The following is a 252,123-nucleotide window of genomic DNA, read 5'->3' on the forward strand; positions in this document are numbered from 1 at the left end:
CGAAAGCATGACACCATGGCTTGGGGAAATTCCATTGTCTTTCCTATGGCGTTGACAAGACCAGTAATAAGATATTTTGCCTGTTCTCTAAAAATTATGTTGAATTAAAATTCAAATTATTTTGTTTAAATTCAAAAAATGACTCTGTGAATGAATGGAGTTCTGGAAAACATCTGGAAAATAGTAGAAGTTGCTCAGTTTACCTGGTCCTATCAAAGAAAAGTTAGAGGTGATTTGATCATCAGCTGTAAGTATCAATATGGGGAAAGAGAGAAAGATTTCTCTTTTTGGTTAGAAAATTGCATGACTTGTTGAGAAATAGTCATCTTCACTAGTATTTTTAAAGAACAAACCCTAACTTGCTATGAAGCGAGATATCAAGCCTGTATCCTACCTAGTGAAATTCTCCCTGTGCTTTCAACTGGATGTTTAACAATTTATTTCTGGTCCAAAAGTGCTCCATAATTCCTTCAGTGTAGCACGTCACAAATAACCGGACTTCAAAGATACATGAAGCTATTCCTACACCCTTCCGGACATTTGCAGGTTGAGGAAAATTACACCAAAATAGAACAGTAGCAAAAGGTGCACAAATAACACACAGCCCAGCTCTGCTTCACTTTAAACGCTGTAGCTGCTTTATTCGACATAGTTTCTGCTTGTGTGTTGCCAGCTAACACAGGGTAAGTCTAATGCCAAAGAGGGTAAAGGAAATCACTTTCTGCAAATCTGTGCCTAAGCCTTAAAGAAGGCAACTAGTAATGTAGCAAAAGTGATCAAAGGCAAAAGAGCCTGCCCGGCTTTATTTGCTTTCTACTCCCTGTCTGCTGGGGACTGACATTTTTTGTATTTTTATTTCTTTTTTAAAAACAATAGTTTAGACGAATGTGTCTAGACTGATGGTAGAGCAAATGTGACATTAATTATGGATTCCTACACAGTGGCCCCATGTATGTGGGCAGTTGCCAGTTCCCAGGGAAACAAAAATTGCCGGGCTGCCAAACTGGAAAGAGCTGCTCATCTCATCCAGAATGACTCACTGACAGTGACTGGTATTAGATGCTTCAGAAGAGGTTGCCAGCATGTTGAAGTGGACACTGTGGGGTGACTGCACCAGAGGCTGCTCCTGTGTTTTCACCAAAAGGGGGTTCAGCGGAGCAGAGCCTACACAGAGATTTGCTTTCGCTGCTCTGTCTCCAAAGCCCTACAGGAGCTGTTTCACATCTAGGCACATCCCAGCTGAAAAGAGAATAGCTAATTTGTCTTGAAGAAAAGTTCATGCAAACGTGCCAAGGTTGTTTCTGTGCCCCAAGCTAGCCCATTTAGTGGCGCCCATTAGTCTGGTCTCACATGACTGATTCTCTGGTCCTCTGATCAGCTTTGTCATCGCCATAGACGACTCCATCTTTCTTGAAAATGGGTGTCCAGAAAGTAGGCAGTATTAAAGATCTTGTACCACAGTGTCAAAATATCTTCCTTGCTTAATACATCCCGGGAAGACCTTTGTCTTGTTCTGGTTTCATTACATTAGTGGCTCAGAATCACTGCATTATCAGCTAATAAACCGATGCCTTCTCCGTCTCAGTTACTTCAAGCTCAAGGCCTTGTTTTATAGCAAAAATTCCTGTTATTTATTTATTCCAAATTGAAATCCTTGGATTTTATGCATTGAATATCACCCTATTTCTGCTTTTCTCTTCCACAAGATATCAGTTCTCCCTGCACGATAGACCAGTCCTACTCCTCAGCACATCCCATCAACCTTTTGTGCTAAAAAGACCAATGACCACGTTAAATAAGCCCTTTATTAAGAGATGGTTAATGACAAGAATAATTCTTGAAAAACTGATCTAGTAATCTCCTTTGAGCCAAACACATCATTTTTTTCATCACATACATTTCTGTTTTCTACTGAACGAATTCCTTACACATCTTCCAGTCAATTCCCGTTTGATCACTGATGGGCTACCATATACATTCTGATATCTTGTGGGGCTTTTGGAGAGCAGAGCAATATATAAGCACACTGTAACAGGAGGGCAATGTCTGTGTAGAACATATTGGTGACCAAATCCTTGTCAGTTTACATATGCAAGTCCATGTTGTATCATTGCCACAGACGGAGTTTTCTGCTTCTGCACCAGTTTAAAGTAGATGTCTTTAGCAAGAAAAGTACTTTTTAAACTTTGGGTCCATGGCTGATCTTTAAAAGAAAAAAAAAAAAAGAGAAAAGAAAGTAACAGAAATTATGTTTTTGTCTTTTAACAGCAAGACACAGCAGTGTAATTTTTAGAACTTGCCAGCGACACAGCCCATTATTGGTTTTTCCCTATTAAAAACTTCCTGGTTTTATTTTTAATTAAAAATAGCTCTGACTGGCAGAAGTGCTGAAGGCTTTAACCTTCTGGTTATCCACAAAACAGGAATAACAAGGGTAACAGGGCAACCTCTCCTTACCCTGCCTCTTTGCACTGTCTCCATTTTCCCAGAGGGTCTAGCTCTTCCCACTCAGTCTAGGGCTGTTTTGCTGAGTCTGACACCAGAGCTGTGGGGCTGTTTCCTGTAGGGATGCCAGGGACAAAACCAGAGTCAATGTGCAGCCACAAAAAATCCTTTAAAACTTAAGACTCAGAAAAATGACTCAGACCAACGGAGGAAGCCAATTCATACAGATAACTACTCACTGTAGCATTCAGGCTAGGGTGAAAGAGGTGGGTGAAACTCCTGCCCTGTCATTAAAAAAGCAATTTCCCCGAATTCTCCCTGAACTGAATTCTCCATTGCCTTGAGTGATCTGTTGGCGAAAGTGTGGCAGTCAGCTCCGCTCATGCCAGAACCACAGCGGCTTTGCGTTGCTAGAGCATCACGCTTTCTCCCCAGGGGCAGGACAGCTTTCTAACTTTTGAGCTCCCTACACTTGTGAAGGGGAGGAAATATGGAGCCACTGAGATGAGCTTGTGTGGGGGTGGATCTTCTCTGCCTTCCCTGACCCACTGAGGAGCTGAGATGAATTGTTACAACATGCAGGAGAAAAGCTTTAACACAACAATTGCATTGCCCATTTTTTAGCTAAGAGGTAGTTAGCATACTTGCATATAACATGGTTACATCTTCCTGAGCTGAATGAATGATTTGACCACATTTTGACCTTTGTCACTAGTGCAAGTGGGCAAGTCAGGTAGAAAGAGCTGCAAAATTAAGACTCCGAGGGACATGAGGGGATGGCCAGTGGCATTGCCACTGCCTGTGGTCTGCATCACCTCCACCTCACCCTCCACCTCATAGCGAGCATGCAATAACTTTCTGCCTCTTCGCCCCTATTGCGTCCACACATTTGAGCTGACGCTGCTGGTGAAGGTGAGTTTGCACGAAGACACCACACCATGAATAGAGGTGTCTGTGTCCGCATGAGGATGGTGGTGGCCCCAAAAGAGAGACAGGCTGGGCAGCTGGGACCAATTGTGTCTGGACCCATCACTACCAGCGCCTTTTGTCAAAGTCCCGCCTTCTTATGCTGCCCCCTTTTCCTGTGGTTTAGCTTTCAAGGCAGAACTACGTCTTTATTCTAATCTGACAGTGAAGGATTTCCTTTATGTAAGAAAGCCATTGAGAAAGTCATTGAGAGAACTGCTCTCAGCAAAGACATACCCTAAAGAGAAATGTTTACAGATACAACACAAAGAGGAAACACTAGAAAGCCCTTGAAATTGTATATCAAGAAGGGATTTCTAAAAGACGATTCAAAATGCGGGCTTATTTTACCTGAAACACTCCAAGGAACGTTACCTACCTGCTCGGGTGGCGGCGCCCAGCAGCAGAAGTAGAGAGGGGGAGATAGAGTAGCACATGGAGCTGGGACATCTGTTCCCAGCATGAGCACTGTTTCATGGAGCAAGCAGGAAGGTTCTTGTTTCTCTCACAAATCCACAGAGAAAATCAAGACATATAGTCTTCCTTTGGAGGGTTGATGGTGTAAAGGCACTAAGTTCCTGAAAACAGTTTATTTCATAAAAATCAGGCAAACAGGCATGGTATGGTAGCAAATAGCAGCCTGGGTAGAAAGAGATCTACCAAGTGGAAGACTCTGAATGACATGTGTTTCCTAAGCAAACAAGTCCTCATAAGCTGTTTCTGCATGTATGAACTGGCTGAAATCTTTGACATCGTCCAAATTTCAAATTGTTTTAATTCTAGAAGAATTTTGATTTTCCATTAAATCTAGGACACAGAAAAAAATCTTCTTCATAACCAAATCCATAAGTGGCGATAATGCATGTATTATGGAAGCAAACACACTGCTCTGCTGTTCCCCCAATGCACAGTTGTACTAGCTTCTTAAACCGATTCAGCTTCTGCCAGTAACCTAGTCCTTAATACAGACGCGCAACAGGAGACTAAAGATTTTCTGTCTAGCTCCATTTATACCATAGATCTTTTAACATAGTCTAAGTAGGTGGCATTATCTCATGAATAACCCATAACCCAAGCTGCAGATATATGCTAGTACTCGCCTTACCAATGTCTTTCTGTGCCCCTTAAAAGAGGGATACTGTAACCTTACACACCAGGGATGCAAGGTACTACACTAAAACTAGTCTAACTTATCATTCAAAAGAGTATAAGACAAAAACTCTATAAAATATTAGTAAATATGGATGTCTATTTAATTTTAGTTTTCAAGAATGCCCCAAAAGAGTAAAGTTCTGCATAATAGTTGACTGGAGTTTGCTCAAAGAGCAATTAAAGAAAACTAGTTCCTCCTTTTCCCTTTAATTTTTAATCATCTCTTTCCAAACTTTCCTAATCTTCTAGTCATTTTCCTGGTTTTGTCCATTCCTAATTTTTTGTGTTGAATCTTGCCCACCTGTTGGGGGTTTTCTCCCTTTCTAACTAGTACCTTTTGGTTGAATTGGTAACTTCTCTTGGGAAGAGCTTTCCTACCCTCATTGTGATAAGAAATGGCAATTAAACCATTGCAAATATGAATTATCTCTGTTTCTTTTCATACTAGGACTTTTGAACAGAAAATCCCTTAAAATAAGTAGGACACACCCTCGGAATAGGTACTCTGTAACCTGTTGAAACTTGGTTTCTTAAGCTGGGCTGGTCTGATGCTGTTGCAATGAATTATATATTCCCATCTTTCAAAGATTTTGATCCTTAATTGCCAAATATCAGGAGTTATGATTAATAATAAACTTTGGATTACTCTCTTCCCCATACATGACTGTGTTTCTGATATAGAATGGGCTCATCCTTGGTGTGAGTGACATGTGTGCAAGACTGCACATTTATAAAGTATGCATGTGCTCCCTATAAAAACACGGGCCAACAGAGAAGAGACAGAAGAGATGGGAATATTGCATAAGCTATGAGAGGAAAGAGAAAAAGCAATTCACAGCAAAACAGACCTGCCAGATGGGAAGGCCTAGCTGAGGAAGGTATTTAAGGCCATGCCTATCTAGTTGTTTATGATGGATGTAGAGTTAAGTATTTTACTGAATTTTGGCCAAAAGCACACAGACTGTGTCTGTACTAGTAAATTAAACAAGGGAGCAAACCTTATCTGGCTGTTCATGTCCACACTGCTAGATTTTCTCAGCGCCCCAAAGTGAGCAGCTGCATCCAAACTGCAGCTGGGAACGACCCCCGGGCTCTGCTAGCTCCCAGCTTGCAAATGGGCACAGCTAGGTTCAGGTGAGAAGTGTATCAGGGATACTTCAGACGATTTACTGGCAGTGACAATCAAGGGACTGCTCCTGAAAATGTTCCTTGGCACTGTTTAAACCACTGACACCAGTGAAGTCAGTCTGATAAAAAAAAAAAAAAACAGCAGTAGCAGCAGGAACAGCAGTAGCAGTAGCAGCAACAAGAGAAAAAGAGAAACACAAGGTTCAACGGAAGTAGTCAAAACCACTATTGCTCTCCCAAGACACTGCTTTTCTCATTCACATTTCACCTTCACAGTCTCTCCTAAGGGACAAGATGCCTACAGGGAGTGAGTGAGTCAACAAGGCATTTACACATTTATTTATTCTAAATTTATCCTGAGGTTGAGTAACCACTCTTTTTTACTGCTTTCCTTCCTTTCTCAAGTGTTTTGTCCCTGTCCCCATCCCATCTTTCCCCCACCCCGTCTCAGATGATGACCCTGTCATATAAACAACATTTCCCAAACACTCTCAGCATGTGGACCTCATGTTGTGTCTTCTTCAGAGTTGGGCTCAGGACTCATTTTTTATGCACTTTGAGGAGCAGAGGAAGGAGAGAGGAAGGTAAAATTACAGACTGAATTTTGTGCTTCTTTACACTAGAATAAATCCAGATTAATTCCAGTTGTGCTGATGAAAGAGGGGTATTTCTTTGTGCTGCCCAGCAGGGATCTCGTAGGCTACAGAATACCTTCCCTTGGTTGTAAAACAATACAGCCTTATGGTGCACAGGGCTCTTTCTTCACAGTCCTCATCCAGCTTGCCCCTAATTTGCAGTGATGTGTGTGAGAGCTCTCCCTCTGGCTCCAGTGGGGGAGGTTCAGGGCTCTTGCCTAGTGCGCTTCTTACTCATCATATATTGCTAAGAGTTACGTCTGCCATTCAAGGAACAAATGTGTTCCCAGTTACATCCCTCTAACTGCTGACCTCTTGCAATGCAATGGGTTTGGAGCAGAATTCCCATTCTGCTGTAGTACCGTTCATCTCCGCATGGGTTTAGTCTCACCTGACTTCAGCCATCCTAAAGGTACATGTCTCACTAGAGCTGTTCTTCTGGAAGAGAAGGTGGTTCCTCCCACTCCCACAGACACATCTAAGACAGAAAGGCAAATGGCTTTTTGCAGGTGCTCATCTCACTTTGCTGATGGCAGAGACACCTCAGTCAGAGGTGGCCAATGTTAGGTGAGAATAGTCCTACCCAAAAGGTTCTCAGTGAGCCCCAAGGCTTTGTTGAGTCACGTCAAGGTGCACCAGGCTCTGCAGAGGCAACACTTAGCCCTTAGTGATGCTACAGTTCTTAAAGGTATGTAAAAAGCTCAGCTCCCTTCCCCCTGCATTACCATCACCTAATTAACCAGTAATTACCATCACTGGTTAAATTATGATAAATAAAGCAAGCAGACCTCCCTCCATCATGGTGTGATTCTCATCAGGCAGGTTTCTAGAAGGTTTCAGCGTCTTTATGAGCAAGGTCTTTTGCAAAGTTCAGTACCAGTGTCCCAGAAAGAGTGACCCAATGCTGCTGGCTGAATCCCTTGGAAAATCTGGCCCAGCCTGTAGATATCGAACAGGAAGAAATCCAGCTCCCATCTCTTTAGAAAATCTAATCCTTCCACTGTTTTCAAATGCTTGCTTGTTTATCTTCTCCACAGCTGTCACCTCTTGTAGATCTACAGGGAGACAGAAGCAATTTGGTGCTAGAAAATAAAGTAAATAAAGGGAAAGAAATACAGAGAATTTCAAAGATAGCGTCAGCAGACCTGATTTCCAGAACTTGTCTTCACAGGAAAGCCTGGGTACTGTGGGTCTGGTGTGAATTTGCAGCTCTCTGGGAACTAACATCAGCTTTTCACAAATGTGGGGTAAACCAACTCATCCCCACCGGCACGGCACACTGGCTGGAGCGCTCAGCTCGCATGCCCAGGTGGGTTTTAGTGCAAACTGCAGTCAGCTGTGGTTTGCATGACTCCTCTAGGCTGTCCTCAGTGGCCACATGCTAGAAGATCTTGCCACACTCTTGCTGTGGTGGTGGCAATCCCTTGGAAGGGGCTGGCAGCCTGGAGACCACAATGAGCCATGTCTTGGCTCAAGCCATTACTATAGAAAGCAGCCTTCAGCTCAAGTGCAGTTGGACACTCAAAGTTAGATGCCCAGTTTGAACTAGTATCTTGAACTCTCCACCTAGAGGGGGATTCTCCTAGGTGAAGCCAGGGTGAAACGAACTGAACTGTACCCCATACAAGGCATGCACCACATTTGAGTGACTGAGCAGATGCTTAAAATAAGAAGAAAATGCTTTGAAAAAAAACATCTCATCTATTGCCTTCAGTGCCCACAACTATGTTTGCACAAATATATCAGGGGTATCAAGAATTTTATAATGATACTCCCTCACCCATGGTTCCAGTTAAAACCGCTGTAATAAACAAAACATACAGAGCACATCACTGGCACCAGAGGCTATAATTTTCTCTGAGCAGAAATATTACCAAAAAAAAAAGAAAGAAAGGAAGAAAAAAAGCAGGATTTCATCCAATTTAGGAAGAAGTCTATGCAGATCTCTCCTGTCATTAAACTTCTCAACTATTATTAAAGGAAAGTCAGTAGCCAAAAATTCTTTGATGATGACATTGAATCATTTGATGATAGAGTGCTTTGGGAAAGGCTATGGATGCAGATCACTGGTAAAAACCTTGAGTCCCAGGAAGAATTAGCTTTCAAATGTCACAATACTTTCCCTTTTGTGGGGGAACATTTTTAACTCCCTCTTTGTCAAGCTAGCTCTACATTTTCTCTTAAATACTAAGTAAATAGTTTTGCAGCTATGAGGAAAATAATATATGATGCTTTCTCTTCTGAAGCTGCTGAAGTTGAAGGCAAAGTGAAATCAAGTACCAAAGCAAGAAACCCGGGTACTGCGGTGTATGAAATATGCAGTACTCAAGCATATTAGAAACAAAGGTGTTTATTTTCTTACTTTCCTGCTTAGGACAATTCATGCAACCCAAAGGAAAATGTGGATTACTTGATGAACAATTCATCACCGCACAACTGCTGATTATTCCAAATTCTTTTGCCTATATATATATCTGTTTATTTTTCAGATGTCTTTAACGATTTAGTTTTCATTAGTTTTTGGTGCCCAGCTGTGGACACTTTAAAGAAGATCTGATATTTCAAAGGTGCTGATTAGTGCTGTTCAGAGACTAGAGCTATCCAAAGGTGCTTGCTGTGTCACCACAGAAGATCTATGAGCTGTGAATTCAGAGAGCAGTTACAAAAATTAATTACAGAAATAGGTTGTTCTCCTATGATCCCAAAGCACCAGCACATCAAGCGGTTCCCAAACAGGTCCCTCACTGGCATCTCCCTGCAGGCAATGAGCAGGGCTTTCTAGGTGCTCCTTGAAGACAGTAAGTTTTCACTTGCCTCACTGAGGAGCGGGTAAAGCCAGAAGAGGAGCAAATCTGTGATGTTTGTGTCTCTGGCTACCACAGCAGAGCTGGCTCTGAGGAGAAAAGGGATCACTGGTTAGTATCTATCAATTGCATTTTTAGCCCTAATGGTCTCCTCTGAGGCTGGTGGACCTCCATGAGATGGAGGTCTTGACCTAACCCGGAGCACTGGATAGATGTGGCTCACAAAGGGGTGAAATAGCAGTGAGATTGTCATTGTTATTCAGCCTCTGGTATCCTGCTTATTCCCAGAAGTGAGCAAAGGCAGGGACATTTGAGGACTCAGAGAGGAACCTTTCCGAGGAGGGTCTTGCTGTACTTCCCCACCCAGCAGGCAGCAAGAAGATCCAGAGAAAAGATCTTATTGCAAGTGAGTGAGCAGCATTGCTTCTTGGCTCTGGCTTTCTTTCTCCTGCGCAGTGTCTCTAAGTTTCTCTTGTAACTCTTGTAATTCCTCTTCCCTTCCTGGGACTAAGCTGTTTACTCAGTAAATTGTGGTCCATGGCATTAGTTTCAGCATCTAGGTGCTGTGGAAACAAAATCAGTGTAATTTGCTGGGCAGGGAGGAGACAATGTGCTAAGGAGGATCTCAGCTCCCCTGCACTGCCCAGGGTGGTTGGTGCATGCTCTGCCGCTATGGCTTGTGGCTACAGAGTGGTGCAGTCCTTCCCCTGCCAATGTAAGTCAGGTTATGTCTTGCCCTGAAAAGTGAATAGTAAAAGCACATTAAAAATGTGAATTGTTGATAGGCAACCAACAAAACTCCCCAGACAGCTGCTTTTCCCAAGTGCACCCGTTCCTACAGGCAGCTGGACCTGATAAGGCCACAATTATCCCTTCCACTTCAGAGAGCATTGCAGGGAGAAGGTGTACAGACATCAGGCTCTGTCCTACCTGGTGGGACACGGACAAAGAATTTTCCGTGTTTCTTCCAGAAGCACATTTCACGTCATCCCAAAGCCTTGGCTCCCTACAGTGCTCTGGGACTTCCCAGTCCTCATCCTTTCGGTCAAGTCTACAGGACACCTGGTGCATGGGAGAAAGGAAAGCCCTGTGTCACGTCCTCACACGTGGTGCAGATGCGAGGCAGCTCAGTGGCCGGGCTGCCAGCGGAGCCCCAGAACCAGGCTCGTCTCTGCAGGAAACGATGGCATTGTCGCCACTGGAATAAACATCCCAGTGGCCTATTTGTGTTTATCTGGTATTCCCATTCACTGCTGATTAACCCAGCCAAGCGAGGGCTTCATGTGGTAATTATGGCACAGCTCATTTGTGTGTGTTTTACAATGGTGTTGATATAATCCCACTAGAGCACCCCAAGCATGTGCAAGGAGTTCCCACCAGAAATCTAAATAACGCCCCAGCGCTGCTGACAGCTTAATAACATGACAAAGTTCAGTCTCGCTGAATGTCAGGGGCAGGAATGTGGCTCAGGCTGCTCTGACCTGGAGCTTTCAAAATACCGTGCAGTTGAGGCTGAGCGTTTGACAAATAACCTTTTCTTTGCCTGCTCAAATCCATCAGACGTTACCAGGTGCCACGGAGAGGCCACATGCCACTGTTAAAATGTTAAATTGAGTGGCACAGCCATCGAAAGCTCTGGGGAGGGACATTTATCTTTATTATTATTGTTATTAATAATGCAGATATTGCTGTGCGTTGCATTCCAAGGTATTTTTACAGCACTAAATCATCCAAACGCCCATCGATGGCCCTGATAAATCACACAATAAACTAAAATTCAATACAGCTGTCAGCCCAGACCCCAAGCAAAATCTCAGCGAGCTTAATTATAAAGTTCAGGCAGGGACTGAGCCTGCTTGCAGCGGGAAGCGTAGCTGCCTGGCACTGCCATTTCAGGCACTCGATAAAGGCTGCATCAGCCCTCTCCTCCACTCCTCAGCATTTCAGAGCTGCCACAAGCAGCAGGATAACGGAAGCTGCTCATGACAAAATTTCTCATTGTTCACCTCTTTCAGCATTTCCTTCACTGTTTCTTTACTTGTTTCTCAGGCTACTTCTCTTTCTTTCTGTCTTTTTTTTCTTTTATCATTTCTCCTTTTCCTTCCTCTCCTCTCTTTTCCTCCCGTTCTCTCCATGTGCCCCATCACTTGCCTTCTGTCTCACCATCCCTTTTTCGCTCCTTCCCTCTTTCTCCCCTCCCTATCCCCCCCCCGTCAAAGAAAGGAAACCGTAACCCAAAGGAAGAACAAGAATTGAACCTGTGCCAATGCAATGGGCCAAGAGGCTACATATGGAACCAGCAAATCACAGAGCCGTGAAGGATGTTAGTGATTTAAAGTTATGTATATTGAAGTCTGGATCTTAAAATGAATCCATAATGGTAGAGGTAACTAATGGAGAGACTTAACTGACAGCAAGCAGAGTTTTTTTCTTTAACATTGTTATGTTCCCACAAGCTCCTCTTTTCCGGTCCCCACCCTTCCCCTGCTCCCCCTTCTGATTAGTTCAACATCCACGTTGACGATGAAAAGCTAAAGCTGCTGCTTTATGAATAAAGATTTAAGCCCATACACCATAAATACGATTGCTACTCCAGCTTGATGTGGAGCAAGGCATACAAGTGGCTGCGATAGCTGAAGGGCTCTCCCTTGGGATCATGCCCCGTGGTAAGGCGTATTGAATTCTCCTGGCCGGATGGGCATGACAGCACGGCTCTCGCTGCGGTGCAATAAATAACTACCCTGGGATCAGCGCTTCAGCTGCGGCGCAGTGCAAAAGCCAGCCGATCCCCTGTGGCATCTCAAATGCCCGCTGCACCGATTTTATGTGATCGTTGCAGATACTCCAATCAAAATGCTGCTCTGAGGGAAGGATGCAACTCCATGTGTATACACACACACATCTATACGTATAAATAGATGGACGTATGTGTGTCTGCAATGTGGATGTGTACACATGCACATACACACGTAACATCACACAAAATAACATTACTATAAAAAATTACTATACTCGCAAAGTCAAATGCTCAAAACTTAGGAAAAGCCAAATAGGAAATGCTTTTCTAACCCAAATTTGCCCCTCCCTACGTATAGGCATTATGATAGTGCCTTTCATAATGTGACCATATGCCATTTTTTTTCCTCAATTTGTCTTTGTGTTATTTGGTGCTGCTGGGGCAGCCCCGCTCTGGCTGCGAGGTGATGCCGGGGCTGCAGACCGTGGCCCACGTTCACTGGTGAAACGGACGGTGGGTGCTGAATAAGGCAGGGGAGCGCAGGAGGAGAAAGGACGCTGTTCCAATTACCGAGCACTGGCTGGGGAATTAGACTGGCTCTGACCCCAGCATGGTTTGGAAGTTGGTTTGTCTAGAGATTTTGTCTAGAGAGTTTCTAATAAGCAGTTTTCAGGCAGCTATCCAGTTTGGGAGGGTAAAACCAGTATGGACGTGAGCCATTCTGTGCCACTGGTCCCAGAGACGGAGAGAGTACCCGGCATACTGGATTTACTGGTATGGCAGTACCATAAAGTTGCTGGGCTGTGCCAGTACTAGGAAAAATTGTGTCTTAGGCAGGCAAAACTGAGCATCCAAAGTGAAATGAAAACCCTTATCTGAATTTCTCAGTCTCAGTTCCCACACTGTGAAATATCATCCTTTCCCCCTCAGGGATATATGAAATGTTCTAATGAAGCACCTACAAACAGCACTGCCTTAAAAAGCATGTGATATCACGGCTATTTTAAAGCTCTTCCTAAAAGGTTGAGTAACATGGAATAAAGAAGGCCCAGCGGCACACACTGCAGAGAAAACAAATGGCATCTCCCATTCAGGGCACTGAACGAGGCCGGACGTGGGCGGGATGGGGCATACGAGCTGATGAAAGCTACTACCACGACCTGTACGCACAGAGGGGTAAACGAGGACTGTGCGGGCCGGCAGGTTTTTAGCTTTCAAGTGCTTCCCTTGGCACCATTAGTGTTCTTTAATGTTGTTTTTAACAAAGAGCTGGGCGAAAGGAGGTTGCCGACAATAAATATTTTCTCACACTTCCCAATGTACATACTTCCACCCAGCTTTTCGCCAAGGCCTGTGGCTTTTCTGTGCAAGGGAATTAGAAGAAATCCCCCCTAGTATCTCTGTCCCATACTCCAGGAGCATGAGGGTTACTTAAGCACTACAGAACCCAACCCCCCGCTTCTTTTTGGCAATATGGGCTTTCCAGACTGCACCTTCTTCCCCATGGCATGAAATTCCCCTTTGCATTCCGCAATGCTTAGTTAAAGCAAAGCTTAAGCACATTAAAGCCCCTGGAGTGTACACACAACACCCCGGAGAGAAGGGCTATGTTTCCCTCTAGTTGCTGAATAACAAAGTGGAGCAGGGACGAGCCACCAGTGTGTGGAATTGCCACTTTGAGCCCTGGGATTGCGGTGCTGGAGGGCCCAGTTCCAGTCCTGTTATGGGGTCACCAGGCTGCAGATTTTTGCTTTTCCTCCAAGCGTCACAAAAGAAAGGCTAGATACTGTTAGTGGTGGCTGAATATTGGCTAGATTATGGGACATGTGGGTAGAGCCTATATTTATTTTTTTTAAGTATATATTTGTTTGATGTTTTTCAAGCATCTGCTTAAGATTTCTGTGCTTATCTAACGGGAGGAAAAAGCCCATTCTTCCCAAAGCCAATTCAGTGCTAGAAAATGTCATAACACAGCTGGGCCCCTCTGTTTCATCCTTCGCCAGAGGGACTCCATAGTTCCTTCGCTACTTCTTGGAAAGCCAAGAGCGGTGGCTGGCAATTAAAGGCATCTGCTGGGCTCATGAAAGGAAAGTCATGCACAAGATATGAAGGATGGATGGCACCTGAAATGTCTAAACGCTTGCTGGGCTGAGACTGGACTGATTACAGCCACGTCTAGCAGGATGTGTAGAATGTTACAGCAGGTAGCAAGATAAAAAAGAAAAACCAAGTGAAATCCTTCCTGACACCCCACACCCCATCCCTAAAGGAGGACGTGTCAGGAACTCCAGGGAGCCCGCTGAGGACTCTATTTTTCATGTGGCAAGCATGGAGAGACAGCAGTACCAATCCCCATCAGACAGAGTGGTAGAAGTGATCCTTCAGAGACCAGAGACCAAAAAACAGCCAGTGGCACTGCAAGACTCCAGTGGAAGGAGGAAAGCTTTGGCTTGGGCAGAGCAGATGCCTAAGGGATGACAAAATAAAGACAGCAGAAACAACGGATGATCCAGTTTGCTACTCACCCTGTTTTTCCAGGGGTCTGCAAGGACCTGAATGATCACACACTGAACCCCCTTTTATACACAACACCCAGTGGATCTTTTGCACTCATCACCATAAAATATCACCTAAACCAGCAGCGTCCTGAGCGTCTGAGACCAGATTAGGTTTGTTTGCATGATGAGAGGAGCCAGAGCTACAGCTACCTATTTATAGTGAAATAAACACTAAAAAACCACCACCAGCGTGGGAAGCGTTTTGTGTCTGCTAAGTATTACACAAACCCCAGCTACTGGGGCTGCTGGCACCATAATTTGAAGCGTTCAGTACTGGCCTCTGTCAGAGAGGCTCGTCTGGACGGCGCAGTCTGATACGGGTGGTTCTGGCAATGCAGTGCCATGGGGGAGCAGCGCGAGGATGCAAGGTTTGGAAAGGCATCGCACCGCAGCGCTGCCAATAACGCATAACAGCCCGGGCCACAAACACGGCCAGGGACTGGCCTGAAGGGACAATCCTCAACAGTTGAGTGACTCGGTAACAAAACTACGCTTCCATTCAGGACTGGTTCCAAATTAGGTAAAAGGGGGATTGCACTACCTGCTCTATTCATTCTTGATATACCTGATGGTGAGATTTGCAGGGTGCCATTTGTCATCCATGCTGCCAGGATCAGAAAGGTAAGAAAAGATCATTTCTGCTACGAAAGTGCACCTAGGTGCTTGCAGATTGAAGGCGCAGCCCTGAAAAGCAATGAGCTGAGGTCTCGGGTATCTACAGTTCCAGAAAATCCAACCGCTGTTGCGGGCACTTGTTAAGGCAGAATTGTTGGGCTAACACGTACCAGCTTAGGTTTGAACCGTTTGGAACAAGTTCTCATTTTTATATCATGACACAACACATCGAGAGAGATGTGGTACTAGAGATGTGTCACAAGACAGGCATGCACAGGGATAACCCTGGGGACCGAAGCAGGGTGACTGAAGTGAAACTGTGTTTAAGGGTTAAAGACATGAAATGTTGACTTGCAGTAGGTTATGTGGGCGCTACAGCATTTTACTGGTGCATATTTTGGGGTACAGACTTTGGTGACCAAAAGAAAAAAGAAAAGTTGAAACTGAAATCAGGCAGAATCCTGTTTGTACGTCTGTAGTTGCAGTTGTGGGATGATAAACTCTTGTCATTTCAATGGAGTGCGATTCCCTGTTATTCGCTGTAAGAGAAACTGAGCCTCTGTCTCTAACAGCTCTCCCTGGACCCTTTGCCTCAGTATTTAGAGACTTCTTGACCTGGGAACTGCATCCCAACTTTTGTGTTTAACAACTCTGAGGGATCTGTTCTTCACGAAATTATCATCCATATTTGAACGTCAGATTCATGTTGCCCTCCACAGCATCCTGTGGAAAGGGCCCCAAGGTCTAATTATACACTTGTGAAAAGGCACTTTTACGTTTGCTTTTAACTTGTTGCTTGATTATTTCCTTAGGAGCACCTAACTGCTGTGATTTGAGAAATACTGAACAATCCTTCCCCATTTAACCCAATCCTTCATTTTATAGACCTCAGTTTGTAACTCCCTCAGTTCTCATATCCCATGAACTGTACCTGGACATTGCCTTGGAGAGTGCTCTCTGGCCCAGGCCAACACGTTACCACCAGGTGCTAAGTAAACGCTACTGATATCTGGGGGACAGTGTGTGAGCTCATATCCTGGCCTTGTTTCTTCTTCTAGTAGCTTATTTTTCCTTGCTGTCATCCCCTTTATTTCTACTAAATCCATGTTCAGTCTATTCACCTGTATTCAATCTGTGGGCACACCTTTTCTCTTGCAACCACTCCTAGAACCATGTAAGTGTTGCCTGTTAAAAAAAAAAAACAATTAGCAAATTTTAAAAAGTTCAGGAATAACCCAATGAGAAAATAAACCACTTTTTTATTCAGTTCTTGGGTGCTAATCATTTCTGGACTATAAGGTTATAAACAGTTCCGATTCAGGAAGATGGATTTCTTCATTTAACTCATACTCATTTGAAGGATACAATAGAAATTTTCACTTGTTATCTAAAGGCTTAATAAGAAATAATGAGTAGATACTTTTTTTTTTGCTTTTAAAAGTGAAATTCAACTGTTTTTTTTTTCAATAATAAAATATACTACCTATTATACAAAAAGGACATTGATTTTATTCACAGTTGATAAAGTACAGCCACACAATCATAATACTAAAGGTAAGCTGCAATGACATTTTAATTACATTATTCCTATTATTATTTACTATGCATGTTGGAACAGCACACAAAGGCTCTCATCAGGGTCCTACTGTGTTAGGAGCTGTACATATAGATAAGAAATATATAGTCCCTACTCCAAAGGGTTACAGTCTGATCTAAAATTACCCATTAACAGAGCATGTGCCTCACCTAAAAATCATGAGTATGCGAAGGGATTTGCCCTGTCTTTCTTTCTCCAGTGGAGACCCTTAGATGCACAGTTACTTTTCATTGCCAATCACTATAAAACAGTCATTTATAAACAAACAAGCTTACCAGGCCCAAGTTTAAAGTTAATTCCTGCACTCTCTTTAAGAGTTCCAAATTTTGCTTTTCTCCCAGTACATCAGGTGGCTACATCCCCAACAGGCACTAGCCTGTTGGCTAATGCTAGTCAGCATTAACTGAGGTTAATGACCTTTTAGCGGAGGAAATCCGACCCTTGAACTTGGGTCCAGGCAGGTACCTAAAAAATTTGAGTGTCTTTTCAGATGAATTATTTTGTGCCTGTACAATGCCTCAAAGAGGTACTGTGCCTGATCATCATGTCATCTTGCACTTTCCACATTTTGGTTCTAATGTTGTTCCAATTTTTAAGCAACTGTGGGTCAACTGAGAGCTGTTCGGGTCTCTGTAGAGGATGATTCCACGCAGAAGATGGAAAATTTGCCCACATACCTCTGAGGACTTTCAGACTGGTTCCTGTCACCCTCTCTCGGTGGAAGGTCAGCAGCATCCCACAATGGGCTCCCCCTCTCTCTCCTTCTACCTCAGGCCCCTTCTGTATAAACAGGATTGTGCCCTGAATGAGTCAGGATTTGAGACTGAATGGATTCTGAGGAAAAAGCATTTCTGTTCACCCTCAAATCTCACTATGCAGTTTGGTTTTTGATCTGCAGGCTTGAGAACTGAAGGCAGTCCAACTAGAAAAATAAATCTGTTGATTGCTAGACCATAAATTTCTAGAGAATATAGAAGCCAGGAGCCTTCATTGGTCTAAAAAAAAAAGAAAAAGAGAGGGCATGCCATCGTAGCTGTGAGGGTTTGCCGGGATGAAGGTCTGTTCCCCAGCCTAGAAAACAAGCAGCTACGGTGAATTGATTCACAGTCTCTGAAAATACCGTCTCACGTACACATGCAGTCAGTTTTGCACTAGGAAAGAGGGTTGGGTTTGGGGCTTGGGTTTCCCCCCCCCCAACTTCTTATGGCTAATAATGCTGAGTGCCAATACTAAACAATACATTCCCGGTTTATCTGAAACCAAAGACGTAGACACAAAATGACATTGGAAATAGCAAGTGAGGCAGGGTGGCAATTCAGTGCACTTAAGGGAACATTTTTAAACCATTGAGCAGGAGTTTGTTGCTTCAGTGCAGGAGCCTTTGAGCATTCGAGCACGACAGGGTGTGCTTTGTTGTGCCAGAATTGCCCGCCTTGGGTGTGTGTGGTGTGAGGCAGGAGGCCAAAGGCTGTGTTTAAACGCACCCGCACGAGAAATGTGATTTAGGCAGAACAAAGCACGCTCCTGTTGTGCCTCTCTGTGATTATAAAATAGATCTGTGTCGTTATAAATAGAAAACGATTGGTGACAAAGATGCTGCTTTGACTCACTTCAGAGTCCATGCTCTTACACTGCGGTTCCTCACGTCAGACCAATTTAGCGGCTGCACTGCAGGCAAATGCGTCCGATTCAGTGTTAGCCAGTCCGCATCTCATGATTTCTTAATCGCATTTGGTAACAGCAGGCGGTTCACTGTTGTCCCTCAAGAGAAACGCTAGGCATTCACCCAAGAACAGCCTCGCACACCTTCCGAGACGCACGGGGTCCGTTTCAGATTGCCGAACAGTAAAGTAAATCACCCTTCTCTCCAAAGAGACTTCTACTCCATCTAGATCCATGTAGTTTAGACCCTGCTTCTGCACGGCCAAGTGGTGCAGCTCTTGTTCATTCTTGTGGGAAGAAAATCAAAGCCTCAGCTAATAACGGTGCCATTTCAAGAGCAGGATTCTTCTCTTTATGCCATCTTCTATCCCAACACACTTTGCAACGTTATTGAATGAAACAAAGCAGTTAATAAGTGGCTATAGACGTGGTTTCTGTCCAGCAGAAGGGTGAAACAGAGACAGAGATCCAGCTGCTCTTCTCTTTTGTAATAATAATCACTATTTTTTTCTAGCTGAAAGAGAAAGGGATGATTCCCGGAATAACGTACCGACAGCTGCCAATTGATGGAGGCCAAGTGCTGTACAGTCAGTTATCAAAAAAGTTGAGATTAGGTGAATCAAGACCTTAGTGCAATATCTGGATTATTTTATCCATTCAGTCCTAAACACGCTCTTTAAAACAAACTGTAATCTTACCGCTTAAGTGATTTAGTCAGAATCTCACCTTCCGACATCATATTTTACACCATAGTTTATTCCCAAAACTGGGCATAACATCACATTTCCTGACGGCTTTTAAAAACTTCCTTAATAAAAAAATAGAGACACCTGCTATTTGTAAATGCTATTTATTTATCACTTATTTCCAAACTAGAGTAGTTAACTTAATGAAGAAAGAAAAAAGTGAAAAATAAAAAGATTAACTTGCTGCCCTTAGCCGTTTCCCAAATTCTTCAGAGTGTATAGACATAAAGAGGCAGAGAAAGGGCAACTTCTCAGCAGTGCAGCAGAACAGGCTGAAATGACCACGTGAAACTAAAGTGATGCTGGGAATCAAAGGGTGTTCGCTCCTGCCATGGTTCTACACTATGAATGGCTTTTAGGGCTCCCAGTAGTACCCATTAGCAATAGCCAAGCTTTTCTATTTTAATTTAATTTAATTTCTACCAACAAATTCCACCCTGTGGTGAGAATTGACAGTATCACGTTGAGAACCATTAAAGCATATTTGGACTGTTTTTACTCCAGACATATATTAAAAAAAAAACAAAACCCACCCCCACCCGTCTTGGTTTTCTCCAGACAAGCCACTTCATAACAAGAGCAAGGCAGGCACAATGGAGGCATGGCTATACTGTGGGATACCACCGTAGGGAGTGTGGTTGCAGATACTGCAGAACATGCCTTGGCATTGCACTGTGTCAGCGTGGCCTGGTCCCAGCTTCACCCAAAACGTCTCCAGTGTAAACCAGAATGAATTCTGGCAGCACTGCTGGTGCTCGGCCATTCACAGCGAACGCAGAGTTTGGTCCCCTGTGCTGCCTGCTGCCACAGTAAGGCCCATGTATCAGTGTTATTTCCTTTTCCCTTTGAACGTTCTCTGGTCTCTAAGGACATCTTCACTCTTAAAACATCTTTGTGCCTATGTAGCCTTGGGCTCTACTGCGAATGCCTACTGGGAATTCCGCCACTGGGAATTCTGCCATTGGATTTCAAAGGAAACAGAATAATAATGCTCTTTCTTTATTAATACAGGCTTTTCTGTCATGACTTTTAGGCCCCAATCCAGCCAAGCAGGCAAGCACATGTTTAACATTAAACACATGAGTAGTCTCTATTCACATGCTGCAAGTGAAAAACGCTCATTAGTGCTGGATCATGGCCTCAGCCGAGCTGCTCACGCACCTCAGCTACAGAGCCGGGCTCCAGGAAAGGTGGCGCTGAAACCTCTCACTGCGGTTGCACCATTGCTGGCCCAACAGCCTTGGCGTCAGCATTTCCTACCAGAGCACTGCTATCCCAACAGGCGAGCCGATCGCTCAGCAGGAAGAGTTGTCCACTTGGCTGCAAAGGCACAACTTGCTGAGCCGTGACAACGTCATAATTCAGAGCCGGTTAGTCGATGAATACAGCTCAAAACACACCACATTCAAGTGCATCCTCTGGAGTATTTTCAACTTTAGCATCGCTTCAATAAATGGTGAAAGGGTTGAATGATTTGGGGCTGGGCACATCACAACAGGGGAATAACAGGCTGCACGGTTGCTGCAATCTCTGGAGCGCTGCCGGCGTCCCGCAAGGCTGCATGCTGAGTGTCTGAGTTGCACAGGACTGTTCAGACCTTTGTGTTTTTTAAACATGGACTAATCCAGCTTTGAAAACCAGTGTTGGACACACTTGCCTTGCTCTTCTAGGGCTAGAGCGTTGCTGCAGACATGGAAGTAAAAGTGACTGATGCTTTCTGCTTTCCCTGCCCATAAGCTAGAAGGGGAGGTAAGGGAAAAAGCAGGGCGCTGCCTCCCTCTTTTCACTGCCCTAGAAGACAGTCAAGGGCAGTGTCACAGTTTATTGCCACTATGATCCCTCTAGAGCAAGAAAACAGGGGAACTTCTGTGACTCAGAGGGACATCTCTCTGCATCCTGGGGAAATCCCTAGGCAAGGCCACCTTAAACACAGTGATTTGCTCAGGTCTGTGCTGAAAATCACAGTCCAGACTAAGCAGTCTATCATTCTTGGTTAAAATAACACAGATGAAAAGATACATGTGTATAGATTTTTTTTAAAATGCTTTTAATACTCTTTTCTCCAAAAAATCGTTACTTCCTTCAACTTCTCAACAAGTATAAGCCTCATATCTTTCCTGCCTCCTCTGGAATCATTAGTCATTGCAGACATCAAAATTAAGGAAGACACGAAAGATTCAGCAGAAGAGTAAAATCTTACTGGAAAACTATTCCTTAATATCAAAAGCAATTCAGGAATAATAAGCATATCTAGAAGAATAATAAACAAATGCAAACTTCCCCTTGCCTGAAAGAAGGCAGGCACAAGATTGTTGGGTTATCTCCTTTTCTAAAGTATCAATTAATTTTTAAAAAGTGAATGTTTCCTTGGGCTCCGGGACTTACATGACAGTCTTACATAACTGCAGAATTGGCTATGCTGCATTTTTGCTGCCTAAATTTTAACCATATCGTAAAATCAGCCAAATTTTCAGCAGAAAGGTGGCTCTCACTAATTGCCTCTCACTTTCCCTGCTGGGACAGCAGTGGGAGCAGTGCTGCAAGCAGTGGCCTTTGGGCTTACCCCACAAAATGGATCAGTTACTCTAAAATACGGTTCTCTGGCTTTAGCAGAAAATGGCAGAATGGTTACAGCTAACCTGCAGCCTTGTTTTGTTTTTTTATCTCTAACACGTAAGTCCCTACTTCTCTCTTGTGTTGCTGCTGTCCGTGAAAACAAAAAACCGAAAAAAAACCCTAAGTTGTCTTTGAGCAAGGACATGGGAAGAGGAAAGGTGGCTAGGGCTTAAAATAAATACACATTCAAAATAAAATGCCATGTGTAATTCAGCTGATCTCTCTTGTTAGGAGACAAAGATGCCTAGTGTCTTTGTGATATCTATTCTCATTTCTCCCCGGCACTGGCTTTGCAGCGTATGCAAACATGGGAAACGAGCTGGTAGCCTTTAGCTGTATATGCCATACCACGTCCTGACAAAGCAGCATTGTTATAAGATTCTTTCTATTGGAAAAAATGTTTGCCAGAAGCCTTATTTTAAACAGTCTTGAAACAGATACGTTTTTAGTTTTACCTGAACAGCAAGATGACCTACTGGCAATTCAAATAGCATAACAGAAAATAAGAGTAACTAGTATATGAGATCCTTTACCTCCCCATATTACCGTGAAGGGAAGAGAAATCAATAGTACTTCCAATATGAATGGAGTGTCGGACTGAGTGAACAGGGAGCTTTGAAATAAATATCTAAGAAATGTTTGGATGAAATGGACATCTTTACAGACATTTGGTCTGCATTTCTGAAATGCAGATGATTAAATCCATATTGTTGGCTTCTTCCCCCTGTGCACTATGTCTTTCTTTACATCTTGCAAAAAATTTATGAACAAAGTTATTGTAAATCTGCAATGTCTGTCTTGTCACTTAGATTCTTTTCAAAAATGCTGCCTTGCCAATGGAGATATACAATCCTGTATGATTAATATTTATTACTTATAATTCTAAATACAATGGAAGGTCACCAAAAATACTCTGCATAAAGAAGTCTGGAGCCCTTTAAAATCTCACTGGTGATGGATCCTGATTCTTGAAAACCGAGCTCAAAATCGCAGCAAAACACTTTTCTATGTAGGATTTCCAGTATTTCCTGCTTCTGACTAAGGCTAAAGCCAAAAAGCACAAAGGTGAGCAGAAGTTACAGATCTGAAAACATGAGCTTGGATATCAAACCCAAACAAAGGTCAGAGAATGCCTGAACCTGTCCATAATTTTGGATCAGCCTATTATAGGGTTAGGAATAAAATGCAAAGTTAGGATCCAGAGTGAGACTTGAATTCACATAGAATTCAAGTACTGTAGCTGATCAGAAAACTGCTCCATTTTCCTCTTTTTTTTTTCGTATCCATCAATACATTTTAGCTGAATTTGTGGGGGTGTTGTTAGAAAATCAAAATATTTACTTTTTGTATTGCTAACTTTTTAAAAAGCAAGGTAGCTTGGGGATTATCAGCTTTTATAATGAAATGCTACAAATATTTATCAAAAATGCCAATTATCTTATAAAACGTTCAATGCACTGAAAACTCATTTTCTTTTTGGTATAAACACAACCATTTGTAAACATCACTTTTTAAAAACAGATGCAATTTGAGGTTGTTGAAATCAACAGATTTTGATTTGGCGCTCTTTTATCAAAATGAAATTAGGAGACGTTAGAGCATTTCAGAACCACAGTATTCAGTAAATCGGTGAAGATTCACAAAGATGGAAGAAATCAGGAGAGACTCTGAACTGGGTCACTTACCCTGCCTGAGATCTGCTGCCTGTTTGTACAATCTTCTTTAAGCAGCTAAATGTAATAAGCACAGAACAAGAAGCTGCCACTGCCTCTACTTCTTCATTCAAAGATCACTACAACTGTGATTAAGCAAAATTGCTAATTAAAGTATGAACCTGCAACATGACAACTGAGAAAAATGCATATTCTCTTGATCAGCGTGCTCTTAGCCAAACCATACTGAAAGAAAAAAATCCAGGTGACTGTTAACGAGAGAGTAGACTTTTCATTAGAAATGAATTTGCAGAGCATTGGTAAAATTACTTTGCTAAACAGATAGAGACATCTAGACCAGTGTGCTGGGCGAAAACAAAAACAGGCAGACAGAAAGGACTGAGTCAATTAAAATAAATAAATAAATAAGCAAGTTAATTAAAAAAAAAAAACCCATAAATAATTCCAATCCCATGAAGAGGGTTTTTTTAAACAAGCCACATGTGCTTTATGCAGCCATTCCTAATCTCATTAGATTGTTTTGGGTGTTATTAGTGTTCTCCAAGCCAGCTGATTTCTCAGCAATATTTTAAAGAGTGTGAGCCTTTGCCCTCCAGTCTAGCCACTGTTAAAATGTCCCATCGTAAGGGAAGACTTGGGAGTTCACGGATTTTCTTCCAAGGTTTTGGAAAGCTCAGAACAAACTGATCTCTGCAGGTGCAAGTCAATTACAAAGTATCTTCGGAGTCAACAAGCAACATCCTGCTCCCAGTTGGGTTAGTGTGAAAATCCCACCAAGTCAAAAGAATTGCTTCACATCATCGTGAGCATTACACGGCAGAAGCTAGCTTTCTTTATACGGTGCCTCCAGTCCTCCAGGTTTCTGAGAGCAAACAGGCCTGATGCGAGGTTCCCCTAGGTCACAGCTTACTAGTATGGATCTCCCCTGAAATCAGCGCAGCTCTTCATAGCTCTGATCAGCAGGGGACCCACACCACGCTAGAGCTCAGCTTTATTTTATTATTTTATCTTTCAAAACAACTATAAACCCCCTCAAACTGAAGGCTGAGAGTCATGTACACTCTTGTACATATTAGGGCAAGTGAGTTTCATACCAAAGAGCTGTCACTCTTAATTTGCCAAAGTAATGTGCAGCTGGTCACCAGTTTAAAGTAGATTGCATCACGCAGATACTACAGATAGAACAAAATAATCAGTTTTAGAAAGCAGTTCTAATTCAGAATCCACAGTCATTCAACCCGGACTGATAAATCCTGGAGGAGTGGGACAAAGGCATCGTGCATGGATTTCTGCTAGTGCATTTGCTAACTTTTTGGCTGGGAATGTGCCTCTCTCTGTTTAGCCTGCCCTCCTTCAGACTCACAGAGCAAAGTGCTCCCTGAAAAGGAAGATGAGTGCTTGAAAGTGACCCGTCTGGAGCTCAAAGCAGAAGAGAGTGCTTCTCCTGGCTGGAATTTGTATGCAGCAAGAGATTTCTCCTGCCCATCCAAGATTCCTAAGATCACAATATGAAAGAGCTGGCAACCTTACAGTCAAGATGACAACATACGTGGTTTGGTTACCTGTGCCAATTCAGCCTATTTACTGGAGTCAATAGGCTGCCCCCGTTACTGTTGTGTCCCAATGTCTCTAGCAACTTGAAGATCTACTGGGGATATTAGCACCACTCTTCCAAGGGCTACCTGCTCAACTGCTCATTCACTCTCTTTTCCTCTAAACGTTTGGATCCAAAAGCAACATGCACGTTTTATGCAAAGTGGCATCTGCAAATTCGACATATTCGTTCAGGCTTTCCCCACTTGCACCAAGTCAAAAATAAATACCTTATAAACTCCTGGGCCTGCTAAGACAGAAGACACATTCAGAGAGGTTTTCAAATATGACTGCTAAGAGCATGTCTCCTTTGGGGTCAAACTCCTCCTTGCTCTCACTCATATTTTGCTCCTGCCTCAAGGTTCCCAATAGCAGGGGATAGATTGCACTAGAAAATGGTGTCCTTGAAATAACCTAGAGAAGAACCAGTTCAATATACTCCTAACTGACTTACTTGAAATTTCAGCTAATATCTTATTTTTAAAACTCCAAATAAAACACGTAGTGAGATACTCCAGCATGAAACAAGAAACTAATAAGGTGGACTAATTTCCAATACTGACTGTGAATAATACTAGTTGTGCTAGATCTTAGGTTCAGATTTCTACCCCCACGCTAGAGTTGCCTTATGTTTTCTCCAGGGAGAAGCAGATTTGTCCTAGACCAATACACTTTTAACAGGTGGAATCATAGGGATGCCAACCAAATAGCATAATGATAAGTATATCTTAAGGCAACAAGGAGAAGAGTCTGTAAAATAGGGAACCCTCAGGGATATAGAGCCTCTGCTGAGGTCAGTTAGGATTTGCTGAGCCGCTTGGCCACATCTGCATAGGCTTGCTCAATTTCCTTGTCTGCAGCACAGGTGTTGGTGAACTCATCCCTGGCATAAGCGTTCTTCAGGTACCGCCACAGCCCCGTCATCTCTGTCGGGAACTCAAAGTTGCGATATTTCTTTGCAACAATCTAAAACAAAGACAAAACAGAAAAAAAAAAAAAAGCAACCTGCTGGTGATACATCTCTAGATTCTTTTTTCAGACAGCTTGTTACTCTTTCTTAGTCATATAATAGCACAGGAGAGAAACGCTTGGAGGCACAGAGGCTTAAAACAGAAGACTTTGAAAAGTGACCATTGGTCAAGCCCTACCTTGCAAAAATGTTACTCGACCTAAGTACACTCCAATGAAATTGCCAGGCAACTATCACCAAATTATGACTATACCAAATTTTTATGTTACCTAAAGAGTTAATTAATTTTACCACTGTATTTTTGGTGTTTTTCCACCATTCTTATGTAAGTCACTCCTTAAAGCTGGGGTGCAAACAAGAGCTCATTAGCTGAAATCATAAAAGGAAAATGGATTTAAGGTAAAGAGTAACAGTTAGGAGGAACACGTGTTTGCTTGGCCAATGATGTCAGAGGACTTAACCATCTACAGTTGTTGGAAGGATCTATCCATGATCAGGCAAAGGAAAAATCTAGGGTGATATGGGTACCACGAAGGAGAAACCAAGGTGATTTAGGAAACACCAGAAATCATAGGAGTATTAGGATAAACTGAGGGAGAAAATGGTTATTTAAAGACTTGTTAGACTTGGAAATTGTCTATCAAGGGAAATTCTCAATTACTGAAAACACTCCGGCCCTTATGCAGCAAAGTATTGAAGTGCATACTTAATTTTAAGCACCTGTATAGTCCCACTGAAGTCAACGGGATTAATCTGTGTTTAAAGCTAGTTGGTTGGTTAAGTAGCTTGCTGGATCGGGAGGTTTCAGTTTTCCTCTAAGAATATACCATATCGAATAATCCTGTGGTGACAGAATGAACTAGCTGATAGGAAGGGATGGATTAGCTGATTTCATGAGTGCTTCCAATCTTTAATTTTTCTGACAGTATAAAATTGTTCCTGGGCATAAATTACACACATATGTGCCACAGAGTTCCTCTCTATTTTTAAAGTACATGGTAGAGCTGTTTTCCATCTCAGATTTCCTAGGACAGTCATGCTCTCAGAAATGATTATGATTTGTTTTTATTACTATGCTCCATTTGGCATAAGCAAGGCCAAACTCTGTCCTAAACTGCATTTAATTAAGCATTCTTGCCTTCAATGATGTTACACACACGCATAGGGAAGATAAAACCTGCCGGGCAAATTAAGTCAATATTTTCACAATTTCCAGCATGCATCTTTCATCAAATGAAAAAGGCTTTAGAATTTACCCTTTTCTTCTGTCTGTAAAATGCTTTTCAGACAATACCCTATGGTTACTATGGTTCTCCTGTCTGAGAAAGTTTTTAATTCTCTTTTGACATCTTTCTTTTTATCTCAAGGAGACAGGAACTAGTAAGGAGCCACACAATAATTTTGCATTGTCTCACTCCAACGTCACCAGTGAAGATGAGCCAAAGAAAGAACTAAGCCTATTAGGATATGATCACATTTCTTTACTGGTGACTTATGCACTTTCTTTCTTTCTTTCTTTCTTTTTTTTTTTTTTTTTTTTTGCATGTGTGCAGTCAGCTTGCATGGCTCATGTTATGCATTGGCTCATGGAGCCAAATTAGATACATGACTTGGCTTTACTTCCTAGCTTTCTTGCTTGCCAAGGTCTTCCAGGTACTTGCTTTATTCTGAAGAAACATGTAATCTGATAAATTAAATAAATACAACATTTAGAAGTCAGGATGATGTACATCATTTGCACTATTCCAGTGGCCATTGTACATCATGAATCCTGGACCTCAATGGCGATTCCAATTTGTTAACCTCTCTGCAGGAAATACCAGCAGGAACAAAATCCCCCCCAACAGAAAAACTGCTGTTCTCAAGTTGCAAATGTGTGAGAATGGACTGAAGTTTGACATCACTTTTAAGAATAATGGGAATTAATTAACATGAAACACTATGATGCTACTTGCAGCCGGGTGAAAATAAGAGACCAAGATACCTTTATGCTAATATTGTCTTTGCTGTTAACCCATGATGTGACCTAATGTGTCATTCTCTTTCCCCATGTACTAAGAAGGAAGTTGCCTAAGTTAGCCTAAGGTAAACACTGAAGAGAAAAAAATGTGTTTCTAACCCTGCTCTTCTAGGACTTAAGACATCTGTGCTAATATACATGTTGGCTTTATGCTTATCTGCCAGAGCAATGGAAAGTATCTTCACTGGACTCATTTCGTCTAACCTATGTCCTTGCTCATCCATGCTAGTAAGCATAGGGAGGAAAGACCTGCGTGTTACATAGCCCTGTGGTCTTCTGCCCATCTCAGAGTGCACTTGACATCAGCATGTGGCCAGGTCTCTTTACAGATAGCTTCCTTTACGACAGTTAAGGTGAACTGACTGAGGAATTACCGGAGAGCCTGGTCAGATCCTTAAATCTTACATATACCCAAAAGAAAATGGATTTTTCAGAAACTGAGGAAAGTTTACAATCAATCAAGTGACCTTTATACATTGCAGAATTCATCTTTATACTTTTGGCCAATGCCTAAAAAAATTTGTAATACCGCATAGATCAGACTCCTTCACATAGAAAATAAGTGATGGGCAGATAAAGCAACAGCACCACTGTTCAACATCAAAAGCACATGTATGAATGAGAGCACTTCACTGTCAGGGAAGACTTCTTTGTCACATGCCACCTTTTACCTTAACAACATGGAGTTTGGGCAGAAGGTTGCAGTCAGCAAGAGTCAGGTCATCTCCATCCAGAAATTTGCGTTTAGACAGCTTCTCCTCTTCAGTGCTGTTTGCATCAATCTCCTCAGGCAGAGGGGTTCTCAGATAGTCATCCAGCTTCTTCAAAGCCTTCACCAAACCTTTTTCAAGAACTTGGCCAAAAATTAATAAATAAATGATTAGGAGAGAGTAGGAATTATTTGGAAACACACAGCATCAATGGCTCTGACAATACCTGGAGAAAAGGCAAGAGCCATTTCTTTGCTGTTAGCTACCTGAAATGGAAAAAGCTGTTATGCAGTGTCTTTTCCTGACTAGCAGAAAAAGAGATCACGGAAGAAAAGACCTGGTTGTCAGGATGAGATTTCCATAACACACATTCTCCCGATGGTGGTTTTTTGGTTTCTTGAGGCCTTCACACAGTAAGTTGAAGCCCTGTATAGTGTTACATTATTTTTCCTAAGCAGCCAGGTGGGACGTAAGGAATGGGAATTGTCTAGCACTACTTTAGCCCTAAAAAATTGTAATTTTATTGCTTGTAAATGGCTTCCAGATTAATTAAAGGCAATAGCAATGATTGCAAAGATGCTAGCCAGAGCTCGATGGTGCTAGATTCCCTCAGTAAGTTGGAAGATACGCTACAGCTGAAATGAAAGTAATATGATGACAACTAAATAAAAAGCTACAGAAAACAGATGAGGTATTCAATCAGTTTTAAGATTGTCCTTACACTAGGGTCAGTTTGGGTGCAAATTCTCTTTTTGATATATCACAACAGAGAAGAGACTTTGGACCTCTCATTTCAAGAACTACTGAAAACCATGTCACAAACTGCTGTTGGCGCCAACAAACTCCATACATAAAATGTCACCTAGATATAGTAGTATACAGTACAGTGCAATTTTTTTACTTGAAAATATCAACCTGGGCACACAATTTGTGTACTTATGCTTTACCGTCAGGATAATACAAAAACATGACTTGTAACAACACACTCATAGAAAGCTGAATGAGAGTGCAAAGTTATTTAAACTGAAAACACTCTGGGGCAAGAAGGATTTTTTTCTTCTGCCTTTGAAGGGTTGCTAGCATGATGGGGTCCTGGCCCCTGACAAGTGCCCCAAAGTGCTAAAGCAATATAAATAAGAAATAGCAAGAATTTACAATGTGAAAAAATAACAACATGACTTATGGGCTTAGGGCCAGAATTTCAGCTGGTGAAAATTACCTGCAGTGATTTATACCTGCTGCAGACCTGGCCCAGAGTCAGCATTTTAGGCCTAATCCTGCAAAATCTTATACCTCTGAGTAACTTGCTGCCATTTAACTTAGGGGGGACTACTCAACATGTCAAGTTACTCACGTGGTGTAAGACTACAAAGCCTATAGAGATAAATATATTTGCAGAGCACAACTTAAGCTTCAAAAGGCTGCAGAAAGTGCCCCATATACAACAGCCTGCTGGCACAGGTAGCTCTGCTGGCTCTGCTGCGAGCCGCTCCTGTGTTCTTGGCACAGAGAGAAAGGCAGCGTGTATGGGGCCATTCACAGAGCAGGAGCTGAACACCACAGAACATGAATTCTCTGCTGCCCTAACATCCATTAAACCTTATGCCAGTGGTGGAAGTCAGATTAAGCTGCCTGATGTCTTGCTTCCACTGAAGCCTCTTGGCCAAGCACCAAGCAACCATACCAGCTCTTTTGTGGCTGACTCTTAAAGACACAGTGGCAAATCACAGCTTAATTGATTGACTGGAGAAATGACTGCGATCCAACTGAAAACACCCCAACAAACATAGCAGGGAAGGAAAGAATTTTATGTCTGAAAGCACAGCATCTAAAGCGACTGAAGTGTTGCCATCTATAAAACAAAAGTGTTGCCATCCCTTATTTAATCAATTCAAATTGAATTTTGACACTGACATTCTGCTGTCAGATCCTGGCAGTGGTGTCTTTAATCATCTGCAGCTGTGCTCTGCTGCACAATTTCTACTGAAGAGTAATAACAACATGGCATGAAATTTACCCTCATGTGGCAACACCCAAAATATTTAGCAATCTTTTTGCTTTGACCCGTAACACCTGTTGAATAGATTGTTCTCTTTCTCTTGGTCAGCCTCAGACTATGTCCTCTTACAATGAATTCATTTAGAGACACTGGAATCAAATTACTGCAGTTTAATTCAGTTTTGCTCCCTCGGATTTTAGAAAGTAGGCTTAACACTGAGCAGCATTACCAGCATTTCCCTTCACCCAGTAAGATTTTTACTTCTTTTACTTCTTCGAGTCATCTGTTCAATATTTCCAGTATAAGCAGTACGCTAGATGCTTTGTGCTAGGTGTGTTAGGTGTGTTTATAAGGACAGGAGCAGCAGGTGAGATGTATTTATGTAACTCTTTTCTGGAACTTATTAGGATTTTTCTTTTTCTTTTTTTCCTCCTCTTATTGATATATCAAAGTGCGTCATGGCTGTCTCAAAAACAATGCCTGGAGTGAAGCCTAATTGTGACAGTGAGAAAAATATCTATCTGAATTCATACTTGGCGCTTGCACATGACTGGTTTAGGCCAGAAATAAGCATGTGTTCCGGGTTCAGCACATTTGTGACCTACTCCATAGGCTCTGCTGGAACCAACCTGATCCTAAGATCTCCCAGTGAAATCACCACAAGGATCGGGCTCATCTCATATTCTGATAATGAAGACCCGGGCCACTATTTGTGACACCGGAGTATTGTATGACCCTATTTAATTAATCAAAATCCTCCTGATCATAGTAAATCTCAAACAACCACGAACATCGAACAGCAGAGAACAAGGGAGAACTGCCTTTCTTCCAAGCTGAGTGTAACGACAGAACTTTGAAAAGCTACGAGAATTAAGAGACTAAAATTCCATTACTGAATGGAGTTTAAGTGGCCAGGGTCAGATTTTAAAACCTTTAAATATTTTTCAAGGCTTTTTTTTTGAAATCCATATGCAAATATCCATGCTGCAAAACCTAATTTTTAGATATCTTGTCACAGCCGTGAGGTGAGCATGCAGATTTATCTATATAATGGACAGGAACTCTTAGGTTCCTAAAGAAGGTGCTAAGAGATATTCATACTCTGACCAGGAGACTGTGGAAAACAGTCCATAAAATATTGAAGTAAGAAAGAGGCTTCCAAGCCCCACATCCCAGAGAGAGGGTTAAGCGTCTAATTCTGGCATGGTGGGGGAGCCCATGTTATGTCAGAATTCACCAGTGACCCCTCCCAAGAGACAGGTACCTAAAGCAGGTCAGTTTTTAATTTCTCACAGAAAAATACAGGGAAGTGCTGTACTTTTCCCTGCAAAGGGAAAGCATTTTCCTGGAATGTGGAAGACTGAGTTTTAAATGCCTCTTCAACAGGACCTCAATCCAGATCTCCCAGGTGAAACCTCTAGCCAGTAGAGTATCAGCTAGAGTATGGCTCTCCTGTTGAACTGTTTTACTTTCCATAAAGGATTGAACATGTAATGGATCATAACTGAAGCCTGACAACAGAGGAGAAAGCCTGAAAAAGCAGCTCTCCTGTTTCCTCTCTTATCTATTCAATATTTAAGCGTTCTATGAAATGTGGGGGGAAAAAAAAGGTAAAGAGATACAAGAAATACCCTCCTTTGAATATCCTACAACTCCGAAGGTTTTGGGACCCTTGCTGAGTGAAGAGATGTCCAGACTCATATTATTGAACAAAGCAAGCAGAAAAGAGATTTCATTCTGAATCTCCCACACTATTGCTATTTGGGGAAAATCTGGATGACTCTGTACACAGTTCCCACTGGGAACAGAGAGGACAGCAGGCACTCAGCCAGGCAGGAGTCCAGTGAGTACAAGTCCATCACTAGTTAACTGAAGGCATTTAAAGGGATGTGACTGATTAAAAAGTGACTGATTCCCCATCTGTGAATATACTGCCCCCAAAGAATTCCGGAAGAGGCTAGGCAGCTAACGCTCATTGCACCTTATCCCCTTGGTAACATCGTTAAATAGCTAAACAAGTTTGCTGGTAACAGCTGAGTCTTCACTGAAAATTGCATTTAATCTCCACTAAAGTAATTTAAGTTAAACGTATAGGTTGGAATTAACCTTCCTCAGGGTGGAGTCAGTGGAGTCTTCTCCTCTACACTGCAGTTGGTTTGGGTGGCTCCTAAGTCAGCTGTATAGGGAACTTTCTCCTAAGTGTCTAACTATGACCTTGCATTGTCTTGGTAATGGCAGGGGGGAGGATTCAATATTGCAACACAAAGTGGAGCTATGCCAGAGAATGTAGCTCTACACTGATTTTAAGAATTTTACTTCCAATTACTTCCCCACCCTGTAGACTTTTAGTATAAACTCAGACATCCAGAACGTAACCAGCTCTACGAGAGGAGCCCTGTCATCAGGTTACCGCTGCAACAACTGCAGATGTCGGAGCTGATAGAAACCATCTTCCTAGGCAGTGAAATCACCAAGCACAAAGACACTATTACCGTATTGCCTCCACAGTGATGCATTTGATATAACTTCAAATTCCAAGAGGTTCTACCCGTGTAGATACAAAATACACGACGAAACCACCTCTCACACCCATCACCACTCTGTTCTGGACTGTGTGTGTTGCCATAAGACAACTCAGAGCAATCATGGTCCTGCTATGTCATTCCACCAAAAGTAAATAAATATATTAGTAGAAAAAAAACTCATGAGGCCTTTGTGATTTTCCTTCCCCCTTCAGAACTGTGCTTTTATACAACTTTACTTAAGAATTCTGAGTTAGAAGCCAGAAAAATAGCACTTTCCAACCTCAAAGTAACCACAGAACACTTAATGAATGTATTACCATCTGTCAAATGCAGAGGGTGAGGTTCAATTTAGCTGATGATACCTAATTCACAATGACGCTCTGTTTTCAGCAAAAGGTTACTTGATGTTGAACAATGAGATTAACAAATCCCGACACGCACAGAATTACAAATAATGTAGCAAAAGTTAATAATTGGCAAAACTGTGCTCTCAGTTACACTGACATAAAAGAAGAGTAGCTCCACATTGTCAACAAGCTATTCCATATTTACTCCAGTTCAACCAAGAACAGACTTTGGCTCTGTTACTCAACTCTTCAAGCAAAAACTTCCTTAAACTATTAGCCTGTGCAACTATTTCCAGGGGACAAAGATAAATCCTCGTGTCTTGAAACATTTATACCACAACTGAACAAAACATTGGAAAATATAACGCACGGAGCAGTCCCGCAAGTCAAGGGGAGGGCCAGCTGACAAAGATTCATTACTAGGTACTCAGGGTGAAATTCTGGCCATGCTGAAGCCAGTGGAAGTTCTGCTGTTGACTTCAGTGGGGTTAAGATTTCTCCAACAGCTTTTGAAGCCAAAAGGAACTCTTATAATCAGTTATTCTGACCTCCGAAATAACACTGGCCATAAAACTTCAAACGTCATAGGTCTTTTCCATCTCTGTTTTCTATGGGTCAAATAAGGCTGAAGCAAAATGGAAAGTAACTAGAAAGTAGTAAAAGAAAAGCAATTCGGAAAAAGTAAAACTGATTCAGACTGTCCACACCCACAGCATTTACAGAGGTCAGACAAGGACTCTTCTTCCCCTTCCTTGAACTCCAAATATTTCCTTCCTTGTTTAACGCTGGGATGAGGAGAAATAACAAAGCAGACAAAGAACATAAGCACCAATACATGTGGCCTGAACAAGCCACTGCACTGAAAGGCAAATCAGTCCATCCTAAAATAGAAACCTAGGAAAAGCTGAATTACCCACCAGAGGAGCTTCTCTCTCTCTCTCTCTTTTGAGACTAGGCAGACTGGCTACCTAAATTTAAAATAGCTAAAATTAGGTAAGATGACTTTATTTTATTTGTCTGAAAATATGCCCGAGTGGACCCATTTGCAGGTTAAGGATTTTAGTTGTTAATTATTACAGGCGGAGATGCAGAGCATAGAGGGCACAGCAAGAATAAGGGATTCTCTGGCCAAGCTGAATATAAAAACTCTTTGATTTAAGTCATATCAAAGTAAAAATGCTTAAATTTTAAAATTAAATTAAAAATAGCACAAACTTTCCAAGCGAACAGAACAATAAAAAGAAAATATGTTTTGGGATGGTAAGTTAAATAACTCGTTCCTAGCCTTTCAGTAATTTTCATAACACTTTTAAATTGTTAATAGTCTTTACAATTAAAATGTAATTTCCAAAAGAAAAAAGAAAACTCTGTTTCAAGAAGATTAACAGAAAATATTTTTGTTTTTCAAAACAAGTCATGATTCATCAAATTCCATCCCCATTTGCCCATAATTCAGGTTAACCACTCCCCCTATGGTATTTTTGTCAGATAAACTTTTTGTCACAAAATATTTTGTTCACTCCTAAGCAAAACACGCGTTACCATCTTCATAAGTGACTACCACCAAAAGCCCAGTGACAACAAGGCTTCAAAATGATCACAGCCCAACAATACAAATGCTTTTGTAGCTGTCATCTGCAACTACCTGAGACTGATCTCGGCAGAGCTGCAAGTTTCTTAATTGTCAAGGCCAGGAAAGTTCAACAAACAACAATCCATGGACAAAATGAACAACGATTCCTGCTGCTACCCTGGATAACTGATTGATGCTTTTTCTTTTTACTGCTTTCTTCCATTGCCTTCCCGTAAGATTTATCCCCTAACACACACAAATGAACTTGGTGAAATATGCAATGAAGGAAAAGAGGGAACAGTACATAAATATTCACAGTCTCACACAAACAATCTGAGATTTATTTTTCCTTTAAAAAAACAAACCTTTCCTGATCACTTCCAGATTCACAGTTTGATATTATATGAGACCCAATACTATTTTCTGGTAGGAGAGGAAAACCAGCTAAGAAACAGCAATTTAAGGTAAGAAAATAATATCATCCTATTGGTCTGAGAGTCTGATTAAAGACCAGGGATTCATACTTCCACTCTCTTTTTTCTCCATCCTGCTCATTTTTTCAAGCAGGATCAACAGAATTGCTACTTTAATAAATGCGTGTGTGTGTGCGTGTGTGTTTAACAGTATAAAATTAATCCTTCTCACATGGAAGAGCTCTGACAGCAATATGCATGTCACTATATTATATACCGAACAGTTTGTGGCCCTCCCTATGATTTCAGTATAACCCTTGAGATTTGAGTGCTGCCTCTGCTTAGCAATTTAAGTCAGGTGTCTTCTCTAAGCTAGTTGTGTAGCTTCCCTCTCTGCTCAAAGGTACTGAGCTCCTCCAAAGGGCAAGTCCTTCCAACTGCCTGAGACACCTGATCTAAACTGGTGTGACCCTGCACACGCTCTTCTCTATACACCAATTCTAGAGGAAGCCTAAAGGACTAGCTCAGACTAGACACCTAACTTCCAGGGAGGTGAATTTAAGTGAGATGAATCCTACCCTTTGAATATAATTTCACTGTCCACCCAAGCGACGTAGGAGAATACTTCCCATTTTTTTAAAAAGTTACTGGAATACTTAGCACTAACTCCCCAAAGGGCAAGTACATTGCAGATTTGAGCACTGCAGCATCCAATTTCCAGGCATATTTCTGCCTTGTGGGACCCTCAGCTTTGAGCAGGAATCCAGAGACGTATCGAGCAGACAGTGAGTGGGTAGCCACCAAACTAGTCATAGGAAATGCAGAGAGGGATGGAGGTTTGGCTCCCAGGCATCCAAGGCATTTAGATGCCTAACTCTGGACAAAAGGGAGTTTCTGGGCTGAGTCAGCTCTCCTATTAAAGATGTTCTGTGCTAGATAAATAATTCAATATTGACTGGAACAGAGACTTGAGCATGTTCTCACAATAAAGCTAAATGCCCAAACAACCACACTGAAAAGTTGCAGTCTGTCTGTCTGTTTCTACCCACTTAATGAATCAATGAATATCTAATTGTGTACACCAAAGAGAGAGAGAGAGTTGCGTCTCTCCTTCCTCAGGTACTCAGCTTTGCTGGTTAGGGTGTTCTGGCGATTAGGGACAGGAGTTCATATTCTTCCTCTACATCAATCAGACTTGCAATTTGAAGAGGAATTTTTAATCCTGGTAAGCATTCAGGTGAGGATATAACTGGAATGGGACAAGTCATATGATGCAGGCATGCACACACATGCAAACAACCAAGCAACTTTGGCTGTCGTAGGATGCTCCTCAGGCACGGCCTAAACCAGGAAAAAATAGGCAAATATTTTGCATATATGTTGGCACATATGTTCTGTGCAGGTCCAGTGAGAGAAACATAGGTGATAAGCTCTAGTAGCAGTTCAGCCAGGGTTCTGGGGAACACGGTGCTGAAACACAGCGATTAGATGCCCAGAGCAATCCTAGGAATGCAGAGACATCAAAAATTTACTGACCTAAGTGCTTAATTTACTTAAGGAAGGGTAAGACTCATCTTACCTAACTTGAGCCATCTAAATGTTAGGTATCTAGTCCAACCTAGATCGTCAGGCTTCGTTCATAGATTGTGATGAAAGATAGGTATCTCCAGAGGAAGTGCTTTCAATTTTAGATGAATCAAACTGCATTTCAGAGACAGATTTATGTCTCTCTCCACTGATCAAAAAAAGAGCCAAGATGAGTGACGGATTGATGTCCATGTTTTAGACCAACCAACTTAGGAGAGATGATCCCTCACTTGTTACGCTCTCTTTCCTTCCCTACCCAGCCCATGTACAGACTCTTCACAAAGTGGATTGTTCAATGAGAACTTCTTCCCAAATGTCCGGGATACTTTGGCAGACCTGTCTGAAAAAATCCACGGAAGGTATTTCATTATACACAGCGGGGAGACTGAGTAGAAATCTTTAATTCCCACCTACCCTTTCCTCAGCCAGAGCACGACGATCCATGGGCTAAAAAGCTTACATGGATTTAGGAGACCTGAGTTCAAGTTTGTTCTTCCCAAGCTTTTCTACACAATCTTACATAAAAGATTTAAAATCTCTGTGTTTCAACCTCCTATAGACAAAATAAGGATAATAGCCCTCTTCAGCCACATCAGACATTGCAGGAATAAATATATCAAATATTTTGAAATACTCTGGAGAAAGGGACTATGTCAGTTTTGGAGAGTTGACTGTTTTCCAGCTACATTGAATCATACAATGGGTCAATCTTTGCCTCTCCCTCTCTAGTTGTCTCCCACAACTAGACTTTCATCTTGGTAGCTCATCTACCAAACCTGACGTTGCTAAAAGCACTAATGCACCAGCCATGGACATTTGTTTCACGTTAGAGGGGGACAGAAAGGTGGATACTCTCCTGAAATGCAGTGTGAGGTATGTGAATACGAAAACCTAAGAACTACAGTTCTGTATTCTTTCTCCATGTCAGTCAGACTGTAAATATCACAAACAGAACAGGTATTGTTCTTTTTTTTTGACACCATCTGTTGTACTCCCAAATACCACCTAGTGAAACAGGTGCATTGAAAGTGTCATTAAAAAGAAAATTAAATACACTTTTTCAAGCATCTAGAAAACTGGTTTTTGACTTGGTTCTAGTTCTACATTGAAAACTCCAGATTTCTTCCTCCACTTTGCTTGGTCAGTTTTACAGTGAAGGCAAACAACAAATGTAATATTTGTAAAGTTGTGAGGAATGCATTTGGAGCACTTTCTAATGCTGTTTTAAAGAAAAAAACCACAGGTGTTAGAATGACACCCCAAAAAAGTGTTCATTTCCAAGTCTCCTGCTAGCTGAAATGACCCTGAGGGCAGGAAGCAACTGAATGTACAATTACTGGCCTACACATGCCCCAGGAAGAACAGTACCTAACTTGCATTTCACAAATCATCTTAACTCTGTAGCAGCACGTAAGTGACAAGCATCATTTCTAGAGCGCATCCCCAAGGGCCTAATGCTGACCTCTGTTGACACCAGTTTTGTACAGGTGTCCCTATGCCAAGTGCAGGCAAGCAGCAGCTGATTTGCATCAGAACCCTGAAAAAAAATCAATCTCTATGTGTTATAAAGTCACATACTTATAGTACCAGATTATCACTTCAGTGTCTTTTTTTCTAAAGATTTTTAAGATGCTGTGTGTTTATTCCGAGTGTAAAGTTTTGTTTATCTAGCAAAGAACAAACAGCATGATTCTAGAACTAACAAAGAAAAACAAACTACACAATGTTTTCGCGTCAAAATAAGACTAAAGTTAGCTTTTGATACGGTACAACTGAACTTTAGTGACAGTGCTATGGGGACCCCTTGTGTTCTAACATTTAAGCAAACAAAATTGTTCCTAAACAGGCTGTTGATGCTTGCACACTTAATAACAATTTCTTTCAATTCTGTACGCACAGTGGAAAAATTCTGCTTTTATTTACAACGGTATAATCCCAATTGCACTCCACAGATTTAAACTAAGTTGTTTCACTTATACAGTGGTAGAGTGAAGATACTGGAAACTCAGCAATGATGTAATCATATATACATTCAGTACGTCATTATACTTAGAGACTGGGAAAAGTCTGATTTTCCTCTAGTGCCACTTGTCATTCTTAGTATAACTTACTGGATCTAAACAAAGTGGCTCCAGATCTGCAGTGAGACAGAGGGAGATGATTCTTGTCTGCAGTATTGTACTGTTCTTTAAACTGTCTAATCCTTAAGAGAATGTCTGTCCACTATATGGCACTATGTAATTATTAGAAATACATATAAATTTAGATATCGTAGCTAGAAGAACTTGAGGATGACATTTTAGAGCTTACTGAGTTCACTTAGCAAACCTCACTCCTAATTTTTTCTACTCTAATATTTCTAGTATTTTCTGCCTTTTGTATTCAAAAATGGCCATTGAGATACAAAAAGAACGTGGTGATGAGATTCACAAATGAATCAAGTCTCATTCCTTTTCCGTTGCCTCCCTGCTTTTGAGATTTTCTTTTCAAGCCCCACAAAAGGACATAATTATGATCATCACGATTATGCCCCAATTTAGGCTCTCTGAGAGAAGAAGTACAAGAAGAATTATAATCATGTTTGGACGTATAAAAAAATTTCTAGTAGTAGTAGGGAGGTCATTTTCCCTCTGTTGCAACAGCCCTGTTGCAAAAAATATTAAGAACATTGTTCCCAGTTCTGGTGTCCTCAGTTAAAGGTGGCTTTGGAAATTCCAGAGAGAGGTCAAAGGAGAACAACAATAGTGCTCAAGGACTGGAAAACAAACCTCAAAATGTCAGGTTTGAAGAGTCTATTTATGCAACTTCTCAGAGAAGGTTGAGAGGCTAACATGTCAGCTACTCACCCACGGATAAAATAGCTGATAAGAGCGAAGGAGCCCTTCAGCCTTGCACACAAGGCATGAAAAGGTCTAATAGTTGAAAGTTGGACACATTCAAGTTTGAAATCAGCCAGCTTCCTCATTGGTAAAGCCATGAGCAGTTTAAGCAACAAACAAGGAAGGCAGGGAGGCAGACTCACTTCTTGGGGTGTTTATGAAGAGATTAAGACAAAGCTTTAATCCATTCTGGGGGAAATGCTACCACTGGGGTGGAGGGGGGTAGAGTCACACAGGCAGGTCATGGCCAAAGCACTTATAAATCTCTAATATCATCTTTTATGGCTTGGAACAAGGACAGAGGTGGATTGCCTGTACTGCTGTCAATGGCTATTTGCTACTAGCCTTTAAGACAATGACCATAATTAAATCTCCTGCTTCAAGACCTGAGACATTTGCAAAGATAACAAAACCTTTCCTCCCAATATACAATTAATCAGATGTGTTATCCATATGGTCCAGATGACCATATGGTCATTCTCTGCAAGAGATGGGAACAGCTGGACTCTGTTGGTTGGATCATTGCCTTGGAGTGGTGCAGAAAAGTCTTGACGAGTAGATGCCTCCTCACATGTTCAGAGTCATCCTGATTCCAGATTAAGGCCCAGGAAAGAATTTTCTTTCAGATCTCTGACTGCCTGAATCACCTGGGATTCACCTTTCTCTTCAGTACAGAATATGGGCCAGCTATTACAATCATCTGGGCATCTCTCATACAAAAAAATTCCTCCCCTTACCGGGGCACTGTGCATCAGAGACTCTTCATTTCTCCTGGTCTCTGCCTATGACACACAGCTGAGGCTTTAGCTGAGGCTAAAGGTATTTGTTATTTTATTTATAGGCATATTATTTCAGCTAAAAGTCTGAAACACTAAAACATATGAGCTCAATGTGCAAAATTTATTGGGCTGTCATATGCAGGAGAAACCAGGGGACCCTCTAGCCTCAGACACTGAAATTCTGAAACTTTTGCTGCAATCAGAAGAATCCGGATATTTAGAAAAGAATTGCATCTCCGCGTCTCATTTAGTCATCGTATTACCAGCACTGCTTTTAAGATAAAGGTCAAGTATTTAAGACCTGGTCTAATAAGGAAAATTAACAACACTGACTTTCAGTTACGTTTCATTCTTCTTTTCCCAGTTATTTTATGAAGAACATTTGCATGCATAAAACAAAAAGTATGTTTTGGGAAAAAAGGGATCCTGAGCCTGTCCTTCTCCCTTTGAAGTCACTAACAGTTTTGCAAACTGACTTCAGTGAAATCAGAAGCCAGTCACTGGGTTCTCTATCATGTGATATCTTGTTCTACAATTGCTAAATATGAGCCTGTGAACAATCCTCTTGGGAAAAAAAGACTAGTTAGGTGTTCTGCTCATACAAGATTTGGACACTTTACTGAGGAAGGACATGACTTCATCTAAATCCTTGCTGAGGGGAATGCATTTAAGACGCATCCAGAATACTGAAGTAAGTGCAGTTATACATCAGTGGGAACAATGAAGTTAAAACTGAATTCTAAATAATAATGTAATTTAGGCCTCCCATTCCAGCAGCAAGGCGCTTAATTCCTCTCAGGGCTGCTGCTGCCAGATTGCTGTAATCCATTTCCAGCTGTGCTACTGCTCCTGTGCGCGAGCAAGGCTGCTCGGCTGGGAAACAGAACAAAGCATCCCAGTTAAGCCAGCAGGAGAAAACACACAGGAGAAATAATTCCTTCTTAAAAAAAGCGTCTGCCAACTACTGTTCCTATGGCACGCATTTCAGTCTAGGCTTAGATTGTGCATATAGGCCCTGATTCTGCGCAGGTCTTAAGAACGTGCCTTAATTTAAGCATATCGTGAACCTCACTGACTTCAAGATAAATATTGAGCTGTTTTTCAGGGCTTTGCATACTCTCTCTCTCATACATATACATACATACACATACACAAACATGCATATATTCTTTCGTTCTCTCTCTCTCTCTTTTTTCATGGTATGCTATGGTCTCAAAGCTACAAAAAAATGAATACACAGATTTTTAAGAAGATTATGTTTGCTAATACATTAGTAGTAAATATTTATTGTTTCCAGAGTGGCTGCATCGAAGAGTGCTAATCGGGACCTCGACACCATTCCTCTAAATGGTGATATACAGAGATCACTGCTTGGAGAGCTTTACAGTCTTAGCACATTTAGATTTACAAGGAGTTTCAGTTTTGTTCTTTTTTTGTTTTTTAAATAGTATTTTTCACCTATTTCCATCAGGAAAGCTACATATCTTCCTTAGTAATTTCAAGTTAAAAGGTCCTGGAGGGAGGAAAAAACCCTAAATGATAAAATTTTTGGAAACTTTCCCAAGTAATGAACTTATTTCCAAGGCTAAGATTCTGGTCTGTTATCATGTTAGAAAACTGAAAACTTCCTCCTTCCAATGGCATAAAATTTCAGTTCTTTAGTTTTGGCAGGTCGGAAGATATTGGTCCTTAAAACTGTCACTGGTACCAGATGGAATATTGACTGTGCTAGGCCTCCTGCCACCCTAATTCTGGGGAAATTCTTCAAAGAATTATTTCGCAAGCAAAATTATTTTGTAAACTGAAGTTTCTGAGCATTTCAGAATCAGACTTTGATTAGGGGGCAGAAAGCAGATAAAGTGATCTAGGACGGATGATAAATGCAACTTATCGCATTACTTAACAAGTTAGCACATAGCTATCACCGCTATTTTAGGGGTCTTTATATGTGTATTTTTATAAAGAGACAGAGTGGAGAACCGTTTTATTAACATATCATGAGTGAGTTATACGGGTCATCCCAAATGAATGGCAATAAAACTTTATATCACACTCACCAACATGTATTTGGTATTTTATGGGCCACAAATGTTGCAGAAAAGCGATTTTACTTATGTTTGAAGAGTGGGTATTTTTTATATTACGACTGGTTTTGTAATGCTGCCAGGCACTTTAGTTACCACGAGCCCCACAGCACTCAGCTCACATGGAGCCATAAAAACTTGTTTAAAATGCTCTGAAATGGTTTTTTTTGTGCTTCAAAATGCCACAGTTAAAGATCTGTCATCTTGAAACCATCCATAGCTAGAAAGCCCATCATAAAGTAAGTCCTTTTCTCTAAAATGATTTTAAAATTTATTTCTAGTCTTTCTTGGTTGCATGACAGAGAAAACTTAAAATTATCACGGCGTAGGACAAATTATGGCTCATGCTGAGCCTTGGACAGGCGTGGGTTTTTGTGGTAGAAAAGGGAAATTCTGCAAATAAAGAAGGAAAAATTTTAACAGCAATTTGACACGCATGCGCGCGCGCGCACACACATATTTTTATAAATATATGGCACCTTTAAAATCTATTGAAAGAGCTTAACATGTTAGCGCTCATCCTGACTTGGAGCCTGATCTGAGTTTGCTATCTAAGGACACTCCTCATTGATTCAAGGGCATTCAGACAGCTTTTAAAACTCGCTCTATTAAAAACAACAGGAACTTTGCCAGGAACTTCAATGAGCACAAGGTGAAGTTTCTAGGAACAAAATAGACCAGAAGAGTCAACGGCTCAGGACAAACTGCGCCGCAGGGCCACGTTTACAGCTACAGTCTCGCTTCTTTGCATGTGAAAAGGCAAGCTGGAAGGAAGATGGGTGATCTGCTGCCTTCCCCTACCAAAGCATGGAGGTGCCTTAGGGAAAAATGTTTTGCTCCAGTATGCCTGTCTGCTTCTGTAAAGTAGACTAGACCATGCTTGTCAGGACAGCATAGGCTGACCCAGAGCAAGAAGAAGCCTCCTGCCCTGGCTACATGCATAAGCTCAGACCCAGGAAGGGGCTGCACCACAGAGCCATTATTATTGTAAGTATTCTACATAGGTTTTTGAAGTGTAGTGATGTGTTTTTCTGCTTGTTTAAGGAGGTATGGGACATCTTCTAGAAAGGATCAGAACACACTGTCCAGACTGTGCACGTGCCTACACTGTGGCTCTGACTCTCTCAGCCAGAATAGCTCTGCAAAACTCAATGGAGTTAAAGTAGCATAAAACTGATGTAGGTCAGCTTAAGATTCAAGGCCTGTATCTGTGTATGCATATCTATTATATACCTACATACAGAGCACATAAAGAGAGGCATTTCCCACCTCACATGCTTAACCACAAAGCGTGATGCAGCTACTGAAGGAGGTGAATAGCATTTAATCACATGTAAATTAATGATTTAAATGTTCTTTTATTTTTGGCTCCTTGATGTAAATCCAAACCAGACAAGTGGAATCCTCTGGTCAGACGGCTGGAAATTCCAATGAATGAAATCATGTTGGTGGTCTCCCAGCTCAGAGCCTTCTGAAGAGCAGTACAGTAAAATACCCTTCCGTACCACTAATGAATGCGCCCACCCACACTGGAGCTAGTGCCCCCTAAGAACTCAATTCAAGAACAACTTTTTAAACTCATAAATGAAATCAAAGGGCTCATTCTATGAGCCAAAGAACTTGCAATTTTAGGAGGAACTGTTAATAGGTGGTTGCTACAGGTTGTCCCCTTCATTTGCAGTATACAGGCACACAAGAAAAAATAATAATCATAATATAGAATATGTACACAGTATTCCAATTAATTCAATTGCTTCCTTCTCAAATGAATAGATAAATTGTTACTACCCTGGCTACTGTGCACAGCCTGAGTGATTTGCTCAACATCAACGAGAGGAACCAAAGTAAACTCTCACAAGGTCCTGATTTCCTTTTCTGTGTTCAGACAAGGTCGTCTTCTAGATATAAAACAATTATTAAGCAACCAAAAGCTTTCAAATTAATTGTGAAAACTTAAGCAATTTAAACCTAACCAAGAGCATCCACAAAATCATTTTCAAGACTACTGTCACTGACTTCTTCCAAGGACGCCTGTTATTGTACCAGACATGAGCTGAATTAACACTTGTAATTTAGAGTAGAGCAGTGGAGTCTAGTGGTAACGGTTGGCGGACTGAATAATCTAGCTGTGCTATCTAAGCAAGACAAGAAACTATTCCTGTGATGAGAAGACCACTCCGTCACAGAAGCCTGTTATAAAATTATCGAGTGACATGGGGGGTGGAAGGAATCAAGCCCGTTGTAATTGAAGTGACTTGAAATAATAAACGCACACACTTTCTTTAAACACAGCTTGCCACATCCTGAGAATCTGGAATCAATTCCTTCCCTTTCAAGAAGATTAAAAGTAGAGGAACTTTGATATGGCATGAGTATGTTTGCTTCTGGGCTTACAGCCCTAGCCAGCCTGTTCCAAACCTTTCAACGTTTTTATATTATAAGACAGAAAAGTTAGCAAAACAAAGATGGAAAAAAAAAGAATCAGAAATTCAGGGAACTATTAAAGAAGGGCAGGCTAGCTGCCAAATACCTTTGGTAAGCAAATGAATCATGATCAATAACATATTGCCATACAGACTTGCACAAGAAGGTTATCACCTGCTTCTGTGCCAGGTATAAAACAAAATGGCATGTGGCGAATGAAGTACTGCATGAATCCAGAAAAAAGCACTGTTTTCCTCTGTAAAGTTAAAGCATTTTGCTTCTAAGTATTTTTAACCATCCAGAAAAAATACAGATTTTTCCATAAAAACTTTGTCAAAATCAATAGGCCACCATGAAACACTTTTCTTTTGACAGTGCTGCATTTGTAACAGAAAACTGTTTTGACAAAAGGAAACCTGTTTTGTTAAGGGGATGTTTCAGCTTTCATTGTAAAGCGTATTGCTTTATATATTCACATATTTGCCAGCAGAGGGTATCACAATCTTAAGAAACAAACAGACATATGCAGACATACATTCTATAGACATAGAAATAGGTATCATTGTGTCCATTTTTGCATGTAAGAAGTTGGAGAGAGGCTAGTCCAACAAATTACAAATCTTGTTTTCTTCAGTAACATTTTTTCCGCTTTTCGGAAAAAAATCACCGAGGTTCTTTCAAGCTACAGGCTCTGTTGTCAGAGGCTTCTTACCACTTCTCTGAGGATAGGAACCATTACCATGAAATAGCTTCCATAAAAATGGCATCACTTGAAGTCTCAAATTGTTGTGTGACTCCAACCATCAACCGCACTAGGTGAAACACCAGCCTTGACTTATCTTCGGCATACATTAGGTTCTCATTAATTCCCATGTCCGATATCCTCATACTTCGTAAATCTCATTAATAATCCCAACCACTTCACCAAATTTTTCAGCAAAAATTGAACAGCCACAGGCTGTAGGGAGAGCTCATGTTACCTAGACCTCATGATCTCTGCTAAATCAGTATGCTACGAAGAACGATCACATATAATCCATCCAACCCACACATCTCACAGGTGGAGATAGGCTGATGCCACAAATTCATAGCCTGATTTCTCGCACACTAATGAATTCAGCTCCCTGATTTTCAAGTAAAGGGACTATAATATAAACAATCTGATGGCTGCTGATTTAGGCTACGTGGTATTAACCACCAGCCTATTCTAAGCCAAAAGAAATTATCGCAATATTGTTTTTGATATAATGCTCTGGGTTGGCTGTTCTGTTTCGGTGTTATCAATAAGTATTTTTCTATTTGTCTATTCTGATCATGTACAACTGATGTCCCAGTCACTATTGTGCCTTTCCTCCTTTAACCTAAGAATTGGGTCACCTGTAGATAGGAGACAATATATGATGATCTCTATATGTAAATTCATGAGGATTACCCGTTTTAACTATTCTTCATTTCTAAATTTGGTAAGGGCATTGAGATTTATGAGAGCTGAGAGCTGCTGTGTACAGGAAATGCGTAACATAGCCACGAGCAGCAATCTGGGTTCTTTTTGAATCTTACCCAGCAACCTGGGTTCTTTGGGTTCTTATCTTGGATCTCCAAGATAGAGAAAGAGACTCCTAAGATTCTCCTAAGTAGTAATTATATTTATTTATAAAGTGCTTTCTATTACTACAGAACTATATACAATTACTTCTGCTCTTCTACAGGACGGATGAGCCATCAGAACCCGTTCCACAATGGCATGATCACGGCTAGACCCCAGATCCCTTTTTTATTGCTGCTACAATTTTTAAAAATACCAACCAAAAAGAAATAGATCTGTTTGGAAATGTGAATACAGTCAATGCTGTCCTTTCCTTTCCTTTTCGCACATCGTCTTTTCACTGCTACAGGAATCGGACACAAATACCTTTAAATTAACTTGTTATCTGCCAGTAAATCGCTGTTACAAAGTCACCCAAAGCACCATTCAGAATAACTTCTGTGGGTTCAGGTGAATTGGAAAGGATACTGTAGTGGGTAAAATGTCAGCCTGGGATAAGAGAAACAATTCTTGTTTAGCTCTTGAAAACCGAAGGCCAATTACTCTACAGAAATTGAGGTCTACTTCCTGTGTGATGTAAGTCTACACTCATATTGATGAGGTACTCAAAAGTCCTCAGGTAATTTACTCTGCTGATATAAATAACATGTAGGTACTACATATACTCCAGTAGTCTCTGCTTTATTCTCCTTGCACTTCAGTACTCCAGCTGTAAAAAATTAAGCTAAAATCATTTCCCTTCTTCAAAGGGGAAAGCTGAGTATCAGTATGTTCAGAGATTGCAAAGCGTCTGGATATCACAATAGCATCTATCTAAGGAAAAGAGTGAAAAGGTTTGGATGGAACAAAGCTTGTTGCTCTCCTGCAGCTTACTATCTCTCTCTTTTTTTTTTTTTTTTTCTATAACCCTGGTATGCGCAATTGCCATTGAGGCCTTTCCTTTTATTTGCAAGAGTACCTAAAACAGAAGTTTGTCTGACGGAGCTAGAGATAGCTCCCATTAATCATACTGAAGCTAATAAAAAGGTAGAGACCCAACCGTGAGCACTTTGCTGGGTTAGACTCTTTGTGTTATAGTAGTGGACAACTGACCTTGAATTCCAGCTCTGGCTACAGCCAGATGCAGATACACCTAGGCTGACCATTTCCTACTGGCAGGACCTGCCAAGCCTTATGAGTCCAGGGATTTGCATGTTGCACAGTCACTGAGAAACAACACATTGGGATTATGCATGGCAGACACACACTCAGGACAGCTTTAGAACGTAAGGGACAGAGCACTGTTGAATCTAAGATTTACAGTTTTGCAGCAGGCTATAAAAATTCCTTGTAAATAGCCAAGATATTTTATTTTCACTGCAATAGTTATTTAATTTAACACTCTTGATTTAGTTTCCTTTTACAAGCTTTCCTACAGTGGTTAGCTGAGCATCCTATCAGTATTAGGCAAAAATTAACTTTTTAGGATCCCTAAGAAGTGAAGCACTGTAATTTCCTTCTGTTTATAACCCAAAAATATTAAGGAGCAGATTGTTATCTGACATAAACCATCATTTTCCCATTTTCATCTTATGGGTCAGCCCCAGGCACTGAAATACAATTGTATAAATGAAGTTTGTGGCAGATCTGGAAGCCGAAAACCTTTCTCTGGAAATAACTGATGCAAATGCACACTTTTTAACGTACCTTACGTCTCTTCCTATGAAAACTAGTAATACAAGGTAAGATGTACATCAGTGCGCAACTGCAAATATTCTACTAGATCAGCTCAAAGAATGTGGTAGTGTAAATCCATTAGCCTTCATGAAGCAACAGTGGCTTACACTAGCTGAAGTTTTGCCTCTCTGAGGTAGATGTGAAGAGGAACGAGACGAAGAAAAGCAATTTCACTAAGAAGGTAGGGTATGCCTGTAAACATGCGTATCATGCAGGTTCTGGAGGGGTTATTTGTTTGGATGCATAACCCTGTAAGAACATCTTGAGCTTACAGAGTGCAATTACATTTCTTAAAGCCAGAATAAATCGCCTTTTTCTTTTAATTGCTTTCTGTTCAATGTTTTGCTATAACTTGCTTTACATGAGCAAACTAGCTACACTAGCTTAAAATAATCATGAGATAATAGCTAGGGTAAGATTCTGATATCAATGGCTACATCTAACAAATTATACAAGATCAGGGCACAGGTTCCTCTGGCACAGCCATTCACTGCTAAATTGTTACCATTGTCCCTAGCACAGTTTTGGGTCTGCTCAGCTAGCATTCCTCTAAACAGTGCCTGCCTGGGCTGAGTACAGGAGGTAGCATGGGCAATTAGCTATTGCCAGTAAGTAGTACAGGACCCTGTTTTGGTGAGAAGTTTAGCTGTATGGACAGGAGTCATGTCGTGGCAGCTGGTAAAAGGACTACTGAACAGCCTGTGGCCTGTTTTATTTCCTAGCGTAGGTGTAATTAATTAGACTACGGACATGTCCAACGGACATGGAATTAAGCCCACTGAACACACCATCCCAAACTGATCTGTGGCAGTGACTGATGTCATCTGCATACGCTTTACAATAAAATGATTACAGAATGGCAAAAATTATTCAATTTCTAAGCACATAAACACCCTGGCACATTTTATAATGATCCTACTTACCAGCATTATCCTGCTGCTTGGTATTTTTTATATATGCAGAAAATTTGGAGAAGATATCTATTCCAGCAGTGTTTGATTCCCAGTGCTTGGCAGCCAGCTTGGGATACCTGAAAAGAGAGGAACAGTTTGGAAAGTAACATATTGTTTTTACCAGCAATATAGTGATGATTACTAATACAATTTACAAGGAGAAAGAAAAAAGCCCTGTACAACCTACTGGAATTAACACTGTCATTTATCTCAAAACAACAGCTTGGCAAGACCCTCTTAATAATATCTTTGTCTGGCAAGACAGGCATTTGGACAGTTACACAGTGACGGCTTTATGACAAAGGTAATTGCACTGGTACTTTATGTGACCACGATCCAAGATACAGTGGCCTTAAATCAGAAGGAAGCCTGTATTTCCAATAAAGGTGCAGGGTAGTTTGGCAGCCAGCTCTCTCTATTATGAACGGCAGTCATGTCTAATTCCCTATTCTGAAAATGTATTCCAGAATGGAATAGAAGGGAGTGTTAGTATTACCCAGGAAGAGGAACATAAACTTTTCAGTCTCTGAATTGTTGTTTTTTAAAGACATCTGGCGCAAAGAAATATATTGATTTGAAAGACCAACACAAACTAATGACTCCTACTGATTTCAGTGAGTCTTGGATCCGAGTACAGAAAACGTAAATATCTGATCTCCTGCCTCAGGACTGGCCAATAGCTGCTGATTCAGTTGGAGGTAAAACACTCCACAAGGCACCTAGCCAATTTTCATTGATTCATAGATTTTAAGGTCCAAAACACAAGCCAAAGAATTTTTTCCCATTATCCTTGTATTAAGTCCAAAATGTTTGACTAACTGAGGCATACCTAGTGAATCTGACACTTTACTTGGTAGCTTGTTCCAATGGTTAATCATCCATATTGAAAAATCTGAGCCTCATATCTAATCTGAATTAGTTTGGTTACAACTTCCAGCCACAGGCTCTTGTCATTTCTTGACTAGAATAATGATCACTTTTCTGCCTCCAAAGCTCTTTGTACTCTGTAATTACTTCCCCTCACAACCTTTTGGACAAACCATGCAGCTCAGAAACCTTAAGTTTCGCACTGCAAAACCCTGTTCCTGGCATAGATACTTTTGTGTGGCAATTCTCTGCATTCAGTTCCAAGTTAATTTTAGCACTTTTTGTAAAACGTGGACACCAGACCCCTACAAAAATTTTCTAGTATTGATCTCCTTAGTTCTGCATACGAGGGCATCCCGAAATGTGTACAGAGAAAACACTCTGCAGTTATTAGTCATACAAGTAACTTTCACACATGGAAGTCATCTCACTGAAGGCAGTAAGTTTCATAACTAAATATTACTCCTGTAAGCAAAGATTGTAGGAGGGAGTGCTTTTTGAGAACTCCTTCTAGGGCATCATTCATTCCTAGGAAATGGAATATTTACTGAAAAAAATCGCAAGTTCTTACTTTGGAGGTGCAAGAGTCTCTTCCAAGAATTCCTCAATCTTGTTAACATCTGTCTTGACTTCTCCATTAAAAGTCAAGAAAGGTGGGTGAGTCCCAGGAGCCAGGTTGTGTAGATCAGCTGGCTTTCTGCAGAGAGAAAAGAACTTGTGAAATTACTAATCTTTATGATCAAGTAGTCACATAGATATTTATAGTTCCTACAAAATCAGTTGTTTGTCCTTCTCTTTCTTCAGCAGTTGCGGTTAGAACACTTTGAAAGAACCCTGAGAATCCTATTTAATGTCAAAACATTCCACAAGTGGAAAAAAAAACCCTAAACCTGAATCCCAACTATTCCGTTGTGCACCACAGACTCTCTGAGCCAGATACAAATCTGACTGAACTCAGTAGGGGCTTTCTACAGGACAAACGCCAGATTATAGAACTACTTTCAATTAAACTGAACAACTTTTACCTTTTCAGGTCAACAGTGGTGACATTGAACACAACTCCTTTGAGCCAGAGGATCATGAAGAGACGCTGGGAGAATGGACAGTTCCCAATGCTTTCTCCATCTATACCAGCCTGAGGGACAGAAAGAGAGCAAAAATATAGTGTGGATGGGTTAGTTACCTATCTAACTCAAGAAGAAAAACTGGATGTTAAAATAAAAATTCCTAGTTCAAAAAGTAACGTATGGAGCCTGTTATTTAATATAGTTTATCTCCACACAAGAATGGAATTACTCCAGGACTTTGCCCTTGTTAGGACCTTAAGAAAAAACACAGCGCCTTCCACGAGGGCAGTTCTGGCTAAAGAAAATGTGTCTCTAGCTTATGTCTAACTACATTCAGGAGCAGCATATATATTTTTTCAATTTCTCTCACCCTAACAATACTGCTTGCTTAACGGATACGCCAGAAAATTCAGGACAGGCTTTCTGCTCCATTTAAGTCTATGAACTGCAGCTTCTATCAGTTCTGCTGATATCTGCTTCCCTGTTCTACTAAGACACTTTCAAAACGGGGACATTCAAATCTAAACCCAAGCACTCCTAATACTCAAGGGTATTTGCACTAGGACTGCTTGTTCACATCCAGTGAAACAACATCCTCAGACACAGACAGCTGGATCCAGATAGAAATCTGAATGTAACCTCTTCCAAAGTTCAAGGCAAATTTCAGGTACAGCATTCAGTCTGTTCCTATCTCTAGTACCTAATGAGTTGCCTACAAACCACTGCAAAACAATAAAAAACTGCTAGTGTTAGCACTGAGGAAACAGCCTGTTTTTTTCCTCTAAAAATTTATGGTCCTTAGCCATGCAAATTCTGACTTTGAGCCATAGAGGGATACAAATAACCCCGGCTAAACTGAGCCAAAGCTAGGTCCAAGGACAACATCCTTGTACAATAATTATGCTTGTGGCCAAAGCTTTCAGGACGATACTGCTTTTGATAGATTTCCATTTTAATTTGTGGTACCATTGTGTTTAAAAGATTCTTACAATCCTGGTGAAGCAACCAACCTTCCTTTGTTGACCCATATGGGTTGCATAACTGTATTTTATGCACACAGTGCATAGCTGAAAACGGCTGATGAAAGAACTGAGCAAATACATGTTCTTTTCTTTTGGAGAAAATATCTTATTACTCTGCTGTCATAAATTTTGTCTTCTCAATATTCAAGCTGTGAGGTAGCATTTCTGTGTCCTAAAGAAGGAGTCGCATTATTGCAGTTCCGTGAAACATCCACAGCACAACTAGAAACATTTTGAGATGTGTCCATTGTTACAAATTCCGACCTTCCATGTGAAATGTTTAGCTGAAAGATTTTCTGGTAGGCGTCACGAATCTTTTATCAAGTCTTGAATCCAGCTTTAAATGACTGTGGATTAAAAAACAAATCCCAGGTTTCCCAGCCACCAAAATATGGAGAAAGTGGGGGTTCAAGGCTTGGAGACGTCCCATTGTAAAGTTTAGGGCTACGTACAGAGCTTTTCTCTGTGTTCAGATTGAGACTCAAGCGCTTACAACTCTAGAGATATTTGGATCCAGGGCTACAGTCTGGCTGCGCTTCTACTTGAAATTATGCATCTGCTATACACCTGGCTTGGGCAGGAATCAGCAAATGGTATGGCTGAAAGAGTGGTAAGCTACAAGGATGAGCAGGAAGCGATGCCTCTTCTCAGATGCCTGGGGTGTGAGTAGCCTAGCTTTCCACAACTTCATTAATTAAGTAGTTAGCTCTGTTCTGCAAGTTTCCTGGCAAAACAATTGACAATGTTACCATGGGGAACCAAGCACCAAAGTGCTGGATACAGGAATTACTGTGAAATTACATTTGATGATTTGCCTTTCGCTTATTAAACCAGTGCCAAGAACTCTTAACTTCTTAGCCTTCCTTATAAAAAGAGGCAACTACTGTAGGAGAATACAGTGACATACTCCAAATTTCCCTTTGCTTTATTACCATCATAATCACAGTCGTAACCCTCATACTGGCGTTGGCTGACTCTACAAACAATAGATAACAAACCTAAAGTTTGCAGAAAAATAGATTGACCACTGAATTAGAGGGCAAAAGAGTCAGGCAGAAGGCTTGATTCTAATCTTACCTGCTCTAGTTTTACTTTGGCTTACAACTCCGTTGAGTCCGATTCGCTCTTCACCTGACTTGCTTCAAAGTGAGCATAAAACACTAGTTTGCCAAGTCTTGCGCGTACCTTGCGAGAAAGGGGTCTTGCCTAGGGTTTGTCTCACAATAACACACACAGTTCCAGCCCTCGTACAGGTCTCAGGCCTGCATGGAAGCAAAATGTTTCCCTGCCTGTCCTAATCCATTTCTTGTGCTGTAAGCAACAAAATTCACCTTTCAAGGAAACAGGCTGAGGGAGTAACGCATTTCCCTGCCCTCTCCAACTATTTATTCTCATAGGAGGCGTACAGAAAAAACAGATCTGCATCTTTTTACACCGCCTCTATCCTGAAAGGAAACAGCAAAAAACCCTCTCAAGAACAGAGTGGATTAAAAGGCGGAAGCAAATGGAGGGGGGCTGGAGACTGAATGGCAATGAGGGGATGGAAGTGACAGGCTGCGTGAGGCTAAGAAACGTAGAATTCACTGCGGACAGGAGAAAGATGGAGAGCCTAAAAGAAATAGGATTCATTTGGAGATCAAAAATAAAATTAATTGTTAGGTCAGAGGAGACCTCCAACAGCACCAAAAGGTCAAAATTGCCTTTCTTTGCCTTTCAAAAGGCTAGGACAACATTAATTGCTAGCTACACATTGGGAATGCACAAAGAAAATTCCAGAAACGAAAGATGAACGAAAGGAAAAATATGATATGATCTCTTTTCAAAGCTCTTGGATCTGGAAGCCAAGCTCATGATGTGGGTGGAGTCTGACTCACGGGTTTTAATCTCACGTGACTGGCATAATCGAAAACGCTACCACAAATCACACAGCAAACTAGTGACAGAGGAAGGAAGAGAATCAAAATCTCCCCAGCAACACACTTTATCCATTAAATTCAGCTCTTTCAGCAGAAATTATAGGCCAGGCTCTGTCGGTTTTGTGAATCCTTTCCCATTTGCTGATAACAGCAGTCGGTAATTCAACGTTCAGCACTCAGAAAGAGCAAAACCTTAGCAGGTAATAACTTAGTAGGAAATGACTTGCTGCAAAGGCTTATCAAAGTATCTTGAGATCCCTTGTGAAGTCTATCAACCACCAGGAGGAGATGAGGAAGAACAGAGAACTTCCTAGGCTTAGTCACTTTTAAATTCAAAGAAAAACAGCTTGCTTAAAGCACCCTGGTACTGATTAAATAAAAGCCTATTATGTATCTGTCCAAAGTAAAGAGCTCAGAAACGGAGGAATTAAATAATACTTTCATCAAGATCAAGAACTCAAACAGTGGACAGAAAGAAAAGAACAAATAATTGACAAACTGGAGGAACACCATTTATGCCTGCTGTTATTCACAAATGAATGTACTTTCTCACGTAGGTTCCCTGAAGCACAGCAAAAGGGATCCACCACTTACAGAAAAAGAGCAAGCTGATGACATATGCATCCTTCTCAGCAGTAGTGCTGGATATTTCTCTTTTAATGATTGCAGCTGGGGATAGGTGTGAGCGTTTGTGGGCAATAAGTTCAAGGAAACAGAACTTTTAAAATGTGCACTATTAACTCACAAAGGGTTACAGAACCTCCTTCTCCCCCGGTGAGCACTTAACTATTGCTCCCTATGGAGAAAGACCTCACCTGAGAAGACCAACTCACACAGTGACTGTGGAAGAGCAAAACAGATTTGAGGATTTGCTGGGGGCAACTATTTAGCCAGCGTTCATCCCATGTAACTTTAGGAATTTAATTAAGAGGCCTCAGGCAAGGGCCTGGTCACTCGAGGTCCTCTTGAAAGTCAAGGAAGGGAAGCACTTCCAAAAGACGATTCTGACTGCTTTTCACTCAGACTGAATCTTATTAGTGTTGGATTTTAGGGGGGATGAATCTGGACCCCCAAAACAGAAAAGCTTCTGGAGTTTGTGGAGACAGAATTTCTGGAAAATTAGTATGCTCCATCTCGGAACCATCACGTTCTGCTCCCGTTGCTTCACATGAGCTTACGTTTAATTAAATTAGCTACTAAAAAAGATACCTGATGCTTTTATAATTAGCCCCCAGAGACACCAAGCGACACAAGGTCCTGCCCTGGAACTTGGTATAAAAATATTAGGAAGACTCCTCCATCATACCAGCTGCTTGCCTCTATCTGAGTAATGGCAAGAATGAACAAGATGTTCTCCCTTATTATTACAAGACACTCCTCCTTAAACACTTCAGCTATTTCTAATGAATTAATTAAACCTTAAGGATATTTGTGTGCACAAGAGGGGAATGTACTAACACATTACCAAGGAACAAAATTAAGGAGGTTTCAGGAAAAGAAAGGGTCTCAGTGATTTTATGAGCTTGAGCCAAATATTTTTAGCAAAGCAGCTGTAACATCAAGATCCCCTGTTCAGCACAACTAAACGATGTGAACAGGGAGCTCTTCTCAAGTTCAAGCTACTGCTTTTCTGTAAGCGAAATAACTGGAATAAACTTCCTCACTTGTTCCGAAAATACTCAAACTGGTAAATGCACAGTGACTGCAATGCACAAAGACAACTGTATATTATTTTAACTAACCTTAAGGGGTGAGAGGAATCAAGCTTCATTTCCAGTTAGTCTCAAAATACAGCAGTTTTAAAAAAATCTTGTCATTAATAGTGATCACAAAAATGACTCAGCATCTAAGTGCTGGAAAGAGCTGCATATTGGAAAGTGGTGTTTTTTTTCTAAAGGATCAGGATGTATTTGTTTTTATCTGTTATCCTTCTCTTTTCCTTTTTCATTGCATTGAGCACATTCTACACAACAATCCAATGTTTTCTTGGATACTGTGGTAAAGTATGCAGATATGTTTGAGGATACTGAAACACTTTTATTTTTCAAAGGGATTTTAACAAGCTAGCAAAAGCAGGCAGGCTAATTCATCTAAAAATTCAACCTAATCCCAGCAAGGGATTAAGGAGAAATTTGATTTCACCATTCCTATAATCAAAATCTAGATTCGCATTACACATGGCTATGGTTAGTTTTATAATTGGGAAACAGCTTGCCTTTTGACACTTACTCTCCTTACGCTCAGAACCCAAAGGGGAAGTGAAAATCCTATTCGAAATGTAGAGCAGGCCAGGAAATATCCTATTTATTGTGCCATTAAAAAAAAAAAAAATCTGTCTTAGTAATTATACCACACACACAATAGCACAAATCTCCATTGTAGGGAAAAATCATTGCCTGCAACATGAGATCAGACATGCCAAGGTATTGCTTTCGTAAGGACAATTTTTTTCCAATTTCTAGTCTCTTCTCTTTCACGACTTCTTGTCCAAATGTAAAAGCCAGTAAGCTATTTGGAGTGCCACCAACAGAGAGGCAAGCTAAGAAGCATATATTCATAAAGCAGCACTGGTAGGTCTCAAGTAAGAAGTAAATCTTGTAGCACAAGTCCTGTGTATCACAGAACATTCCTGTTGACTGTGGCTTCAGTTCAGGAAAGCATTTAAGCATGTGCTGAAATACATCCCAATTCAGAGGAAGTTTATGCTTGACTTTAAGCATGTTCTTAAGTCCTGATGATTTCAATGGAACTTAAGCACACACTTAAGTACCTTCCTGAATGGGGGCCTATAATAACAATAATAAATTTACTGTATAGCATTTGAACTTCATTGGACTTTTTCCAAGATTTTATTTTGTTAGGAGAAATTATTAGCAGCAGTCTTCCAAGGGAGGACAAGATAAAGTCAAAATATATTCATAAGCACCCACACATGGAAATGTACCCTGTGCATATATGTCAAATAAAAATAGAGTATTTGCTAGAAAGACTCTCAGGGTAGTAACAACAACAACAAAAAAAAAAGGAAGTGGTGAAATTCTTTAGCCAGCTCCCCAAAAGCCAGCCAAAATGTTGTCCAAGTTTGGCATACATACAGCCATATATTATAGATGCACATAAGCTCAACTTGGTCTGCATTGCTGGCCAATTTGAGGGAAGCTGGCTTGTTACACTCAATGCAAACTGGCTGTGCAGCACGTCAATAGAGTTGAGGATCCCCAAGGAGCTGCAGCTGGATTTCTTGGATCTCTAGGGTTTTGAGAGACATTAATTTGTAAGCTTGAATCATTTAGGATTTTCAGGAGATGGAACTGCAGGTTGGAAATGCCATGGGCATCGGTAGTGAAGACATGACAAATATTTTCTTGAGGTTTAATAAATCCTTATTTTCCAGTTTTTCATATTCAGATGAATGGCAGCATGAGCAGGAAGGGATCTAGATTAGCTTCTTCCCTTGTTTGTCCTCAGGGCCAGCTAGCTGGAAAGCAGGACTCCTAAAAAGGTATTCCTAGCTCTGAAAAACTGGGAATCTCTGCATCCCACTCCAATGCACTCTCTGTACGCAATGTCACAGTAAGCATGCGTAAGGGATTTGAAAAGCCCAGTGAGTAATTTATGAAGAATTTCAGGACTTTGCTCTAAATTGCAATAAAACACATTTTAAAACATTCACAGCTTTATTCAGCAGAAGCTGTGGGTTTTTTTGGGAGCAGCAAAGCTGAAATAGTCTCAATAATTCTGAAATGCAATTTCACCTGGTTGGGCTACAGGGAAGCCAGTAGCCCTGCTGAGGCCAGCAGCCCAGTAGTTCTGGCTCAGCTGCGCATCTGCACCTTGGGCCCAGTGCTCTTAGGCTTTCCACGGTCCCAGCACCCTGCCAGTCCGCTAACTGGACTGCAGGGGGGAAGTAAGCCATCAAACAGGAGACTAAGCATGCTTCCCGAGTGGTATGGCCAAAGCTATTTTACATCTCCATCCATCACCCGATTTGTCAAATTTCAAGTGTACTCTTCAAAAAAATGTTGTTGCAATGGAGATTTTTGATGAGATCCTCACATTCATCCTCTGCCTAATTGCTTGAGAAGTTCCCAGTGAGGGACAGTCCCCAAGCAGACCTAGAAAATTCTTATCAGGCCTTTTAAAAACAACTGTTCCTTCTGGGTCAGTCACAGCTTGATTCTCAAAGTGTGGAGAGTTGGTACCTGCAAGAAATCAATCACTTTCAAATTATCTCGAAGCATCTAAAACTGCTAGCCACTTTGAAGACCTTGGCCTGCACACACCACCTATTCTTTAGCCAGCATTTTCACATATTAAAAGGTTTCTTATAAGTGAAAGATGTGCTCTCTGCAGTTTGTCTCTGCAATACTGTCTTTACAATACTGCTGACGTTATTCAATGACTCTTAGTCTTCCGGGGCGGATCCCTCATACACACCATTGGACAGTCAGGTTTGGTACGCAGAAATTCATCTCAACGGTGCATGCTAGGAACATTTGTCCCATGTCGCACACCAGTGAACTGCAGCTGGAGACTACGCGTTTCGCAGGGCTCTGTTGGGCACTAGACCTGGTACTGTCTAATGATCAGCCAGCCGCACATCACTGGCCACAGCTCGCTGGCCACTGTCTGGGAAGTGTGGCTTCCCTATGAATGTTAAACTATGTTGCAGTACGTAACGTAGTGCACTGTAACAAAAACTTAGATGCCCTCTCATTTAGCTAACGTAGGGGGTTGTATTACACATTAAGGCTTAGTGATATATATATAAAACAGAGGCTTAGCAACTTATGTAGGGACTACCCAAGGAGCTAACTATAAACAGAATTACTGACATTATTTGGTATTTAGTCTCCTTGAAAAAAATATTTTTTCTCTCCTCCCTAATTCATAAATTTATATATTTTATATATATATAAATATATATAAAAATATATGTAGGCATAGGAAGCCTCATTCTAGATTATTTACTATTAATTTATCATTAAGTTGAACGCACACAACAATAGGTGAGGGATCTACAAACACAAATCACACACTCTTGATACAAATGATATGACTGATACATGAAATGATATACTTAGTCTTGGTCCAGGGTGTAACAATGATCAGTATCTGATTTTATTTTCCATTAATATTCATCAAATATTCTTCCAGCATTGGCCTTTAGTTTTTTAAATAAAATATCATATAACAGGTGATAGATGAGCATAAATCATTTTCACAATATATGGCTATCTTCCTGTGACTAGTCTGCACTTTTCTAAATCCAAACTGCACAAATGATTGATGGGAGTTCTCAGACATTGGAAAGTTATTTCAAAACAAAACATATTACATGCAGAACAGCTGCCAGTGGCTCCAACAAAGCAATGGTGCTCCCAACACTGACTAGTGTCATGGCAAAGAAACCACACTAGCCACTGTGTGTAGCTACTACAGTGAATAGCTTTTAAAAGCTTTGCTTTTTTGAGACCCATCTTTAACAAATTCCATGGGAAAAAAAAAGAATTCAAGAAATAGAGATACATCAACTCAACATTAACATACTGGAAGAAAGGATTAGACAATAAGTTCACAATCACTTGTAAAGTAAAATGATAAGAAAAGGTAGTATGGAGTTGTCAAGAACAAATCACTTTAAACTCGATTAAATTTTGTTCCTTGACAGGGTATCCAACACAGTGGGTAAGAAGAAAGTAGTAGCTGTCCAAAGTTGACTTCTGTAAAGTTTTTGACATATGCGCCATATCAGAATTTCATAAGCAAAGCAGGGAAACAGGATCTATATGAAATCTCTGTGAAGTGCTTGTATGAATGGCTGAAAAAATAATTAAGAAATAGTAATAACCAACTTTTCTGTTAGTCTAGAAGTACACAACAAGTAGCATTTCCATAAAGGTCTATGACAAGATGGATTATATTTAATGTTGCCATTAACAAAATAAAAGATAGAATAGAAAGATCCCTACAAAATTTTCTGAGAGCAACAAGCAAGGAGATGTTATTGGTATTCCACAGGAGAGAAGTAGACTCCAGACTGACACTGAAAAATTGGAAAAAAATGTCTGAAATCACGTAAATGGTACTCAGTAAAGAAAACTGCCTGGTATAAAATGCAGGAAGAACAAAATCTTGTGTACAAACGCACAATGGGGAATAGCTGGTGACACTACAAGGGTGAAGAGAAGGAAGATTGTACGTGCATCACAAACAACATGAATCATCAGTGTATGCTTCTACAAACAACAACAACAAGATAATGCATTACATGAGATGTACTACTAGGGAGCATCAGACAATATAATAGCCCTCAAGCATTTAGAAGACTGTTACAAAGAAGATGATGATCCATTGTTCTTCACGCCCACAGACGATAGTATTAAGTATTTTACTTAATTTGCAACCATAAAACTTTAGGGGAAAAAAATCCAGTGTAATTATATGAATAATGAAACACAAAGCAGGCTTTCTAAGGAGGTTGCACAATCTGCATTACTGGAGGCTTTGAAGAAATCAAAACAGAAAAAGATGGCAAAACTGGTCTTGACTTACTTAATCCTGCTGCAGAGCAGAGAGACTGCACAGGATGCTTTTTAAATCCTCTCTAACAGTATATATTAGTGACTCCTTGGCAAGAAAGCTGTTTGCCTCGCTCTCAGTGCTAGACCCTTGGTGGCACACACTTATGCTTTCCTCTGACCTTCATAGGATGAAATCTGGCCCTGACGAAGTCAATGGAAATTTTGCCAGTGACTATGACGGGACCAGAATTTCACTCATAACTTTAATGGCCAGAAGGGACAATTATAATAATCTTTCCTGACCTTTTGCATAATATAAACCATAGGTTTCACTCAGCCTGTAGCCAACATCTTGTGGTTGAACTGGAACATATGTTTTAAAAGGTTTTTCAGGTTGAACATATGCTAGACATAGAGTGGTAGCAAAATCCCCTCTAGCGGTATATATTTGCATTGCAGCATAAAATTTGGACTCCCTTTCAAGTCGACTACAGATGTCCTATCTGAAGGATTTTGCTAAAAGTAGGTAATTTACCCATCTTACAAAAACACTTGTAAGTGTTTTTTTTTTTTTCTGTTCTATTAGTTGTATTGCTTTATGTGGGCTTACATGGTGGAAGGAACCTTAATCACAGGGAGTCAGGCCACAGTGGCACTCAGAAAATAATCATAATCTTAATAAAGGTCAATAGGGATGCTCAAGCATCAGCTATTGCTTGGTTACCTTGGCTACCCCAGTGTTTCACATAGCAAGATGTAAGCACTTTGAACAAAAAAAAAAAAAAACCCACAATTTTTTTGTAACAGAGAGAAACTTGTCCTGTAACATATTCATACTAGGTGGCTGCTCATGCTCTGCACATATGGAGTGCAGCTCTTAATTTCTGAAGACTGTGCCTATAGGGCCATATTCCCCTTTTGGCCTTTCTGCACCACAGCTATTAATAGACTGTCCTATGATAGACCTGATCTAATTCTCCTAGTGATAAAAGTCAATATTCAAACACAATATTCCCACTAAGGACAAGTATTCCACTGACTTCAATGAGAGCAGAACCATGTTTTGGATTCATTAATTTCTTTCTAATACATAACCACAGGTGACTGTAAGGTCTCTAGGGAAAGAATTAGGGGAGGAATCTGATTTAGGTATTCACAGAGCACAAATTATAATCATTTCAAATACAGACGATTCTATATCCTGAGAGCTGATTAGATATGTGAAAAATTCATTCCCATAGGAAAGCTCTGGGAAATAAAATGAGAAACAACTCATTGTCAAAAGGTGGCACGGGCAATGCAAATTATAGTAAAATTATTACCCTTTCTAGAGGAGATCAGCTGCAAGTACAGGAGTCGTTTTTCAACGAAAGCTCTATGCAGCGATCTGTTGATCCCCTTGCAGCACTGGAATCCTGCATGTAAGTTTTCTTGTAAAAATTAAGTCTGTGCACATTTGAAATTTGAATATCTGTTAAAAATCTCTGAGTCTGTGACAGTAATCTGGTCATAGACTATATTCTGCAAATGTTGATGAATTGCAGCCAAATTTCCATGCCTCTAAGCAGTGTATCAGACTAACAAATAATAACAGCAGCCAGGTGCTGAAAGTTAACGCTGAACCTGAAATCAGATCTGGGGCTGAATTATTTATTGAAATTCCATGACTTTATTTGTAGCACTATTAGAAGAGTGAGTCACTTGCAGCTATTTGTGAATAAATGGATGAATGGAGCTTTGTCTCTGATAAGGGCATTTACCACCACATCATCTGAGCTGAGCCCAGGCCACAATCTGCCTTTAATTATGGTCTCATTTTGTATCTTATTTAACAACATATAAATAATGTTCATCTGTGACTTCTATTGATTTAAATGGGATTAAAGAGCAATCAAGAACACTCAAGAGACACTCTCCACTTTGCAGGACTAGGTCTTTATATCTCTTTTTGCATCTCCAAAGCTATCGGTGCTGCAAACGGTATGAGAGGCTTCATCCTGAGATGTGATGAATGTGTAAGACTCTCACTGAAAGTAGATCAAGTTGCATTGCAAAAGAGCACACTGCGGAATCGAGCTAAAATTTGGGTTTGATGTTAGCATCTCAGTATGACTTTCCAATACACAGAACCCACAATATATTCAGTAAAAAAAATAGTTACTGATCTAATGTTATTGTATAAAAGCATTTGCTAAGAGAATACAAACAAAAAATAAACACATTTTCTGGTTCCCAGCTACTCACAGAGAAACCATTACACAGCTTCATATTTAGGGGATATTTTTGCACCATTAATGCTGTATTTTTTCATGTGATTATTTACACAGACATATAGTGAGATTTAGCCACATATCAGCTAAATATCCCCACAGAAAATTAAAGGGGGTGTTACACAACTAGGTAGACTTTTCTGATAACCATCAGAAGGGGTCCTGCACCTGGGGAGGAATAACACCACGCAGCAGGACAGGCCGGGGGTTGACCTGCTGGAAAGCAGCTCTGCAGAGAAGGACCTGGGAGTGCTGGTGGACAACAAGTGGAGCATGAGCCAGCAGTGTGCCCTTGTGGCCAAGAAGGCCAATGGGCTCCTGGGGTGCATTAGGCAGAGTGTTGCCAGCAGGTGGAGGGAGGTGATCCTGCCCCTCTCCTCAGCCCTGGTGAGGCCTCCCCTGGAGTACTGTGTCCAGTTCTGGGCTCCCCAGTGCAAGAGAGGCATGGCACTCCTGGAGAGGGTCCAGCGGAGGGCTACCAAGATGATGAGGGGACTGGAGCATCTCTCCTCTGAAGAAAGACTGCGAGAGCTGGGCCTGTTCTCCTCTCCTCTGGAGCAGAGAAGACTGAGAGGCGATCTCATCAACGTGTACAAGTATCTGAAGGGAGACTGTCAAGAGGATGAGGCCAGCCTCTTCTCAGCAGTGCTCAGCGACAGGACAAGAGGCAACGGGCACAAACTGAACCACAGGCAGTTCCATCTGAACCTGAGGAAAAACTTCTTTCCTGGGAGGGTGACAGAGCATTGGAACAGGTTTCCCAGAGAGGTGGTGGAGTCTCTAAAACCCGCCTGAACGTGATCCTGTGTAATGTATCCTAGAGGACCCTGCTTGAGCTGGGAGGTTGGACGAGATGATCTCCAGAGGTCCCTTCCAACCTCAACCATTCTGTGATTCTGTGATTTGCAAAGGAGGGGAATTTGACTATCTCTGAATGTTTTCTTAAACAAGAAACAGAAAGCAAGTTCTGAGTTTGTAAATGTAAATACCTTCAATGAAAACAAGATTTTAAGATGTGCACGTATCCAAACAGCAAATAAGCATTCCTTGTGACTCTTATCTGCAAGCAAAATTTGCATTTTCAATATCAAATGCTCAAGAAAAACATCACTGAATCTGTCCAGAAGTTGCTGAGAAATTTTAAGTAAGTATACAAACTATTAGAAGTTTTATTTCCAAGTATTTTATGGATTTGTGAAACTAAGGTATGATGAATGTTAGAAACAGAAAACACATGTTTGATTAATCAGTGAGCAGAGTTTGGATCACATTTCTTATCTACTCTCCATCTCAGTGGAGGATGAATTCTTAAAATCTCTGTATATACTGTTTGGGTTATTTTGCAATGCTCCCGTGATGCAACTTCCAAAACTTGCCCTTGGTTACTGCTTTAGGATCTTCTCAAAATAAATACGTTGTTAGCAATTTTGATGCTCAGACTGAATTTCCTCTATTTTCAGTTTATCCTATTATCCACCACAAAAACTCAAATGATTCTTATTTTTCTTCCCTTTATATGAAATCTTACCTCTTTAAGCCAAAGTAATTTATCTAACACCTCCTCACCTTTTATCTTTCTCTTGCTGCTGAGATCCTCGAGCATACTGCCTTTTCCCAGCACCTGCACTTCTTTATCCTCATCACTCTTGACTCCCTTTTTCAGTCAAGTCCCTCATGATCCAAGTAAGCCACTCTCCAAGGAGACCACTAGTGACCTCAACATGGTCATACAGTAATGTCCTTCTCCAGACCACCCTTTCCTATCACGCCTGTCATCGTAGAAGCAATTAGTAACTTCCTCCTCCTCAAACCTCTTGCACTCACTCTCTTCCCCCACCCCCCTACTTCTGCTTTCCTGATTTCTTTATCATCTTATCATATTTTCAAGAGTCTCTCTCAGCTGCTTCTCCTCTCAGTTTCTCTGATCCCTTTTTTATTTCCAGTGTCTGCCCCTAGGCTTTATTTGTATCCCCCTCTCACTGCAGCTGCATAGTCTGTTCACTGGCTTCACCAACCTAGTCTGTGACAGCAACACTGAAGTCTACCTCCCAGCTCTTGCCCCTTCCCCTGACTGTCCACTCTGTTTTGTTGGCTTTGTCACCTAGCTGCTTCATTCAGATAGAACAAATCAAATTTGAGATGGTGGAAATGGAATGTGACATATGGTTCATGCCCTATAAATCCCCTAATGGATTTATCATTAAGTTCATAACTTGGTGCCATGGACACCTTCTCCTCCTTTTAAGGCAGTGTCCAATCATATTCTGTACGCCAAATCTTTCCTCTGTCCTGGCATTCAGTTGCCACAATGAATGTAGGAGTTCAGACATAACAGAAAATTATACTGCAAAAATACCTCTCTATACACTGGTTTTCTCTCAAATCAAAACAGTAAAACCAGCATCCTTGTTGCTTTCGTCTCACCCTGATACTGCTGTCAAAATCATTTTCTTTCTGCTGCTTTCAACCTCCTCTCAGGCTTTGTGCATCAATAGCCATATCAAATCCAACCTTCTTTTCCTCATATGAGCAACACTGGAGTTCGTCTTTTTCCAGCCCTCATTTTCCCACCTCTCCTAATCTGCTCAGCTGAGTCATTTTACCATGCTGTTTGCCTCATTTTCACAATCCTTTCACAATCTGCAGCACTGCAGAGCTAATCACTCTTTGGGCATTCTTAAAAACAAAAGTACTTTCTCATACTTTTTTTCTCTATCAATCAGGCTTAACAAAATAGACATAAAAACTCATTTGCACCTTCTTGGTACTAGCGTCAGTTCTACAGGAAAATATTCATTAAAACTTGTTGCTGACAGCTTAACCTGAACGCTCAAGTTATCCTAAGTGTTATCTATCCAATAGAGCTGGAAATTTAAAAGTAATAGAAGAATTACTAGAATAGAAGAATAGTATCCTGCTGTACTTCCTATGCTGTGCTTATGCTGGGGACACAAACCTCATTCTATGCTATCACCCTACAATCTTTCCAGTCTTTTATACCATTTTAATATACCATATTATAGCATTTTTACTATTTACAGTTTGTTATGCGGACTGTTAACAGACACTGTTTTCCCAGCATGATTAATCAATTATAATTAACCCTAGAGCACCTTCTCGTGCTATACTCTTAATCAGGTAAATGGGCAGCCCATTTCCTAACCAGCCTGCTTAGTTTAAGAAGTTTCTCTGGCAGCTTTTTGTTTTATTCTGTGCTCCTGTTTGATTTAAGCAAGAGAACACAGCAGTTTCTATTTTGCTGGTTGTCAGAGAGCGCTGCTAGTATTAACAACTGCAATTTATGGATTGCCATTTGAAGTACATGCTCCAAACATCAGCCATAAAAAGCTTATTGGAAAGTCCAAGTTAACAAGATAATTGAGAAACTGGTATTCAGCAAGAGAATTTCTGAACATTTTGTATATGTTTCTGTAGAGCTAGGCCCAATTCACTTAAGTACCCAGGTCAGCTTTGATAAATTGTTTTCTCATGTTTACTTACAACTCTCTCCAAAACAGAGGTACTTTTTTATTATTGTGAAACGCCAATCAATCTGGTGGTTCTTGAAAAGTAACAAATATAGCGAAATTCTATAAATTCAACACTTCTGTTGAATAGCCAAACATCAGACAGTACAAAAACCCTGTCAGCAGGGCATAACTTGATTAGAACTTGTTGCACCCACTCTCAAAGTTTCTGTATATGGCTCGAATGTTCCCCAAAATCCTTGGTGCACTGTGTGGAAGAGAAGTCCAGGGGCTAATTAGGAAAAGCTCTCTTGCCAACACTGCAGCACGATGCTGATAAACGTGCAGATAAGGTTGGGAACGCTGGCCAAGTTCAGGAGGAGAGAGGCACTTCCTTCCACTTGGAAAGAAAATCCTTTCAAGGTCTGTCTCTTTGTCAGGGGAACGGGATCGTGCTTCCCTTAAATTCCCTTCCTAATCACATCCTTTCCAGGATCAGTAGCTGCATACAGTCAGCACATTTTTTTTTTTTAATTTTTGCAGGATCATCTCTTTTGTGATAAGTATTGCAACGCTTGCCTTCAGGTAGAGATCCTGCTCAGCTTGGTAAGAATACGAGCTCTCCCTCCCGATGCAAAGGAGTGAGTACACCTGTGCCATAATGCTGCTGGTTTCAGAGTACACATGACGGACAGGTAGATACCTTCCAGTCTGGAATAAGTCTTCCCATAGCTATGTGTTTGTTTTTTTTTTTTTTTAAACAGAGTGAATAGTGAATAATTAGGACTTACGAAACATTTAGAGAAATACATAGGTAGAGATGAACTAATCTCTGAAAGATCACATTCATGCACTCAGAGCAAATCACCTTGGCTTTACCTTGGAATTGGGTGACTTGAGTGTTAATGCAGAGGAAATAAAAGATTAGTTTTGAACCCAAATGCAAGATCTAGACCTAGAAGTGAATTTAGAGCTAAACTAGAGAACTCTGATTTAAAGGTATTTAAAAAAAAAAAAAACCTCAAATCATAAAACCCCAAGTTACCGCATCTCAATTCAAGAAAGAAAAACTCAGTAAAACAAGGCAAAAATACCATTCCTTATGAAACTGTAGGTGTCAGTCAACAGTCAGAGAGGAACAAAAAATGAAAATGATCCAAATTCTAGTGGAAGAGTCTGAAACAAGGCTTAGAAATGAAAGGGTTTGGAGCACTGCAACTTTTTGGAATGCCCTAAAAAACTGGAAGAACTGGGCACCGAAAAGCAGCTAAAACCACCGTTGTGTGGGATCCTATAACCTGCAAGAATATTCCATGATTCAACCCCTCTTCATCCTGGAACAGCTTTAAAATGAGACTAAATAAAATAAACAAACCAAACAAATCTCCATGTCGCATAATGAATCAGCAACAACGGCTCATCACAAAACACAGGGCAGTGAAAGAAAATAATTTCCTCCCGTGATACGCACTCGAATCTGTTTGAAGTAAGCTGCTCATTCAGCAGCTAAAAGCAAAAGGAAAGCAGTAACACAACATGCCTGTTGACCCAGACAAAGAGAATTACAATCTAGAAAAACACTGGCAACAATAGCAATGATCCATCAGAGGCTTTTTTCTGAATTCTACTTGTTTCAGACAATACGCAGGTACAGACCCGCACCAGCACCCAAAGCAACGACAGCTGCATGTGGCGGGCAGCAATGTTCAGAACGTTTATTTGGGTGCCGAACGGTACGGGGAGAACCAAGCTTGGCAATTAATATAAAGAAGCAACTGCCTGATGTCTGAGAATTAGTTTAGTTATTTTGTGGGGAGCTGAATCATAAAGCACAAGTAGCTTTTACAGTAGTTAATCTATGTAAAGAGAAAAGATGTATTTTAGCTGTAGAAGCTACTGGGCTGCATAGAGGTAAAAATCAATGTTGATGTAAACGTTTCACAGAAAGGAAAGCAAGGCACAGAGATGTGGCATGACTTACGCAATGTCCTCATGACAGTCAGAAAACAAATTTGGATTTTGTAACTCGGTTTCATCTCAACCACAAGGTCTGATCTATACTGAAATAGGCATTTACAAAACCTGCTGATCCGCTGTCTGCCTGCCACTTTGGTTTTCTAAGGCCCTTCTAGAGTCCTGCCCACTGTCATGTCCGGGGCACCAAGATGTATTTCAAGAAATGCAAGTAGCCTCTGAACACCATTTCTATCAGAATGGTTTTGACCAAATGTAAGTTATCTTTCAGTGATATAGAAATCAAAAATTTCTTTTATCACCATCTGTGCTTGAACCAAGCCTTCCTAGGCTGTTCTAGTTTGCCAAGACATCCTCCCTAATAAAGCCTAGTAGGTTTGTAGATTTGATGCTTATTCCTGTACTGACTCTGTATGAACTTCATTAAAGCCTATCTTAGCCTTGATCTGAACCAGACAAAGAAAGTTCACAATTTCATTTGATGGTTCACTCCAATGGTTAATTATCTTCAAAGTTGTTATTAAGCTTATTTCTAATTTGACTATATCTGACCTTAACTACCTGTTTATATTTCTTGCTACACTTTTTACGAGTAGATTAAAAAACCCTCCACAGGTATGTTCAGTATTGCGGCCAAATGACCTTTGGTCTTCTCCATAAACAATAAAGACTGCCTTAAGGATGGCAATGTGAGTGTTTTTTAACCCTTAAGACCATTCTTCTCTACACCGTTTCCAGCATGGTGAAACATGCTAGCTATGTGTGCATTTAAATCAGCTAGGCTACAGACAGTCTGAAGCTTGAATCCCTCTACTAATAGCAAAGGGAAAAAATAATGTGACTAGTATAAATTGTGTATTTATTACTGGAGTATATACTGTGAATAACTATGCAGACATGACATACCAAAACAGAATTAGTCACGCTAAGTGATGTACAAAAACACAGCGCAACTCTCCTGAAATGCCAATTAGTATTTTATCCAAGTTTTACGCGTGGTTGCTAGAAACACGTATAAAGGAGCAATGTCAGCTTCTTTTGGCAATCAGGTACATTGAAAAAAAAAAAGGAGAATCACCCAAGCTCCCGATATGCAATGTTCCTTAAGTAGAAATTGAATCAGGGTACCCCGGAGACCAGCATAGCTCTCACAGGGATTAGGGCACTGACAGGTATAAATTTCTGAGTCTGAATGTCTGTGAGAACAAGCAGAAAAAACAGAGAAGTTTAAAAAGAAAGTTCTACAGAAGATGCAAGACTCTAAGGAAAAAAAAAAAGGAGGGCAGGAAACTGTGGACAAGGTGCCAGTAGAAAGACAGCTGGAGCTTTGGCAGAAGAAACTTTGGGCGTAACTCTACAGTCAGGGCAGACACCGTGTGTGGCTCTGCACGCAAGCAGTGGGATCAGCATGTGCAAGCTGGGCTGCACGAGAGGCAGCCCAGGCTAAGATCCACCTCGCTCCTATTTGGCTGGACACGGCTCCACAAGGTCAGGGCTGGAACTAGCTTTATGCCAGCCGCTTAGCAAAGCACCCAGCTGCCTGTACCTCAGAGCAGACAATTGTCCAATTTCCTCTGGTTTGATTTCTTTTGTGTGCAGTAGACTGGGAATTTGAATATTCTTATTTAGGAAACAGTTCTACATCAGAGACCTGATTTCATTATGTATGAAACCCCTCTAAGTGGGGTTCAGGATGCCATCCTGGGGATAAGGATGAAGCATATTCCCTGCTCTCTCAATGCATCCACATTTGGTTGAGAAAGATTATTATCAGTATTTTATAGAGGTGGAAATGAGACCCGGAGCGCCTGAGTAACATGCCCAAGGTTATCAAAGAAGGCAGAAGAGACTCCCAAGACTGAGGGTGGTAACCTTGCAATGTCATTTGGGACCACTTTAACTTGGCAAAACATTTGCTATGGCACTTTACAGAACTGTGTCTCAGGTACTTTATGTCCCAATCTCTTTTTTTGAGCGCATCACCCCTTATGACACTGCAGCCATGCAATTTCTGTGGTGCACCAGGGAAGCTGAATTGAAGAGGAGTCCCTGTTACATCACAAAAGATCTACTTCAGTCGGCAACACTGTTGTTAAAAAAGGATGCACTTAAGTGCATATATGCAACCACCTTCCCCACAAATAGTCCGCTCAGGCACGCAGTCATGTGAAAGTGGCCTCGTACAGAACATCTGCGTTGTCCCCATTTGATTAGGTTTTCCCATTCTATGACAAGGACATGTTCTAAGGAAAACAAAGCTATTGAACCATATATATTTCTCCTTGGATTATATTATGGGACGCTCAAGGACAGTTAAATTCCAGCAAACTTCATGAAAACTGTCAGCAAGGTAGAAGAAAAAGACCTAAATGAATGCCCTTTGTGAAGAAAAGGCAGCCATGCAATAGCCACGCAATATGCTGTGTCTTGCCCAGAGAGGTGGTCCAGTAGAGACGCTGCTGTTATGGCTACGGAGGGCTGCACAAAATTCATGGGAAATCAAAGAATCACAGAATAACTGAGGTTGGAAGGGACCTCTGGAAATCATCTAGCCCAACCTGCTGCTCAAAGGAGGGTCAGCTAATCTGACTTCATTAGTTCTGCTGCTCACTGAGAAACTTGCTTTTTTGCCTTTTTTTTTGTTTTGTCTTTTTCTAACTTATCAAAAGCTCAGAAATAGTAGAGTAAAATCACAAATACTCTAAGAGGGATGGAAAAATATTCATTTACAAGTAATCATTTGATTTAATACAGTTGGAGAAAACACTCATCCTATGGACCCGTTCTACGTTTATGTGTAAACTTTCCTATCAAATTTAGTAGAAAATGGCAACGACATGCTGAAAATCTAATCAGTTACAGAAAATTCTACCCTTACTGCTATGAGATAAAAATCACTGGCTTTGGATCTTTAAAAAAACAACTGTGTATAGTTTCAATTACCTTCCTTCCACTGTAATAATTTTCAGCTCTTAAGTCTAAGATAAAAAAATCATGCCAGGAATACACTGTGATGCTGATTAAATTCATCAGACCTAAAAAAGAATCAAAGATATTTTTCACTCACAGCTCCAAATATACATCTGTCACTGTTATCATACCTAGGTGAGTTTTACTGCATGTCAGCAATACATGAAGTGCAAACAAACGAGTAGAACAAGGGGCAAGGTAGGGAAGGGAATTAGGATCTCTTTTGGACTTTGTCAGTGTTAAGCTTCAGTGTGTCCAACAGATCACTTGAAGCTATTTTCACAGAACCTACTATAGCACTTTGGGGGTCTGCTCTGGTGTCCAAGTTCAAGCAGGATTTATAGATTTGAATACCTTGTGATTCCAGCACCAAAACAAAATCTTTTATTTATATAAAAAACTGACTCACAGACTCACAGCACCTTAAAATCTGTCTGATTCTATCTAAAAATAGTCCACCACAGCTTTTAGTTGCAAAATGGAAATACTAATGCTTACGTTACCTCTTTGCAGCATTGCTGGGATTTGTTTGCTGATATCTGTCAGATTTTGAAGAATTTAGTGTCATACAAGTACTAAATATTATTGTTGCTGTAATAATCAATACACTATTCTAAATAACCTTCCAGCAAAATATATTTCACATATACACCAGGTGAACCTGATAGTAACATTTAACTTCTGAGCATAAGCAGACATACTTCCTAGTGGCTCTCTTGGAAAGGATCCCTGTATATTTTTGGGATGCTATGTCAAATGATCTCAGTGACATTTACTGTTTGGGAATAGCCTCAGCAGAGCCATATATTGCTGATAAAAGTTTCCCAAGGACACTTACTGGAGCTTCGCTGTCATCACTGAACCATGACACAACAACCTGTGAGCTTGACAAGCTATACGCTGCTTGTCCAGAGATGGAAAAAGTGCTATCTGCAGCTAAAGATAGAGCACCCAAACCATACCGATAGCCATTTCTAAGCACGAGTAATAATAATGATGTATATCACCAGTTCTTCAGTGTTGGTATGTTAAAATTAAAATGCTGTATTTACCTGATTTGTCTATGGAACTCAGAAAAACTAGACTAAAAGGAAGGAGTTAGTAGACAGGAGTTTAAATATGAGATCTTAAATATCCTTAAAGTGAGATTTCTCAAAAACACACAAGTTGGCCCAATTCTGCTGCCATTGAACTCAGCAGTAGAAATCTCATTAGTTTTTATACCAACATGATATAATCCATTCCAAATGTTTCTGAAGTCTTACCCACACTAATTAAGAATCCAGTTTAGAAAAACATTTAAGGAAATAATGTCTATGTATATTCAACAAGGCATTGAAACATGTTTAATTTTAATCTGACGTTTTGGTCACACTTGACATCTTTTGATGCCATCAAGTTCAATAAAAAGCAAGTAGTCGCAGCCATTTATACTAAAAAGAAATCAAAATTTGTGGCAAGTAATGGTGTAATTCACCTTTAACCTACACTAATGACTAGATCAGGTACTTAGACAGAATGAGACTTATATGAAAAACATTCTTTAACTGGAGATGTTTAAATCTAGTTTTCTGATCAATTCTAAAAGCATTCCAGACTAGGTGCAAGATGGCAGGGATAGTATTATACCCCTGCCAAGTCCTTTTATAAATTTGGCCTGCTATAACTATTTACTTTCTGTCTCTAATCTTCCCTCCCGTGAGACACTTGTCTTGACATAAGACAAAATCTGCAAATTCTCAAAGAGAGAAAACAGACATGCAGATGTACAGACTCTGGACTGTGTAACACACGCTAAAGCTACTTTAAAGTCTTGGTTTTCTTCATCTGAGAGAAGAATAAACAAGTTATACTTTTAAAAGATTTGCTAGCTAGACTGCTATTTTTTAATTTATTGAATTACGTTTTGTTACCAACATGAGATTAAAGCAAAATTAACCAGTACAGATGGTTTTTCCTTCATTCTATATGTGCAGGTGCCTGGATTACCAGTAAAGCTTCTACATTTGGTACCCTTAATATAGATGCACTAGGCTAGTATACTACAAGCTCAGAATTAATCCCTCAGGCAGCTGAGGTGGTGTGGCACTACCACCCCAAAGAAGTTTGGAAGAGATGTGTGCCATGCTGCCCCTCAAATGCTTGATAATTGAAAAAGGGTTAAAAACACAAGATCCTTCATAACATCTATGCTCACGCCAGCTTCCAGGTTGACACCTGAAAATTGGCAGAGGCTACACGCGCTGCATGTATCTGCTTTATATGGTGTTTATGTTTGAAACATGAAAGACTTGGCAAATCACACGACCAAGGATCCGGAAAAATGTTGCTGCCTATCTTGCAGCACCAGATAGGTTGAACCAGATGTTTCAGTCTAATTTTTCTTCCTTGTTTTTCTCTTCTTATTATTTCCTCTTTACCAAGAAAGTTTCACTGAACATAAAAACAATTTTGTATGGAAGCCAAAAACTGACTTCATAATAGCCAAGGAAATATGGAACTTCTTAAGAACTAGAAAAGAACTTTGTGCCTTCCAGATCTGATCGTGATTTCCACTCTATCCTCGGAATATTTCTTGGGGGCAGTCTATGAATCAAATAAACTACAGAACATGTATTGTTATAACGAGTTAAAAGACACCTATCAAGTGTGTGATTTTAAAGATCCTGGTTTGTAAAACCATTATATTCTATAGCCTTTTCATAACCCCTGAAAGTCTGGAACTAAGATCTGTTCTGTCATCAGAGTGATTTTTCTGCCTAAAAAAATAAAAGCCTTAATGGTGGCGAAGGGTTGTTTGTACTAAGAGCATCTTTCTTCACTTGTATCTTCCTTTAAGGCTACATTACAGCAGTTAGTCAAAATGCTAAGCAGGGTTAGTATGAAATCACCCTATGGCAGAGAGAATCAAAAATCCAGAAGTGCACAAAAAGCAATCCCAAAGTGCACAAAATGCTTGCACCTTTCAGCTCCCTCTGCGATAATTTCTGCCCAGAGAAGAGGCAGAAGAGCTCCTATGCCCCTCTGAGAGCAAAGTCTGAAGTGATTCATGGGCTTTTGACAGAGCATGCCAAATCAGCAGGAATGACTTTTTTGTCCTGGACAGCAAGGCTCTCTAGCTAAGCAATGCATTCAGAGATAGTGAGTTTGGTGATGAGTCTTGCCACTGCTTTTAAACATACTCCTAGCAGACCCCTCAAACTTCCCAGCATGACTCAGAGGAGTCTGTCAGTTTGGCTGTTTGTTCGTGTCCCTTTTTCATTCCAAGAACATGAAACTGCAACATGACAAAGGGATCACAGGTTCCTCGCATTTCTGTTCCCTGCTCTGGGAAACTATGAGCATACTAGCACCAACCGCTTTATGACAATCCTCCAACAATAAATGACTATAAGGGGCGTCACGAATATTTTGGCAGTGTTAGGCCTTGAGCCTTACCTTGGCTGATACGCTATCCATGCGACGTTTCAAACATGCTTTGCTGTGTCTGCTTATGCATAACACAGGTGCTCTCAACTCCTCATGGGTGGAAGAGGTTGAGAGCGTTTGGCATGTTGCAGCTTTATGCCTCGAACTGGCAGATGATTATGTATTTAATGGATGAGTTAGCGACTGTGGGACTTAGAGGCCTTTGCGAAGTGTAAATTTGCTTTAGATTAGCAAGTACTTTTACATTTTCTGCAGAGGGGTGTTCAATATGACTACATTTGAACACTTTGTAAAGTAAAAGCTAACACTTTTCAAGCAAAAGCTCCTGAAAAGCTGATCTGATGAATATATCTAGAATATTAATCATTGCGAACTATGACAATGGTTGCAAAAATAACGGTCTGCCTACCTCGCTACTCGTTCTATTACACTAAAATGATGATACCCCTGTCTTTATCAAAAATAGGCATTATTATATATTTTCTTATACAATATTTCTAAAGCAGGAAGATATTGTTAATGCAATGTACTTTGGACCATTTGTGGGGCTTCTTTACTTTCCAGACTCTGCTCATCCAGAGTATTGTAAATAGACAGTTGCATTTTTGAGTCTTCTTGTTTTTATAGTGTTTTGTTTTCCATGTTTACAACATACCCCCCTTCAAATTAACATTCTAGATGTTAAGTGCTACTCTAATTATGAAATGCATCCAAACAACTGTTCCACTGCAAACAAAAAAGAAACAGTGAAAGTTCTGTGATCCATATGTATTTTAACAGCCTTTATTACAGCATCTCTCCAAAAAGAGCACCATTTCAGTTTAGTCATTATGTTCAAGTGTACAGGTGCAAGATTGCCAGAAAAAAGCTAAATATACCTTCCATCAGGGTGTCACGTATACAGAAGTACTCTGCTTCTCCAGTACCCAAAGATTTAAGATTAACCTGAGCTACAACAAGCTGGGTTAAGTACAGTGCAAGCGCTACCTCCTGATGATTCATTTCTTGAGGCTCGGACTGCCAGCTTCTCTCACTGCCGCATAGCAAGCCTCTCCTCTGGCAGCCTCTTCCGATTCCTTGTCAAACAAGTTTATAGAGGGGATTGCTGCCGGAGAGCGTGTCAATGTTCACAAAAGACATGGCTTACACAGACTGCAGACCTGCTTAAAGCAGCCCCATCTCCCTGCCAGGCTTTACCACCCTTCAGTTTTACCAGTTTCCCTGTTAGTCTCCATGTGTCCTGACCCAGATTTGGGGGCTGGGAGGAAAGCAACCATTTTACAAAAACAAACACTCGTGTAAAAAAGATCATTTCACAGATCCAGGTTAGGGCAGAGTTAGAAAAACATTAAAATCAATGGGGATGCTAACAAATAGGCGTGATAACCACTTAACCTGTCTCTGCCATAATAGTTTAAATATCTGTGTTCTAAAGTACTGTTGGTGCTGCCCAGCCTATCTGCATAGCCCCAGAGATATCTAACCTGCATTAGGTTACAGCACTGCTCTTTTGTTTACAACCATCTCTCTACTTGTCTTTCGAAGGCTTCTACGCTCCTGGTTCTTAAATAGAAAAAGGAAATAGAGCAATTGCGTAACTATATATATAAATATATATATTTTTTTTTTTAAACTGAGACACAAGCTGCTTTTATTAATGACTCTATGGTAGGTGAAATACAGTTCTTTTCTGGACTACTCCTGCTTACAGAACATTCAGTTTTCAGCAGGCCACATCCACTCTCCTGCACTTTTGTCATTGATCCCTCTATTCAGTGGCTTTCATTCAAGGATACAGGTCAGAATTCTTTTCCTTGAGTGAAATAGTAGCGTCACAAAGTCAAATGATGAAATGCTCATTGACCCCAATATTACCTCTTATTAGAACTGTCCTCAAGTGCAGCCAGTATTTTTAGGTTTTCAAATTGTCCCAGCATGTTATACTCATCTAGAAATTGCCACCTTTCTGGTCTTCTTTCCAGTCTTAAATCAGGCAGCAGAAGTGCCACCTTCTTTGCTGATTCTCACCTGCATGAGCTTTCTTGTTTATCTCCCTTTGCTAGTATGCTGTCCTTTTAAATATCATTCCCCACCAAAGTTTTCATATATTCATGTATCTCTTATATCCTCCTATTTTTCACCTTTTAGTTCCTCTTTTATTTGTATGTTCGTCTCTTATTAATTTTTCAACTTTTGAGCTGTACAATTTTATATTGTGCTTACATGCTTTAGTATTCAGTTGTTCAGACTTTTAATTATACTGAGTGGCACCTTTCTAAAACGTCAAGAGTTGAAGTGTTTCAACCCAAACGGAAAGTCTCCAGGAAGATACTAATTTGCTGATAGACACTTAATTCTTTTGCTCCAGCTCAACAAATCACGAGTTTCATGCATGATTCTCCATGAAATTCGAAAACATGCATTATGCAGGAAATCAGATTACTAAGAATGTTCTTTCAGGAGTTATAAATCTTCAGCTGCTGGCATAGCTCAGTTGAATTCAATTAATATTTTGCCACTGACTTTTATGGTTCTGGAATTTCACACAGTGAATCTAGAAAATGGTCTTCGCTTTAACAGCTGATGCTAGTCAGTGAACACATCACATGTGCATCACAATCTATCCCTATCTGCCTCAACAAAATATTGTAGGTACTTACACAAATCACTAATTAAAGACTTGCATTCCAGAATACATTTGAGATGACGGAGTGCCAAGAAACCCCACTAACCTATTTATTAGCACACAAACATCTCCATTTAACTCACTTCTGTAGAAACAGCTTGCAGCAGAAAAGTATCAGGACGCATGGACCAGTGCAGGTCTCTCTTAAAATATTAAGCTTTGCACGGGGATCTACCGGGCAGATATGAACCAAGAATTCTTGTGCATTATCATTTTGTTAAGGAAAAGGATCTCTGTGCTGGCTCAGTCAGCAAGGCTGTATTTGAATTGCTTGGTTTTGGAAAGTGCATGAAGAGGCCATGTACATGCATTGCGGATATGGCTGACATTTCAGCCCAAAATATCCATCATGGAGTGCAAAGCAATTGCGTACCCTCAACCTGGCAGAAGGGAGGAGTTGGAATTTGCTTTCCCAGTCGTTCGGTACTCTATTTGCAAATGGTCTGATATAACTCCTGCATATTAATAAAAATCCTATCAATTTAAAGGGATGGTTCAAGCTTGGAGAGACCAAACACCAAAGTTTCATACGGGCATAGTGGATTTCAGCCTAGATGTACAAAAGGCCTTGAAACATGCTCTGAACATCAAACAAAATCTGAGCTCTTCACTGGGATAGAGTTTGCATGAAGTTTGCTATTAATAAGGTCACACACATTATAGGTTTGCACCATGCCATTGATTTTAACAGAAAGACTTCTACAGCCTGAGACCAACAGATGTACCCAATGTGAAACATTCTGAAATCCTACCATACAGTAAGTGTACTTATTTTTCTACGTTTTCATTAAATCAGTTTCTGTTCTCAGTTACCTTTGTATAGAATCAGAATGCTCTCTTGACTGAAGTAACACAGAGCAAAAACTGATTTATTTTTCATTTTTTAGAAAGAGGAAGCATTGCAGGGAATAATCAGAAGACTACCAGGTTAACTCAATCCTTTTTGTTTTAGGAGCTGTTAGTGCTTCGGAGCTGGCAGCACCTGACAAGGTACAGAATCACGCTCAGCTCTTCACCTTCTCTTCCCAAAAATGAAAAAGGAAGTCAGGATTCTCAGTGAAAAACCTGGCACTATAAATGTCAGGACACAGTACAGTGCAGGCAGCAGGCGAACAATAATAGAACAAACTCATGAGGAGAACACTAACAATAACATAAAGGAAGCCTGACTTTCACTTAACATTACCTAATGCTAATGTTACGAAGAACAAAGCAGCGCGAACATGTTTTCAAGAGATAACCGACTGTCAAAGAGCCGTTCCCACTGAGCGCCACAAAATTAAAGTTTGATTATTAAATAGAAGCCCAGCTGATCTGAGCTGACAAGTGTCCAGTTCACAGTGCAACTTACCTTCACAAAGAGCTCAATTTCAGGGTCCTTTCCTTCCCCATTAGCAGGAACACAGTCTGTCATCTTTCACCCCCCAAGGTTAGTAGCTGCTCTCCTTATATTAAGAGGCAAAAGGAGGCTTCAGACAGCAGCTAGGTTTCCCTCTTGAGCAGCTCCCACAAAGCTTTTAAAACATTGTTCGGAATGGTAAAACTCCACACCAGTGAAGCAAATAAGTTTCCAAGTTAATAATAATAATAATTTAAAAAAAAAACAAAAACCACCAGCCAGGAGAGAAACCGTCCCTGCTGTGTTTATGCAGTTCTTCAGAGCAACAAGTGCTGCTGTGCTCTGGTACCGTATCCTCATCTGTCAGGGCTGCAGTTCTCACTGCCTGCCCAAAATAGCCCAGAGCATAAAAAAAGAGGGTGGGATTAAACTCACAGGGGAGGAGACAAGCTCCTGGTACCTAGAGCACAGGATCAGTCTCTCAGCAAATAGTTCTGCTCTTCCCGTTTTCTGTTACAGTCGTTCCCTCCCTTATTCTACTGCACTAGTGAAAGGAGAACAGGAAAGGCTGGCAGCAGGTTGATTTCATTGTTTCAAACAACAGTAGTGTTTTTCCTTCTTATCTGAAAGGTGTCCTTCCTGCTCCTTAGCTGCTCAAAATCCTAATGTCGTTATTGCTTAGAATGTGAGGGGGAAAAAAAGCCTAATTTTTCCTCCTGTGCATTGGCTGTTGCATTTGTGCAATGAGTGCGTAGAAAAGCAGTGCCCTGCACAGGTGAAAACCACTGTGTGGGAGATACTAAGCAGTGCAGAAGTAAGAACTGAAGAGTACTGCTAGGCGAGAAAAACGCTCGTGGTGCTACAGGTATTGTTAGAGTTAAGGAGCAGGGGAACGGGGATGGGGTTAAGCAGAATGAGAAGTAACAGCTATGGGGCCCAGGGGAAATAAAATATTTAGGTCCCATAACTCTTCCTTGACCTGTCCCTTTGGGTATTAGTTGTAGAGTGGGGACAGAACAGGACAGTGAGGACATGCTAGGGGTAGAGTATGGAAGAAAACTCTTTAAAAAGGCCTCAGCGTCTTATTGACACACTGTCGTCATCTACACTCCCTTCCTTCTCCCTGCATTCCTTACGTGACTCAGAGGTCACACCACAGAAGTCTTACGTGAGAGGTGGCACAGGACGTAAAGGACTGACACAGCCAGAAAGGCAGGGAGGAAGGGAGTGCTGGCATAGGAAGGGACACCGGACAAAGGCAAGAGGGTCTGGTGGGGAGGGCACACAGGGCACACACAGGGTTTAGGACATGAGTAAGTAGCTGAGCACATCTGGCTGTCTTCTGCCCAGTATGCCCAAGTGACCCCTCCTTATTGCCAAGCCCTGGAGGAACTAGCTTAGCTACATTTTTGCCCTCCTGCCCTGAAACGCCTCTTTCTTCCCCTCTGCCCCATCCTCTGCCCCTGTTTCAGAACTGGAACGACTCCCTCTCGCGTGCTGGGAGACTCAGGCAACTCACCGTCAAGAACTGTCATTACTGGACAAAACTAAACTTGCACGATCATGGCACGGAGCAATCATACCTTCCATTTCTAATGTACAGAGGCCTTTTAGGTATTGTTTTGACATGATCAAACGCTCACCTTTCCTAAAAGTGTTCTTAGTTGTGTGCTTCCGTGATAGTCCTTAATTCCCTCCTATGACCTCTGGGCATTTGACACACATCCAGAAAAGTGGCAGCCAGCAGCTCTGTAGCTCTTTGGGTAAGCACCACAGGAATTTCCAGCAACAGCTGTTTTGTGGAGCCAGTGTATGCTACATAAGCCACCGAAATGGTTAAAAAGTAAATCTTATTATACTGCTGCAACTGCAATTACAACATAATCAACATTATAATTAGCGTAAAAGTGTGCTTATGGTTTTTGAGATCTAATTAGCACTCATTCAAATAACTGGAAGGTTAACTACAAGAGAATTAAGTGTTATTACTCCTTTGATTTCAAAATTTTACATATATTTTTGGAGTAGGTACATTAATTACCAAACATTTACAGTATAATTATTCTTAGGCACACAGGCAAACTTCCAAGGACGTGGTCTAAGTGTATTTACAAGTAGCAAAAAAAACCATTGTGTTTTAGTTATCTAACAATTATAGAAGTCTGCCAAAAAGATAATTATAGTCACTGAATTTCTAAATGCATCCATAACTAATATATTATCACCTACATGATTATAAGCTTTTACTTTTGCTGAAAAATTTGTTTTCCTTAAGCACCTCACATCAAAGTGTAATTTCTCTTTTAATGAAGGCTCCTGGAAACAATGGGAAGTGGGTCATCTTGACTGAGGTTACCTGTAGCTTGAGCCTCATTGACAACACTATTTTCATATAGGGAATTTCTTTGAACAATTTATATCACAGACACATATAGAGCAGCTCTGGAAGAAAATACTGTCAGCTCTGAAGAACAGTAAGGAGGAAATATCACTAATCCTAAACCGAAACCTTTAAATAAAATCAACATTCAAGATATCAGCACTTCTAAAACATGATTCATCTGACCTATTTAGATGTCTATTTTAGAATGAAATAACTTGTGCTCTAGAAGTGTCTATTTTCTTCCATTGGTGATATAGGGAGCCCGAGGTAACAGGCTCAGATATAGACATAACGGTCAGACAAATCCCACTGCAGTTATTAAGTAATAGAAATCTGTGGCTTCAGTGCCTGATTTCTCCGCACCTGTCATCTCCCACTTCAGAAGCTGTGTGTGTCTTAACACTTCAGAAAGTTAAACTATAGATGTAGCAATTTCTGTAGAGACTGAACATATCAAAACATTTAAAAATACTTCCTTCCTATTTATTATCTGGGTTTAGTGGCAAATTACACTTAATTTGCAAGACAAAGACTCTGTGCTGAAGCTCAGCAAAGCAGAATGAAGACTACGCAATTTAGAGAAAGGGAACTAAGATGCCCTGAAGGTGATTTTGCTCTGACCCAGTTATAAGCTACTGCAGGAAGGGGTCAGACCCAAGCGCTTCAGGATGCTTCTGGGCAGCAGTGTCATCCGCTTTCACCCACGAGATACCATCTTGCATTCGCCCCCTACCCCAGGCCTTGTACTAGGGTGCTCAGAAGCGACAAAAGATGCCGTGTAAGAAGGCTACACCACAAATCTGGTGTTCTCTCTGTGCTTTTAGGTATCCAAGGAGAGAACAATCTAACCTACCTCAAAAAATCTCTGATTTTCTGCAACCTCAAAGTAAAATCTCTAGAAGACACTCCATACTTTACTTCAAATTTATGATTGCTAACGCTAAGCATCATCTCAAATATTCACGACAAAATGAAAACTTAGAAGCAAGCATGTTTGATTATAGGACATCTAATTAAATGGAAGTGAATGGAAAAATATATGCGAAGGAACGGTGTTCTGTAGCAAAGGACCTGCTATAGACCATTTCCTTCATTCCTTACTGCTTGATTCTGTGAAATGCTTAATACTTTCTCAATCACTTTTTCTCCCTTTAAGAAGAGAAAATGGTACATATTTTCTTAAAGAAGGTGCTCATCTCTAAGCAAAACAGTCCTGGTTCATATAAATGTTGTATTTTTTAAAATGGATTCTGAAAGCTTGATTTAAGATAAACATTGTAGGAGGCAGTGAGTAGGAGGATATATACTATATATATATAAAAATACTCCAGGAGTTTATTCATGCATTTACTGCTTTGCTGTCATATAAAACTGACTTATCGCTTACATCTGAGTGGAACCTTTTCAACTCTCACGGTTGTTATTCTCTAGATGGCTCTGTTTCGTGTTATGAAATCAGTTCTTTCTTCTGTCAAATTAACGACAAGATACTGATAAATAATTAGTACACTCTCATTTTACTGCAAAGAATAAGCTGCTTAGTTTGGCCTATCATTTTCTCACAAGTCAGAAGCAGCAGAGGCTTTGAGTTACGTACAAGAACATTAGATACTGAATTATGAAGTCTTCATAAGCCGAGTCATTATAGTTGGACGTTTATGAGGTATATAAATGAATATGACCATGTCACCTTATTAATAAAAGAAGAGAACAGCTTCAGAAAAAGAACTGTCACATCTCCCCATAAGCCCTCTCATTATAGGTGAACTCTTAAGGTACTATCAGCTTTCACAGGCCTGATCCAAGCTTCACTTCCAGCAAAGATTTGCTCTGAGGAGGTGACTCAGAGGCCAAGCATACAGAATGTAATTCTATCACTGAGTTAGTTCCCTAGCAGGCTGCTAAGTCGCCAGGAAGCATCAGGGCACGGAGTGCGTTCTCCCGTGCTTGCTTGTTGCTGCTACCCATTTCATTCTGTCAGAGTAGGGCATTACAAGTTTTTAAAAAATAAAAGTAAACCTTTGCTGGAAGCCAGAAACATTGTGGATAATTATCCACATTGTGAATAATTTCCATTACGGACTAAAAAAAGAAGTAAAATCTTGGTTCTGCTGCAGGAAATGGGATTTGGGGCTATGGTATTTGCCTAATACCTATTTAACTGCCTAATTCCCCAAAAGGAGTGCACCTAAGCAGCAACTGCATAACTAGCTACTCAGCCATCCTGTTTGATCAGGTTATGAAAAAATATCTTCTGGGGACATTTCTGAATTATTTGCAAATTTGCAACTGCTTTTAACATCATTGCATACTAGTAGCTTTGACGAGCTATTTATTTAAAAGTAAGACACTATAAAGCCCAGAATGAAATTTCCATTTCCCTTTGCACTGCAACATGACACTCTCTCAGTCTTCAGAAAAATCAAAAGAGATTTGCCTCAGATATTTGAGGCACTGTTGTAGCCACTAGCTACAAAAGTTCTCTTTTACTGTTTACTAAAAATGCCTGATTTTAGCTCTAACGTTCTTTGGATAAAATCAGCTGTTTACCAAAATGGCAGATTGCTAGAATCAGCTCAGACAGGAGTTTTGCAGAATAAGTTATGTTCCAAAAGCAAGAAATTATTTTAATATATAATTATGTTTTTGTATGGATGCAGTATCAAACTTTGCTGTAATATTAATAAGCATTAACAACTTTAAGGAAAAAAAAAACACTGCTGCTCAACGTGAAGAGGGATTTCATTATGGATAATTATCTCAGTGATCATGTTGAGATAGTCAGAGCTAAACATTCACAGGGAGGTGGCACTTAAAAGTCACAAAATCATCTCCTAACATTGTATTCATTAGAGACTTCTAGAGGGCAAAGATTTCTTTCTTTTACTATCGTTCCAAAACTGGCATTTCAATTAACAGCAAAGATTTTCCAAAGAGGACAGAGACCGCTCTGGAAAGTGGTATTGTAGGGGATAGAGTGGAGAGCACTACAGATCTTCTAGACCTAACATACGGATAGCATAAAAAAATAACACCAAGTAAGCGTGATGACTACTCGCTGTTGTTAAGTCACTGCTGTCCTAGAACTACAACTACATTATTTTACTTAAAAGTCTGTGACAGAGTGAATAATGTATATCCCTGTCTTAGTTTATGGGCATTCTTAGCGCAATTCCCTATGTAGATTATTTCTGTTCATTTATTGGTGTGCTTCTTGCTATAAATTAAGTCTTAACTTCATATGATTTGCACTATGAACATGCAATGGGGATGAACTCCCCCAAGCAAGAGACCAGCACACAACATACTACTCAAATCCCATTTAATGAATTATTACATACAGAAAGGGTTCAAAACGGCATGCATATCTCATGCAGGCCTCAAACTAAGCTTTGATCTCTCCCAGTAAATAAGGCCCACAGAATGCACATTTGCTGCTGATTTTGTTCAATATGTTTGTGCTTCACTCTGTTGTTCAGTGAACAATTTGGCTGAAAGCAGGAATTACTTCCTGTATGCAGACCCACAACATTTCTGAGAGATGAAGTCCCAACAACTCAGTTTGAAATTACTTGCGACTCAAACCAGTTCCCATAGGTTTCAAAGTTTGGCACTAGTCATATTTAGCAGGGCCAGATGAAGCCACAAGCTACCTGCACAGCAGATTACAATTATGGATCTGTGCTCAGCAGCTTGCTGTTTCCTCAAGAGCATATGTACTACCAGGCTAAGAAAGGAGTCTTTGGCTTTTGGCTCCCTTATAAATCCACACCTGTTCATTGTGAAATAGCAGATCTTAACCCGTTTTTATCTCTCTTTCTAGCAGCAACGTTTGGCCTCTGCATACTTTATGGTCTATCTCATCAATGGGCAACACTGTACACCTTGGCTAAAGAAACATGCAGCTTGCTGACCTTCAGCCTTGCAGTAAACTGTATAACTCCTCCGTTCTTCTTAGGAAATTGCCCTCATTTATTTTTCATTCCACCTCTTGATACTTCTGTGATAAAGTTTCCATAACGTTTGCCAGAGAACAAGCTCATTTTTCTTAGTGCATCACATCATGGTTTATTAAAGGAATGGTGATATTTTTTCCCCTTTTTTCTTCATTGGAAGGTTCAACTGAAGTTGATTTGGTTATACCTCATTTTAGTTTTTCTTTGCTTAGGGATCCTCTTCACTGCAGAATTAACACAGACACGAGCATGAATCCAAGTGACATGGTTAGTTACACACAGATGTGAACACCTCTCCTGTGATTGCACTTTCAAGTTATTAGAATTTCACTGGTGCCAGTTACCACCATGCACAAGTTATTAGGACTTCCAAAGATAAATCCCATCGTTGTTTGTGCTGAACTGTCCTCTCATTCTTCCCCAGTGAAGCATGGTTATCTGTACTTCCAGCAACTGAGCAAGAATTAGGATGACTATCAGCATTTAGGTGGTTTAGTCTATGCCCTTACTGCAAATTGGATAGTGCCAAACCTAATAAAAGCACCCTAAGCTTCAAAACATAGTATGAGCCAGGAAGGTCATACTGAAAGCATCACTGAACTCAGGTGAGTGGTGTTCCTTATGTGAATGAGAAAAAAAGTGGTGGCAATTCTTAAAGAAGAGCTTAGCTGTAGGTAAACCTTAGTGTGAAATTGACCCCTGAGCAGAGTCTGAATAGCTATGGGGTCTCATTTAAGTCTGTCAGAATTGGGAATACTGGGTATTCTAACTGGAATGTAAGCTTTTTTCTCTCAAATGGAAGATTTTCCAATTTTTTTCTCATTTTTTTTTCCTAAATCATAAGATTTCTACAGTGCATATATCAGGTATTGCTTTAATAACGAAGGTGTGGGCCCTCGGTCACTGGTTGCGATACTTGAAAGGAACTTCATAGATCACTGAAATGTCAACGCTCACTGCCATTTTTCAGTCTCACTGTTCTAACCTTAATTGATTATCGACAATTATTGATATAACTCTGGGCAGAAGAGGTGAGAGACCTACATCAGTTCATCAAATGCTAATGAGATATTGGGGCCTTTACTCAACATTAGCAATTTCCATCCATTCCTGGCCAAGCGCTAAGTAGTAGTTGATGTCAGAGTAACTGATAAATATAAACTGATAAATTGATATATATAAGGGTATTTCATGACGTTAATAGAAAGCCTAAATCCCACTGCAGAGGATGGCATCAATAAGAGACTCTCAGATCATATCTTGGCTACAAGTTACACAGAAAATTGTAACGAACTTTCAGAGAGGAAAGGCTAAGAGCTTTGTGTTCGGTAAAGATTGACGACTCTCAGTTCTATATCTAGTGTAGGTGGAAGCCATTGTGTGGGGGCTCCTACCACAGCTGCTAATGCTGGCTCTCTTGACTACAAAAGGAAGACTTTATTCTACAAAATAGCTGAAACAACATCCTTCACAATTACTCCATTTGCTATGAAAGATCTCTCAATTAAGACATAAATAAAAAAGTAATTGAATATTCTTATGAAACGGAAAATGACTTGGTAGTTATAACTGACCTTCCCAAATAATTAAGTGTATCAGATCAAAACTGAATGTAGGTTAGCAAGGTCATCTGTCAGTCTTGCCGAACATTATAAACCTATTATAAACCATACAAAAATTAACACAGTGGAACTAAATTGGAAGGGAATTCACCCCTGCAAATTCCATCGTGCGGAGCTTTATAAAATCAAAGAGGAGGACTTGAAATATTAATACATAAGGAAATAGTTCATTATTGATAGGGCTGACACTGCTACCAATTTTTAAGACTTGCTAGCGCTTTCCCTGATTGCACCCTGCTTTCAATTCCTTCTAACTTTTTCGAGACTTTTAAAGGGGAGTTCTTCAACACGTGTCTGCCTTCTTCATTTATCCAAAGTGTTTCAGATGTCCAAAGATTTACCTTGCAATGCACTGAAGTCACTGTTCCCCAAAAGGGTTTACAGTTTAAACAGAGAAGAGAGGCAGAGCTTAAAAGGGAACAGAAACGCAAGGAAGGGATCTGGTTTGTCCACAATCAACAGCAAAGCTACGAACGGAGTCCTGAACTCCTCAATGCCAGTTTAGCACACAATGCAAAACAGTACAGCCCATGTCAAATAAAAAGACGCTTGTTTTTACAAATGCTTATAATTCCACAGTCACAAAGTACACTCCTCATACAGATGATTATGTGACTATACATACAAGTACAACATTCTTGTATATGAAAAACACGGATGTTCTGCAGGCACAGTTCCAAAGACATACCAGTGGCCCACCTGTCAGTCTGTGCTTGGAAAATCTAGTCTTCGATGTGTTTTTTTTAATTATAACTTGGTTACTTCCCCCATGAGTCATACAGTCCAGTGTGTTTTTTTATTTGATGAGTTAATTGTTAAGTGGAATTAAGAAGCAGAATGTTCCTGGTAACATATTTGCAGAGGCTTGAAGAACATCATATCCTCCCTTGCTAACGTTCGAGAAGGGAATGCACGGGCAGCTGTGCCGCTCTGTATCCTTTTATACGGTTACTATTTTTAGCTGCTATCAGCTGTGGTGCCCAGGGCCAATCAGCTCCCAATGCCTGAAGGAAACTCTGCTCTGGTCCAAACTTCATTCTCTGCAATCTCACAGGGAGGAGCTAAATGACCATGAATTTGCTGCTTCCAACTTTTGTTGTTAGTTACACGGTCTCTTTAACACAAGGCAAAGCACTAGCATGCTAAAGTAAATGATCAGTTAGGACCATGACAAAGATACTGAGTCAAAAGATAAGCAAGCTACCTGCATTTGGTGAAAATAATAAACATCAGGGTGCCTCATAAAGTCCAATAAAGTATGCTATCCCGCAGTAGCATATATATGAAAAAAAAAATCTGTGCACTTTTTACAAAGGTATTCTTTGTTATTGACTATGTAACAATACACTGGGTAACCAGTAACTATGTACTGTTGATTATTTACAAATTCATGTGGTCACCAAAGAAAGAGAAGAAAGGCTGGTGCCTTTTAAAAATAGGCCACATGGTGTATTACAAATTTTTGATACTAGACCTTTGTCCAGTATATTTGTCTATCTTTTCACAGAAATATGACCTTGCAGAAATCTTAGACTTGAAATTGATGCTGGAGTTAAACTGCTTAAACACAGACATTTAGGGCCATTTTAGATGCCCTAGGGTATCAGTGCAATACTCTTACTAATTTCAGTGTGGCTTACCTTTTCATCCTGCGTATGAAGGATGAAATTTCCATGAATGGAAATTCCATTCCATGAATTTCCATGATTTCTCTACATGATAACATTTTAAATTAGTAACCCTCTCTATCTGCATAAAGTGAAGGATGGCATTTTATTTTCCTTGGAACTTCCTCTTACTTAAACACCGAGTCCTCTCAAAAAGGTTCATCAGCTTTAAAAAAAGTTGTCCTGATTTCTATTCTACGTGTTCCCAAAACAGCAAAGCATTTAAGTAGAGCATAATTTCACTAATTTAAAATCATTGTGAGGAATGTGAATGGAAGCTGTTACATGCTGAAAAGTTAAGCGTCTACTTAACTTTTTGTGCTCAAAGACTACAACGTTCAGCATACTGCAGCACTGAGATCTTACATAACTCTTTATTTTTAAACAACTGAAATATGAGTACAATCTTCATTCTTAAGGGTCCTTCTTGACGGCCTATGAGAAAACCTATGATAAGTACAAGAAAGGTTAGCTTCCTTGCCTGAATCACAGCGTGATACAAACAAAAGCTAAAAAAGGCCTCTTAGGTCAACAAGGCTACACAATGAAATTCAAAATTCCTGAACTATTTTCTCCAATATTTTATCTAGACAGGTTCTTTCTAATTCTAATTCTTTCTAGGAAGAGTTTTTAATGATACCAAGAAAAAAAGAAACTTTGAAAGATTATTTTATTTCTTTTGGTATTTTTACTTAAGAAGAACTTGCCAGTATTATTTAGACCCTTCACTGCCTCCTGATAGGCCATTTCTGTCTAATACAGACTCTCTCACAATGCAAGGCCACCTAAGTATCAGTGTTACAGATGAGAATGCACATATAATAGAGCAAATAAAACCGATCCATTCTGTAGAGCGAGTATACAAAATTCCTCTGCTGGCCAGAGTTTTGAATCAAATACATTTTAAGATAATCCAAAAAAAGGTACAAATACATTCGGGCAGAGGTCAGAAGAGATACATATATATGTATTCAGATGCAAAACTTCTACACCTATTTGCTTCTCCACCATTTCTCAAGCTGTGAGGATACAGTGTTGAGTTTCTATGTACGGATGCTAAGAATACCCAAACAAAGAGCAGTAGTTAATTCAGGGGAACAACTCACATCTAAATTTAAATTAAGGATACAGAGAGAAGCCCTTCAAACCTGATGAACGTAACCTCATGGACCGGTACCTGCAAGAACTGTGAATATTTTTAACACCAATGGGACAATGGGAATTATAACCCGTTGGTGTTCTGCAGGCAGAGGAGAGTAACTTACCATAGTGTTAGAAAAAAATAATTGCTGTTGAAAGGAAAACAAGTGCCAGGGTAAGTGAAAAACTATGAAATGTACCAAGAAATTAATGAAACCTTTTCTGACTGACTGCAACACGTGTTTACATCAGGACATTTCACCCCAATTACAATGATGTGTTAATTTAAATAATTACAAGTACCTTAAAAGGAAAGGTATAAGAATCTTTTTTGCTTCATATTTAGTCTAATTATAAAAATAGAAGCAACCAGAAATAGGATGCAGCTGCAGAAAAAAAGCATCTTTGTAGAAGGAAGATACCTACAGAGGGGGATTACTATGACGACTGGCAGGATTTGTTGGTTTAGGTCAAAAACATCTGAGGATGCCTAAGTTTAAACTGACAATAAAAGTGCTAAAAGAAATAAGGAAAGCTAATGGACTATGTCGGCAGAAGAACAAGGGTGTATTAATTGCACATGAATAAATGTAATTTGGAAATTAGAGTAAGGAGTCAAAGCATGAGAGCAATGACATTCTGAAACACCCTTCCAAAGTGAGTAATAATGGCCAATTAGTTTCTAGACAGACCTTGATCAGCTTCCTAATTATGTATTATATGATGAGGCTGCCTGTGATAGCAAAGGACTTGATTTCATGTCCCAGGAGGTCACTTCCAGTCCTAGGAAATTTTCTTCAGATTATCAGGAACCAAAAAAATGAACATTGTGTTATTGGTGAGCATGCAAAGATTTTTCATTTTCTATGCCTCATGTTTTATACCCTTATAAGCAGGGAAATAACCTGTTTTTCATTCAGAAGATGCATTCTTGAATTTTACTTGATTAACACTTGGAGAGTGCTTTGAGGTGACTGCATGGAAGCTGCAACAGACGTTCAGTTAACCTGCAAATCAGAATCCTGCTTTCAAACACTCATTGCCTGAATTGAAATCAGACCTGCACATACCAATTTACTTCTCATCTATCCCTAATTGTATCATTACACCTTACCATCTTGACAAAGGTCACAGATGTCCAGCAACATTATCAGAGATGCACCAACACTAAAAAGTCAAACATAACTGTATTGCTGAAGTGATATGAAAAGGATCACTCAGAGGTCTAAATATAAAAAGCATACCTGCAGATAACAAATCAACAACTCATTTGGGAACCTCCTCCGGCCTCCCCCCTCCGCAGGTGCAGTTTCATACAGGTTCAAAATGCTTGCCACTAAGCAGCTGCAAGTATTTTTAAAAATTGAAAGTAACATAGAAAAATGTATAGGTATTCCTTTTCAACCATTAAAAAGTGTATAAAAGGACATGGAAAATATTTCTAAATACACCAGTAAACACAGTTATAGAACAGTGGAAACTCTCCTTCCAATAGAAGGTCTTATGACCCAAAGAAACGAAATAAATTTTATTTTCACAATTAAGATCTTAAGCTCTTTTTGAATTGGGACCTAGGTATTCAATTCCACTAAATTCATCTGGCTTTAATCTTCTTCTGTGGTGTCTAAAATAAAAAGTAATTATAAAACAAATATAGTTAAAAGAAACATCAAAGGGGGCTGTTGTTTAAAAAAAAAAAAAAAAAGATAAAGGTTGCCTGAAGTTAAAAAAAAAAAAAAAGTGCTGGCTTCCATTCTTGGAAAAGGCTAAGATGTACAAGATAATTAAGTCAGACTGTCCAATGAACAGCGTAACTACCCAACAGTACAATGTTTGTTCACTGTTGTACTTCAGCTGTTGCTGAATGTACACACTGAAAGCTGAATAACCTGCAGAAAAAGTCAGTCTGGAGTTACAAGAATTCACTTCTAGTCTAATTTAGTAATCTAGGCTTTGTTTCTAAAACATGGAAGGAGACTGATATTTCTACAGACCATCCTTGGAATAGGTGTTTAAAATAGGTGGGTTGAATCATATCCTGGAGGTATTAGTATCCCTTTCTCTCCCTCCCCTGCTTTCTGTTCCCGTTCCCCTTCCCTCCCCTCTCCTCCCCTTCCCTCCCTTTCCCTCTCTCCCCCCTCCCTTTCTCTCTCTCCCTCCATCTCTCCATCTCCCTCTCCCCATCTCTCCCTCCCCCCATTTCCCTCTCTCTCTCTGCCTCCCTCCCTCTCTCCCCCTCCCTTTCCCTCCCTCCCTCCCTCCCTCCATTTCCATTTCCATTTCCATTTCCCCTCCCTGACAGGTGAGATGCAGCTCACTTTACTGGTAGGATTCAGCTTATTTACTTTAAATTGTCTTCAGGTGAGCCTCCAGTGAAAGTTGAGGGTTCAATTCAGTTGCCTAAACCTAGAGATCTAGCATGATTTGAGAGGCCTGAGATAACTGAAAAATCCATAATCTGTAAACAGAGGTGAGAAAGGATCTATGGGAAGCCCAGGGCCTCTTGCAGAAGCAGCTGGAGGCCAGGAGGGAAACCTTAAGACATCTACAATGGCACTGGATAGGGACTGAATTAGGTCCCTATTCACTGCAACTAATGGAGTCTACAGAACAACTAAGCTCATCCTATAGCTGATGCCTACACTTGGTCACTCGACTCAACATCCAATTGCACTGACTATTTTAATTATTTTTTTGGTGCAATAGGAGCCTGAATACCCAGGAGAGATGCAGCTCATAGCTTATAGATATCTTAAGTCAGGTGGGCCAAATCACAAAAGAGCAGAGAGGAAAAGCAGGCTTCTCCAACATCTTTACTCCTGCAGAATTCCAAAATAATTTATGTATATTGTTACCAGTTGTTCTGCAGGGACGATCTACTACTTTGCGTTTGTAAAAATATCAGTTTCAGTAGAGCTGCCCTTTACGTCCTTCTGAAATAAACAATCAAAACTAATATAAATCTCTCTATATTGGACAGAAACCATTAACAGCTGTCAGTATTGCTACACAGATAAGTTGTCAGTGACAGGATAAGCAAGGAAGTAATCAATCCACAAATCCAATTATTTTTCTCCTCTAAAACCCAATGAAAGGAACTGACATATTTCAAGAGAAAAGAACAAAAACAGCTGGGATAAAAACGCTATTTTCAAAACATCAAAGAGAGTGTCAAAAAAGGAAAAAATAAGAAAAAGAAATAAATAAATCCCATTTTAGTTTTCTTTTGGTATGACCTACATATTTGCATTGTATTGGCTATCACTGCAATCACTGTGGAGTAACAATTTCCTAGACAATACAGCTCTGTATTTTTAAGCTGTTGCTATGTTACTGTGCTATACCAAGCCATAGTCACTGCTGGAGCCAAAAGCTGACGGTGCCATAGGAGTGTCAGCTGCACATTGATTCATGCACTTTTCCAAAGGCAGAAAAAGTGCATGAACAAGGCACTTATTCAGCAGAGGTCAGAAGCAACACCTTTTACCCTTTGTATCCAACAGATGAAGCAAACTGCTAAGCCCTGCTGCTGAAGCCCACGTTCTGGTCATGACTGATAGTCTGGGAACTGTGAACTGGATGTTATCTATGGAACTGCCATTTGCTAATCTTTTCACGCACACACACAAAAACTCAGATAAGCGTAAATCAAGCTATGAAGAGCTCTACAACCCAGTTTTCCTCCTCAGACATAAGGGTTACATAGCTACTAAGTTTACATGTTAAGACCTAAAAGTTTACCAGTCTCTTATTCGTGATAGGGTCTCTGAGGGAGCAAAAAAAGTCATATTACGGTTGCATAGTACAGTGCAGGTATATTACAGATGGAAGTCTATTTTCGGGGTTAGTGTCTTGGTGACAGTACCCTTTACACTACTGGATTGCCACCAGTGAAACTCTCTGTATTCAAAAGTACGCCATTTGCAATGAGAGGTGGTCAGCATCAGACCATATCACTAAGAGAAACCCAATGCTCTTGAAGTCAACAGCAGATGCAAACTGTGTAACAACAGTAGTACATTACAGCTGCTTGCAATACTAGGCAAATACTAATTTCAGAGAATGGTCTAGATCATTACACACACGTTGGACACATTCACTGAGAAAATACCAGGACTAAAAGATGAACATTGTAATCCTAAAAAAGCATTCAAGGATGAACAAATATGCCAAAATATAACAGATAAAATGTTACAACTAAAGAGTTGGGCAGATGATGAATAAAAGAGGCATTTGCTGTAATAATTTTTACTGGCACTGATAAATATGCCGCCTGTATTTGAGTATTAGAGTTTAAGAAACATATAGATAAACTGGAGAGAGCTGGAAGAGGTAAATCTCCCCTCCCCAAACCACTCAAAATCTAGAAGTCATGACTTTAAGTTGAAAAAACGCTGAAGGAACTGAATTTGTTCAGTCTAGGAAAGCAAAGACTGAGGGAGATCTGGGAAGAGGGAAATCTGATATCTATCTTCTAATACACACAGAATCTATCTATTAAAAAGAAAAACAGCATAAATAGTACATGTGCACCCCAGGGTCAATACTAGGCTCAATATTAATATCTTCATTAATGATATGGATGATGGGATAGACTGCACCCTCAGTAAGTTTGTAGAAGACAAAACTGGGAGGAGTGATTGATAGATCAGAGGGCTGTGCTGCCATTCAAACGGACCTCGACAGTCTGGAGAGATGGGCAGAGGGGAAGCTCATGAAGTTCAACAAAGGCAAATGCAGAGTCCTGTACCTGTGGACAGCACCCCGTGCACCAGGACAGGCTGGGGGGCTGGCCTGCTGGAGAGCAGCTCTGCCGAGAAGGACCTGGGGGTCCTGGTGGACACTAAGTTGACCCTGAGCCAGCAGTGTGCCCTTATGGCAAAGAAGGCGAACAGCATCCTGGGCTGCATTTGAAGCAGCATTGCCAGCAGCTCAAGGGAGGTGATCCTTCCCCTCTGTTCAGCCCTGGTGAGACCCATGGGGAGTGCTGGGTTCAGCTCTGGGGTCCCCTGTACAGGAGAGATGTGGAAATATCAAAGTGAGTCCAGCAAAGGGCCTTGATGATGATCAAGGAACTGGAGCATCTCTCATAGAAGGAGAGGCTGAGAAAGCTGGGATTCTTTAGCCTGGAGTAAAGAAGGCTCGGGGGATCATATGAGTGTGTATAAACACTGGATGGGGGAAGTTGAGAAGACAGAGGTCGACTCTTCTCAGTGGTATTCAGTGAAAGGGCAAGAGGCAATAGGCACAAACTGAGATACAGGAAATTCCATTTAAGCATAAGAAAAAGCTTTTATATGATGAGAGTGGTCAGGAACTGCAACAGCCTGCCCAGAGAGGCTGTGGAGTCTCCATCTTTGGAGATATTCAGAACCCCACTGGATATGGCCACGAGAAACCCGTTGTAGTTGACTCTGCTCTGAGCAGGGAGGTTGTATAGGATGATCTCTAGAGGTCCCTCCCAACTTCAATAATTCTGTGATTCTAAGACCACAGTGCAGTGATACAGCATGCACATTCATGATGCTAAACTACTCTATTAAATTTGCACTGTTTGCATAAACCAAAATGTTTATTGCTAGAGGTAATTAACATCTTTCTTTTGGGGAGCTGTGTTCCTGTGGTAGAAACATATATGAAGAAGATATAATCTGTAGCTTATCTCAGCTTTATCAGTAAAACAGAAAGGCAACCATTTCCTTAAAAGAAAAATGGAAGGGAAATTATTTAATTAACAGGAAAATAATAAAATTTTCAAAGAAATTCAGCTTACAGAACAAACAGATTACTAAACAAGAAAATGCAACATACAAGTGAAAAAGCTGGACATCTGAGCAAGAGCTGCAACTAGGTCAAGCTGCCCTATGCACTAAGTAACATAGACTGTATATGGGTCATATTTTTGTTCATGTTTCAAAGGCTTTTGTTTGAAGAAATTACAATGTAAATGGGCATTAAGGTGGCTGTGACAAGTCTGGACTGGTTGGATTCACACAAGTCTTTCCATGTTGGTGCTTGCTGTATTCTGCTATTAAAGGTACAGTGAATTCTTTGTTAAATAGAGAGTCAAAATTCTTTACTTTAGGTACCTCCAGAAATAGTCAGTGATGATGACATAGCTACAGAGTACTGAGATTCAGTGAAAGATGAGTTGGTGATTTAAACATTTTCCTGCTGCCTAATAACAAAGAATGGACTGCATAAAAGATCATCCAGTTTGAGTGAAACTGTGGTCCCAAGGCAATAGCACTTACAAATATTATGGCATTAGAGTTAAATTTCCGTTCCAGGCCATGCATTGCAACTAGGCAACTACACTGCAAGTTAGCTGCCATTCTAACTTTCTCCTTCTCTCTGGCTTTCAATTAGCTGCCATCTCTATCAAACATTGACATTTCCAGCCACTCACAGAGACTTATTAGTACTAAAAACAAAGGAAGGAGTAAGCAGTGGCAGAGTTGTCAACACTACTGTTGTCCACAGCAAAAGGTCCTGCTGTCATTGTTGATGTCTGCAAAAGAGAGCAAATCCAGGAGAGGATGGCCACAATTGCAAAACACTCCCACAAGAAACCTGACACAGATGAAGCAATACTTCACTACCCCAGAGGAACGAGTATGGGCTCCACAGCCAGAAGAAAAGGTAGGCATGGGAATGAAGAACAGGCAAGGAGAGCCAAAGTGAAGACAAAACCCAAAGAGGGGAAAGGAATGCAGTCACTGTAAAGGAAGCAGAGGATAGCCAGAGGGAACAGACTATTCTGGGAAAATAAGTTTCAGGACCACGCAGATTTGGCTAGCTAGAAAGGAGGTAGGCAGAGTCAGCCAAAAGGGCAAAAAGTCCAAATTGTGGAAGGCTCTAGAGAGGCAGCAGAGTCCAGCTATGAGAGATGAGCCACATGGAGAATAAAGCCCTGAACAGAAGACAAGAAACAAGTCAGGGCTCGGAACAGAATGCATATAAGTTTGATTTGTATCTTCAACATTTTTGACACGGGACTTGCTCTATAATCTATCCATACAGAGCAACACTGGCCTCAGGTGGACAGGAGATCATAAGAGAATGAGACTGTCTATTAATTGTGGCCATTGTCACCACTGAAAGGCTAGGTTCCTACATGCAAAGAAGTGACAGCCATAACCTTCTACTTCATAATTCCTGTTACATATTATTCTAATAGCTGCTGTTTTATAGGCTGACTTTTGCTCTCTAGATAATTAAAGATAGCAAATCTGGTTCTGCACTCCATGGCATTAATGCTTTATTACTTTGATACTAGAAAGCATGAAAGAAAAACAAGCATCTAAAAATGAAAGCCCAGAAACTTGCCAAATAATAAAACAGCCAAAAAGAGTTCAATTCAGTCATCCACACAGATGACTAGCGGCATGTTAGGAAGTTCTAGCCTAGCTTCCTGGCCTCCAGCCCCTGCTGGAGAAGATCAGGGTATGGATCTCCTGAAAGCCTCATGTCTCATCCCCCAGCCAGGTAGGGACATCTTGGATCTCAAAGGATGTATTGGCTCTCAACTGCAAATAGGACTAAGCAGTTATTTTTAAGTAATTGAACAGAGTCCAAAGTCTGTGTTCCTCTCTATACTAGCTGATAAGCTCCTCTTTCAGACAGTCAGCTGCTTCTGCACAACAAAAGCAAGGAAAAGAATTCCCTCAACCCTTCTAGAGGCAAACTCTTTTCAAGCTGCCCTTCTTCCCACTTTCCAGAAATGTAAATTAACCACATCTCTGGCTGAATGGAAGCATCTGCATGCATTTTTCTTTTTCTCATGCATGGAAAGAGAGGACACAATTCTCTTGAAACAAAAGGAAGGTGAAAGAAAGAGGAATAAATATGATTTATTAGAATCAGGAATGATTTTAAAGCCAAAATACAACATTCAAGTAACTAACACCAGAAGTTGCTAACAAACAAAATATATACAATTACAGCAGCTTCTAAAACACGTAGACAGGACTAAAAGCAGAGGTATGAATTAGTACCAACATCATAGATCTTACTTTTCCCATATAATTAACATATTTTTGTCAATTACCTGGACTTCCAAGGCATACAGGATTTATAACAGAAACTAAATGAAGTTAGAAGAGTCCACCAAGCCATCTGACCTAGCTCATACAAGATAATCAGCATCTCACACCAATGCAAAGTTGTTAGCGTGCTGTTGCTCAAATAAACTTAATCAAATACAGACTTTGAGGAAAACGCTTCTCACTATATGTGATAAGAAAATCTCTTATTCTGCTTTCAAAACATCTATGGAATTGAGGAACAGATTCTGATAATCTTATTTGTGTTGAGAAGTGCCAGGTTGCACAACACTTCTACTGAAATTAGAGTACTCAGGGTGTAAGGTCCTATTCAAGGGAGCCAAGAACGTGACAATTTTTATTTTATGTAGTTAAAAAGGAGGAGCTGTTAAGTCTGTCTTACACCTTAATAAATATTAAGAATGGCTGAATAAAAGAGCTTTTATGAAGGGAAGTATAATGTTTATTCAACAACACAGGTGTTTTATAGTTTAAGAACTTAACTGATACTTCATGAAGTTAGAAAAAGTGTGAAACAGTCCTTCAGGAATTTATACCTAACTTGAAATTAATTTGGTTATAATCTATCACAGAAATACATTAATCTAAATATTGAAAGAAATAAAAGAAAGAACTCTTTCAAGGATGAACATATAAGGAGATTTCATTGCCATTATTTAAACTATATGTTTTGTTTTCTTCGCAATATTAGTAACTATTACATTTGATCTACTAGCTGCCAGATAGAAAGTGAAACAGAGATACCTGAACTACCTTTAATTAAACCAGTTCAGGTAGCAGAAGTAGTCTAGCTGTAGCAGCAAGGCGATTTTACAAAATAAATGAGTTGCAGTGCCAATTAGAATACTTTCAGTATACTTCTAGTTGAGTTAAAGAAATCCCAGGCATCTCCACACTACACGGTCTTCTCTCTCTGTGCCTTAAGGCATGCAAGAGATAAGTGACTGGCTTAGTCTACCGCAGCACGCAGGCAGCAGGGTTGGGAACAAAGCTCCACAGCAGGTAGCTGTATTTCACCAATCTGGACAACTCATGGATTGAGGTGAGGCTTATATCTACTGTATTCATAGAAGCACACAAGCTCTTACCTTTACAAACATGTGTATATCATAGACCTCCTGAAAGTTGTCCGTTTCTCCTAAGTTATTGTTAAGGGGGAACTCGATGGAAGTTGGAGAGCTGGAAGAAGTGCTCCGGCTCTGACACAGCTGGAAACCGGTAGGAGAAAGCACGCTATTCTCAAACATCACGCCCTCTACATATTTATCTTCCTGACTTGGGCTCACCAGATCCATGTCCTCCTGGCATTGGTGGTCTTCTTCAGCACCATGGTGAGATGAAGAAGAATCATCCTCCTTATCGACCCCGTACTGAGAGGTCACATGGACACCTGTAGGAGAAAGCATGCCATTCTCAAACATCATGCCCTCTACATGTTTATCTTCCTGACTTGGGCTCATCAGATCCATCTCCTCCTGGTACTGGCAGTCTTCTTCAGCACCACGGTGAGATAACGAAGAACCATCCTCCCCATCGAGCCCATGCTGAGAGGTCACAGAATTACTGCAGCTGTCTTCTGGGCTCTCTTGAACAAAGTCCATGCTCTCTGGTATGGTAGTCGTGGAAGAAGGAGATGCCAGATCTTCATGGACATGTTCATAAAGATGATTCCCTTTACCCTCCTCAAACTCCGGAATCTCATAAATATTGGTGTTGTTAACATTTTGATAAACATTTGTAAAGTCTTTATTTTCCATGATTGCTGGCTGGTAAGTTTTGCCTGCCTTCTGATACCTTAAAAGACTACAATTAAAGTGAGTTGTTGACAGGTAAACACTCTTGAGAAGGGAGCAGAGTTTGTGGTATGCTTTTTCAATGCACTGCTACACATGACAGATCTCCAACAATCATTTACAGAGAGCTTCAAATCAACAACTATACTTCCGCTGAAGTAAGAGATAAGGTTGCCTCACTTTTAACCCCTTTCTTGATCAGACTTCTGGAAACTGTATCTTAGGATCTGTAATCACTTTTTGTTCTTCCAGATATATCCTGGCCAAGCACAGTGAAAAATGGCTGAAGCACCTATCAATACTAGAAAGGTACAATAAAAAATATTCTTTCACAGGAAGTTAAAAGCAGTTGTGCCGGAAATTTTGAGTACATTTTGTATAAAGAGGTGAAAATGTAGAATTCATCATATTCATCATTACAACACACAAAAGCCTAACTTCAAGGAAAAGGAAGGCAAAACTGCATCAACAAGACAAACAGCCTGCAATGTTTCAGTGGTTCCTTACAAAATAATGAATGGTCATTTATAAAAAATACAAATAAAAAAATTTATAAGTGGTATATCCACGAGAAGAAGGTATCAAACTTGCAGTCTTTCCTGTATTGCAACTGGTTCATTTCATGACCTTGAATCACTCACTTCACCCTTAATGCCTTCATCCTTCCATCTGTAAAGTATGCCAAAACTGTAAAAAGTCTTGTGAGATGCCTTGGAATCTAGGAAAAAATAGCACTGAATAAGTGTTTACATATACTTGCAATGTAATGTATCCACTACTTATACTCAAGTATAGGTTATCTATCTGTATATTATAAGAGGTATACCCAAGTTTCCAAAGGTGGGCTGATTCCACTTTAGAAATCTAAGGGTTAGCCATCTTGTTTATATAATACCTTTTCACTAAGGAATAGAGAGAGAGATAGGAATCTGCAAAGAATCTGAAGTAGACAAATACCACAAGATTTGGGATAAGATAAACTGCCGTCTAAAAAGACAAATACACACTCCAGAACCACTGAAATCAAAGGAGCCGAAACTCATAAAAGATCTAGATCTGAATTTAGCAAAATATGAGAACTTCAAATCTTACTGACTAAAGACTTTTTATCTATAGGCTTTCTACCCCTGGTTTATGCAATTATACTGAAATTCTTAGATTTTAACTAGGCCTAAGCTCTCATTTTTGAGCCAAAAGGACTTTTTTTTTTCCTCCTGACCCATCATGTTGAGATGAGGACTCATTTAATATGCTTATAATTTCCAGGACTAACTCCGTAAAAAAGGACTTCAAGGATATATAGCTGAGGCCTAATTTCAAGTATTATTACCCACATAATCTTGCCTAACACAGATGATATATCAGCAAACAGATGAAAGAACATTTACTCTTCACAGTTTCCTTATGTAATCCAGGCACAATTCTTAAAATGGAAATGCTAAGTAAGATTTTGAAGGTATAGCATGTGACCTGAATTACCAACTTTCATCAAAATCTACTATTAGGCTAATGATAAAACTGACTTAAAATCATGAGCCTAAATACCACTGACATGATGTTTGCTGCATTATCCAAACTTACAGACTTAATTTTTAAAATACAAGCTTCCTGAACAATTATTTATCTCCACAAGCCACTGCTTCACATAAAACACAAAGATAACCACAAAAGTAAAATTCTGATCGAAAGATTTTTGTGATTAAGTGAAAACAGATTTAGTAGTAAGAGGGACAAAATTCTGTTAAAAAACTCTGACTGTTGTCTAAACTGGGTTTTTATGGGATTCCCTTTCTGCACAGTTCCCAAGAGAAAGCTGGAGGCCCGAGAACACTTTCCTGGACAAATCCAGTTCCCTTCTCTGAGAATATGAAAGTCCCAGATAACGGATAAAGTGAAACTCAAGATAATGGATGTAGTGAAACTATGCAGCATAAGGCAGAGAAATCCAAAGCAAACAATTGCACAGAGCAGCACTTTGGGAGCTCCTGCATAATAGTATGGCAAGCAATAAGCATTAAAAGAGCTTTTGCCACTTAGAGCCTCACATACAGTAGGCACACCTCTCCATGGCCTGAGAGAGCGAGACTTTATGGCAAAAAGGAGATCCTCTCTCATATGAATCGTCTACTTAACAGGGGACTCTCCAACCACTGACTTAAAGCTTACAGATCCAAGAGCAGGTAGGATTATACCTCCAGCCTCTTCTACTTTTCTAACTGAATTTTAGATCAGATCGTTTTAATCTACCATTCGCCTCCCTAATTCAAGTTGCAACTCAGAGAAAGACAAACAACAAAGGAAAAAGACAGCTCCTCAAAGCTGCCAGCAAGGCAGCTTAATAATAACTTTCAGGATTTTGGAGGTGGAAGCACTCTTTCCCCATGTACATTTGAGAGCTTGGAAAGTGCTGCCCCAGAAAAGCTGTCTCAGCCCATAGATCTACAAGCTTTATTGTGCTTTTGTTTTTCAGTACACAGAGTCTACCACTTGCTACTGTGTTAAAGAGACACAAAGTTCAAGGAAAACAGAGGAACCTATTAGAAACTTTTATAACTTTATATTTTTAGTAAATATTTCTGTTTTAAGAAAATACTTGCATTTCTTCACATTTTGCAGAAATACAAATGCATTTCTATCTGTATCTGCTCAAATTCGTCTGAGCATGGCCTTGATAAGCAACTGCCATTGATCTTGAAACCTTGTATGCACTGGCAGGATTAATATTCTGACACGGTAAAAATTCTTTCCTTAGTCACTCTGCTGGCAAATCACTTAAAGAAGAAAATAATACACACCCACTCATGACTCCTTCAGAGCAAAAACAAGAGCAAAGTGCAATTGCATAGTATTAAATCAAATGACTGGATTTTTCTTCCTCCTCACAAAACATTAGCAGGATGCAGCAGCACCTGCTGGAGGGTATAAAATATCACAGGTAAAACAAGGTGTAAAACTGAAAGTGTTACACAAATTACAGAATCACAGAATCACAGAATCGTTTAAGTTGGAAGGGACCTCTGGAGATCATCTCGTCCAACCTCCCAGCTCAAGCAGGGTCACCTAGAGCATATTGCCCAGGATCACATCCAGACGGGTTTTGAATATCTCCAGGGAAGGAGACTCCACCACCTCCCTGGGCAACCTGTTCCAATGCTCTGTCACCCTCCCAGGAAAGAAGTTTTTCCTCAGGTTTAGATGGAACTTCCTGTGGTTCAGTTTCTGCCCGTTGCCTCTTGTCCTGTTGCTGGGCACCACGGAGAAGAGTCTGGCCTCATCCTCTTGACACTCCCCCTTCAGATACTTGTACACGTTGATCAGATCACCTCTCAGTCTTCTCTGCTCCAGACTGAACAGGCCCAGCTCTTGCAGCCTTTCTTCATAGGAGAGATGCTCCAGTCCCCTCATCATCTTGGTAGCCCTCCGCTGGACTCTCTCCAGTAGGGCCATGTCTCTCTTGTCCTGGGGAGCCCAGAACTGGACACAGTACTCCAGGGGAGGCCTCACCAGGGCAGAGCAGAGGGGCAGGATCACCTCCCTCCACCTGCTGGCAACACTCTGCCTAATGCACCCCAGGAGACCATTGGCCTTCTTGGCCACAAGGGCACACTGCTGGCTCATGCTCCACTTGTTGTCCACCAGGACTCCCAGGTCCTTCTCTGCAGAGCTGCTTTCCAGCAGGTCAACCCCCGGCCTGTCCTGGTGCATGGGGTTATTCCTCCCTAGGTGCAGGACCTTGCACTTGCCTTTGTAGAACTTCAGGAGGTTCCTCTCCGCCCACCTCTCCAGCCTGTCCAGGTCCCTCTGAACGGCAGCACAGTCTTCTGGTGTCAGCCAGTCTCATCAGCAAACTTGCTGAGGGTGCACTCTGTCCCTTCCTCCAGGTCACTGATGAATACTTTGAACAAGACTGGAGCCAGCACTGACCCCTGGGGGACACCACTAGCCACAGGCCTCCAACTTGACTCTGCAGCATTCACCACAACCCTCTGAGCTCAGCCATCCAGCCAGTTCTCAATCCACCTCACTGTCCACTCATCCAACCCACACTTCCTGAGTTTACCTACAAGGATGTGATGGGAGACAGTGTCCAAAGCCTTGCTGAAGTCCAGGGAGACAACACCCACTGCTCTCCCCTCATCTAGCCAGCCAGTCATCCCATCCTAGAAGGCTATCAGATTGGTCAAGCATCATTTCCCTTTGGTGAATCCATGCTGACTACTCCTGATCACCTTCTTGTCCTCCAGATGCTTAGTGATGACCTTCAGGAGGAGCTGTTCCATCACCTTTCTGGGGATGGAGGTGAGGCTGACAGGCCTGTAGTTTCCTGGCTCCTCCTTCTTGCCCTTTTTGGAAGACTGGGGTGACATTGGCTTTCTTCCAGTCCTCAGGCACCTCTCCTGATCTCCATGAGCTTTCCAAGATGATGGAGAGTGGCCTAGCGATAACATCCGCCAGCTCCCTCAGCACTCGTGGGTGCATCCCATCCGGGCCCATGGATTTGTGGATGTCAGGTTTGGACAAATGATCTCTAACCTGATCCTCCTCCACCAAGGGAGAGTCTTCCTTTCTCCAGACTTCCTCTCTTGTCCCCATGGTCTGGAATTCCTGAGGACTGGCCTTAGCAGTGAAGACTAAAGCAAAGGCAGCATTCAATAACTCTGCCTTCTCTATATCCTTTGTCACCAGGACACCCGCCCCATTCAGCAGCGGGCCAACATTTTCCCTAGTCTTCCTTTTGCTACTGATGTATTTGAAGAACCCCTTCTTGTTGTCCTTGACATCCCTTGCCAGATTTAATTCCAACTGGGCCTTAGCCTTCCTTGTCGCATCCCTGCACACTCTGACAACGTCCCTGTATTCCTCCCAAGTGGCCTGTCCCCTTTTCCACATTCTGTACACTTCCTTCTTCTGCTGGAGCTTTGCCAGGAGTTCCTTGCTCATCCATGCAGGTCTCCTGCCCGCTTTGCTCAACTTCTTCCTCAGAGGGATGTACTGATCTTGAGTGTGGAGGAGGTGTTCACAGGGTTGAATATTAACCAGCTTTCTTGGACCCTCTTCCTTCTAGGGCCCTACCCCATGAGATTCCCCTAAGTAGGTCCCTGAAGAAGCCAAAGTTAGCTCTCCTGAAGTCCAGGGTTGCAATCCTACTCGTTGCCCTGCTCCCTCCTCGTAGGATCCTGAACTCCACCACCTCATGGTCACTGCAGCCAAGGCTGCCCCCAACCTTACATCTCCAACTAGGCCTTCTTTGTTTGTTAGTACAAGGTCTAGCAGCACACCTGTCCTTGTTGGCTTCTCCACCACCTGGGTCAAGAAATTATCATCAATCCTCTGTATTAGTATTATAATAGTATTATATAGTAATTAGTATTAGTATTATATTAGTATTAGTATTATAAAATAATTAAATATAGTTTATCTAGATCTTGTCAGTCAGAAAAATGAGTTATATAAGTTCTCCTTTCCTCTGCCTCGCTTCCAAGAGCAAAGAAAGCGTCATTCAGCTCAAAGATCCAGACTTCACTTCTATGTCTAGTGATGAAGCCTCAGGGCAAGCTCGATCACATTTCAAAGCTCATGCAGGTGAAAAGCAGAGGGATTTCAAATTACATTCTATAAACTCCACTGCTGGTTTATAACCCGAACATTTTATCTTCAGAGAAGACAGAAATAGTTTTAGAGACACAACTCAAAAGATACGTGATGTCAAATGAGACAAACACTGAGATGCCCACATTGTGACTTGTGTGACACTAGTCTTGTGGCCTACTCTGTGCCTGAGCTGCTCCATCCCTGTTCCCTAGGGAAAAACCCTCCTCCATGTCTCCAGCAAATAACTGAAAGAGAAAGGAGGTTGTATGAGGTAAGAGATTCTGCACTCTGTAGAGTAGAAAAGCAGAAAAGATCTCAGCACCACTTTGCACTCCATTCTCCTTTGAAAATTGAAGCCCTCCAAGCAACAGTCCCAGCCCTACAGCCACAAGAATGGACGACTGTGAGAAAGAGAGATCGCTAATTTCACCAACTCCCCAAATTCCTCTGGTCCCAAATCTAGAAGGTGTGAAATTACTGTGATGCTTAATAATAGCAAAACTTTTCTGTATTAGTTCTCGTCATTGTATGCACCAGCTGTACTCATGTGAGCCATATGATTTGAGAACACTGGTTACTTGCTTTGATAAATGATCATATAAACCATAAGCAGCAACATGTATATAATGACAGAGGATATGAACAACAAATGTCATGATTTTCAAGGTTAGTTTTTACTTTATGACAAAATTTCCTTTTTTATCCTAACTTTAATTATTTTAAAGCAAGAAATGCCAAAATTAACACGATTTTGATCATAACTTTCAGTTGGTATACATAAGACCAAGATGCTGTCTACCAGTAAAATCTCAACAAGTCTTATTCTTAGAAAATTTGGTTATACTAAGTTTGCTTTTCTAAAACTTCAGCATCTAGATTAAGCTAATAATTGATTCCTTCTACGTCCTAGTCAATGGAGAGTGACAAATATCTCAAATATGTGATAAAATAGGTGGGAGGAATTATGTTAGAAAGAGACGAAGCACATTCTGCAGGTATTGGTCTCTGTAGCTCAGTCATCTGGGCTCCGTAAAAGAGATGTCTTTTAGACAGCAAGGTTGGAATTCACCTAAACTTAGGAGCCTACACACAGACATCAAAACTCTCACTTAGAACCTACAGAATTACTGTGCACTCTACAGAGATACACAGGGCTCACTTCTCGATTTTGTCCAAGGGACAGCAAATACAGGAAAGGCCCTGACAGACTTGAAATAGTATGTTAAAATTAGACCACTGAAGCTATGTCTGTTCACCGTGTAACCCTAACATAAATTGCCATTCCCAGCTTTGATTTATTTTAATAAGCCAAGCCTTCACAAGACTGGCTTGTGAAGAAATTCTTGGATTACTATAGTCTGTTATCCCTTGCCTCCAGAGCAGAAGAGAAGGGTGAACAAAAGGAAAAGTGAGAAAGATGTCAGACCCCTAAATAGCATACCTCACATCTTCTCACAGATTAATAATTAAAGGCATAAAGCAAGAGTACCTTATCTAACAAGACTCCCAATACAGCAAGAATTATACTTGAGTGTCCCTTTATTAGATTCCATAATGTGTGTATCTTCTAAACATTCAGTACTGGAGACTTCAAGAAATGCCAAATCCTTCAGTTCCACACGTAGCTTCAACAGCTAATAGCTCTAGCTGTTTAAAAACAGCAATCTGTTTCTACTGGAATTTCTCAGGATGTAATCTCCAGTTGCCTAGTGTTATGATTTTACTGCTTTAATTAAGAGTGTCCTTCAGTTTTATTTGCTTTCCATGAAGATATTCATATGTTCTAAGCAAGGAACCTATAAATCTTTGTTGATAACCTAAACAAATTGAGTTCCTTCAGTTGCTTGCTCTACAGTATCTTTTTCCAGCGATAAGACAAGCAAGAAAATGGAATGGTTAAAACAAAGCACTCAGTGTTCCTGGAAATAGCTGAACCTAAAAGTGAAAAATGGTAAGCAATGTTTTCAGATGCCAGTAGAAAGCAAGGGTTCTCAGTATCTCATAGGGTAGGGCCCTTAGTTTGCATTTGACAGCTATTACTGAAAGAATCGTGAATATTCACGGCTATTCCAGATGCCTGTTTTACAAAAATCCCATTTCATGAAAGCTCACACTTCTCCAAAGCTTTGAAACACGTGCTGAATCGGTCCAAGTACATTATCAGATCTATGCTGTGGGCTCTGGGAGAAAGACTGTTTACTGTTTACAGACATATTACAGAAGAGTTATAATACAATCATACCACTGTATTTTCACTCCGCACTGCACTAAACACTTGGATGAAATCAACACCACCTAAAATGTTTTTGTAACGTCTCCAATTTCAGCTTTTATATAAAAGGTTAGCAGTGGCTCATCTCAGCTGTTCATGAACAGCAACATTTCACTCACTACTGATCTTGCATTAAATAGCATGAGCAAAGACCAGGATTTTTATCCAGCATTCAGGTCTTTTTGAAGGCTCTGTGTAGGACACTTTGCTACTCTGGCACTGCTCTCTGCATCTACAGGAATGAGAGCCCCAAGTTCTTGCACCCAGTTATTGCTAGTGGCGTTAACACTCGCTGAACTGCATAATATGGACAGACTGTGAACAACAGTACTCTGACTTTCAGAGGACCAAGAATCTGCAACTTCCCACAGTTTTGAAAACGAGGAACAAGTTGTTTTAGAAGGAGGAACAGGACTGCTCAGTATTGTCCTGTTCTGCTCCAGGCTTTGGATGGTCACCCAAGAAGACAGGCTGAACCATGCTACTATAAACTGCTACCTTATGAAGGACAAAAGGCTGCGCAGGTACACCGAGCACTTTTATCAGTATGTCTGCATACGGAATCAGTTCACCTTCTGAAATACACGCTTAAGTTCAGTTTCATATGAACTGTTGACATATGCAGCTATAGCAGTTTCTGTATTCTACTTCAGATGTAGTAAGGAAATACAACAGACAGAAAAATCATTCAGTAATATATTGGTTTGATAGAAGACTTTGATCATCATGCCTTTTTACAAAGAGTTAGAACATCCCTGAAACTGGTTTCCAGAAACCCATCTGTTGCTTTACTGACCTGAGCTCTGTGCTCTTAAGGGGCTGGCTCATGAATTCAGGACCCCACTGTAATAACGATGACTCACCTTCAGCCAGATTTTCCTTTGCTACTGCCACTGCATAAAAGACACAAATTTAAAGTCAATTCACCAGCGAATTTGACTCTACATGAGACAGACATTTCTCCACCAGGAACTGGACGAACAATGCAAAATTGTTTTGCACAAGCCACTCAACTGTTACATCAACAGCTTTTAGTTGTTAAAAATATCAGGCACAGTACACTTGTCAATATAGACATTTGAAAGCCTGCATTACCTACTGCAGGACCTACACAATTATTACCGATTTGAATGCTTCAAAGCCCTTTATTTGTGGTCTTCCAAGGTCTTTTTATAAAACTTTGTTTGGTTTGCTATCCAGCTTAGTGGTTAGAAATTCCATTAGAATACCTGATCGCCTCAGAAATATTGACTTTTTATTCTACCAAAGCAACTGCTCCAAGGAAAATATTTTTGTTTGCCTTTAAAATCTGGCATCATTTCAACATCCTTGTTTACCTCTGAAACTAAGCACCCTCAGAAAGTCCAGCTGGAGAAACCAGGCTTCAAGCTTTTATAGAGTGGAGGCTCTAGTAATTGAAACAGAGAACACTGACACCGTAATACTCTGTATCGCCCTGTCATGCAGCCCTCGGGATATCATTCCACAGATAGTTTGAGAAACAGTGTGGTTGAAGTTCCTTTCTGTTTACAATCTCCATATACAACCTGTTCTTCAGATTAAATGGTCACTAAAAACTGAAAGTCTAAGAAATTTAAACAGCTATTAGTCAACACCTAGTTTTTTGTAGTTTCATGAACCGTATTTTCATTTTTTCTTCTTCTCAACTACATAAAGAAGCATCAAATGATAGTAAATGATTGATTAAAAAACTACTTAGCAAACCTGATCACAGAGATCTTTGCTACATGCATAAAATGGAGAAAAATTGGTGGAAAAAATATGGAAAAAAATGTTTTTCTTTCAATATTCAATTTCAGCAGTCTTGGCTATAAGCACTGAAAATGCCCTCTTTTTTCTTAAGAAAGTGCTTAACACAAGTACTTGAACTATTCATCTGCAACATCTTTTTTTCATCTGAATAACTTTCTGTATTTTTTCCACCAGTTTTTCCTTCCCCTACACTACCAACAGAAAGATAAGAGTTTCCAGCTTGGAAACTTAGTCTTTTATTAAACTTAGCCAAACACTGAGAATATTTTGTAGCTGACTATCCTTTACTTCCTGTCATTCAGTAAATTCCAGTAGCACAAACATTTATATAATGGTTTTCAAGCTGCAACTGCTCAACTGTACTGCAGCAGTAAATCTGTACAGCATTTGGGAAAATTTAGTATAGTCTAGTGCTTACAAGTACTGCAGTCTAAATAGAAAATGTGAGGGTGAAATACAATACAGGAAGAGATTAAGGTGATGAAAGGCAAACATCGTGGTAATTCCCAGTTTTTCTTCTGCTAATGTGAGTATACACATAACTAACCCATTTCTTATAGGCATATGCTGTAAGTGGAGCCAAGACTTGTATTAAATGGGTTATACGTGTTGGCTAGCACATTTCAGAAGTCCAGAGTTGGTCAAGTATGCTGCCTTCATGATGTGTCAAACTGGCCAGATTGTATTAGGCTGAGCTCATATTGCCATGAATAGGTTTCAAAGCACACGCATAGGGGTAAACAAGAGATTACTCACACCTTTGAGGACTGAACATGGACATGAGTGAGTGTGTTGCCAAACTGGGTTAGCAAAAAGATCTTTGATGCTTAAAATTTATCTCTGTCTCGTTGGTAACAAGACCCGAATCAAATAGAACCGGTTAAAGGTGATATTAAATCAAGCAGGCTAAGAGATTACATCTATTATATATTCCCTATACCTTAAATTCTCCCTGTGTAGTAAACATTTTGAGGACAATACAATAAGGTAACTTATAAAGGACATTTCCTTTTCCATGTGATAAATGGTCATGTGCATATTTACAGAGCTGTAAACTAAGTGTGTAACTAAGAAGAAAAAAAAAGGAACTTGACTCAGACTTGGCATATAACATTTGAATAGCTGCATGAAGTCTAGCTCACCTGAATTTTTTTTTTTTTTTACAAGCCTGTGCTTTGCCACACCTGCTATATTCCATAAGCCAAGGTGAACCAGAGGTCTGTCACTTTATTCACTAGTTTTCTCATAGGAGCTGTAAATCAACAGTCTACTGTCCCACATCTTTGAAAACTCTCCACAACTGATATGCACAGGTGGCTTAACTCACCAACCTCAGACACTCACAAAAGCCATTGAAAAGAAATAGGCTCAAATTTATGCAGCATTCAGAATAAACCTGCTAGCAGGATAGAATGAAATCCAGATCCTCTACTTAAGTCAATAATGAAGCTACATACATGTCTTTTTATCAGTTTTCAAGATGAAATTTAAAATAGGAGTTATGATTTCTGCTTTATACTGTTAAAGGACACTTATTTTCTCTTTTTAGACAGAGTTGACTTCATTCTTTCTCAGTACCAGCAAGTTAACACATTTTGCAGACTCAAAAATCCCTTCTAATTATTCATATGATGACTGAGGAAACCTGAACTGTTTGCCTTGAGTCACAGAACAAACTCATATCAGGACCCAAAACAGACCTCAACACCTCACCCCATTTTGATCTCACACACCGACACCCATCCACACACACAGAGCCTTCCTAAAGCCAGCACTGGCACTGGAAGCACTTACATTCAGTAACACTTTCACAATACCCTGCATGTATTCTATGTTTCAGGTTAAACCAGCATCGTCACAGCCGAGCAGAAAGAGGTTGGTCATACATAGGAAAGAGTATGAACAGGCAGCTTTCTGAGCTGTGCGAGGAAAAGGGAGCAGGAGTCAAAGAGGACAGGAGGTCTCTAGCCACGCCGACAGCAACCACTGCTTTGCAAAGGCCAGGCCTGGCACCGTTGCGATACCTGCAAAGGAGGCAGTTACAGGAAACAAGAACTCCTGGCACGGCATCGGACCACGAGCTCGCCTCACCCTGCCCTGCCTTGCCCATGGTGTCCTTCTGAAGCTGTGGGGCACCACTGCCCACACCAACAGCAGGCAGCTCTGACCCCAAACCAGCTCTGACCCCTTATCGGCAGGCCTCTACGAGAAGGGGTCTCCCTGTCCCTCCTCGCGAGCCAACCCACCCGCATCCCAGCCTGGGTGCTAACAAGCTTCCCATGAAGGCTGGGCTCCCCTGAGTCCTGTCACGGCCCTCCTGCTACCACTAGCCAGTCCCCTCAGCCCTCCTCCCCATGGCCTCCCACAGCTCCCCTTAAACCCACACCCCACAGCTCCCCTCAGACCCACTCCCCACAGCTTCCCTCAGTCCCACACCCCACAGCTCCCCTCGTCCCACACCCCACAGCTCCCCTCAGACCCACACCCCACAGCTTCCCCCCGGACCCACATCCCACAGCTCCCCTCAGACCAACAGCTCCCCTCAGACCAACAGCTCCCCTCAGACCCACACCCCACAGCTTCCCCCCGGACCCACATCCCACAGCTCCCCTCAGACCAACAGCTCCCCTCAGACCCACACCCCACAGCTCCCCTCACCCCACACCCCACAGCTCCCCTCAGACCCAGTCACAGCTCCCCTCAGACCCACAGCTCCCCTCAGACCCACTCCTCACAGCTCCCCTCACCCCACACCTCCCCTCACACCCACTCCTCACAGCTTCCCCCAGCCCCACACCCCACAGACCCACTCCCGGCAGCCCCTCACAGCTCCCCTCAACCCCACTCCCCCCATACTTCCCCTCAACCCTGCTCCTCACAGCCCCCCATAGCCCCACTTCCCGCAGCTCCCCTCAGCCTCATTCCTCACAGCCCCCCACAGCTCCCTGCAGCCCCACAGCCCCGCTCCCCACAGCCCCTCTAGGTCCCCGCAGCCCTGATCCTCGCAGCCCCGATCCCCCCCGCTCCAAGCTCCCCTCAGCCCCCCCGGCCCTCCTCCAGCCCTTTTCCACTTCGCCCCCTACAACCTCCCTCACCCCCCGCGCCACAGTCCAGCTCCCCACAACTGCCCTCCCCCATCACTCACGACGCCACACCCTCCCTCCCGCTTAGAGCCAATCACAGCCGCCGCCTGCAGGCGCTCCGACCAATCACAGCCCGCCCGGCGGCCGGGCCCGCTGACGAGCCTCCTTCCTCCCCCCGACCCGCGGCGTTGCGGTTGCGTCGCGGCCGTTAATGGCAGTTGGGGCCGAGCGGGCGCCGTTGTCCTGCCGCGCGGAGGAGCCGCGCCGCCGCCGCCTGCCTTCCCCGGGACGGGGTGAGTCGAGCCGGCCGGCCAGGCCGTGGCCGTGGCCGTGGCCGGGGGGTGGGGGTCGGGGTCGGGGGTCGTGGGCGGCCCGGCCGCGTCGCGGGGGGGAGCCGGGGCCGGGCGGTTAGGAGCTGGGTTAGGGGCTCGGCCGCAGCGTGAGGGCGGCTCTGCCCTCGCAGCCCGCCGTGAACCGGGGGCCGCCGCCGCCGCCGTGAATTCGGCTCCTGCGAGTCGTTTCCTGAACATGACACGCAGCGAGAATAAGGAGGCCGAGGAGCCGCGGAGAGCTCTCGGCGGTTTCCTTCCTGCTGCGTTTCGAGTCGCAGGTGTTCTCGCTTTGAACGCTGTCGCGCTGTGGGAGCCGCTCCTCAAGTCGTGATAAAAGCTCTGAAGGACGTTGCAGTATCTCAGGGTGAACGTCGAAGGACAGGATAACCCGTTTCCTCCTGAGGTAGCTCGGTGCCGTTTGAGGACCTGGCTAGGCGGTGGAGGCGTTCGAGAGCTTATAGCTGTGGTGCTGAAAGCTTTCTGTGGTTAGTCACGAACCACTGTATGCTAGTAAAAACACGAATCGAGTGCTTAATGTCTTTGGGGGTATTTCCAGGCTGCTACTTTGGTTTTATGCCTTATCTGCAGCGTGGATTTTGCCCCCATAAAGCTACTGCAGTAGAAAAACCCTTGAATATAGGTGGAGCGTATCAGATTCGCTATAGTTGGCTGAAAGCTTGTGCTAGCAAGGCAGAAAAGAACAGTGTTTTTTAATCACCTTAACAACTTAAAACTGGTGATTCTCTACTGTATTGCTCATCTTTGTTTTTTTGAGAGGCTGTGTTCCAAGTGCTCTGTATTAAGCAATATCCTAGTGCTATTTTGGAGGATCTCTTCTTCTAACGTTCCCATCTTTTAAGGAACTTTTAACTGTTGGGGGAGGACAGGGCAATGATTTCCCATGCTTGGAATTCCTCTCGCTGCTAAAGCTTTAGCTAACACTGAAGCTGTTTACACTTTTGACACAATAAAGTGCTATGACTCTCAATTTCAAAAATTCGGTGATTTGGGGGACAGCCTTGACGTAGGCCAGAAGGTAATAGGAAGTTAGTTAGAAAGGTATTTGCATTTCCTCATAAAATCAACCTAGTTTGTGCCAATGAGAAGTGGAAGAAATTTTCTGGAACAGAACTCTTCCTCAGAAGTAAATATGCTCTCTAACAATATTGCAAAAGTGTTTGTGAAACCTAAAGCTTCAATTCCCCTTTCTTAAAGGCTTGTAGAGTAATTCTAGATCATCCTGAGCAGAGTGGTCTTGTCACACATGGAAAGGACACGCTTACTCTTGTAGGTTAGCTTACAATGAAGAAAAGATAACTTTATAAATCATAGCTTGTGTTTGTAATACTCATGAGTTCCTTGAGTTAAAAAAAAAAAAAAAAAAAGCTTGCCTCAAAACATTAATAACAGAGGTTACTAATTTCTTTTCTGAAAAATGATGTGTAAAGAACAGTTTTAATACCGTTACCGCAATATACTTCTATTTCCTTCTGAACTGTTGCACAAATTACTCCTCGCTCTATATGCGGAGTTGCCAGCAGTGAATAAATAGGAATGTTGAAAGGCTGAAAAATCTTTTAGCAGCTTAAGATGATGGAAACTGTAAAAGAAAAGGTAGGCTGAGAAAGGAAAATGAGTTACGGCAGCAGACAGCTTTCTGCTCTAAACTCTGATGGCATTCTGAGGTGCACAGGACTCTTGAACACGGACCCAGAGTTGTTTAGGTACCTATGTTTGAACATGGGACAAATACTGCTCACTCTTTTGAACTGTAGAATTGTAATAAAAGAGATGAAACCATGAAATAATTGCTTCAAAAAAGAAAAAAAAATCTTTCATTTAGAGTTTTAAATGAAAAAACAATCTCATTGCCTTTGTTTATTTGTTATTGCCTCTAGTTGTTGCTTGGGCTAGCTATTTTTTGGTACCTGTCCTGGGAAGTTATGTGTAATGTATGACTAGTATACAGGTTCCGGTACAAGTACTTTGTATTACATGTACTATGTTTTTAAATTTTTCAGGTGCATCAGATTAGCTGCTGGGAATACTTCAAAGTATCGACAATGAATTTGATGTTAATGTTGTTTTTCTCTGGAATAGTTGCCTGTTGTGGTAACTCTACTGGCAATCCACTATCCAGGTTACTCCTAGTGTCCTTTGATGGCTTCAGGGCTGATTATTTGAAAACATATGAACTTCCTCATCTCCAGGAGTTCATTGAGGATGGTGTGCTTGTCAGACAGGTTACAAATACTTTTATCACAAAGACTTTCCCAAACCATTATAGCATAGTGACAGGCTTGTATGAAGAAAGCCATGGCATGGTGGCTAATGACATGTACGACGCAGATGCCCAGAAAACATTCTCACAGTTTAATGATTCAGATCCCTTCTGGTGGAACGAGGCAGTCCCAATTTGGGTAACAAATCAGCAGGGAAACAGAGCAAGTGCTGCCGCAATGTGGCCTGGTACTGATGTGAAAATTCACAATACAACCCCTCAATTCTTTATGAAGTATAATTTCTCAGTAACATTTGAGGAGAGAGTGGAGAAAATTGTTACGTGGTTGAACAGCTCTAACCCACCAGTCAGTTTTGCTACATTATACTGGGAAGAACCAGATGCAAGTGGGCATAAATATGGACCAGATAATACTAAGAACATGCGCAAAGTATTAGAACAAGTGGATAATCATATAGGTTTCCTTACTAGTAAATTGAAGGCATTAGGTTTGTGGGACACTATTAACGTCATAATAACAAGTGATCATGGAATGGCCCCATGTTCTGCAAAGAAGCTGATTATACTGGATGGCTGTATTGGTCGCAATAACTATACTCTCATAGACAAGAGTCCAGTTGCTGCAGTGCTGCCAAGACAAAGTATGTATTTTTTATTTTAAGTCATACATTGAGAATTAATCTTGTCTATCTTATTGCTGAAAAGTACACAGTGTAGTAGTTTGTTCATATCTTTTGCAAAATCAGTGTAGTTCATATTGCACAACTTTGATGTAATGAATAAGCTAAAGAAAGAATATCTCTTTATTTAGAAGTTTCTTTATTTTGGTAATAGGTGCGTTTCCTGTCAAATTGCTATAGGTGCTAAAGATGGTCCTGGTATAGCTTCCTGACAAATCAGATAGGCCTATCATATGTATGCTCTTTTGTTGTTCACTCATTCAGCTGCAATTCATAATGACCATGAAATAAACACTTGGGTTTACTCAGAATTAAAAATGTCATTGTCTAAACTTCCAAGTAAAAAAAATCTAAAACCAACTTTGATTGCCTTACCGCTTTTGCTTCTGTGAGTGAAACTTCATTTTTCATATATCAGGGTAGGTACTCTCAGGTATGTCTTAAATATGACACTGTTGGTCTTCTCAGAGTTTCTCCAAAGACAACCAGACTGAAGTGACTATAGTGAACAAAACGATCTATAGAAAACAGAAATTAAAATAATGTTCACTGCTTTGGACAAAATTTTGACTAATTCTGTGTATGATTACTTTCTCTTGATTTCTTTGCTTGAATTTTGGTCCCTCTCCACCCGCCCAACGTCCAAGGAGTGACCTGAATTGCAGGACCTAGACCACAGCCCTGCATCTGCTGTTTAAAAGGGGAACGTATTGTGAAATCTCCTTTGATATGTATAGCATTTAATCAGGGAGATAGAAAAAATCATTTTCTACACAGCTTTCAGAAAAATCATTGTTCTGAAAAGACTGAATTTAAAGTTTAATATAATTTAAGTTTAAGATAATTGCAGTAAACAGGACATAATTCCCAGCTATTTCACATGCAATCTTTTTCTTGACAGACAAAACGTACGTATATAACTTACTGAAAAACTGCAATGATCACATGAAAGTGTATCTCAAAGAAGAAATCCCTGAGAGATTTCATTATCGTCATAATAAGAGAATTCAACCCATAATTTTGGTTGCAGATGAAGGCTGGACAATTGTACAAAATGAGTCACTTTCAAAATGTAAGTGTGTCATCCTCACTTGCACTCTTGGCTTGCATTAGTAAGCAGTTTTTTCTATTCCAGCAGTCTCTAGGATGGTCCTAGCTTAGTGATTAGTGTCCTTGTACTGTGCATCTTTGGGAACATCTCAAAGGCAGCAATTTCCAAAAGTGTTCTCAAGCCCGGTGTTTGAACAGATGGGGAAGAGATGGGGGATATTCCATTGGCTTGAGAAATATTCCACTTAACTGTATCAACTTAATAGCCTGAGGTGTACTTTGAGTGATGTTAGGCAAGTTATGTAGCCTCCGTGTCTCGAGCTTCCACTGGTGTATGGCTTAAACTTTTTTGAATATAAAATACATATAGGGGAGTGTAAATTGAAGATCGCAACACATAATGCGGTAAATGCATACTGGGAAACCAAGTAAGTGGAAGGAAATATTTAAGCTGGTAGGAACACAATAATAACGGTCAAAGAAGCCAGAGTTCTCACTGACCCCAAAATCCAGATGTTACATCACACAGTGCATTGCCATGCCATGTGTTTTTTTTTGCTGCTCGATGCCACGCATAACAAAAAATATATATGGTTTCAGAAAGCAATTGGACAAATTCCTGAGGGGGGAAAAAAATTCTGTTAATGGATCTTAAATACGAAGATATCTACTTCTGGGATATTCCTGAGGAGCTATCAGCTAGAGGCTAGATGGCATGTCAGGGAATTAATCACTGGGCTCATGCTGCTGGATGCTTCCCATACTGTTTGTTATGACTACTGTCAAAGACAGGATGCTAGGAAGTGTGAACTGGTTTCACCTATGTTGGCTGTTCTTATTGTCTGCCCTTTGCACATGGAAGTTTGGATTTTCTCATTATTTGCACAAAAGTACTGCTTATGATGTAAGATATGGTTGTACTGAATTTCCCTCAAATTTGCCACAGTCATCTTCAAATTGAATCTCACCATAGAAAATGACAACCCTGTAGAGAATAATTTCATGTATGTTAAATGTTATTGACTTCATCTACCTAAAAATAGTTAATAAGTCTATATTTAGAAGTAACAGCATCATATGAGTTGAAGTGAATCACTCTTCAAAAGAATTTGGCTTGCCAAAGCTTCCCGAAGGCAAGTGGAGGAGGGTTTGGCGCATCAAACTCTAGAAGGCTACATAAATGGCTCTTTAAATGCGTATTGTATATGCCTTCATGGACAATGGTAGCATAATATCTGCATATATACCAATGCTATTCCTAGCAATTCTGGCATGCACCAGGCCTCCTACTTAAAAGTTCCAAGATAGGAAACTTCATAGGAGAGGGAACTTGGAACAGCTCCACTCAAAATAAGTTTGTGGGTAGAAAGAAGAAAAAACTAATCAAGAAATATAAGACTGCATTAAAACAAACAAGCAAGAAGTGGTACAAGTAGTATCTTTATTTTAAAATTATGGTGGAAAATGTTAAAAAGGAATATTTTGAGTATAACAAACTGGTGAGTGTGATTTCACCCAAAGCAACAGGAATCGTAAAATTTAAAATCAGAAACTTTAACAAAGTAGTCAAGAAGTCAGTTCTGGAGGCAGATTGGTTAAACTCATTTTAAGAAATGAAATCTAAGCCTAAATATGGTCACTAAAACTCTGTGCTGACTGGTACAACAAGTTTTTTTGACATCTAGAAAAGGCTTTGAAGGCATACTTTTCAGGCATGTTATATTAAGATACTGGACTTCTGGCTGTTCTTCAGGTGTTTATATTCCACCAAAATTCTGGGTGAGTATTTCTTAAAAACCTACCAAACGTTCAAGCAGAGGCAGCCTCATAGCCAGTTTTGTTAAATGCTTGTCACAGGCATCATGATCTTCTGGCTGTTTTTTTTGCTTTTGACCATGTAGGGATTTATTTCAGTATCCCTTCACCTGAAACACCTAACATAATAAACATGATCTGATAGTACTTTAATATGCTTAAACTGAACACTATCAAGGGGAAAGTGCTTGGCTTTTTGAAAACAGTTAAAGTATCTGCCTTGCAAATTCCAAAATCTCAGAAATGGAAACTTTCATTCCAGCCACTGACTTCTGGTGGAGTGAGAACAGCCATTTCAGCTTTGACCTAAGGAACAGGAGGGAGAAAACTGCAAGAGTTGATGACCAAAAGGAAAATAAATAGTTAGGGAGGAAAAAAAACGTAGCTTAAGGCCAGCGAGGGAAAAGACCGCTGGGGAGCGGGAAGGAGGGAAGGAACTCTGAGTTCCCGTTTTTGATCAAAGAATTGCTTGCATTTTCTGCATTAGTCCTTGGTTAAAACATATGCCTTTTGTGGGCAGGGAAGAAATGGGGAGGAGCATGACAGATACACAAACAGAAACTGTGATGCTAACTCCGCGTTTCTCCAGTAGGTGACCATGGCTATGACAACGCTCTCCCAAGCATGCATCCGTTCCTGGCTGCTCACGGGCCTGCTTTCCATCGAGGTTATAAGCAGAGCAGGATGAACAACGTTGATATTTACCCGATGATGTGCCACATCCTGGGACTGACGCCTCAGCCCCACAACGGAACTTTCCGTAATGCCAAGTGCTTGCTGGTTGACCAGTGGTGCATAAATCTCCCGGAGGCGATTGGGATAGTTATTGGGGCCCTTATAGTGTTGACTACTTTCACCTGCATTATTATAATCTCGAAAAATAGAATACCTTCTCCACACCCATTCTCTCGACTGCAGTTACAAGATGATGACGACGATCCTTTAATCGGATAGCGTGTACGGAGCTCAGCCTCACTTGCTAAACAGTGATTTCTGGGGATGAATTTGAACTTGCACTGGACAGCATTCTTTGATGCACTTTAATGGTTTCTGTATAAAATACTGTACAGCCAGAACCTGCTAACTTGTTTTTGTGTGTTACTTGACTAGCAGTCTTGTAAAAAATATTTTAAGAAAGAAATACTGAACAGATCGCTTTCTGTTGGAACTGATATTTAGCAAAATATGTTTAGTTTTTCATTCAAGCCTTTGAACGCTTTTAAAATGAAATTCCAGACTATGAACTAGGAAGGATATAGACTTAAGTGAATTTTGACATCTGTAAATGAAATGAAAATTACTGTTTTTGTATTAAAAGAAGTCATCATTAACTTAAGTTTAGTGTTCTTGTACATGTATCAGAAGGAAGATGATCTTTTTTTCTGGAAGTTAGAAAAATTTCTATTTGGACAGTGTATCTTGATTTGTTCTTAAGAATTGCGGGGGAAGGGATGGAAGGTAGAGAGGTGATAGCTTAGGGTAGAAACAGGAAGTATCACTATAAGAAGAAACTGATGGGGAAGGAAACCAGTGAGGAAGGAATCAGTGCAGGGAGGATCATTTGCTGGCTGCCTCCATCAGAGCAAGGGAGCATACAGGTCAGCAGTTGTAACGCTGGCTAGCTGGAGCTGAAGTTTCTAGCCACAGGTCTGATGATTTTCTGTGTATTCTTGATGAGTCTCTTGACTTTTGTTTCACAGTTTCTGCACTTGAAGAGTTGGGACAGTACTACTCGCCTACCTCAGGGATGTTGATTTAATCTATTATTTTCTGGATTACTCAGACTGATGGGCTATAGTAATGAAACTACTGCTGTTATATACCCTGTGAAGTTTTTCAGATGTAGACTCTGCTGGATGCTTTTATGTAATAAGGATGGGCACTGCTCTTTGTACCAGCTGATAATTATCTTCTGAAGGCTGTCATGTGTGAAAAAGGAACAAGCTGAGAATTTAACAAAAAATCATCATGCAAGGAGTCCTAACTTTTTTGTTTTAAATGCTCAGCTTTTAAGGGCTAACTTGGCTTTTGAGAAAAGGTGATCTTTTGTCTGGTGGGGTCTGACTTGTATAGGTTCAAAGTTCTGTCCAAGACTAATGCTAATGGTTCTCTTAATTGGCTAGTAACTTGCTGTACAGAAAATTAATTTGATCTAGAAAGCCTTAGTGGTGCCTCATCTTTCGGCAAGGCAGGAATGTGAGGTTAAAACATTAACGCTAACCCAAAAAGAGAACTACAGCTAGTAGGTCCTTATTCTACAAGTTTGGCAGTTTTAAGAACTGATGATTCTAAAAGAAGTGAGCTATCTGGTAGCATGCAATGCAGTTTCCTACTCACAAACTTAAATTCAGTGAAATTTGGTATTAGCCACAGCCTAGCTTGTAGTGGTTCAGCTGAGAGGAAGTATGGGCATTGGAGAGGAGGATTAATTTTAAGTGCCCATTTAAAAAAATTTTTTTGAATGTTTTAAAAAATCATGTACTGCAATTGATTTTACTAAGTTATATCTTCCTGTTTGAGACTTCTGTTGTAATGAAAGAAGACCAAATATTTAAACAAACAAACAAACAAACAAACTATGGTGCTTTTTTTTTTGACTTTTACTTCCTGAATAATACTTTACTCTGAACTGGAAGATGCTTAGGCCGCTTGAAAAATCTGTTCCGTTGCTATCAGTATATTGGATTTTTGACTGTCACTATAATATAGTGACTGGACTGAACACAGGACTCACTTCTGTTCTTTTTCTTCTTCTGTTGGAAGATTTGAAATAACTAATTACCTACAGTAACAGGTTAATGAGTCTAACAAGGAAGTAGTATTGTTTTGCAGGGCAGAACTCAGAAATGTTGTGAAACGGGAGGATGCTTCAGATCCTCCTATAGTGGGAGAGACTTGCTGGTTTCTTATGACTTTGCTGAATAAAAGCTGCCATTCTCCGCGGGTAGCAGGCTTCCTGGGAGATGCTTTGCATCTTCTATATACTGAATAGAAGTATAGCTTTATCTTTTTGGCAGGGTTGATGAGACCCAGCTGTGCTCTGATTAAAGCTGAGGTTTTCCCTTGAAAAAGTCAGTAGAACTGACTCCACTCTGTTCTTTCTTTCCTCCCCCTTCCCTTGAGCAGTTCGGTCTTGCACTACATGATTAACATACTTCAAATTTTGCTGATGCTGCATACACTGAAACCAAACAGTGTTCTTATGGGAGGTGGGGAAAGCTTTGAAGTTTAAGAATTGAATTAATACTCAAGAATACTAATCTGTCACCTGGCTAAACCACAGCGCAAGAGGCATATGACAGCCTAAGCTACAGCAGGGAAGTCTGCAAAGTCCATAGGAAAGAGGATGAACGCTCAAAGCCACAGGACACTTCAGATTATCAGCATCTGTTTAGTATGTACCATTGGTGAAGTCGGGAGCAATGGTAGAGTTTTGTCCTCCTTTCCCACATACTTGTTTACTGCTGGTACTGCTGTGCTTTATGATGCTTGACATTTCATTACCTCCTTTGACCTCCTCCAAAAAGGAAGTGCCAGCACTGTGTATAGAGGTCTTAAAAAGCCCAACACCGTAGACTTAGAGGGTGTTTTTTTTTTTTGGCCGTTAGCACCAGGGAAAGCTCCAGAATTGAGCTGACCTCAACTAACCATAGATTAGGTTTCCAGCTGAAAAGAATGCACTGCTTATGAAAATAAACCAGCAACATTACATATATATGTTACCACTCTTAGTGCAAAAATAAGCAGTAGAGATCTTGTTAACTGAATGTAATTCAGATTAGGATTTCATTAGGGAAAGGCCTTCCAGTTGCAGTGCTGTAGATACTACTACTGAGCTTACCATTTTTATATGCTTGCAAGAATTCTACTAGTCTGCCATCTAATAAATGCTCACATTAACCTTGCTGTAGTACAAGCACATTATCGCTTCTTGAAAGGTCTGTACAGCAGCTCAGGTATGATACAGACAGTATCCATGGCCAAGTTATGTAAGTAAGAAAAATTTAGAAATAAGCCTACTATTTTTGAATTGTATGAAAAGACTGAACTGCCTATTTGTCACATTCTTCCCACACACAGCTCAAGATCCTATATTGTTTCATACTTCTAAGTAGTGCCACTGTGTACAGTCCTTCCTTTGTTTTCTAATAGCCACCTTCTTTGGCTTTTTTTTAAAATTTTATTTTTTGATGAGACTGCATTTATGATAGCTCTTTGTTAAGTAAGTTTGGCAGCGTTTTTGGTAAAGAAACTACATTAAGATTGTTGGTAACAGATATCTGTGATTTCTGTAAAAGGTCTTTCCTATAAAAACTTTCACCTAAAATTCTTAAGCTCTATCAATCACACTTCCAGTGATCTTGGATAAAGTTACACATGATGCAGATGATTAGAAATATTTGGGGTGCATGTGTCTTAAGGCCATTTCTCCACCAGCCCTCCTCCCAAAATTAAAAAGCTTTTTCCACAATTATTTTAAATGAACCAATCACACAATGTTTGATAGCACATAGCAAATATATATTTCAACAACTTTGACATTTCCAAGCAGGAAGAAAAGAAAATGTTAGACATCTCAGAGTACGTTCCACAGGTCAGTAAAGAAGTACAGAATCATGCAAGCTTTTTAGCTCCCAAGCTTTAGCTACAAGTCAGTATACCATGTATTCAAACCCACTTTCTGACAAATTTGTTCATAAACCATAAAAGGTACTACATAGACCAAAAAACCCCCAAACCCTGTGTCCTCCCTCACAGGAAGGGTAGGGTAAAGTCTGAAGAATATCCCATCACAAGTCTGAAAAGTTGGTCTTCTTCCCCAGTGGTATTATATGTGCTTTCATGTACATTAAGTCCACACACATACTAACTTAAAGCAGTGTTTAATACTAGGCAAATATCCTAACAAGGTAACTACCTAAGAGGTTGTTTACAAATATACCAAAACAATCAGGAAACGTGTTTCAACCTAAACTGAAATACCTGAATGCTGAAAGATTCAGCTCAATTTTCTACAAAGTGTCATTTTACCCTCTTCAAAAAGGGCCTTACAGTGCAATACAGAACAATGAAACTGAAGGGAATTCTCATGCTTGCACCCCCGACCTATTTTGGATATTATGTTCCCAAATGCATTGAGAGTGGAAACTTAACTGCTCTTCCCTTGTCACATGTTTGGGTATGTAGGACGTAAATGCTAGCCTGACTGAATAACGCCGACTAACTTTGCCCCTTAAATTCAGGGGTCACCTTGGCTGATCATAGAACCACACCTGTCACAATAAAAAAGAGGGAGTCTAATGCACAGCTCTGAGGATGTAATCCAGTTATGGTAGATGCTAAATTAACTATCACTATGATATTTCTATTAAAGCAGCATGTTCCAAAGCGAGGAACTGAAGTAGCTACTGAAGGCAGGTAGGGATTCTGGCATCTCTCTGCCCATCTCAGACATTTATTGTTTTTCCCCTTAACCCAAACTGTAATCTTTCTTTAAACTGCAATGCACAAAGTCTGTGCTACAGTTAAGTTTTTAAGATGGAAATAAGAAAGAAAACATGGAATCAATACATCAAATTGCTATCTGCTATCCATTTCTTGGAAGGTAGCTAGGGAAGATTAGTAAGGATTTAGAAGACTAGACTTGCTACTCAGACTTCCCAAATCTCTCTAGAAACTGCTGTGAATGTAATTTCTGAATGCATCTTTCAACTTGATAATCCTCTAACTAACTGACCCCTGCAGCATTCAGTTTTAGTTGGTGTCTGCAAATTAGACTTAAGGCATACCTAATGGTCTGCTCTATTAAGAATGAGCTTTACAGTGTCAGGCACAGCTATCTTGGAGGCTTTCCTTCAGTGTTTTCTTAAGAGAATGGGCACATAGGAATACCAAATAGTACCCAGAACAGTAGCAGCAGAACTGCAGAGATGAGTCGGATTACGTTACACAGTACTGCATGTCCCCAAGTTAAGGTGCTGCCCTCCAACAGATTTGCTAGTTCCCTGCCTTCTTAAAGGTATGGTTAGAGTTACGATTTCAGCATATACCTTGGTGCATTTCATCGCCTTCCCTCTGAAGCCTCCGCTGCATTTAGCTGTGGTCTCTGGAAACTTTACACATCAGAGCTTAATGCTATCCACATGTCTCTGCAACCACTGAGGAAGTCAACAGATTACCAGCTGTCCAGTGCTCACTTTGTCAGAACTAACCTGGCACAGTAAAATCATCACTGAGGCAGCAAAAAGTGAAAATTCCTGTCTTAATCCACTTTGATGTCATCCTTTAAGCCTAGAATTAAGTTTAGCAGAATGAGTTTTGGATTTCAGTTAGTCACCTTTTTTTTTTTTTTTTAAATAAGTCATATCATTAGTTTCTTTAGACATAGAGACTATCCAAGGCCAAGATGTTCTCATCTCTGCCCTTTAATTAATGAGGGCTGTGGATAAAGCTGTTTCCACTGTTTCGAGGAAAGTATAATCCAGTTTGCAAATAAAGTGTCAGCACTAATGCATTTGCATGCATCAATAAATTGCACTTATGGGAATACCAGACTGAATATTTAAATCAATTTGGAAAGAATTGTTTTCTCCTTCATGTATTGCATTCAGAAACAAAACACACCAGGGAGAAAAGAAATCCAGCTTTTGAAGAAGTCTGACAACTAAACAACTTTTCTCACTCAGCACGTCTTTCATACAAAACTTAGTCAGCAGCTTCTCACCTATCATTTAAGTGAGCTCACTGAAAAAAGGCGGCAATAAAGGGAAGATTTTAACAACCCCCCCAAAAGAGTCAGAGTAATTCATAGGTTTGTCTGACTCTGAATTAACATTTTTTTCTAATACAGACTTTCCCCTGGAAGAACAAACTTCAATCTTACTCAATTCAATTTAATCTTATACATTAAATTTCTTTTTTTTTTTCCCCTCAGATTTAAGAGTACACAATTTTATTAAATTGCGTGTCTAGTCCTTAGAGGTGCTAATCATCAAGTGTTAAGGGCGCACCCGGAAATATCAGATAAAACACAAGACAGCAGGCAAGCTCACCCTAACAAAACTGTCTTCAATGATGAATCTGACTTGAAATCCAGTGGTGAGCCTCACAGCCCTCTGAGAAATGCTTGTACAGGCACGTTCCTTAATGGATCCATTAGCCTTGCTCAGAAAGAACCCTCTTATCACAGAAGTATAACAGAATCCATTTGGATATGCAACTGTTGTGCTTGTATGTGTCTTTAAACAGCCAACCACGGGGAACTCCAAGAAAATTTAGTCCCGTGTAGAGGAAGCAATAGAAAAAGTGAAGACCTACATTTACTTAAAAATAAATTAATCAAGTACTTTAATGCTGATTACTAAAGACAGTACCACCTACACTAATATTTTGGGTGCGACAACTTACACAGGACTTAGAAGAAACATACCTAGCTCTAAATTTAGACACGTAGCGCTAAGCGACCTAGCTTAATATTGTATTCGGTAGGATTTAATCCACCAAGCTATCTCTAATGGTGATCTAGGATAGAACTTCTTTTGGTAAGGAAGAGAAACCCCAAAAGCACAGTCTAGTCCCATTCAGTGACTTGTTAGAATCTAAGAGACTTAAGAGCTCGCTGAAAGAAAGAAATTAAAACACCATGTAATATTCTGTGCAGTGCACCTCAGTTGATGTTACTTCCCTATCAGCAGTTTAGGATGAGGTATTCAAGGTCTATTGTTACTACATGCATTCTATATATATATATATTTATATATATATATATATATATATATATATATATATATATATATATATATATATATATATATATGTAGATACATATATAGCTTTCCAGGTTTACCTAGAATATTCTCAACCTCTGAAAGATTAAGTGGTTGTAGGGTGAAACAGAAACATGCTCTTTCTGTATGTACCTGTTATTTATGTACTCCAGTGTACCAACGGATCAGTACCCATTTTGTTTTAGTTCACGTATTTCTGCTGATCCACTTCTTAACTTTTGCAGAAGCTTCTAGAAGCTTCTTTGAAGTGCCAAACAGGAAAAAGCACCAAATGTTATTCTAAAACGTTATGGTGCCTCCACTGTCAAGCACAGTTAGTCTTGCAATAGTGGCTGGGCAATTTCAGTATGTTGCACTTGCATGGTATTTATCTGGTTGCGGGTTAAATGCTTAACAAAAACAAAAAGAAAAAACAAAACAAGAATGCTGCCAAGAGAGACTCCTATGAAGTAAGCATAGGACTCTGTTTCACGGGCTTCAGGATAAGGCTGTCTTGGAACCACCTCAGCAAGAATATCTTTCACATCATTGAACGAACCATTGTTCGGCAGTGGGTTAACGCCAAGTAGGTGGCACAATAAGGGGTACAAGTCTGTAGCGTTCATGACTTCTTTCGTGGCGTTCTTTCTGAAAGCAGGCCCAAACGCCAAAAAGATTGGATGCATTTCTGGCAAGATGTTGTCATATCCATGATTACCCACTAGAAAGAAAAGACAGACAAAAGTCAATATTCTGAAGTTGCAAAACAAGCATTGAACCTTTTCTCAGAATTAGCATTCTGCAGAAAAGGAACAGCCATACTAGTGCACTGTAACAGAGGTTTAGCAGAATCATTTCGATCAATGTTGCAAGTGTCTCCTAGCAAATACCTAGTCACAGAAACATGAAGAGAAAATGCTTTAAAGAGAATGGAGAGCTCTAGAAAAAGCTAAGTTCACATGGCACTAGTTGCATTGTCAAGGGCATCCTACCTCCAGGTTTCCTTGAATTTGCTCAAGGAAAGATACTCACTCTGCAACTGGACCAACTTTGTTAGAAAAAAAGTCCAAGCAAGTCTGTTTGACTCTTAGTGGCAGATAAACCTTAAGTTCTGACTGTCTTGCTACCCTGTCTGATTTTGTGCAATATGTGCCCAACAGCAAGAAGAAAGCTTACAGATCTCATTACTAGGTGTCCAATGCCCCCTCCTTACGCGCACTAAAAACTCTGAACAAGTATATGAACACACAGACAAGAATAACTGCTCCTGTCAAGTATCAATGGCTGTAAAAGTGGGCTGTCTTGCAGGTAACACTCTTCAGCTCCGTATTCAGCAAATTTTTTAAATATTTTAAAATAGTCACCAAATTTTAAAATAATTTTGATTAAGAATCTTAAGAACTTATAAAACTATGGACAACCCTACTAGAAGCATCCTCTTAGATTTGAGGTTTTAGTGAAATCACATATGAAAGATTGCATTTGGAATATCACTGCACATCCTCAGCATTTTGTGCACATTTAGAGACAGGATGTTTTCAGTTTTTCAATAAAAATGGCAGGCATACCTTGTAACACATCCTTCATACAACACCTACGTCGTTCCTCCCAGCTAGCCAAAAGGTACAATTTACTATCTCTATTCCACCTACAAGCAATATCTGAGGAAAGGATGCATAACAGAGGAAAGCTGAAAAAGGTCAAAACCCCACGTCAGGAACCCAGAAGAGATTTTTTCCTATCATCTAGAATGATGAGGAAATCTCATCTTACAGGGCAAACTTCATGCTGCAACCCAACGTTCCTCCAGTAACTCAGTCCTTCCAAGGAAGGAGTACATCACAAAAAAATGCTTCTCACCCTCTACTCAGCAAGTTTAGTTACAAGATTTCTTATCTCTTAGGAAGTGCTCATCATTTTGCTAGATCTTTCAAAAAGTATGTGATCACCAAAACACGTGAATGATATCAGTAAATTTAAATTTTGGAAACAAAGTCCATTTCCCCTTCCCCCCATAGCAGGGTGCTTCCGGTATCATAAGGAAACAAAAAAAGCAAGCTCTACATACTTAGCATCACAATTTTTTCTCCTAGCCTTAAAGAATTTAACATTGTTTGAGGTTGGGAGAGAAAATACCACCCAAGGTCCCTGACTAGGAAGATACAGAAAAAGATTCTAGATACAGAATACTTACACAGAAAATGGTCAGACTTGTTGTGTACAATTACCCATCCTTTATCAGCCAATGCTAAGATTGGCTGAATTTTACTGTTGTGTTTGTAATGTAATCTATCTGGAATCTGCTCCTTCTTATAAACAGTCATATTGGGGTGAGCATTGGCCAGAGCTTCATATACTTCATCCAGTTTACCTTCCAAAAAAAAAAAAAAAAAAAAACTTAAAACATAATAACATTTTACAATAATAGCATTTAAACTAATCAGTAATTGAAATACAATTTCCAGGAGAAAGAAGAGGATAAAATATACTTCTCCAAAGACTAAATGTAGCTGTAAGACACAACGTGTACAAAAGCTACTGAGAGAAATCTAGAATGACATTCACAATATTCACTCAGGATCAGACTTAACAGGCTATTTCTAAGTAGTAACTTTCTTCCTAATTTTAGACAAATCTCTTATTTCACAGTTGTCAGAATATAATCTTTTCACAAGAATTACAGTTAGAAGGCATCTAGTCTCATGCAAAAGAAAATGGTTCCTCCTAGTTGCATGTAAAGCTTGAAAACATGAAGATGGCTCCTAAACACTTTATGAGGTTATTTATGCACTAAGGCCATTCTGCGACTTCCCCTCCGTTAGCTATGATGAACAGTGGCACTTTTTAATTTTGAAATAGTTTGTTAGCTGCTTTCCTTTAAAAAGCCAAACATAGCAGCCATGTTGTTTCCTGGCATCTCTGAAAGCTTGTTTTCTGTATGAAGCCAACTATTTATTTCTCCTGCTACAAGGTGCTTCAATAAACTGCCACATATTTAGCCTCATTTGATTTCCAGTTTTGATCCTGTTTTACAACGTTGACCATCAAAAATTAGCCAATTTAGAAGGACACATCTGCTACACATCATGTAACAACATGTTATAGGTAGTTGTTTGTTTTACATTACCTAGGGATAGGCACAAATAGCTCATATTAACGTTTCAACAGAAGCCTTCAGGTCACAATCTAGATTTCACTACCACACTAAAAACTGTATGAAGATTGCAAGAGCTTAAGAAGGAAGCACAGGACAAACACCACAAGAGACAGGGTGCACTGGAAGATTTTTGATCCAGAACCGTTAGCAGCTCTGCATATTCAGCCATGGCTAATAGCACCTTTATATTCTTGATGCCCACTCCTTTTTCTCCCCTTGTTATCTAGTATACAGTGAATGTAAAACCTCAAGAGCTGTACTAAGCATTGTACTAAGACTACAAAATAAATATGCATTTTCACTCCCAATTCTTTACTTGCTTATTTCCAGTTATTGAGCTCTGTATTCCAGTAAAAGTCACTGAACACCCAGAATGCAACTGGACAAGCTGGAGTGCCAACATAGGGAAAGGAGGATCAAGGACACCCAGCGAGGACCAAAAAAAGGAAGTTTAGGAATCTGTACATTTTGAGCAGGTTTCTGCAATTTTTCCTGCAGCCTTTAAGCACAGATTCCTACTGAGGACTGTTCAGTGCACGTGACATTTCTTTCTGCAACCAAATAGGAAACCTCTGCTGCATGAGTTATTTAAATACATTGTGCTACACACACGCACAGTTAAGACAGAGAGCTAAGTTTACAGCTCGTCTGTGCAGACCAGTTTCAGCACTACAAGGTCTGAAGCATGGCTGTAAGAAGTCTAAATTTTCTTTGTGGCTGATACTGATATTTTTAGCCGATGAGCGAGATTTAGGCACATCCTGTCATTTTGCCCTGTCGCTTCAAGCAAGTTTTGCCTTCACACACAGCTGTACATCCTGCTGCGGGTGCTCCCGTGAGTTAGTACTTCTGCAACTCTATGTCCCAGAAAATGGTTGCCTTCAAGTACTAGAACAAGTCCCTAGTCTGACTTTAGATATATGTTGAAGGAAACTAAGGATAAAATCTGGTCTACCATTTACAGTATACCTGTGGTTTTGAACATCTCTCAGGATTTTTTTTTTTTTTTTTATTAACTCTAATGTCTTTAAATAGTCTTCATTTTCTCTCTCAGCTTCCAGGGCTGAGTATAAAAATGCTGGAGGAAGCTTAAAATAGTTTAATGTATAATGTTTCTCCTCTCAAACTGACATAAAGAGAGAAGCTCCTCTCAAATCACTAAACTTAAGAAACAAAATGGAAGATAGAGTGGGAGAGCAGAAGTCCAGATACGATAGAGACTCCAGCTACAGTAACAAGGAAAGAGATTCTAATCTAGTATTTCTAAGACTAACTTAACAATATTAATTTGCCCGTGCCAGTTTTCTATTTGGGATAATAGGGAGGAAAAACTCTAAAGGCTCAAATTAAGTTATTACACTAATTTAATTACGATAATATAGTTATATTAAGTGTAAGAAAAAGGCCAATATCACCAGCTGTGCCACAGGTATCACTTTCATGAACATTCAAGTCATTAATTCTATACAGAATAATACACTAAAATGTTTAAGCTTTTTTTTTTTTTTTTTTTTTTTACTTCAGCTATTTTGCGAGGATCCAGCTTGTGGCTTTTTGTACACAAGTATTTAACTGAAAACTGACTAGGATAGTTAGTTTTGTATACAATTTGACTCTTACATGACAAATATTATAAACTTCATTGTAATCACTGTCTATCTGCTAGAAGGATCAACAGTATTTTTGTTAGTATTTCATAATGGTTCCTAGCAATGTTTTATATGTAGCTGGCAACATGCCAAGTATTCCACTCGGCTGCTCTAATCCATCTCCTGCATAAGAAATATACAGCTAGAGTAGCAGAAATCTGTTTCTTAAGCATTCAAAACTTTTCTGAATGTCTTAAGAAGTTTTACCAATCCTCTGGTTAAAGCAAGACAAATGGAATAACCCTGCTGAAGAACTAGCATTATGTATTTAAATTAATGCTACTTCATACCTAAATTGAGAAAAGTTCATTGCTTTTTAATAAAATTATTGTTGTTTGGTAAAGAGGAAGGGAGTAATTTTAGCTGTGCTTAAAACTCATTCTAGTTTACTAGTAACATATAATAAACACTAGAACTTCTGGAAAAAATAGATTCAAGCTATTTCTGTAGTCCATTAGAAAATCAGAGTAGTTGAAGTTGGAAGGGACTTCTGGAGATCATCCCGTTCAACCCTCCTGCCCAGAGCACAGTCAACTAGGGCAGGTTGCTCAGAGCTGTAGTTTTGAGTATCTCTGATGATGGAGGCTCCAAAACTCTCGGGCAACCCATTCTGGGCAACCTCACAGTAAAAACACAGCTTTCTTACGTTCAAACAGAATTTCCTGTGTTTCAGTTTGTGCCCATTACCTCTTGTCCTGTCACTGAGCACCACTGAGATGAGTCTTGCTCTGTATTCTCCCACCACATATTTACAAACATTGATAAAATCCCCCTGAGCCTCCTCTTCTTCAGGCTAAGCAGTCTCAGCTCACTCAGGCTCTCCTTGCATGACAGATGCTCTCTTAAGTCAAATATTCTTTTCTATTCTTTTCAGCCTTTTTCTATTCAGTCATCTAATTGCTGCAGAGAGGCTATTTCTTTCTGGTATTTCCCCAGAGGGGAGAAACAGATTACATAGCCTGAAGAGTATTTAATGCATTGGAGATGCTTCAGTGTTAAGTTAACTTTTAAAATTCCTTTATTTGGTAATGAGAACATTCTAATCGGCACTACCACGTTTGTATTCATTAGGACGGCACTCCCAAACTCAATTCTCACAGCATCATTGACAGGAACAACGTTCAGCTATGTGCACCTGAGTGTGCTCAAGCAGCAAATGAATCTGGTTGGATATTCCTGCACTAATATTTCCTGCACTAAAGTCTGGAAATTAAATATGACAAGAGGTATTTGTTTACACATTTAAAGGCCACTTAGGTCTGCAAAATACCTCCTGGGGAATAAAATAGAGTGCTATATATTAGTGGTCCAAATAATGTTAGAAACCTGTCAAAAACACCTTCTCAGAAGGCCATTTTAAGACTCAACTTCAAAATTAGCACTCCCACCCACAAAAAAAGCACTATTTTTAAGGTTACTGCATTGCCACCAAATATTTGTAGCATTCGATCATCAGTAAAAAGCAGCAGTTCTACAATCAGTGACATTAAACAGAAAGCTGAAACCTGAGCTATCCTTCAATGACTGTAGACTTCTCATTTTGATTTCAACAGTATTCTTACTCATGATCTGACCCACAATTTAAAAAGAAAAGAAAAGAAAAGAAAAGAAAAAACAGTATGAACACAATTCGTTCTGTTTGACATGAAGAGGGGGGAAATAAACTTAAGAGAACTATATAATAGAATGACCAGTGCAGGCTTTCTTATTTTGAAAGTCCCCATCCGATTCCAGCTTACAGTTTGAGTTTGAAATCTAATTCTTCAGCTAAGGCTTTAGCATCTTGTTGAAAGATAAGATAGCCAATTCGATCTTGTATATCTACGTAGAATGCCATTCATCCTAGATAATACTGTTAGATGATCTTATTTCTCATAAAGACTAAAGGATATTTGAAACAGCAGCCAACCATACATAGATTTGCTCACTTTGCATTCCTGAATGTTAATTCAGGCTTTAGAAAGAGCTAGCAAAAAGAACAAGGAAGTAATCCTGCAAAAACTCCTTGTTCAAGGCTGATGTTCTATTGGCATCAGTGCAGCTACAATGCATCCAACACCAGTTATGGAATGAAGTCTGTAGATGATCTGATACTTCAGTACTGATTTTCTTCAGAGTTTCAGTGCTATAGCTCCTACCTTCTTTTGGCAAAATAGCTACTGCAGGAGAATGGTCAATCACTTTATAAAGCTCTCTATCCACATACTGATCAAGCTCAATGAGCCTTTCGGAGGATGACTGTGACATTCCATGATCACTTGTGACTATGACATTTATCACATCCCACAGCTTCGCTTTCTTCAGTTCAGATATAAGATATCCCAGCTTCTTGTCAATATCACTAATTATCAGTCCCATAAGCGGGTTTTCTGGGCCCAGAATATGGCCCATCTCATCAGGCTGTTCCCAGTATAGGAGACCAAAGTTTATGGGTTCTTCTGATGTAAACCAGTCAATAAGCCTAGCAACTCTATCTTCAAACGAAACAGATTCATTGTAGGGCATATAATTCGTAGGAAGGACTCCATGTATTTTCACATCTGTTCCAGGCCACATAGCAGCTCCGCTTTTATGTCCTTCCATCTGGTTCGTTACCCATATTGGACTGGCCTCTTCCCAGAACTTTGAGTTATAGATCTCCATTTTATTCATAGAGAAAGTTTCATTCAGAATAGGATCATACATCTCATTAGCAACTATACCGTGGCTTTCTGCATACAGACCTGTCACCATTGTATAATGATTAGGATACGTTTCAGTTATAAACACATTAGTGACCTGTTTGACATGAACACCATTCTTCATGGCATAATGAAAATTGGGAGTTGACACTCTATAGATGTAATCCCATCGAAATCCGTCAAAAGATACTAACAACACTCTGGGTTGGTCTTGCTGGAGAGGGAATGCACTTTGAAGAAACAGTAAGCAAACTGCTAAGACTGCCCAGTAACAGTTCACAGCTATTCTGGAAGGTATTCTTCCCCTCTTCTGAGGCAACATGGTATCTGTGGGGTAGAGACATAAGATTTGTTTGTATTAACCTGGCGGTCAAAATGATAACTTAGTTTAAGAATTGAGTAACTAAAATATCCCTTGGATACTTATACAGCTTGCTTTACTGCCACAGAGTACTCCAAACAGATGGGGAACCGAGACACTGCTATTTATTGAAAGAAACAGCTTGTTCAGCAACACAGTTCACAGCCACTGCTTTAACCACCACCACTGTCCATCTGCTTACTTTTTCCCCTCCCGCTCCAACTTTTCCTCTCATAATTTGAGAAGTTTTTAAGTATTTTCTGTGTTCAAAGTTGTAAGAAACTGTCCTAAGAGAAAGCTTCTGGTTGATGAGACTTAAGACAAGGGACAGTTCTCACCTTGAGAGCAACAAAGTCTATTTCCACCAGAATTTTCAAGTCCTCAGTAAAGTCTTTGGAGCATTGCTTCCCTTCCGCACCAGCGGACGCACTAGCACCAAGCTTGGTAACCCAGCACATGGGAAGAGGAAGCACACACTGGGACTGGAGTGCTCTGCGCCTGCACAGTACCCACCAGTGAGAGGCTATCAGCTAAAATCTGTTACAGTTTCTCACTCCCAGCACTCTGTATGGGATTATTAACATGCTGAAGACAACCTGTAATGGAGAAGTTATCAAATAAGCTCTGCATTTCAGACACAGCGTTACATAAAAGCCCTTTCCCAGCAGAACCTCCCTCTTTGTTACTGATATAAAATTCATGTTAATATTGCCCATTTTTTGGTTAAAGGCATCATTTAGCCACAAGATCAGGTAATGTTAAAACCACTCCTGCAGGTGGATAGTACTTATAAACAGATCATTTGATGTGCCCATTTTTCAGTAATCCTCTGGAACCAAAAACTACTGAAATTCAGCTGGAAAACAGTGAGTGTATTACCAGAAATCTATGTTAATACCCTGGCTACATACACAACCCAGTTAATATGAAAAGTTACACTGCTACAAGTATCTGAATACCACTGCAGTGATGTAGCTGCCATTTTGGTAGTGCACAAAGTATTTTCCGTGGGAAGTTTTCCTACTCCAATTTCCCAACTAAATCTCTCACACATATACTTACACCAAATAACCTAACTTGCAGGCAGCCAGATGTTATGCTTATGTGTAACACCTTCCAAAAGTAAAATCCAGGCCTAGAGTCTTACCGCAGAGTTAAATGACACTTCAGATGCATATTTCCCTTTTCAACACACACCACAGACCCAAGGCTACATCATTCTGTTCTCCTAGTTTCACCCCATCCTTCAGTGAACCTCGAAGAAGACAGTGAGAATGTGCTGTGTCTCTCCTCCCACCCCAATTTACCTTAGTCAGAGGCTGAGTCATAATTCTCCATTCTGGGGAGTGACAGGTATGAATTTAAGTCTTCTCAAGTGAAATCAGGTCCTTACTTCTGAATTTTACATAGCTAAAGATGTCAACACCATCTAATCTTTCAACCGTGTATTTTTAATGGGTAAAGTTATGTATTTTTAAGGTCTTGCAATCCTGCTCTGCCCTGAACACACCCCGAGCCCACCTACTGAACTGTGTCTTTCCAGAGACCTAAGCCCCACAGCGCACAGCTCTGGGGTCCTGGGGTTTTTCATGGGAAACTTACAGGCAAGACAGAGGCCTTAACTGCACAGGCAGGGAAACACCACGCAGAACTACAGGCACTTAGGGATACTTGGGACAGATAAGGACTCGCCCTGTGATCTGTTCAGTAATCCACAGCCAGACCAGCCAAGTGCACGGCGGCATCACAAGGAGGAGCCGGCACTCCTCACACCCAACAGCTTTCAAACCAAGACTGGACACCCTTATAAAAACTTCACCTCGCTCTGGCGGTACAACTAGGCAGTGTCAAACCCGGGCTCAAGAAACCACGTCCGTTCACCAGAGACCACCTCAACGTGAAGGCAGTCAGCCACCGAGGCCCGTTTAGACCTAATTAGTGAGACGAGAGCTGCTCCCCACCGCCGGGGCCCTCACCGTGGCCCTCGGCCCTCCCCCCGCCGTCAGCCCGCCCCGCGGGCCCAGCCCCGGCCCGGCCCGGTACCGCGGGGGGCGGCCGTTGGTCACGGGAGAGGGGGAGGGAGACGGAGCAAGGCCGCACAGCGCCCTCGCACCCTCAGCCCCACGGAGCGCCAGGAGCCGGGGGGGACCCTGCCAGACCCCTCCGGGAGCGGGCGAGGAGCCAGCGCCGGCCGTTACCTGTCAGCGTCTCCGGGACGGTGAGGGAAGAGCGACAACGACGGCGTCACCGCCCCGACCGCGACCCGGGGCTGCGGCGGCACCGCCGCCAAGCCCGCCCTCCCGCGGCGCCCCGCCCCCGGCGGCGAGCCGCACCGCTCTGAGTGGCCAGCAGCGCTGTCACTCAAGCCGGAATAACGGTCACTGGACGGGGGGGGGAAGGGTGGCGCATGCGCGGCGCTGGCAGGAGGTGGGGGAGCTGTGGCGGCGGCGGCGGCGGCGGCCGGGGGGCGGTGGGGCGGCGGCGGCGGCCGATCCTCCTCGTCCAAGCGAAAAAGCTGAAGGTGAAGAGGCCCGGAGTAGCCCGGAGCGGGCTGGTGGCTGTAGTGCAGCAGCGGCATCCCAGCAGGAGGCACAGGTGGACACGGGGCTTCTCAGCGCCCTCTTTGTCCAAAGCGGGCGCCTCAGTCTTTGGCAGTCGCTGTTATAAGTGTTGTCGTGTAAATCTTACAGTGTTATAATAGCTAACTCCATTATTGCCTGTCAGTGGAGTTACTTACTGTTGGCATAACGCCGTTAGTACTTGCTAATGGCGTTTATTATAATTATCCCTGGGAGGACACGGCTGAGACAAGGGCTTCTGCTCGACAGGGGACCAGCAGGCATCGAGCCTTTCAGATTTGTTACTAAGAGGCCTCAGTGTTAAGCAGTCCAGTTAGCTGGCAAAGCGCTGTGTATGGTGCTGTCTACACAGCACAGTGAGGCTGGACAACTGAAAAAATCATCTCGGTGTTTCACTTCTCAGCAGTGGCTAGTTTTAGCTAGTTTGGAAATAAACAGCTTTACTCTGTTCCTCATTCTTTTCTGCCTTTTTTTTGTTTTGCCTTCTGCAGATGTTCTCATGATGTGGAAAGCTGTGGAGTCATTGCGTTGTGCCAGAATCTTAATCCAGTCTGCACCTATGGCTGTGGTAAGAAGTTGCTGGAAGCTCTCCGTTTGGGCAGATTTGCTTTGCAGAGCTGTGCTCCTCTATCCCAACATGTTGACAGGGTCAATTTTCCGCACCTTTTAGGAGCGTAGTTTATTGGTATCGGTCAATACTAACGCTACTTCTGTTTAGGTCTAAAGGTAGGCAAATTATAAGGGTGTGGGGTCACTGCATGCCATGGACTTACTTTAAACAAACAAGAGAAATGGGACTTGCCTAGGCCAACTGTACTTTGAACTGACTGTAAACATAAGGAGCAAAATTCACTTTCCATTTCTGGATATCTGCAAGTGCTTCTTCAGTTTAACAAACATAGATTTTGATTCAGTTGTCTCTGTCTTTTTTCCCCTATCTCATGTTCTACGGCTCTAAGTTATTTTTCTTTTTGGTTATGGCAGAAATTTACTTTTTTCCATGTTATGATGTACAAGACATCACATAACCATAACCATGCCACAGAAGGAAGAGTGAAATCAGTTTATTCCTCCGAATCTCACTAGTGAACTGCTGGCAAGAACAAAACTACAAGCAGGATTTCCCATCATTAGTAGTTGAGGATCTGAACTATAGTGGTCCAGAAAGCATGCCTTATGTGTCAACACAAATAACTTCCCACTACCAGGCAGCGTGGAAAACCATTTTTCTTTCATTAGCGTATAGGAACATGCTACTTTTTAATGACTTTATCGCCAGCACTGCCAAATTTAAGGCCTTCTGGAGCAAACCAACATAACAATCAGCTTTTGAAGAAATGGTAGAATCAAGAGCATGCACAAATTTTTACTCATCAATTACAATACAAATAAAAACAGCCTTGTTCTTTTTTGCCTAATCCATACGAGATGTATTTACCTTACTGGTGGTGGTAACCTGCTGTAGGCTTCACATCTCCAAAATAGTAAATTATTAGTAAGCAGGTAGAAAAGTGTTACATATAATCTGTGTAAAGGCTGTAATCCAAGGACAGATTCTGGCTATCACCCCTCCTTTTTTACATTAAATTATAGCTTGGCTTCGTGAACTTGAAATCATTGAGCTGGCCAGGCCCATGCAGTAAGGGACTAATTCGAGCGTGGAGCAGTGGAAAATGTGGCCTCCTGCCAGCATATCTCAATTTTTTGAACAAGGGTGATATCTTCATAGAAGCTGTATGGACGTTGCTGTTGTGCATAGGAAACTGAATTAGACCACAACTGTAGCACAAAGTTTAGCAGCCTGTTCCTGACAGTGACCAACATCAGAAGCTTCAGAAAAAGGGGTAAAAAAGAAAGAGCCATTATAAAATTGCATGTGTGTATTGTGAAATCCATTGTTAGGTGCCCTTCAACAGCAATTTACTGTTACCATTAACAGTTGCTCTGATTAAATGGGAAAAATAATACTCATGCTTATGTAAACTTAGCCTTTCATCCCTCAGACCAAGAGGTCTGTGCAATTTACACTGACCTGCAAGCTTCTGCAGTGGCTGGAACTAGTCACTAGAGGGAGAGGTACTGTTATGCATAGCTAGAAAGGATAATTTTTGTCTTGGGTATAAGAAATACCTCAGCTGTTTAAAACTGCTCTAACAATAAAATGAAAATAAAGCATAGACCAGGAGTTTGCTAATTCCACCAAAATGTTTAATACCATAATAGATTTTCACCGAAATACAGAGCTAATGTGAATATTTGTACAAAATATATGGTTAAAAATAGTATTGATTTATAATATATACAGATATGTCACATCTGTGTCAGAAATGCAGACACTTGAATGAGAACATGATTAATGTTTTCAAACCTACAACAACATACATGAAATATTTCTGCAGCTACCCACAGTAGGACAACTTGCCAAATCAACATTTAAGGATCCATCAGTCATTACAGATGATCATACTCCTTTCAAGTTTCTGAACAAGAACTCTGCTCTAAAATGGATTAAAAACATTTACTTTCATTAACTGAACAGTGACAAGAACACCTCTTTGTGGCACTGATATAGACACAAGTTTCTGGTACTAGATTAATGATCAGTTACAAGGATTTATTAAAACAAAGCTGATTTTCTCGTGTATAATAACAGAGAAGTTTAATCCTTCTTGCTGGATACGCTTACTGTGATGGGTGAGGAAGCCCCTGACTCAGGGACAGCAAATGGGCCCTTCTTTATATAGCTATCAATTACATGGGTTTAAATCCTGAAGTCCGTCTTAAGGTCCTGAACGCCTTCATTTCTCTAGCAAGGATCCCATTGATAAACGTCCCGGATTGTAGACTTGTAGCCACTGCATTGGTACAGTTAAAGAAACCACGGATGACACACACTGTAGCCCCAGAAGCTCTGTGTAGCAGCTGAACAAGTTGATAAAGCAATTACAAAAAGAGAGAGATGAGTTAAGGCTTTTTACAAATGCTTTTCAAGCATCTCTGCAGTAAAGGCATTAGGAGTTCTCGCCTTTCCATTGGGAGTACTGTTGCTGTTCTACCTGTGACAGTGCAAGCCAAATGCAAATGCAGCAGCTAATCTGCACACACTTCAAATAGGCATGTGGGAAACAGCTTTTACACCACTTCCTCCCTTGCACTTCTACCGTGAATGCAGCAGTCTAAATGTATTTAAAAGCAAAAACTTCTCTCCTTTTAAGAGGAATCCCAAATATTTGAAAGCTGCTGTACTTCCCCTAGGAAACATGCTAAAACACATCAAAAATTTTTTTTCTTGATAACGTGACTCAAGAGTATCACATGAGGATGAATTTAAGCCAGGGTCTGTCTGGAACTTTAATCCATACCCAGTTTTGTTTTTTGGTGAAAGAGAACTAAATAGGATTTCCTAGGTAGAAAGGAAACAGTAAAATGCAAAGGTCTTAAATTCACACTAATGTGTGTAAAAAAGCTGCAAGTGGATAAATGCTTTGAGGTGAAAGATTTCCATTTTTGAAGAAGGAACAGAAATGAATTCAGTAAAAACTCTTTAAAGGAGGCAATCTAAAAGCGCTGCCACTTTAACCAAATTTATCCATCCATAATAACTTACTCGAATCCCTTCATCCATGAAGAGCTTGTTCCAGGTCCCCAGATCCCTGACAGATATGGCCTTCACTTCAAGCAAGTTATTCCAGTAAGTCTGTCAGTAATACTACCAAACTGACTACAGATTTTGTCATCAGGCAATAGAATTGTGAGATGTTGAATCCCTTTCAAAAAGCTGGGCCTATCAGCTGGAAGTGATTTGATGTTAAGTACAGTCCCCGTTACAGAACTGTGGTCTGCCCTGGTCTTTTCAACTGTCGTTCCTACTGTCTCTCTTGCTTTGACTATTTTGCTTCAGGACAAAAACGGAGGCTGTGCAAGAAACAGTAATAGCAATGTGATCAGTAATGAAGTACACAGAACTTCAGCCAGGACTGTCAGTAATCAAGGCGTAAGCCATGAGTGTCAAGCCCCTGCTACAGACAAGAGAAATAGCATTAACTCCTGTTATTTGATACCATGCAGGGTTAGATTGCACATTATCACTTGCATGCACAAATTCCCAGTATAAATAGATGCTGCCTATCTGCGTGTACAAATTAAGTGCTCACTGGAGCTGTATGTATACAGACATGCATGTCCGCAAGCAAAGACCAGTTGAAATCCTTTTGGACATGCAGCACCCTACTGTTCACATGTGAAGCCTTGAAGCTTATTCCCAGCTGTTGTATCCAATGCTCAACAAGATGGAAAAGCCAAACAGCAGGTAAATAATACAACATTTCAGTCAGATCAGATTGTGGTAGTTGGGGAAAGCTCATTTGGAAAAGAGCTCTCCTCAGCAGTAAACAGACTAACAGTAAAGAATAATCAGGCTTTCTGCAGCACACTTGGCCACTAGATTCCAAAGTACTCTGTAAAAAGATGCCTGCTAATACTTGTTTCTAATCAAAACCAGGAGGGTAGGGCTCGTCTTTTTAAAAGGAATCGGTGAGTTGAAAGCTTACATTTTTGAATGAAACTTTTAAAAAGAGATGTAATTTTCAGATTCGTGAATAATCATCCTTTGAGAAACAGGTCTTTTAGCTGGGCACCCAGAAAAAAAAGCACTTTTCAAAATGCATATCTGAGTGACTGGCATAAGATCAAACATAAGAATTTCTTGATGCAGTTACTTAGCAGGCCCTTATCTCCTGGTTTCCAGTCCTTTGGAATATCCAGTAATAACTGACAGAAGAGACTACAGTGACTCCTATTAATAAATAATTAGTGCTAATGTAACTTTTTCCTCAGTTTCTGCATTAGCTGGATGTCACGTTACTGATTTAAATACACCCATTATGTTTACCCATTATTACAAAAGTACAGGGAGAACCACTTCAGCTGGCAGGGATATATTTTTGCTCACCTGGGATGGTGCAATATATACTTTTTTTTTGGCATACACCTAGCCAAATCCACAGTGAACCAGTGCAAGTCCACATGACCCAGTGGAACTGCAGGAGCTTAAAACGGAATCTGGCATATCTTGCAAACCAGAAGGCTTTTTTGTTTGTTTTTTCTCTAATTTCTTAACTTATATTGAAACGAGTTTGGCCTACGTCATGCATTTAAGCAGTTTCAGTTCTATTAGTTAAGAGAGCAGTGGTGTATATCCTACTAGTCAGTTTATTAACACAGTTTCAATGTTGCTTTTCAAAATGCCAACGCAAACAGAACACAAAAATTATTGTTTGCCGTATTTATTCTTAAAACTAAGCTCTGAATTATACAAGTGCAAAAGTGATCAACTAGCATAATACTCCTATAAAATATGACTAAATAGAATATTTCAAAAGTATGTACAATACAATGGAAATGCTAACATATCTTTCACAGTGCTCAGCCATGCCACTGTAATCAAGTCTTGCAAAAGACAGTCAGTTCAGTCAGTTCTATCATCCCATACAGAGAACAGTCCCTCTTCTTCCAGAAAACTTTTTCACTGTCACTGATGGAGGGGGAAAAAAAAGAAAAAAAAGAGAAAAAATATCCACCCAATTTAGGAGCGAATAAACGTTGAACAAATGGACTATAGTTTAGCCAGAGGGCACATTTTTATAAAATAAAGCACTTAACAATAACCATGTCTGTATTCTTGTTAAGGTTTGCAGGAGGGATGCTCTTGCTATGTTTTCTGGCTGAAAACAAGCTGTATACGAGTGTGTACGTGTGCATGTGGTAGGGGTTGTATTAGCTCGTCTTAATTACAAAAAAAAAAATTATATATATCTCAAGGCCACAGATTCTTCATTCTTCTATTCCAAAAGAGCAGATCCTAAAATGCTCCCTGTTCCCAGCACTGGAAATGTTTTCATGCTTTTAACTGTACGAAGAGAGTCATTAGAATTTACATTTTGTATCTGAAGAGATCAGGAAGGACAAGTAGGGCGGAGGGCAACAGAAACAGCAACTGCCCTGCCCTGCTTTCTTCCTTTAATTCCTAAGCAGCAGCAGGAGCAGCGCACACTCGGCAGAGGGCCCCAGGGCATCGCTGCCAGCCACTTGCACAGTCTCACACTCAGAAAGGACATTAGAAGGACATCATCTACATCACTGTGCATCAGAAGCTCTAATGTAATGAATAAATGTAGATCTTATTTATATTACAAGAGGGAATCTACTTTAGCACTGTAGATACCCCTATGAAAGGGACAGGTCATAGGGACTGACCTTAGAGATGCTACACAAAAGAAAATTCCCAATGAAGTCATTGGCAGCTTTGTTTTGAACAGAACAACAGGATGTGAATTACTGAATTTATAAAGGAATTTTGTTTTCCAGATGGTCAGCATTTTTTTGAAAGAAGCCCTTTTTTTTTCCCCCCTAGGCCAAGCAAGAGCCAGCTGCTAGCAAAATACAAGATTAAGACAATGACAAATGTAACTTTTATGATAGGGAAGTTGTTCCATAATACCTGAAATACTTTTCTTTGATGACTTTATTTTACCATACAAGGGCAATTTTTAACCTTTGACCACAGTTACAACAGGTTTCTGAGTTCTCACAACTCAGAAACTGCACTTCTGTGCTTTACACAACGAAGCTGTTCTACCTCCTCCAAGATAGTACTGTATAGTTTTGTAAAGAATCATCTTTGAGGTGGGCCTGTTTTTAAACCTATGTCCATTAACGTGCTTTAAGAAAAGAACATTTAAGATCCAGTGCTTTATTTGCAGTACGGTTTTAAATCAATGGAAGCCAAAGTCTGTAAATCAGTTCAGCACCAAATCTCTCCAAAGTCTGAGTACACAGACACAAGGATGAGATTTAGCCCTCTTAACATTTTTAGACGTAAAAATCCTAATCAGTGAAGATCTCTGATCATTTACCTCACTCGAGGATGTGGCCAAGAATTGGTCTAAAATGAACAGGTGTTAGCATTCAGCTTGTTCTTTTAGAAAAAGACATCACTCCTAAAATATTATAGGTGGCCTGTGACTATTTTCAACAGGAATATCACATTTTCGTCCTAGGGTAGTAAGTGACAAATTATTTATTTAAATCAATTCTAAACGCATCATTGAAAACTAATTGAAGTGAAGCCTCTGAGGAGTTATTTTTAAGACAACTTTACTCAAGATATCATGAAGATACTGAAGCCTCAATTTCTTGTTCACTCTCCGTTGTATTTCACATGCTTTTCCGTTAGTGTAACATACACAATGTCCACAATGTATTAAGAATGATCACATTACAGTTATATTCTAAGAAAGGCTCTATATTTCAACAGGAATATTAAGGGACGGTGGTGGTGAGAGAATGAACTACATGACAATGGGCAAGTACTTACTTCTCAGAACGTTCTCACCATGGATGAGAACGGTATCTCCTGACTTCGCTGACAAAACAACATACCTTTCCTCCTGGAAGTATTGCAGGGCCAATAGAGCAACGAGGGTGACACTGATTCTACTGAAGCTTTGTAGCCATACTGTTAGTTAAGAGCGGAATGGAACCTTCCCTCAGAAACCCGATCTATACGTCTTATGTCATGATCTTGATTACAGAACTTAGGAACTGACTTTTCAGATCCTAGAAGGAGCTTCCAAGATTTTTCTTTTTAAAGTTATTTTAACTTGTAAAGGAATTTAAACCATGGAATCTTCCTGTGCCAGTTGGTTGTCATTTTGGGGGAGTGCAGCTGCAGCTAATTAGCCTGTGCCTAAAAATCCCACTGTATCTTACACATATGCTCAGTTTTCTGCAGTATTAAATTTCAGTGGAACTACTCATGTGCATAAAGTTAAGCGCATGCTTAAGTATATGCAAAATCAGAGCTCAAACGTCTAGAAAATATGTTCTTAAAATGACAAGTACGCATGAAAAAAGTCATGGAGGATCTACCAGACAGGGAATCCAGTATCTGTCTGCTGTCAGCCATGATGAAAACACGGAACACTTTTTGTAACCCAGTATACATAGCAAGTGAAATAAACATGCAGGACAGAGTGAAAAAGGGGATTCAATTTCATGCAGTCTAATTTCAAGTGTGTAATTATGGTCCTGTTGTCTTTGGCCTAAAAAAATAAAAAAAGAGAGGGGGAAAAAGGAGAAGACAAAAAAACAACAGAGAATACCAACCAATCTCCTCACCTCCACAAACCCAAATTGCATACAGCTCCAGAAGGGCTTTAAAGCACAGGAAGTAGGGAGGAAAAAGGACTAATTATTAGGGATGTACAGCTAATTACAAAAAGTTGGTTTCAGGGCTATTCGACACACCACTAGGGAAGCCTTTATCATCAGCAGAACTTGCAGGTACAACAGAGCAATGAATCCCACCGTAAATCAGCAGTCAGCTGGCTTCTCTTTTTCCCCTCAGACTCAGAGAGAAGTACCATTCAAACCTCTATGGAAGGTAAAATGTCAGTCCCTATTGATATTCTGGCTCCCTCCTCCTTAGAGGAGGCTGAAAGGCCTGGGACTTTTCAGCAAGCTACTCCCTCTCCCCTCAGCCCGGAGAGCTCTGTGTCACATCCCTACCACTATTAAGGACCAGGTGTCTCTGCAGCTGTTGGTGGAAGAGGGTGATTTTCTGCTGTTTCTGAAACATGTTGCAAAGATGGTGTCCTTTAAGAAAATTTCAGAAGGATGAAAAAAGGCCACCATGCCAATAGTAGATTAAAAAAAAAAAAAAAACCCACCCCTCTCCCACCGAAAAGGAAAAGATTGAGGTCTGCTGGGGAACTCAGGAGGGCAGAGAAGCAGGCTCTTTGATGAAGGGCAGCAATGAGTATTCTGTGAGTTTGAATATCAAGCCCGGTATCAGCCTATTTGCCCATCCTGACTGATCTCTCTGGTGGTGGTGTTACAGCATGCAAATTATAGCTGTGAAAAGTCCTCAGACTGACCCCCCCCTTCCTGCTTCAGCCTGTTTTTGTCCTTTCCGGAAAAGCTATTAGTGTAGTTGGTGTGTGATATGATTACATATACAAAGATCTTTTTCCTAGCCCTTTTGTTACACAGGCTTGATTACTGTGAGGGATTTCAATGAGCTAAATGTCCTGGTACTCACAAGGCAATGGCTGCCTTTCAATAAAACAAAGCAAACAAAAAACAAGAGCTGTGTTGGAGGAGAGAAGTGCTTTTTCTGCTGGCGAGGCTCAGTTAGATACAGGAGGTGGCAGACCAGGGCGCCGAGTTTGAATGATTTTTGGCTTTGGAGAATTCTTTGGGTCCTCCTCGTCTTCCATGTCGCTGTCACAGACGTGCACTACCACACTGGGGGTGGACTCTGTTCCTGCATGCAGCTCATATTTCTCTCCTGGAAGCACAGAAAAATAGTTAGCTCAAAGGATGGCAGTCTGAGCAGCAGCACTGTTGGACTGCAAAATACTCGCATCCCTGCCCAGTTGTGGATGTATGCTGCTCCTAAATATGGATGAGGGCAAACATGGCTGGACTACACCAACTGCCACAGCAGATTCTGGGGTTCCTGCCCCGGGGGGCCATTAGTGATCATTGCTCTGCATGGCATAACTAAGGCTAGAATGGATAGTGCACCAGAACGTGGCCCAATGGAAACCAGTCCAAAGTGAAATACAGTGGTGTCTATTATAGTGTTTTGCATTTCTGACGTGATGAATCGGGTCTTTCAGAGGAGAGAGACGTCCATTAGCAGTGCTAAAAAATGCGATAAAAACTGTTCCAGATAACATCCTGCCCCCTTTTGGACCACTTTTGTCATCTCCGAGACACACAAACTGCATTTAAGTTCAAATGGGCTTACAATGACCATATATATACCTGATATATCTTGGGTTTTTTTTCTTAAGATTGCTCTAAAACCAGTGCATATCGCCTGTAAAATATTCTGACACGAGGAAGGTGAGGTGCTAGTATAACTAGCTGAGCTCAAATCCTCCACATATTCGTTGTACAGTAGCTCCAAAAAACTTGCATCACAGGCAGAAGCCAAAAATGCTAGGTGCTGTACAAAGAAAGTGAAACTGCCGTCGCTACCTCAAAGCACTTTGAGTTTGTCATGGTACTAATCTGGATTTTTAATTTCTTCACAACTTTGTGGCAGAGTAACTCATGTTAGGGTTGCAGGTTTGGACCTGCATTAGCACACGTGGTTCTGGGACTGTCATCGCATACTATTTGCACTGATAAGTTCTTGGACCGAGTAAGATTGTGTGGCCTGGGATTAGAGGATGTGCTGCATTTTTGCCTAAAAAATAGGAGGCAACTAGTGAATAATAGCTACGAGTCAGGCATCTTGCTGTGAGAAATATTTTACTGCTGTGATACCATTAATGTTGACATTTAACTGCTCTATTTTTGGCAACCCTTCTTCTGAATCCAAATTGAGCAAAGCATTACAGGTCTTGTTGACAGGCTAAAATATAAAAAGAGAAATAGCTTGGTTGTGCTGCATTGAGAAATTATATGGTTTTTCTGTGCCTGTTTTCCCTGCGGGCTTCAGCTAATTTCTCGGCTATGGGCTGACGTCAATGCTGCCAACCAGCACTGAAGGCTACATTGGTCACTGTCAGCTACAAGGAGCTCTGCAGTGCTCCACACACACAAAAGCTGGGCCCTTTCCCCATGCACCAACACCATGAAGTAAATCAGATTCACTGCCCTCTTAAAAGGTAATAATCCTAGTTCAAATGCCACATTCTTTTACTGTTCAAATCCTTCCCGGAAGGATTCTTTTCGCTGAAAAAGAACAGTAGAAATAAGTACAGACACTAGGAAAAACATTCAAATGCCTCTGGCGCAAGTAACTGCAACAGCAATTAATGTCACTTTGCAAATCAAAATGTGATGCACTCATAAATTGGGTTTTTAAGGCATACAGTTATTTCTGAGCATAAATGAGCTGCAGACTCAATTCTGTACTCACAGTTATTCATGCCTGCAGACCTGTGGCTCAAAATGCAGAAAACCTTGTTATGGCTGAGGTAGGAACAGGACGACAGTAACTAAGGGATTTTTATACAATGGTATCTTGTTCCTAAAGGTAAGGGTTGTTTTATCTTGCAAAAAATACTAAGGTAATAAATACAATGCAAAAATTCAATAGACACAGTGAGATTACCTCTCCCCTCCTGCTCACCATTCCCCACCCTCACCCCCAAGCAATATCCCCCAGCTTTAAAAAAAAAAAAAAAGCTAAATCCACAGCAGTTAAAGTTACTGCAGTAATGATTAATTCACTGCAGTCAAGCTAGTGACAAAACACAGGCTGTCCCAAGCTAAGGGTAGCAAGTCAAGTTAGCAGGATTAAGGCTTACAAGTTTTTGTAGTTAATATCATTCAAAACATTTGTCTCGTTATTTCATTGTCTCATTTGCTCTCCAGCCCATTCTGTGATGCTCTCTTGTCAATTTACACTTGCTGATTATTTATTTTTTTGGCACTAGAAGAGCATTATTTTTCCCAAAGCAAAGTGACTGTAAGATTTAGGAGAAGAAATGGAAGAGTTCTGTCATATAGCTGAAAAGCTCAGCAAAAGTCATCAGCATTGTCCTTACCTCAAGTGGTAGCATTTTTATCACTTAAACAAAACGAGTTCCTGCTCAGAACAGGAAACATAATCTCAGTTTTGGTGTCAGACCAGTTTTTCAGGGTGCTGAGCCCTAACTTGCCCTAAGTATCTGATTCAGATACCCTATATGACGTGTTCAGGAGAGGACACAAAGTTTTCCTTGAGGTCCTCTCCTACATACGTTGCCTGGAATCCTCTCCACCCTTTAAACTCACGAAAACACCATCAAAACGGTGAACGTTTTCCTGGCCATATCGTACACTATCTGGTTCTACAGTCATCTCCTACAATCGCTCGCCCATCTCTGATGCTGATGATCACAGACCCTTGGCATTCTCATGCCCTACGTTGCCCCACTACTCCTGCTTTTCCATTTGCCTAGAGAAATTCTTACAGGTTAAGCCAGAGGACTCCCACGGAGGAGTCTCCTTCTCCTTCAGCAGTCTTTGGGCTATCTCCTTCTCAAACCCTTCCTTCTAGGCAGTATAAATTGCCTAGATATTTGTATAAGCTGAGCTAACAAGAGAAACATGCATCAATTTTTTCCAGAAAAATATCACAAAATGTATCAAGTATACTAATATCTAAACTCTACCTTCAGGGAATAATGCAGGGAGAGTTAAGCTGCGTGGTACATCCATTATACTGAGTTGCCAGAAAATGTTCCTAAGAAACCCTTGAAAATAGTAGTGATGTTCCTCTATTTATTCCTTGACGTAAGAAAAAAGAACAGGAATTTAAAGTTTCACCCTTCAACAATGCTCCTGGCCATTTGTATGCACTTTAGCGCTACCTTCTGCGATGACAAACCATAAACAAACCTTCAGCCTCAGGCGATGCAAGGAAGATGACAAGAGGAACAGCACAAGAACAAGAGCAACTTTCAGAATTAAAAATAGTAGCATATAGATTTCTGTCTTTTGTGAACCAGTACAGTGACCTTTCATTGATGGTGCCTGTCTTGTCTGATGAGGCTCTTTCGTCCAGCAAAGAGCATATTCATATACTTAATTAATAATGAAGAAAAGGTAGCGATATTGTGCAGTTACCTCATCCCCGATTGTGAATCATTATCAAAGGTTAATGGGTTCAGAGCTGTCCGCTCCATGTTAAACATGTCATTAGCATCTTAATAATACCTTCCATTTATAGTCCCTTCATCCAAGTGCTTTTCAAATAATATGGGGCTAATTACACTGCTCCTTTGTATGAGTACACATATATGCCAGAAGAGATAAACAACCCATGTCATGCGGCACCTCTGCTGCGTGGATCTGCCATACCTAAAAAGGAGGATTTGCTCTCTGGGGAGCCATCACTAACATGATGGGAGAAGGGCACCCTCCTCTCCTGGCCAGCCAAGAAAGGTAGCGGGAAACCTTTCTACACCCTTGCTGCAGATCTAATGCACCCTGCCCCTGGCGTGGGGAGGGAAGGGCAGCAGAAGCCACAGAACATAGAGGGAAGGGGAGGACGGCGATGGAAAATTCCATCTAGCACCATCTGCCTGCCTTTCTATCCTTCCCTGCCCATCCCTGGATGGCATATTGCCTTTAGATCAGTGAGTACAAACATAGGTTTGAAATCACCGGGACACAGAAAATCTGCTGTTTGAGACATAGGTTGAAATCCTGTGCGTGGTAACTACTGCCTAGCTGGGCAGGGCTTCCTCCGCTCCCCCGTTCTCACTCCTGTGCAAGGGTGAGCCAAACTCAGAGGGCAGAGCAGAGGCAGAAGCTGCTCATCCTGCTCACTAAGCCCAGCCAGAGCAAAGCAGCAACATCTATGTCTGAATTACTCAGAGGCAAAACAGAGACCCTTGCCTAATCCTTCCCCCAGTCAGTAGTAATTCTCAGACCTGGAAGCCAAATGCCACAGACCAGCACAGTCTCCTTCATGTCTCGAGTGGTTCCTCTGCGGACCTAAGAGCCATCATGTGCAGCACTTCAGAAGGGTGTTTTCATAGTGCAAAATAGAGTGTTTTACATGATGTGGACTGTAGTTTGAGGGCATTTAGGAGGAGCAAAGCCTGGTGGAAGGTCATTGAGGGACTGGGAAATGTGGAAGAAACCAAAACTGGTATAGTCTTGTTTATATGGGCTACTGGAGATGGTGCCTGGCCTGCACTATTTTTCAAATAGTGACTGTACATTGCGTAGGCAATTGCTAGCTGACACAGGACAAAACTGCCCCGGTGAGCATACGGAGCAGTTGAGTACTTAGGACTCTGCCGTATTCTTGCTTTACTGTTCAGTGCAGACCTTATCAGTGGGGCCCTGCTTCATCAATCAAAGCCATATGAGAAAGGCAGTTTGTCTGGGAGTCTGCTGGGGGGCAGGAGGGCAGGAGGATGGCAAGGGGAGGCAGGGTAGCACCTGGTGTACAGGGATCCTAGGGGAAGGCACTCCGGAGAGCGCAGGTGTTGAAAGTGATGGAGTACAAGGGAGTACCTGCTTTACAGCTGACAAGCCAGCTTTGGGGAGGAGGGCATACAATTGAAGGAGGCTAGAGACTACTCTGCTGTAGCTTGAGATAAGAAGATTGAGCTGTAGGAAGGAACTGACCCCAACTTCTTAACAACCTGTACTGCAACAGGTGTGAAAGAGCCCAAAAAGCAGGAATAAGAGGCAGGAAGAAACGTGTGCGTTGGGGAAGAAAGGTGGAAAGGATGACTACTTTCCACTAGAGTAAGGACCTACTACTAGAGGCGGAAACATGGTCTGCAAAATGCTGTGCTAATAAAGGGCAGAGCAAGAATAGCTGCTTTTTCTTAAAGAGTAACTCTGCTGAATACCCAGCCTGGGCCTGGAGATGGTTTTCCCCTTTTGAAGACATCTCTTATATAAAATTATTTCCTGCGTTTCTCAGTGGGATGAAATTACGGCCTTATAAAAATGTCATGGAAAACAATGAGGCCCTAGACGAAACAGCAGCTTTGTAGGTAGCAAGGGTTCGTGTAGAAGAGAGCCAGGTTAAAGTCAGGCCAGGAAGAGACACAACCCGGGCCGGACAGGCAGACAGCCAAACTCCTGCCTTAGTTCATTACAATGTCTTTATATCTTCATTGGTATTTTAAACTACTGGAAGTTTTCTTGCCAGTAGAAGCATTTTTCATCATTAAAGAGATTAACGACAACACCTCTTTATTTGCAGTATACTGAAAAAATTGTAGGCTAGTGGTCAGAACACAGCTGACCACTGTCACAGCTCCTAGCTCTATCACTAGGGTCTGCTGCATACTGTTCTTGTATCATTCAGAGCTCAATCTCTACATCTGCAGAACAGTGAAAATACACATCGATCACCTAGAAACTAATTAAATGCACCGAGATCTTCCATAAGATGGAAGGGCGCCCTCACAGAACTCAATTTAATGCTGTAGGGCCAAAATCCAGTCCTTTGTGCACAGGAAGAAGAAATCTTATCTCTTAAGACCTTTGGGATGCTAGATAGACATTGCTGCAGCCACATTACCAAAAAAAAAAAAAACAAAAAACCCAGAAACACCACCAAAACAAAACAAAAACCCCACACCTTTTCCCAAAACAGCACTTGCAAAAAGACAACACAAAGCAAACGTGTTAACTAACTTCCAAACTATTCATTGTACTGTGCAGGGAGGCTTCCAAGCTTTGCACCTAGGGACAGTTTTAGTCTCTAATTTTGTGGCTGCGATGATGATAGCAGAACACCGTGAAAGCCGACGGCCTGTATTCCTGGAGATGATGTGTGGGTCCATGTCCAAGTGGTGTGATTTGCATTCTCAGTGGAGTAGGTGGGTAAAACTCACCTTGTACTGAGGACATACAAAAAGACTATGAACCACTTACATGCTCGAGCCTTGTCCTGGGCTTCAGCTCATATACAGGTTTTGCCAGATCCGTGTATTTAATACAGCAAAATTTCCCCACGAGTTAAAGATGCGAAAGTCAGGCTCAATATTGTAACTTGTGTAAAGAACTGTGCAAAAAAGTTTTTTTTTTCTGGTAGTTGGTAAGCCACAGTCCAATTTTTAGCTGTGTTTTTGGTTGAATGGAATAATCTAACAAGCATATGAAGCTAACAGAAGCATGTTTCACTGATGTGACACAGAGAAATGAGTTCTGGAGGGATTTGTTTTTCAATGAAATTCTAATCATAGTAAATGCAGAACTGAGAACTGCAGCACTATTTTAAAGCCTCCACTGCAGTTAACTAAAATTGATCTAACAAGTGCTAAAAATAGAAAGAAGAGAGCACACAATGGCTTTTAATGTTGCTCCCTGCAGGCTCCTTAAACAAGGGTGAATATGACCTTCACACAAAGCTGTCCTGGAGTGTGGAACAATGAGTGATATTTCACATTCCACTGCTCTAGAATAGGAATCGATTTATTACCAAGCTAGCTATGGGATTCATTTACATGCTTCCATTTATAACACTGCTGTATCAAAGGAAAAAGGAGAGTTTTTTTTTGTTTTCCTTTTGTTCAGCAGTTTAGAAGCAAAACATCAATTCTGAAAATAATAATCCATAATACAGTAAGAAGGTGTTGGACCTGACAGCCTTTGTCTGTGGACTTTCTGGCTGAAGGGGGGAAAAAAAAACCACAGGTGTCTCGGAGGAAGTTCTCCTCATATATATTTTCCCCTCTGAGAGGTCCCACGTGCAAAGGACGTGACATGACCCTCCAAAACACGTGAATCATGAAACATCGTCCTGCACCCCATGTGCTTCATTCAGCTCTGGGTTACTCTGTTGACCAGTGCAGTTACACAAGAGCCCCAGTGATCAGATGTCTGGAATTGGAAGCTACTCTCAGCACAAGAAAGCAACGCGTTCAGTAGAGCTGGAGAGAAAACAATTTTCATATCCCACAGAAATTTTGAAAATGAACTCTTGAGAAATTTTCATGAGTTAAAAAAACCAAAGAAATGTTTTTAGATTGAATCTGAAGAGTTTTGTTTCAATAGAAAGATAATTTAGCATGCTATTCTTTCTTATAGTTTATGAATGTAAGTTAGACCTCAATTTCTAAATGATACTGCTTAGGCCTAAAACTGGAACCTTTTCTGTTTCTAAAATTTTAAAATGCTGTAACAACTTTCAAAGAAAATTCTATTTTAAAAGATAAATTAATTAAATCAAAACTAATCCTTTCCTATGAAAAGCTTCGTTTCACCAGATCAGCATTTTCTAAGAGAAACCATTGTTCAGAAAATCCCAGCTAGCTTCAATTGCTAACACTAGCTGAAGATGGGCAGTCAGAAGAAAGTCTAACTGCATTGTCCATTGACATTTGTGTTATTTTGACATAGGCTATAACTAATCCCATTCCTTCTGCATACTATTTTGAACAGAGAATGGGCAGTCCCAACAATGACAGAGCAATCCTGTCGCGACTGGGGAGTAGTAGCCCTCTCTCAATTAACTTGTTCATGTGAGAGATTCTCCACTCAGACGGAGATCTGCTTTGGAATACAGCAGATCTGATCTAAAGGAAAACTCTTCAAGTTCATGGACAAGTAAATGTCCTGTCCCTGCATAAATCCATCAGTTGTCCCGTCTAAATATAAGAACAAGCACAAAAAAGCATGTAAATGCATTTTGTGTATAAACACACAAAAAAGTGTGAAAAAGCTTGGTCTGCTGTTCAATCAAAGGGCACTTACAAGCTGCACTTTAGGCTAACCCTTGTAGGGCAAGAACGCTCTGTTGTGTGTAATGCAGAGCACCCTACCTGCAGTTAAATATGTACATGCATAAAGTAAAATTCATTCTTAAGCAAAGAACCAGTTGTTATGCATCAACTTAAACCCAAAGGTTTAATGCAACTTAGCAACGTACAGGCTTTACACTAACTTCCTCTGCAGTTATTCCTCTACATTGCTATTTCTCATCTGCTTTTTATGACACATTTTCACACAAGGACCATAAGCTTACCTGGTCCTAGCTTAGAAACTGCATAAAGTAGGTCGTAGTTGATGACAGGTGTTGCATCATCTATTGGTTGCCACCCTACAGGTGGGGAGGCTGGAGGCGAGATGAGAAACTGTTTTGCAGGCTGTGGTGGAGCTAAATGAAGCTTGTCTCCATCTGTCTCAGAGGTCTGAATCTTTAAAGCAGAACAAATACATTGTTTAGTTTAGTAACAATGGGTAAAGGAATGACTACTCAAATCACACACTTCTAATAGCAAATGACACCTAGGCAGGGTTTCAACGTCAGTCTCAGCAGACAAGGCCTGGAGATGCATTTCATCCCAACCTTACAGATGGCTCCACAGTAAATATACTGTGGGGGGCTGTTATAGCAAAGCTACAATGTTTGTGCTATTGGATATGTCCTCTGAGGATAAGAGCAAACCTTAGTCTCCACAGCTGCCAGTTCAGAGATCTGTGAGGCTAAAAAGGTGCTCTTGTCATATACTGGTCTAAACTCTTAAATAACAGCAGACATTAGACTAGAAACCAGTAACTCCTGCCACAAGGCCATATCAGTAACTTCAGAAAAGTTCTGAAGATCTGGTTTATTGAGTTAAAATGATAAAGTAATCTATCATGATCCTTAGTCGGTTGTCTCAGTAACTAATTTTTCCTCATTTTATTTGTATCTTAAATTATCTAGTTTAATTCTTGCTTTTGCCTGGTATATTAAAGAAGCCTCAATACAGATGAATTATGCCACAACTGCAGTCACACCTGAGCAAGTTTACGGCCAGCTCAGGCCCAGAAGCAATAAATTGCATCTGCATGACAGCAAGCCTGAGATAAAAAGCCCTGCTATACCTGAATGGTCTCTGTAGAAAGCCAGGTTAGGGCTCCCCACACCGTGTTCCCCAGAACTTCTAGTTCTGGATGTTCTTATTCATTCTGCCTTAGGTCCATGTAAACACAGACCTCCCCAGACATTGGGCTGTTATCCTTGTGTTCGTTCCCTGGACACAGCTAGTAAACTCTTTTAAGACTGCATGTCCTGGAGAGCATAGTGCAGACACTTAAAGTGGCTTTGTAGGAAATCAGCTTACATATGCAGACTAATCACTGTTATCCATTTTTTTCCATTTCCTGGTTTATTCCAAGTTTCCTCTTAACCTCTTGATAGCGTAGAGTGAAATGATCATCGTATCTGCTTCAGCTGAAGTTTGAAACCTTTCAGAAAACTGAGAGAGCCAGATCTAGGAGATTAAGGCATTTAGGATGGGACTGAGACGGACTTTCAACACCTAAATCCAATAGTAAGAGCTTCTGAACTCATGTAACCCACTATGCACCTTGGGTTTTTCACAGTCATAGTTCCCCATCTTCCTGAGCTTCTGCTTCTACACGTGCTCAAAACAACTGCTATCTTGACAGGGCTGTAGAGGCTCGAAACTTAACTGCCTCTTAAGTTTGATTAAGATCTTCAAATGAGGCTTTCCTTAACTTCAAATCTCTGAAGGACTGGTCTGGCAGCCCAAAGCACACCTCTGTTGCTTACTGGCACTACCGAGCATCCCAAAAGCCGCTGTGGTCACAGCCATTTAATAAAAAATGTTTAAAAGAGATAGTGGTCAGGGTTCTCAATCTCCCTCACCTTTCTGTACCCTGGCTGTGACTGCCAGGGCCACATGAACTCACCCAGGCACAGGTCTGCGTTAGGTATCTGCACTCACCCAAGCTGTGGGTGATCTGAGCTGTCTCCTTCCCTCGTCCAAGAAGAATTTAAACCTCATCTACTTCTAACAGATGGTTACAGTCCCTTGCGCATCTTCTGGGCTGGAGGCATCCTCCTCCCCTAGCATTTCCCCCTCAACTGAACTTACTGAATTCCTCTTAAAAAATGTATTTAGTAAGACAAAAAAAGGCAGGAGGAAACCTGGCTCTGTCTCAGAGTTGCAGATAAAGATAAAAGCAATTCAGCCCTACTTCTTTTAGGAACTTAGGATACTTCACATTTCCGCCTTTTTTTTTTTTTTTTTTATAGTCAGCTTAGAGTTTCCCATGCAAAATACCAAATGCTGTAAATCTGTTCTAAGCTTTGTAACTTGTGTGTTGTATAAGCAACTCGGGTCCTAAGTGGTCCCTCAAGTTTATTGCAGGCCTACTGGGAAGGTATGGCTCAGACAACATAAGGCTCAACTAATCCTTTAGCAGAGAGACTGGGCACGGGAGAAACTTTTGTTATTTTTATTCAGCTTTACTGGGCGATATTTCATTAGAAGCTATATGCTACCATGTAAGCGGATAACAGATTTCATTACCTGTGCAAAATACAGCTTTAACTTCTTCCCTCTAAACTGTGTTTCATGCAGCTCTATTCTGGCACGAGCAGCTGATTTGGGACTACTAAAATTTATCCGCACACGTCTGAAGCTTTTAAACAGCTGGAATGTCACACAGTCATCATAAGCACGGAACAAGCCTTCAAATTTTTCCTGCAAATGAAAAAGAAATAATGCTGGAGGTTAACTTTGTGTTCTGCCCCATTAGATCTGTGTTCAAACATGACCTGAAGCTTGACGACAGTTGTTTAACCAGTACTTTTCAGTTTTTATGGTCCTTGGGGAGTGGATGACCATAGACTAATAAGGGCTCTGGGAAAAGAAACTAAGCAGCACTGGTCAGAAAGTGCTGACCTCTGGAAAATGTTTGGGGGAAGAAATCTTCAAACTGAAAAGGCATCAGCTTCTCATAAAAGTTCAGCAAAATTGTGATAGTGACTTATGAAGTGAAAATGAAAAAGGCACATGACTGAAAACACCAAACCACCATGGTCTCATCTGCATGTAAGCATACATTGCACTGAATCACAGTAGAGGAAGCAGACAAAGTCTGGCCCACTGCAACTCAGGGTTGTATTCACAAAAGGGGGTGGTGAACAGCAAGGGTTATTTCGTGCCACAGGTAAGCTTTTCTGGACATTTTGTCATTTAAATGCTCGGAGCAGATATATATTGATTTCTTGAGAGTGACCGTAGCAGAAGGAAGAAAAAATAACCCCAGATAACTGAAAACAGTGACCTGTTCCAAGGAGAACTTTCAGGCTTAAAACTTTTTAGCTATAGACCTCCATGTTCAAAAGGACATGACATAAATAAGGTTATTTTAACATCGTAAAAGAAAAGTCTAAAATATACCGGATCTACTGAAATGAATAGAAATTCAAGGTACATTAACACCCTGGAGGACCAGACTCTCTAATTTCTCTATAACCTGTGTACACACAGAGAATTAGTTCCACACCATCAAATGAAAACAAAGTTTTTACACCAACTCTGACACACGTGCATAGGCCTTCTCATTCACATTGGTGCAGATTCCTAAAACTTGAAGGCCAAAAGTGACCAGGTCCCTTTTAGTCAAACCTTTTGTGTTCACTCAGGCTTTAGAATTGCATCCACTGAGTCTCACCTACAGTCCTCTTGTTTTAACTACCGTAACCATGATTTGAAGTCTTAGAATATGGAAAATCAGTTGGAGTAAAGCACCTTCCTTTTTTAGTTATTTCTGAAAAAAAAAACAGTATTTAAAATGATTGGCCACATCATTTCATACATTGAAGGCTCTTACGTCAGGTTGAGAAGTTAGTATAATTACCATAATATGATGTTTGCTTTAATACATCTGCAAGTAGAACTTTCTTACACATTTTAAAATGTAACCTCTTTAGCTCTCATGGAGGAAAACAATTTCTTATCCCTTAGAGTGCATAACTGGTAGAGGCTGCAGAAGATGAAATAGAAAGTTCTATTTATGTAATCTAATCAATACTTCAGTTCTCATCTGTTGATCTTACAAGGTGGCTGAGGAATGCAGTACCTCTTAGAAAAATTTACCCAGAAGAACAGTGAAGAGGCATCAAGGAGCACTAACAAGCACTGCAGGAGTCACTGTCAGCATTATACGCTTGTTAAAGAGTTAACTAGAAAAATAAACCAGTAGCATGGCAAGGAGTATGAAACACTAATGTGCACATACCAACCAGATCTCCTTCACTGCCAACTCTGCAGTCTTCTTTCCCATAACTAATACTCCATCTCTGGCACCCTCACAAAAGAACTTCCCTGTGGTCTACTAAGCATTTCATTTTGCCAGACCTCACTCACCTCCTCCTCTTACCACTCTTACCACAGGAAATAGGTTAGAGGGGGGGAAAAAAAAAAAAAAAGCGCTCAGTGTTTATTTGAGGGTGAATAAAGGCATACAGTAATCCCACAACCAGCATGAAGTTGAAAGGTTTGTACAAGCAGGTCTAGTCACACCATCTAACATTCAGATTGTCAAAATTTCACACCTAAGATCTGTTTTAAACTGTTTACAGTTTTGCAAAGTTTTATGTCCTGAGCAGGAGTCTACCTCAACTGGCGTTTGTATAAAGGTCAGCCAAAAGTAGCAGTTGGTTTCAATCCTGTCCAGCTTGGGGTTTTGATCCTACAACCTTCACAATGAGCAGAGGGAGAGGGTACGGGGATGGAAGAGAAAGGGACGGGTGACCAGCACATGTGTAAAATCAGACTTACGCACCACTCAAAAATATGTAGCACTGTTTATAATCTAAGGAGCAGATAATATTGACCAGCTAATTAAAGCTTACATCTGAATCTATATTAACTATTTCAGACTTCTTCAGCAGTTTTTAAAAAGCATGTTAAAATAAACAAGCTTATTTATATATGAGACTATTAATGCATTTTAACAAAAGTCACACATTGGCTAAAAATAAGCAGCAAGGCAAACATTTCATAGCTCATTGTAGTATCTCTTTCAGTCTCCCCGCAAGTCAGCAGTGAAATAATTTATCATATAAAAAATATTTGATCAGCCATGCAACAAACTATGCATGGACATGTGGAAGTAAGTATCTGTTCCGGCTAATTATTAGGGAACGACTTCTCTCTATATCAACACAGCAGTACTTACTTTCGTTGGCCTGTCTTAAGTGTCTGCCTTCTTTTCGTACAGCAAGTAACAACATGGCATCTAGATCTTGGTTAGGGCCACCGCGGGGTGCCACAATGCAAAACCAGGGAGGATGTAATTTTAAAAGAGGGTCCAAGAACAGTGAAAATAAAGAGTGTTCAGGGCACATTTCTGAACAATACTGAGATGTACTCTCATTAGGCACTGAAAAGACAGATGGGAGTATCTCTAAATAAAGCTGATTAAGTAGTGGAGGCCAAATGTAATACTAGGAGATCATTAAAGCACTAGGAGCTTTATTTTCTGCTTACTTTCCAATTTGATACCAGCACGGCTTTAGAGATCCAGGCTTTGATTAACACTCCTAAAAATGTCAGGAAAAAAAAAAACTTGGAGCCCTCCATTTGATATTAATACGGGGCATTCTGTCCACATCTCACACACATCTACTGTACCAACTGAAACTGCGTTTCCCATTTAAAAAATTCATACCTCTGAGTTCTTCTCCATTTTCAGCTGATAACAATAACGACCTTAGCAGACATCATTAATCATCAGCCACAGTTAACGGCCCTCAGCATCTGGAGCCGTCACAACTCCTCCCAGTTTGATATTAATTCCTAGGAAATGCCTTATGTCTTAATTGTGTTGCCTCTGATATCTGCTGAATGTACTTATCTGAGCTTTTAGAGCCATTCTGATCTCTAAGAAAATACATCATGTACGTTTTCAAGAGCTCTGCAAATTCTCTGTCAAGTTTTGTGGATAAATAATTCAATATTCATAATCACCTCAATTCAGAATTTATTTTTAAATGTTTTTAAAGAATAAGTTTTTAAGCTTTCGGAATATTTTGAGACCCAAAGGAAAAAAATGAAGGAACTTTCTAAATTAAGCAGCACTATTGCTAACCTTCAAATAAAATTTGACTCAAAATGCAGAAAATTATGATTTACATATTCATTTCTTAGATTTTCCATGTCTTTATCCATCCTAAATATGAGCCTGTGAGATCCAATTCAAGTTGCTAACTGATAAATTTGAGTGGCGTTGTTTTGACCCGTACTGCAAGAATTCTCACTCCTTCCTCTTGGGCTCTGTCCCCTCTTCATCATGCTATTTCTTTGCCTTACACCAAGCACCTTTCTCCAACACCAATACCAGCTCTTCCCCAAGGATCTTTGCTGTCACCTCACGCCAGCTCCCTATCTTAGCATGCACCACCTCTAGCAGTTTCTTCTTTTTATTTTATTAGCAAACTTAGCACAATGCGGGAGCATGCTAATTAAGGCTGCTGATTACTCAAGTTTGATCGCTATCATTTCTGACAACTAACACGGAGGACGAATAGAGTCCCGTCCAAAGAAGAACTGAGCACTGGACTAACAGACCCACGTTAAAAGTTTCATAGTACAAAGGGCAACGCTATACGCTTACGGACTAAAATATTTCTGCTACTAAACAGGAGCTCACCTGGGGAACCAAGATAAAGAGTGTCACTAAGTCACAGGATAAAAGCGATCAGTGAAACGCTGCCACAAAAAGGCAAACATAATATTGGATGTTATCTGGAAAGGTATTTCCAGTAAAGCAAGGAACATATTAATGCTACATAAAGCACTGTTATACCTCATTAAAACACAGTTTTGGTGCCTGCATCCCAGCAAGAATAAGCCAAATGGGAATAGGTTCAAAGAAAGGCTACTAACATAAAAGGAGTGAACAACTTCCTGAAGGAGAAGAAATTAAAATTCTTAGCTTATTTAGCAAAGCAAAGACTGAGAGGAGATATGAGTGTCATCACTAGTTTAGAACAGGATAGAGAGCAAAGAAAAAGCTGTTTTAACTCGAAGACTATGTTGGCATAAAACAAATGGAAACAAGCGGGCATGAATAGGCTTAGGCTGGAAGTTAGAAAAAGGTTTCAAACATCAGAGTAATGACTCAGAAACAACCTTGCAATTACAGCAGCAGTGGCAAACGACGTTTTTAAGATGGAATTTGGTTAGTTCCATGTAAGTAACTACGACAAAAGTATTGCCACAACAAGCACCGTAAAACATGACTGCCCGAATTAGCAAGCAAATTGAGTTCTGACAGAGCAAGTTCCTTCCAGTTCTATGTTACCATGATTTATTTCCAAACATTTATTTCATGAATAGCTCCATTGGTATTGTGTTCATTCAGGACAAAAGCCAAGGTCTAATTCAAAGCAGTGGAAGTCTTTCCACAGATATCAGTGAGCTTTTGATTAGAGCCCTAGAACTCAAAACACAAATTATATTTTATTACTCACTATGTTTACTCTCATTATCACCCTTGTTCCACGTTTGATTTAGGAGATGGCTGTGACTTAAAACTTTAGTCTAATCCTTTTTCCTAGATTTTGTGTAAGAAAATAAAATATTTTTTCCACTTCAATGTTTCCTGTTCTTGTATGTAAAGAAAAAAAAATGCAAATAACTAATTGCATACAATAAGAAAGTCAAGACATAATTTACAATTATGAAATACGTTTTACTTGAAATGAGTTCTGTACTTTTGATACAGAATTCTATAACAATCAAATAGATTGAAGTCTCAGAGTCCAGCATCCTGTCTGTTTCCACATAGCTACAGCACAAGATGAAAGAGGAAATCTGACAGTACATAAAGACACCTTACACAGAGTCCAGAACAAAAACATTCTACCAACAGATCAATTCCCAGTTTATAGCAATGAGGACAACCTGGGCCTTCCTGGTTAATCGCCGGGTGATAACTGAATCACTATAGTGGCACAGGCGCAAGGACGGCATGCATGATCCTAGAAAATATCAGCTGGAAGTCATTTCAAGACTGTGGTATGTTAATGCCACATAGAAAGTACTCTAATGACCTAGTCGGGATGTTGGGCGTGGCTCTGGTCATCCAGGGTTAAGAAAGATGCAGACAAATTGGAAGGGGACCAGGTGAGCACTGCAAGGATGACAAAAAAGGGGCAAGCCCATCACAGGCAGTAAAAGCAGAACTCTGCTTGGGAAACAAAGGCGAAGGTAGGACGTGTTTCTTGCTGTATCCAAATATGAACTGTAACTAAATATAGGGAAACCAGTAAATATTGAGCTGGGAAAGGAACTATCTGTATTTAGAAAAAAAAAAAAAAAGAAGTGATTTTAAGGATGGACTTTGAGAGGGTCAGGTTAACAAAAAAAAAAAAGTATTAAATCGTGCTCACTTTGGTTAAATCAAGACCAATTTGTTTGTACTACTGCAGTCTTATTAATGTTAAAGGGGTTAATAATCCCTAGTATGCAAGTGAACATATATAACACTCTGTATTTCAGACGTTATGCTAAGTGACCTTATTTCTCAGGCCACCTCCTCCTCCTCTTGGCCGTGCACCAACCTCAAACAGACCACATATTACCCCAAAGCGTGTCTGCACACAGCCCTGATCTGTGGCTCACACGTGCTGCCATGTTATTTGCAACAGAGCTGTTTTGGAGGCTCCTGCCTAAATCTTAGAGATCCTGAAGGCCACGTCTGGAGTATTGCCTTAAGTATACGCCAGAATCATTTTGACACCAAAAATATTGGAGGTGAGGTTTACTGCTTACTGACGCAGTGGCTTGTTCCAGAAAGAGACTTTTTGAGAAGTATAACAGATCTGACACAATGCAGTATAGACATTTGTAATTCATCTCACAAAAGCTTGTGATGACAAAAAATAGGTAGGAAATGTCAGGCTGGAAGAAGCTTGACCGTTCCACCTTGCACTGAAACGGAAGCCGTAGGAGCCATCCCTCCCCATCCATCCTCCTGCGTGAGGACGAGTCACCAAGGGACGATTTGAATAGCACCACAAACCTCCCCCTGAACAAAACAAAACAGGTTTCCCTCTTGAAAAATCAACTGAACTCCTAAATACATTTATGTTCAGCTTCCAAATCTTCAGTACAACAAAAGGGACAGAGATAATATCTGCCCTAAAGCTTAATGGAAACAGCATTCACGTTTCAGAAGAGGCTGACAAATGTCAGGGGCACAGAATTTTGCTGCGTTGCCTTTTCTGTTTTTAACCAGCTCACATCCTTGTTTACCTCAAAGTGACGCACATTCCTCCTGCTTAGCTCCACTGATCTGGAAACCAAAGGCTCCTTCAAGATGAAATAAACTGTTCCTGTGGCAGTGCCAAGGGGGTGAGATTTAATATAGTTTGGAGACTTCTCAATTCAATTTCACACCCAATGATTGAGCTAAAAGAAAAAAAACACGCTTTACATTTCTTCTTTATACAAGTACTGCAATTTTACTGTATTTCCCGCAACTTTTTTGAATACTACGTGTTTGAAGACTTCAGTACCACATACCGTATTAGCTTCCTGAAACACTGGAAACATTATTTCAACTAGCTGGAATAGATCTATTAATTTTGTCCCCGGTACTAGGGAGTGCCTGCAGAGACATCAGTCTTCATTCTTTGAGAAGCTGCCTTTGATTCCTGTCCTGCTACCATTTTGTGCATCATCCCTGGATGTTATTTTTTTCTTTTGCATCGTATTAGAGGGGGAAAAAAAGCAAGAAGCAAGAGTAGGTTTGTGGAGAATTTAATGCAAATACTGTATTTCCAGACATCAGTGCTGCATTTTGGCTTGAGAATGGTAAAAAATGATGCAAATAATCAAGGCATAAAGAAAAGGTTCCAGAAGGCTGTTTTAAAATGAGCTTTTGTATTTTGGGGAATTCAAACAATAAATCACAGCATCGTTTAGGTTGGAAGGGACCTCTGGAGAGCATCTCGTCCAACCTCCCTACTCAGGCAGGGGCCTCTAGAGCATATTGCCCAGGATCAGATCCAGACGGGTTTTGAATATCTCCAGGGAAGGAGACTCCACCACCTCCCTGGGCAACCTGCTCCAGGGCTCTGTCACCCTCCCAGTCAAGAAGTTTTTCCTCAGGTTTAGGTGGAACTTCCTGTGGTTCAGTTTCTGCCCGTTGCCTCTTGTCCTGTTGCTGGGCACCACGGAGGAGAGTCTGGCCCCATCCTCTTGACACCCTCCCCCCCCTTCAGATACTTATACACGTTGATGAGATCCCCTCTCAATCTTCTCTTCTCCAGGCTGAACAGGCCCAGCTCTCGCAGCCTTTCTTCAGAGGAGAGGTGCTCTAGTCCCCTCATCATCTTTGTAGCCCTCCGCTGGACTCTCTCCAGTAGTGCCATGTCTCTCTTGTACTGGGGAGCCCAGAACTGGACACAGTACTCCAGGGGAGGCCTCACCAGGGCTGAGGAGAGGGGCAGGATCACCTCCCTCCACCTGCTGGCAACACTCTGCCTAATGCACCCCAGGAGACCATTGGCCTTCTTGGCCACAAGGGCACACTGCTGCCTCATGTTTAACTTGTTGTCCACCAGCACTCCCAGGTCCTTCTCTGCAGAGCTGCTTTCCAGCAGGTCAACCCCCGGCCTGTCCTGGTGCATGGGGTTATTCCTGCCTAGGTGCAGGACCTTGCACTTGCCTTTGTAGAACTTCATGAGGTTCCTCTCCGTCCAGATCTCCAGCCGGTCCAGGTCCCTCGGAATGGCAGCACAGCCTTCTGGTGTGTTAGCCACTCCCCCCAGTTTAGTCTCATCAGCAAACTTGCTGAGGGTGCACTCTGTCCCTTCCTCCAGGCCATTGATGAATACTTTGAACAAGACTGGACCCAGGACTGACCCCTGGGGGACACCACTAGCTACAGGCCTCCAACTTGACTCTGCGTCATTCACCACAACCCTCGGAGCTCGGCCATCCAGCCAGTTCTCAATCCACCTCACTGTCCACTCATCTAGCCCACACTTCCTGAGCTTACCTAGGAGGAAGTGATGGGAGACAGTGTCCAAAGCCTTGCTGAAGTCCAGGGAGACAACACCCACTGCTCTGCCCTCATCTACCCAGCCAGTCATCCCATCCTAGAAGGCTATCAGATTGGTCAAGCATCATTTCCCTTGGGTGAATCCATGCTGACTACTCCTGATCACCTTCTGGTCCTCCACATGCTTAGTGACGACCTCCGGGAGGAGCTGTTCCATCACCTTTCCCGGGATGGAGGGGAGGCTGACAGGCCTGTAGTTTCCTGGCTCCTCCTTCTTGCCCTTTGTGAAGACTGGCGTGACATTGGCTTTCTTAATGAGTAGGTAACGTACATAGCAAACTCCAGGGAGCTTTTATGCATTGAATTTAAGAACGTATATAATACAATATTGGCTATCAATTCTGTCTTATTGCTGGAGACACTTAAGCCCAACAATTAATTAGTAGCACAAAGAACAAATTGTTGTGTGTATGTTTAGCCTGTGTTGAGAAGATAATTCCTAAAATTCCTATTATCTTAATTTAGCAAAGTTAAGGAAGAAAAACCACCTTAATTAGTTTTGCCAAAAGCCGCTTTGTTTATATCGTCCTGTGGTCCAACAGGAGCAGATCTGTACAGCAAAGCAGTTGGTGCTGAAGACTTTCTAATCGGGTGCCGTGGACTGACTGCCCATCAGCGGGTGGAGCGAGACAGGCACACTACCAGAGTGCATCTTCTATTTTACTTTCACCTGAGAGGAATCCAGTTCATGAACTCCCACACTATGGGATGTGAACGAGATCACTGTAAATGAAGATCAACAGGACAGCTGCCTCATGGGAATCCCCAGCTCAACCTAAAAACAGTTATGTAAACATTTAAAATGCTAGGGACAATAACAGATAAGGGATTGTTAGTCAACCTTGTGAAGGAAACTAGGATTACAAAGTTATTCATTATGAGAAGCTGTACGAAATATATTCATAGTAACTATATAAACTCAGAGCCTGTAAGAAAAATGGAAGAATATTTAGAAAGCTTATCACACTATTTTAAAGTGATATTTTAAAACTTTTTCATCTTCGTATCCCTTCTGAATCAGACGACTATCCTTTTCTACTTAGTGAAACTGAGGCAAGGACAGATGGTCACAAAAAAACATGGGCAGCAGGCCTAGAACCAGCGCTCCCTTAACCCTTAACATCTTTCTTCTATAAGCAAAAATAGACTCAGGGGGTCCAGAAAGCTCAGAGTCTATTAAAAACCTGTTCCTGAGCTGGCTGAAGTATTTTTGGACCCCCTCTGTTGATGACAGTGACACAGAATCAGGACCTAACTGAATAAAATGCCAAATATGAGAATGAAATGTAATAAAAAGAACAGTAAGAGCTGAAGAACTTTGTTTTATTGCTGCATTGCTATTTTATACCCTCACTTGGAAATGTAATGATGTGAAACAACTATAAAACACATACTATTCATTCTCTGCCTTTGTCAATCCAGTTGAACTAGAAAAATAAACAGGGAAAATCCACGGGACAGTTTAAACAAATAAAATGCTTGCCTTGCCCATTCCTGATTTGCTGTTTTACCTACAGTGATCGACATTTATAGCATTTCAGCTGTTTCTCCTCACGGTCATGGAGAATGCTCAGCCCTTTTTCCCTCCCCCTTTTCCCCCAGCAACTGCAAATGACCGCACTCGCATGATTAAAAACGTACTTCCAATCCGTCTAGACGTAGAAAGCACACCAATAACTTTGAAAGTGGCCCTCTATTTAAAAAGAAAAAAAAGGGGAGGGGGAAAAGACTCTCATGCTCCTTCACAACTATCATTTAACCTTTGAAAAAAAGGTACAAAAAACCCTATTGACCCACGTGTTTTCAGAAGTGTATATATATGCATATATATATATATATAAACTTCAGCAGTGAGACAGATTTTTTATATATATATATATATATATATATATATATATACACACACACACACACACACATATAGTCTATCTCACTGCTGAAACAGAACTTCAAATACAAAAAAAAGAGTCTAACTGGAGACAAAAATTTAGAAGAGCGGAAAGTCAGGTTCTGCTAAAGACCTTAGGCTCACTTTGCACCTCTGCATTAAAATATTAAACAAAGGACCTTTGCATTTCTCCCTGCCTTTGCAGCCTATGATTACCCGGCAGGATACACAGTATTGCGACCACTGTCTAACACGCTGGTTGTACCGTCTGACTGTTTCCTATTCCTAACAGTCTGCCGCTGCCATCTGTCATTTGCTGTCTTACACTTCATTTGCAAATGACTCAAGCAGATCTATTTTCTGTATACATTTGAACAGCGCCTAAAAACTATGGTCTCTAAGACCAGGATCTCTACCTACAGTAAAAATACATCAAGAATAACACCACCGTCTGGAAACTGAATGGAGTCTAGGGTAAACCTACCTAAATTATATGTAAATAGTATTTCAAGCCTAACAGGATAAAAGAAGAAGAATAAAGGCACCTTTCATCAACAAGAAACATGTTAGGAAGATGTAAAAAGAAAACTAAGAAAAAATTCATCTTTGGGCTGGAAAAGAACAAAGGTGTACTGAGATGAAACTTCTTGCTTACAAATAGAGGGGCTGAGAATCCCCTCCTAGGATCCATTATCAGATGTGCTCTGGCCTCTTCCATCTCTCGCCCATCCTGCTCAGTGCACGTGATGGGATACGAGTCAGTCCGCTGCACAGCAATGCAACAGAAATTGCCTTCAGCTCCACTCTTCAGAGCAGGAGCTGGTAAAGCACTGAAGCACGCAAAGCCAGTGGAACCTTTTGTATGTAAACTCCCACCCAACGAAGGGGCTGAACGGACAATGTGTACAAGTCAAATCGAAATGCTGCCTGCTGGGCTACGTAAGCACTTGAGGGGTCAAGGATACGTGAGAGAGACCTACACCCCAACACAGTACACATTTCTGAACTTTTTGCTTGGTTAATACAGCGTACCTCTTCGCATCTCCAAACTACCGAGACTGATACAGTTTTCCTGAAGTATTTTAACTTGTTCTAGTCTGTAATTTTTACCTTTAAATAGAGAAGTCATCCAAGCGGGAAGAAATGGATACTGGAAGAGAAGAATGAGGTAAAAGAAACAACTTTAAACTATGTGAAAAGTAGATACTGGTGCAAAACAAATTGGATACGATGCATGTGAGGCAGCTCAATTCCTGTATTGTGAAATCTGCCTTGGGCCTCCTACCTAACATGCTGGTGTAAGCTAAAATGTAGTATTACACAAAGCACGCTGGAAGGTAACAAGCCGAAGTTACAGGGTGACTTGTAGTTAAATTCCCATTATTGAGCCCATTGTTAATGGGTTCTGATATTTTATTTTTCTCATTCTCTTCTTCTGTAAGATGCAAGTTTCAATCTCCTACTCCGATTTGTTTCAAAGAGTAGAAAGTTGAGATGAAATTGGAATGACCCCACCTCAAAATTCTGGTTGTGGTTCTTGGTGCAAGCAAACCGACTTGCGGAGGACCAAAATCCAAAAGAAAGCCAAAATTATGAGTCGGACCGCCCTGCTGAGGAAGTAAGCAAGCACACTGAAAAAAATGCAGTAGCACTCTGAGAAGGAATGCTGTTCTATATAGACCAAATAATCTGAAAGAAAGCGGGATGTAAATTAAAACCATGCCTGCTTCTTTAGGCTCATTGCTTAGTTTTGCTAATCTAAATTTGGCTCAGACTCTTATTAATGCTAATCACTTTTATCACTTAGATCACAAAGGGCTACAGCCTTTACTTCTCTATGGGCATTTCGAGTTAAGAAAAAAAAAAAAAAAAGACCAAAAGGCTTGATCAAAAGCAACTATGACTGTATGTAGGCTTCTAAATTTTTTTTTATCTGGTTCAGTAAACTAGTCAGACTGGTCCTTAAAGTTTTCTAGAATGGGTAAAATATGAATTCACTGGTCTATTTCTCCTTTCTTACCAGACACTAACAGCTATGGGAACAAAATATTTCTAAAAAAATAAACAGATTGGCTACTACTGAAATGCACTGTACTGTGCACTTCTAGTGCTCAAGCCCCATAGACGTTTCTTGTACAAAATACCAAAAAGAAGCCCAACAAAATCCTTAGGAGAAAATTAATTAGTATTTCCAGAGTAATCTGATGGAAAATACATACAGCAAAGCCATTAGATGAATCAGTCATTGTTACCCAGCCTAGCTTTTTGAAGGTCAGACTAATGTGCTCACGCGTAGGCAGCGAGCCCCAGCTCAATACACGACTAGAACAAAATGTGCCTCTAAAAAGGCGAGAGACTACACATATTTCAGTCCAAGCTGAGGTGTAACTCTGAGTTACACCTATAACTCTCTGAAGTTAAAGCAGGAGCACTTTGAAAAGTCATTTTATCTTCATAAAAAATTTATTTTGCTTAAAAACTGTTGCATTGTCATCTTAAAAATAAGTCAGTACCTACAAATCCAAACTCACAAACTTTCTTTCTGCTTTGGTCTGAACCAAGCAAACAGAAAATAAATGTTATTTTTTGCTTCAGAAAATATGAAATCTTTTAAATTGAGAGATCCAGAAAAAATACGTTGAGCTTCTGCAATCGCTTACGCAAAGTTATTTCCAGAAACGGCTGTTATGATTCATGGAAATCTCCTTCTGTGGCTTGCCAGGGAAAAGGTGTCTTCATTACAAATTCTTTATGTATATTTTCGTTTTAATCTATTTTGCTCTTTGTAGTCCTTCCTTCATAAATTGCTTATAAGAAAACATTTGGGAGTAATGCATTTATAAAAAATAAATGCTTTCTTTTTTTATATAGGATATAGACTTTCCTCACAACAGGAATTGTGCTGTCCTTAAAAAAATTGAAAGACATCAGTATAAATATATATATTTATATATATATGTCTATGTTTTTTATACAGATAGACAGATAAAACTACGTGCAAGAGTCTGTTCCCTCCTAACTTTAAATGGCAGAACTTCAATAGACTAAAACGATTATACTTACACACTGCACTGACAGCAGCAACTAATAAGAGACTGCAAACGTAGCAGTCTCCCACAGTCACTCATTTGATGCTCACAGAGGAGCATCAGATTAGCCATAACGTTCTGGGTATAGTTGCTCTCAGTGCTGTTATTGTTTGGAAAGTTTGGCTCTGGATTTGATTTCGCAGATCATGGCAAAAAAAGAGACGGAAAGCATCTGCATAAAAAGAGATTATATCCTTCTACGCACTCTTCCTTCTCAACTTCCATATTGTCGTTGTAACACTGGTTTCAGCACTGTCCTGTAAGAAACTGAAGACGGTTTCCGGTTTGAATAAATTTTAATAGGGGGGGGAAAAAAAAGTGCTTGAAATGTTTTTATATCTTGAGAAGTTGTTTTCTCCCCAGCCCAGAGACACGTCATGGTCCTTGGAGGATCTAGTATCCCAAGCTGCGTAGATGCGCAAATATTACAGAGAGAATTGTCCTACAGTTAGCTAATTAAAAACAGTTGCAATGGTGTATTTAAAACTGATATATTCTGTATTCATTTCCAATACACAAACACAACGCCTGATGTCTATGTCTTTACCGTGCTGTAGTCTCTAATGAAATTAAGAGCTTAAGAGATTTCATAAAACTGGGCTTGTTTAGGCTGGAGAAGGGAAAGCTCTGGGTGGACATAGTAAAAAGCCTTCTAGCACCTAGTTACCAAGATGACAGAGCCAGGCTCTTTCTGAGGTGCGTAAGGGAAGGAAAAAAGGCAATGGTTTCTATCTGCCTAAACAGCAGCTAGTAATGTGCAGCCAGGATATGGGTGAGCGAATATCAGTCTTACTGTGATATAACTGTTTTATTAGGCAGATGGAAGAAATCCCAAGGTTAAAAAGCAAATATTTCTGACCAAACTCTTCCTGTGTCATTTTCCAACCAGCTGAATAATTTCCAGTTGGCACAGATTTTGTTTAGAAATAAGCCTTAAAGCAGACTAATCCTGTCTTACAGCTAAAAACAGCACTGCTCTTCAAAACCATTTTCATTTCCTGATGTGAAAAATATATCAGTTACAGCATGATATTAAAAAGATACTGGATTGACACTATGAAATAAAGGCACTCTTCATAGAAGCTTGTATCCAGACCCGTCACAGAAATCAATACGGGGGCAACAAGCCCAGTGACTGGTGAGCAGAGCAGTAACCAAAAATGTGGATTTTGTTCCGTCTATGAACGGTTTATTGGGTAAGTTTTTTCTAAAACAAGTTAGACACCTGAAAATCTGGTTAGAATCCTGTAGAGTCTAATTTCTTGTTACATGCGACTGTTTCATACTATGCCTCTGTGACATACAGAAAGGTAGGCACCTGAGTAAATGCCATTATATAAGTACATAACACACACATCTGCAGAGTTGGAGACAAACATGTAGTCTCCAGGAGTCAGTGACTCTGAAGTCAGTAAGACTTTCAAAGCAGTGGAGTTTGGTGCAGCTAGGTTCTAAGTAACATGAAAATACATGGGACGAGCAACTCTGGGGAACTCGTCAGCATTAAAATAAAGGGAACCAACTTGCTCATTGCTGAGGTTACGTCTTCAAATACCAGGTAGTCTCACAGATCGCTCAGCCTGATGATGTATGGACTATACTTGCTTCTAGTGGTAAATCAAACTGTAGAGCAGTGTTACTTTAGCCTCAAGGCTAGAATTCATGCTTTTGAATTTCAGCATAGCAGTCGTTTATCCAGTATGCTGAAGGAGCAACTGTTTACTTAATCAGTAGGGGATACTAACATTTAATTAAGAAGAACAGTTTATCAACTAAAACCAAACAGGATCATCCTAAAAGACCATCAATGGTTTTCAGCCTGCAGTCCACAGACTCTCTAAGGGCTTCACAAATCAGAAACAGAACAGATCTGGACTTAGTATATATAGATCTATACATCTCAAGTTTGACAGAAAACATTTACGGGAGTATAAATCAAAAGAGGTTGAAAGCATTAGTAGCTTGCTAGAGAGGGCAAGCGGTCTCAAAACCACTGTTTAAGATACACCAACCTGCAGCTATTATCAGCTACATACTTTATTTTGCGTGCGCGCACACACACACTCCTATTAATTATAGTTTTACTACGCCTACACCAATTATTTTTCTAAGTGAACACTACTGACCCTTGCCCGTTTGGAATTTTCCACGTATAAAATCCATTTATGTCCTTCTGCTCTGCTTCTGTTTCATGCTATACAAAATAGTTAAAGCTCAAGCAGAAAATATAGCAAATGCCTAGCCAATGGCATTCAAAAGTTTTCTGTATTATTCTCTAGGATGCAGTAGGCATTGGGTAATCTCTCCTGTTTCAGGATTGCCACTGTGACCAAGTGTTTCCATTCAGCAGTGCTCCGTGACACCAATCTCATTCCCCTACCCCAAGAAATATCATCCCTTTGGGAGTTAGGATCAAGTGCAAGTAGCTTAAATTACAGTTTTTCAACAGTTTCAGTTCAGTTAGTTGCTATAAAAGCAAGAGAAAGATATTAAAACACCTTACCTTTTTATTCATGCATTAAAAATTTTTTAAATAGAAGATTCATCAACTTCCCAAATGCCTAAAACTGTAAGTATATCAATAATTTACTTCTGTCTAACATAAACAGCATACTTATTACTGTTATGGCCCAGCATTTGGCTTGCTTCCCAGTTGTCATGATTAATAAGAATTTTTTTTTTTTTAGTTCAACGATTCTCTGATTATGGCTCAAGTACTGGCAGTAGCCTGCAGAAAGCTGGCTGGTCACACCATCCTGGAATTCTTCTAATATAATCAGCTATGTCTAAACATAAGGTACTAACTTTCACACTTCGGTAATTTTCTTCTTAGGATCTGTAAAGAAAATAGCAACACAAAAATCTCATTTTACATACAGAAAATGAGTGTCTGAAAATGTCTGCCTAGCCTGAAGAGCCAAAGGGTTCACCTGCAGAAGCAAGCTCACTCTGAACTGACCAGTGGCCAACATTAGCAGAGCTCAAGCTAGTAAAATGCCACTTAATAGAATTAAAATAAGCTCAGGAATACTACAACGCCAACCACAACTCCACACCTTTCAGGCAGCTTGACATCACATTTGGCAAGCATCTGCCTGTGGCAAACTACTATCCAAATTCCATGTGGGACTAGACCTTTATCCACAATGTCATGCTTCACAATAACTTCGAGAATACCATTCCCACTCCCCATCCCCAAATATCCAGCTAGTAACAAAATGGCATAAATGTAACAACAGTGCCCTTGGAAAGACTGCCATCCTAGCTGGTTTTCCAAGCTCTGCTGCATCCTTTACAGTCGTCCGCATTTGCTTTTGAGCACGTTCAAAACCAGACACAGAAGCCCAACAGAAGCTTCATCAATACTGGAGAGAGGGAGTAATGATCTGCACCATCTTCTATATATCCAGAAATTGTTTTACTTACATTATAATATTGCTGACTATATTTAGTTTTGATTCACTAGAACTCACAGATTTGCATCACGCGACTCTCCAGACACATGAATTTTCATTATATAGCTGTAATGTTGATTTCTTTCCAAGCGTGCTCTGCTCTGGTCTTAACTGAATTTTATCTTGTTGCTTAATTTAAGGTTGTTTTGAATTTTGATCCTGCCCAACCAGGGCAGTATCATCCACACATTTTTTTAAGGTGGTCCTCTGTTTTGTTAGGCTAGTCATTAATGAAAAAGTCAACAAAATTCATTCTAGAAGAAATGTGTGAGCATGTCAATTTAAATGCCTTCACCATTTAAGAATTAGCTATTTCCATTTTAGAGATTTTTTTAAACAACTATGCACCCACCTTATGGAAATTATATTTAGACTGTAGATTACTTATGACAGTGACATGTTTAACAGTATGAAAGCCTTAGTCAAAACATCTACCTTCCACGTCTCCTTTATCCCACTTATCCAGTTGCCCTGTCAAACAAGGAGGATGTACTGATTTGGCATGATCTGCTCTAGACAACCCAGGCCTTCCTGCTTCCTAGGTGCTTGCAAACTGATTCAAAATTCAAGTTAGAGAAAATTATCTGTAATTATCCAGGTCTTTCTCTCTGTCCTTCTTTTAAACATAAATACTCTCTCTTCCCATCTTCCTTCTACAGCAAGTCTCTCCATAACCTATGAATTCTCAAAGATAATTTCAAATGGTGCAGAGATTATTTCAGCTGTATCCTAAAGTACTCATTGGTAGATTTTTATCAGGCCCTATACACTTGAATAACTTTATCTTACCCTCAGTGTTTTTAGCATTTTTTCTTCTCTGCTTTGGGCATCACTAGGTCTGTTGTTGTTGTTATTTCTATTAATTTAGCTGATTATCTGGCAATCTCTCCTTACACAGACTAACACGCACAAAAGCGCTCATGCTTTAACTCCCTCTGCTTTGTTCATTATGTGCTTTCTTCTTGCTGTTAATGGATTTGCACATTGTTTCCCTCTTATTTTTAATGTATCATAGAATTTACCCTGTTCTTATTTAAATCCCTGCTAATTGAATCATCGAATCACAGAACGGCCAAGCTTGGAAGGGACCTCTGGAGATCATCTAGTCCACACCTCTGCTCAAGCAGGGTCATCTAGAGCACATTTGAATGAATGAATGAATTGAAATTCATTTTGTGATTTTGCACACTTGGTTTCCACTTCTTATAGAAATCCTTAAACTGCTGTAAAGCAAAAGGAGTATCTGATCCAGCCATAACAGTCTCTTAATGTACTTCCCGTATGTCCTTTGCATCACGATGGATAACTTCTATAAGGCATTCTATAGTGCTTCCTTAACTACTAGTTCTCATGCATTGCTTGATCCCTCAAATGATCTTCTTACTAGACACTTTTTACCAGCTCCATGAGTTTGCTGAAGATTATGTAAAAAAAAAAAAAAAAATTCTTTGTTCCGCTGCTCTCAAATTTTCCTTATTGCAAACCGTTGCTTCAAAACCATTTTCATCAAAACTACTTTACTGTTAGTTTGATTAATTTGCAAGAACAAAGTCTAAACTCAAATACAAATTACCTAACTGCCATTTTCTGAAAGATGTGTCCCCAGAACATTCCCATAATTTGACATATCCAAAGTGAATACAGTAAGATGTGTTATTTTCAACAGTTTAGAAGGCACTGCTATTTATTTCTAGTACCGTCTACAACGCTGGACAACAACAACAAAGAAAAATGCACGTTTTCTTCTTATATTCCAAAAAGATCAAGCAGAAGGGAAGACAGAGAAGATGGGAATAAGATATAGTAAAAGCAGAGAAGAGTTTTTGGCAGTATTTACAAAATATATTCTGTTCCACATGTGCATATGTAGCTCAGTCTAGCCATATTCCATCACTAAGTTCCTCGTAGGATATTTAACAGCAAAATGTTCTGAGGAGTAACTTTAAAAAGAGAGGGGTAGCAGCCCAAGGCAACAGCAGTTCCCACAGGGATTTTGTTCCTAGGAGGCACAGTGTAAGCCTGGGAAAGATGTTTTCGGGAAAGTAGATGAACTTTCAAGATTAATTTACCCTTGTTTCAGTGACGCTAACCTGCTCGGTGAAAGCTTTGTCACAAAGTCCTTTTTCGACCATCGCCTGGTTTCATTTGGCATCTCATGCCAAATGCTCTCACAGCCATCTCAGCCTCTGCTCTCACAGTCATATAGCCACTCCACTGCACCATGAGAAGCCAAAGTCAGCTGTTCGCACCTCACTCTTCCATTGATTATTCTTTTTTCCGTTATCAATTCTCTCTCCATCCTAAACTTCTCCCTCTGTCACTTCACTCAACCAGAAGGCCTGCCATGGCATCTCCCTGCCTCTACCCATGCAAGAGTTTTCCCCATTCTTGGTCTTGCACCACAGAGACATGTTTGACGGAAAAAATGTCCTGTCATCACACTGACTTCCTCCTCTAAACCCTGTACTCTGCTTCGGCAGTTCAGCCATCTTATATGGCCATTTACTAATCTCTCCCGCAAGTTGAAATCACAGCTCAGAGGACTTCCATGCCACCTGCTCCTTAAAGACACTTACAGCTCTTAATATGCTCCTATTTGAGGGAGAAAAGAATAAGTGCCATTTCTGATGGTGTTCCTTTTTTGAATAGCATTAGCAAAAAAACAAATAGAAAAAGCCCAACCAAAAGAAACTGCACACACCAGAGCAAACAAACAAACAAACAAAAAATCCACCTTCCCTGCTCCTCGCCCAACCAGTCTGTGGCTTCAAAGCAATTAAATTGCCTCCCCCAAAAGCTATCGAGAAGCACTGGTCAAAACAAATTTCCTAGTATAGATCTAATTATTTAGACAATGGAAAAATTTATATTCTAATTGTTCTAGTTACCTGTTTCCTCTCAGGAAAGAAGAAAAGTAACTAAATCTGAATTAGCCATCAGCCAGAAGAAGATGCAGCAAATGATAATAAAACCTGGGGTTGATAAACTTTTAGCAAGACTAATATAGCAAATGAAACAATCATCTCTTGCGTAAGTGGAACTTTATTTATTTAGAGGGTTATTATTTCTTTTACCATAATTAGTTCATCTGGCTACATACCAGCACATCTGACCTGGATGGAAAAAATGAGATTTCTGCAAAGTTACTACTCCACTGGATGTTACAAGAGCATAGCACACAGCAGAACTTCTGTTGCATGATGCAGCTCTCTTAAAACCTCCACTTTTCATAGCTAATGTATCAAAATTACTCACTGCAATATATGAAGCATACAGATACTTCCACAAGTGACAAATTAAGCTGAAGAAATCATAGGGTACAGCTGCCTGCAGATACCACAACAGGCTCAGAGTGTTTCTCAGCTCAGTGACTACTATTTCAACAGACAGGACTATCTGGTGCTGCAAAACTCGAGGCCCTCCTGTGCTGCAGGCTATGTCTCCTGCTAGATATGAAGCCCTCCTGCAGGACAGAGTCCACCTCTCCTGACAGACACTGTCAGAATCCACAAAAATAGCTAGTAACTAACTAGGGCTCCTTGCTCTCCTGTAAAGCTTTTAAGTCTCTAGGACAGAGACCGGCATTTGAGATGGAACATGCACAGAACCTGTATTATTTAACCAAAGGTTGTTAATTACATCAGATCTGGTTCATTTTTATTCAGCTTCCTAATCATAAAACTTATTTCCCACTTGCTTAGTTCCCCATTTGCAAATGAGAATACTTGGAGCTTTTAATCCTTAACACTAAGGTAGTTCCTGGAAAACTTCAAAGAAGTGCAAAATAGAGACCTGATGGCATGGGAGATGCAAGCAGCAACCCTCAGCTGTTGCGGCACTGAACTCTGCACAGACCATCTACCTTGTTCTCTATTGTGCAGTTTGCTGTGTGGACATTACAGGAGAGCAGAGCTGCCTACGCCGTTAACTGCTGCAGCCAAACACTTCTTGAGTCAGAAGCAAGAAGAACTTCAAAGGAGGGCAGGTAAAAGCATCATGAGAACACTGAAGTTGTGAGAAGGAGATCTGTGTTTCCAGGAATTAACATGAACAAAGTAGAAATCAACCTGAAATCTACTCAGCAAGCACAGACTGGACCCACACTTTACATGTGCATTCAGAGGTATTGCAACAGCAAGGAGAAAAAGGGGGAAAAGTTTATTTTTTGGCCAGAAATACTTAAATCTAAATATACTATATTGCAATTAGTACAGAGGGCAGCTAAGCTCTCATGCCTCAAGCTAGTAGCATTTGAGGATCATACTATATATATATTTTTATATTTACATATATATATACACACACACACACAAAGAGTCAAGAGTCAACACTAGGAAAATCAATAAACACAATTCCATGGAGGAGTTGGACTGTACACTTGTATGAACCTCAGAAGTCTCTCACGGGGAAAATATTAATTCTATTGGCACTAAGCCATATAAAGTGGGGGCAATTTTCAGGGTGAGCCCAAGCACACAGTCCAAATATGTGAATGCAAAACATACAAAATCTTACAGCAGCTGAGCACTGACTGGAGGCTAAACCTGGCCAGTTCCTGGACCCTGGCAATTTGTGTGCTAGCTAAATGTTTGGCAAACTGCAGCAGCTTTTCCCATTCAGCATCTTTTCACCAAGGAAGAGCTCCCTGCTCGAGCCCACACTGGCCTGGTTGTTTGCATTCTAACTTACGATTAGATAATATCTTCCAAAGCAGATATGCTGCTCGGCACATGAACCATCAAAACTAGGCAGGTACTTGAGGCCTTTACAGAATTGCCCTGGAAATTATAAAAGGAAGTACTGCCCAACTGGAATACGTATACATTACTTCATGTGCAAAGATGTTTATTTTAAAAGAGAGAGTTACGTAACAATGTTGGTGCAGACCTCTGCCTCAAAACATGCAACTTTTCTCAGTATCAAAGCTCAGGTCATGCTAAGCAGCAAACTATCGGTAAGCTTGAGACACAACCGCAGAAAGTAAACACATATAGCAACTTTGGAGAAGAATTCGTCTAGATCGCTACGGACCTGAAAACGACTGCCCCTTGAAAAACTTCAGATTTTTGAAAGAAATTGAAAGGATTTAGCTACTTCTACCCTCTAGGTTCTTCTAACCAAAGTAATTATTTAACGAAAAATCAGTATCACCCTCCTATGTGTATTAGAAGTAGCTCACAGCTACAGCTTTACTGATTAATCCTTCAGATGTGCTAAAGAAAATCGTCTCCTCTTCATTTTTCTTCACACAGGCTGTGCCATTTCTCAGCATAATTGCAAGGTCTGTCTTTCCTTATTACCTATCTTGGACTAATACTGCAGCTTCGAGCTACGTATTCTAGCTGTTATTTATCTGCTTTCCTTTGACCACAAATTGCTCATTGTCTAATTATCCCCACAAAATGTCTTTATGTGACCTCTGACAGAAAGGAGGACGAAAAAGAACACAAAAACCTCTGACTTTTTCTGCTCTAACACCGCTCCGTTAATGTTTAAAGGGTGAACAATGACAAGCAGAACGCAAGCCATGTTCACAGATGCCGAAGCACCTGCAGCTGCTTCCAACCTTCAGTCAAATAGCAGCGTACACTTCCTCGAGTCAAGCAAAAAGTAAATGCAAATAATTCAAAGTAAACCTAAGTGGCATATAATGTAAAAGTCTTATCATTATATCATTTCTTCTTTGGAAGCTTCTTATTATAGTCCATTTGCCTTATACAGGGGCCATTAGAAGGACAAAGAAGGCAAAACCTGAACTACTTCTGTCTCAGGGGCTCCCAGCAGTGCCCTGGCCTGCTATAGCACTAGACATGCAAACCCCAGGCTCCTTGGCTCAGTCACTCAGCACTGACACAGGCTGCAGAGCCAACGTGCTGCAAATAGCACTATAGCTTCTGGGACCTTTTGAGGAACATGGAGACCGAGGCTGTCATCAGATCAAAAGCGTGAAGTATCCATCTGGACAAGAAAAGTACCTGTTTATTTAGGTGTTGAGTATCTCCGTTGCTTTTCAAATTTACAATAAAAATTGATGCTTTCTATTAAAAAGCAGAATCAGATTATGAAATTTATAAAACGAAGGTGACAATTTAAAATCTTTCTAGCTCCTTTATTTTACCTCAGTGTGTCAGTATTAAAGCTCCTGGAAGGCTGTACAAGAAAAGGATGGAGAAAATATTATACCTGTACTTCTTTCTCCATACCAAGCAGCCCTGTTTTTAAAGTGTTAATACTGATGGCTTTCTTGTTCATTTACTCTGGAAGTATTTTTCTTCCTCCTCTTTGAATGAAGGAAGAGAGCAAGCACAGAGATCAGGAGACATGCATTACTGAAGCAGAAATATCAGGTCTTCAGCATCTCACAGATGCTGCACTATTTCCAAACAGGAAAGAACTATCAGGTACTGAAAATACTAGAGGGAGAAATTATCAAGCAGTGCTTTAAGGTACCAGGATTTTCATAGTCATACCATTATTTGGTTTCCTCCGTATGGCTCCAGTCTTTGGAGTCTTAGGACTGTACAACAATCTTTCTTTTCCCTCACATAAGTCAGAGCTCATGTGGCTAAGGCGAAGAATCTGAAATAAGGAACCCTAAAACTAAAAAAAAAAAAAAAAAGTCACGATTTCTGCAGTTGGCAACATCCAGAAGGGCAGCAACACTCCTCTTTTTCTATGTTCTTCTTCTCTTAACTGTCTTAGAGCACTTAAACCTTTAACCTCAGAACACCTTTGTGAACGAGCCATTTTTACAAATGGAGAATTGAAGCAGGGAGCAAAGCACATGGGAAACTAATGTTAAATTCTTTTGCTCTCTAGACCTCAGAAGCCAAGATGTGATGTTAGACTGCTAGACCTCTCAAAGGCAACTGCAAGTTAAGGGTTGATCTCCAAATCACGTACCTCAAACAGCTATCATTATTTCAAATGCTACATTGAACTTATCGGTAAATACCTAGTTTACAGGTTGAGAGAGATCCTGCTCCAACGTGGATTAATCCCCCAAAGCAATATGTTCAAAACAGTGAAACTATTTATATTATTTCCTTTTGCTGCCTGGCTCATCTCTACGTGGCTTTTTCTTGCATTAAGATAACGATCCCATCCACAATCTTTTACATTACAGTATTCGGATGCAAATTCTATCAGTCTGTATCGTTAATATTTCTTCTCTGTTGCAGCAGTGCCTACCGGCCCCAGTTACACATTGCTGCCTAGCAAAATGGTGCATGCGGACATAACTGAAGAGAGAACATGAAGAATCAATAACGTCAGAGTATCTTGCTCAGAGTAAGAACTATGAGTTTAAATTTTCTTCTACTGTTTCAGTGATGTCTGGAATTCCTCTATTAGAAGTAAACAAAATATTCATTACCTAATTGCTTATGTAACAAACATCATTACATAAAATTATCATCCAGAGACACTGAAAAAGGAATTTTAATTACATAGGTGAACTTCAAAGCAGACCTGCACTTGACAATTTCTATGACTATTTTCGCAGGTTGCCTAATCCCTGATATACCGGCACTGTACATTTAGAAGCATCTCAATTAGCCTGACCCAGTTTTTGAATTATAAAAGACAACTGAAAGCAGTAGCTGATAAAAGCTGAAAGGCCTGCTGGATGAGTTGATAGATGGCGAACCAACAGCCTCAGTGCTGTGGGCCAGTTGCCAGTTTCAGGGCATCCACACAAGCCTCTGTTCGTTGAAAGGATGAGCCTTTCCTCATGCTGAAACTAAAAAGCTTTGCCTTCAGTGCTAAGTAATCACTCTCTTGTTCCAGAGGCCAAATGGAAAAGCAATGTTGCCCAGCCTGCTTTACAGCTGCAAAGAGCACAACACATATGGAAGAGAGCATTTCCCTAAGTGGAAAACCAGTGATAAGCTAAGCAGCTCACGCCGAGCCCTGTGTCCAGTAGCAGCCGTGAAGGCCCATTGCTCTGGAGGAGCAGCAGCTTCGAGGAGCCATCATTGCCACCTGCTGCAGAAGCTCCTGCTCTACAGCCCAAACTGATTTCCAGCTCTTCCTCCGCAGGCCTGACACACGGGGAGCCTGCCCTCTGCTCCTCCTGCGCTGCAGCCCGCTGCTTGCAAGCGGCCTTTCAGGCACATCCACGTCCCTTGCCACAAGCTCAGCGCAGCAGATACCCTCCTCCGAAGCCTCGCTTCAGTTCTAACCGCAAACCGAACTGAAGTGAGATGTGTGTCAACTCTGCGTGATGAGCACAGTATGCAACAGGAAGTTTAAAGCAAAAAACCTAAAACATAGTCCTCGCTGACCTTAGAGGACGAATAGCTCATTCCAGCAAATGTGGTTAACTACCACACGTCGCACGAAGTCATTAATCTAGTCTACCGAGGGAACATTTCTCTCTCACACAGAGTGACCAATCCCTACAAAAAGCTTCCCCCATGGGAAAAGCTCTGCAGCAGAAAAAACCTGAAAGGGCAATAGGCTCAACCACAGCACCATCACAGCAACAGGTTTCTTTAATACTTATGCTTTCCAGTTGACCTGTAGAAGAGGGGAAGAAGGGAGGGGAAGAAGAGGGCAGGGATTTCTGTTTCTGCTTTGGCTGTTTTACTTCAGCTTCCACACCCATCTCATCTCAGAAATGTCCTCCTTCCTCTTGAACCTTAAAGCTTGATGTTCCTGTCGTCCTAGCAAAGTTCCACGCTGTCAGCCGTCAACACCAAATCTAAGCGTTTTACATGCCAAAAACCAGAAAGACTGGAATGAACCCCTTTAGCAGACTATAAAACCCCTCTCTCCTCTTTTTCGCTGGAATTCTCCTCAGAACGATCAAAGAGCAGTAGCTCTCTCCACCTTTAAAACATCAGTAGCGTTGAAACTTTAACAAAGAGGATGCCTACGCTGCAGCCCGCGGGGTAGGCAGAGCCAGGTGACCCACCTAAGGCTCGTGTGCTCGAAGCACTCGTGCCGCAGCAATGCTCAACGCAGCCTCGGACAGCTCGGTTCGTTGAAAATTAACCTGCACTGAGCTCCGGTCACTGAGGACAGACTGCTTCCAGCATCTAAGCCAGGCATCTTAAAAGTAGGCTTAGCTTTTCTAAGCTGCACTGCAGACTGCAGTGCAGTCTCCATTGTAAACATACCCCAAGTCTTTCCACTCAAAATTTTAATTTGGCCATGAGAAAAAAAATAGTTTTAACCAAAGCAAAGTACAGAAAGTCCAAGTAACAAGGCACATGCCAGGGATTACAATTCCTGTAATATCTCCGTAAGCCTTTTGTTCTCTTGTATCCCGGGCTCCTCAGCCATGCCTTCTGGGTGCTGCAGTTTAAAACAGGCTAATTTAAGTCTTACCAAAGTCACTGAGAACCTGTCTACTGATTTTATAGAAGCTAAATTCGGCATTTTTACTACTACTGTCATGTAAATAAGGATACAAGAAGATCACTACAACTTTAATTTCTTGCATTGTCTTATGTTGAACATAGACCAGACACTAAAAGATACCTTCTCCCAGTACAAGTCCTTGTCAATGGAGGCTAAATCCTAAATATAAAAGAAAAAAAAAAATTGTTCTTAAGTAAAAGGAGGAATAAACATTTTATTAGTTCAAAACACTACAGGAAACATGTCCTAATGCAGGCAAAACCGTCCATCCGAACCACTCCTCTGAAGTATCCTCTACCAATTTCATCTCTGAATCCAGGATTAAACCATTAATAGGAAAAAATGCTTTTTGAATTAAGAAGAATCTCTTGCTGGCAACACATAACTATCTGTACAAAGTATACACAACATAACCTGGTCAGAAACTAACAGGAGAATAAAAAACATAATAATCACTGCAAATGAAAGTAGTTCCCCCTCCCACCCCCCGGTTATTTCCATTGGCTTCAGTATATGTCTCATACGATTAAATAGAGTAGGGGTTCAAAATTTGACCTTAAATTTGTACAATCTTTTTTCTCCCGTTCCTTTCTAATACTAAGAACAGAGCAATCAGACTAGAAACAAACGTTGTCTGTGTCCTTTAAATAAACTGCTGAATATCACTGCATTATGCCTGTGAGCTGTTTCAGATGATCTGTGAAAAGCATACTTAAAATTCCACTTTCAAACTTAATTTGCAATGATTTTCTTGCAGTAATATGAAAATAAATGAAAAGGATAATTGATTTCACCAGTGAGCAATTATACACAATGATTTTTCTATAGCAGTTGTCTAATTAAGAGACTGTAAGCCCAGCATATCAAGCTTTCAAATTAAGCATTGTTTTTGAGGTTTTCATATGATATGCAAGATGCACAACTTTTTCTATTGCTATATTTCAGATACACCAAAATACTTGCTACAAACTTTAAACCCTTCACCAAAAAAAATGTACATGTATGCTTGATTTGGATTGAAACACAAGACAGAGCTACTGTTCAATGGAGTATGAAAAATCGGAAAATTATCAATAGTGAGAAATAACACGTACTGCAAAACTGATCTATGGCAAGTGACACGGGACTAAAAATATCTTTACAAAATTAACAATGAATGATTTTTGTTATGAATATGAAACACATACGCACAGATGTCAGTTATATAACACATTTCTTATATCTTTAAAGAGTAAACAGCAGGTTATTCTTTCAGCTAATCAAAACAGTAAAAAGCAAGCACATTTCTCCCTCATTTCCTTTAATTAACAGATTTTCAAATTGCATGTGTTTTACTACTGCAGCAGACTCTCATCTGTCTCCTTATTCTAAACTGCTACGTGCAAATTGCTATTGCTCCCAAAGGCTTTCCTAAGAATTACCCGTTAATAAAAGCATGGTAGGTGCATACCTTAACCTCTTGGTTGGTAAAAATCTCCACATCAACCCCACAGGCAACCAGAGTGGAGACATCACAGTCCATGCTACGGGCTGGCATCCCCCCCTTTTGTACACAGAGTTAGGCAATCTCAGAGTAACAAATGACTGCAAGGGAAAAAAAAAAAAAAATCTTCAATTCAGTATTGCTATTGAACAGTCCAAAATGCTGCTTCAAGTGCTGCTGCTAACTGCAAGCTTCTGACACCAGCTCTTTGCACTTAACTGAGTTGCTCCTTGCCTTTCCCTCGTACACCCACCAACTGAGCAGGCACAGCAGAGTAACAGCGCTATTCCATCTCTCACGGCAATGACATCACCACCAAGACTGACATAAGCTAAATCTATTTTTTCAACCCTTTTATCTCTAGGCAGCACAGTGGATCAAATTGAACATGATTATGTGCTAAATCTGAACTCGGACTAAATCAATTCAAGCAGCGTTCACTGGCAACTGAGTCATAGCTGTTGTTTCAGCCGAGTGCTTATGTTGGCAAAAAAAAGATCGCCTGACACTGAAAGCGTAAATTAACTCAGCATTTAAAGCTACGGAGTTTGGGGTGACAGTCATTAATTTATTCTACCTTCAAACCTACAGCAGACGACTAATGAAAGAAAAAGAACAAAAACTTCAGCATTATGTTTTTAAGAGCTATGTTTTTCTTTATTAAAGCAGCAAGCTATATAATTCAACACATGAGATTAGAAAACATCTATTCCTATTGTGAGAAATGATCATCATATTGCAAATGTGATGCCAGTACTTAGACATACGAGTTGCGCTATGAGTCATTTTCAGAAAGATCAGAGGCATGTCTGCATGTGATTCAGAAGTCAATACCCCTTCAAAGACTAAAACACGAAAATTTTCCTTGAAATTAGGACTTCACACTGGGCAACCTTTGTGCCATCTGTCCTTAAAGTTACCCCTTCATTAACGCAGTGGCATTGAACTGAAATAAGTTACGTAAAGCTAAGATGCTTTACACCTACTAACTGGTCTGGTTATGCTTTTTCAGTTTATTGTTTTACAGCTAGAAATAAGAGTCCCAAATTTGTAGGTATTTTCAAGTTGACCTTTATCCTAGAGTTGCAATGTTATTTTTCCTCTAGTTTTTCATTCTCTTGTGATCCATAAATGACCTTCAATTGTTGCAGGCCTAAGGATAACGTTTCAGAGTTCAGGCAGATTTACAGACAGAATTAAATAACGTATTTAACTGCTGCAGTCATATCAGACTGCAGATAATAGGCATGCATGTACTATCTTACTCACGAGTTGGTACCGACCCAGCTGCGGCAGCAAATAGCTCAGAAAGACACTGTTCTGCTTTGCTTCATTGACAGATTTTCCAGCTTGTATCCAGTTCGGTAATGCTGCACACAGATTGCTACTGATAGGTAGTTTAAAACTAGCTCAGACATGCACGCTGAGCCACAGTCAGATCGGGCTGCAGACTACTATATCCTTAAGGAAATTCACAGTGATGCTTGGGGTAAGGAACATAAAGCGGTTTGCACCAAAACTGTGGATTCAGACATTTAAAAGCAGAAGCTTCAGACAAGACTTGAGCCACCCAGCTGCCTATCTTGTTCTTTAGCCAGCAGAGAAGTTCGGAAAGTACAAGGAATTGTAGATTAGCTAATGACAACCTCTGCTGAGAAACTGATTCTTTATACCTGTGAGCTGGCAGTAAATTTAGACGCCAATACAGAAAAGCTGAGATCTCCTATTACCAGAACATTCTTGGTAGTTATTTATTTTCAAAGTCCTATTATATTATTTGCCCATTTTTTTAACTTGTATTTACAGTAGCAGTAACCACAAACTAAGACAACCAGAATAGAAACATATCCCCAGCACTAACGATTTTACCAACTAAGCATGTACAGATCAACAGAAATTGGTAGGGTAGTAGTACAGGGCAGCAAATGAATTCATACTGCTTATCATGACAGTCAACTAATTCTGTACATCACTCACCTAATCACTGTCAAGTTTTTTCACAAACCATAAAAAAAGATCTTTAAGGAAGAATTTGAAGCCATTAACATTCTTGTGCACGTTTAGAAGAACTTGTATTCACGTATTTTTTAAAATATAAATATGTATGTGGTATCACAGAGCAAAGCTACAAAGACGCTTGTTTGAAGATCTTAAGTAGGCAGCAATGGCAAATCATGTCATTAGCAAACAGAAAAGTTAGTAAGTGGTTATTTAACAGGTAGAAGGAAGCCTTGAAAGCAAAGATGAGTCATGTATACGTGACGAGAATTTCAGCAGTATGGACCAACAGGAGAAAAAACCTTAAACATTCTAAAAATATCTTAAATATTCTAAAAAGGAAAAAATACCAAGAATTAGATACAGCTGATCACTGAGCTCTAGAAAGGCAGCCTAAGTAAAAGTGACACCTGGCCAGAGTGTAGTTTTGCACACAGCAGTCAAGGGGGGAATAACAAACAAACTTATAATACTGAGCTACGCTGGCAGTTAAATAATATTTTTTTTCATTTTTAAATCTGTCACCTATCAATTTCAATAGCTTGTCTCCTAAATCTTCTTATAAAAACAGGTACATGGTGTGCGAACCGACCTGCTCCACTTCATGACTGTTTTTGCACTTCTATTATTCATCTTTCAAAACAGAATCACTGCAATTTTTCAGCCCCATCCTACTAAGGAAACCTTGCTGAGATTGCAATTACTTTCTTTTCTTGTTCTTTCTTGCTTTTCCTAAGCATAACCTAGCCTTTTCGCTTAAAAACCATTCCTGCTCACTAGGATATTTCAGCAAGCTCTTTACAGTGACACATTAGGTTTTTTTTGCTTCTCAAAAAAATTATGTAATATAGGAACTCTACACACAGTCTGAGCACTTCAACTGATGTCTGCCGATACACATCATGCTGTACTTGTTCCTACTCATTTTTAATTATGATATTTTCCTATCTGAGATTTTTTTGGGTCCTCTGAGATCCCTTATGGTACCATCTACTGTTAATTACATTTATTAATAAAACTATTTCATCTAAAATTGTGAGATTACTATTGACTGTTTTCTCCAGATCCAGAGAGTTATTTTTCAATCAAACTGAAAGAAAGATCACAAAATTCTTATCTATGGCTCTAGATGGTCTTCCTAAGTTCAAGTGACAAAAATCCCAGGGGAAAAAAAAAAATTCAAATCCATATTTCAGATAATTTAAAATATTTTATAAATAATAATTGATATAGACACATACGCACTTCAGCACCTACTCTCTTTCAGCAGAGTCTCCAGATAAAATATTGCTGCGAATCATAGCTTTTGTACTAGCGCATAGGGAGGAAAGCATCTCTCCTGGGTGCAGGTACTAAGCCAGAGGATTTGCGGATCACATACATACCTTAAAACTTCATTTGGAAGTCAAAGGCTAGACAACACTAGGAATATTAATGCTGACTAACATGAGTAGTTTTTTTTTTTTTTTTTTTAAAGAGTAGAATAGTTGGTGCTGGGGACCTGACATCCACACTATACCCATTTCAAGTGGTTTTATTTTGAACCAGCTCTAGCATGTCCTGTGGTCAGAATGCCCATTAGCAGCACATCAGAAGCAATTCCGGAGAACATCTACTGGTGTAGGTTCATCTGAAAGGAATCCATGCTCCAAAACTGCTCTACCAGGTGAGCCGAAGTGCAGAAAGGGGGAGATCACTTGAAAAGACACCAGCCTGAACTAAAATGAAAGTGTAAGTGCATCCAAGAAGGATACTGTTTACTGCCTTCTCCCTGGCTATACTTGATTGGGCTTCAGATCCTCACCACTAATTTTGGGAAAGGGGAGAAATTAAGAGTGTTTTGAACATTCATTTGCAAGTTTTCCAATTAATTTCACCTTTTGTCCATAATAGCAATTGTGCATGGAATTAATCGGGCACAATATGTGAATACTTCAGGGGAGTGAATTTAAGAGCAATTGAGACCAACTTGTATATCTAGGTTGAGCAAGGAGAGACTAAATTCTTACAGTTACACGTACAGCCAAACAGTTTGCAGAACTTGGAATAATCCTGATTAAGTGCACCTCCAGGTGTCATTTCTTCTTCATAAGAACCAACAAAATCCAGTGGTATCACTGGACTTTCTAGTGGTTAACGCTTGCTAATTCAAGTATAAGACCTGACTGTCAGTACTACCCTTCAAAAAGGCAAAAAGTTTCCAAAATCAGCAAGAAAATAAGTAATGGTGTTCTAGCCAGCAACAATCGTTTGTTCTGTGCTTGTACAGTGCCTGGGGTAACGCAGTCCTGTTCCACAACCACTACTCCTAAGTGAGGATTTCTTGGTTTTCTATTGCGTCATCACAGTTATAAGTGTATCTCAACATGACAAAAACAAATACTGCCACGGATTTAAACTTTTCAAGCCCAACTGTCAAGTCATTAAAACAAACTGGGCAAAATCTTGACACCCTTTGGCAAGCAGACTACTACTGTCTTAGCTTTAAGGAAACTTCAACTCTCTATTTCTAGACCTCACAAGCAACTACAGTCACATATTGTAACCAAAAATACCTTCTGAATTCAGAAGCAAGTGCAACGTTTCTTGCTCACTGGATAAAGCTTGTGCTCATTATTACTAGTAATATTACGATTATTTCCGTAGCAGCTCTGCTCCCAGGCACGAACCACATTGCTCAAGGTGCTGTACAAAAGCCAAACAATAAAAGAAACCCCACAAATGCCCATTTCACTGTTACTTAGAACAGAAATACTACTACCACTCCTAATACCCAAACACAACGGCCAGCAAATGGTATATAGCCCATTATTTAGTTATGACTCTCTTTACAATGTTTTAACTCTTGGCACGCGCCCTTTTTAATAGATGACAAAGCCTGAGATTCCGTTATCGTCCATTAATGAATTTTTCCAAGAACAGAGTCAATAGCTGAAACAATAACATAATAAGCCTGAGGAAGGTTCGCATCTGCATGGGACTATTATGGTGTAGCTTTTGAATTACTATCAAAACTTCATGAATTTCCAGAGACTAGAAACTTCTGTATGAACACAGCAATAAAGAAGATATAAGATAGACCATCGTGGAATTCCTCAAAGATGTTAAACAGATTCATTATACGCCAATTAAAAATCTTCAAGGTGAAAATTTTCAACTAGCATTTACAATAAATAAGCAACAAATCTGTATCCAACAGCTACGGATCAACTGATTTTTGCAAGATGACTATGTTCCTCGAGCAAAAGTTTCCACAAATTCTGAATCAACAGCAGTTGCCAAAGGAAGGGTTGGCTCACAAATTCCTCTCTTCTAATAACAAATAATTATTCCTTGCTTTGAAGAGTTTTAAGGATACAGGATTTTGGCCACAGAAAAAAAAGAAAATTAAGGTTTAATTAAACTTTGAATTACCCTAAATCAGTAAGTTCCTCACTGGAAAAATTCCAGAGTTTGTAAAATCCTTAGGTGAACTATGCTTTGGCTCCCCTTGATTTTTTGAAAAGGAACTTTTTGATACTGCAAGTAACATTTTACTTTTCTGTGAGTAGTAACTTTGTCATTTAAAAATTTACAGATCTCCAAAGCTATTTATTTGCCAAGAGGATAAGTAAAAGGAATTGGGAATCCAATAGTCAGAAAAATAAAACAAATCATAAACATTATGAACTATTTATCCTCCTTTAATAAAGATAATATCAAACCCAGATACGATAATTTAAAAATATTTAGGCGACTGAATAAATGACTGTGCTACTTACCCAAGTTCATTTTGCCATTTCATTTCGGTACATGCGAGTTTCGGCTATAAGTCAGAATTGTTCAATTATTTTTTTAAGTTGCAGTATCATTCATAATCCCTAGCTTCCAAGCGTGCGTGGGGAAAAGAATCAGCGCATACATCTTCTGTCTACTGGAAACAATTATAGATTCCTCCGCTGCTCCTCATCCACACAGAACGATAAGGACTGTTACAGCCTCAGACTACAGAACCTCATCTCTTATAAAATAAGCTGCCACTGCTCCAAAGTTGGGACATCTTTCATTTATTCAGTGAATGAATGCTCACCAGCAGAATACGCAAGATGCAGATGAGCCCCTCATAATAGAAGAGGATCATAACCTTGCAGTGTAAGCTAAACTTACTTGCAGTCCGTCTACATTAGCATCGTATGCAAATTACACAGGTTTCAGTTTTAAATTCAGAGACCTAAATGTAGGTCTCCACGTTTTGGTAACTACGTTCCTGTTACAGTTGACAGATTTAGGACTTAATTTCATTGCTTCAGCACGAACACCTAGTGCAATATGAGGTGCCTCAGGGTAACTAAGATATCTGTATGAGGTTGACAAACGTGACAAAGGACCTCCAAAAGACCCTTCTTTTTCGCACCATCAGCTAGAGGCCCTCAGAGATGTTTCAGGATATTTAAATTAGCACTGAGCACCTGTACTGGGCAACTGAATCACCTTCTTCGTCACTCCACTCAGTGGAACCTAGAATAGGATTTTGCTGACTGGTCATATGTCTACCCTGGGACAGGCTGAATTGCTCCCTAATAGCCATTGATCGCTGACTAGATTTCCGTCAAATACTACACAAACTTAAACATCTTGTGTGCTTGTAGACATTTATAGGCTGACACCTAAATTTAGATAGTGATCTTGAACCGAATTCTACACGTAACATTCTCACTGTGCCTCAATTTCTTCAACAACAAGAAAGGTGATATTTACTGAGTGTGCAGACATGTGGCTTCATTACCGAGCATGGCTAAAGCGCTTAAAGATTTACCACTGAAATTTCTAATCAGTGGATTTTTATGTTACCTTTAATTTAATAAAAATGATAGAATGACCAAAGACTGCAGAACAGGTGAAACGCTTGCATGTATTCACTCTTGGCAATACTTGTACGACCAAGGTTTATTTTCTGTTTTCATAAATTCTATAGGAGAAAGTGCCACAAAAACAAGATATCAGGTTAATGATCTCAGAGAGCTATAAGAACGTTTCAGAAACTCAAAAGTCTCAGGTGCCTTTTCAGTTCATGCTGGGAAGATGGAGATGCTCACAGACAGGGCACAGCAGCAAGACTCAGAGAGACAGACTGAACTCTTGACAGAATAACTTATGTGACCTTGGACAAAACATGCAGGAGTACACATTCAAAAAGGTTCGGACTCCTTGTTTTTCATTTGGATTTCAAGTGTAAACTTGGAAGGAAAGGAACGCTTCATTACTAGACATCACTTAATGGAGGATGCCGTTTAGGATAGGCCTGTAATACTGCTGCTTAAAAATGTAATTTACAGTTACCCATAAACTGTTACTGGTTTGAAAGTGTATTTTGAAATCATTTCCATTTACCTTTACTTGCTTCAGACTAGCAAGCATATTTAACATGGCTGTATGCTTTCCCCTGTCGTTTGAGATGCTTCACAAGGTAGAATGCCCTTGAAAGCAGGGCCTGGAATACCAATGCTTGCAGCTGTGAGAGACCAACCTTATCTCCTAACTGCAGCCCTGCACAGGACCTGCAGGTGAGAGATTTAATGGCAGTTCTGAGAGAAAATGGGGGGGGGGGGGGAAGCATATTATCAAACAGCATACAGTCAGGCAGCAAATACAGAAGCAATGAATAGCAGATTTCTCATGCAGTTGCTATTTTATCCAAATATTTTAAGGTAGGTTAGAAGCGGGTATTTATTTTGCTGTATTTTCTTAAATACAGTCAGTCTCTTCTCCTGCTAATTTTCTTTCTCTACTGCAGACAAAAAAAAATTGTTGATACTTAAAAATTTACCATGGACAAGTATCCGTTCTTTCTGTCACTGAAGGCAGAAGATGCTATCTTCCGTTTCAATATACTAAGTCCTCTGCTATTATTTTTTGTTTTATTCAAGCAACAAAAAGAGAATAAATGATTTGGGACACTGAAGTGGAATATAAGGCTTTTCCAGTGCCTCTAAAACGAAATACAGTCCCTGCTAAGGTAGTTGAGATTTTATCCTCCAGCCTATATCTAATGATCAAAAGAAAAATATACAGTTAATTTCAAAATATTTGCAAACGTGTACTGAATTCATTAAATAGCTTTGAGTCCCTCCCCACAAGGCTGATTTCATGATTTCACAAACTCACACTGTGAGGATCCATTTAGGAGCCTATATCCTGTGCAAGGATGCAAGAAATCAGGATTCAGTTCCCCCATTCCTCTTCCTTAAAGGGCAGAGGCATTTTCACAGAACCACAGAATGGTTTAGGTTGGAAGGGACCTCTGGAGATCACGTAGTCCAACCTCCCTGCTCAAGCAGGGGCCTCTAGAGCATATTGCCTAGGATCGCATCCAGACGGGTTTTGAATATCTCGGGGGAAGGAGACTCCACCACCTCCCTGGGCAACCTGCTCCAGGGCTCTGTCACCCTCCCAGTCAAGAAGTTTTTCCTCAGGTTTAGGTGGAACTTCCTGTGGTTCAGTTTCTGCCCGTTGCCTCTTGTCCTGTTGCTGGGCACCATGGAGGAGAGACTGGCCTCATCCTCTTGACACTCCCCCTTCAGATACTTATACACGTTGATGAGATCGCCTCTCAATCTTCTCTTCTCCAACTTTTCCCCAACCAAAGCAGAGAACAGAATGCAGCAACTAGATTTCCACGGATCCAGCCCATGAAAGGAGCAGAACCCGACTTCCATGCTTCTGTTCAACTCTTAAGTGTGATAGAGCCTTAAACAGATATTAAAAAAAAAAAAGTTTAAAAAATATTAGAGCTATTTCCCATATCCATCACTTCATGCATGAAGTAACAATGATTTTAAGATGTGCATTTAATTCAGTTCCAAATCATTTAGTCATTCTATACTCTGGTTCTCTCTAAAATAGGGTATTATTATTCATTGCTAATATTAAATTGAGAGTAATTAAGTAACAGTCACATTAAAAAAATACAAGCTAGTGACAAAAAACTGATTTTTGAGAGACTACACATAGGAAACCTCCTCAAAATCCCAGAAAAGAAACATATTTTTTCTGTAATTAATGGAAGGAATTATACTTGTACTGATTATAAAACATTTATTAGTGAAGACGGAACCAATACACAGAATCACACAGAATCATTTAGGTTGGATGGGACCTCTGGAGATCATCTCGTCCAACCTCCCTGCTCAAGCAGGGTCCTCTAGAGCATATGGCCCAGGATCGCATCCAGACGGGTTTTCAATATCTCCGGGGAAGGAGACTCCACCACCTCCCTGGGCAACCTGTTCCAATGCTCTGTCACCCTCACAGGGTGACAAGGAATACAAGGAAGACGTTTTGCTTCAAGCCCACTATAAAACAAGATTAAAGGAAAAAGGAATTGAAAATAAATTCCAGTAACTGGACTTTCCAAAAAATAACAAACTGCAAAGACCACTGCTGGTATGCCACAACTGGTCTACCAACCTAGTGAAGACCTTTGACATCTGTATGCTACAGTATTAATACGGAAACGTAGCACAAAACTGATCTCCCTCCCCACGATTCACATCTATGCTATGAAAAAGTCACTAACAGAATCAATATACATATATTTTCAGCAGTACAAGATGTTTGTTGCTGGGCTATATTTTTAAAATTCCATTTTAGCTGGACTTTTTATATAAGGCTAATGCTTTTGTAGGTATTTTAATTATTAACACCTTCTACTGAACGACGTATTGGTAATCTTGATTAAACTCCTGCGTTTGCCACTAAGCATTTAGCCATTTGCTAAATTTAAAATTTGCTACTTTATTATCGTTATTTGTTGTGGCTTAGGGGAAAACAAGATATTGCATGTCTATCAAAAAATGGAATTCCAAAAGTATTAATTTCAGGTTAATATAAAAGGTTAAAATAAAAAAAGTTCATAATTTTCATGTTATCACGAAGTAAGTCTTATTTCAAAATAACTTATCTAAATTTAAACAATCAGCTTCCTTCTGAAACATGGAACTGCACACAATGTATTGAAGCTTACTTATTTACACAGAAGAAAACTTTTTGCTTGAAGGAATAGAAGAAAGTACAAAAATTATAGCCCATTACAGATGTGATGGTCTTCAAGAAAAAATTAAGTCATCCAGATTCCAGGAAGACCTTGTCTGCCTTAGATACTCCAGCCCAATTACAGCTGCCACTAAAAGCACCTAACGTACACAAAGCCTTTGCTTGTACCAGTGCAGATTTCCCCAAGTTTCAAGCACTAGTATTAACCATACTTGCAGCTGAGCCAGCAATTTTTCCTTGTGCAGTAGAGTCTATGGCAGACGCAACCGATGAGTCTAGACGCGACCTTAGGCATCCGTGTCATTCCTCACTGACTTCGTCAAGCCTCTTAAACATATAAAGGCACCAGTAACTTTTCAAGAGCCTTTTTCAAAGGCAGTAGCAGACAAAGCCAAAGCGTTGGCTCTGACTAACCTACAGCAGTTTTCATATTTCTTCAGCTTTTTTGTTTTTTAAACTTACTTTAAAAGGTGTTTAGTTCTACTAAGGAGGTCCTGTAAAAACCTGAAACACCAGCAGGAACGGTTAAGAGTTCAGCGAAGCTTCTCGTTTCCAACATACTTAACTGCTGGCACCATCTCAGTCTCAGATTGTTCTGTAACTTGTAACATTGATCTTCTGGTTGTTCTACGTTTAGGCAAAACCAGCTTATGAACTTGTGTGACTTTTGGAATGCGCCAGTTCAATTTTCAAAAATTTTCAAAGTTTAAGTAGTTACCTGCATTTGGGTCTATGACTGATGACTCAAAGGTGGCCACAGCTTGCATTAGTAAACTATGCCTGCCAGGAATACTCTCAGGTTTTGAGACCAGCTATCACACGAGAGTTCACATCTATGCTGGTGCTGTTGGCCTCCAAAACAAGGAAGTTGTCTTCAGCCTGCCTGTCAGGAACATCCCAGCTGTGGGCACAGCTGCAGGGGAGGCCCTACTGGTGTCCAGGACTCGCAAGCAGTGAGCGCTACTTAGATTGGCCCGAACCTGGTTGTGCTAACAGTTTATTAGCCAAGTTTACATTGACAAGCATGCTCCAGGGAATGCTTGAACTTACTATCACACACGCTATTTTTTATGACTTCTTGCTTCCCCCCCCACCACCACCACTACCCAGACTGTATCAGTCAAGGTAAAGATCATTTATAGAGCCTAATAGACCTGTTTAATCACTATAATGTTTAAACTCTATGTTAAAACATTAAAATCGCAAAGGTGGAGAAATCTGTCACCAGAAGTCAAAAAATGAGAGATATTTAAAAGCCATCTGGACACAATCCTCGGCAATGTGCTCTAGCCAGCCCTACTTGAGCAGAGGGGTTGGATTAGATGATCTCCCAAGTCCTCCTTGCCCTTTTTGAAGACTGGAGTGACATTTGCTTTCTTCCAGAACAGTCCCTTCTCTCTAATTTTGTTCAAACTAGATTTAAATATCAAGTGACAGGGCTTTTTTTTAATCCAAGACTGTAGTGAAACTTATTATCCTACAGGACAATATGACTTCTCCTGCTACTCAGTTCTGCTTTTCTCATCATGACCACTTGTGCCCCCAATTCTTCTTCATTCTGAATGTAGTTCGCAACCTTATCGCACCTTACTTAATCTCATAACAAGTAGTATGCATTCATAGTTCTTTTGATATTCCTTCACAAGTCAACTCTTCAAATTCTCTGAGCATATTTATTGATGATGTAACTTTAATTTGCTAATTATTTTTGGTCACCTCTTATCCAGAATTCAATGTACTACTGAATTCTAGCTATACAGCCAGAAAAATAGCTATAAAAATCCATTCATTGACAACTTGTGAATACAGTTCTGATATAGGATCTACAGTTTCAGAACGGAATCTCTACCTGCCTGATAGGATAGCACTCTTCCATCTAAAACAAATACTTTCAATAAGAAAAGTGTCAGTTTATATTCCACTAAATATTAGCTTTTATCATAAAATTTATGCTGAGGCTTGGCTATATAAATTGCAAACAGTAATTTGGTAACATCAAGGATCAGATATGCTTACAACTTATTTCTCAACTTCAGAAAGGACAGGCAGCCACAAGGTCTTTAATAAGTCTAAGCAAGGGGAAAATTCTAAAAGTTAACAGGTATGAATATAACCTAAGCTCTCAAATTACCAAAAACAAACTAAGTGGAGTTAGAACACAAACAAATTAAATAGCAGATGGAGGTTTCCAGTTCAAAACTGAGGTCATAAAACTTGCAAAAGAATGCAACTCCTCTGTTTGGGAGGAAAGAAGTAGCGCATCCGAAACATGATTTCCTGGCATAGTCCATGACCGTGTCTAGCAGTTCAGAAGCTTTATGTTAGACAGGGAGTTAATCAGGTAGCTACAGATTGCTTAAACTTCTCTTTAGCAAGTCAACAAATCACAAAAATGCAAACAAGCTGTAAGTGAGAGCACACCAGCATAAAAACACTCAAAAGTCAAGACATTTGAACTGTTAAGAGTCTACCCTACAGCCTTAATTTGCACAAGATGCACAGGATCTCAGCTGAAGAAAAAATAGAGGAAGTCCCACTAAAAAACACACCTTCTCTCCACTCCATGCTCTTTTATGTAAGGAATTGTCTACCTAAGGAAGCCTTGTCTCCCTGGACTTCAGCAAGGCTTTGGACACTGTCTCCCATCACTTCCTCCTAGGTAAGCTCAGGAAGTGTGGGCCAGATGAGCAGACGGTGAGGTGGATTGAGGACTGGCTGGATGGCCGAGCTCAGAGGGTTGTGGTCAGTGGTGCGGAGTCAAGTTGGAGGCCTGTAGCTAGCGGTGTCCCCCAGGGGTCAGTCCTGGCTCCAGTCTTGTTCAAAGTATTCATCAATGGCCTGGAGGAAGGGACAGAGTGCACCCTCAGCAAGGTTGCTGATGAGACTAAACTGGGGGGAGTGGATGACACACCAGAAGACTGTGCTGCCGCTCAGAGGGACCTGGACAGGCTGGAGATCTGGACGGAGAGGAACCTCCTGAAGTTCTACAAAGGCAAGTGCAAGGTCCTGCACCTAGGGAGGAATAATCCCATGCAGCAGTACAGGCTGGGGGTTGACCTGATGGAAAGCAGCTCTGCAGAGAAGGACCTGGGAGTGCTGGTGGACAACAAGTTAAACATGAGGCAGCAGTGTGCCCTTGTGGCCAAGAAGGCCAATGGGCTCCTGGGGTGCATTAGGCAGAGTGTTGCCAGCAGGTGGAGGGAGGTGATCCTGCCCCTCTCCTCAGCCCTGGTGAGGCCTCCCCTGGAGTACTGGGTCCAATTCTGGGCTCCCCAGTACAAGAGAGACATGGCCCTACTGGAGAGAGTCCAGCGGAGGGCTACAAAGATGATGAGGGGACTGGAGCACCTCTCCTCTGAAGAAAGACTGCACGAGCTGGGCCTGTTCAGCCTGGAGAAGAGAAGACTGAGAGGCGATCTCATCAACGCGTACAAGTATCTGAAGGGGGAGTGTCAAGAGGATGAGGCCAGACTCTCCTCCGTGGTGCCCAGCAACAGGACAAGAGGCAACGGGCAGAAACTGAACCACAGGAAGTTCCACCTAAACCTGAGCAAAAACTTCTTGACTGTGAGGGTGACAGAGCATTGCAACAGGTTGCCCAGGGACGTGGTGGAGTCTCCTTCCCTGGAGATATTCAAAACCCGTCTGGATGCGATCCTAGGCAATATGCTCTAGAGGCCCCTGCTTGAGCAGGGAGGTTGGACGAGATGATCTCCAGAGGTCCCATCCAACCTAAACCATTCTGTGATTCTAGTACCGATGTTTACCACAAAATAAGAATTTGAGATTGTATTAATTCCACTTTCCACTCTGTGAGCACAAAACAAGTAGGACTTACTGTAGGAAAGCAGTTCAGTTTCCTCATTCTTAAAAAAATAAAAAATACAAGTATTAATTTATAATTTAATAGGTAATTTATAAAAACTGCCCATACATTTTTGCCATAAACTGAGTTTTTAAAGCCAAAATTTCCTGCTCATCTTTCCAACTCAGGATGGATGAATAAAATTCTTTTCCTCCACTTGGGATATCACCAATTATATTACAAGTTCTTCAAGCCACAGAGATAAAATTAGGCTCAAACGTTATAACACGTAACAACAGGCATCTTGGATATAACACCTCCTCTCAAAGGAGTACTAAGAACTGCTTTGTTTTAATCCATGGCACTGCTTCCATTAACTTGAATAACAGAACAAATTCAAACTCCTAAACGTATGTAACAGAGAAAGGATAGAAGGTCACATCTCATTAAATTAGCTCTTAAAAAACTGCTGAAGTGTTCTAACATCGGGTGATGTCAAATGATAGCAACCAATTTTCATGGAAAGGACATGCTCTGCAGCTAATAAGGATTTATTCCCACTCTAAATTACTAAGTGCACCTCAAGCATGTTTATGTGTCTGTGACATAAGAAAGTAATTGAAGACTTGTCATGAGCCAAGAAACATTCCTTGAAGATAAGTGAATTAGAAACTGACTAAAAAATAATTTCTTACCTTTTGCATAGAGCAGCTGAAAGAACTGTATACTCCCAGTTTCGGTTAATGTTCTTTCAGCATCTTAAAATATTATTGTAATGTCTGGCTGCTATTTACACAATTTTTTTTTTAAATATATATATATATACACACACATACACACACACACACACACACGCAAAGAATGCAGCCAAAATTTCTGCAAGGACATTTACCAGGCCATATACAGTAAGAAGATTTAAAAAGAACAAGCTCCCCAGCAATACAATTCCTGGATCAGGATATAATTTGTTATAGGGCGCCACTAAAGCCTTTAAGGCATTACATCCACTCAGGAGTGATGGTGTCAGTATGAAAATCTGTATGTAAAAGGCTTAAAGAGCATCTTACTCATCACTGAAACACAGTCCCACCATCCTATGGGCTGTGACCCAGGCAACTCAGTGGTCAGTGAAAAGGGGCAGGGCACAATTACACTGATCCCATCTTATCAGCAGTGTAAGCCACAAGGGACTAGAAGAACGGACATTCATAAAGATAGGAACAAGGCAGCCAGCCAGGAAGATATAAAAGAGAAAGCGGGTGACAACAGACAGAAGAGTTTCTAATTAAGAGCCTGTTATATGTGGAGCTAATTAGAGAACTCCAAAATAACGTTCAAAGCCTACTAAATATCTCATGGCATTTTGAAAACACATGGATAACAAATCTTTTCTAGACGGTAGAGTATTTACCAAGTATAATATAATGCCACTAAGAATTTCCAAGGTCTTGACGGGTTTGGAGGTATTTTCTTAAACGTCAGTTTAAGATCTAGAAAAACGATTTAATTATAATGGCCCACTAACCTCTTCCCCAACACTAAATTTAGGCCTTTGACTTTTCCTCTAATGCCTTTGAATCATTCCTCTGCTGTGATAAACTGCTGTGTTTTAATTTACTAAATAAATTCTTCAGCTTTAAATGATCATGAATGTTTGTTTCTACTGTTTTTTATTACTAAGCAAATTTCTGAATATGAGACTTTTAAATGTACAAAATCAAAAGTAGTTCCTTTCCCCTTAAAAAAAGGGAAGGAATTATAACTCACACAGAATAACCACTATTTTAGCTCTACTTCTAGATCGAGAGCTGAGCAACAAAGAAAAATTATATTTTTAAAGAAGCAAAAAAGCAGAAAAGAAATAAGGAAATATGTTTTCCACTGTACAGAAACCAGTATCCTCAACCACTGATTTTGTAGTCCGTAAGAACATAGTCCCATGCTGTAACTCAAAACAACAATAAACTGATTTTTTAGTTTATGTTTCTAGCTGCAGTTTTGAAATGTTTGCAGTACATGTAAAACTGATGGAGAATTAAGTTGCACAGATCTGTTCTTTTGATGATTGCTTTGTCTATAGTTAAAGTGCATAGATCCTATGGAAAATAGGAAGAAGTAATAACTTTACAAATCATAAAATTTATTGAATTTAGATAGTACAGTTGGTGGTGTACAGACTCCTCAGGGTGTCCCGGAGGACTTACAGATACAGAACTATCCACATATCACATCACTAACTGTAGAAGCTTGAAGTTGATAACTCAATTATAGGGGACAGTCACATCTTGAAGATATAAACTAGGGTTAACTCTAAAGAATTGGTACAGGAGCACTCCTTAAGATGACAAGCAACAGAAACTTTGCCACACCTTTCTTGACTCGGTAGTAAACCTCAACATCTGCTAACATGTAACAGTAAACTTTTTCTGTCAATTTGTAACAAAGCTAGCTGATGTCCGGATGAAAGGCTGGTACATACTTCAGTGTACGCCCATAAGCTTCCGAAAGAAATGGAACGTGCTATTGGAACTAGGAATCTTAAGTCATTAAGTCCTTCACTTTCTTCAGTGCAACTATTTGTCATAGTAATTATTTCACTCAGCTCAATCTGCTAAGTAGTTATCATTTTGACCCCTCTACTACGGCTGGGAAGTTGTTCCAAAATTGGATGCTCTATTAGTTAGAAACTCTGATTTTCAGTCAAATTTGAGGCCACTTTTTTCCTTTCCTCGCTATTTTCTCACTCTTGCATTTGTAAACAGCAGCACAACAGTTCCCAGCCTTTGTTTTGGCTTTATTAAAAAAAAAGCCAAACTTCCATAAAATATAAATGGGAGGAAAAAAAAAAAACCCTACACACCAAAAAAAAAAAAAGGGGGGGGGGGAGGGGAGAGAGGGAAAAGAGTGATTTATAACTAGCCTGGATATTTCTGCAGGACATAGGCATCCTACAGTTCAGATTCCAGCTCAGGCCTTGCACTGCATGCCTGTACTAGCTCCACGTGGACAGACATCTTACCTATGGCTCCAGCAGCTCAGAGCTTTCCATATCATGATCTATTACGCCAGAGTCATATCTTGATCAGTGTTATGTTAAACTTGGATTTGTTAGTTAAAAGAACAATACAGAAGAGCTCATACAAATAAAGTGATTGGAAATCCATGTAGTTTGAAATTCAAATGAAAGAAAAGAAACAGATCCATGACACAGGCTGTTGTTTTCAAAGTCGTAAACGCTGGCAGAGGAAGGAGAACTGAAGGTGAGCTCCTTTATTCCATTATCTCAGACTCTCCCGGGAAGGCAGCTATGACTGTGCAGAATCTGTTGCAACCCAGGAAACTAGGGAGAATTGCTAAACTGGAAAAAAGGATATGAGAGCCAAAAAAAAAAAAAAATCAGACTCCTCTTCCACCTATGTAATACTCTGTCTTTGCAGAATAAAGTTTTCTAACCATTTATCTCTTGCATTAGTTCTCAGATCTCATTATTTAAGAGCTTTCTTATTTCAGTGCATTGTTTACAAGTGAAAGCCTTATCTTCCGAAACTCTTCACCTCAAATCAAAGGTGAGGGAAGACAGGTCAACCTCAAATTTGATCAATGTAGGGTTGTATCACAACAGCATATTACCAGATGACTAGACCAGAATAATTCTATCTTAAATACAGGTAGAAGCGTGGCTGGCAAGCCGATCCTATAAAACTTAAGAGACTTTTGGAACAGATTTTGAAGGAAGAGAACATTACAACCCATACAGTTAAACACAAAAATGCATAGTTTAAAGATTTGTCTCCGAGGCAACTCTTCAACAGATTTTGTCTACCATAGTTTATCTCAGATAAATAAATAGCAAGTCACATGCAGTAAAGCATCTGATATAGTACTAGACAGCAAATCATTTGTTAATGCAGAGAATATGGGACTGGTAAAAACCGCTAGGTGTAACAGATGATGGCACTGAAGGTTGCGCTGACAGAGAAGTATCAGATTGAAGGAAAGCTATTAACAGAGCTGCTGCTGAAATGGATTATTAACAATTGTATCAGGCACATTAATGACAACCCACACACTAACATGCATGCAACTCAGCAAACTGCTAACAGCTTAGAGTTACCTGCAAATCAAAGATCAAGAAATAGCATCAGGCTTACAAGTTCATCACACACTGGTGGTGCTGGTAAGGTAACATTAACTAGCAATTGCAAAAACCAAATGCAACCCCAGGCTTCAGCAGCAGAACACTTCCAGGTAAAGAGATGGAAAGTATTATGCCACTTCACAGCCTCAGCTGAATACTGAGTACAGTTTAAAGAAGAAACAAGCTAAAAGATACTGATGGCACAACAAAAGAATATACATTTGCAACTAAATAATGAGTTCTGAGATGTTTCTGGGAGTACGAACAGGACAGAAAGACTGACGCTGTTAGAGAGAAAATGGCAAGAGTAGTTTGAAAAAAGCTGAAGCGAAGTTAACGAAGGGAAGAAGCACACAGAGACGGGAAGGTGATAAACTTGAAAGGGAACTCTACAAAAGCGGTGTGAACGCATAAGGGTGATAGTGCTGGAGAGAAGAGAACAGAAGAAGCTTGACTACACTCCTGCTTTTGCATCGTTAGATGCACTAGAGTCTTAGTCACGCTGATTTATAAGGAAGAGCAGCTTAATAGCAATTTTTGATAACGAAATTGCAAGGGCGAAGAAGCAGGAGTCACAGAAACCTAAGCATATGCTCAGCTCAGCTAAGAGATTCTGTTATGGCCAATGCATTCGTTTCAGCCAGAGAAGCAGAGGAAAAAGATGGCTCTTAAAGTTGAAGTCTGCTGAGCATAGAGAAAACTAGAGGGGTTGTCCAGGCCTGTCACTTGGAATCAGGAGAAAAAGATCGTGATACGTGCAGCATAAAAGAACAAAAAAAGACGTCAGAGCAAAGGAACGGAAGTTCAGTTTCAGTTGTGCAAGTTTTACATTGTCAGCAAGGTATACATAAGTGAAAAAAAACATAAAAACATGCCAATAGGATTAGGGAATCAGTTAAGAAGTGGAAAGATGAATCAGTCATCAGCATAATAGCTGGAGTTGAAGTCAGGTGAAAAAAGGAATGATCCAAAAAGACGCAAAGAGAGCTCCTACTGAAAGAGACAATGAAGTGCAGAGCAATAATAGATAATGTCTCATCAGTAAATTGAGAATATAGTATCAAATCCAAGTTTAACAGGAGCTTATTAATAGCCTAAACTAAGAACACACTGGAAGCAATATTACTTTTACAAAGTCTGATTTGAATTTGGATGAAAACTTCAAGTGCCAGTCAAAGAATTGCCCAGACCTGTGCAATAAAATGCTTCTCATGACTGTTAAACCAGTCCAGGCAGTTCATCATTTTAAATCAATAGGCCTACAATGATTAATTTAAGTGTGGGCAAACAGGCACTAATAAGGTACATCTTAAGATTTTTCACTCCTTTTTTGTCCTCAGACCAACGCGGTAACTACAAGCATGCCACAACTTCCACCAAGATGTAACAGAACCCATAAAAGAGGAGGCAGGCAGAGCCTGATATTAGCATACCTACAGTCCTGTATAATTTCTGGATCTACCAAGAAAATTGTTCTTTGTACAGGTTTTTTGGGGTTTTTTGTTTTTTTAAGGAAAGTATCATTGGGTAAGATAGTCTTAAGCCATAATGATACGACTAAAGCACTCTGCTCAAAGCAGAGTCGATTAAAGCAGATGGCTAAGGGTTGTTGCCACCTGGGTTTTGAATATCTCTAAAAATGGAGACTCCACAAACTCTGTGCACAGAGCAAAGAAAGTTTCTTATCTTTAAACAGGATTTTCTGTATCTCTATTTGTGTCCACTGCCTCTTGTCCTTTCACTGGGCACCACTGAGAAAAGTCTGGCTCTGTCTTCTTTACTCCACTCCATTAGGTATTTAAACACATTGACAAGATCCCCCCCGAGCCTTCTCTTCTCCAAGCTAAACATTCCCATCACTCTCAGCCTCTCTTCAAATGATGTTCCAAGACTTTAATCAACCTCATGGCTGGACTTGCTCCAGGATCTCCAAATCTCTCTTGTACTGAGGAACCCAGAGCTGAACCTAGCACTCCCCATGGGTCTCATCAGCACTGAGCAGAGGGGGAGGATCACCTCTCTTGACCTGCTGGTGACGCTCATCTCAATGCAGCCCAGGATGCTGTTGGTCGTCTTTGCCTCCAGGGCATATTGCTGGCTCAGGGTCAACTTGGTCTCCACCAGGACCCCCAGGTCCTTCTCTGCTAAGCTGCTCTCCAGCCAGTCCATCCCCCAGCCTATCCTGGTGCATGAGGATCTTCCTCCCCAGCAGCAGGACCCTGCACTTGCCTTTGCTGAACTTCACAAGATTCCCATCGGTCCATTTCTCCAGCCTGTTGAGGTCCCTCTGAATGGCAGCACAACCATTGGCTATCAACCACTCCTCCCAGCTTTGTTTCTCCTGCAAGCTTGCCGAGGGTGCTCTCTGTCCCATCGTCCAGGTCATTCATGGAGATGTTACATGGCACTGGCCCCACAACTGGCCCCTGGGGTACACGACCAGCGACTGTCCTCCAGTTGGACTTCACGTCACTCATTACAACCCTGAGCCCAGCAAGTTCGGCCAGCTTTCAATCACCTCATTATCCATTTATCTACAAGATCGCACTTCAGCACTTTGTCTATGAGGATGTTACGGGAGGCCACGTCAAAAGCCTTACTGAAGTCAAGATAAGCAACATCTACTGCTCTCCTCTCGTTCATTCAGCTAGTCACCTCATCACAGAGGGCTGTCAGGCTGGTCAAGCATGACTTTCCATGCTAAGTATACTTGGCATCTACCGTGCTAGTAGCACACCACAATTCAATGAATGAACCAAAACCCATTTTTAACCCTTTTTTCCCCCTCCCATCTATTAGGTGTCTTTCTCTCTCCTCAGCTTTTTATTCTGTCTCTTTGTGCCTGAAGTTCAACTAAGCATACCCTAACGCGAGAACTTATTTGCAGTTGTCTATTCAGTGGCTCAACAACACAGAAGTGCACAGACTATAACACAACCCATAGTAAGAGGAGATTAACCTGTGTACCAGAAATGATCTTTTCTTTTAAAATGTTTGATAGAATTTGTGCAAATAAGGAGTCACGCTAACATGGTGACCTGAGGTATTCTTCAGCATTCTGGCTTAGGCCTTCCCAAGGAGGCCGCAACTTTTCACACATTTCAGATACTACAATAGTACTTTATGGGTTCATTTATATCAACATTTAGTTCAGATCTGAAGCATGCTTTTGGAGCAAGACACCTGATTACCCTCCAACTATTACTCTTTGTTTTACAGCAGCAACCGTTGTGCGCAAATTGGATTCCTTTGGACGAAATTAGACTGGAAGAGGCACTACAGGAACATATTGAACGTGTTCCAAGTCCAAAATGGTTCTTAATTCGGAGGACTAAAAACCAGATTAAAAGTAGTCTGAGATATCCCCCCACCTCAAGGTGGGGAACACAGCTATTTTCCTCTACAGGCCCACCTTTAACCGTTCTGCTCACTAATGGAGACACAGCCAATGAACACCTTCAAGATTTCAGTCCAGAGATAACTTCACATAGTGGAAGTTTTCAGAAAGAATTTAAGTACACGCTATTTAACCACTGTTATGGAAGAAAATAAATTTTAATAACTGAATGCAAAAAGAGATTAACTTGGTGTCAGAATGATGCTAATTATCTTCCCGTTCTATGAACAGCAGTGCAGGAAGCAATAGTAAGAATAACATCTAACACTAATACATAGAAGGACCAGGAAGCAGTCCTGATAAAAGCATGATTTTAGAAAGCCTGCAACCAACCATGCTCCATTTATGCATGTTTCTATATAAAGAAGTTCTATGTTTGTTAATTAGCCAAGAATGGTACCAGTCATCTAATGAATCAGTTTTCTTCAGAAGAATTGCCAGTGTTCCATGTCTAAAGATTAAAGGCATCACAAAGGCAATTAATATTAACAGAACCAGGACACAAAGATATTACTGACTTGCTGCATGATCTTGGCAAGTCAAGGAGCAGAAGAATACATAAAAATCACATTATTTTCCAGGATACAACAATGAAGGGTAGTGTAAGTGTATGTCCTTCATTCCTCCCTTTCTATTATAGGATTGTAGAACAGTTTAAGTTGGAAGGGACCTCTGGACATCATCTAGTCAAACCTTCTTCTCAAAGCAGAGCGCTTTGGAGTCAAATCAGGTTACTCAGGGCTTGTTTCAGTCAAGTTCTGAAAGGGCGAAGGTTGAAGATTCCTCAGTCTTCTTTAGTAGTTTGATTCACTGCTTAACTGTGAAAAGTGTTTTTCCTTGTATCCAGTAAGTTTTCCATGTCACAGCTCATGCTTTTTGCCCTTTGTCCTTTCACTGCGCATCTCTGAGGAGAGTCTGGCTCTGCCTTCTCTATAGGAGATGGGTATCTCTACAGAACACGAGGTGGTGGTGGACAACCAGATCCCTCCTTAGCCTTCTCTAAGCTAAGCAAACCCAGCTCCCACAGCCTCTCTCTTCAAGCAAGATGTGCTGCTTCAGTGCCCCTCTGGACTCTCCACAGCTTGTCCATACCTTTTTTTGTACAGGGGGGCACAAAACGGGACACAATATTCCAGATGTGGCATCAAGTGCTGAATAAAGGAAAATAATTACATCCCTCAGTCAGCAGATTACGCTCTTGCTAATGAAGCCCAGCATGCAGTTATCCTTCATGACAGCTGCCTCCTAGTCAGCAGGACCCCCAGTCCTCTTCTGGAGAGCTGCCAGTCAGGCAGTTAGCCCCCAGTCCATACTGCCACATAGAGTTACTCCATGCCAGCTACAAGACTTCACATTTGCTGTTGTAGAACTTCATGTCGGTGTAGAACTTTCATAAGGTTCATAAGGGGGTTTATGAACCCCCTTCTGCTGCCTGTTGAGGTCCCTTCAAATGGCATCCTTACCCTCCAGTGTATCAACTGCTTTCTCCCTCACTTTGGGGTCCAGTCATCCGCTCTCCCATGGCTAGATGCCAAGTATCACACCCAGCATTCTGGAACACTGGCAACTAAACTGGAGGATCAGCAACTTAATCAATATTGTCTAAAAATTATGTTTTCTTTTCCAAAGCATTAACAAATAAGAAAGATTATAAATACTTATCAACTGCAATGCAGATATCAAGTTTCCCATAACGCAAGACTATTTATCTAGAAAATTATGTCCTTCTCTCCAGTGCAATTTGAAAGCAAGGTTGGTGACTACTGTAAGCGTCTCCAGACTATGCTATTTATTTCTCTTGTAGCAGTTATTGAAAAGCAGGTGTTGATTTATAAACAGTAGACACATCATCAGAAAGGCACTTAATGTAGCTCTTGGATGGTGGTTGATCAACTAAAATTATATATGTAAAAAATATCATACTATATACAATATATAATATTTTTATTTATATATATATATATATATATATATATATATATATACATACACACACACTCCTTACTAGAATCAGTCTGGAGTAAGACCATTTTCTTTTTAAATGGCATCCTGTATTGCTACATTTTTGGGAGGGGAAGAATAATGGGACTAGCATATATTACTTCTCATACTGTGTAATGCTATACTAAGTTTTTATATTTATTTATCCCTTATTCCCATTTTCCCACATCTTAGCTTAGAAAGCGATACAACTTGCCGGTCCTACTATTTCATTCTGTCCTTCTACTCTCCAGCTCATCCAGAAGAACACATGTAGGAAGTCTCTCGCTATGTTTTGAATGGCACTTTTGAAGGAACCTAAGGAAATGCAACAATGAAATCAACAAGTCAAAGCTCTTCACAGGCAAGTCCTTTCTCTCTCTCAGAAAGGATTCTGAAATACAAGCTTTTCCTTAGTATTTTCCAGAGTTCTTAAGAATCAACCAGAGACAAAACTCTTAGCTCTACTATTTGTATTGGATGCAATGCCATGTTACTTTTGCCTCTCTTCCTTCACAGCCTCAGTCATCCAAGCAATCATCCCACAACACTTTAGCTACAATTTCTCTTGAAAGGAGCGATCTATAGTAGAATGACACTAACAGTGTTCTAGCTTGAACAAAATTCAGGAAACAAGTTATGATGATATCTTGACAGGATCAAACCTGCCTTCATCTTCAGGACCTGGTTTTATCAGAACAAACGAGAAGTGGAGCTTTTTAAAAGCGAGAGAGATCTTACAGTGAGAAAATAGAAATGAAACAGATTTGCAAATCAACTCAAACTCAGCACACTGTCCCCTAGCTCCCTAGGAAGCCTCTTTCCAATGTCAGCAGCTTGTGTTTCTGCTTCCAACTCTTCCCAGAACTCCTTCCCTCCGTTATGCTGCAAGTTTCTTTTCTCTCATCCTCTGTCTTCCTTCTGCACTCTGAAAGCTTGTCTTTCCTAATGCTCAGTCGCTTACAAGGAAGGAATAACACTTCTTCTCCAGTTCAGGTTTCAGGGTCCAGTAGCTAACAAAAGGCAAATTGAGCTCTCTGTAACCCAGCCCCACTCATTTTATATATGTGTGCGTATGTTTACATGTGCGATATATTTATAAAAAACACACCAATAACAAGCAATGAAACATAACACAAATATCACCTATTACATAAGCTCCTTAAAGAGAGCTTTAAGAAGGAGTTATCACAATCCTTGTCAAGCAATCTCATTTGTAAGCTGAAGAATCATAGGCTGGATGAACAGAGTGCTAAATGAGTCAAAACTAGCCAAACCGAAAGGGTGAGAGAGTAATCATCAAGTGCTCAGCATCCATTTGGCAACCAGTAACAAGCAGAATATCCCAAGGGTCAACATCAGGATGCATATTGTTCAGTATCCTCCCCAGCAATCTGGGGAAATGCACTTTCAGCAAATATGTGGATGATATTAGTTTGGGGGAGGGAGGAAGAGGGTTCCCACATGCCTAACAGCAAAGCTTCAGTTCAGAGCGACCTTAAGAAGCATGAGGGCTAGGCCAGCAGAAACCTCAGGTAGTTCAATAAGCAGAAGTACACAGCTCTGCACCAGGGGCAGGATAGCCCCTTGCATTGGTACAGGTTGGGAATCCACTGAGTAGGGGTCTTCACGAAAAGGTCTTAGATGCCAGGTTGAACTGAGCTACCATTGTGAAGAAGGAAAACCATAGCGTAGGTTAAATTTGGAGAAGCGTGACAAGCAGATTGAAGGAGGTTATAAGCCCCCATCTCTCGTGGCTAGCAAGGCTGCACCTGGGCTACTACTATACCCAGTTCTGACATACCACAGTTGAAGCTCCCTCTTGTTGAGAAACTGGGAAGAGTCAGCAGAGGACTACCAAGCTGGTCAGGGGCATGTGATCTATGAGGAGAGCTTGAGGTAGCTGGGCTTTTTTAGTTTGGCAAAGAGGAGATTGGGGGTGACGTAGTAGCAGTCTATGACTACTTTCAGTGGAGTTACAGAGGCTGTGCAGTCAAACTGCTTCTGGTAGTGGCAGACAATAAAACAAGGGTTTTCTCACAACCCTAAGTTGCAAGTTGGAAGGTCCCAACTGGACATTATGGAAGAATTTTGTTTACTTGAAGGGTAACGCAGCACAGGTACCACGTATCCAGTGAGCTTAGATGGGGTTTTCCTGAACTTTGTGAATAGTCACAGCTGAACTGATCTAGCTTGGCAACACTCCCACTTTGAGCTGGATCAGATGACCACCAGAGATGCCTTCCAGCCAACACTTCTGTGGCTCTGTAAAAACACAGTACACAAGGCAGCAGTGAAAACAGTTTAGGGAACACTCCCGAGGAGGACAAAATATATAGTGAACTGAAAGGAGGCACCAAGTACAATGCCTGCCATTCTGCTCAGGTAAATGGACACTTGTTACTAATCTCAGACTCAAAAAGAAGTTTATTACTGTATAAGACCTTCTCATCATAGGTTCTTAATTATTTACATAAGGAAAAAAAGGGAGGTTTGCTTGAAGACTCGGAAACAAGTCAGGTAGACGGAAGTTCAATTCTCAAAGTGTTAGTAATACAATATAGTTTACATCACCGAGAGCTTAGAAAAGACTCATTTTTGTCTGATGATTTTCCATCAAGCTGACTCATTGGCTACCATTTAAATATCACTCTAAGAACATTTAAATACCTCACTGTATTTACCTAAACTTTGAACTATCCAGTATCTCATCACAGCTCCTTTTGAGTATACACAGCAGTCTTTTTGTCTAGTTGACCTGCAGCCTAATCCAATATTATGAACAGAAGTAATGGATGTATATAGGATCCAATTCCAATGACAGTGAATTGGTTTGAGAACAAAATGATTACTTTTGCAGTAAGGAGTTGTTATTCAGTATCTTTTAGATAGAGAAACATCACCACTGCACCACTTTACACTTGTGCAAGTCTCTTGCACTCAATTTTAATAACCCAGACAGCTCCAGTAACTGACTTGTTAGAAATCTAACAAGTAGGCTTTCTATTGTCTTGCTTAAGTTTACTTGACTTTTCTGCTAGCCCAAGGAAACTGCAGCTGCCTTCCATAACAAAAAATTTTTTTTCGAGTATGCAAATACATGCAACACTCAGAAGAAAAACAGAATAAGAGTCAAACTGGAAGATTTTATCATCTGCCTTTTTATACTCAAAATATAAATAAATAGTATTTTTTAGCACTCAGTTTATATAAATACATTAAAAGGTAACTCCTACTACAAACACAGTAAAACCATTCTTAGATACTATGCAGAACAGCAACTTTGCAATTAAAAGATCTGGCTTTGCATTCATCAAAAAGTCAAAGAGGTATATAAATGAAACAGTATCAGCAAGATCGCTTAAGATATTATAACAATAGAGAGATGCGAGTCATATCTACAAATATACTACAGTTCCCAGCATCACTAGGTTTTATTATTAATTTTGGTCATAATTATCCCTCTGGGGTCTAGTACATTGCATGAGGTGCCGTACTAACAAGAATCACAGTTCCAAAGAGCTTATAATTCAGTGCAAGCAGGAGGTAAGGAAGGTGAATCACCAAGTTAAACAAGGAAATAATCAGGACGTAAAAATAAGACATTGGCTTTGCATCCTTAACTTTCCAGTGGCTAAATTATCAGAAAGTTTTTCTCTGGATAAAATTCCTACTTCATATGCTAAGAGGGCATTTAACGGAAGAAAAGTAAGAGTTGCAATAACTATGAATTGAGTTATTGAGTTGCAATAACTATGAATTGCATGGTTATTGCAATAACTATGAATCTTATCTTAAAGATCTTGTGCATCTTATGATGCACAAATAGCCAGTTCTTTGATGCCAACACTGGAAGTTTGTTTCTAAATTAATGAAGAGCTGCCAATTTTAAAACAGAAATAATACTCTAGTAAGTACCTACTAGAGAGCTATGCACAACAGTAAAATTAGTTTTGCTTCTTTTCCTAACTTGATTCATATATGCAATACCTTTCTCCAAGAAAGGTCTTAATGTCAACAGATGAAGTCCCTTTTCATCTGAGATCAACTATGAAACATTAACTTCTAAACTTCACACAACAAACAACTGCTACTGGAAAAAAGCGTAACTCTGTACAAACACGGGGATCAAATCTAGCCCTTGCTAATCAGTTACGAAAGCAGAAACATTTTTCCCCAAAGTAACTGCAATTCACAACATACAAACTGCAAAAGAATGAACCTGACATCAAGACCTTGCAGTCAGTCTTCTTTTTGAAGGAGGAGATACTCATGTTGAAAGCTAGGGCAGTGCCAATGGATTAGCAATATCCCTGACTGCAGTTCAGGTTTTGTTCTGAGCCCAGATGCAAAACTGAATGAATTTATGAAAACAGTTTCTCTACAGTATCTGAAATTAATATATCCTAAACTGACTGCTAATCTCAACATCTTTTATGTCACTCTGCAGTAGTGCTAAATAAGCATGCAATGGAAGGAACTAAAAAAGGTAGACCTTACTATCTTCTGATACAGGGAAGTCAAATTCAAGCATCAGTGTTACAACCACTCCAAGAGACCAGTCCTTCTGTTTGCAAGGCTTATATTCAATGTTTCAGAGTACTGGTGTATTAAAACATTTCATGAAAACAAATGGAACGAAAAGAATTATGTTAACTATCTTTACATGTTAGACACATGACTGGGGCCAATGACTGTATCCTTTAGAGTTATTAGTTAGCTCTGGTAACTACTTCTATGCTTATTTGCGGGACCTTGAAAATAAGTTTTCATTTTTATTCTCCATTCAAATCGGGTAAAGAGCAAGGGAAAAAACAAAAAACAAAACAAAATTCAAATCTGAATATTAATCCACACACACTTCAACAATCAAGTGAAGAGGAAGCAAACAACATGTTCTTATGTTGAAAAGAAGAAACACAGAGATAATCAAAATCAGAACATTTTAGAGTTATGTCAAACACAAATAGTCTTAAAAAGGCTGAGATATAGCAACAAAACAGCAAAGATGCTCTGACTTTCGGTTTTGCTCAAAACACACTATAGCTTTAAATAAAGCATTTACTACTGCATAGTTTGTGTTAGTGTTAATGGCACAAGATATTTCAGATGGGATCATTTAAGCCAGACTGACACCTTATCCATCTTAGGCAGTACCTTGCTTTCCAAGAAATCTTATACACTTCAGTGGCACCTTACCAAATAAGACAACAAATACACATAAACATGGAACAGATTCCAATTTCCTTAGTGCCATAGTATCAACAGCCATTATTCTCTGGGCCCGCAGGGGCTACCCTTTACAAACTTTTCTATCTGAACAGGATAAAGTCAGTACATACAGGCTCCCCCTCCCCATATACATAAAGCAGCTAAAGAACTGGTAACAAATTTTGGAGTTTGTTGGCCAAACAATCATATGAGCATAACTAACCACCCAGAGCTAATATATCAATGCTGCCTGAATAAAGAGAAACCAGAAGTTTTACCTGGTGTAAAGCTACCTTGGAGGAAAGGTCTGCCAAGTCCTTTCTGATTTCTGCTGCCACTTAAACAGAAGGACTGCCCAGCCCTTTGGCCTTCAACCAGTGCCCGAGAGGAGAGAAATAAAGTCATTGCCATAGATTCCTTACGCCATCTCCAGATGCCAGCAGTCTTGATCTCCAATAAACCAATTTCTGTCTACATTCCAGGCTAACTAGGTTCTACAGTTTTTAGATATTTTTAATATATATGAAAATCTACTGGAGATTACTTTCAAAACTATCAACATCAGAAAGAAATGCCATAAGTAGCAAAATTTTACATAAACTTTATGAGGCACTAACAGGTTCAAACCTCTGCCTCTAACTATACTGCACAAGGAATTAGCGCATAATATCACCACAGGTCACGACAATATGCTTTTCTGTCTCATGTTAAAGACTTGCATATCTGGAACTGGTGCATCATGTACCATTTGTCATTGCTTCAGCCTGTAAACTGAAGGTGCAATGGAGATTTTCGGCACAAAGGAATCTCAGTTCCCTATTACATAAGGGGGACTGTACTGATACTGCACATTTCTCAAAACTAGGTAGCATACTGTCATAGCGAACGAAATAAGTCATGAAAATATCAGAAACTGAACAAAGATTTCTCTCATTGAGATGAACAGCACTGAATTTTATTCAGCAATGCATGCAATCTGCCACTGAGTTAACTTATTACAATCTTATAAAGGGTAGTAGAATACAGCCTACAGTGAAGTGACAAATGACTTGGAAATGGCGCTTTAAAATTACTGAGTATCAGGCTTCGGAATCTGCTCCATCATCTCACCAAGACAGCAGACAAAAGCTGCTCAAACAGCTATCAGTAGTCACTGCAGGATTATTTACTAGGTGGGATACTAGGGCAAAGTAAACATTTTATATAGATGCTCAAAGCATGACCCATACTAAAAATCTTGGGGGGGGGGGGAAAAACAAACACACACTAGCGGAGCAGTCACCCACGGTGACTTTACGCTCTTCAGTGGCTACTCAGAAATCCTCAAATCAAGCCATTTCAGCTAGTTCACAGTACAGAAGAAAGGAGTCATGTCTTCAATCTCCCATTTGCCATTCTCATTCAGCATCTTTTTGGCACTCCAACCTAAACAACTAATAAAACCCTACCAGCTCCCTGATCTTGTAGGTCAACAGTATGTATGTCATCCCATTCCAATTACATTTTAATTAGCACTGCTTCTGGATTCATATGCCAAGTTACTGATATAACCAAATAACTTCATTTGCATTTTGTTTTGGACTGAAAGACTTTCAAAGTTTCGGGTTTTTTTTTTGGTATGTTAACTGGGAAGACGTGATTTTACACTGCACTTACTCACTCAATAAGTTAATGCAAAGCCACCTTTGTGGTATCATTAAAATGATTTGCTATTGGACATAGCCAACAGAAAAGGAGACCTATGGAACAAAAATCTTGTCTGATAATCAATGCCCCTGTATTCCTATTGCTACTTGGGCTGGCTATCCCTGCATCACATCCGAGTTATTTTTAAGAGTCTAATATTGATTTTAAAACTGGGTCAAAACCCTACTACATTGCACATCAATTTGTTACATTCTAAAAATAATTTCATTTACACTGCAGAGCACTAACATGACTGCTATTTTATCTGTCCATAAAGACAGATATACAAACACACTATACATACATATACGCATGCACACACACAGAGAGGCTGAGAGAGTTGGGACTGTTTAATCTGGAGAAGAGAAGGCAGGGGTTAGACATTAATCTTACCAACGTAAATATCTGATGGCAGGAGAGAACACGAAGTAAAGATAGAGCCAGACTCTCCTCACTGTTGCCAGTGAAAGAAGAAGCAATGAGCACAAGGGAACATAGAAAATTCTATTTAAACCCCAAGAAAATTTTTCCTGTGAGGGTGGTCAGCATTGGAACAGGTTACAGAGAAAGCTGTGGAGTCTCCATCTTTGGATATATTTAAAATTCAACTGAACACAGTTCAGCAACCTGCTCTCGTTGTTCCTGCCTGAGCAAGGGGTGGGACTAATGATCTCCAGAGGCCCCTTCTAACCCCAGCCTTATTGTGATTCTCTGTGCATATGTATATAATGTTACACAATATAACTGTAACTGAACAAGTCTTATACATCTTAGTAGGACAACTGGTGCACACCCTCAAGTCAGAATTTCAGATATTAATGGCTCTGAGTTATAGTAGCTACAGCACAAAGTGAAAGATGAAGTTTAAATATATATATATATGTGTGTGTATATATATATATATATATATATATATATATATATCTCAAAGCATAAGTTTGACAGTCAGGCTTTTTTTTTTTTTTTTTAATATAGCTAGCTTTATTTCCATACAGGAAACAGATAGACGTTTCCTCTAAAAGCAAGATATTGAGACTTACAGGAGTATCATGTACATACCACATTTCATGTTACAGTGAACTGTGCTTTGAAGATTACATTTGTTTAGCAACAGTCTTGTCAAAACAGAGTTTGGTTTTTCATTGATGTCCTCTAGATATCGTTATCCTCATGAAACCTGGATCAAGCACCCTTCTTCACACAGGTTATAGAAGAGAATCTAGCAGATGGAGAGGAGGCTAGACTTTATGAAATGGATTACAAAAATAGAGCTATCAGAATAACACATTTTAGCAAGGTTAGGAAAGAAGTAGAAAATTTAAAGCACAAGAAAGAAGTGGTGTCAGGAAAGAAGTTCCATGCTTCCTTTCCAAGCTTTCACAAGGTCCTTATCTCCACCTTCTGGTGGATTAATTTAGACAGATTTCAATAATGAAAACGAAAACATCCTAAAGAGTTACATAAAAGCTTACGTTTATAATAACAGTGCTCAGCAGTTAGTTTCCCTCAAAAAATCCTACTATATTTTTCTAAGGCTACACAGAACTTACTGCTTACCTACCTACACGAGGTGCAGTACTAAGCAAATAGAGTGAAATAGCAGTGTAGTCACGTTCATGGGGCAAGTAGCAAAAGTTTAAGCCTCTTATTTTTTCCTCCCTTCACAGGGAGGGGAGGCAGGGAGAAGAGGAGGAAGAGATGTTCTTTTTAAATAAAGCATCCACTACTGATGCTTTTAGGAGTGCAGGCTGGACAGCAAAACTAAGCCTCAGAGAGCAGGATTTGCATTTGATCCAAGGCCTGAGCCACCAAAGTTTGCACTGTATTTAATTTTCATGCACTTATTTCCCCCATAATTCAGATTCTAAGTCTTTCAAACGCGTTCCAGGTATCTTTTTCCAAACGCTACCTGTTTCAAAGGAATCAGCTACAAAATACTGTTCATTTTGAGTCAGAAGACGACTTTTTTAAACACTGAAAAGCTGTTGGTTTCATAAAGTTCAGCTATGCAACCCATTAAGTGCTTTTTTAGAAGCTTTCTCATACTTTTAGATTCACAATTTACTGTTATCAGTATAGCAAATATGCTATTTCATCAAAAGTTAGCTAGCACAGTAGGAAAGCCATAAAATCGTGAACAAATATCACAAGAGAGTGAGGTATATGCATACAGAGATAACACACTGGATATTAAAAAACACATTAGGATTCTGAGCTCAATAGACAACTAAGTAGTATTAAAAGCAATTTATTAATGTAAGGCACTAAGGAGCAATAGGTTTCCTGTGGTGCTAAAAAAAAAAAAAAAAACAATACTTGCTTTTTGGAAAACTGCCTTCAACGCTGCAGAACACAAACTTCAGGCACATAAAATTTTTATTCAAATCTTGTAGATGACTCAAAGACAATCAGAAATTCAACTGCAATTTACAAACTGGCAGTGGTTTAATCCAGATGCATTTAAGTGATTACACAAACTGACACTACATAACTCAAGTTTCAAGAATTTGTGAAAGTTATCACCATAACTTCATAACTTGAACCAATACTACAATCAAGTGTTTTTTTTTTTTTTTTTAATTTCTAGAACTATATTCTAGTTGAAGAGAAAGTAACCTGGAAACTAGGACCGGTGTTACAGCAGAGTTCAGACCAGAGACACATGCAGCAGCTCCCTCCAATCTTATAATCTGTAAGTAAGACTGTCCTCCAGGGGAAAGCAAATAGAAGGAAGAAAGGAAAACAGAAGGTAAAGACTGCAGGAATTCCCATTTCTGATATTTTCTCTAATCTCTGACAGAATAGGAAGGCATGTATCTCAAGCATTTAGAGGGAGGCCATGATGAGAGCTATATCGTTTTCTATTACTATTCAGTCAAAATAAGCGTCAGTAAAAGTCTCAGGTCATCAAAAACCAATTTGTGGAAACATACTAGTTTCAGTATCACTTAAACACTGAGGATTCTAATGGAATCTTAAAGACAGACTGCAGGCTCCTTTGAGCTGAAGTCAAAGCATGCAAGCCAGCTTCAAGTTCTGTGAACGAATCAGAAAAAGCTGGAAAATTAACTTTTGTTCTTGTATCCCAAGTGCACGTCTTCACAGTATTTCTATTCCAGGGTCTCAGTGACCCCTAAAGATGTCCAGATGTTTTGCTTTTGCTCCCACAAGGAAAACAATCTGAAATTTCAAGTGTTTTGCTAGATGTAAAGAAAATTGGGTAGGAAATAAAGGAGTCTTGATAGTGTTAGCCCTGCAAATCCTTGGAACATCTCCCTGCCAGTGCATACCATGTTTTTTACTTTGTTTTGGAAGATCAGGTATCAGAAAGATAGAATGTTTATAAGCTTCTCCCATTACCCAGCTTTGACTCCACGTTCAACCCATTACTGTCCACTTGCTAGCCACATGCGAGTTCAGAAATTAAGCATCTTTAGCACATCAGTCTCCAGCATCTTCATCAAGATCCAAGTTGCATTCCTTTCTATCAGGATCTGCATTCTGACTCTCATTCTGCTTTCAGCTATGTTGAGTCTCTGTGGAGCAACCCTGGACCTAAACTAAACACCTCAAACAAGTGCCCAAACTTTGATTTTGCACAGCTCTTCAAAATGTAATCTTTAATTCTTTCTTCCCTGCTAGGTGGTTCTAGAAATATCGTCCCTATTTCATAGGCAACACTTCCACAAATGAGCAGCTAGGTCTCAAGACACCACATGAGTAATCTCCAACTTAACTAGCAGGCTTAAAACCAGTATCAGGACTCTATAGCTTCTTCTACATGAAGAAAGTTAAATAGCACTAAGGCCCGTTCCCAAGTCCTAATGCCAACCACGAGGAAGCAGCAAGAGCAGGGCTGCTCCCCGAGGGTGGATGAGCTACACGCTGAGGGTGACCACAGCCCAGGCAGTGCCCTCACCCACCAGGCCATAGTCCTGTGGCATCCGAACAGGGTGTACAAAAGAGGCCAAAGGCCATTGGCGGCCTCAGGCACAATAAGCAATGGACTGGGGCCAGGTCTGCCCAGGGAGCCTAGGCAAGGCCAGAGACAGAACCACAAACAAAGCTATAAACAAGCCAGGAGCAGAGGGTACAGGTACAGGTCCCAGGTGAAGCTGGTCACAGTAATCTGGATCCTTTTGGTGTACTTGGGGCCCTGATGCTAACTGTCATGGGCTGGCAACATCCATGCTATTAATCTGTAGTTACAGTAGGGTTTTTTTGGAAATAATTTAACTCTTATCTTCCAAAATGCCAATTGGGAATGATTCCTAGGAATCATTCATGCCTATTCCTAGGAATATGCATATTCCTGAACTATGCCCGGAAATTATTAGGGAGAATGCTGTTTGGGCCAGAAGTGTTACATGGACTATTTTAAAAAGTCAATTTAAAAGATCATACATTATAGTATTGGAACTAATGCTAGAGCATTATTTGATTTACAGTACCAACACAGCCTAAGACTATAGCATTAAATAATGTACTTTCATGCTTATTAGGACTGAATTTCTTTTCAGTAGATACTTGCTAACATTCAGTCAAGAGACCCAAAATAATATATCAATTTAGATTTAACGAAAATGAGACAAGATAGAAGTCTTCCTTGAAAACCAGTCTAATGAATAGGCTATAAACAACTGTAGGCTCAAGTTAAACTGTACTTTTTATGTTTTCCCCTTTTCTCATCTTGGTTACTAAATCAGATACAGGCAACTATTTACATATCATTACTTTGTAGCACTGCCAGTACTGTCCCTTAGGAGGACAGAATCTATTATACAGGTTTGAAAGCAAGCACACTAAACAAAGTTATATTGCTTCCCAGCTATATATTCCAGTTATGGCAACTTGTATTAGAAGTGAAGAAGAAATTCAGTAATTAAAAAAAAAACAAGAGTTTGAAATCCATACAGGTTTAAAAAGCTGCATGGCTAAGAACGCTGGGCTCATAGTGAGCCACAACACACTGCAATTAAGTTTAAGGTCCATCTAAATTAATATCTAGCTACACCATAAGGAAAATGCTCCAAAATAACACTGATAATGACAACAGTAGCAATTACCCTGTAAAGCTGTGTTTTCCAAGGCTGAAATGGGACTTGAATACACTTAGGATTAACACACATTGTTGGCCATATTGCACAAAACCAGTAAAGATTAAAAAGCGTACTTTGTATTGCATACTCAAATGACAGAGTATTTACAATTCTATTCCTTAATTTAACAGATGGTATTTTTCTCCTCTTCCCACAGCTGAGGAAAGAGCTATGCAGTACATAAAGGAGACAGCAGATGGCACCCACACCACTTAAGACCAGAGCACACAACATCCACTGATGTTATCCTTCAGCTCACAGTGTGTTCACTCTCAAAGATTGTTTTTTTTTTCCCTGACCCAATCAGGATTTTCCAACCCAAATGGAGTTTTCCTTCACACAGTGTAAGTGGTCTAAATCAGTATAAGCTAAGTTTATTTTCACAATTAAAGTGACCCACTGCATGATTATTAGGTGCAAGGAGAGAGATCAGAAAGAACAAGTGAAACAGTGCTGCTCATTTTCATAATTTATTGTGTTTAACATTATCTCTTTTTTAATCCAGCTTTCAGAGGTGAGAACTATGTGAGAATCCCAGTTTCAAAGCCCCTCCTCTGCCTAACTCTGTACACATAAGGTATCATGACTGCAGAAAAAGGGAGGGGAAAAAAGCCAACAAATGTGCTTTCGGTGCACCATAAAGCTCAAAAATCAGATGGCATAAACCAGAATCTTCAGTTTTCCTAAAATCAGTATCATAGAATACTAACACAACCTATGTTTTACAGGCTACGGTTAATAATCCATATGGTACAATAAAGTGGATAAAGCATAACAGAAGGTTCTTCAAAAGCAAAGGTACCGAGGGCATTAACTGCTAATGCAGAAGGAGGAGGAAAAGGCAGGTAAGTACTGAATGTTCCAAAAAAGATCAGCCTACCCTCATATATGTATTGCAAATATACAGTATACTTTAAAAAGGCACAAAATCTTAAGACAGTTACTGCCCTCGCATTACTTTCAGCTTCTGAAGTTCTCTGAGGATCCAGGGTCTGTTAATGTCTGTTCAGATTCCCTTTCCTGCTAGATATACTACTAGGAAGTAAATCGGTGTTCCTATTTTTCACAATGGAATAATTCTTATTCCGAATGCAGAGCTGAGCGACATTCTGCTAATAGGAGGGAGAGGAAAGAAAACAGATTGGGCTGGAAGATGCAGAGTTATACACAGAACAGAAGCTATCATACTGTCATAGAAAAATCTCATTTCGTAAGGCATTCAGTAAAGGTATTTATAAGGATAAGACAAAAATGCATCTCTTTCTGCTTCAAAATTCTAAGAAGTTAAATATTTGATTCTTCGACCTGACAAAAAATGAAATGCAGATATATAGATTGGATAAATTATTTAAGGGTTGTTTTCATTGTCACTACATAGCATCAACCTGATCATCCGTTTTAGATCAGCAGAAAGACTATATAACGCAGTATGCTTCTGCGGAGAGAATCTAAACTGTGCTTCCGTGACAGGTACCTCTACAAAAAGACTTCAAGATTTAAGTACATACACAGAACTCAATGCATCTGCTATACGCAGGTCAGAGAACAGCAAGGAGTCAGGAAAGCCTTCAGTCTCAAAAAGGTAGAGGATGATAGAATAAGATAAGTAATGAATAAAAGTGTTTCTTTGGATAAGACTTAGGGTCCCAAACAGAGGTATAAACTTTATTATTTAAATCATTTGAAACTAGAATAAAAAGGAAGAGAGATTATGTTCCTAAGCAGCACTCCTGTACCGTCTGTGGTAAGTGCTTCCCCCTTTAATTGAAAGGCAAACAGGAGCAACCAGAGTGCTCGTATCAGAAGCGGCTACATGAAAGAACATAAGGACAAAGCAGCGGATAATAAAAATTTGAAGAAATAGCTGAAATGAACTGGTTTGAAGACTTGAAAATTTGAAGTTTAGATACAAGAGCATATTGAGACGACAATTTACACAAGGAGACAGGAAGGAAGAACAGGATGACAGTGCTCTGATGCATTTCTGCAGTTCTCATTGACAGCAGCGGAAATGAAAGCAATTCATAACTCTCTATATCAAAACCTCCAAGTCAGACAGTGAGAAGCAGCAATGCACATTTATTCACAGGAACAGGCTCACCAGCACATAGAAATAGAATAGCTCTAAGTTAGCCACATAAGCATAAATTACTATATAATCTGAATTTTGTCTTTACTTGTCTAAGATTCTTGGGAGAATCCACCTGAAAGCTCTGCAACAGGAAGAAAACAAAAGCAATTGGCGTTAAAGATAAAAGAAAGCAACTCTTGCTAATATAAGATGTCAATACTGCATAGGAGCTAGCCTCAAGAACAGTGCCTGCACTGCATCCATGCTCTCATTTAGTTCGTATATGGGCCTGTCCCAGGAATTGAAGAAAAATTGTAAAACAAAACAAAAACAACAAACAATCAAATAAGAGACATTAGTTTCCAAAGAGGCAGAAGGCTAACCTAGGCAGGCCTGTGGCTTGAGGCAACAGTCTCAGCCAGCTGAAATACCCATTCCCTTTCCTTCCACTTCAACACTGGTGGGAGTTCAGCCTCTTAATGAACTGAGTGCATTTTCAGTCAAGGATATCACACACTCCAGCTATTAAACACACCAAGAAAAAACCCAAACCTTTCAAATAGAAGTACTCAATGAAGAGGTACAGTCAGCATTCAGAAGAGGAAAAATGGAAAGAGATATCCATTGTTTCACATTTACTATTGATTTTAGAAGTTATCACCATAGTGCCCACAAGTCTATTTTTGGGGCCTTAAATGGGCCAACCCCCACTGAAATTTAGTACAGGGCTGGTACTTCATTTCCTCCTCATCTTCAAAAGATTTCGGCTTTGCTCTTTTCTCCTAAGCCAGCCACACACTGGAAATTATCAGATGAAGTTATCAGATTTCTCCACAATACTAGTTCCAACAAAGAATTTCTAAATGACTGCATGCAATAGTCTGACAATCTTTATGCTTTTTAAACCCACTGCAAGCCAGTTAAACAAAAATCCCACGTATATACTGATCTGAATCCACCTCTGATGTAATGTAATAGATGGCTACATTACTCCCCTGCCAGAGATACTACAATTTCTTGTTCCCCATCCAAGTGTCATCTGAACGTCCAGCTCTTTAGTTAACATATGTGATAGAGGCTAAAGAGCTGGACAAAAGGTTTCTCCTATCCCTGGGATGTACATATTACATCTACCATTTTGCAATGCTTCTGCTTCCATATTAAGTTTCAAAGCTCAGTACAAGAGTCACGTAACTCAAGCAGGGTAGAGTGTCCATAAAACGCAATCAGGTTAGAGTTTAAAAAAAAAAAACACTGACAGATGTAAGTAATCACAGTAAAGCAAAAGAATACAAAGGTACAAGCTATTTCATTTTTGAAACCATTCATGCAGTGGTATCACACAGGAAATTAAGAAGTGAAACAAAATCCTCAGTTGACGGAACGGCATAGCTTATCAGATCATTTACAAGTTACCCTATCTAAGGACTGGCTCTTACAACACAGCCATAGAGAAATCCTTGCACTACAGACACGAACGCTTGAACTTCCATCAACTTCAAGGAAACATCAATTCACCTAGCACAAAAGAATAAACTGATTTCAAATGCACAGAAGTAATTGATAATTTCTTTCTCCTTGATTCAACATCAAGTTTGTCCTCCCACCTTTGTGCCCAAATCCACTGCAGAATTTGTCTTAGCCAATGCTATAATTTTCAAGCTGCTGGCTCTCTTCTGCACCCTATGTTACCTGAAATAAAAGAATCTAGTCTTCAGAAAAATGGAAGGATACTGGAAGGTTAAGTGTTCCCTTTTTTCTGCCTCTAATGTAATTAATAAACCAAATAATTCTTAAACTCTGCTGCAGTGTTCTTAACAAAACACTTATTTTCTATGAAACATTTCAGAAAACCCCTTAAATAATTAGTGATTATAAATGCATTGGTTTTTATTGTTTTGAATGTGATTAAGTCAGAATAGGGCCTTTTAGTATGCGATGTCTTTATGAAGGTCAGCGTTCATTACCAATTCATATAGAAGCCTTTTCCTTGGGCCAGAAAACTGATATCAGAACTTGCGGATGGATTAGGACCTCTAACAGTATTAAAATAAGGAACAGCTGCTGCCCTAACCACATTAGGATGGCTTTACTGCACTTTTTGATTACTATCAGCTAGAAAAAACAGTTATTTGTTGACTTCAGAATGACAGTTTGCTGGAGGGAAAGGGACAAAACTGTATTTGGTTATTAGCAGACATTAGCAGATAAAAATTACTTATTAGAACAAACCAAAGACTGCTATAAGTTACATAAAAGGTAATTTTTTCCTTTAAAAGATGGAGCTCTTGCTTGTTTCAGCAGATATCTGAAGGGTTGCTTTCTTACTTTAATATGCACAAAGCCAACACAAGAGTTTTAATCAGATTAAAAAAAATTCCTGTAGAAGTTATTGCTGTTATTTATTCTGAATGCGGTCTGGTGTCCTCCCAGCTTTATATTTCTTTACTACTTTAAAAAAAAAAAAGCTCCATATTGCATCTGAACTCTCAAATATTTTCATTCAGGATAATTAGAAAAAAAATAAAGTCAAACTGTTCTCTTTCAGCACAAGTCCTTGGTTGAACTCCACATGCCAGCTAACACTGGTAGCAAGTTAAGAGGAAAGGCACACTAGCCTCAGTGTTCCAGGCCAAATCTTGACTTCCCCAAAGTTCAAAAGGCATCCGAGTCCAGGAATTTGGTTCAACCTATTACAGGAGACAGACAACTGCAAAATGGAATCTTAGCCTTAAACACAGTACAAATTTAGATTATCTGGATCAGACCTATCCACAGCTTATCCTACGATGTCCATTGTGCTAGAAGAACAGAAGTAATTAACAGAATAGGAAAGATTCTTTACTGATCTACAGATAAGACCTTGCAGTTCCCCCCCCAGAGCCCACAGACTCTCATGGCACTACAGAAGGTCCTTTTAAACCTTACCATGAATTTACTAATACATAAAGTGTCTAATTACTCAAAATGCTATGTGTTTTAATAGGACCGAGAAGAAAAGTAAGTTCTTATTAAAAAAAATAAAGTGAATTCCTTATCCTGAATGGTCCTTTCCCAGGAAAGATTTCCCACCCAGGTTTCATGAGATAACACGTGTTCCCTCTAGACAGAGTAGAGCATGACGACAGAAAGCCAATAGTATTAAGAATTTTTCCATAGCTGCTTTTAAGGAGAAAAGCTTCCAAATTTAAAAAGCAGACAGTAATGGCTGTCTTGTGTGTTCTGGAAAGAACATTAATCAGTTTATTTTTGTAAATTTACAAACAACTAGTATAGCTAGATGCTTGTAAGCACTACTCCACATTTCAGCTGCAGCAAGTAGAGACCTACCTTTAACCCAGTTGGTCTTCTGCCAGGCACATTCTCCCATCAAAACAAGGGCATTTGTGCACCCAAGCGCCCTGTTTGTGGGTGGGAAAGTAAGTCCACATACTACATAAGTTATATAGACTGCATCCACATTACAAACAATGGCATTTCAGGCCCAGAGAGGCTTGTTGCTTAGAGGTTTTGGGTTTTTTTTTTGTTCGTTTTTGTTTTATAAAGTATTTGCAGAGCAGAAATTACACATTCACTGAACTGACAAATATTTGGAGCTTACCGATTCCCTGGAATTACTTAACGCCTGGAAGCGGAATATATTTTTGGTGATAATTATCCTGCTACCAGCAGGAAGAAAGGGGTATATGCACAGGTTCTACTTGACCAACTGTTACAGCCACACAGCCTTAGCGTGTCCTTTTTGTTAGGGGGAGCAACAGTAAGGTTTCTCTTTGAAGACTACCAAATCGTGACGATACTGACACATTTCTCCAGGAAAGCACCAGCAAATAGTGAAATCTTTTACTAATAGCCAAAGCCACCTATGGAGGAAGGAAAAGGAAAGAACGTCCAAACCGGAACAGACTACCACCTTCTTACAGTTCCGTTAGAAGTTTTGCTGATCACCTCAGAGAAGTATGCATGAACTCCCATTAGTACCCTCAGCAAGTAGTTTCGCAACAAGAACACGCTTAACTGACCTCCTTATAAAAATGTACTGAAGTTATGAAGAAGTAAATCATACCACTCAAAACAGTTAATACATTCTCTTCCTCCTGACCCAGAGTGAAAACATAATAGATCAAGTTTTAGTGAAGCTTAACTTCACAACCACCCCTTTTACTCCAGTATAACTTCTGCACCTTGCTGTTACTGTGATTCCACAGTACTACTAGGCAGAAGGCACAGTAGGCCAGGGAAGCCTCAACGTTCATTAGTCCAGATCACATGATCTAGTCATATGTTTTGGGGGATCTTGGGTGGTCACATTCAGATAGTTCATATAATACTGTCACTTCATGAAGTCAGGCGTAAAGTGTTTTTGCAGTCTACACTCCTTATATACACTACTGACCTTTGGTTGAAGAAACCACAGAAGTCATGGATACGCTACAGCAGATTTTATCCCAGCATCCCATTCCATATGCTGGTAAACACTTGACTAACAAGGTCTGGCAGCTTTATCACAGAAGATAATATTTGTTGAGTGATGAATATCAACTGTTCAATCCTGAAAAAAATTCCAAGACATTGAAAAATCCTTCTTGCATGTCAGACTGTAAAGACGGCCACCACGCAGCTGAAATAAAGATAAGACTACCACCCCAGTGTATATGTTAGATGGGATCTCAGATGCAGAACAAGAAAGTTCATAAAGGTTTTAGCTTAAATACTGCATTGCACGGGGATGGATTAGAAAGGATTTAAGATGAGGTACACAGCAGAATAGCTGCCACGGAAAATACAAGTTTTTCGGACTGTATGCTTCTCGGAACAAGAGCAGCCTTGATTATAAGAAAGAAGATAGTTCTTAGACTAGTAGATAAGTCAAGTCTTAGCCATTGCCCAGAAAAAAAGAGTGTGAGATAGGATTCCTACGATTCATGAAGCGTTGGAGGGCATTTTACTCCTGCAATCTTCCTTTGAAAACTATCAGATTCATATATGAATTGTTTCTTTACAGTACACTTTTTTTTTTTTTTTAAAAACAGCGATAGGCTAACATATTCATCCTATTTACAAAGCAGAACAAAACAAAATGCGTAGAGATTCCACAGCACAAAACACCAGTCTGCTTCGAGTGGTAGTTTCTGATAACGTTATCATATCAACAGACAACAACCTTAAAAGGGAGAAAAACTGAAAGTAAAACAAAGCAACAGTAAGTGTACCAGGAAGGCAAGAATGAAGCCTACATTCCTTTCCAGCCTTGGAGTGGTGACTTCATCTTTGCTAGGGTGACTTTCCATTGAGTCCAGGCTTGAATACTAATATTAGAATAAAAATAAGCATGCCACCATCTAAATATAATGATGACTCAACACCTAGAGGCTTCAGTGATGTAATATGGCCAAAGAGGTTCTGACTTCACAGGCTAGATTTTAAAAATGAAGGCCAAGAGAACAGATCTCCCCCTACAGAAACAAAGCCTGCCTCCTAGAGCAGGCTTCTTGAATTAGCCTGCAGGAAAATGGAATCCAAGAAACATTCCACACATGGCAGCAGACACACTGGCTCCACTTTTGTTTAAAGGAGCGCCGAACAGACACGTCTCAATTATACTCTTGAGAGTCTGAGAGCGCCAGCAGAAAATTTCAGTTCCAGAATTAACATATAAAAAAGTTAAACACAACACAGTTGACCACTGAGAAGTTCAGTGTCTTTTAATGCCTCTTAAAAATAAAAATTGTAGCATGAAGATTTGCTTTGTTGAGAAAGCCGAATGCAAATACAAAGGTGGGGGGGGAGTCCCCTTTGGGCATATATTCCAACTATCACTCGAGATAGGCTTGGACTTTGAAGAGGATCTAAGGCTAATACTACATCCAAAGTGCCTGGAAGTCCAGTGTAGGCTTCTATAAGGAAAGAAGGAAGTTACTCAACTTATTAATAACATTGTAAAAAATAATGTGACACTCTCTCATGGAAATAGTAACTGTTCTCATAACAGAAGTCCTTCCATTAAAGACGGACTGTAGTTTCCATTAATTTTGACTTATTTTCTCTTCCCCTTTTCCCTCTCTGTTAAGCTTGGAGTTCAGGAAATACATTTCTATCACCTTCACTTCCCACCCTTACATTCACATACTGACCCTCCTCATCACCAGAATAAGGACACAAGAGCTCATCACTTCAACATATATTTGGTCTCAGTACTAGTTCACAGGTGGGGGGAACCACTCCCCTCTTTTTTTTTTTTTTTTTTTTGAATTACACTGATAAGAGGAAGCACTAAATACACCTTGTTTACCATAGCCCCAGCATCATGGTAAGACAAATGGAAATCAATTAATCTTTTATCACATCTTATTACCCCCACCCTTTCCTCCCAGCCCACGTATAACTATCAGCTTTAATAGGTGCTCGTTCCAATTTGAACAATAAAAAAGGAAAAGCACAAACAGCCCCTAAACAACTTGAAGGAACATTTTTCCCCAGTGTAAGCATATTCTAATAGTGACATTTTGGTGCAATATCTCCTGAGGTATTGGTGTCTAAAGAGTCAAAAACGTTTCACTTTCACAGTGTGCTTAAGAGTTTCAGCCTGAAGTAAGTTATATAGCCACATTATAGAACTTAAAGAAAGGAGGGTTTCTACAAGACAGTGATATATGCACAAAAGCACAACAAAAGTGGAAAGCCTGGGGATTACACATAGCAATTAACAGTTAAAATACACATACATGCACCCTCAAGAGTAAGAGTCATGCCCTTTGGCTTTCCACCATGCTTTCTTTATCAAAGAGATAAAAGGAGCAGCAGCCCTTGTTCAGTCACACTATCAGCCAAAAATAACAGTCTCAATTTTGCCATATCTTACTCACATAAGTAGCCCCATCATTTCCCCCCCCCCCCCAAGGGTCACATGGTAAATTGTGGGATTCAGGAGTAACTTTATTTTTTCAACCTCTTTACAGTAAGATCTCCACAATCCAGGTCAGTGCTGTACACTCCAAGCAAAACAAAAAACCTACCACACCATTAACAGGTTACAAGCCAAAATAAGTGATCATGAATACCGTTCCATGACTGGGAAACGGCTGAATCTGATCCTAGCTTTGCTGCAAGCCGGTTGGATAGTCTTGGGGGGGGGGGGGGGGGGGAATCCACTACTTCTCCATACCATTGTTTTTTCCCTTGACTAAAAAACAGTTTTTTAAAAAACACATTGCACGGAAGGTACAGTTTTACTTTCTGTAAGAAGGAACAGGCTGTTCATGATGGAAGTGGGAATAAGTAAGACCACCTCCCTTCAGTAGTGGCTAGCTGTTAGTTCGCTGAAACTACTGAGCCATTCTGTACAAATCCTCACATGCCCATATTATCAACCTAGCTACGGTGTTTTCCCGACCTACCTGAAGATTTCTTTCCAAGAACACAGGTCTTAACAGTAGGGAAGTGTTTTTTGAACAGATGCTCTATTCTTATCATGTAAGAATACATGCATAGCAAGCACTAGTCTTCCTTCTGCAAGTGTTTAAGTTCAGGAAAACTGGGACTCCTGCACAGCTTCCTTTAAGCTAGATGGTAGTACCTGTCTTTAGATCTCACAGCTCATAGCCAGAGGGGATCTGTAGAGTTATGTTGAGGACTTAAGGTGCTAACCACAGGGAAACCCCAGCCTAGCTTGACACAGTTCCTTTGTCTGTAAAGGACATGACCTTTGGCTGCAGGAACTCCTCACTGCCAGAGGAAGGAGGTCCAAACCAAGACAGGCCGTAGCTGCCACCATCTCTTTTGGTAGGCAACACAGAAGCCAGTCTAAAAATGGCCGCACAACCATGTGATATTGCCGAAATACCTGATACAAGACGCAATGAGAACAAAGCATAGCAGCTTAGTGCAGATAGACGTGCACCCACGTGTTCCCTCACAATTGCTTCAAGCCAGTGCTTGAGCCTAAACTGGATTCTATCCTGTATCTGATTCAGAGTAGTTAAAATCTCTTCAGGTTTAAACAATATTTTTAAGGCATTTGCTTCGTAATGCCTGTCTTTGAGTCTCCTGCTTAGATATTTGTGTGTTAAAAAAAAAAAAAGAGTGAAGAATATAACTTGACAGCTCAGCCTCTGAGGCACTTCAGTAATATAACTTTAAAGCTGTCAGTGTGAATTCGTTACATGAATATTGTTGCGTGCCAGAGCCACTCAGAAGTTTATCTATTTAAATATTATTTATGCAGCAAGTTCACACACCAAATCAAAACATCCATTTACGCTGACAATTTTCTCTGGCTTTCTCTACTGGTTATAAGTAACTTCTGAACCAAGCATGCCTCCGATAAAAAACTTACTTTCTGCAAAATGGATAAAACAATGAATCTGTAGACTTAATTACAGCAGTTTTGTTTTTAAAAGGCTAGTGACTACATTGAATCATATCTTCAAATGCACATTGATCCAGCTAGCAGCACTTCTTAATTGTGACTGCCTTCTGAGACTTTTAACTTTAGATTAGTTACAATATAAAATAGTATCAAGTTATCATGTGTGCTCTTATCCTGCACTTCATTATTGAAGTATTATGAGTACAAATCAACTTGTGGGAACACAAGTATTTGTTTCACAGAAATAATAAAAATCGCAATCAGCTCCCAAGGTCCAGTGTCAGTTTTAATGAGAAATCTGAAGATAACGCCACCTTGCTGAATATAGACTTAAGGGAGTAACTACTTACTTGCAAACAGAACTGTTCAATAATCCATTTCATTGATAAGATTGTTTATGGACACGTGCATGGAATAGCACACCCAGCTCCACGGCTCAGCTGCTATTGAGACACATCCTTAAGTCCGGCAAGTCTTTGAGGACGGATACCCCACTTGGCTAAGCTAAACGGAATAGATGATTACCTAACTATCGGCTAAATACCAGAATACAGTTCTTCAAAGGGAAGGATCAGGAGCAAGTGTGGATAGCATTTCTGCAGAATGAAGAGGTTCTCCAGTTCTTAGCACACCTTTGTAGAGTCTTCTTTTAAAACTATTTTCACACCCTTTTAATATCAGAAATAGTTATGAAGACGTTCTCAAACTGCTAATATAACTGAAGTTAAAGATGTTTGTTAAGTTTATTGCTAGATGGTGATAGAAGTCCACAACACAGCACAACGCGAGAGGCTTGTTAGCAAAAGGACTTCAACACAGTACTGCACAATTTTCCAAGACTGCAATTTAGAGTATAGGATTTTCTCTCCTGTAAACATGATCATTTCATTTAGTGCTGTGGTACCTGAAGCTTTGTACTCTATTTTCTTCACTGAAAGAGATGTCAATGATGCAGATTTGGAGTACTCTTCTAGTCTGTGCTACTTCCACATACACAAAACATCATTACCCTCAATAAAGATATCTAACAAAAAAGTTGCAAGCAATTCCACTTGCACAGCCTCAGAAGTCATTTCATCTGTACCTTTTCTAAGAATCTTGTATCCCCAGAGGTCTTGTTCTGTCAGTCTTTGATCTGGTAACTTCCCCCCCATCACAGAAGCCCTTTGTCCATCTTGGCCACATTTTAGTCCCAGTGAATTTGACCTATAGCTGACGAGGTGCCCGGATAAAACTAATTCCTTTCAAAACCCAAACACACCTTTACTGCTGCCAGCTTGTCTCAGAATTGAAAATTTCTGAGAAGACATTTAAGTAGCCTCACATGTGCTTATAGCAACTAGCCTAGATTAATTTCATCAGACAAACCTCCAAACTATCAATTTTATACTGACCACTCCATTGAGGAAAAAAAACCACTAAGCTAAAAAACAAGAACTGAGCACTTTCCTGCAGAAAGTTTGGGTTTTTTTTGAAGAGTATGTTGTTTTCAGCCATCCTGTTCTAGACCAACTGCAGAGCTAGAACATATTTCCAATTCCAATATAGTTCATCTTTCTTCCTCTTTTCTTTGTTCTTACTAGCATTCATTTTAGGTCTTCCCAGTAAAACATTATTTCAGATTATCATTTAAAACATTTGAAAAAAGAAATACAGGAAAGGCAGCCTCCCACAGTGATATGTGATCAGCAAGCAAGAAAAATTCTCTTTCATGTGTTTAACTTTGCCACCTCCATCATGACTGCAACCATGGTTGTTATGGAGACATGTACCCACACTTCAGTATTCTGTAAACATGAACAAAAACGTTTTTGTTCACACTAGCTGGTAAAAAGGCTTAGGTTATTGAAATAAACATCATGGCAAAGTGTTGTGATATACCTTAAGAAAGAACTTAAGAAATCTATGATTCCGTTTCTTTTCACATGACAAACTTTTAAACACTGCAATTTTAAAGAAACAAACACAAACATCTCAAAAGTATATATGCTTCTCTTACAATAAAAGTACAGAAACTGACACTGTACCTTACTGTCCTCTCCTTCAAACACAGACTGGTGAACATTACAAGCAAATAGAGAGTTTGGGAGATCGTTGAAGTCAATTATTTCATGAAAATCTTCCTCTGCAAAGCGTCTCTTTAAATCGCTGTCTCCATCTATGGAGTAGATTAAGAACTGTCCTCCATCCTCTGCGATGCAGCCATAGTGACTGAGGTCTCTCATTCCAAAGAAGATAGAGTCTCCCCTCATTCCTAGCAGCATAGAGAAGAGAGACAATTACACTAAACTTTAAAAATATATATACGTACACAAATCAACCCAGAAATTCTTGGTTTGGGGCTTAATTTACAGGTAGTTAAGGTATTTCACACTATTTTAAGGCAACAATTGGCCTCTGAAGTAGGGCACTAACATCAGCTTCACAAAGCCTCAAATAGTGACTTCGCTTTAATTCCATCTATTAGCACTGAAAAGACCTAACCATATCAGCATAAGCTGCCAAACGCATCCAGAAGAGTGGCACGATTTGAGTCCCTCTTGCCTTAAAAGAAAATATTACATTGCAGTTGGGTTTAAGAGAGTCGTGTTTCTTCTTAGGAAGGCAAACCGAGTTTCCAGTCAGCTGAGAGAGAAACTATACTGCGCTGGACGAGAAGAAAGTGAAATAACTGAAAAATGATATCAGGCTTCAACTCAAAGCAAAAAGCTGACCCTTTTGAAAAGCTGCACCAAAGACTGAAGAGCAGTACTACTCACACATGCTGTCATTGCGAAGAACACTATTAAGACATTATCACAAAGAACCACCACCAACTTTTTCCTCCAGCTCCAGGGTAGAACGTGCCCTGTTTTTCTATGCCCAGTAGTAGTTTCTTTGCTTGCATTTTAATGACATTAGGAAGCAAATAACAACAAAATAGACTTAAGTAAGAGTAGAACTAAGTGTTGATTCTCACCTCCTCTAAAAAAATATTTCTGCTGATTTTGGAGGTTGAACCCCAAATCCAGAGCAGAAAGGTAATTCTAGGGTCACTGAAGGATATAGAAGTAACAAGTTCATACATCAAACACTATCCGTACTGTGGATACAAGAGTAAGCCTCACCCCAGCCAAGGAGATTAAGGAAAGGTCCAATTAATCATCAGTGTATTCATTAGCATAAATTCAGCTATTTATCACGGCTAGCACAGACAGTCCCCGGTATAGGTATATTACACATTATCATACTCTAACTTCTCTAGAGCTCCAATAAGTTGATTAGAATTTACATAGAAGAACAGTTATTGCAAAAGAAAAAAAAAGGGAATTAGTAATATCCAATCATTGACTACTTTTCCTCTTTAAGTGGTTAGAGAGCTATTTAAGCAGTGTGTTCATCTTTTTCTTACTTGCTCTTGCTCTATTGCATACCTGCCATTTCCTATTAATACTTGTACATACCGGTTCAACTAAACCTTTTAGGCCTAAATAGTGTCCAAAATTAAACCCTATGTCTTATTTAGGCTTAATCTCAGGAAAGCAATGTGAAGTTATGGATCTGATTTACCACGCTTGTGCCTTTTATATAACCTCATTTCTACTGCAGCTCTGAAGAGATGTTTGGCAGATGACCGAGTGCATCGTTCCACAACCTCACATTACAGAAACGTCAGTAACTGTTACTGACAAAAATCTCACCGTGAATTAAATCTTAAAGGAAACAAAACAGTATCACATTTAAAAGTATCAGCTTTGGAGCAGTACTACAGGGCCACACTTACTGTACTCAGATCACTTGATAAAGATTGATTCATTGGCCAGTATAAATCAGAGCACTAAGGCTGGAAGGTACCTACAGTGGTTACCTAGTCCAACCCCTATGATCAGGCCAGGTTTTTCAAGACCTGGTCCAGAGCTGAACTGTCACATAGCCATTGAATGCTGCACAGCAATAGCACTCATAGAACAGCTAAGATCTTGTGACCTGCAAGCTCTCCACAGATCATTATATGCCCTCCATTTCCAGGTACTAAAATACATTACAGAGAGCTAAAAACAGAATACTTTCCTAGTCCTGTATTCCAGGCATGTATTTAGGGGTATGGGGGGGAGAGGGGTAAGGGAGGGAAAAAGAGAGAGGAAAAGTTTAAAACAAACAAGGATGTTCTAGATATGATAGGGATGCGGTGCTTTAAGTAAGCTGGTATAATATGAAAGCCTCAGGCTAACTAGCTCTTTATGCTGATGACAGGTTTTTAGACTCTCAGATACACACTAATGTCTTTGCCAACTCAGTTTAACATTAACAAAAGTATCTCCAATTACCTCTAAGTATTTAGTTCTGACAGTGTTAAAAAAAAAAAAATTGCAGCAAATGATGAAGGAGATGGCTAGACTTTTCAGCAGCATATATTAGCCCACCAGGAACTCAATGCCATGGTAATCCTGCTTCTGATATTTGCACCAATTCACTTAAGCCTCACTGAAATATAAAATAGATTGCACATTTCACTGTAAGCATATCCAGGTTAAGTACTATAAAGAAATCCTAACAGCAAACACTGTCGTAGAGGAAGCCATCACAACTTTAGCAAAAAAATGTTAATAGATATCTGCTCCAAATACAATCACCTCTAAATTTGTTTGCCATCATGTCTAGCCTGCATCAAGCTTAGATTCATTGCTTTTATGTTTATGAGAATAAACCACAAGTCCAATATGTTGCAAAACATAACTTACATGGCAAAACAGACTTTTGCCACTGGGTATGAAGTATTTCGCTTACAATAGGTAAACTGCTCGCAATAAGTGAAAATACTGAGTATCTTGTACTCACACCAGGTAAAACCTTTCCTCCCCCCTCAAAGAAGTATTAAACCAGAAAAGTCTGCTCAGCAGAGAGGTGATTTTCAAAGGCAACTTTAAGTAACGAAGACTCAAAAGGGTAAAGAAGATATGAGCTGATGGTGAAGAGCTGTAGAAGCCCTCAAGTGTGAATTCACATTCACTAGAAATTTTACTGAGGGAAGAAAATCTTCATGACTCTCATTCTCAAAAAAAAAAAAAAAAAAAAAAAAAAAATCCACAGAATCATCCAGGTAAATAGCTAGACAGGAACCTGCTACCTGAATGGAACCTAAAGCCACGCTAGAGAAATAGGTGCCATACATTATGGATTTGTCTTCCATATGCATCTCTAATTATATTAGTCGATTAACTGCACTTTTTAGTATAATAAATAAGCTTCACTTCCACTGTACAGTTTAATAATAAAGTTAAAAATGACTTCATGGTAGCTAGCTAGTTTCATGCATTCTGTTCCCCAATGCATGACAAATCTATTAGGGTGTGCAGAGAAGTCAATATATATATATATTGAAGTCAGGAAAGTCTACACGATTCTTCTTCAGTAAGTTATAATTGGTTTTTGTTTTTTTCTTCCCTCCTTTCCTTCCTCCCTGGAAGAGCCATATCATAAGGAACCAGAGAGAGGGAAGTGATTTTTTTCCTGTTTTGAATCAGCCAAAACCACTGCAGCAAGCACTAAAACAGTAAGAACTGAATTCTGAATTATAACAGTGATGTTTAGGTTTTTAAATCATCTTATCTGGCAATAGGGACAAAAAGGTAGCACCACCTGCTATACTGTATGTTCGTTACAACGTATGGGCTTCCACCTGAAACTGCAGGTTAATAAATACTCCTAAGATACATTGCACAATGCTAGTCTTGCTCTGCTGGAGCTCTTTAAATAACGGGAAAGTTTGTTCCTTGTTTTGACCAATTATTGAGGCAGCCTTGCTCAGCGGGACTTCAGTATTGACCACAGGCCAACTTGAAGAAAGTAACTGAAACTTGCACACCTTTTGACCATCTCTTTTTTCAAGGCTTTTTTTTTTTTTTTTTGGGGGGGGGGGGGGGGGGGCAGCGCAGGGAGAATGACCGCACGCACACACACTTGTGTCTTCTATTCTTGAGATACACCTTAAGTTCAAATCAGTTTCCCCTCTACTAGTAAGTGAGTCTGTAATACCCTGATATTATATCCCCTGCCCAGTGAGGGATGGGACATGCAATACACACATTCTTAATAACTGTGCAGAACTAGTACATAGCAAAGTAAAGCCTGTGAGCAAGGGCTATACAGTATTAAGTACAGCACCACAGTTAAAATGAAATTCTCACTAATCAAACACATACATGCTCTCCTCCAAAAATAAATTGTCTACGAGTTTAAGCTCAGTAATAATCAGCAAGTACAAACATACTTGAATCACCACATCATTTATTAGCACATCTCAAAACCTTAGGCTGTAAGTTCAGATTCTTTACAGGACAAACCAGCACTTCCGCCAAAAGATGCTATATAATCTGTCGCACACCTCGGGTCGCTCACTTCCAACACTAGCCACTTCTTATGTGGAGAAAGGTCCCAGGCTACATTTTGCATTGGAGAAAGCGTTTGTGTGCTCATGCTGTAAGTCAGATCAGTGAACCGATCCGGCTAAAAGAAAAAGTTTACTGATCCAGTCTAAGGAAAAAAAAGTTTAGTTTCAACTCCATGAGATAACTGATCTCATTCACTTCTTGGCTGCATAAATGCTGCAGCAACAGGGAAGAAGAGATCAGAGTTTGTGAACAGAAGGACAAGGGCAAAGATTATGATTGTATCTTTCAGCAACTAATCTACTTAAAGTATTCATGAAGTTACAGTCTGAGTTTTCACACCTCTACATGAACTTCATAAGATGTTCCTATATTGGGGGTTATTTTCAACCAGTCATGAGCTGGGATTCCTATTTTTATAGGATAAATAATATTAGACACACTAGATTTTAATGTTAAATTCTTCATTACATCTATCAAAAACTTCAATATTCAGGAGGTTTTTTGGTTTGTTTTTAAGAATTTACTCAGCCATTTCAGGCAATACTCTGTCAAAAATAGTCTCTTTCCAATTATTCTACTATTTTAGAACATTGGCGTTTGCGTGTCAAAACCCTTAAAACAATTAACTTTTAGTCACATAAAATCCATGAAATGGATTGCCATATAAAATAAACGCAGTTAAAAGTCATCTTGTATGTAACTACAGATGCTATACAACCACTGAGCCCTATTTCTACTTATATTAAAGAACCTTTCCATAGCTTCTGGCAAAAAAGTTTACCTACCTCTTACAATCCCTTTTATATCGCCAATAAAGCATAAAGTCATCCCAATAAAAGTAAATCGAACTCATCCTACTTTTGAAAGGTAGTGAGTTCAAATGAAGTTGTTTGCTCCTCCTACTGCAAATAAGGAGGATTTTCAAATTCTTAAGGTAACAGAAGCTATCATAATGCCATTTCTTTTGGAACCCCGTATTTATGACAATGCCATAAAAATAATCCCATAAAGCTAAGGAATCTTCCAGCATCAACATTTGCGCCGGCTGGATTCAGTCCACAAGACCTTAACATGGGACAACGCTAGTAAACTCCACAGTAGGACTATTCCCGCCAGAAATCTGAGATACCAAGTCCACCCATACATAATCTGTGTTCCTCCATTTTATTTTTTATTTCAGTCTAGGCTTTTAACTCCAAACTTTTAGGTCAGAAAATACATTACCCAGAGACAATGGGAGTACACCAAAGATTGCATTACCAGTCTTCTAACTCTTGAAGCATCGTAGCAACGACCACTTTTCCACACTATATGTGCAATCTCCCCATTACTTCTTTTGTGTAATTTGCATGCACAATTGCATTACTTTGAAATGTCTTAGGTCTGCGTGAAGTCCTTCTCCTGCGGTCAAGGGATGCGAGATCTTCCTTCCGGATAGCTCAGAAGCATCACATGTGACTAATCATGTAGACCTTGTAACTGAAAATTCCCCACAGACTATTGGGGAACGGTAAGTGTTCATTCTGTTATTGTAGATGTACTGCCTCTAAAAAGTAGTAGCTAAGTAAATTAACAGAGACCAGCAGAAAGTTGGTGTTTTCCATATGCATTTTTATTTGCCAAAATTCACTGGCAGACAGTAAGTCTACTGAAATTTCTGTTAGTAGGACTGCTGTATCAAAAAAAAAAAAAAAAGTAGTGATTTTCTAGTGTAAAATTCAAAGTGCAAAGATTTATATCTTGCTATGAGTTTAGACCCCTACAGAGCAAAAACTTAAGCTTAAATGCTTTGCTGAATGAAGCTGGAGTTCAGTGCATGGTGAACATCAGTCATGTGCTTAAGTATTTTCCTGAACCAGTGTCTTAATGATCATCAATCACTTATTGATTTATCCACCGTACTTATGGAAGCTAATAAGATATTTCCTCAGTGACCATTTTCCTGTCTGAAGAGTTTTTAAGAAGTCCCTCAGGGACATCAAAAAACAGACACATATCTCTTCAAATCACTAGGAAAATTTTTATTTTTATGTTTTAAAAGCACTGCTTGCCATGACAAACAAGATGACTAATAATAGAATAAAAAACAAACAATGTTACAAATAGAGGCTTTAAATATAACCACTAAAAACTAGAAGTATTATTGAGTCCTCACTGCAAACCTCCTGGAAACAGTAATCCACAGAAATTAAGAAAACTTGGAAAAAAATAAAGCAAAAAACACATTGTGATTGTTTTTCTAGAAGGGTCCAGAACAAGAGCAAAGATTCCATCTCTGCTCCTACTTAAAAAACAAGCTCTACCATCAATTCCAACAGAAGAAAAAAACAACTCAGCAAGTAAAAGAAAGATTTTTCAAGTAAACTGATTATTTCAGGGAAAAAAAAAATATTCACCAACTTAATGAGAGCAGAAATACCAATTTCTGTGGTGTTGGTTGAAGGATGCCACTCCTGTTGAAATCAATTAGACCTACAGGGACAACTTTGGCAGAAGGCATGAGTGTATAAGGGGAAGTTCTGATGTTAATAACCTACTGAAGTTTCATTCCATAAAAAGAATACTGGAGACTGGTATTATTTTTATAAGGTGCTAATTCTTCACTATGGAAAGCTCCCACAGTCTTAAAAGAAGACACTTTACTTCATTAGAGAGAACAGAATGGGACCTCATGTGACAAAATTAATGAACTGTTGCTGCCTAAAAAGCAATATGGGCTACATTCATCCCTTTCTTAACCTTCTCCCCTACATTGCTCACCTGGACAATGACTTTCTCCATACAGCAATAAAAGTACTGGTACAGTGAAGTCCACCAATATTTTAACTTCGGCACTAACCAAATGAGTCTCCGCTATTTCTCTTATAGTAGTAAGAAAGTTATAAAGTGAGGAAGCTCTTTAAAAAAAACAAAAAAAACAAGAACAAAAAACAAAAAACAGACACACCACTAGCTGGTGCAAATCTCAAATGTTCTAATCCTTTTCACTGACATTCTAGCTGTATTAAATTTAGCTGAGCCTTTGCAACTATTTTCAGAAGCTTTTAATATCCAAAAGAGCTATTCAGCTTTATTCATCTAAAGCAGGGCTGCCCAGCTCAAACTGTTCAAGACCTGCATACTGTTCAAGAGGCTCAACTATGCCTCCCATGCTCTATCATTTGACCGGTAAGGGACTGTGTTGACATTGTTCTGCTAAGTAATCTGCACCTCCAGCTATGGGGTAAACAAGCCAGTTCGTGAGCCTGGTGCTCAACCCTACCAAAGTCAGGCCCCATTCCACACTGGAGAGATGATACTTTGGAGAGCCAATGTCAGGTGTGAAGATTTTAATATGCTACTCTTAAGGTCAAGAAGTCGCGCTACAGTTACAGTGCAACATTAAGACATTTCCCTCCCACCCACCCCCCAAAAAAAAAATCCCCAAAGAAATGACCATGAATTCTCCGATTATGTTCACTTGGCCTTTATGCTACACTACATTTAAAATCCAGTACTAAAACCTGCACACAGTATTACAGTGTCAGTACCTTTCAGCCATGTTTGTCACCTCACACAAGGTTCTAGGGAAAAATGCATTCGACAACCCTTCAGCTTGTAACATAAAAATTCATGAACATACCCCAGTTCCTACTAAGTCTCATTTTCCTTTTTCCTACCAGTAAGGAGAGAAAGAAACCACATGTCAGAACCACATGTAATGGGTTCAGTTCACATTGCCGAATTCCTAAGAGATACTCGGACACCATAAAGCTGAACACACCACGGCAAAAAGAGCCCAACAATCAAGCCAACAGAAGACTGCCTGGAAGTGGAACATATGTACACTTTTGAGATCAGAACTTGAGATCTGCTTTATCTGTACTGAATTTTTAAAGAGCCAAATGATGAAGGCATAATTCCAATAAACAGTTTTCTTCAGACAAAGAAAACCCAGTCAGACTATAAAATCCATTCAATGTCTACAGAACTTTTGGTACAACTTTTGAATAAAATGTAAATATTTTCTTGAAAATGTTTTGCTGCTGGTGCATAGGAGTCATTTATAACTTAAACAGCATTAAGGACATCAGTGCAATGACAAATATTTAAAACAGAAATAACAACAAACCAAGCCACAGGATCTGAATGCATACTACAATATTTGGAAGAGAGGAGACAAACTAGATTACACAGCTGACAACTCTCTCTCAGTAGTTTAAGGAGAGCAGGACCCTCCTGTACATAGTCCCTGTTTTAAGGGGGGGGGGGGGGGGGAACCCCACACATACATACCAAGCTGACAATCTACAGAAAATCTTTTTCTGTCCTTAATCACTGTGACAAGCTTGTAGTTCTTCTGACTGTTTCACATTCACATAGCATTCAAACTTCTGTCTGTTCAGGAATGATGTTCAACCTGATAATTCAGTTTTACTGCCTTAACTTTACTTTATAATAAATGCAGCGCACTTTCTTGAGAGTAGTTCCATGTTTTCATAGAAAAAAAATTTAAGAAGAAAAGCAACCATCACAACACAATGCACAAACCAGTTTGTATTTACAAATAAGTGCTGAAATTGAAAATCTAAAGCAGAGCCTCAAGTAAAGCATAAATCCCGATTATAATGCAAGTCTCATTTCTATATGATTAGAAAAAAAACTTATTGAAACCCATCGTTCATTTCCCCTCTACAAAGCTAGACTAACCCACAGACTCAGGAAAGGAAGGGACCAAAATATTTCTAAAGGATCTAGGAGGGGAAAAAAAAAAGAAACAGCAGAACCACCTGTTAAGCAAAGAGCAAGTCAAACCGGTGCGGGACGGCGCCGTTGACGCCACGAGCCTCCCTGAGGGACGCGGTTTCACCGCCTTGCTGCGCGCCGGCCCCAGGTGGCCCAAGCGGCCGGGACAGGTCCGGTATCACCGCCCTCTCCCCCGCCGCCGCCTCACCGCACCCTCAGGCGGCGGGACGCTCCCCCGCCCCGCGCCCAACGGCCGCTTCCAACGGCCGGCGCGGGGCCGCGCGCCGACCCCCGCGGAAGGGCGGGCGCTCAGGAGAAAGCCCCAGGCTCGCCCCGGAGCCCCCCTCCCCCGAAACGAGCGCCGAGGCCAAGAGCGGGGCCGGGGTGAGGCAGCGCAGGACGGCGGCGCCACCGGGCCGTTACATAACGCCGCCGCGCCGCAGGGGCACGCGGCGCCCGGCGGCGAGGGCGGCAGGGCAGGGGAAGGAGCCCAGCCCAGCCCGCGCCGCTGCCCTCACCTGCTCCTGCGGCTCTCGCTCGCCCTGCGCCCCCCCTGTGATGGTGGTGGTGGCGGCCGCCGCCGAGCCCCGAGCTGCTGCTGCTGCTGCTGCTGCCGCCACCGGCTCCTCCACCAGCGCCCCACGCTTCTCGCCCTGCCCGCGCCGCTGAGGCGAAGGTGGCGGGGGTGGGAAGGAGCCGGCGCAAGCCAATCAGCGAAGCCCTCCCTCCCAAACGAGCGGGCGGTGGGCACCAATAAGAAGCCGAGGAGGGCGCTAGCCCCGCCTCCCCCACCCCCAGGAGACGTTGCCCGCTCGCTGCGCCTCGCGCCGGGTCGCCGTTACCGGTGTGGGCGGGGGCGGGGGAAGAGGGGTCCGTGTCCTGGGCGCCAGAGCTTTCCTCCCTCAGGGTCTGAGTCCCCTCTGCGCTCTGCTGGGGTGGGGGTGAGGGGAGAGGAGAGGAGATGGGGCGGGTGAGGTGGAGCTGAGGTGGGATGAGGTGAGAGAGAGCCACCGCGGTGAGGGAGAGGCTCGCTCTCTGAGGTCTTCTCTGGCCTGGCTGGCCCATCTTGTACCTACCCCAGACTGAGGGCTCCCAGCTGATGCCACCACACCCCGTGGCGGCTTTAGTGACAACGCACCTGTTGCCCCCTTGGTGAACCTGTGGGGTACCTACATGCCTTCAGGGCATGGAGCTCCCAGCCTCCGGTCCCACCTCCGACTACAGGTAAGCAAACTGGCCCTTGAAGCAAGCCCAGGCTGGAAACATTAACTAGTTCATCTCTTTTTCCGACTAGAAGGTGAATAAGATGCATCTCCGCGTTACAGACAAGACTTGCAGGGGCATTTGTAGGACTCTTAAGCGTTGTCAGTGTTATAATTGGAAAAAGGCTCATGGTGGTCACCGTTTCAGAAAGAAGAGGAACCATTCTGATGACTCCCAGTCATGCTTTGTCTTCCAGCTATATATCTGACACTTGTAAGCGTCAGAGGCTAATGCTAATTTTCTGTGGTCTCTTTGCTTTGGAACGTAATAGGGATTTAATCAGTAGGGTGAGACACAAATGTAAATAGGTTTCTGCAGAGATGGCTCTGAAAATCTATAGACTATAATGGGGAATTAGAGTATTTCCATATAATTCTTAAATAGCCTACAGGAGTCTATGGAAGGAATAATTCTTCATTAGTTAAAAATATACACAATGATTACCGTTCACTGTAGCACTTTCCAATAACAGCAAATAAAAATTCTGTAATGAATGAGACCAATTGTGTCTCCCACATCATCTCTGCAAATATCTAAAAGTGCTGTGTTAGAAGAGGGTGCAGGTGGTTATATCTGCAACAGAAGAGTTTCTTCCTGGTCCCATTAACTAAGGCCTGGCTTATGCCTTGATGCACAAGTGGTTAGATGCCTCCCAGACTTTTGTTCTCTGGTTCTACTTTTTTTTTTTTTAATATATAGTAGGTAACAGATCATGGTAATTACTGGTTTTTGTTGTTTTGTGGTAACTAGAACTGTTACGCTTGACTATGATGGTATTGCCAGAACCATAGAAACCAAAAGAAAGCTATTGAACCATAGGTACTACAACATAAAATATGTCATTTTTTTCGATATGTTCAATCTGAAGTCAAATGGGATGTTTGTTGTTTCATAAAGAATTAAACCTGATAAGGTATCTTCCTTTGTCTCCGTTTAAATGTGTTTCCTTTGCATGATATCTTATTGTAACCTGACTAGGAAGAGCATCAACTGTGCTTTCTCCACTCCACATTTTATATCATACACTTTTGCTATTTTGTATTATCCTCCTGCCCCTAATTATCTCCTGTTCACAGTAAGCAGTCTCAAGGTTTTTCTTGTTTTTTTCATCTTTTCATACTGGGAAGAGGGAGCTGATGAAGTTGCCCTAGCATTTACTTTCCTTGTATTAAAATGGCAATCTCTACAGTTATGAAAGCAAGCTAATCCTTGTTCAGGAAGATCAGGGATAGCTAAGCCTGTACTTTGGAAATGCTTTTATATGCATCCAGACATTATTGCTAGAGTGAATGAGGAGAAAAATGTGAAAATTCCACTGTTTACACTGAAAACATTTTTCATATTAAATAATAATGAGAATGGAGACAATTATAAGGTTTTAGCTACCCTGTTTTAAGTACTTAAACATTCCTATTGGGAAAGGTAGATGTGGAAAGGTAGCTCTGCAAAAATAAAGGGGTTAGAGCAACTGGGAGGACTTTCTTTTTATAGTCTTCCTGTTTCCCCACATTAGCCCTGGTGCTATGCAGGGCATATAGGCTGAGTAGGCACCTTGTATTTCCTAAATGTTGTGGCTATCTTTCCACAACCCAAGTAGTTGCAGGGTGCCAAAATCTGGAGGGAGCTGAAATTATGGAAAGAATCCCAAAGGAGGTGATAAAACAGCTGCTGCTTGCGAGGTTTGCAAGCAGTACTAAAGTCCTCTTCCCACCGAACTGAGTGGGAGTTTTGTTACCGATATCTAAGAGCACAGAATTAAACCGTCTCATGCAAATTCTGAGCTGCTCGTTATCTTCATTTTGCACCTGCTTCTCATCTAAGGATTTAATCTCTAAGCAAAAGTGGCCTCTCAAAGGTACTGAAACAGCTACACTGAATTTCAACGTAACTAAAGCAGTAAAACCAAAAAACTTTGACTCCCTTTGTCATGTTGATTTCTGGCCAGCAAAATATATAGACTAACCCCCTCCCGCTGTCTTTGCGGAAGCTTTGATGACAGTTTTCTCTTGTCAGAAGAAATGAATAAGTAACATCTCAAAAACAGTAGATTCTCAAAAAGTGAACTTTGCCTTTTTTGCATCTCTCTCTGCTCCCTGGGATAATCTCAAATTCTTTGATCAGATATGGATTATGATTTCTTGCAAGTGGCTGAGTCTGGAGATTAGAGTGGATAAAGCAAGTAAAATTAATGTTGCCTAGATCCGTATTAGCATACCCATACTTGTTTCTGTTTCTTTTTTAGAATGCAAACACATAGTGGGATTCATCTAGCCCTGTGTCTCATCTCCAGCAGCAGCTAAGAGTGGATGCTTAATGAAACAATGTAAAAATAGACCATGTATTTTTCTCCCATTTGCCTTATAAGTTTCCAGCAACTAGTGAGTTAGGGGCTTCTGGAAGACAGGGTTTTATCTAAGGTATTATGCTCAGAAGCTACTAGTGGTCTTGTCCTCCATGAATTTGTCAAAACTCTTATTGAGCCCGTTTGTAGTTTTGCTTTCTGCAGTGTCCTGTGCCATGATTAATTCTTCACTGTGTAAAACGGTTTTAAATCTGCTTCCTGATCGTTTCATTAAATGCTCCTCTCTCTTTTGTTATGAGAGGCAGTGAATTAAAATTCTTTGTTGACCTTGTCTTCATCATTATTTCGCAGACTTTAGTTGCTTCCCTTCAGCTAGCTCTTTTCCAAGCTAATGTTGTTTTCTCTGTTTCCTATTCTATATTTTATTGCTATTCTCTCTATCTTCTAATTTTACTTGAAACAGCTATGTTCTTTAAAATGTTGATTCTACTTAAAATGACTGTTGAGTTTTTTTGGATCCGGAATAGGCAAGAGCTGCACAACCAGGGGATTCGGAAGAACAGCGAGCTACGTGAGTGAGAGTCCTGGCTCTGGAGCTCTGCCCCTCATCTGGGGGGGTCTAGAACAATAGAGAACATTCAAACGGAAAAAAATTATATTTTAGAAAAATGACATTTTCTTATTTGTTCTCCATTCCTTTTCTACTAATTCTAATTTTTCAATTTGCCTTTTTGACCACTTCCTAGCCCCACAGTAATATTTTCAGAGTCGACTTTGACGTCTTGGCCTCCTGCAACAAAAGTAATAGCTAGAGCCCATGCCTGTGTATGTATAGTAAGGGCTATTTTCTCCTTGTGCATTACTTTGCACTTATCACCACTGAATTTCATCTGCTACTTTATCACCCAGTCACTCAGTACAGTAAGACAGCATTGCCTCAACACCTCTTCAGCTCCATCCTGTAAGCATTTAGCAGCTATAGAACTGCTTAGATGCAATGTATTGCAGATGGTTAAACAAAAATGTGTAAGGCAAAGGCCATCTGTGTCTTTCATTATCTATACAGCATTTTGCACAGTTGTGGGTGCAAGAGGAATGACTTTGGTAATTGCACTGATGAAAAACTGCTGTAGAAAGGGACAGTATCCTTCACTGGCTGTATAATTTCAGTGCCTGTAAAATGCCCTTGCACGTGCATCGTCCGTGAGCAGGTTGATTATGGAACAGGGCAGGGCCATTGCCTTCACTGAGGGTTTGGAGATGCAGAGGAGCGAGCATATGCTCTCAGCTGCGCCCCTGGATGCAGGTTCCCTCCAAATCTGGAGTGCGGGAGTCGGGCAAGTGGAGAGAGCCTGGGGCAGCTCTCTGGGAACCAGTGAGCTCCCAGTCTTGCAGTGGGAGAGCCCCTGCACTAGGGTCTGTTTCCCCCTAAGCCCTCTCTCTGGTATATCCACATCCCGAGCATCTTCAGGGTCAGACAGAGGTCAGACAGGAGACTGGTACATCGTAAAGCAGTGAGAGCAGGAGCAAGGAGTTTTAGTGTTTTCCATCCACTTCTGAGAGTGAGTTGCCCCAAAGAAAGTCTTTTTGATTTGACATTGCAAAAATTCCTAATCTAACATAAAAAATAGAGCTTTATTATTTATTATAGCTAACCCTCCGTTTTGAAGACAACGAAAATGCCATGTCCCAATTTCTGGGTAAAGAATATTTTTAACTGAGAGATTTTTTTTTTTTTTTTTTTAACTTAGATGCATGACAGATCAAGAGGAAAAGTGAGTTTCATTGACTTGTAAAACAATCTCTGCTTCAAGAAAGAAAAAAAAAAAAGCCTTCTTTGTTCTGTAACAAAGACCATTCCTAAAGTACAAGTACAGTTCTCTCAAAGCTGAAGTATTATGGCCAGGTTTAAATTCTCCCATTTTGAAAGGTGCTGCTAGAAGACAAGGAAATCTTCATTGTGCTTAAGTATGTGAGGTGCTTAAGATTGTTTTAATCTGTGGGCTGCCTGCTTTTTCTCGGCCATCATCTCTATGCAAAATTAAGGCAGCGCTGTCTGGAGAGCTGATTATGTATATTTGCAAAGGTATATCACCTTATGAATTAGGGAGATGGCAAGCTGCAGAGGTAGGAGGAGATGACAAGGAAACTGATTTCCTTGTCCCTTTAAAATACTGCCTTTTCCTCTTGATGTTCTTTTCCTGGTAATCATCTCCCTCTAGGATCTCAGAGAAAAAGACCTTACTGTTTATTTCCTAACTGGTTAGCTAAGGGCAAGGCTTGGGCAAGCTAACGTGTAAATTCAAAAGCGTTCTTGGAGGTACAGTCACAATTCAACAGCATGACTGATTGTGTCATCTCAAGTTCTTCATGAATAAACTATAGTTTGCTGCCGTGTGTTAACAAGTAGAAGCATTTGATTTCTAGGTTTTACCCAACCAAAATAAAGGAACCTAAAACATCTGGCTTGTCAAAATGATCATAAGCTTAGAGAGGGAATGTCAAAGATGCCAGACAAATAAAATCCAGGAAATGAACACAGTTTAACCAGAACATAAGCTCAGTCTCTAAACACGCTGTCTTACCTTTCTGATACACTGAATTCTAGCTATTTTTAGACTGCAATTCTCTGGAAGGAAACTTCACGTATCTTATAAAGTACTGAGCATCATGGTAGTACTTCATATTAATTCTTACCACCTTTCCTGTTATTTTTTAGATTTGTGGTGAGGATTATTAGGAGTGACTTGCCCATTGTGACCCAAATAGAAATAAAAAAAAATGCAATGAGCCATAGCTATGTGACCTCAAGCCAAACATTTCAAACTCATGTACCTAAATATAGACACCTATATAAATGGCCTGATTTCCAGAAGCACTGTGCATTTCTGAAAGCTGTAGGTGCTCTGAGAAATCAAGATGCTTATTTAGGTATCTAAATGCAGACTGAGATTTTGAATATTTTATTTAAGCTGCTTCAGAGTGTAAGCAAATATGAAAAAAAGATACCAGAAAGGTACTACTATTTTTACATGTGCTAATTAGAAAGCCATACAGAAAAATGAACTGCAAGACATAGTTTGCCCCTATAAAGCAAAGACTGTGATAATTATTATCTCTTAATTGTCAAAGTAGAATATAGGAGCCCCACTCCTGAAGTAATACTAGAGAGGTTTGATAAGGAAGTCCCTTGTACAAGACTTCTTTGCTTTCTACTCTTCTTTATCCGAAATTATACCGATTGACACAGAAAAGCTTTCAAAAATGTCAGAATTACAAGGGGTTTTGCTTTTATTGAGAGATGATTAAAAAAAAATCTTTACCTGTTTCATTCTCTAAGGTGGTGATCCGTATTCTTAGACCTTTTGTGTTTTCCCTCTCAGAAATCTTCATCCATTACTCTGACACTTTCAGGGGATGGTTGAAGGCATAATTATATCATCGGAAGCAGAGGAGTGTGAATGATGAGTTATTACTCGGCACATGTCACCATATATAAATTCAGCTAATAGAGAATAAGCAGCCCAAGTAGATAAGTAGCAACTGAGATCAGACTTTTGTGCCTGAATTGAGCATAGACGGAAAGACCTACACACACTGGCTTTTTCAACGTTTCATCGTACAGGTGTTGTTCAGACACATTATGTTACTGTATGCTCTTATGTATTATTCTTTTCACATATTATGACAAAGATCTTTCTAGAAACACATTAATGACTGACAGTTGGCCCCTAGATGGTGCCAGTGCCTATATACTGTCTGCCCATGTGAAAGGTGAGCACTGGAGATGGCAAAATGGAAAAAGTCTCTGTCACACATGTTCTTGGGCAGTACGTGACCGATGAGTCAGAGCTTCCATGAGGCTGAGTCAGCACAGCCGAGCAAGGTTGGAAGGGAGTGTCTTCCCTCCACACCACCCAGAAGGAAGTCTCTTCCACTTTTTCCCGCTTTCCCAGCTGTGAGAGAGCTCCAGAAAAGGTTGCAAGTTCCTCCAGGCATTATGTCCTACAGAGGCACAGATCTGCCAGTCTTATCCCTTTCAGTGCTGCACTCCCACTTTAAGACATTTGGCAGCCTGGATATCTGAAAATCCTGAAGGAAACCATAAGCTAGGCTTACAGCTGAGCTAGGAAGGAGGAATAGGAGGACTATTAAAATTCCCAGGGAAGAAGGGAACAGTGAAGGGGAGTTAAAAAGGAAGAGAGAGAAGAAACGGAGCCCAGGGCGGGATTCTCTCCTGGGGCTGCTCCAGTGCCACTTTTGGGAAGAAGCCAGTTGTGCTTTGGCTTCATCACGTAATTCTCTTTCCAGAAGGAGTCTGTGCTAGATGCATCCCATTTGGACAACTAGCTTATCAAGATATCTAGGGGCTACAGCATGGTCCCAGGTGATAAGATGCCCAGAATCCAGCAGCTGAGACATCCCCAGCCCTCACCCATTGCCCAGCTTCCACCTTTGTCCCATGTACAATAACGGATGTCTCAGTGTGGAGGGATAAATGTGTTTTGTCATGTGCAGATCAGTGCTAGCAGGTGTGGTGGCTCAGTGCAGATGCTTTAGTGATTGCAACTTTTACTATGTTCTGTCACTTGGATTTGTACTGGCATATGGGTATGGAGAGAACTCCTTACCTGATTTGTCCTACGATTCGTCCTACAGACCCACATGCCTAAATGTGCAAAATGCACACATCTACAAAACCTCGGAATCCCATTGAAAGGCCAGAGTCTATAAGAAAAAATTAGACCAAAGTGCAGGGTTAAATACGTCAAATAATACCTGAAGGACTGAACATGACCGTCTCTTGCTGATTGAGTACTTACTATTTTAAGGAATAACATTGTGGGGAGACTGAGTTTTAACAAAATGATGGTTGCTTTAAGCTCATGGTAAGCAAAAACCAGTTGTCAGGCTCTCAGATATTAAAACATCCTTTGGTTTGTTTTTGCAGAAAGGGGAACTTCAAATCTCAGCTGTAATGCCTAATAGCTCCCTGGAATCATCCTTTCTTATCTGTGTATTATTCCAGTTCTATAAAAAAGCTTAAAATAGTTAAATGATAATACCAAGATTTGGGCAGAGGAAGAGGGTCAAAGGCAGTATCTTGAGCTGTAACGAATTACTTAATAAGTAGGACTCAGTAGAACTTTACTTTTTATTTTGTACTGCTCAGCTATTCATTTTAACCTAGCAATGACCACTTGGCAGAGATCTACGTGTCCATGCCACAGTTCTGGAAAGCACTTGATTTTCTTTTGATATCATCCAAGTGGAAGGAACGTACTTAAGGCTTTGCAGAACAATGATGGTTTTCAGAACTGGGACAAGATAAAATGCCTTGAAATTGCTTGTGGATCTGTGTAAGCTGTAGCAAACACCAACACTATGAACCCACTGAAACTTTTGTGTTTAACTGAAAAGAATCAAGTCCAATTACAACTGGAACCTTTGGCATGAGAAGGAGTGACAAAGCCCTGTCTTCAGCTTGGAGCACACTGTACCAACACAAGACCCCATAGCTAGAGGAGCCTGGGAGCGCCAGTGGGGAGGGACTACATTTTCAGAGCCTCACTTGGCACATTTGGGTCAGATGTTCACAGAAATCCCTGGTAATTATCTCTGAGCAAGGGCTCAAGAAAAAGTGAATGCCAAATCTTGCCGCTTCCTAACTATGCTTTTAATAAAGAACAAAGATCCTCCTTAGCCTTAGGCTTTTTTGGCCAGCTGTGATTATCTAAGATCTCCTTTAAACCCCGCCTTGTGTGACAAGTGTTATGCCTTCAGAAAAGATACTTTCAGCCTTAGTAGGCTCCCTAAAAGTTGCTTTATGGAAGTCAAAATTCCCTGTATAGGGAATTCAGGTCTTCAGACTATAAGGTTACTTTGATGGCTTGCCTTTTGCAGACTACTCAAAAGTAACCAGCGATTGCCTACTCCTCCTCTCCCTGTCCCAGGAGTGCACAAACCCCACATCAAAAGCCTCCGTTTCAGAAAAACATGCCATGTTGTTTTCAGAACTACCAATATAGCAACTTCAGTGCAGTCGTTGGTAAAACAATTCCCTTTTATGATCTGCATTTTTACCTCATTTCAGAAGGGAATTTGTTTGCTTTCACTTCAGTCTATTGGAGAAAAATATAGCAAGCTCCGAAGGCTGGGAGACCTATCCAGTATTCAACTTCTGTTTCCTGCCTAGAAGGTTACAGGCTGTGCTCAAGTCACTTCTTAGCATTCCCTTTCTTAAGCTAAACAGATTGCCTCAAGGGCTTTATACTGCTTTGTTTACGTGTTTTAGCAACACTTTTATCAACCTCCTGATTCGGCTCTGATCCCTCTGAAATTTATCAACAGCCACTGGAACTGCAGCCACTGCTGTTTCAATACTATCAACGGGAGACATAGTCAAATAGACATAGACAATTTTGTCATAGACAAAATTTCTCGTTCACATATCCAAAAACCATGTCATCCCTTTCAGACTGAGTATCCCACTGGAGCTCAGGTCGAGTTGTTTGCTCATGTGCCATGACCTCTCCTTCCCTGCTTGTATTTTTGAACGCCACAAAGATTTAACAGTAATACGTGCACTATACTTCCACATTAAACTCTTTCGATGTTTGTTACTGAAATTCTCTGTTTGCTACTTGGGGAAAAATCATATGTCAAACTTCTAATGCTGTAAAAGTAGTACACAAGTAAAAAAGCATGATCCAGCTTGGTTTGGAAAGTTTGAGTGTAGGCGTTGTTGATATCTCACAGGTAGCTGCTAGACAATCTTCTAGATAATGCTGCTGTGTGGTATTTGATTTTATGAAACAGTATTGTATTTTTACTCAACAAGAAACTTGTCCATGCTCTTCTTAATCCAACCTTTGAATTAAATAAAAATATTTCCAAAGAGTTTAGAATACAGCCATTTCATTAGTATCTTTGAACTTCGTAGTTTACGCTTTTAAATATTTCTCCTTAATATTTTGACTGTAAGTCTACAGGTGATCTAATTTATCAGTAACCTTAAATATGACATTTCCAGTTCAGGAAAGTGCATAGCTCACCCAAATTCTTACAGATGTTTGTTATTACCAAGCAGTGTTTTCAATGCTTTGGTGATATGAGTAGTACTTAAAACTTGTAATTCCTAGACTTTGCAGCAGTGGGTAATTATCATTATTGCCCCAATTTATAGATGAGGAAACTGAGTCACTAAGGGATGAAGTGATTTGCCCAAAACGCACAGTGAGTCAATAGCAGAGCTGGGAATAGAACACAGAATTCCCTGCCTTATCCATTGGAGTCCTCAGATAATATCATTTTATAAATGCTCTATCTTTGTAAAGACTTCAGTGCTATAATTATCTTCCCAGGACTCTCATGGAAACAAGATATTTATAACTCTATT

General features: G+C 40.4%; 4 protein-coding genes and 2 long non-coding RNA genes across 12 annotated transcripts; 3 read left to right on the top strand and 3 right to left on the bottom strand.

The window, feature by feature from the left end:
- Positions 1-16,326: 16,326 nt before the first annotated feature.
- Positions 16,327-111,529, bottom strand: CLIC5 (chloride intracellular channel 5). 2 transcript variants are annotated; one of them, XM_009667970.2, is made up of 8 exons: positions 111,272-111,529; positions 108,271-108,367; positions 98,906-100,328; positions 51,345-51,454; positions 50,891-51,016; positions 49,423-49,529; positions 28,589-28,770; positions 16,327-25,893 (listed from the first exon to the last, which is right to left on the bottom strand). In XM_009667970.2, the coding sequence occupies exons 3-8, from the start codon at positions 99,572-99,574 to the stop codon at positions 25,726-25,728; spliced, it is 1,362 nt and encodes a 453-aa protein (XP_009666265.2). In that variant the 5' UTR covers positions 99,575-100,328; positions 108,271-108,367; positions 111,272-111,529; the 3' UTR covers positions 16,327-25,725. The 2 variants fall into 2 exon arrangements, with proteins under 2 accessions (XP_009666265.2, XP_068793092.1); XM_068936991.1 differs by lacking the exons at positions 108,271-108,367; positions 111,272-111,529 and having other exon boundaries at positions 98,906-100,365.
- A 945-nt stretch (positions 111,530-112,474) lies between these two features.
- Positions 112,475-121,808, top strand: ENPP4 (ectonucleotide pyrophosphatase/phosphodiesterase 4). 2 transcript variants are annotated; one of them, XM_068936992.1, is made up of 4 exons: positions 112,475-112,623; positions 114,684-115,545; positions 116,486-116,656; positions 119,039-121,808. In XM_068936992.1, exons 2-4 carry the CDS (start codon positions 114,726-114,728, stop codon positions 119,401-119,403), a joined length of 1,356 nt encoding a protein of 451 aa, XP_068793093.1. In that variant the 5' UTR covers positions 112,475-112,623; positions 114,684-114,725; the 3' UTR covers positions 119,404-121,808. The 2 variants fall into 2 exon arrangements, with proteins under 2 accessions (XP_068793093.1, XP_068793094.1); XM_068936993.1 differs by having other exon boundaries at positions 119,042-121,808.
- Positions 121,809-122,948: 1,140 nt separating this feature from the next.
- On the bottom strand, positions 122,949-136,376 carry ENPP5 (ectonucleotide pyrophosphatase/phosphodiesterase family member 5). 2 transcript variants are annotated; one of them, XM_068936990.1, is made up of 5 exons: positions 136,262-136,365; positions 134,402-134,659; positions 133,160-134,029; positions 128,410-128,586; positions 122,949-126,936 (listed from the first exon to the last, which is right to left on the bottom strand). In XM_068936990.1, the coding sequence occupies exons 3-5, from the start codon at positions 134,022-134,024 to the stop codon at positions 126,551-126,553; spliced, it is 1,428 nt and encodes a 475-aa protein (XP_068793091.1). In that variant the 5' UTR covers positions 134,025-134,029; positions 134,402-134,659; positions 136,262-136,365; the 3' UTR covers positions 122,949-126,550. The 2 variants fall into 2 exon arrangements, with proteins under 2 accessions (XP_068793091.1, XP_068793090.1); XM_068936989.1 differs by lacking the exon at positions 134,402-134,659 and having other exon boundaries at positions 136,262-136,376.
- A 106-nt stretch (positions 136,377-136,482) lies between these two features.
- Positions 136,483-144,774, top strand: LOC138066673 (uncharacterized). Of its 2 annotated transcripts, none has more exons than XR_011139965.1 (3): positions 136,483-136,584; positions 137,134-137,210; positions 137,627-144,774. It is a non-coding gene; the product is annotated as an uncharacterized lncRNA (long non-coding RNA). The 2 variants fall into 2 exon arrangements; XR_011139964.1 differs by having other exon boundaries at positions 136,511-136,658.
- On the bottom strand, positions 141,912-241,884 carry RCAN2 (regulator of calcineurin 2). 2 transcript variants are annotated; one of them, XM_068936996.1, is made up of 6 exons: positions 241,678-241,783; positions 232,091-232,317; positions 184,247-184,380; positions 156,445-156,618; positions 154,146-154,317; positions 141,912-145,991 (listed from the first exon to the last, which is right to left on the bottom strand). In XM_068936996.1, the coding sequence occupies exons 3-6, from the start codon at positions 184,331-184,333 to the stop codon at positions 145,831-145,833; spliced, it is 594 nt and encodes a 197-aa protein (XP_068793097.1). In that variant the 5' UTR covers positions 184,334-184,380; positions 232,091-232,317; positions 241,678-241,783; the 3' UTR covers positions 141,912-145,830. The 2 variants fall into 2 exon arrangements, with proteins under 2 accessions (XP_068793097.1, XP_068793096.1); XM_068936995.1 differs by lacking the exon at positions 184,247-184,380 and having other exon boundaries at positions 241,678-241,884.
- Positions 166,918-184,239, top strand: LOC104139682 (uncharacterized). Of its 2 annotated transcripts, none has more exons than XR_011139966.1 (4): positions 166,918-171,171; positions 172,663-172,772; positions 180,612-180,720; positions 181,219-184,239. It is a non-coding gene; the product is annotated as an uncharacterized lncRNA (long non-coding RNA). The 2 variants fall into 2 exon arrangements; XR_011139967.1 differs by having other exon boundaries at positions 166,918-168,054.
- Positions 241,885-252,123: the final 10,239 nt, after the last annotated feature.

This window comes from Struthio camelus, chromosome 3 (assembly GCF_040807025.1).
Source record: "Struthio camelus isolate bStrCam1 chromosome 3, bStrCam1.hap1, whole genome shotgun sequence".
Classification (NCBI taxonomy): domain Eukaryota; kingdom Metazoa; phylum Chordata; class Aves; order Struthioniformes; family Struthionidae; genus Struthio; species Struthio camelus.

Excerpts from the sequence above, each read along its gene's own strand:
- CLIC5 (XM_009667970.2), bottom strand. The coding sequence starts at position 99,574 with ATGGAAAATAAAGACTTTACAAATGTTTATCAAAATGTTAACAACACC. Across the intron at positions 49,530-50,890 it reads GAGACTCTTGCACCTCCAAA|GTATCCCAAGCTGGCTGCCA; the intron begins GTAAGAACTTGC and ends CTCTCTTTTCAG. Across the intron at positions 25,894-28,588 it reads CCAAACTCCATGTTGTTAAG|ATTGTTGCAAAGAAATATCG; the intron begins GTAAAAGGTGGC and ends TCTTTGTTTTAG.
- ENPP4 (XM_068936992.1), top strand. The coding sequence starts at position 114,726 with ATGAATTTGATGTTAATGTTGTTTTTCTCTGGAATAGTTGCCTGTTGT. Across the intron at positions 115,546-116,485 it reads TGCAGTGCTGCCAAGACAAA|ACAAAACGTACGTATATAAC; the intron begins GTATGTATTTTT and ends TTTTCTTGACAG. Across the intron at positions 116,657-119,038 it reads AAATGAGTCACTTTCAAAAT|TAGGTGACCATGGCTATGAC; the intron begins GTAAGTGTGTCA and ends GCGTTTCTCCAG.
- RCAN2 (XM_068936995.1), bottom strand. The coding sequence starts at position 232,315 with ATGAGGGGAGACTCTATCTTCTTTGGAATGAGAGACCTCAGTCACTAT. Across the intron at positions 154,318-156,444 it reads TAAAGCTGTATTTTGCACAG|ATTCAGACCTCTGAGACAGA; the intron begins GTAATGAAATCT and ends TCTGCTTTAAAG. Across the intron at positions 145,992-154,145 it reads AGTTTCTAAGCTAGGACCAG|GAGAGAAATATGAGCTGCAT; the intron begins GTAAGCTTATGG and ends CTGTGCTTCCAG.
- ENPP5 (XM_068936989.1), bottom strand. The coding sequence starts at position 134,024 with ATGTTGCCTCAGAAGAGGGGAAGAATACCTTCCAGAATAGCTGTGAAC. Across the intron at positions 128,587-133,159 it reads AGCTATTTTGCCAAAAGAAG|GTAAACTGGATGAAGTATAT; the intron begins GTAGGAGCTATA and ends TTTTTTTGGAAG. Across the intron at positions 126,937-128,409 it reads CAAGTCTGACCATTTTCTGT|TGGGTAATCATGGATATGAC; the intron begins GTAAGTATTCTG and ends TTTTCTTTCTAG.